Source organism: Narcine bancroftii, chromosome 11 (assembly GCF_036971445.1).
Source record: "Narcine bancroftii isolate sNarBan1 chromosome 11, sNarBan1.hap1, whole genome shotgun sequence".
In the NCBI taxonomy this organism is placed as follows: domain Eukaryota; kingdom Metazoa; phylum Chordata; class Chondrichthyes; order Torpediniformes; family Narcinidae; genus Narcine; species Narcine bancroftii.
In genome coordinates, this window is record NC_091479.1 from 19,037,076 (window position 1) to 19,325,433 (window position 288,358).

The window sequence follows — 288,358 nt, forward strand, 5'->3', positions numbered from 1 at the left end:
AATTTTGCCTCCTGAACACTTTCGGATGCATTTTATGGATTTTGACCTGCTGATCACGAAAATCGTCTACTTTTTTTTTGGAGATATTGCCTGTAATAAATTTAACATTTTGCCCCGAGCCCGTCAAATTACACCCCATTAACCTCCAACCCCGTTCCCAATCACTGGCGCTAACTGCGCCTCCCCATATTAAGTCGACTGGTGCATTGACCCCCCCCCCAAACCAACCTGCACTGACTGGCATGTCGTGGGGACAGCGGTCAGCCCCACGCCTTTCCAGCGCCAGCGATCGGGACGGGGGTTCGAACCCCGCGCTCTCTGGAAAGAGTTTGTACGTTCTCCCCATAGGTTTTCCCGGGGAGGGGTGTTCTGGTTTCCTCCCACCGTTCGAACCGTACAGATTATTTGGGTGCAAAATTGGACAGCACAGACTTGTGGGCCGAAATGCAGCAATTCTATAAAAGCAGCTCACATACAGAACTGAACGCACCTTGATGCACACAGTCAATAGCATAGTTGATTGGATTCAGGAAGATTCAACGCAGCAGAACTGTCCCGCCAACAACTGCGAGACATTCTGTTACATTTGTGGCGAGTCTAGGCTCTGAGCTCCACTGTCAGACCCAGACAAACCCTGGGTTTGTTGGGCCACTTGAGAGCTGGGCTCAGGGGGGTTCTCGAACCTGCTAAATTCAATAAAAATGAATTTAATGGCTCTCCAATTTCCTAATCCCCGATTTCTTTTCCGGAAGCCAACCTTGTTGCCCAGTGGAATCACTGCATGGTCAGCTGCTGCCCTCCCCTCCTCTTCCCCCCTCCCCTCCTCCTCCCCCCCTCCTCCTCCTCCTCCCCCCCCTCCTCCTCCTCCTCCTCTTCCCCCCTCCCCCCTCTTCCCCCCCCTCCCTCCCCTCCTCCTCCCCCTTCCCCCCCCCTCCCTCCCCTCCTCCTCCCCCCTCCTCCTCCCCCCCTCCTCCTCCCCCCTCCTCCTCCCCCCTCCTTCCTCCCCCCTCCTCCTCCTCTCCTCCAGAAACTGATCACATCCCGGAAGTGTGAAACAGCGGGAGGTGCTCTATCTCCCCTTGTATTTCAAATCTCCGGGGTGGGGGAGATGAGGCTCCACGGGGGCCTTGCCCCCAGGAGCTGCGGGCCGATCCGGAGGCTAGCATTGCCCTCCCCCCCGGGAGCTGCCCCTGCGGCCGAGCCGGGACCCTGAAGCCGCCGCCGCCTCCCGCACACTGACGGGGGGGGGCGGAGGAAATCCCCGCCCCTGTCACGTGACGGGGGGCGACACCACGGTGACGTACCACATCCCCAGCCAGCGACACTCGCCCTGCCCCCGGCCAATCAAGATGAGGGATCTCGGGGCACGTGGGGGGGCGGGCCTTCTAGGTGGACGAATCAGAACAGAGAGGCGTGCTGTGGACTGACGTAGTGTGGTTTGTGACATCACGAGTGGGCAGGATCAGGTTGTGTTTACACCGCGGGAGCAGAACGCCGATGCGAGTGGAGCCGAGGGTCAAGGAGCTGTCGGTCCCTTTAAGGCTCCGGCCGTCTACCCCCCCCCCCCCCCAACAATTCGGGACCGATTCCCCCCCCCTTTGCCAGGACCTCCCAGATCGGCCGCACACTCCTCCCACCCCCCCCCCCGGGACCCTATCCCTCCCCCCGCCCCCAGACCGACCGCACACACTCCCTCCGGGACCGACCCCCCAATGTCCACGGACCGCGGAGGGACAGGCTTTGGTTGCCCGGTGGGGACGGGCCCCCACCACGACGATAAACCGCCCCCCGCCGCACAGACCCCCCGAGCAGGGTGGACGGCAGGCCGGCTACACAGGGCAGGCGGCGCGTCTTTCCTTCCGCTTCCAACCCCCCCCCCCCTGTAAAGCCCGGCCCCCAGATCCCTCCCTCCCCGCTCCCTCTCTGAACCCACACGGCGTGGTTCACAGCGTTGGGTGGCACGAAATCCTCCCCTTCCCCCGGAAAGGCCGCCGTGTGCGGGGCTGGGGGGAGGGAGAGGGGCAAGGCCAGCCCTCGTCCACGGTGTCAGGGTCCAGCGCCCCCCGGCCACCCACTCCAACCGGGATCGCAGCCGCACGGTGCCAAGGCTTCGAGGTGGGGTTGTGCTGCAGGGGAGGGGAGGGGGGGGGGGGGGAAAGGGGAGATTCCTCACCGCCGCCGGCGCACACCTCCGCTCACGGGCAGCCGAGTTCCCAGAGAAGGAAACACCACCCCCTTTCATTACCATAGGGCCGCGAGGGGGGGGGGGAGGAGGAGGAGGAGATCGCGTCACCGCTTCAAACACCACCCCGCCAAAGGAACCTGCGGCTCAGCTTCGGCTCCCCAGCGCCCCGCTCTGCCCCGCCAGGCAGGCAGCTCCGCCCCGGCTCCCCGCTCTGCCCCGCCAAGCAGCTCCGCCCCGGCTCCCCAGCGCCCCGCCAGGCAGCTCCGCCCCGGCTCCCCAGCGCCCCGCCAGGCAGCTCCGCCCCGGCTCCCCAGCGCCCCGCTCTGTCCCGCCAGGCAGGTAGCTCCGCCCCGCCTCCCCAGCGCTCCTCCAGGCAGCTCCGCCCCAGCGCCCCGCTCTGTCCCGCCAGGCAGCTCAACCCCGCTCTGCTCTCGGCTCCAAATGCGCTTTTCAGCCGCGCACGGGCAGTATTTGAGGGGGGGGGGGGGGGTGGAGACATGAGGCGGCTACTGCCACCCAGAAATAACCATCGGATAGAAATCTGCCTGCTTGGCAGGGAGATGGTGCAAAGGCCGAGTCGGGTCTCTATTGTGCAACAGGAGCTCCCTGCTGGATCTCATCGTCTGTGATCCAGAAGGTCTGGAGCGATTTAAAGAATGAGTCTTTCCCTCTCACTTTAAACGTCCACTAGAAAGGGTCAAAAATCTGATCTGATAAAACAGCACCACCCACAGTGCAGCTCTTACTCTTGTTGAGCTCCATGTACGTTGTTTCCAACCATGCATGGGTAGAGAATTGCAGAAAGCAATTGCAAACGTTCTGACAGCTCGCTGTTTTCCAATCTATTTCCTGCATGACCCTCAGTTAGAATAAGGAACATATGCAAACTCGAGCAATCCCCTGCCAGCAAATCCAGGTTCGATCAGGTACTGTCTGGAGGAGGGTGGGGGTGGTTGGCATGTTTTCCCTGTGACCAGGTGGCTGGGCCCCAGTTCCCTTCCACCTCCCAAAGACCTACGATTGGGTGGATTTATGGGTGAGGGGAACATCTGGGGAATGATAAAAAGATCGGGAGATGTTTTAACATCTGCATCAATGTGGGGTTGATGTAAATGGTTGTTGATGATCATGACCATTTCTGGTCTAGTTTATAGAAAGTTTCGCGCACACACAGACCATTCTGCCCAACTCATCCCTGCCCAAAAAGGTGTCTTCCTGGTCAACCTTGCCTGTGTTTGGTCCATATCCTTCTAAAGCAGGGGTGGTCAAACTTTCTTAATGTAGGAGCCACATACGGCAAACTTCAGATGCTTGAGGTCTGTAAAACATGAGAGAACATTCTGTTCTCTCTATATTCCTCCATGCATCTGCACCCAGGATGAGGGCTTCCATGAGAGATCATCAGAGATGTCCTTCTTCTTCCATCAACGTGGCTTTCCCTCTATCTTCATCACCCGCATATCTGCCCTGGCCCCCTCCGCCCCCACGTGCAACAAGGATTCCCCTTATCTTCACCTACCACCCCACCAGCTTCCGCATCCAACACATCCTCCTCCGCCATTTCCACCACTAGACACATTCCTCTCTCTGCCTTCCACCCCCTCTGACTCCCTTGTCCACTCCTCCCTCCCCACCAATTGTTCCCTTCGGATCTACCCCTATGATCACAGAAGATGCTCCACTTGCACCCACACCTCGTCCCTCAGCACCATTCGGGGCCTCAAACAATCCTTCTAAGTGAAACAACATTTCATGTGAATTTGCAGAGGTCATCTACGTCATCCAGTGCTCCCGCTGTGGTCTCCTCTACATCTGAGAGACTGGACGCAGACTGGGAGATCACTTTGTTGAGTATCTCAGCTCCAGCTGCAGCAATAGTGTGGATCTCCCAGTGGCCACAAATTTCAATTCTCCATCCCATTCACTTGCTGACATGTCTGTCCATGGTCTCATGCTCATGCACTGCCATCTTAAGACCACCCATAAATTGGAGGAACAACACCTCATCCTCCGTCTGGGTTCCCTCCAACTGGGTGGTATTAATAACGACTTCTCTGGCTTTTGTTAAAACTCCCCCCCATCCCCTCTTTCCATTCCCTGTATTCTTCCATTAAACCCATCACCCTCTCAGGCCCCAATCAAATCTTTCCCTTCTCACCTTCAACCTCTTGTGACAGATTATAGATATGTTTTTGGGAGATAAATTGGGGCAGGTTTTTTAGTGTAGGTCATATACAACCACTTTAAAACAGATCATATTTAAAATATTGAAGCTCTGCTCATGCTAGATATGGCAGTGCCAAGAGCCTTTGCAAAAGCTTTGGAGAGTGCCCAAGAGACTTAACTAATGGATTGTTGATTACAAAAATGCACCAGATGAAAGAACTCATTGGAGCCACAAGCTATCTGGTGGAACTTGCTGTTCTAAGAGGGTTATGTGGCTTTACAAGCAGAGAGAGTCGAACAGACTTTCTCTCTGAGAGAGAGAGAGATCAGTTCTGCAGTTCCATAAGCAGCTTATGGAAAACCTCATTTTGGAAGATGGGTCATGACTGCTTAGTTCAATCTGGTCAAAGCAATTGTGGTTCATACAAGAGGAGAGAACTGGCTGTCTAATGTTTCACTTGAAATAAGAGAAACAAAAAGGAACTCTGTGGTGACCTGAAAGAAAGAGGTTATCATCTGGAGAACCCTGAAGGGGCAAGTTTATTCGGCAAGACACTGATTACAAGGAATCAGTTGTGGGTGTCCAATGAGTAACAAATCTCTCTCTGAAAACCGACAAGAACCTTCTTGAGCAGTAACCATTTACCTTTCAAGCACCAAAGCCTGGTGAAGAGTCATAAATGTTAAGTTCTCTGCACAGTATAAGAATTGCCTGCAACCAATGAACTTGGAGGAATGAAAAGTGAGATTGGACTGTGAACCAAAGAACTTTTCGGAACTTACATACACATTACAAACACGTGCGCTTAGAATTAGAAGGGGGTTAAGTTAGGTTAGTTATCCTGTTTCATGTTTAAAGATAACTAAAAGCAACTTTTGTTTAAGTAACCATTTGTCTTGGTGAATATCTTTTGCTGCTGGGTTTTGGGGTCCTCTGGGCTCATAACATTCCTCACACGGGGGCAAAGCAACGCAGCCTGCCAGTGACTTTGGATGAGGACTGCCGCCTTTCCTACAGGTGGAATGCAGCGCCAGTATGGTGAGTCCAACAAAACAAGCTCAGATGGATGCTCTGGGGACCATGGGACTCGACAGCTTCAGCAGTGCTTTTAGTCACACAAGAAGAGAATGTCATTACATTAATGAGTGACTGTTGGGGATACCAGGCATGTCTCTGAGAGCGCCTTCACAAACAATGCCATACAGGAAAGTAAGAAACTGGAAAGCATTCCAAAACATGCATTACATTAGCTTTAACATTACAGAAAGTAACACAGGGCAACAATTATTTTCAAAAGGTTTGCTTTCTGAAAATAATTGGGGATTATGATAGGCAACTTCAAGTGGAACACAAAGATAATTTCAGATTTGCTATAACGTATAAAATTGGAGAAACATTAATTTTTACTGAATTTAGCATGCTTAATTGCACAATGATACTGACACATTGCATTAGATCAACTAATCTAAAAATGTTTTGCTGCTGGTTTTCATTTGTACTCACCATCTAATGCCTCTCATGTCAGTGTCCAACAATAGTCAGCCAGCATTGATGGATTTCAGTTGCCGCTTTTCCATGGTCGCAATGTCCTGGTGAAACCTTTCACCATGTTCGTCACCAACTGCACCAAGATCAGCAGGGAAAATGTTCAAGTGCGAATGCAGAAAATTAATTTTCAATGACATGTTGCACTTTGTGGTTTTGTGTGCTTGAAGTAGACTTAAAATATGACAGGAAATTTTAAAAAAGTTATATCTAAAAAAAATGGTATATAATAGGAAAATCTTACGGTAAATTTCATGATTAGCAGCCCAAAATTCATAAAATGCACCAGAAGGTGTTCAGGAAGAAAAATCTTCCTTGTCTAGTGTAATTTATAATTTTTGTACAGACAAAAGACAAGACCTCTACAGTATTAATCTGTTGGAAACTGTGGATAGCTACACATTGGGAATCAGAAGAGTCAGGTAAAACTGTCAATAAGCATGTTGTTTCTCTCACAGACTTTCTTCTGTTCTTGCTAATGTTCTGCCATCCTCTGTAACTTTAAACGCACACTTTCTAACATTTCCCAGTCCAATGCAAGGTTAACGCTGCTTCTTTCCCCACAGATGCTGTCTGACCAGCTGAGCACTTCCAGCGTTTCTGTAATTTTGTCTCATTCTCACTCCTGCCTTGGAACGACGGTTCTGGGGCTCATTCGTTGGTGGATTCATCAAAGAGCAAATTCAATGAAAGCTACCAAACATGCTGAATCTCACATTCATTCTTATGTACAAAATTGTGAAGTCCACAGAGATGGGTCCAAGGAGTGCTAAGAATTTCTTCCAATGCAAGATCAAAATACAATAGCACCTGTAGAAAAGGATGTCATTCCAAAGCAAGATCTGAAGTACATTGGTGAAGAAGGTACTGAAGTAAGCACAGAATGGAAACCATCTCCCACAAGTGCACAAACATAAAATGGCAATCTAATAGATAAATAAAGCTCAAAATCTAAAGCCAATGTAATTCTCCAAAGCACCTTCAGACCAGAGAAAAGTTCTCACCACAAAAAGCCCCATAGAAGAGATTTTGAAGAGATGACAAGTAGGACAGACGGAAGATGCAGTGGGTGCTGTGTATTTGGACTTCAACAAGGTGCCACACATAAGGCTGCTCAACAAGATGAGGGCCCATGGAAGGATACCAGCAAGAGTAGAGTGGGAATAAAGGGATCCTATTCTGGTTGGCTTCCTATTACCAGTGGGGTTCCGCTTGGGTCAGTGTTGGGGCCCCTTCATTTTATGTGGCATATAAATGATTTGGATTATGGAATAGATGGCTTTGTGGCTAAATTTGCACATGTTACCAAAATAGGTGGTGCTGAGGATACAGAAAAACTGCAGAGAGATTTAGATAGATTAAAGAAAGAGGTGGCAGATGACATACAATGTTGGAAATTGTACAGTCATGCATTTTGGTAGAAGAAATAGTCAGGCAGGCTATTATTTAGATAGGGAGGAAATCCAAAATTCAGAAGCAAGTCCTGAAGGTCCATGGGCAGGATATCCTAAAGGTTAACTCCAGGTTGAAGTTGATGGTGAAGAAAGCAAATGCAATGTTGCAGAGGAATAGCAGGGGTATAATGCTGAGACTCTGCAGAGCGCTGGTGAGACCTCATTGGGAGGACTGAGTACAGGTTTTGGTGCCATATTTGAGAAAGGGTATGCTGGCGTGGGGAGCTCAAAGATTTACTAGAATGATACCAGGAATGAAAGGGTGAGCAAATGTTTGTTGGCTCTTGGACTGTACTCATCGGAGTACAGAAGGATGAGGGAGGGAATGTCATCAAGGCATTTTGAATGCCAAAAGGGCCTGGACAGAGTAGATGTGGCAAGGTTGTTTCCCATGGTGGGGGTGTCTAGGACAAGAGGGCGCAACTTCAGGATGAAAGGGCATCAATTTAAAATAGAGATCCAGAAACATTCCTTTGGTCAGGTTTTGAGTCTGTGGAATGGATGTATTTAAGGCAGTGATTGACGGGTATTTGATTAGTCAGGGCTATGGGGGTGAAGGCTGGGGAGTGGGGCTGAGTGGGAGGATGGATCAGCTCTTGATAGAATGGCGGAGGAGACTCGATGGGCCAATTGGCCTACTTCTGGTCCTATATCTTGTGATCTTCTGATCACAGATGATTGTATCGGTGCTGATGGAAGGATAAAGATTAGCTATGTAATGTGGTAGCTGGACAGATCTTGATTGCCAATTTCACACTGTTGGATGTTTGTGAAGACTCAAGGACTTTCACATGATTGTCAAATACTACTGACTCCTTTATCCGCATTCAGCTGGGAACGTGCAGTCAGTTTGCTGAGAACATTGGCTCCTGTCGCCTCTGCTTACGATCCTGACAGCTGGGTGACAAATACTGCTTGCTGTCAGCTGTCCAATTCAAAGTCATTGTGCAATCACTGCAGAGTTGATCACTGGTGTCCATTTTAGCCTGCTCACCCATCACCAGAGTTCCACTTTTCTCCGATATACTGGACACATCCACCTTGTTCTCCGATGCATCTGGCACACATCAAGGCTAATTCTGTGCCTGACTTGGAAGGTATTTGTGCTCTACACAGCAATGAAGATAATAAAAACAATGGATAATTGGGCTCACGTGCTCACCCCCCCCCCCCCCCCACCACCGCCATCCGGGATCCCAAACATCCCTTCCATGTGAGGCAAAGATTCACGAGCAGCTCCTTCAACCTAACTGGTGAGACTCTGCAGACTCTACTCACAGAGCAACTACCCTCTGCCCACAATGGCCACCCTGAGCTCGCAGATGCTGTCATTCCTACTCCCCTTCTCATTCCCTCACCGCCCTGTCTGCTGTCTGTCTTGGCCCTCTGAACATAAATGAGGAGGACCACACCTCATAGTCAACAGCCCATTGATATGGACATGGAGTTTTCTCATTTAAATTAATGTCCCCTCCCTCTTGATCCATTCCTCTTCTGCTCTCCCCCCACCTCACCTTTATATATCCCCTTTCCCATCCAGCCCTCCTCATTGATTCACATCCACCCTGTTTCCCCACTGGATCCTTACACCCTCTCCACCCTCCTCAGTTCCATCCTCTCTCTTTACACCTCCAGTCTCATCTTGTCATATTCTAGCACTGTACTGGCCGCCAATACCCCCACTGCCCCCTCCCCCCCCGAGTGACTTGTCTTCCTCCACCTGATTTCCCCCACACCTCCACTTGGTTTCTCTTGCCCCACTGTCTGGCATCTGCCAACCCTGCCTCTGTCCATCACGGTTTGCCTCCACTTCCCCAGTCTCGATGAAGAGTTCCAACCTGAAACATCAACCATTCTCTTTCTCCACGGATGCTGCTCAACCAACTGAGTTCCTCCAACAGCTCACGTTTACCAACACTTCCTACTCCTTGATATTAACATGCCCAGAGATATCAACATGCCCCCCCTCCTGAATCTCACTGTCATCCAGGCCCTGCTCCTTGGTGAATACTACTGCAAAGGAACCACATAGAACCTCTCCCTCGCGACCCTCATGTTCCTAATATCTGCATCAAGAGCCCTGGGATTCTTCTTAAACAGATATGCCAATGACATTTCACAGCCCCTTTTAACCCTCCTAATTCCTTGTTTAAGTTATTTCCTACACAAACATGCTGGAGAAATTCAGCAGGTATACCTGTGGACAGGTCCAGGCCTGAAACGTTGGTCACCCTATGCTGTGTGACCTACTGAGATTTGCACTTGACCCCCAGCATCTGTAGACTTTACTGTTTAGCCCTTTAATCTGATTTCAACTTTCCAGACCTTATGTTTCCTTTTCCTTTTAGACTAAACTTAACAATCTCTTGTCATCCATAGTTCCCAAACATCACCTGCTTATGTTTCCTCTATTTAAGCAGTGTGAAAGTTTGATCAATTACAGACGACACACATTTAATTCAGTTTATCCAAGTCACACTAACAATGAGTACTGTGGTAAACTATTGTGATACTGTGCTTGGCGACTGCTGGCTGGACCCACCTCCTGAGAGCGATCCTACCCATTACCCCTTTGTATGCTCTTCACTCTTCCTGCCATGATCGGTCAATGAGGCTGGAGGCTGATCCAATCTATAGTTAATAAAAGCCTCTCAGTTTCACAACCTGTCTTTTGTGGTTCATCAAGTAGTGTGAACATATTCAAGCAAGAATTGAAGTCTTAGGGCAGATGAAAAGTTGGGAAGTTGAAAAACAATTAATTGGAACTGGTTATGCTCATGACCAGAGAAGGCCTCAAAATTACATTCAATTGGGAAACTATGCAGAAATGCTCAAAGAATCTTACTATCTCAAAGAATCTTGTCCATGGTAGCCTAACAGATTTTCACATGATGTCATGCCACAAACATAGATCAGGAACCTGTCGGTCAAATACAGGCAACTCTTCCCATTCACAATTAGCTGAGAATATGCATCTGGTTTGTAGACGATGGCAGCTCCTTCCGCCTCTGCTTATAAATCCCGTCATAGGTGGGCGCTGGGTACCGCTTGTTGTTGACTCCCTGGTTCACTCTCACGGAGTAGTCACCGCAGGGCCGAATACTCTTGTCCACCGCTCTGAGACTTAGATCACCGTGTTGAGATGCGGTATGGACAGCCACGACTCCCAAGAGGAACATTTTCTAATACTGGAGCAAGTGCTCAGATGGCTACACAAGAGTACAAGGTGTCACCTGGCCCCTTAAACCTGACTTCAATATGATGGTTGATCTACCCCAAGCCTCAACTTGGCATCTATGGTAGATCCCCATAACCCTCAATTCCTTGATCTCAAATGAAACAAGTCTTAGTTGGTAAAGAAAGGGGTAGTTTATTTGGACTAAGAATAAATGCAGGTGGTTAAAGAAAAGGTGGAAGTAATTGTGCAGGCAAGGAATCCGAAGGTACTGCAGAAGATCTACTATTTTTAAGAATGGTACTCGTGAAACATGAATATCTGCAGACGCTGTGGATGAAGTAAAGACACAATGCTGGAGAAACTCAACAGGTTAGTGTCCTTTAATATTGCAAAGATAAAGATGCAGAACTAATGATTTGTGCTTGAGTTCATTAAGGTATGAGCAAGATGTAGGCAGGCTCCTCCACTCCCCACCCCGCCATTTTGTTCTACTATGTTTCTAAATTTTGGTGTTGCAAACAAAATGTAAATCTAGCTGACAGCTGGAAAGTGCAGGAGGTTCAAAAGCAGGAAAATAAAATCACCAGCTGGATATTACCTTCCATACATTTGGAACCATTGAACATAAAAATGACTCTCAATCTGGCTACCCGGGCAAATCTACTGCCCAGTAGTCAACAGGATTGAACCTATGCAGGGAAGCCCAATGGATTTCTAGTCCATTGCTTTAATGACTCATTGACTGCAGCAGTTAGTGCTGGTGGCTTGTGGCTCCAGCAACTCAAGTTTGATCCCATCTACTACTGCCATCTCTATGGGTGCTCCCAAAGCCCCCAAATATAGGTTCATTGGTTCCTGTAAATGTATGCTAGCAGCAAAAGAATAGAGGGGAGTTGATGGCACGTAAGAGGGCAGATTGCTGGCTTCAGGAAAATAAGACCTGACGTGGGCCCAATGTGTCAACATGAGTGTCGTGGTTAATGTTACATTATTGCAGCCCAGGTTCAAATCTGGCACTGTCCGTAAGGAGTTTGTACATTCTCCCCGCTTATGCAAGGGTTTCCAGATTTCAGATTTATTGTCAGTGGACATACATGACATCACATACAACCCTGAGATTCATTTTCCTGTGGGCTCGGCAGAATTACCACTAATGGGCAGTGCAGAAAAAACACATGCAAACAAACAAAGAAATCTAAACAAACTGACTGTGCAATACAGAGAGAAAAAAAACAATAAAGTGGAAAGGTCAGTCCCTGATTGAGTTTGTCATTGAGGAGTCTGATGGTGGAGGGGGAGCAGCTGTTCCTGAACCTGGTGGTGCGAGTCTAGTGGCACCGATACCACTTTCCTAATGCTAACAGTGAGAAGAGAACGTGTGCTGGGTGTTATGGATCCTTGATGATGGCTGCTGCTCTCTGACAGCAGGGCTCCCTGTAGATGTTCTTGATGGTGGGGAGGTTTTATCCATGATGTCCTGGGCTGTGCCCGTTTCCTTTTGCAGAGCCTTCCGCTCATGGGTATCGGTGACCCCGTACCAGACTACGATGCAGCCGGTCAGCACACATCTGTAGAAGTTTGCCAGGGTTTCCGATATCATACCAAACCTCCACAAACTCCTGAGGAAGTAGAGGCGCTGACGTGCTTTCTTCACGGGTTTCCTCCCACGCTCCAAAAACAGATGGGGTAAGTAGGTTAATTGGTTATCAGGGATATTTGGGTGAAGCCTGGGAGAAGGGCCTGTTACCGTGTTGTATCACTTATAATTAAATGATAAATTATAAAATTATATGGCCCAAAGATGCGTCTGGGGAAAGTATGTGATCAGATTCAAATTTAACTTATTTTTGAGATTTACACGTATAGCACGGTTATGGGGTCTATCGGCCCACGAGCCTGTTACATTTTTGAAGGGTGGGAGGAAACTGCAGCACCCGGAGGAAACCCACGCAGACACGGGGAGAACGTTCAAACTCCTTACAGAGAGTAACCCGAACCCGGGTCACTGTAGCAGCATTGCGCTAACCGCCAAGCTACGCATGCCACCCCTATAATTAACTCAGTTCTTTAGAGATATACCTGCACAAATTGGCAAGACGTGATTCAGTGGAGACCTCTGGAAGAACTAACACAGCATCCCAATGAATTATGTAACAATGACAGGTGCCACACTCACACTGCCACACTCAGTGCCACACTCATAGTACCATGCTCACAGTACCACACTCACACTACCACACACAGTATCACACTCACACTACCACACACAGTACCACACTCACAGATGCCACACTCACAATGCTGTCTATACTAACTCCACTTACCAGCACTTGGTCCGAAAGCTTCCTTTCTTTGCCGATTCAAGTGCTGATCCAGATACGAGAGAGTTGTGGAAGAATCTGCCTCCGGCACCTTCTGAGGCAGGTGGCTACAACACCGACAACATGTTCTTTCTGAGATCAAGCTAACTCAGCAAACCTGTGAATGGACAAACTGCGTAAGGTGAATGTAAAAAAGAGAATGCCATGTAGCGTATATGTGTATTGATATACGTGTAAAAACTCAATGCTGGAGAAACTCAGCAGGTCAAACTGGGTACTTTATATAGCAAAGATAAAGATACAGAACCAAATGTAGGCAGGCATCGAAACAAAATGGTGAGGGGAGGAGCACAGTCCCACAGGCAGGAGGTAATAGGTGGATAAAGAAGGGAGGGTACAGCAGCAAACGGGGAGGGGGATGGCTCTGCGAATGGAGAGGGAAGGGAATGAATACCTGGGGGATAGAAGACAGAGGGATGGAAAAGGGAGGGAGAACAGAGAGTAGGCGAGCGGAAACTAGAGGTTGATGTTAATGCCACCTGAATGGAGAGTGCCCAGATTGTCTTGGTTGTCCATGGCCCACCAAGAGCACCCGTTAATTGGAGGAACAACACTTAATTTTCCGTCTGGACATTCTCCAACCAGATGGCATTAACATCGACTCCTCTGATTTCTGTGAGCCCACTCTCCAATCTCCCTCCCTTCCCTTTCCCTTTTGTTTGGGCACCTGCTGACATTTTCTCACACTTTGATGAAGGACTCAAGCCCGAAACGTTGGTTCTGTATCTTTATCTTTGCTACATAAAGTGCACTGTGAGTCTCTTCAGCAACGTGTTTTTACTTCAACCTCGTACAACCTAACGAAACAGCGTTCTCCAATCCTTGGTGCAAAACAGGCAGACACACAACCAGATATAACGCACATACAGACAAACAATATATATGCAGGACAAGTATTCATCGATCCAAATAATTAAATTAATATTTCTTTGTAAATATGAGAGTGTCGGAGGGTCAGTGTGAGCAGTTCCTTTGGTCGTTCAGCATTCTCACTGCCCGTGGGAAGAAGCTGTTCCTCAGCCTGGTGGTGCTGGCTCTGTTCCTCCTGTTGAAGAGCCCAGTCTGAAGTAATAATTCAGATGGCTTCCTGGTTTATGGCTATCTCTTCCCTGACGGGAGTAGCTGAAAGCTGCTGTGTGCCAGGTGGAAGGGGTCCTCTTCAGACAATGACCCCGGTACAGTGATGCAGCCAGCCAGGTCACGCTCGATAGAAGGTGGACATACTGGGGGCCGGTAGCCTTGCCTGCTTCAGTCTTCTCAGGAAGGGCAGTCTTTGTAGCAGCTTCCTGGCAAATGAGGAGATGTTGAGTGTCCAGCATAGATAGGTCACTTTGTTAAGTGACCTCCAAGGAACTTGGTGCTCTCCAATACAGAGTTAGTGATGTGTAGTGAAAGGTGTTTGTTCCAACAAAAGAGAAGAACAGAAAGTGAATGGTGGAGCGTGGCCTCTTAACTGTTAACCTCTGCTCCTTCCTCTTCCCCTTCCACTCCTCCTCCCCACCTTTTTTCCTTATTCCTGTTGAAGAGCCCAGTCTGAAGTAATAATTCAGATGGCTTCCTGGTTTATGGCTATGCCTTGGGTGGCCCGGTTAGCATAGCTGTTAGTGCCAGTGTCTTGGACCAGGGTTCCAATCTGCATGGAGTCTGTATGTTCTTCCCATTTCTGTGTGGATTTCCTCCAGGTGGCACCATTCAAAACGATCTGCAGTTGTAGGTCAATTGGTTGTAATTGGGCGGCACGGACTCATGGGCCGAAAGGGTGGTATGCCTATGTTTATAAGAAAGGGATCAGGTCTGAACCATTGGTAATATATCTTTACCTCCTATGGATGCTGCGAGACTGGCTGAGTTCCTGCAGCATATGCTGTGTGTTTTTACTACAATCACAGCATCTTCAGACTTTCGAGTTTCACTCCAAAGTAATGGTCACCCTTTTACTTCCTATGGATGTAGCGTGATCTGCGGAGTTTGTCCAGCACATTTGTGTGTTGCACTCGGCCCAAGTTGTTGTTTGACGAGCAGAGAGAAGTCAGCTTTCCAAAAAGAATCCTGGAAATGAGCCTGACGTCAGTAGTAGAGAAATTATTGGAAGGAGTTCTAAGAGATTGGATATATAAGTATTTGGATAGCCAGGGACAGATTAGGGGTAGTCAACATGGCTTTGTGCGTGTAGATCATGTCTAACCAATCTTATAGAGCCTTTCGAGGAGGTGACCAGGAAAGTTGATGAATGAAAAACTGTGGTTGTTGTCTACGTTTATTTTGCTTTATTAAGCAAAGTCTCACATGGGATGTTAGCCAGGAAGGATCAGGTGCTCGGTATTCATGGTGAAGTAGTAAAATGGATTTGGCACTGGTTGGATGGGAGAAGCCAGAGTGGGAGTGGATTGTTGCTTCTCAGACTGGAGGCCTGTGACTGGTGGTGTGTCTCAGGGATCGGTGCTGGGACCATTGCTGTTTGTCATCTGTATCAATAATCTGGATGATAATGTGGTCAATTGGGTGAGCATGTTTGCATATGGCACTAAGATTGGAGGTGTTGTGGACAGTGAAGAAGGTTTTCAAAGCTTGCAGAGGGATCTAGGCCAGCTGGAAAAATGGGACAATAAATGGCAGATCAAATTTAATCCAGATAAGTGTGAGGTGTATTTTGGAAGGACAAACCAAGAAAGAACATACACGATAAATGGTAGGGCACTGAGGAGTGCAGTAGAACAGAGGGATCTGGGAATACAAATACATAATTCCCTGAAAGTGGTGTCACAGGTAGATAGGGTTGTAAAGCTCTCATTATATATTGGCCTCCATAAATCAAAGAACTGAGTACGAGAGTTGGGATGTTATGGTAAAGTTGTACAAGACATTGGTGAGGCCAAATTTGGAGTATTGTGTGCAGGTTTTGTCACCTAACTACAGGAAAGATATCAATAAGATTGAAAGAGGGAAGAGATGCAGGGAAAGGTTAAACAGGTTAGGACTTTATTCCCTGGAGTGTAGAATGAGGGGAGATCTGATAGAGATATTTAAAATGAGGGGTAAAGACAGAGTAAATATAGGTCGGCTTTTTCCACTGAGGGGAGGTGAGATACAAACATGGACATGGGTTAAGAGTGAAAGGGGAAAAGTTTAGGGAGAACATAAGGGGAAACTTCTTCACGCAGAGAGTAGTGGGAGTGTGGAACGAGTTGTCAGCAGAAGTGAATGTGGGCTCAATTTTAACATTTTTGGACAGGTACTTGGATGGGAGAGGTTTGGAGGGCTATGGCCTGCGGGCAGGCCAGGCTATGTTTTTCTCTCTAAGGGCACAAGCCTGGGAGCAGGTCCACCTCAGCCACAGCCTTAACTTCCAAGGATGGGATGGCATTCTGATTGAGGCCTGTTGGTTCTGAGTCAGACTGAGTCTGAGAGGAGGACACCTAGATGCCAGATTTGTCCACTCTTGGTGGCAAAACCCATCCCATCCGGATGGTGGATCAATCCAGATTCCCCATCTAGTCAGGAAGTCCACTCTCTGCTTTGTTCTGTCAGCTGCCATCTCCTGGCCATCAGGCCTCGCTCAAAGTGACCGGCTCCATGACAAAGAGTCCAAGTTCCCAGAATAGTGCTCAGTCAAAGCTGGTCTTGCTCTTCCAGGTCCTGAAGTGAATTGTCTGGGAGTGGCCTCTTCATGGGCTGGGCATTGCACTGGCACCTACCTCATGGATCTGATCCACAGAGAAGAGATCCAAGATGATCTGAGACCAGTACCTGACATATTTTCATCAATGGGTTGAGATGCTGAAACAGGAAATAATTTGAATACACAGCAAAGTGAAGGTCTCACCCGGCACTTTTAAGCTCCAAGGGGATCAACCCATTAAATCGCCAACCCGCACTCAGGGGAACTATTGGTAAGGCTCACCCCCTCACCCCCGGCCATCAGTCGCCCCCCCTAACCCTTCTCCTCTCTCCCGTGGCACCCCCCCCCCGCGACATTGACCTCTCCCCCCATGGCGGTGACCTCACTCCCCCCAATTGTGGACCCCCTCTCTCCCCCTCACAGCAGCAACCTCTTCCTCCCCCATCCGGGCCCCACAGCAGCCACCCCTCTCTCCCCCCTCGATCGCGGCAGGCACTTCACCCAGGGGTTTCCCTGTGATGTCAGTGCGCAAGCACTGATGTTACAGGAGTAATTGGGTTCATAAGATCACAAGTTAAAGGAGCAGAAGCAGGCCACTAGGCCCATCGAGTCTATTCCGTGACTCGACACTAGGCTGAATTATGCTCACACCTAGTTCCAATTTCCAGCCTTTTCCCCATATCCCTTGATACTAATGAGATGCCTCCATTTCCTTTTTAAATACTTCCAATAATCTGGCCTCCGCTGCTTTGCGCGGCAGTGAGTTCCACAGATCCACGACCCTCTGACTAAAGAAGTTCTTTCTCCTCTCAGTTTTAATTGGATAACTTCTAATTTTAAGGCTATGACCCCTTGTTCTCGATTCACCCATCAAGGGTCGGCCATTTTCCTGTTCAAGCCGCCAGTCGACGCGCCCTGGGTAAGTTTAACTGGGTTCTTTGAGGTAGGTCAGGGACCCGGTTGGATTTGGACCAGGCTGACCGGGGTCAGACCCTTTCAAGCTGCTGCGTGAGTTGGGCGCTAACCGGGCAAATTGCTCGGTTTACCCCATTTTACACGGCAGCTTGAAAGAGCCTAGTAAACAAGTACACTTCAAAGACCAGGGATAATGCTTAGCCAACCAGAGAACACTTAACTAACTAAATCTAACATAAACCAATCAGAGCACATTTAATGAACCAGAATAAAGAATTAACCAATCAGAGAACTTGACTGCTAAATAAACTTTTCTCTCCAGTTAAAGATTTACAACTATGTTAACATCTAAAACATACAACGTTAAGTACTCATTATTGTTTACAGAAGTGTCCAAAATTACAAATTACCGGCAAATGTTTTCCTTGAGGAACATGGTTCAGGAATGGAAAGTAGGTGTCCTTGAACTAATTCCATGAAGTTATTCCATCCACTTACAAGTCACCTTTATTTGTCGTTCATACCTTGCTACGGATCTATGCCAACCAGAATGGCCATCTAAACCAGTGATTCAAACTTTTTCTTTCCACTCTCACCCCACCTTAAGTAATCCCTATACCATCGGTTCTCTGTGATTAGTAAGGGATTGCTTAAGGTTGGATGTGAGTGGGAAGGGAAGGTTGAGAATCACTGCTCTAGACCCAATTATTACTGAAATATTTTATTTGAGAAAAATGGCCCATTTCCTTTGGAGATATGAAACCGTGCACATAAAGAGTCAATTAGGTACGATTAAAACAGGGTTTTCATACTTTTTCTTTCCACTCATATACCTCCTTAAGCAATCCCTTACTAATCACAGAGCACCGCTGGCAGAGGGAATACTTAAAGTGGTTTGTGAGTGGAAAGAAAAAGGTGAAAACCACTGAAAACAAATCCCATTTGCCTGTGGTTATGGCGTATTGAGAGAACAAATGTAACAATGTAGATTGATGAGAATGTATAGATATGACTGATATTATGTGTAAAAAGCCTTGAACAGTTGTAAATAATTTATTGTGAATAAAGTATATTTTTTGCTTAAAATAATTCCTGTGTTTCGCTCATATCCCCCAAAACTATCCTATCCATGTGTCTTTACAACAGATTAAAAATTTTAAAATTTAGACATACAGCACGGTAACAGGCCCTTTCGGCCCATGAGCCCGTGCTTCCCAATATCCCCCAATTGACCTACAACCCCTGGTATCTTTTGAATGGTGGTAGGAAACCGGAACAGAAAATGTAATATTACAGAAATTGCCTGGCACTCCTCACAGTCAGAGAAAGAGAAGCAAAAGAGAGTTCCCCCCACCACCCCCAGAGTCACTGAGTGTCCGTGGATTCACCTCCAGCTCTCCCGCAGCCACACAGCCTTCAGTCCAAACCATCAGCAACCTGAGTTCTATTTCCAAACCTCTGACGTGATCATGAAACCTCCAGCATCCTTGACTCCTCTTTCGCATCCCGGTTCCGATACCCGGTACCCCTTCAGCCAGTCTCCAGTGGTCTGCAGCCTGGTGCGAATCCTTAGCCAGCAGCCCGCAGCCTCAAGACACCAACAGCCCCACCCGTCTATGTGTTCTTCAGCCTTAGAACCCCTCACTGGTCCATTGCTGTGGCCACCATCTCATGGGTCATCTCCCTCTGCTTCCCTGGAGTCTGCAACCCCTCATGGCCCCTGTCAAACATAAGCACTGACGTCTTGGGCCCAGACCCCGTGGACACGGGATTTTAAAACAAACCACCTTTAGCTTCTTCAACAGGCCATTTAAAGCCTGTACTGAGCCAAAAGCAGTCAGACTGGGCAGTTGGACCTCACAGATTTGCTCCCTTTGACTATGACCATAACTGTCTAGTCCATCGATGCCCCTGTAAGGTCACCCCTCAGCCTCCTTCACTGCAGGCAAAAAAAGGTCCCAGCCAATCCAGTCACTTCCTCTGACATGATCATCCGATCCTGACAACATCCTTGGGTATATCTGTTAGGGAACATTGATGGGCAAAACAAATGTGAAAGAATATGGAGGATGGAATATGGAGTGTAAGGTGTAAGGCCATCATTTGCAGTAGAAAGAATTGGAGCATTTTTTTAAATGGAGAAAGATTGTAGATGTTGTGCCAGAGAGAACTGGATGTAGTTGAGTCTGGATCACTGAAAGGGCAGAAAATAATTACAAAGGCACAAGTTCTAATGAGTTTATTGTCATATACTTAATAACCATTGGAAAGAAATGGTTCATGAATGGAAAGGTGCCAGTCTTCTTTCTGTTATATCTTCAAACTGAAGTGAGGTTAATGGGGGTCCTGTTGATGTTGGCTCCCTTCTTGAGGCAGTGCCTCACATAAATGTCTGCCTGGGCTGGACCTGGCTACGTTTCCTATCTTCTGCATTCCTGGGGACGAATTTCCAAACCAGGCTGTGATGAAACTTGCTAGTTAACTTTCCACGGTGCACCTGTAGAAGTTTGATAGAGTATTTGACAACATGCCAACTCTCCTCAGACCTCTTTGAAAGTAGTGGCATTGGTGTGCCTTTATGATTGCCTGGATGTGATGGCTCCAGGAGACATCCACTGATATATGGACCCAAGATATTCAATGTACTAACCCTCTCCACCTCTGCCCCATCAATGAAGACTGGTCCATCATTCCTCAGCCTCCCTTTGTTAAAGTCCAAATCTCGGTCTTGTGTACAAAGATCTCTTCCTCTTTTAGAAACCTCTGCAACCACTTGGACACCTCCATACCCTCGTGGCGATGCACTAACCTGGAGTCCTATTTGGGACCATAATCCCCTGTCTGAGCCTCAAACTACTGAGTTTCTTGTTACCACAGCTCTCACATCCTATGGTCAGTAACGGATTACTTATAGTGTTATGTAAGTGGGAAAAAAAGGTCGAAAACCACTGTTTTAAATATATTTACTGAGGTCACCTCCACTGCTTCAATGGGCAGTGAATTCCACAGATTCATCACCCTCTGGAAAAAGCAGTTCCTCCTCATCTCTGTCCTGAATCTGCTACCCCTGAATATTGAGGCTATGTCCCCTAGTTATGGTCTCACCCACCAATGGAAACAACTTGCCTACCTCTATCATAATGTTATACATTTCTCTTAAGATTTCCCTCGTTCTTTTAAATTCCAGTGAGTACAGTCCCAGACGACTCAATCTTTTCTCTGAGGCTAACCCTCTCGACTCAGCAATCAACCTCCAAAAAAGGATCCCAACCTGAAACTTCAACAGTCCCTCTCTCTCCGTGGACGCTGCCTGACCTGCTTAGTCCCTGCAACTTCTCACTGTTTGTTCAACATTCCAGTTGCTGCAGTCCTTGTGTTTCTCTTGTAGATCCAGATAACATATTTACATGTCGTGATGAACCAAAGTTCCCAGTATTTTCTATTTTATCTTAATTTCAGATCTCCAGCAACTGCAGTTTTTATTAATTTTTGTTGACAATAATTTTTGTTGACAACCAAAATAATGAATAATAAATCTGTTTCCATGACTTGGGTTGGCACAACATTGAGGGCCGAAGGGCCTGTACTGTGCTGTATTGTTCTATGCCGTATGTTTTGAAGCAGTAAATACTTTCTCATTGGAGTCACCAGTTTATTAGTTGATTTGATGACCTTGAATTTGCTATTTATAGAGTTCAGTCCACATTAAGAGGAAAACATAACAGCATTCTAAACTTTAACTCCCCATGTCAAACCTTGCAGTACATCCACTTACAATTAAACACAACCTAGGGACATTTACTGTTCATCTTCACCAACATGTGGGCCAATTTCATGTTACGAAAGCTGAAACCTATCAATCAGGAAGATCATTTGGCTGGAAACCAATGAGAAGGAATGTATGAATGAGCAAGGAAAAGTGAAACCAATAAAATCACTGACAATTTTGCAATTTTAGTTTTGGTGGTAAATGGATCTTCCAGCTAAAAATTTACCAATTTGGAACTGTGCAAATGTCTGAAATATTTCTCTTCATAGACCAAATGGAAAAGCTGAACACGAAGATAACTTCAGATTTGCAGTATCACGTAGGAATTTGGAGAAACGTTAAATTAACTTTTTATGAAATTAACTTGTTTAATCACATAATGTACCTCTGTTGATAGCACATGTTGCACAATAAATTTGGGGAGCTCATAGGCTTTCTTAATAAGGGCAGTCATGCTGCGTAATTGAGCCTTAAGCATATAATTGCCACAAATGTAACAGAATGTATCGCAGCTGTTGCGACATTGACAAAACATTTCTGATGTATTGAATCTTCATGAAGACAATAAATGCTATTGTTGAGTACACTCTGTGCTATTGCCTGAAGAACATGCATTCAATCTTTATCAATGTAATGCACAGCATTTGCATATGTGAGCTGCATTTATAGCCTGTCTGCATCTAACCTGACTTAGCATGCCCAGGCCTAAGACAACATTTGCATTGGACTTGCACTGAGTGCATGCCCAGGAATGTTTGGACTGATCAAAACAGCTTGCTTTGTGGGCAATATACTAGTAGACTTAAAGTATGACAGCAAATCACAAAAATAGGTTACATCTTTTTTTCACACCATAAACCACATTAACCATGATACATACTTTTTCCTTTTCAAATATATACAGTGCCATTTTCTCTCTCCCCCCCACCCCTCCTCCCATCCCACCCTCCCTACCTCCCCCCTCCCGTCCATTTAAAGTACAAAATCTAGGATACATTAAACCAGTCAAACAATGTTGTCATTCAATAAAAATAAACAAGAAATTCCACTGAGTCAGGTCAATTCTTTTCATTTCCTTCTCCTTTCGTTAATTTAGGTAGTGAATGTCCCCGTTAGGTTTTCGCTATTGTGTTTCATGTAAGGCTCCCATATTTGTTCAAATATTTCAATATTATTTCTTAAACTATATGTTATTTTTTCCAATGGAATACATTTATTCATTTCTATATACCATTGTTGTATTTTCAAATTATCTTCCGATTTCCAGGTTGACGTAATACATTTTTTTGCTACGGCTAGAGCTATCTTCACAAATCTTTTTTGTGCATCCTCCAAATCAATTTCAAATTCTTTGTTTTTTATGTTACTTAGGAGGAAGATCTCTGGATTCTTTGGTATATTGTTTTCTGTAATTTTATTTAATATTTGGTTTAGATCTTCCCAAAATTTTTCTATTTTCTCACATGTCCAGATTGCATGAATTGTTGTTCCCATTTCTTTTTTACATCGAAAACATCTATCAGATACTGTTGGGTCCCATTTATTTAACTTTTGAGGTGTAATGCATAGCCTGTGTATCCAGTTATATTGTATCATACGTAACCTCGTGTTTATTGTATTTCTCATAGTTCCAGAGCATAACTTCTCCCATTTTTCCTTCTTTATCTCTATGTTTAAATCTTGTTCCCATTTTTGTTTAGTTTTACCATTTGTTTCCTTATTCTCCTTTTCTTGCAGTTTAATATACATATTTGTTATAAATCTTTTGATTATCATTGTATCTGTAATCACATATTCAAAGTTACTTCCCTCTGGCAAACTCAAACTGCTTCCTAATTTATCCTTCAAGTAGGATCTCAATTGGTAATATGCCAGTGCTGTATCTTGAGTTATATTGTATTTATCTTTCATTTGTTCAAAGGATAATAATCTATTTCCTGAAAAACAATTTTCTATTCTTTTAATCCCTTTTTTCTCCCATTCTCTAAAGGAAAGGTTATCTATTGTAAGAGGGAGTAACTTGTTTTGTGTCAATATTAGTTTTGGTAATTGATAATTTGTTTTATTTCTTTCTACATGAATCTTCTTCCAAATATTGAGTAGATGATGTAATACTGGAGAACTTCTATGTTGTACCAATTTTTCATCCCATTTATATAATATGTGTTCAGGTATCTTTTCCCCTATTTTATCTAATTCTAATCTAGTCCAATCTGGCTTTTCCCTTGTTTGATAAAAATCTGATAGGTATCTTAATTGTGCGGCTCTATAATAATTTTTAAAGTTTGGCAGTTGTAAGCCTCCTTGTTTATACCATTCTGTTAATTTATCTAGTGCTATCCTCGGTTTCCCCCCTTTCCATAAAAATTTCCTTATTATTTTCTTTAACTCTTTGAAGAATTTCTCTGTCAGGTGTATTGGCAATGCCTGAAATAGGTATAATATCCTTGGAAAAATGTTCATTTTAATACAGTTTATCCTTTCTATTAGTGTTAGTGGTAAATCTTTCCAATGCTCTAAATCGTCCTGTAATTTTTTCATTAGTGGATAATAATTGAGTTTATATAGTTGGCCGAGATTTTTATTTATTTGTATACCTAAGTATCTTATTGCTTGCATTTGCCATCTGAATGGTGATTCCTTCTTAAATTTTGAGAAATCCGCATTATTCATAGGCATTGCTTCACTTTTATTTACGTTAATCTTGTATCCCGACACTTCTCCATATTCCTTCAATTTCTTCTATAATTCTTTTATTGATAGTTCTGGTTCTGTTAAGTATACTATAACATCATCCGCAAATAAACTGATTTTATATTCCTTGTCTTTTATTTTTATCCCTTTTATATTATTTTATGTTCTTATCAATTCTGCTAGTGGTTCTATAGCTAACGCGAACAATAAAGGTGATAGTGGGCATCCCTGCCATGTTGACCTGCTTAAGTTAAATTGCTTTGATACATATCCATTTACTGTCACTTTTGCCAATGATCCCTTATATAATGCTTTAATCCAATTAATATACTTCTCTGGTAAACTGAATTTTTGCAATACTTTGAATAAATAATTCCATTCTACTCTGTCAAAGGCCTTCTCTGCGTCTAAAGCAACTGCTACTGTTGGCGCTTTACTCCCTTCTACTGCATGAATTAAGTTAATAAATTTACAAATATTGTCTGTTGTGCGTCTTTTTTTAATAAATCCAGTTTGGTCTAGATTTACCATTTTCGGTACATACTCTGCTAATCTGTTTGCTAATAGTTTAGCTATTATCTTATAATCTGTGTTAAGTAAAGATATTGGTCTATATGACGCTGGTGCGAGTGGATCTTTCCCTTGCTTTAGTATTACTGTAATTATTGCTGTTTTACATGAATCTGGTAAGCTTTGTGTTTTATCAATCTGGTTGATTACTTCCAGGAGGGGTGGAATTAATAAATCTTTAAATGTTTTATAGAATTCTATTGGGAATCCATCCTCTCCTGGTGTCTTATTATTTGGTAATTTTTTTATTATCTCTTGTATTTCTACTATTCCAAATGATTCTGTTAATTTATTTTGTTCCTCTATTTGTAGTTTTGGTAATTCAATTTTAGTTAGGAATTCATCTATTTTCCCTTCTTTCCCTTCATTTTAAAAATAGGTTACATCTTAAAACATTGGTACATAATCAGCAAATTTTAAGGCAATTGTCATGATCAGTCCATGCATGCCCGGGCATGCACTCAGGTCAGGTATTATGCAAATTTTGTCTTAGGTGTGGGAATGCTTAGTCAGGATAAATGCAGACAGTCTATAAAAGCAGCTCACATATACAGATGCTGTGCATTACATTGATAATGAGCGCATGTTGACGCACATGTTCTTCAGGCATAAGTGTTCAGGAAACAAAATCATCGTCCAGTACCATGACAAACAAAGTTGCAAATTTAATGCCTGCCCCACCCCTTGATCCCATTGGTAGTCCTTGGGTTCATTTTAAGTGGTTCAAGGGAAGGAAAAGAGCACTTCAGGTGGTCTGCGAAAAGAAGTTGAGAACTACTGATCCCCTGCATATCTCATTTCACCACTGTCCACTGTGGGAAGGGTCTGTTTCCCACACATCTTGGCCAGGTTTTCCCTTCACCACTTCTGGGCTGGACATTAGGTAGTGACTGAGTGGCCCCTGCCTCTAGGTAAGCAGCAGAAGATGGAAGGCAGCATATTTCATCCGTGCTGATAACTCAATGGCTCCCGTGTGATCATGTTCCACAGTGTGAACTAGGTTGTCCAGACTGACCATCCATTCCAGACTTCTCTGTTTAAGCTCTAACCAGCGAGAGTCTCCCACCAGTTCCTGTTTCACCTGTGGATGTGATCTCTCCGACTCTCCTTTCTCACCTTCCCATTCTCTTACTCAGCTCCTCAAGCGCCCAGTATGCAACCCATACCACCTAATTACACCTAAATTAACCTACAGCTCCCGTACATTTTGGATAGTGCTAGGAAATCAGGCACCTGGAGGAAACCCACACAGAGATGGGGAGAATGTACAAACCCCTTACAGACAGTGCTGGATTTGAACCCAGGTCACCGGTGCTGTAATAGCGTCATGCTAATCGCTCTGCCACCTGTGCTGCCTTGTCCCAAATGAGACATCCCATCCTCCATTTGTATATTTGGCTTCTCATTTCCCCACAAGACAATTCCTGGCCATTGACCATGGCAACTTGTTTCCTGTTTTGCTGGAGGGCAGTAACAGGAGTCACCTCCCTCCGTCTCTGGTCTGTAGCCGCTGGATCGGCCAAGGCCCTCAACTGTGTGGGGAATCCTCACCACCCTGATGAACCACTTCCTTGGGAAATCTCTTCTCAAGGCAATCCGCGGAAAATAAAGGAGCACATCGGGTGGCTGAGAACCATTGATTCCCTGAACATCTTATTCACCCTTTACCACGGTCATTTATAGAATAAAATGTACGTTTAATGTATTGATGTCTCAAGTGTTTCTAAGTAATGTATAAGAAATAACAAAAAAGTGTGCCATTAATACTAAAAGAGTAATGAATTTATAAATCTCCAACAACTCCTCATTTAGATTTACAAGCTCAGTAGAACAAATAGCTAAAACACATACATAGCAAACTTTAAAGTTTCCCACGCATACGACCTATGCAAGTTACGCAGCTGAGGAGATCATATACTGACTAGACTGCTTCCAGGCCTACCTGAATGCGACCAGAGACATCTTCCACACCAAGGAACTCAGGAGGTCCGCACTCATTTCGAGGGTAGAAGCGAAAGGGTATGCAGTCATCAGGGACTGCTCTACATATGACACTGCTATCAAGGCCTTGAAGGCGCAGAACAAGGTCCTAGCGAGGCACCAACTCGTTCTGCGTTGCCAGCAGCCAGGGGAGACCATTGATGACTACCTGCTGGATCTGTGGACGCTAGCCAAGAAATGCAGGTACGAAGCGGCTTCGGGCCGCGTTCGTGAAGAACAGATCCAGGACACTCTAGTAGCAGGGGTCCGCTCGAGGTACATGAGGGAGCAACTGTTCGAGTCAGGAAAGGACCTGGCTAGCCACGTCAAGCTGGCCAAATCGTCAGAACAAGCCAAGCTCGAGAACAACGACCTCCAAACCAGTGAGCACGCTCACCCAGGTGACCCTTCCAAGGACCGGATGCTCCCACTACCCCTGCCCTAACGGCAGCCTCCTCCCGTGCTAGGGAGTGCTTTTTCTGCGGCAAAAGCCAGCATCCCCGATCTCGTTGCCCAGCAAATCACTCAGTGTCTTCCAGCTGTGGCAAGAAAGGTAATTGGGTGAGGGTTTGTCGCGTAAGGGGAGGCCCAGAGAATTTTGCGGCTTTCACAGCTCCCGGATCCCATTTCAGCGACAAGCTGTCTGCCTCGAATTTACCTGAACCCACTTGCTGCACCACACGCCGACGAAGGGTGGCAGTGAGAAAATGGCACGAAGGCTCGGTGACCATCTTGCCGTGACCCGAATTCAAACTCACCACCATCATCATCGGAGGAGGAAGGAGAGCGGACATCTTGCCGCACCACGAGGTCGACGCCATCTTTCCCACACAAGGCAGCAACCCAGGACGGTGGGGGCCACTTGAGTGAGGAGCATGGAGTCTCCAGGGACCTAGCATTGATGGTCCTAGATCAGGACAGACCCCATCAGCTCAGCAACTCCATAGTGACCATGAAGGACATTCCTCTAAATGCCTAATTGACACGGGCTCTACCGAAAGCTTCATAGACTCACGGACCGTGCAAAAATACAACCTGAAGATGTATCCTTCCAATTACCGCATATTCCTCGCGTCTCATTCACATTCTACACGTGTTCAACAACATTGTATAGTGCATCTGTCATTTGAAGGGGAGAATTCTCAAATTTCGCTTGTATATGCTTGATGAATTGTGTCACCTTAAAAATGTGACCTTGGAGTATTCTGGTCCCCTCCCCCCTGTAACGGTTCGGAACGGAGGGCCTCTAAAATCAGAACTCACACGCAGTCTCTCCACACTGAATACTGACCCCAACCCCCTCCCTCCTCTCTTACCTATCTGTCCTATTGCTACTAAGAGCAGGAGATACAGTGCAGCAGACTGAGATTTTATAAAGTCAGAGACTCATCGTCTGCTGGAGGAAGGTATTATCGAACCTAACACCAGCCTGTGGAGAGCGCAAGTGGTAGTGGTAAAGGGGGAAAACACATCCAGGCTAGTAATTGACTACAGCCAAACTATTAATTGGTACACACTCCTGGACGCATACCCACTCCCTCGAATTTCGGACATGATGAATGATATTGCGCAGTATCAGGTCTATTTAACCATTGATCTGAAAGCTGCCCATCACCAGCTACCAATCTGTTCCAAGGACTGTCCATATATTTGAGGCTAACAGTAGTCTCTATCAATTCTGGAGGGTCCCTTTTGGTATCACTAATGGGGTTTCTATCTTCCAGAGGCAGATGGACAGAATGGTGGATGAGTACGGGTTGAAGGCTACCTTCCCTGACCTCGATAGCGTCACCATCTGTGGCCATGCCTTGGAAGGCCAGGATGCCAACCTCCAGAGTTTTATCCACGCAGCGAAAGCCCTGAACCTCACTTATCTGACAAATGCATGTTCAGGACTAAACGTCTGGCTATCCTTGGCAACATGGTGGAGAATGGCATAATTGGCCCCGATCCCAATAGGATGCACCCCTTGTTAGAGCTCTCCAATCCCAGGACCACAGAGGCTTTGAGGAAATGCCTGGGGTTTTTCTCATATTAAGTCCAGTGGTTCCCTCAATACGCTGATAAGGTTCGCCCTCTCTTAAAAGCCACAAATTTCCCCCTCTCAGCTGAAGCCCAAACGGCTTTTAATTACCTCAGGAACCACATTGCAAAAGCCGCCATGCACGCGGTGGATGAGAATGTACCTTTCCAAGTGGAAAGTGATGCTTTGGACATAGCCCTGGCTGCTACCCTCAACCAGGTGGGAAGGCCGGGTGCACTTTTTTCATGGACACTACAAGGCCACGAGCTCTGGAACCCATCAGTGGAAAAGAAGGCTCAAGCCATTGTAGAAACCGTACGGCACTGGAGACACTACCTAGCTGGTAGGAAATTTACACTCCTCACTGACCAGCGATCGGTCGCATTCATGTTTAATAATGTCAAAAGGGGAAAAATCAAGAATCACAAGATTGCTAGATTGAGCTCTCCACCTACAATTATAACATTGCCTATTGGCCAGGAGCCCTTAATGACCCTCCAGATGCCTTATCCAGAGGAAGCTGTGCCTCTGCATACACTGGTCAACTGTGGACTCTACACAATGAGTTCTGTCGTCTTGGGGTTATCCATATGGCTCATTTTGTCAAGGGATGCAATCTGCCCTACTCCATGGAAGGCATCAGGGCAATGACTAGGTCTTGCCAGGTCTGCGCGGAGTGCAAAAGCACACCTGATCAAGTCAGCCAGGCCCTTCAAATAGCTCAGTGTCGATTTTAAGGGACCTCTCCCCTCCATGAATGAGAAGAACTTCTTCCTCTCTGTCATTGACAAGTACTCCCACTTCCCATTTGCGATTCCATGCCTAGACACGTCCACTTCGTCAGCTATGAAGGCCCTAGACTCTATTTCGCTTTGTTTGGGTATCCCAGGTATATTCATAGCGACAGGGCTCATGCGTTATGAGTGACGAGCTACATCAGTACCTGCTGGCGAGGGGCACCGCGTCCAACAGGACGACTAGCTACAACCCCTGGGGGAACGGGCAAGTTGAAAAGGAGAATGCCACGATCTGAAAGGCTGTCAAACTGGCCCTCAAGTCAAAAGGTCTTCCAGACTCCTGCTGGCAGGAAGTCCTCCCCATGGTGCTCCATTCCATCCACGACCAACGCTACTCCTTATGAACTCCTATTCACTTTCAAAAGAAGGTCGGCATCAGGAACTACACTCCCAATCTGGCTCACCACTCCTTCTCAGGACTATGTGGTGTGCCCGGATGGCAGGGAAGACACCAGCTCCATCAGGGTCCTGGCACCTACCAGAACAGAGGATCCATTGCCTCAGGGGCCCTGCGAACCACAGAGCTCATTCTCGCCACCCCCAGTCAGGGCCTCAGATCCAGTTCAGTAGGAAAGTTCATCCCCATCCAGCATAGAGCTGGAGACCCAGCCCACCTCTCCTCCCTCACAAGGGGATCAGGAGACCCAAGGAGTCCAAGGCCTCCTGATGCTAAGGTGCTCCACCAGGATCTCCAGACCTCTTAAATTTGTAAATAATTGTATATATATTTTTTACCACTTGTTTCTGAAGGCATGTTCTCTGTCTTCATTTACCAACCTTAAATTCTACAGGAAAGGGTGAATACAGTGAACTGGGATTCTCTGGTAGTATGTTGCATTGATGGCTGGCTCCACCCCCATCTGCTCACTTTTTACTCTGGTTTCCCGCCTAAACCCAGAACACACTGTTGAACCCTACCCTTAGTTATAAGCTAATAAAAGCGTTTGTTCTCCCTCCAGTCGTGAGAGCTTTTATTCACACTACAAGTGCATTCTGCCTTCTGCTTCTGCTCTCCAAGTTGATAACTTTCAAAGTTAATTTAAGGTTGTTAGCAGACAATCCCAGAAAAGTTTCTCTCATTTGTCAACTGAGTTATTGACTGTTTCCAAGTCTCGCTCCACAGATTCCAGATGTCCATCAGTTTCCGATAATGACTCCAAAATCTTTTCAAATGTAGATTTGACCTCACGTGGACTTCCTTTCATAATTTCAGTTATCTCCCATGCAACCTTGCTTAGAAGATCAGAAATGGACTCCGTACTCAGAGTAGTTGTCTCTTCCTCCTCTTTGCTTTAGTGCTCCACGTCGTCATTTTAAAATAATTAGAAGTGATAAATAACAAGGGGGGCAAAGTATAAAGCACTTCGGTTGATATGTTAGAAATGAATGAATGGAAGAAATAATTTTTAAGAAACAGGAGCATCTAATTACTAATTGCTAACACATGCAGTCACCAGCCGAAAGCTCTGGGCCAATCAATTACTAAGATCCAGATGTATGACGGTAATATTACCACAGGCCATTCTAAAATACATGATATATTCAGGAAATTGTATACCTCTTATTCTATTAATGATATTAGTTTAATTATGGGTATTTTGGACCACTAAAATATTCCTACGCTTTCTCTAAATAATCGTTTGAGTTTGGAAGAACCCATTTCACAAGATGAAATAATTTTTGCTATTTCTTCATTACAGTCAGGAATCCTGTAGAGTTTTTCAAATCCTTTATAAATTGCTCATATCCCAATTAAGTTCTTTGTTACCTGATTCATTTAAATAGGGCAATCTTCTATTATCTTTTTCTGAAGCTTATGTTTCCCTCATCACGAAAAAAGGGAAAAGATCCACCTACAGGCCAATTTCTTTATTGAAGATCTTGGCCAAAGTTTTGGCTCATAGGCTGGAGAACATTTTACCATCATTTATTTCAGAAAACGGTGTTACTTTTTTAAAAAAAATACATCGTTTATTGGATATTTTGTATTCACTTCCCACTGCAGTCCCGGAACGTTAGATGCAGACAAAGCGTTTGAGCGGATGGAGTGTGGTTATCTATTTACGAGCTTGGAAAAATTTAATTTTGGACATGGATTAAATTACTATATTCATGTCCTTCTGCTTCAATTCTTACCAACTTACAACAACCAAAATCTTTCACTCTCCCACGGGGAATCCGTCAAGGCTGTCCTTTAAGTCCATTACTTTTTAATTTGGCCTGAGAGCCTCTAGCAATTGCATTTCGCGAGAGCAGAGATATTTCAGGGATCAATAGGAAGGGAACTGAACATAAAGTTTCCCTTTATGCAGATGATCTTTTGCTTTTCATATCAATCCCAGATACTTCTTCACCTTCCCCACTATCCTCCTTTCTCAATTTAGTCAGTTTTCAGGGTATGTTAAATTGCACGAGCAAACTTTTCCCTTTCAATGCCCCTGTACTAACTTTTTCTAATTTTCCTTGTTAAGATTATGAAAGATCAATTTACTTACCTTGGGATTACAATTACGAAGAATCACATAAGAATCTTTTTAGGGAAAATTTCTCGTCACATACTTAAGCATGTGAAATTGTCTTTAACAAAAAGGTCTTGTTTATCTATCTTTGATTGGTTGTATTCTTTGGCTTGGCTTCGCGGACGAAGCTTTATGGAGGGGTATGTCCACGTCTGCTGCAGGCTCGTTGGTGACTGACAAGTCCGATGCGGGACAGGCAGGCACGGTTGCAACGGTTGCAAGGGAAAATTGGTGGGTTAGGGTTGGGTGTTGGGTTTTAATTCTATTAAAATGAACATTCCACCTAAATTTTTGTACCTCTTTAAGTCTGGTCCAATTTTTACTCCTATGTAGCGGTCCAAGCACGGAGACATGGATCAGCCCACAAAATGGCGGACAAATGTGGCGACCCCACAGACTTGGGGGTGACAGGTAACCCCTGCATGGCGGGGAAGATGGGGAACTGTGGCGGGAACGCCAGCCAACCGAGGCCGACGCTCCAATGACGCGGGGCCCTGACGTTAGTGCCAGGGCCCCATATAAACACAATGGCCAGCAATAAACCAGTCTCGTTTTCCAAGGCTTTGGTGTGTGTGTTGTTCTTCTCCACTCTTGCATAGCGTGAACCAGCAGATGGGCCCAAAGATGACAGATCAAGTGATCATCCACATGGTCTCGCTCAGGCTTCCATCATTCTGGGTGTCGCAGCCACACTTTTGGTTCAAGAAGGCCGAGGCTCAGTTCCATCTTCGCCGCGTCACCACTGACGACACCCGCTACTTCTATGTCGTGAGTGCACTCGGTCAGGGCACTGCAGCAAGGGTTATAGATTTCCTAAGGCAGCCTCCGGAGCAAGCCAAATACATGGGCCTCAAAGAGCAGTTAACCCACATTTTTGGGCTCTCCCGGCGCGACCGCACCACCTGATTGCTGCATATGGATGGATTGGGGGACAGGGCCCCGTCCGCCCTATTGAGTGAGATGCTCGTTCTAACCAAGGGCCACGAGCCTTGCTTGCTCTTTGAGCAGATGTTTCTGGAGCAGTTGCCTGAGAATATCAGACTCTTGCTTACAGACGAGGACTTCGGCGACCCTTGGAGGGTCTGGGCAGACATGCTCTTGAGAGTAAAGAAGTACACATGAACTATCACAGACCACATCAGCAAGCCCCATGAACACCCCCTGGCGAGATCAAGGCCAGCGGAGAGGCGTGAACACCCCAGGACAACTATGCAACTACCGCCAGCGATGGGGTGAAGAGGCCCGTTGATGCTGCCCACCCTGTGGGTTTTCGGGGAAACGCCCTGGCCAACTGTAGCTGATGGCTGCGACGGTTGGCCCACGTGATAACTTCCTCTACATCTGGGACTCACTGTCGGGCAGGTGTTTCTTGGTTGACACTGGCTCCGAGATTACATTCTTGCTCGCATCCTGGCAGAGTTCCCCTCTATAGTGCGCCAGTTCTCCGCAGCCAAGTCAAAGCACGGGTTAAGGAACCACATTTGACCAAGGGGCCTCCGCTCCATGCCAGGGCGTGCTGACTCCCTCCTGAGAAGCTCAATCTGGCGAAGGAGGAGTTCAAAAAGATGGAGAAGCTGGAGATTGTGTGGTGCTTCGACAGCCCCTGGGCCTCCCCCCCTCCACATGGTGCCCAAATCGACCATGCAGTGACTACTCCCATCTCAACGAGGCCACCACGCCCGACAGATATCCCATGTCCCTCATCCATGACTTTGCCGCCAACCTGCACTAGTCACGGGTGTTCTCCAAAGAGGACCTGATCCAGGGGTACCACCAGTTCACCCCCAGGATGTCCCCAAGACTGCAATTATAACCCCCTTTAGCTTGTTTGAATTTCTCCACATGCCCTTTGGTCTAAAGAATGTGGCACAAACTTTCCAGCGGCCTTCCATTTGCAATCATTTATTTGGATGATATCCTCATTGCCAGCCACAGCCACAAAGACCCCGCCGCCTACCTGAGACAACTGTGCACCCACCTGAGTGAGTTCAGGCTGACTATCAACCCCACTAAGTGCCAGTTCGGTCTGGACACCATCGACCTCCTGAGGCCACACCCCTCCCAGAGAATGTTGAGGTGGTCCGGACCTTCGCTGACCCACGCACGGTAAAAGGGCTACAGGAGTTTGCCAGTATGATAAAACATTTACCACAGGTTCATACCGGCAGCAGCACACATCGTGCGCCCCCTCTTTGCGCTGATGACCAGCAAGGTAAAAGACATTGCTTGGGATGAGGAGTCCTCCAGGGCATTCCAGAATGCCAAGATGTGCTGCCCAATGCCACCCTCCTGGTCCACCCCAGTCTGGAGGCACCTACTGCTCTAACTGTCAATGTCTCCACCACAGCAGTAGGGAGCATGCTGGAACAACTCATCGAGGGCCAGTGCAAACCCTGGTCTTTTTCAGAAGGTACCTCCACCTCCCAGAGCTCAAATAGAGCGGTTTCGACCAGGAGTTGCTAGCGCTGTACCTAGCGGTGAGACATTTCTGTTACTTTTTGGAAGGCCAGCAATTCATTGAACACAAGCTGCTGGCTTTCATCTTCCATAAGGAATTGAACCTGTGGTTGGCCCGACAACTTATTGTGGTCGAGTCAGTACAGGCATGTCCCAAGCGGTCAATTACGTGGCTCTCGCCAAAGTGCAGCTGATACCACCACAGAAACCTGCACCAGGGCACTCGTTGACACATGGGTGTCCTGATCCTGGGTCCCAGAGCACCTCCCCTCAGACATGGGGGCACATTCCACCTCTGGGCTCAGGGTGCCACTGGCAACTTTCTAGGGATACAGCTTCACTGCACCACAGCGTTTCATCCGCAGACCAATGGGTTAGTGGAGCGCTTCCACAGGCAACTCAAGGCAGCCCTGATGACCCAGCTCAAGGGTCCCAATTGGTTGGACAAACTGCCTTGGGTCCTGCTAGCAATCCACATCACGCCGAAGGAGGACTTCAAAACACTCCTTTAATCATTCCCAGGGAGTTCCTGGCCCCCAATAAAATTCAGAAGACCTCACAGTGAACTTTGAGAGCCTTCAGCGAAAGCTGGGGTATTTGGTCCCTCGCCAAACCCCATTCATGCGGCCTGCCCAAGCATATTGCTCCAAAGGACCTAAAGACTTACCGGTACGTGTTCGTGCGAGGGGGGCACACAGACCACCATTACAATGACCCTAAGAGGGGCCCTACAAGGTCGTTAGAGACAATGGTTCCACCTTTGTCCTCAACATCAGTGGTAAGGAGGAGACTTTTACTGTCAACAGCCTGAAACCGGCATATCTGGTCAGTCATGAACTGGACTCCACTCCGCCCCCCACGTGACACAGGGGTAGGCCACATAAAGCTACGGATAATGGCCCAGTTTCCAGTTCTGGGGGGGGGGGGGGGTCGTGTAACAGCCCTCGTATGGAGACACGGACTGACCCACAAAACGGCCAATGTGGCGACCACATGGACCTGCGGGGGGTGACACTGCCTGTTGTCCCAAGTGACCCCCACATGGCAGGAAGGAGGAGAACTCTGGCAGGATCACCGGCCAACCTGAGGCCGGTACTCCGATGATGCGGGGCCCTGACGCCAGCGCCAGGGGCCCATATAAACATGACGGCCAGAGTAACAAACCACTAATTTTCCAAGGCTTTGGTGTGTGTGTCGTTCTTCTTCACAATCGTGTATCACATACACTACACATAAATCATTTTTTTGACTCACTCAATTTGTTTATATTGTCTTACATTTGGCAAGGAAAGGGGCTCCGTTTAAATAAAGCTCATCTTCAAAAGACTAAAAGGAATGGTGGTTTGGTGCTTCCTCACTTCAGATTTTATTATTGGTCATTCAATATACGACACTTTATGTTCTTGTTCCAATTTCATAATTGAGTTGACCGTCCTGCTAGGGTAGAAATGGAATTAAATTCCACCAAAAATGTTTCTAACTCAGCCTTTCTTGAGTCCCTCTTTTTCTTTTGTTTCATATAAACTAAACTGACAATGCGGTTCTTAAATCCAGTTTGAGAATTTGGATGCCATTTAGAAGGTATCTTGGATTTCTGGGCTTTTCTCTCGCAAGGACCAATTTTGTCCAATCCCCGCTCCTGCCTTTCCTTGCAAGATTCTGCTTTTAATGATCGGTACATAAAACCTTCCAGTAAGGGGTTAATATCTGCTATTTATGACAAGTTGACCAGCCTAAGACATTCCCCTTTAGTCCAAATTAAGAATGGGAACAGGATTTGAACCTTTTGCTGTCCAATTTTCAAAATGATTCAACACTACATCTCTGTGCTCACCACATCTAAGTTCAAAAGATCTCGTTTTTACTCAGATATAAATCCTCGTTGTGATAAATGCTTCTTTAATCCATATGTTCTGGACGTGCCCCAGTTTGTGAAAAATATTGGAGAGAAGCTTACAAACATTATCTGTGATTCTCAATTTAAACTTAGAACCAAACCCCTGTGCAACTCTTAGCGAAGACGATGATTTACTAACTCCAATTAAATGTCACACTTCACCTTTTACTTTATTGCTGGTCAGATGTGCTAGTTTGATTAATTGGAAAGATAATACCCCAATAGCTCAGGGACGCAATGTCCTGTTTAAATTTGAAAAAAAATTAGATACGCAATTAATGATTCAAATGTTAGATTCCGAATGTTATGGGGCCCATTCATGGAAACAATCTCTAGGTTCAGTATTATTACAGAACTTCGGCCCTGCATTGTCCCACTTCAGAGTGAGCTACTTGGTTTCCTCAGCATTAACTTTTAGGGTCACGAGTTTAAATTTTTAACATTTATTATGTCCATTCTTTATTATTATTGCTGTGCTTTGGGAATTCCTATGCATGATTATTCTTGCAGTGGTTTTCTTTATCTTTTTTTGCTGTAGCAAATTTCGTTATTGGATTGTACAAACTTATTATGCAAAATCAATGTACTGATGGTAGTGATCAGCCATGATCTGTAAAATGGCGGTGTTGGCTCGACGGGTCGAAGGGCCTACTCCAGCTCCTATTGTCTATTGTCTGTTTTAAAAAGAAAGGGTCCAGGACAGTTTTCTGAAGCAACATGTAGATTGCCTTCCCAGAGAGATTACACTCGACCTCATTGGCGGAGATGGTGCTTTCTACGTTTCTCAGTTGACGAGTCATTGGAACAAGATCCTCGTCTTACTGAAAAGCAAAGTTCTAAAGGCACTGGAAATCCTGAAACAAAACAGAAAATGCTGGAAGCACTCAGCAGCTCAGGCAGCGTCTGTGGGGAGAGGCAGAGCTTTATCTGAACTGGAAAAATGAGAGAGTTGTTTTTTTTTTTTATTTTTTATTTTTCACACCATAAATCACAATAGCCATGATATACACTTTTTCTTTTCCACACATTTACAGTGACTTTTTCTCCCCCCCCTCCCTCCTCCCAAGCCACCCCCCCACCCCCCCCCCCTCATCCATTTTAGGTATACAATCTAGGTTGCATTAAACCAGTCAGACAATGTTGTCATTCAACAAAAATACACCAGAAATTCTACAGAGTCCATTCTTTTCTTTCCTTCTCCTTCCATCAACTTAGGTAATGTTTGTCCCCGGTAGGTTTTTGCTATTGTATTTAATGTAAGGCTCCCATACTTGTTCGAATATTTCAATATTATTTCTTAAACTATATGTTATTTTTTCTAATGGAATACATTTATTCATTTCTATATACCATTGTTGTATTTTCAAATTATCTTCCATTTTCCAGGTTGACATAATACATTTATTTGCTACGGCTAGGGCTATCTTAACAAATCTTTTTTGTGCATCTTCCAAGTCAATTCCAAATTCTTTATTTTTTATGTTACTTAGGAGAAAGATCTCTGGATTCTTTGGTATATTGTTTTCTGTTATTTTATTTAATATCTGATTGAGATCATCCCAAAATTTTTCTACTCTCTCACATGTCCAGATTGCATGAATTGTTGTTCCCCTTTCTTTTTTACATCGAAAACATCTATCAGATACTGTTGGGTCCCATTTATTTAACTTTTGCGGTGTAATGTATAGTCTGTGTAACCAATTATATTGTATCATACGCAGCCTCGTATTTATTGTATTTCTCATCGTTCCAGAACATAATTTCTCCCATGTTTCCTTTTTTATCTTTATATTTAAATCTTTTCCCATTTTTGTTTAGTTTTACCATTTGTTTCCTCATTCTCCTTTTCTTGCAGTTTAATATACATATTTGTTATAAATCTTTTGATTAACATTGTATCTGTAATCACATATTCAAGGTTACTTCCCTCTGGTAAACTCAAATTGCTTCCTAATTTATCTTTCAAGTAGGATCTCAGTTGGTAATATGCCAGCGCTGTATCTCCAGTTATATTGTACTTATCTCTCATTTGTTCAAAGGATAAGAATCTACTTCCTGAAAAACAATTTTCTATTCTTTTAATCCCTTTTTTTCCCCATTTTCTAAAGGAAAGGTTGTCTATTGTAAAAGGGAGTAGCTTATTTTGCGTCAATATTAGTTTTGGTATTTGATAATTTGTTTTATTTCTTTCTACATGAATCTTCTTCCATATATTGAGGAGATGGTGTAATACTGGAGAAGTTCTATGTTGTACCAATTTTTCGTCCCATTTATATAATATGTGTTCAGGTATCTTTTCCCCTATTTTATCTAATTCTAGTCTCGTCCAGTCTGGTTTTTCCCTTGTTTGATAAAAATCTGATAGGTACCTTAATTGTGCGGCTCTATAATAATTTTTGAAGTTTGGCAATTGTAAGCCTCCTTGTTTATACCATTCTGTTAATTTATCTAGTGCTATCCTCAGTTTCCCCCCTCTCCATAAAAATCTCCTTATTATTTTCTTTAACTCTTTGAAGAATTTTTCTGTCAGTTGTATTGGCAATGCCTGAAATAAGTAAAGTATCCTTGGAAAAATGTTCATTTTAATACAGTTTATCCTTCCTATCAGTGTTAGTGGTAGCTCTTTCCAATGCTCTAAATCGTCCTGTAATTTTTTCATTAGTGGATTGTAATTGAGTTTATATAATTGGCCTAGATTTTTGTTTATTTGCACACCTAGGTATCTTATTGCCTGCATTTGCCATCTGGATGGGGATTCCTCCTTAAATTTTGAGAAATCCGCGTTATTCATAGGCATTGCTTCACTTTTATTTACGTTTATCTTGTATCCCGACACTTCTCCATATTCCTTCAATTTCTTCTATAATTCTTTTATTGATAGTTCTGGTTCTGTTAAGTACACTATCACATCATCCGCAAATAGACTGATTTTCTATTCCCTGTCTTTTATTTTTATTCCTTTTATATTATTATCTATTCTTATCGATTCTGCTAGTGGTTCTATAGCTAGCGCGTTGACCTGCTTAAGTTAAATTGCTTTGATACATGTCCATTTACTGTCACTTTCGCTAACGGTCCCTTATATAATGCTTTAATCCAATTAATATACTTCTCCGGTAAACTGAATTTTTGCAATACTTTGAACAAGTAATTCCATTCTACTCTGTCGAAGGCCTTCTCTGCGTCTAAAGCAACTGCTACTGCCGGTGCTTTATTTCCTTCTACTGCATGAATTAAGTTAATAAATTTACAAATATTGTCTGTTGTGCGTCTTTTTTTGATAAATCCAGTTTGGTCTAAATTTACCATTTTCGGTACCTGTTCTGCTAATCTGTTTGCTAATAGTTTAGCTATTATCTTATAATCTGTGTTTAGCAGAGATATTGGTCTATATGACGCTGGTGAGAGTGGATCTTTCCCTTGTTTTAGTATCACTGTAATTATTGCTGTTTTACATGAATCTGGTAAGTTTTGTGTCTCATCAATCTGGTTGATTACATCCAGGAGGGGCGGTAGTATTAGATCTTTAAATGTTTTGTAGAATTCTATTGGGAGTCCATCCTCTCCTGGTGTCTTATTATTTGGTAAATTTTTTATTATCTCTTGTATTTCTACTGTTCCAAATGGTTCTGTTAATTTATTTTGTTCCTCTATTTGTAGTTTTGGTAGTTCAATTTTAGTCAAAAATTCATCTATTTTCCCTTCTTTCCCTTCGTTTTCAGTTCGGTATTATTGTTCATAGAATTCTCTGAAGTTTTCCTTAATTTCTTTTGGATTATATGTAATTTGTTTGTCTTTTTTCCTTGTTGCCAATACCATTTTCTTAGTTTGCTCTGTCTTAAGCTGCCATGCTAAGATTTTGTGTGTTTTTTCACCTAGTTCATAATATTTCTGTTTTGTCTTCATTATATTCTTCTCCACCTTATATGTTTGTAATGTTTCATATTTTATTTTTTTATCCGCCAATTCTCTTCTTTTGGTTGTATCTTCCTTTATTGCTAATTTTTTTTCTATGTTTATTATTTCCCTTTCCAACTGCTCTGTTTCCTGATTATAGTCCTTCTTCATCTTGGTTGCATAACTTATTATTTGTCCTCTAATGAATGCTTTCATTGCGTCCCATAGTATAAACTTATCTTCCACTGATTCCGTATTTACTTCAAAGTACATTTTTAATTGTTTTTCAATAAATTCTCTAAAATCCTGTCTTTTAAGTAGCATGGGGTTTAATCTCCATCTATACATTCTTGGAGGGATGTCCTCTAGCTTTACTGTCAGTATTAAGGGTGAATGGTCCGATAGCATTCTCGCTTTATATTTTGTTTTTCTTACTCTATCCTGCATACTAGCTGATAACAAAAATAGGTCTATTCTTGAGTATGTTTTATGTCTAGTCGAGTAGTATGAGTATTCCTTTTCTTTTGGGTTTTGTTTCCTCCATATGTCCACAAGTTTCATTTCTTGCATTGATTTAATTATAAATTTGGTTACTTTGTTCTTCCTGTTAATTTTTTTCCCCGTTTTATCCATATTTGGATCCAAATTCAGATTGAAATCCCCTCCTATTAGTATGTTCCCTTGCGTATTAGCTACCTTCAAAAAGATATCTTGCATAAACTTTTGATCTTCTTCGTTAGGTGAATATATATTAAGTAGATTCCAAAGCTCCGAATATATCTGACATTTTATCATAACATATCTCCCTGCTGGATCTATTATTTCCTCTTCTATTTTAAATGGCACATTTTTGCTAATTAATATAGCCACTCCTCTTGCTTTTGAATTATACGATGCTGCTGTTACATGTCCTACCCAATCTCTCTTTAATTTCTTGTGCTCCAATTCAGTTAAGTGTGTTTCTTGGACAAATACTATATCTATTTTTTCCTTTTTCAGTAAATTTAGTAGTTTCTTCCTTTTAATTTGGTTATGTATTCCATTAATATTTAAAGTCATATAGTTCAGCGTAGCCATTTTATATTTTGTTTATCTTCTCTTTCCGTTTTTCCATCATTACCTTTCCTCCTTTTCCATTTCTGTTTTCTTATTTTCAACTCTTTACCAGACAACATTCCTACAACATCCAACATTTTCCTTATTCTCCTATTTCTATCTTCTTTATCCCCAATCTCCCCTTCCCCTCCTGAGTTGTCCTTTATCCCTTGTCGGACAACCACATCTCCCCTCTCCATTTGGATTTGCGAATCCACTCGCAAGCGTCAACTGATTTTGCAGTGACCGCTCTTTTCCCCCACCCAGCACCCCCCAGAAGAGATTTCACTTTTCATATGTCACAAAGGTCACTCTTTTAAATCCCTCCTTATTCTCTCTATGCCATTACCTTCCCTTATTAATTCTTGTCTATACTATCAATGTTTTCCTCTAATTACAGATACTTTCACGTATGCCCATTGTCTCTATTCACTCTTATACCTCTTTACCCGCATACATATCAGTCATGGTCATTTTTACCCTCATTACCCGTCTTCATCCCTCAGTCTATTTTTGTCTTTACCCACATACATATCAATCGTGATAATTTTTACTCTCATTACCCGTCTTCATCCCTCAGTCTATTTTTGTAATTGTTCTGCAAATTTTCGTGCTTCTTCTGGATCCGAGAACAGTCTGTTTTGTTGTCCTGGAATAAATATTTTCAATACCGCAGGATGCTTCAGTGTAAATTTATATCCTTTCTTCCATAAAATCGCTTTTGCTGTATTGAACTCTTTTCTCTTCTTTAGGAGTTCAAAGCTTATATCTGGATAAATGAAGATTTTTTGCCCTTTATACTCCAGTGGTTTGTTGCCCTCTCTTACTTTTTCCATTGTCTTCTCCAGTACCTTTTCTCTTGTGGTATATCTTAGGAATTTTACTACAATAGATCTTGGTTTTTGTTGTGGTTGTGGTTTAGGGGCCAATGCTCTATGTGCCCTTTCTATTTCCATTTCTTGCTGTAGTTCTGGACATCCTAGGGCCTTAGGGATCCATTCTTTTATAAACTCCCTCATATTCTTGCCTTCTTCATCTTCCTTAAGGCCCACTATCTTTATGTTATTTCTTCTGTTATAATTTTCCATTATATCTATTTTTTGGGCTAGTAATTCTTGTGTCTCTTTAGTTTTTTTATTAGATTCCTCCAATTTCTTTTTTAAGTCCTCTACCTCCATTTCTGCTGCTATTGCCCGTTCTTCCATCTTGTCCATTTTTTTCCCCATTTCTGTTAAGGTCATATCCATTTTATTTATTTTCTTTTCTGTGTTGTTTATTCTTCTTCTTAAATCATTGAATTCCTGTGTTTGCCATTCTTTAAATGACTCCATGTATCCTCTAACAAGAGCAAGTATATCCTTTACCTTGCCTTTCCCTTTATCTATTTCACTGTATTCTTCCTCTTCTTCTTCCTCTGGGTTGGCCATCTGTTTTTTCTTTGATGCCCTTTCCTCCTCTTCTTTCTTGTTTCTATTGTCTTCTGTGGTCTCTTCTTGCTGCAGGTGTTCTGCAGCTGTCGTTGCCGGCTGTGGAGATCGACTCCCCAGCTGGTCCCCCCTCCCGTCGGTGTGTTTTTTTTCATGCGCGGTTGTGCACTTTTACTCGGCTCTGTGAGCCATTGTTGTAGTTCTTTTTCTACCGACCTGAGGTAGTGGGCTCCTCTCTCCACAGCGGGCCTCTTTGGACAGGTAAGGCCTTCACCTTTTTCCTCCGTTGTCTTCTCTTCCTCTCTTTTTTCCGTTGATTTTGATTTTTCTCCTTTTGTCTCCATCTTCTTTCCACCTTTATACTCACTTTTCTTTAACTTGTATTTCTGTGCCTTTGTATTTTCTCTTGTTTTTCCCGACTTTTCTGGAGAGGGCTGGAGTTCACCGTCCGGCCACTACTCCATCACGTGACTCCTCCAAAAATGAGAGAATTGTTTGACGTTGCAGAGATAGGGGGTGGCGGGTGGGAGTGGGAACATCTGTGAAGCAGGGTGGGTTCACGTGATGAAAATGCTTTTGAGTATTCACAAGAATGTTAATGAAATTAAATGATTATCAATTTTAAAAAATCAATACATGAGTAAGTATGATAAACTTGGGGGGAAAAAAGAATACTCTCTATTTGTAGGATAAAAAAAACAGCAAACATCTGAAATTCCATAACCCGATAGAAAATGTATTAATAATGCAGATTTGTTTAATGTAGCCGGGTTAGAAGATGAACGATCTAGGACAGGATCCAACCAGCAGTTGAAATCCCCGCCTTGAATAAGCAAGTATAAACTTAAATGCGGCAAGGAAGTAAAAAAGTTTTCCAAAAAAAAACCCCAGATCTATCAACATTGGGAGCATAAAACATATGCGAAAACCACCACTTTATCATGCAATTTCCCTGAAACGATGACACAATGACTGTTAGAATCCGAAACAACATTACGTATAATAAAAGGAACATTCTGATTAATAAGATTTAGGTTGAAAGGAAGAATGATATTGCTGCCCTTTCCACCATGACATCAGGAGTGAAACATCACTGCCACGTATATGTGCCTCCTGTAAAAATATAATTATAGCTTTAAGTTGTTTTAAATGTGAATCCACTTTACTTCACTTTACTGTATTTTTTAAGCCTTTCACATTCCAGTTCAGGAACTTAGTAGGGGTAGCTCATGTTCACTCAATTATAGAAAGTATACTCTAACAGTAAAACTAAACCCAGAAATCCCAATGCACATGTGCAAAGCTAAGTTCGTGCAACATGCACAACAACCTCCGGCCTGCAAATGGCCTTATTAAACCAGAGAGTACAACTCCATAAGATGGAACAAGAAAAATCTAAACCATAAATCACCACGGCAAAGCAAAACACCCATGATCCCACCCTAATTCTTCTGCAGTCCCACCCCTCAAGGCTGACAGAAAGACCGACAGCGCACCAATTAATTCTAAAAATCCACTTTCTTGCAGTATAGATTAGATGTTCTTGCTCTAAAGCAAAATAATAACATTCTCCCACAGCTGTTCATAACAAATGAAAAGAAGTCATATTTAGTCTAAATATGGTAAACATCGTAAAAAAAATTAAAGACCTCGTGAAGTTATTTTTTTAAAAAGTGTGTTACAAGATATATAAAAATAACATTTTTACCCCGTTTTGATAGAATAAACTTAATCATAAATGCAATTAAAGTGTGTTGAATTCTTTTCCTTCAACCACTCCAAATTGAATCAACTCACAATAACAATGCTTTCTCTGTGAAAGCTTTAAAAACAAATGAACCTTTAACATATTAAAATTCAATCATCAGTTCAAAGCAGTCATTCAACAGAAAAAAAAGAGAATGTCATTCAGGAGTTGCAGCTGGGGCGGGGGGGGGGGGGGTTGGTGTGGCAAGATGGCATAGAAGAAATACGCATGTTCCACCTTTCCCCAGCTGGATTATTAAATACCCGATTAAAAAAAGTATAAAAGTGGTTAAAAATAATATTTACAGATTTTTGAATAACAGTGATTCACCATGGCTACCAATGTGAAGAAATCTAAACCTCAACTTCAGAAGAAATTACCATATAGAAGTGTAGATGAACTGAGGCCTACCTGTAGAGCTGAATCCACAGAGTTGTTGTTGGGAGCCTCCAAGCCTCAGAGGACTCCTGCCTGTTCAAACTTGACCTCGGTGCCGATCCTGCAGTCGCAAGATGGCGCCGACACTCTGGTGAGTTCGGTTGTAGCCGACCCATGTGCACGTGAAGTCGTGCGTGGGGGCGGCCCGACCAACAAAGGGGCCTGTGAGCCCGCGGCATTACTGGGTGGTCCGGAGATGTGCAGTGTAGGAGAACGGTCTTGCACGTCCGGCGGTTCTGCCGGGCATGCGTGGGGCATCTCAGGTCCGTGACCTTTTGGAGAAAGTGTGGGCTGTGGGGGAGCCTGAGTACCGGCACCCCGACGAAGTTGTCAGGTGTCCAAACCCGCAGCCGCACAGTCAAAGGACCTATGGTGACTGAAGAAGAGGAACTTAACTTATTGGAATTTGCCGAGGAGGAGGAGCCTGCAGTTAAAGAAGGTAGACCTCAAAAAGTGGCTATGGAATCTGGATTGGACTCAGTGTTCACTGTTTTGGAAGGGATTGCTTCCCAAATGGATAATATGTCAAAACAAATGTCAACTCAAATGACCCAAGGATTTATGGAGGTGAAAAAAAAATGAATATTTTGTGTGATGAAATGTCAACTATGAAACAAGAAATGACTGTAGTTAAGAGTGATATTAACAGATGTATAAAATCTGTTGATATTGTACAAGATAATTAAAAAATATTGAAACATCCTTTTCTGAATGTCAAAATCAGGTGGAACCCATTAGAGTAAAAATGGAAGGTTCTTTTGTAGACTGGGGGATTCAAAGAAGGGATTTATTGCAGAAGATTGATTCTTTGGAAAATCAAAGCCGGAGAAATAATGTTAAAATAGTTGGTCTTCCTGAGGACATTGAAGGCTCTGATCCAATAATTTTTTTTAAGCATTGGATCCCAGAGGTACTGGGTAAAGAGCTTTTTCCTGAAGGTTTGGAACTGGATTGGGCCCATAGAGCATTGAGGAAAATACCACTTCCAGGACAAACACAGGTCTTGATTCGCTGTTTGAAATATCAAGAAAGAGAAATGATTCTATGAATGGCAGTACAAAAAGCGCGGCAGAGTCAATCCCCGTTGATGGTTCAAAATAATAGTTTTTTATGCCGATTTGAGTCAAGAGGTTATTAAAAGACGACAGGAATTTAATTCGGCTAAAAATGTCTTATGGCTAAAGGGCTATAAGTTTGCTTTTCATTATCCTGCAATTTTGAAGGTTTTTAACGGAAACTTTCAATTTCAATTTTTTGAGAATGATCATGATGCTTTGGTTTTTGCTAGTTCATTTGCTAGTTCATTACCCTCCTAAGAGGAGGGTAAATGGAAATGGAAATAGGTATGGAAAGAATGGTAAGAATGGAAAGAAAGAAGAGCTGACACAAAGTCTTCTTGACATTGGAGATCCAGAACAATCACTGGGCTTGGAATCATCATTTGGGTTGAATATATTTACTATATTTGATTGTTCTTAATTAATATGTATCTGGCTAGAGGGGGGGGGGGGTGGTTGGATGACACTGAAAGCTTTGACTGTCATCTACCACTTGTGGGCTTACCACAACCAGATTGTTAGGGTGTTACTACCTTTGGGTGGTTTTTAAAAATTTATATTTTTTTAAATTTTTCATTTTTTTGTTTATTGAAGGCTGTTTTTTTTTGTTTTTGAAGAATTATAAAGGGAAACATTATTTTATAGAGTGGAAATATATTAGTAGTTAGCAAAAATGTCTATTTTGCATTTTGCAACTTTTAATGTTCAGGGATTAAATAATCCAATTAAGCGAAAGAGGGTATTGGCTTATATTAAAAAAATGAAAATTGATATTGCCTTCTTACAAGAAACACATTTGACTGAAAAGAAATATTTAAAATAGAAAAGAGATTGGTTGCTCATGTGTTTTTTTTTCTTCTTTTAATTCTAAGGCAAGAGGGGTGGCCTTAGAATTAAATTTACCATTTGAACTGGAATCGTCAGAGGGAAATGTCGGTAGAGTTTTATGGGTGAATAGTGACATTTTTGCTGAATCTTGGACTTTGCTTAATCTTTATGCACCTAATATAGATGATGAGCGGTTTATTTCAGAAGCTTTATTATTGTTAACTCAAGCTAATGAAAATATTTTAGTTGGGGGAGATTTTAATTGTGTTTTGGACCCTTTATTGGATAGAAACCTGAAGAGTATAAGGAAATCAAAGAAGGCGATACAAATCAATGTGTGATGAAAGATTTAAATCTGGTAGATATTTGGAGTAAGGTTAATCCTACAGAGAAAGATTTTTCTTTTTATTCATCATGACATGATTCATTTTCTCGGATTGATTTTTTAAATATATCAGCAGACCTACAAGGTAGAGCACTGGAAGCTGAATATAAAAGTAGAGTTCTATCAGACCATTCATTACTTTTTTCCTGTGAAAGTTCAGAAGTCATACGTTCATCATATAGATGATTTAATGCAATGTTATTGAAAAAACCAGTTTGTTACTTTTGTTAAAGAGCATATCTCTTTATTTTTGACTGAGAATATTAATTCTGTGGATAGTCATTTTGTAGTATGGGACGTGTTAAAAGCTTATTTGAGTGGACAGGTTATTAGTTATTCTACGAAAGTTAAGAAACAATATATGGCAGAAAGTTTAATGTTGGAAAATCAGCTTGCTGAGTTAGAGAAAGATTTTCAGAAAGGTGTGACTGAAGACAAAAGAGCTGCATTAGCAAAATTGAAATAACGCTATAATGCTTTACAAACTTGTCAGTTTGAGCATTTAATTAATCGATCTAAACAATGTTATTATGAGTTGGGAGAAAGAGCTCACAAGGTACTTGCTTGGCAATTGAAAGCTGAACAGGCATCTCGGACTATTAATGCCATTAAAAAGAATTCAATAATTACCTATCAGCCTCAGGAAATTAATGATCAGTTTTATTCATTCTATCAAAAATTATATACTTCTGAGGGGAAACAGGATAATGGTTCTATTGGATCTTATTTATCTAAAAGATGAGAAAGATATTCAGGAATTGGAATCTCCATTTACAGATTTTGAAATCAAGGAAGCTATACAGGAAATGCCAAATGGAAAGTCCCCAGGGGATGATGGATTTCCTGTGGAATTTTATAAATTTTTAAATGATGATTTATCTAATGTATTTGGAGATGTGTTAAAATGAGTTACTGAAGAACAGAAGTTGCCGGAATCTTGTTCAAGTGCTTTAATAACTGTTATTCCAAAAAAAAGATAGAGATCCGTTAAAAGTGTCTTCACATAGACCTATTTCTTTATTAAATGTAGATTATAAAATTATAGCAAAAGTATTAGCTAATAGACTTGCTACATACTTACCTAAGTTAATAGATACTGATCAAACAGTTTTATTAAGAATAGAAATGCATCAGATAATATTCTTCGATTAATTACTTTGGTCAATGCATACCGAAAGCAGCCTAACCATCCAATGGTGGTTGTACTAGATGCAGAAAAGGCTTTTGATAGGGTTGAGTTGGATGTTTTTATTTCAGGTATTAGAAAATTTTAAATTTGGCCCTTTTTTTATTGGTTGGGTTAAAGCTTTATATACGAACCCGATTGCTAGGGTGGTGTCAAATGGTCAGATTTCTTTACCATTTTGGTTGACTTGTTCAACTCGGCAGGGCTGTCCATTGTCACCAGCCTGATTTGCCCAGGCTATTGAACCATTAACTTAGACTATTAGACAAAATGATGAAATTAGAGGGATGAAGGTTATGAATGAAGAATATAAGATTAATTTATTTGCAGATGATGTATTAATATATTTGACAAAACCGGAATGGTCGTTGAAGCAGTTATAAGAGTGTTTGTCGAAATTTGGAGAATTGTCAGGGTAAAAAGTTAATTGGGCTAAAAGTGAAATTTTACCAGTTGGAATAGAAGATAATTCAGAATTTAAAATGATTACAAAATTGAGGTGGACAAATAAAATTAAATATTTAGGTGTGTTTGTAGACGTTAATTATCAGTAATTGTATCAATTAAATTAGGTGTCTATATTTAAACGGATTAAAGCAGATTTGATTAAGTGGAAAGATCTTCCATTAACTTTGATTGGTAGGGTCAATTGTGTTAAAATGAATATTTTTCCCCAAATTCAATATTTATTTCAGTCAATACCTTGTTTACTTTGAAAAGGTTTTTTTTTCAGGATTTAAATAAGGTAATGCGGGAGTTTTTATGGAAAGGTAAAATAGCTTGAGTGGCATTGTATAATCTTACATGGAAATATGCGTTAAATGGACTTCAGTTACCACATTTTCAAAATTATTATGAAGTGGCCCAGTTGAAGTTTATTAGTAGGTTGATGGATCTAGATCAACCTCCTAGCTGCGCTAAGGTGGAAATGGCATGTATTTCTGAGGTCGAGGTACATGAATTTATATTTCGTTGGAACTTGAATTTGTTACAGGAATATAATATGCCAGTATTGAAACATTTGTTAAAGATCTGGATTTTTAAAAAAAGGGTTTGGGTTCAAAAGATAAATTATCAATTTTAACTCCATTGTAATCAGTTTCTTTATTTTTCAATGTTTAATAATTATTTAAAGAGTTGGGACTTTAAGGGTATAAAGACAATACTGGATTGTTTTGAAGATGGACCATTTTTTTCTTTTAATCAATTGAGAGAGAGATTTGATATATCTGTAAATTCTTTGTTTGTGTATTACCAATTTAGAGCCTTGGTAAAGGATAATTATGGTAGAGAGATGAATTTACCTACTTTATCGAGATTTGAGTCTTTGATTTCCTCTGTACCAAAGAAAGGTTATATTTTGGTTATGTATAATTTGTTACAAGATAATATGGATAAACCGGATTGGGAAAAATCTAAACTTAAATGGGAGAGTGATTTAGTGTTTATTTTTCCTGAAGATGATTGGGTGGATATGTGTCAGGACAATGTAATCAAAATGACAAATGTAAGATATGGAATGGTTAATTATAACTTTTTACATCAATTATATTTGACTCCGGAGAAACTGAAAAAATATGGGTTTAGTAATTCAGACTCATGTTTTAGATGTGATTCATGTATTGGAACTTTTTTACATGCTGTTTGGACTTGTGTTAAAGTTCAACCATTCTGGCAAGGAATTAAAGTAGTTTTGGAAAAATTGTATAACTTTACATTACCATTAGACCCAACAATTTTCTTGTTGGGTAATTTGATTTCGTTGAGAGGATTGGGTTTGGGTAAAATTCAAATTGCTTTTGTATGTTTGGTGTTATCAGTAGTGTGTAAATGTGTTGTGAGTACTTGGAAAGATAATACAGAGATTAATATACTACGTTGGCAAAATGAATTGAAAAATTGTATTGTTATGGAAAAAATTGCATATAATTTACATGATAATTATTCCTTTTTTGTTAGCAAATGGTCTCTGTATTTGGAATATATGCATTTAGATATATTTTGAATTGTTCTTAACATTTATAATTTTATATATATATATATATATATATAAATAATTTATGTTTGGCTCCCCTTAAGGAAGCTGGCTGAAGGGATGGGAGGGTGGGTTTGGTTTTTTTAAAAAAAATTTTTAGTTTTTTTTCTTGTTTTATATATATATATCTTTGCAAAATTAATTTTTCATGATTACTAGTTATGTTTTTTCTATCTTTAAATAAAGTTTGAAAAAAAAGGAGTTGCAGCAGGAAGGTTACAAATGAACTCCCAAGCACCTTCCACCGAACCAAATCATTTCTTGCTCCGGCTGGGGAGATACAGAAACGTGCTGGGAACAGCAGTGAAAGCTTCTACACACGCTGATATAACTCTGACATAACTTCCCTGTAAATGGCTCGCTGTTTCATAACTTCAGGAGAGAAATCTTCCACGATTCTACATTTTTTTGCCTTGGTACTGATGATTCGTGAAGACCTTTACGACGGGCTTCACAAATCAGCAATTCCTTCATTTGATAATGACATGGGCATATAACCACGGAACGCGGTTTTTGCCCTGATTTAGGCTTAGACAACAATGAACGGTGTGCTCTATCAAACTCCGGTTGTGTCGGAAATAACTAATCTCCAAACACCATTGGCAACAAATCAGAGAAAAATGTAGTAAGTGTACCAGTATCTTCAGTCAAGCCTACAATGCACTGGTTCTGCCACCTACTCCAACATTTCAATCAATAACTCTCGTAGTTAAGTCTCTCGTTATCTTCCAGGTGGCGGATCCGGTCTTTCAGTTTCTTTAGATTATGCTAAGGTCAAATGCTCACCTTGTTCTTCTGTAGAAAGAGACCTGTGCAAATCGATTTTCCAGTGCCAAAAGCCTATCATCCAGATGTTTAAATCCTGCATCGATAAGATTCTCTAATTTGTTCAAGTACATTAGTAGTCAGGTTTGCCAGTAGAATAGGAGGTTTTTCTTGTTTCTTTCTGTTTTTTTTTCCACTTTTAGCAATCTTTCCAGCTCTTGTATCCACTTCAAATATAGAATATGCAATTCAACACCACTTGGAAAGTTTTAAGAAAAGTAAACAGGGGAAAAAGTATACTGAAGGAATGGAGCTATGATAAGGATGTCTACTCTACATCACACCCTATCCGGAAGCCCCAATATCTTCCAATGGGCTTGCCTTTTTACATGGTGTCCTTGGTATTGTAACACCAGGTTAAAAAACAGAATGGCTGGAGGTACTCAGCATCTACTGGAGGTAAAGATATAATACCGGCGCTTTGCGCCTGAGCCCTTCTTCAAATGCTGAGTTCTTCCAGCATTTCTGTGTTTTTATTACAGTCACAGCGTCTTGACGGGCTCAGGCCCGAAAAGTCAGTTATATATCTATCTCGTATGGTCGCTGTGAGACCATTTCTGTGTTTTTACTACAATCAATGACAGTAGACTTTGGTGTTTCACTCCATATGGTCTCATTTCTGTCCACCTTTACAAAGTTAACTGTACAAGAAATTGCAAGTAACATAGTAAGAATCTTGCCTCCACAAATAAACATTCTGGAAAATGGGAGCAAGCACTGGTTCAGTTGGAATTGTGCAGCCTAATCTACTGAAAAACCATTCAGCACGGAAATAGAAACAACTCAGGCCCCTCCCTGAACCCAGGCGACAAATCTAACCTTCCTCATTGAAGAAGCTGGCTGATCTCAGTAAATGCATTAGCTCCACACGTAGTCCAATGGGGTAAGTAGTCGTGCCAAGAAACATGAAACAAAATAAGTCCACTGTGCCTTTCACCTCAAGGATGTCCCAAGGCATTCCACGGCCATTTTTCAACACTACTGTGATTCATCGAAAACGTATTCCAGTTACCAAACTGGGAGTCATTAATCATTTCCATTGTAGTGAAATAAACTGGTTTATTGGCTTAAAAAAATAATAAATAGTACATTACTTGAGCACTGGAAAAGAACAGGAATTAACAATGTATGCAATAACAATCTTCACAAAGCATAATTTGGTCAGTTGAGTTACAATAAATATTTTTAAAGCACTTTAACCTATTGTGTGGCAGCCTTTTTCAACTGGAGACCAATTTGTATCTCAGTCGCTATGATCTGTAAGGTAATGTGTCTGATGGAACGCTGCACCAATCTGAGTAGTCTCTATGGTCCCATTAGATTGAAGAAAATGTGACACTTAAAAGCTTCAGAGAATAAAGTTCCTGGTGTTCGGCTGCCACACTGACGGTAATGACAGCAGCTCTATGGAAACTATACCCTGCAGGTTGCATGCTGTCTTTGAGTCAATGCCACAGCAGTGCTGGATCTTAGACGCATGCTATGTTTGCACTGTGACACAGTGATGTCTCCCATTCCCGCCATTCACTGTCCAAACTGTTCCGTGCTGGGTGTATGGGGTGCAACATTGGCTGAAACATGTAAAATGCTGAACATTACAACCATTACTCCCGTCCTGTATGTTGAAAATCGAAACACATCGTCAATGGAGGATTCAGATTCCAGTTCAAAGGGCACAAACTTCAAGCACAAAATGTGGCCTTTGTTAGATATTAACTGGAAAAGCACGAGTTAGACTTACAACAATGGAAACGCCAATTAATAAAGCACCCACAATGACCTTGGCCTGTGACAAGAATGATAGTTTGCAAGATACATTCTCAAGAGGATGATGCTCCTTTAATAGGTTAAATATTTATGGTCAAACTAATATTGAGTTATGAATAAACACCATCAGGGCCAGATCTACAGCCTGAAGTGAGCCCAGCAGATGAATAAAACCCATAAACAAATACTCTCAAGCAAATTCACTGAATCACATCAGGCTGAGATCAGATGGATGTGTATAAATAAAGTGGGACTTTACGCTAACTCCAGCGTTTGGTGTCTTGGAAACAAAGCATTTAATGAAAGTATACAAGGAAAATGTTTGTAAGATGGGGATAGACAGGATGAAGATCGTCTGCCCAGACACATTGATGGAATCAAAATCTGTAACTGTTGAAGTGGATAATTATTAGTAAAGTTTAAAGATATACAGGGAACGCCTTCACATTGTCAGTCTTTCAGAGACACATGGGGACAAGAGTCAATTGCATTGTTAGGTCTGGTTCTATCCCAGATTTCTGCATAGACCATACAGGGTGACAGATATCTTCCCATTCCCCTTGCAAATGCCAGGACAATTTACCCAGGCTATGGTTTGGAAATTCATCTCTGGAGTTTGAAAGGTTAATGAGCTAGAGTGGATGGTGGGAGACTTACTTGCTCAAAGTTTTCAGGACCAAACAGGAGCTAGGACCTGATGTGATGCAAGAAGTCATTCGCAGCCCATGCACAGACCCATTATTGAAGCACTGTGGTTTAGGTGCAAACCCTGATTGACTGTTGATAAGCATTTAATCCTGGTACAACACATCCCTCACTGTTGGTTGCTATGATATCATCACACAGTCCATATTTAGTCTCAAGGGTGGCACAGTTGGGGTTGTCATTTAGCACAATGCCTTTACAGCGCCAGCAATCAGGACCAGACCTGGGTTTGAATCCCATGCTGTCCGCAAGGATTTTGTACATTCTTCCCATGTCCGTGGGCTCTGATTTCCCCCTACACTTCAAAACATATCGGGGTGTCGGTCAATGGGTGTAATTTGGGCAGCATGGAGCCAAATTGGCCTGTTACAGTGTTGTAGGTCTAAATATTTTTTTAAATTAAAACTAATTTTAAAAAGTCCTAAACACAAGAACATACAACCACAATGAGCAAATAGCACAACTGCAAACAGGTAAAAGGTGCTAACTAGAAGATATGCTTTCTCTCACAGATCAATCACTGGAACCAACAAAGTTGTGAATTTACTTGAAAGACACCTGAGTGCTGTGGCCATGTTCTATGGAGAGACAGGCTGAACACCACATCTCCCCCGCCCACCCCCCAACCCATCTTTGGCATTTGCACTAATTATTCACTCCATGAAATGCTGCCATCAAATGAATGGACTGAATGCCATTCTGTTCTCAGTGACTCATTTTCAGTGGGCATCAAAGGATCATGTCTGACAACATCTTCCCACACCCCTCATCCCGGTCTGCAAGCTTCAATACTGGTGGACCTCCAAGCACTGGAGGATCGTCTCCACACTTTGCAGGAGACGATCACACACACGACTCATTCTTAATCTGTGCATGCTCTCAAGCCAACATGAAGTAGATATTTTTGAGGGGTAATTAGAGCTGTGATGTGGAAGTCAAGCAGGCAATTTGCACACAGCAAGCTTCCACAAAACTGCAAGGTTATGGTTCAAGTGGTATTAATGATGTCAGTTGAGATAAATGCACATGCACCAAGGCAGAAACACACATGGATCAATGCAGAAATGTACACAGAAATGTACACAAAGCAATGCAGAAATGCACACGGATCAACGGAGAAACGCTCACTGATTGGTACAGAAACGCACACAGATTAGTATGGAAATGCACACGGATCGATGCAGAAATGCACATGGATTGATGCAAAAATGCACATGGGTCGAGGCAGAAATGTACAGGGACTGATGTAGAAATGCACATTGATCTGTGCAGTAATGTATATGCACCAGTACAGAAACACACATGGACCTCTGCGGAAACCTTCATAGACCGGTGCAGAATCATACACATGGACAGATGCAGAAATAACCGCACATCCATAAACCTAGAACAAAATATAGAAGGGAAACTTTTTTCAAGAGTGCTGGCATGTCAGGGGCCCCTTTCTGAAGATTAATGCAGGTGTCAAATGAAATGTTTCCTCTTGTTATTTTCTCATTGGTTTGACACTAAGCTTAATTGCCTGAATATACCTGAGATTGTCTGATCTCGGAAGCTAAGCAGGCACAGAACTGGTCAGTATTTGGAGGGGAGACCGCCTAGGAACACCAGGCACTGAAGGTTTCTGTGAGGTGCGTTAGACAAAGTGGCAACTCTGCCTTACGGGAGACAAAAGTACCAGTATGTTACATTCTAAAAGTTTAATATTATGTTCCAATAATGGAACCTTCACTTTACTATCACTGGCTGAGGTAGCTGGAGATAGCAAGGTGGGGCAGTGTTGGCTCCAAGTTACAATAATTGGGAGAGGACCTGAAGATGCCCCTCTGCAGTATCTTACGGTTAGGTCAGGAAAACTGTGCTTTGCTTTGACAACCACCCAGCTAAGAGGTAAACCCTTCACGGGAAGTGGAATTGGTTCTCAAACAGAACCTACCCTGTCCCGGTTTTACATGACATGATTGAAAACTGCAAACCCACATCCTATTTGCTTCATGAGTAAAGAGCTTTCCACCTGATTTTGGTTGGTTAAACTCTACATAAGATTCATGCAGTTTTATAGCACAGTGGATCTGAGTGGATCACTCTGAGGAAGGTGGTAGATATGACACAAGGCGATGGAGAGGCAAGGGATGTGGGATCAGCTGGTCGATTGTGTTCATTTTGGAGGTTGCTTTACAGATTAGGATCTAACATGGAACATTAATCAAGGGAGGAGTCACGTGATGGAGTAGTGGCCGGACGGTGAACTCCAGCCCTCTCCAGAAAAGTCGGGAAAAACAAAAGAAAACACAAAGGCACAGAAATAAAAGTTACAGAAAAGTGAGTATAAAGGTGGAAAGAAGATGGCGACAAAAAAAGAAAAATCGAAAGCAACGGTAAGAAGAGAGGAAGAGAAGACAAAGGAGGAAAAAGGTGAAGGCCTTACCTGTCCGAAGAGGCCCGCTGCGGAGAGAGAAACCTGCTCCCTCAGGTCGGTAAATAATGGACTACAAAAATGGCTCGCAGAGCCGAGTAAAAGTGCGCAACCGCGCATGCGCGAATGAAAAAAAACACACCGACGGGAGGGGGGACCAGCTGGGGAGTCGATCTCCACAGCCGGCAACGACAGCTGCAGAACACCTGCAGGAAGAAGAGACCACAGAAGACAATGGAAACAAGAAAGAAGAGAAGGAAAGGGCACCAAAGAAACAACAGATGGCCAACCCAGAGGAAGAAGAAGAGGAAGAGGAAGAGTACAGTGAAATAGAAGAAGAAAAGAAAGGCAAGGTAAAGGATATACTTGCTCTTGTTAGAGGATACATGGAGTCATTTAAAGAATGGCAAACACAGGAATTTAAGGATTTAAGAAAAAGAATAAACAACACAGAAGAGAAAATAAATAAAATGGAGATGACCTTAACAGAAATGGGAAAGAAAATGGACAAGATGGAAGAGCGGGCAGTAGCAGCAGAAATGGAGGTAGAAGACTTAAAAAAGAAATTGGAGAAATCTAATAAAAAAACTAAAGAGACACAAGAACTACTAGCTCAAAAAATAGATACAATGGAAAACCATAACAGAAGAAATAACATAAAGATAGTGGGCCTTAAGGAAGATGAAGAAGGCAAGAATATGAGGGAGTTTATAAAAGTGTGGATCCCTAAGACCCTAGGATGTCCAGAACTACAGCAAGAAATGGAAATAGAAAGGGCACATAGAGTATTGGCCTCTAAACCACAATCACAACAAAAACCAAGATCTATTGTAGTAAAATTCCTAAGATATACTACAAGAGAAAAGGTACTGGAGAAGACAATGGAAAAAGTAAGAGAGGGCAACAAACCACTGGAGTATAAAGGGCAAAAAATCTTCATTTATCCAGATATAAGTTTTGAACTCCTAAAGAAGAGAAAAGAGTTCAATACAGCAAAGGCGATTTTATGGAAGAAAGGGTATAAATTTATACTAAAGCATCCAGCGGTATTGAAAATATTTATTCCAGGACAACAAAACAGACTATTCTCGGATCCAGAAGAAGCACGAAAATTTGCAGAACAATTACAAAAATAGACTGAGGGAGGAAGACGGGTAATGAGAGTTAAAATGATCACGATTGATATGTATGTGGGTAAAGACAAAAATAGACTGAGGGATGAAGACGGGTAATGAGAGTAAAAATGATCACGATTGATATGTATGCGGGTAAAGAGGTATAAGAGTGAATAGAGACAATGAGCATACATGAATGTATCTGTACTTAGAGGAAAATATAGATAGTATAGACAAGAATTAATAAGGGAAGGTAATGGAATAGATAGAATAAGGAGGGAATTAAAAGAGTGACCTTTGTGACATATGAAAAGTGAAATCTTTTCTGGGGGAGGCGGGGTGGGGGGAAATAGCGGTCACTGCAAAATCAGTTGATGCTTGCGAGTGGATTCGCAAATCCAAATGGAGAGGGGAGATGTGGTTGTCCGACAAGGGATAAAGGACAACTCAGGAGGTGAAGGGGAGATTGGGGATAAATAAGATAGAAATAGGAGAATAAGGAAAATGTTGGATGTTGTAGGAATGTTGTCTTATAAAGAGTTGAAAATAAGAAAACAGAAATGGAAAAGGAGGAAAGGTAATGATGGAAAAATGGAAAGAGAAGATAAACAAAATATAAAAGGGCTACGCTGAACTATATGTCTTTAAATATTAATGGAATACATAACCAAATTAAAAGGAAGAAACTACTAAATTTAAATGAATAAATGTATTCCATTAGAAAAAATAACATATAGGTTAAAAAATAATATTGAAATATTCGAACAAGTATAGGAGCCTTACATTAAATACAATAGCGAAAACCTACCGGGGACAAACATTACCTAAGTTGATGGAAGGAGAAGGAAAAGAATGGACTCAGTAGAATTTCTGGTGTAATTTTGTTGAATGACAACATTGTCTGACTGGTTTAATGCAACCTAGATTGTATACCTAAAATGGATGAGGGGGTGGGGGTGGGGGGGTGGTTTGGGAGGAAAGTGGGGGGGGGGAGAAAAAGTCACTGTATATGTGTGAAAAAGAAATAGTGTATATCATGGCTAATGTGATTTATGGTGTAAAAAAAAAATAAATCATAAAGTAAAAACACAATGCTTAAGAAACTTAGCAGGTCAAACAGTGTCCTTTATATAGCAAGGGTGAAAATACATAACTGACATTTCGGCTTGAGCCCTTCATCAAGATACCTATATATTGCTATATAAAGGACACTGACCTGCTGAGTTTACCAACATAGTGTTTTTACTTCAACCACAGTATCTACAGATTTTCGTGTTTTACTACCAACATTAATCAGTTAGTCTTCTACCAAATCTTCAAATTGAGAGGGTTCTCTACTCTAAATTTGCCATTACCACCATCTGTTAGCACAGAAACAAGGCAGATGTAAACATTCTCTCACACCACGCAGCTCGTTAGGAACTCCTATCTCCAAAGCTTTCTTTGTGCTCAATAGAGAAACAGTAAATGCTTAGCTGCTTGTCTGAGTTGAGGGCATGGTCACTCAGAGTTGGTGGATGGGGTTCATTTGAAACAAGCTGATACACAAACACTCATTGGTGGAGCTGAGATATGTAAGGTAAAACATCATGAGATGGGAATGTGTAGGGAGTTACCCTGTACAGGGCAGTAACAAGAAGGGGAGGTGTCCTTGTACTCCTGTTAGGTAAAACATCATGAGATGGGAATGTACAGGGCTGTAACAAGATGTAAATGCATCCTTGTACTTACAAGATAAGAGAGACATTGATGGATTGAGAGGCAGGAAGCTAGCAGGGAAAGGATAGCAACAGTTTTAGTCATTGGACAAGTAATGATATGATGATGTTCTAAGCACATATCCAAGGGTATAAAAAATCACCATTTTGCTGATAACGGCAGAATGCATTCTCCGACTAACTTTGTTAGTCGCAAGTGTTACAATCCGGTAATAAAGAACAAAGAACCCTGATTTCGACTCAGCCTGGTGTTTGTCTCACTCATTCATGAACAAAGCAGACCTAACAATTATTAACAAGCAATTATAGCCCAACAGCACAATCACATTGTGTTTCAACTGATGTAAAACAATTGGAATAAAACAACTCGATTGAGCAGCAAGCAGCAGAATGGGAAGGAGATTTTCTCTCCGACTTCCATAAACGAATTTTAAAATATAATTTAAGCAATTAGGTTAACATTTTTCTTGAAGCACCACAAGATTTTAACTTGTTTTATAGATTTTAGGTGGTGCAGCAGGAGAGGGAGAGATTAAAACTGAAAACTGACAATCCATGTTGGATATAATGGCCCAGTGGGAATAACTATTCATTAATGCAGACTTAATCTCTTACCAAGCCGTGCTGAAATTGCAGCTATTGACACTATGAATTAAAACCCATGAAATTAGTCCACTTAGTCTTTAGATGTGGAAAGTTTTGATGACTAAATGTTTCTCTCAGTACAATTACATATATTTAATTCCAGAAATTTTAGTAGGCAAGTTCAGTAAATGTTTTGTTTAAATGAAATAACAGTGAAGTACAATAAAGGCACTGTGGGCGCTGCACTGAGTAATGAGAACACTGTCGTTTATTCATCTCTCTTTATTCCAGAGGAGAACAAAAAAAAGTAGCATATTTCAACTGTAGGATAAAAGTGACTTCCAAGAGAGGAATATTTGGAAAATAATTGAAGTGCCTCAGGTTTCATTCTCTCTGGCTCACTTGGATGTACCACACAAAGCTTGGGGGCTCCCATGTTCCCACTCAATTGTATGTACACATGCTGCGATGGGTTTTTAAACATAGCCAGCTCCCAACTTGAATCCAATAATTTTAAAACAAATCAGTAAAGAGGAAATTACCATAAATAAGTCTGTCATCCAGTTACTGGCCTCATTGAGGAGTTAGTTCAAGTAACAGTTATTGATAGATGCAACAGTCTAGAACATTGTCCTAGGAGATTCATTAAATACCATTGAAATGAAACAGTCATTTAAACAAAACAATTAAAAGGCTAAAATATTGTTGCCTCTATATCTGACCTGCAAACGTAGAATAGAAAAGAGGTGGCAGCTTTGCTACAACTATCCCAAGCCCTCGTCGTGTTGTACATGGAGTATTGGGTACAATTCCAACTACCACATTTTAGAAAATATAAATAATATACAGTTCAATACCAAGTGTTTCAGGGACAGTGGTTGCAGATAGCAGCTTGAATCGCTGAGTTACAGGGGAGGAGAAGCAAGGAAACATTCCTGAACATCCACAAAAAATGAATGACTGGATTTTCCTGTGGTAACGGATTAAGGAATGTTGGAGCAAGGCAGGAAAAAAAAACATGGCAGTCGCTAGAAATCTGAAATATAAACAGGAAAAATGATTCCAGTATATTTCCCTTTTAGACTATGAAGTACTTTGAAGGAGAGGTAAGGTTAGGACATCAGTATGCCACAATGTCACTGTGAGGAGATGGTCACCTCCAGCTTTGAGAAGGTCAATTACCACCACTGAGCCTGATTTTGATGTGGCAAAGGAGCTCCTTCTGGTTCTTGAACAAAGTTTCATTAAGCTCTAAATTATCCTTTTCTGAGAGATATAGCATGGTAACAGGGCCCCTCCGGCCCACAAGCCCAAATACACAAATCAACCTACAAACCCCTTATTTTTTGGCAATGTGGGAGGAAACCCATACAGACATAGGGAGAGCGTACAAGTCCCTTACAGACAGCACCACACTCAAACCCTGTAATAGCATTGCACCAACTTCTACACTAACTGGGCCATCCTGCCATGGGAAGTCAAGCCAATATCCCATCAACTCCTCATGCTCAATCCAAAAAAAAGTAATGTTACATATTAAATAATATTTCAAGTTTCTAGGGATTCTTATTTCAAAGGCTTATCTTGGATGTTCTTAAGTGCAAGACCAATTCTAACATACATGGAGAAGACTACACCTACCTTAGAATGGGAAGGGGATGGCACATTGTTGATGGCATAATGTAATTCTGACTGTGATGCTCAGGTACAGTATTGCTTGCATAAATCTTGTCCATCCTCTTTGACTAGACACGTGAGCGCCTGTAGATGCTGGAATTTAGAGCAAAAGGCAAACTGCTGAAGGAACTCACCAGGACGGTCGGCATCTGTGGGGGCCTGAGGCAGGGTTTGGACTGTACCTTTCCCTCCACGGATGCTGTCCAACTTTCTGAGTCCCTGCAGCAGGCCTGATTTCTTCACCCCCTTGCTGAAACGGGATGTTGGCCAATCGCTCCAGCCACCCGTGTACCGACAGTTGCACTGGCCCCTGGTCTCCACGTAGATCCGCGACGGATTCCAGCCCTTGAATTATTGAAAGTCTTTTGCTCAGCTCGACACCAAAACTCATAGCCAGCATTTCAATTTAAAACTGGGTCACAATCGTAACAACAATTATAAGAATTCACTAAGGTTCAAAAGGACATTTGGAGATTTGGTTGTAGGATTGATACTTCAGTGCTTGAAAAGGTACCATAAGGTAAATAAATGCACTTCTTCGTTCTCCACAATCTATTGCGAAGTGGCATCATTGAGATCTTTGACAACACCTCTCCAAGTGGTGGGAACTCTTTGAACATCAGCAGCCCTTGACCTACCGTTAGCTAAAGACTAACATGTGGTGTTGCTACAGGAATATCCATCTCAAGAACTGTCCACAAAATCAAAGATCAAAGCAATGCAAGACCAGTGCTGATGAGAGCAGGTAAAATATTCTAAATGACAGGGAAATCCATCCATGGTAATGGATCTCTTAAAGAAAGGGAGTGAGACCACAAACTAATGGCAAAGAGAACATAGGTATAAATTTATAATCAAATGTAGGACTTGTTCTGTTGGATGGCAACATTGATTACATTAAATCACAACATTACAATTGTTTAACATTAAAGGGGTTTCATAAAATAACAGGGTCTTGATGACACAGGCAGTTCGAGCTCAGAGATGGCAAATCCAGAATGTGCATGGAGAACCAGTGTCAGACAACACACACAAGAGGGCTTTGGCAATCCCTCCTGCAGCCATGGGAGATATGTGGGAGTGGTAGGGCTTCCTCTTTCTAGAACAGTGCGGTCACTGTTATGTGCTCATCCCTCATCAAGTCAACCCTGAGAGAGCGAGAGAGTGGGAGAGAGAGGAAGGGTGAGAGACGACAGGCAAGAGGGGAGCAGCAGACCTGGCGAGGAAGGAGACTGAATGAGAATGAGAGTGCAGGTGGGAGTGGAGAGAGAAAAAGAGGGAGAGTGATTGAGAATGAGGGATGCAGAGAGGTGGGAAATGGGGGAGAGAGAGAGAAAGGAGAGGGGGTGAAGATGAGAAAGAGAGCAAATGAGCAAGAAATGAGAGAAGAAAAGGTGAGAGGTCAGGAAATTGTGAACAAGGATAATAAGAAAGTGGAAGAGTGAAAAAAGCAAGAGCTGGAGATGAAAAAGTCAAAATAGCAAGGGAGGAAGGTCATGAAAAAGTAAACATGCAAGACTGAGGAAGACTGAGCAAGGGCACAGAAGTCAACAAAATCCCCTGAGAGAAAGGTTTAGCTTTGAATAATCCTCCGGCCACTCCTATGTACAGCTGCAGCTTGGAATAAAAGACAAGAAGGCACAAAGAGTAAACTCATCTCACAGGCACGAACATCAGAGACAAGCACACAGCTCAGCTGCCGATGTCTCACTCTGCAGCTCACGTTGGGAATGATTCCACAGCGGGAACACCCTCCAAGGGAAGTCCACCTGGCTTCTCTGAAGCTGATCCCAGGCCACTGTCCCAGAAGTACCACTTGGTGTTTGCTGCCATCTCTCAGATGATGCTTGAGGTAATTTTTTTTGTTTCCTTATATGTCATAAACAAGTTTCTTCCTCAAAAGAAAAATCAAACATCTGGTCCACAGACGACACATTACAGAAGTGTATCTAGAGCGGCTGAAAGATTGAGGTTTGGTCTCTGTGAAGAAATTATCGCCTTCATTTCTCAATGGCCATTCATGTCTCTGTACCGTAGAATTTATTTCTAATGCTACATAATTGGAATAAATGAATTGTAACATATTTTCTTCAGGAAATGTCTATATGCTCCATGAAGATGGCTACTGGTATGATGGCATTAAACCATTGTAAAATAAGTTTTATCCAAGTAATTAAGGCTAGTACTAAATCTAGGATCTGATACAATCACAAAAGGTGGCTGTTTACAGTTGTACTAGTTTGGAGCTCATCTACAAGATGCAGAAGTGGTTTATGTGAGAGAGAGGAGGGGCAAAGGAAGGGTGGCTGGGGGAGGTCGATTCTCTCGTTAATGACTGGCCAACAGCAGGTTTTGCCTCTGAGCATGCTCGATGATAGCTGTGTAACAGAAGTAATACTGATCAGGAGTCTGAATGCTGAAGGCTCGTTGGGTTCGCATCCTGCGGACGGTTTGATAGACGTTGAGTGTGCCCACGTCGTCCAGCTGAGAAAGGCAGATGTCCAAAGTACACAGCGTGCCTGGAGGGAAAACATAAGAAGCATCAGTCAGGGTATTAACCACAACAGATAGGTCAACGACATGGACTTGAAGGTCGGAAAATTCAGAAAGACGAGGTCCAAAGGGGCTTGGGAGTGCAGAATCCATTCAAGGTTAACCTACAGGTTGAGTCGGGAGTAAAGAAGGCAAGTGCAATGTTAGCATTAATTTCCAGAGACTGGAATGTAAAGGCAAAGATGATAATGTTGTGGTTTTATAAGGCATTGATCACTTCGCATTTGGAGTGTTGTGAGCAGTTTTGGATTCTGTATCTTAAGGAAGGATGTGCTGTCATTGGAGAGGACCCAGAAGAGGTTTAAGAGAATGATTCTAGGGATGGAAGGGTTGACATTGTGTTCTGGGTCTGTACTTACTGGAGGATAACCATCGAAATATACAAAATACTGAAAGGGCTGGCCGTGGAGAAGATGTTTCCAGCAGTGGGAGAATCTAGATTCAGAGAGCACAACCTCAGAATAAAAGGACATCACTTCAGAACAGAAACGAGGAGAAATTTCTTCAGCTGACAGTGATTCAGGTGGTGGATCTGTGAAATTCGTCACCCCAGCCAGCTGTGGAGGCTAAATCATTGGGTAAATTTAAAGTGAAGGTTGACAGGTTCGTGATTAGTAAGGTTGTGGGGAGAAGGCAGGTTGAGAGTATAGTATATCAAACATGATTTGAATTGCGGAGCTGAATGGCCTAATTCAGCTCCTAAATCCAATGCACATGAGAATTAGTGGTTGTTTGAATAGTAGAGAAGGTTGTCCAAGGATATATGGTACCTTAACTGCAAAGTTGGACAATGTTGGCAGGTTGATCAATTCCAGCAAGTCTGAGGTGATGCATTTTGGGAAGTCAAACAGGAGTGGAACATATAGAGTAGAGCACTGATGTACAGGGGAACCTTGGGGTCCAAGTCCACAGTCCCCTAAAATGGCAACACAGGTAGCTTGCGTGGTGAAGAAGGCACGTGGCGTGTTGCCTTCATAGGTTGGGGCAGAGAATGTAAGAATTGGCACATTATGTGGCAAAAGCAGAGTGGAGACAGTGCTGCTCCAAAGTTCAACTTCCCAGTTCTCATGCTGATGGCTCCATACAGGCACTAAGCAGCCTATTAGAAGAACCAACGGTATTTTATTTTAAAATCCAGCAACCACGGGGCCTGGCCCAAGATGGTGGTGATTATGCTGGGCAGCGGCCATGAAGGGCTGCAGACTCCGGGGGAGCAGCATACCAGAAATGGGTAGAAAACCCCCTCCCCACCCCTGAGAGGAAGCAGGGGACTCAACTCTATAGGACGGTGACCATGGCAGGTGACCATGGCTGAAGGACCCATTCTGGCAGAGGGTGACTCGCGGTCAGAAGACCTGAGTAGGATGTGGGCTTCTGGAGGCTGGCTTATCAGAACCAGATATCGGAGCCAGGATTCGAGAGTGTATTGAGGATCTCGTGCGCTGAAAGCTTCCCGATCGTGTCAGAGGTTTGGATCTGGAGTGTGGGTTGCCAGTGGATTGACCAGAAGGCTGCAGGAGCACTAGAGGTGAATTCGCAGGCACTCAGTGACTTTCTTTGCTTCTCTTTCTCTCTTAGTGTAAGAGGCACCAGGCAATACTAATGTTGACTCTGCCTTACAGCTGGCAGAAGTCAATTTCATGCAATATTACATGTTCTGCACCATTACATGACAATAAAAGAACCTTAATCTTAACGTTACAAAACAATGATTAGGCAGCACTTGGATTATTGGGGGCAGTCTGGTCACCACATACAGGATGGACGTGACTGTGCTGGAGAGGAGATGCACCGTGGTGTCGGCTAGATTAGAGAAGCTTTAGTTATTACATGACATTGGATAGGCTGAGCTTTTTTTTCTCTGGCTGGAGAGACTACGTGATAGTGTATCAAATCCTGTCAACATCTTTTTCCCATGATGGGATACCAATAACAAGAGGGCATTGGTTTAAGGTGAGTGAAGGATTCCCTTTCAGAGGTGACGGTTCTTTGTACAGTACTTGATATCTGGTTGTCACTGCCAGAGGAGCTGGTGGAATCGGTCACAATCACTTTGCTTGAAATTAATGAAGACAGCTATGAATAGGCAAGGCATAGAAGAATTGAGATTAGTGCAGATGGGCAAAAGGGTCAGCATGGCTGTGGTGGGCTGAAGGGCCTATTGTGCACTGTACAACTCTGAAGCTGTGAGTGTCTAACCAGTCACCTTTACCATGAAATTTATCAAGCGTTAACATGATTAATGTGAATGTAATTTCCAACAAATAACCCTTGTGTCCCTCCTCATCTGCATTCTTCAAAAAGGCCCTTTCCCTTCTAGAGTCCAATAGCTGGTGTGGTTGCTCAACTCCTGTAGAAGACTCAAGCACCCCTAGTGCCTCCAGTGGCGGCACTATTGAGCCAACGTCAGTGATGGGACACTGGAGCAGTCAATCAGTGGTTGGTGCGAGAAGTGCAGTCAGGGAAGTCCTTGCCAAGACATTGACTTTCGCAAATGCAGTAAGAGCCAGGGTTGCACAGCACAGAAACAGGGCCCTTCAGCCCAGCATATCACACACCCTCTTACATGAACAATCAAGAGTCATGATTCCTGTTGTGTTACGGACCATGTGTAAGTAATGAGCACGGAACTAGACAAGGTTTCATTTTAAAACACTGATTTTATTTCTAACTCTTAAACTATAGTCTTCACTGTTAAACTAACCCTAACACTGAATCTAGCACTATAAATCTAGTGTGTGTGAGTGATATAACCCAAACCATTACAGTCCAGGCCAAAATCTAGAAGTTACTCAAAGTTTAGATTTTCAGATTCAGTGTTGAGGCGCAGGCCTTTGAAATGTGATGCCCACAATTCATGTTGAACTGATGGGAAGACGGGAGTTTGTGGCTGTGACAGACTCACGGATTCTCCTTGCGTTGCCTTTGAAGAAATGTACATCCACGCGAGCTCCTGGACCTTTTGTCGGCGAGACTCGAACTGGGCGGCCTCCATGAAGCTTCCAAGACCCTGGTCACCGGGTGTCTCTCCAAGTAACTTCACTCCTAGTCACACTCAAAATGAAGCACTTTGCTCCTCAAGAAGACCCTTTTGGTACAGGTTAATCTACCAAAAAGGCTCAGTCGTTCACAGAGCCGCTTTGCTCTGAATTCCACCGAATGACTGGCCACATGAGCTGCTTCAAAAAGCTGTTTTCTCTTCAGCATCAGAATGGTTCTCCCTTCACAAAATCACAACGTCTTTGCAAATGTATTGAATTCTAGAACAGACGGTGACAAGCCCTCCCTCAGTTCTTCCAACGTGTCAAATTATCACTGTGACTTGTGTGGTGCTTGTGTGAAATGTTAAATATTAACCGTGACTATTCAGTCCCTCCTGTCTATACTATCCCTAACAAGTGATAATCCCATTTTACTAAAACAGGAGCTTGTAATACTTTATTGTCATGTAATACACAAAATTGCCTTCTGCCCGCCATAAGGCAGACAGTTGACATTAGTGTCGCCTGGTGCCACTGTTCCCTCCAAGGTGTGTGCGCGCACATGCACATTTTGCAACCAGCGCACAAAGGAAACTAATGTGTGCACAAGAGGTGAGTTACCTAAAATAATGATTTCTTATAATCTTAACTAAATATGTTACTTCATAAATGCCATCATATTTGTATAATGTTACAACATAACAATAGTTTTATTAGCCATGAGAGATAAGCTATGCCAAAATGATCCCATGAAACAATTTCAAGTTTACTTTACACAATCTTTGAGTGCGCACAGACCTTTGTCCAAGGAAAAAAATTTGCACAACGTAAGATATTTGCACACATTGATGCCTAAAAATGAGAGGGAACATTGCCTGGCACCCCTTACAGTACGAGAGAAAGAGAAGCAAAAGGGAGGACCTTCAGAGACACTGGGTGTCCGTGGATTCGCCTCCAGATCTCCTGCAGTATCTGCAGCTGCACTGACTCCTGTTCGATCCATCGGCCGCCCGAGCTCCAGATCCAAACCTCCAATACGATCAAGAAGTCTTCAGTGCCTGAGGCCCTTCAAGAGCCCTTCTTGCCCTCAGCATCCCCTCAAATCTCGGTTCCGATATCTTGTTCCCATAAGTCAGTCTCCTGCCTGCAGCCCGTGTGGGTCCATCTACCATTGAGCCCTTCACTGTTGTGGTCACTGTTCTGTCATGCTTCTCCTTTTCAATGTGATGGGGGAATGTTTTCCCCGTTTCTGATGTGCTGTGTCAGTCCGCTACGCCACCTGAGTCTACACCCCTCTCCCCCCAACCCCCATGGCTGCTGCCGAGCACCTGGGCCGCCATCTTGGGCACAGACCCCTCAGTAGCAGGATCATCTGCTCCTTTAACAAACTAATGAAAGCCTGTAAGGAGCCACTGGATTATGGTGGTTGAGCTGGGTCCACACCAGCCGCAGTGCTGTGTCTCTGCTCTCCACTCGCCTGGGTCCACACCAGTCACAGTGCTGTGTCTCTGCTCTCCACTCGCCTGGGTCCACACCAGCCACAGTGCTGTGTCTCTGCTCTCCACTCGCCTGGGTCCACACCAGCCACATTGCTGTGTCTCTGCTCTCCACTCGCCTGGGTCCACACCAGCCGCAGTGCTGTGTCTCTGCTCTCCACTCGCCTGGGTCCACACCTGCCGCAGTGCTGTGTCTCTGCTCTCCACTCGCCTGGGTCCACACTAGCCGCAGTGCTGTGTCTCTGCTCTCCACTCGCCTGGGTCCACACCAGCCGCAGTGCTGTGTCTCTGCTCTCCACTCGCCTGGGTCCACACCAGCCGCAGTGCTGTGTCTCTGCTCTCCACTCGCCTGGGTCCACACCAGCCGCAGTGCTGCCATTTTCCCAGTCACCTCATATTACACCAATTCCAATTTAATCCACCACATTCCCATCAACTCCCGCCAGATTTGACCACCCATGACGTGGCAAGCACTATTTACAGTGTCCAATCAATCTTCACATCTTTGGGATATCTATATAAAACAGCCCTTGAACTAAAACATAGCAAAGCCTAATCCCCCAACATGGTTGATGCAATGCTATACAATCCAAGCATATCAATGAGATTCTAACTAGCAAGAAAGGGGACCCTTTCTTCAGAAAAATGAAGCTTGAGGCCATACAACACTTGATTTTACATCTCCACCAGATGGCATTAACATTGTCCTCCAGTTTCTGCTAACCTGCTCTTCATTCTCCCTCCTTTCTCCTTCCCCTCCCTTCTCCACCTCTTACCTCCTGCCTTTGCGACCGTGCTTCTCCTCACGTGCCTCCCCCCCCCCCAACCTTTTTATTCGGACGCCTGCTGACATTTTTCCATGCCTTGATGAAGGGCTCAAGCCTGAAACGATAGTTATGTATTTTTATCTTTGTGACATAAAGTACACTGTTTGACCTGCTAAGTTTCTCCAGCATTGTGTCTTTACCATGCCACATTACTCTGGGTCAGAGGTCACGTGTTGGATAGTCCGAAGAAGATGCAATTCTTATTCAGCAACAAGTTAGTAAAGCAGATGAGTTTCACTATTACTGAAGTTAGCTTTTCCTGCCAAAAATATCAGATTATTTAATTGATTCCACGTTCAATTAAATTTATTCATTGAATTTTATTAAATTCTACCTCCACTGTGGGATTTGAACCAATATCTCTGGAATACTGGTACCATAATTTAATCACTGCACTACCAGCCTATTCCACTAGCATAGAACATCTCGGGTCCACACGAATTAATTGGTGTGAACTGCATTCAGAGGAAAAGCTGGTGAGAGAAAAAAATAGATGGTGCTGAATAAGTTGGACAAAGGGGAGTATAAGGAGCTTCATCTGGGCACGGTTGGAAGTTGGTCCAGGATAAGCTGTGAGCTGTGGGGATTGTGCACAGAGGCTTTAAGGTGACTGAGGCAGATGGAGAACATGGACAAAAACATTCAGTGCAACTTGTTCGAAATCATCAACTAGTGGGGAAAGAATTGAGGCGGATTGTTCAAATGGTGTTAGAATAAGAAATCCAAGAGGTCTTTCTGGATACCAGTCACTGAAAACACACATGCATGTGTATCAGGCAGTTCAGAAGGGTAATGGTGTGGGAGTCCATATAATAGTGATGTTTTTAAAGGAGCTATAGTTGTATTGGTATTCACTGGAATTTAGAAGGAGAGGGGATCTTGCAGAAACACATAAGATTATGAAAGGCATAGACAAGATAGAGCTAGGTAAGTTGTTTCCATTGTTCCAAAACTAGGGCACTTAGCCTCAAGATACAGGGTAGTAGATTTAGGACAGAGGTGAGGAGGAACTGCTTTTCACAGAGATTGTGAATCTATGGAATTCACTGCCCGGTCAAGGCTATGTCAATAAATATATCAAAGACAAAGTTGGATAGATTTTTACATAGAAAGGGAATTAAGGGATATGGGGCAAAGGCAGGGAGGTGGAGATAAGCCTATCGCCACATCAGGCATCTCACTGAATGGCAGAGCAGGCTCCACGGGCCACATGGCCTGCTCCTGCTTCTATTTCTTATGTCCTCAGCGAGATCCCTGGGGACACCAGGGAATAATGTACGTGCTGAAATCTGGAGCACATGAGGACAGGATGGGAGGGCTTGGACGGGGGCCAGTAGGGGATTGGTGAACCAGGTCGAGGTGAAGGGTGATGGACAGATGGGGAGTGTGAAGGGTGGTTTCTTTGTTCGCTTGGTGAGACCATGTTTAGGGCGACATGGTTAGTGCATTAGTTACCGCAACGCTGTTACAGTGCCAACAACCTGGGTTTGAATCAGAACTGTCTGTATGGGTTTCTTCTGGGTGCCCCAGCTTCCACCCACTCTTCTAAATGTATGGGGTTGTTAGTTAATTGGGGTATTGGGGTGGCAAGGGCTCAGGGGCTGAAAGGGCCTGTTAATGTGTTTACGTCTAAATTTAAAGTTAGAGACACGTTTGAAGCATTGGTCTCCTGTCCCTAGAAAGTATATACTTGCCAGAGAAAGTACAATGATGTTTCACCAGACTGATTCCTGGCTTGGTGGGACAGCCATTTGTTATCAGAATGAATGGGATCTTATGTAAACTTACAAAATTCTACAGACATGGGAGCCTGAAGATGCTGGAATCTGAAGCAAAAAATGAGTTCCTACAAATAGTCTGGATGTGGGAAGATGTTTTCCGTATTGGCCATTTAAAATTGGAGGCAACGCACACAATGCTGGAGGAACTTTGTGGGTCAAGCAGGAAGAGTCAGCGGACATTTTGGGCTGACACCCTTCATCATAGTTTCCCACGGAGTTCCTCTAGCCTTTGGTGCCTTTCTTTCAGTTTTACGGGATCTGCAATCTCTCTTGTTTACTGAAAATGAGACGGTCCTAGTTTCAGGATATGGGACAAAGTTTTAGGTGAGAGATGAGGAGAAATGCCTTCATTCAGAGGGTGGTGAACATGTGGGGAGCTACAGGGGTTAAGGTGTTGAATATATTTACCAAAGAGATCGACAGACTCTGGATGTGAAAGGATGAAGGAGAAATGGAAGGACAGAGGGATATATGGTACTGAGAGAGAGAACTAGCCCACTTCAGAGCACGTTGGAAGGACTGAATGGCCCATATCTGCTGCTATTTTCTACAACATCATAGAGGGCAGTGAATAATGGACACATAATAAAGGCACCAAGTCTCAACATGCATCAAGATACAAAAATCTGGAGAAGTTGACATCCTCCAGATTCAACACTAGGTGGCAGCCTTGGATTGAGGCACAAAGTTCCCGTTGTACCTCTGGGCTGCGAGGGATGAGAAGGGAGCAGAGCTGACTGTTAATGTACGTTGACTGCTAAACCATGTGGACCGTTAACCTACACTGACTGCTAACCTCTTCTCAAAACACAGAGATGCTGGAGGAACTCAGGTGGTCTCACAGCATCCTTTGGAGGTAAAATATATAACCGACACCTCAGGTCTGAGCCCTTCCTCAAGGTACCTCAGTGGAATTATTTCATACCTTGAAGAAGGGGTCAGGCCTGAAATGCCAGTAACATACAGCATCTTTACCTCCTCTGGACACTGTGAGACCAGCTGAGCTCCTCCAGCATCTCTGTGTTTTGACTACAATCACAGTGTCTGCAGACTTTCCTGTTTTACTCTGTTAACCTCCGCTGACTGTGAACTTATATTGCCAGCATCTCAGAGCTTGGTCAGGAAGCAAAACATAGACTTTAGTATTTATACAAAGATTTAAATGACATAAATTATAACTTTTTGGAATTGGAACTATCTCCTATGAAATTATTGGTCTCTTTGTTGTGTGTGTGTGTGTGTGTGTGTGTGTGTGTGTGTGTGTGTGTGTGTGTGTGTGTGTGTGTGTGTGTGTGTGTGTGTGTGTGTGTGTGCGTGTACGCATTTGCGTATGTTTTGGTGTTTTGAGTATGTGTATGTCTGCAGGTGTGTGTATGTGTATTGCTGTTGGGCGTGTGTGTGCATGTGTGTTTTACATGAGTGAGTGTGTGAGTGATGGGGAAGATGAAACAATCAAAGCTAGGGGAGCAGTATTTTACCTGAGTGATGGTGTGAGAGGAGGGGCTCTTGTTGTTTGCCTGATGTTTATGGTCAGGACAGAAGGATCAAGAGAGTGTCTGATGGCTCAGAGTGAGAAAGGAGCAATAGACACAATCTGAAAAAAACCCCACCATACTGTGAGCAGATATTCTGCAGAAATTAATTGGGTGATGATGTGGGTCACATCCAAGCAAATGGCCAGCTGGTAGGTCACATGGTCAGCACAGATGAGTTGGGCTGAAGGGCCTGTGGTTCATGCTGTGCACCGTGACAGGCCCGCACTCTCCAGGATCTGCAAATAAATCCAGAGTAGTGTGGTGGATGGTGCAAATGTATAGGAGAAACCCCAGCGTGGTTTGTGGTCCCACTCTGTCAAAACAATGGGGAGGCATAGGGATGATCCAACCGCTGCACCTCTGCCGAGGTCATAGTGACTGGAATTGGAGGTCAGGGATTGAGGGTGATGATGGGTTCGAGGAGGGAGCGTGGAAGAAACAGGAAATGGCAAACTTAACTTAATCTGTATGTGGTGAAAGCCAGCACATCAACCCAATTGTCAATGGGCCATCGTCCAAAAAAACATCAGTACTTTGCGATATGACTTTCAGGCAGCTTCTCTTGGAAATTCACAAGAAACAGTTGCGTTCCATGACATCGAGGCCTTGTTCCGATAACATTGAAACATTTACTCAAAAACAATTCTCAACCCAATTTTTAAAAAAACTTCCAGTTTCCAAGAAGTAGCTTTCAGTCAAGTCCAAATACCTGTCTGCAGGGAGGTTGATAATAGCAGAGCTGGAATAGTGTTGACTGGATCTGCCAATGCCCACACTCTACTGTAACCTTGGGAACTCTAACTGAGGGAGAGCAGCAGTTGTCAATTGTAGGAATACAATTCAAACTGATAATTAAACCTCAATTCAGCAAACTTGAGGAAGAGAACTGGGGCAAGGTTTATCATTTTTATTTTGTATAATAATGGAATAAGTAAGCGAGTTTTGGAGATGTGGATTGTTAATTCTGAGGGATGTCATCTCTGGCCCACACCCCATCGAAGTGCACAGTTTAAGAATTTCTATGCCCATACCAGTTCTTCCAATGCCGGCACTACAGTGGACGACTACAGGGGGTCCTCCAGGGTGGCCCTTCCACCGGCTGCCCAGGTTTTGGACAGAAAGGCCTTGCTGCTGTCGGACAGCAGAGCGAAAATCGATGAGAGCGGCTGCTGAAGACGGGACTCCATAATCCGGCCAGCTTAGGTACTGGAAGTGAATCACTTGGCGTCTCTCGTGGGTCTGAGACAGAGAGAATTAAAATCAGAATCAGGACAAGCATATCCCTTTTTCGGTTAAACCTAATTTTCTGTTTCCCACTTGGTGCCTCGATGATTTAGGCGTTACCTAGTGTCCAAGATGAGGATATGGATCACCCAAGGATGGTCACAACTCTGGAATGGGGACTGAAACCCCAGCCACAGCTTTGTGAGCCATATTGGCACAGAGACAGGTGACAGGTTCTACTCATCGTCAGATGGCTCTCTGAAACCTTTTATGTCCACTTGTGTTCCTTGACTTCCTCATCGGAAGCATGATTTGGAAACAACGTCTCCTCCTCACTGAAGATCAACATAGTTGCTCTTTGCTATGCTTGCTATACACCCATGACTGTGTAGCTAGTACAATTCAAATGCCCTCTACAAATTTGACAGTGACACCATGATCATTTAGCAGAATCACAGACAGCAACAAGGAAGGGTACAGGAGGGAGACAAATCAGATAGCTGAGAGATGCCACAACAACCTTGCACTCAACGTTAGCAAAACCAAAGAAGGGAAAATCGGGAGAACACAAACCAGTCCTCATCGAGCGGTCAGTAGTGAAAAGTGTTATAAGCTTCAAGTTCCTGGGTGTTAACATCTCCAAGGATCAGTCCTGGGGCCTCCATGTCAATGCAATCACAAAGAAGGCTGACTGGTGATTATACTGTGTGAGGAGTTTGAACAGGTTTGACATATCAGCAAAGATGCTTTCAGACTTCTACAGGTGTACTGCGGAGAGCATTCTGAATGGTTGGAGGTGACGGTGGACAAGACAGGTCAAAACTCCAGACGGTTATTAACTTGATCATCGAGGACATCTATAAGAGGTGGTGTCTGAAGAAATCACCTCTATCCCCTACCACACAGGCCATGCCCTCTTCTCGCTGCTCCAATCTGGAAGAAGGAGTAGGAGCCTGAAGACGACCACCCAGCTGCATAAGGACTGCTTCTTCTCCTCCTCGCACAGTGTAATTGTTGGCCAGCCTTCTTCGTGATTGGATCCACATGGAGGCCTCAGGTCAGGTGCTTCAGCCCATCGTATCTGTCTGGTGCCAAACTAACTCATCCCATACTGTGTGCGGTCTGCAGCCCTCCATTCTCTGCCTGCTCATGTATCTGTCTAAACAGCTCTTAGACCCCGCCGTTGCATCTGCATTGAGAGCAGCGATGGGAAATGAATGCCATCTCCCTGGAGATAGACAAATCCTTCCATTATTTTTCCTAAAATAACAGATAGGTACACACTGCCATCAATGTCAAACTATGACAAAGGACTCGGGCCTGAAACATGGGTTTCCTTTTAGTTCCTATCACCAACCCAGCCAGCCATCCTTCAATAAGGATCAGAAAACAACTGCCCTTACCTCTACATTCTGAATCACTAGTGTTGTTTGGTTATAATGCTTAAAGCTTTCTACTTCCACGTTTCTTACAGAGATGAGTCCATAGTTCCCCTGAACGTTGTGATCCAGCGGCCAGTATTGACCACATTTTTTCCTGCCGCTCTCATCAATTCTAAAGCAGTGAAACACAGTGTTAGAGAACATAATGCGCAGGCATTGATGCAGAGTTTGGTCTGACAGAAAACAAAGGTGAAAATGGTTCTGCTCCTTCTAAAAGTCAGTGAGAAGAACAAAATGGCACCCAGTTCCTCCCAGATGAAAAGTAATATTTGCATTTTAAATCCTTCTCAGTTCCTGAAATGATTAATATGGTGTCACAAGCAAGGGCTCCCTTTGTTGCTCTCCTTAAAAGACGATGATCTCTACTGTTTGTTCCAAGAAAATGAGTGTGGTGTCAGTGTAAACATTGTTTCTCCTGGGCTGCAGTTTTCACTCCATCATCCAAGAACTTTGAAGCTGTGGCCCTTATTTTCCTCCTCTTTCCGTTCTCCGAATAGACCAACGAGAAAGGCTGATTGGTCTCATGTTACCAATTTAATCATGTTTGATGGAAGAGGTAGCAAATATCACTCTTAACAAAGCAATTTCTTTCATTGATTCTTGGTCTTCTGTGATTTTTATTTTATTTTATGGATCCCGAGTAATTTCAGTTTAACAGATACAAAATACGAGCTTGAATTATGTGTGGGTGGCATAAGTAGTTTTAGAAGCGAGTCCTTTGGCCCAACTAATGGGCAGCACTTTGCTATTACAGAGACCCAGTTTGAATCCGGCGCTCAGATTTCCTCCAGGTGGTTCGGTTTCCTCACACATTCCAAAGATGTTTGAGGTTAGTAGGGTAATTGGTCACATGGTGAATTGGGAAGAGGATGTTTGTGGGCATGCTGTATCTCAAAATTATATAAAATTAAATTATCCATGCCATCGAAGTCCAAATTTGGACTATTTGCCTGCATCCCTCTAAAACTTTCCTTGTCTAACTGCCTTTTTAATATTACAATTGTCCTTGTTTCTAACACTTCCTCTAGCAGCTCATTCTACCCTCTGTACGAAGAAGGTTTCCTCAGGTCCTTTTGAAAACATTCCCCTATTACCTTAAATTTAACTAGTGGTGAGCCTCAGGGATTGGTGCTGGGTTTGTCATCTATATTAATGATTTATATGATAATGTGGTAAATTGGATCAGCAAGTTTCCAGATGACATAAAGATTGGGGGCATTGTGGACAGCGAGAAAGGCTTTCATATCATGCAGAGGGATCTGGGGACAAGCTGGAAAAATGAGCTGAAAATGGCAGATGAAATTTAATGCAGACAAGTGTGAGGTGTTGCATTTTGGAAGGACAAACCAAGAAAGAACATACACGATAAATGGGAGGGTGCTGAGGAGGGCGGTAGAACAGAGGGATCTGGGAATACAGATACATAATTCCCTGAAAGGGTTCTATAAAGAGTTCTTGCATATTGGCCTTCATAAATCAAAGTACTGAGCATAGGAGTTGGGATGAGATGGTAAAGTTGTAAAAGATATTGGTGAGGGCAAATTTGGATTATGATGTGCAGTTTTGGTCACCTAACTACAGGAAGGATATCAATAGGATTGAGAGGGCAGACAAGAGTTCTGCCCCTCTCTCTCTTTCATTTTCCCTCTGCCTTCTTCCACAGAGCCAAAATCAATTTTCACCTCTCCTCTTATCCAATTAACACCTTTTGTTTGTTGGCCTGGACTCCCATTCTCCCACATTTCTTTCTCAGTCTTTACTGAGACACCTGTCTGTTTTTTTCTTATACCTTGAAGAAGGGCTCAGGCCCAAAATGTCAGTGATACATCTTTACCTCCTATGGACACTGTGAGACCAGCTGAGTTTGACTAGCATTTACTGTTATTTTTAACTAAATGGAACAGGATGTGTTGTTCTTCAAGTTGATGTTTGGCTTCACCCTGGCAATGGATGTCTAGGTGAGAATGGGAGGGGAATAAAAATAGCTGGGAGCTCCGGCTATTTTATTGCTCCAGGACAGAGAGAAGGTGCTCAACAAAGTGTTCGCCCAATCTCCACTTGGCCTCACTGATGGAGAGGAGGCCACATTGAGTGCACTGAATGTAGCAGATTAGGTTCGTTGTCTACACAAAATTAATACTCGCCAGCTTCACATTTTGGATTGATTTGAGGGATTCTTCACTCCTACAACTTTGGAACTGGACCAAAGAGGCACCTCAGTTATGCAGCACAAATAAGGGTCTAGTACACGTAGGACACTACATCAAATTCTACGAGGCAAGAACTCAGCAAAATCAAGGTTAATCTAGAGTTTTGCGCACCAGTTGTAAGAAGCACTTAGCAACTGCCTGAACACCAAGATGACTAGGCAACAAGGGCAGTTCAGTAATGAAGGAAGCTTCATTTTAATTTATTTAGTTTTAATGATACAGCACAATTGAAGGCCCTCTGGCCCATGAAACCTGTGTCACCCAATTACACCCAATCAAGCCCATACTTTTTGGCAGGTAGGAGGAAACTGGAGCATGCGGGGAAAACCCACAGGTAACAGTGAGAACGTACACACTCCTCACAGACAGGGCAGATTCAAATCTGGGTCGCTGGCACTGTAGTAGCACTACGCTAACTAAGTGATGCAGCAAAGGATTGGTGAAGAGCTGAGGGTAGCAGCTGTCAACACTATTCAGTATAAATCATTATTTTGGAAGCGATGGAGCCACAGGAAACTCTGTTAAAGCATGTCAGCCCTGCAATCCACAATATTAATCACCCACAAACAGGGATTAGTAACGCAGTCTTGATGGGATTGGACGAGAACTGACTTGGAAGAGGAAGGGCCAAGTTCACAAGGACAACACTCCAGTATTAAACCACAGGGATCAGACGGGGGGGGGAGGGGGGGGGGTAACATCCTTCAGGAGGAACAGTAGCATATTCATAGGACTTTCTCGCACGGTTTAAATAAATATTTTGCTCTGTACAAATATCAAGATCAATGGAAATTTTATAAAATTACTCAAAGTAGTGTGTTCCATCAGGTTAACTTTTTAAATTTGCAAACACTAACTGCACCCAATTTTAACTCCCTCCTTGGATGAAGAGCAAGACCAGTGATGAGATTAAATTTCCAAATACTCATGGTGAAGAATGACCAGAGAGTACAAGCAAGGACTTATTTCTGTTACAAGTTTAGAGTGCCTTTGCTTTGATCGTTAAGCTGAAACAAATGTGATTTCCAGAAGCTAAAACATCAACATTTCCTGTGGTCAAGAGGTTAAAGTCTCAGGGTTGCACGGTTTTGTGCATTATTTCTCACAGAAGTAATTCCCTTTACCTTGTAGTCATAACAATTACCAGGACATGTTGTTCCCATACCATCCTCCAGAAGTCATTATATGTCTTTTCCAATGGTCCTGGAATAGAAAATAGAAAGGCTGAGATTGAATAAATTAGTTTTATAACCAAAGAGCAGTTGATTATTCAAATTTTCATGAGTATTAGGACAAGGTAGGTCCATGTTTGAACACTAGCAGCACACTCATGGCCTTGTAATCTTGGCAAGGCAAAAGGAACGGGTCTAACCCTCCCAACCACTCCAGGAGATTATATGAACCAAGCATTATCCATGCTGCTGCGTCCCCTCAACAGCACCCACCCAAACCCATGACCTCCACAACCTCTTAGGAGAGGAGCAGCAGGGTTTCAGGAACCTCACCAGTTCCTTGGGACGTATGGGTTGATTTTAGACAAAGAAGCAAATCTTTTGTTACTCTCTTGAGAGGGAAGGTAGGTTACCATGGATCTCTGATGGTGAATCCCATCATGTGACTCATGTAGATTCCATTCTTTCACTACTGAGGCTCTGGGCCTGACGTAACTATAGAGTCAGGGTGAGGATCTGGTGTCAGTGTTTGGAAATGGTGCAGGTCCAAACTGCTGCCCTAACGATCATAACAGATGCCTGACAAGCTCTGCTATACGAGTTAATGGCATGTGGGGACCTGTATGTAGCACCACTGGAGTCAGAGACCCTAATTCTCCAGCCCACTGCTCTCAAGAACACACTTGAAGTAATACTTGAAATAGCTTGGTTCTCAAAAGGGTACACGTTCCTGGAGGTGGGAGGGAATATTGTAAGAGCAATTGGTAAGGCCTACGGAACACTGAGTAGATTACAATATGAGTGTTGCATCCAGCGCTGGTTATAGGTGTAAAAGTCCATTGGAGGTTAGCTGCAATTGTTTCAAAATGGGGGCTGGAGAGGTTGTTCTCGTTAAAGAAGGTCACATGTTCTCCTTAAAGAAGGTCACATGGAACAAGACCATGATTGGTTCAGATAAGCTGCATTGTGAGAAAGGCATGCTAATTATATCTAGTGTAAATGGCAGGTGGGAAAATCACTGGATGTTAGTGGGCATGTGAGAGAGGGTGGGTCACTAGGTAGGAAACGGGGGTATGGGATTGATGGGTTTACACTGAGAGCTGGCAGAGGCGATGGGCTGACTTTCTGTTTTCTCGAGCTTTTTCCACTGAGTCTTCACAGGATTGAAAAGACGATGCTGAGACATTTCAGAGCCAAAATAACCTGATCCAAACGTCTGCTGACAAAGAGTTTGCGCTTCTCATCTTTTGACAACATTCTACATCAAACCATCTGTTCTTTAGCCCAGGATAGTTCTCAATTTACCACGTGAATTGAAACACTCGATCTTGATGAATCTTGCAGCATTACTATCTTATCTAGTTAGTTTAGGTCAAGTAATTAGTAGGTCTCACAATTTGTGAAGGGATGGTTAAATTTTACTGTTTTGAAAACAAAGTAACGAAAAACAATCACTTTCCTCTTGTCGCAGAACTGACCTTGTGTACCAATGTAAGCATTCCTTTGTTTATAACCATCCATGAAACTGGCATTGATATAATCTGTTCTCTGTGGGAAGAATACAATTGCACGTTACTTCAGTGTGCAGGCATCATAATTAAATAATTTCATTTTGGGGAATATTTTAAATTTAAATTTAGACATGCAGCACAGTAACAGGCCCTTCTGGCCCACGAGCCTGGGCCGCTCAAATAACCCCAATTAGCTCACAACCCCCGAACATTTTGAGGGTGGGAGGAAACCAGAGCACCTGGAGGAAACCCACGCAGACATGGGGAGAATGTCTAAACTCCTTACAGACATTTTACTGAAAATCTTTGCAGAAAATAAATACAGAAGCTACACTGCAAGATGCACACCACTAGTTAGTCACAGAAACAGGGTGGTCAGATTACAGTCTGCCAAGTATTTAAAAGAGCCGGCAGAATTCTGGTAAAAAATATTGTGGACAGATGAGACCATGATTAACCTGGATCAAAATGATGGCAAGAGCAAAGTGTGGCAGTGTAAAGGAACTGCTCAAGAGGCAAAGTGAAACATGGTGGTATGGATGCTGTGGCCTGGGCATGTCTGGCTGCCACAGATACTGGGCACTTATCTTCATCCATGATGTAACTGCGGATGACAGTAGCAAAATTAATTCTGAGGTGTATAGAAACATCTTATCTGTTCAAGTTCGAGTAAATGTCTCCAAATTCATTGGACGGGGCTTCATCCTATAGAACAAAGATCCCATATATACTACTGAACCAATAAAGGAGTTTTTCCAAGCTAAAAACTGGAAAATTCTTGAATGGCCAACTCAGTCATCTGATCTAAATCAATTGGGCATGCCTTCCATGCCCCTGAAACAAATCAGTAGAGGCCGGGCCGAGAATCACAGAGAAGATACTCAGCACCTGGTGATGTCTGTGAATCATAGACTTCAAGCAGACATTGCAGGTAAGGGATGTGCAACAAATCACTAAACATGACTGCTTTAATCTACAGACTATTGGTATGTCCCAAATATTATGGTGCCCTGAAATGAGGGGACTATGCATAGAAAGTGCTGCAATTTCTACAAGGTCAAACCAAAATGCATACAAATAACTCTGAATAAAGTCTGGAATGTGCACTTTAATCACATGTGAATTGTTTGATTACAAATTGAAAACTGGAGCGCAGGGGCAAATAAAGGAAAAAAGTGTCTTTGTCCCAAACATTATGGAGGGTATTATGCGTATCAGGAGAATGTTATTTTGATGAGTTTTATATTACGAGCAGGGTGTAGCCTGGAGAATCTAGTTCCACGATGGACGAGTCACGTGATGGAGTAGTGGCCAGTTGGGAAAACCAGCCCTCTCCAGGAAAATAGGAAAAAGTTAGGAAAAAGCAAAGCATAACAAAAATAAAATAGAAGAAATAGAAGATAAAGATACAGAGAAGAGAAAGAAGATGGCTTCCGAGAAGGAGAAAGTAAAAACAACTGGAAAAAAAGAAGCAGAAAAGTTGCCGGAGAAGAAAGAAGAAGGCCTTACCTGCACGAAGGAACAGGACGCTGTGGTGGCGAGGTCAGTGCCTGCCCTGCGGAGTCACGACCCACCAGCCGGTGCACTACAAAAATGGTTCTTGGAGCCAAACAAAAGTGCACAATCAAAGGAGAAAGAGGACACCGGCGGGAGGGGGGCTCAGCAGAGGAGCAGGCTGTCACAGAGTGAACAGTTGAGGGACGCCCGACACCAGGGCGCTCAGCTGGAGGACAAGGAAGGCAGCAGAAGAGGGAGATGTGGGAGATAGACAGAGGGCTGACCGACAAGAAGATCAACGTCAGGAAGCACCACAGACTTTAAATCTTTCAGTAACACATTAATTTGTGTTGCCATCTTTGATTTCCTTATACTTTTTGGATTTCTGTCCAATAAAGGGTCCAGAACACAATTAAAATCACCACTAACTAAGACATTTTCATTAGCTTGAGTTAACAGTAAAAAAGCTTCTGAAATAAACCGCTCATCGTCTATAATAGGGGCATAAAGATTCAGCAAAGTCCAAGATTCAGCAACAATTTTCCAGTTCACTCTTAATACTCTGCCAGCATCCCCCTCGGAAGATTCCAATTCAAATGGTAAATTTTTATGAATCAAAATCGCTACTCCTCTTGTCTTAGAATTAAAAGAAGAAGAAAAAACATGACCAACCCAATCTCTTTTCGATTTCAAATGTTATTTTTCAGTCAGATGTTTTTCTTGTAAAAAAGCAATGTGAAGTTTCTTTTTTTTTATATAAGCCAATATTCTCTTTCTCTTAATTGGATTATTTAATCCCTTAAAATTAAAAGTTGCAAAATTCAATTTGGATATCTTTTTAACTACTAATATATTTACATACTATAAAATAATGCTCCCCTCTATAATTCTTCAAAAAAAGGGGGGAAAGAAAACACCCCCTCAAAAAAAAACACAAAAACATTAATTTTGTGGATAGTCATTTTGTAATATGGGACCCTTTAAAAGCTTATTTAAGGTGGCAGATTATTAGTTATTCTTCGAAAGTTAAGAGTTAGAAAATCAGATTGCTGAGTTAGAGAAAGATTTTCAGAAAGGTGTAACAGAAGATAAAAAAAAAGCTGCATTAGCGAGGTTGAAATTACGTTATAATACTTTACAAACTTATCAGTTTGTGCGCTTAATTAATCGATCTAAACAACGTTATTATGAGTTGGGGGAAAGAGCTCATAAGGTACTTGCTTGTTAATTGAAAGCTGAACAGGCATCTCGGACTATTAATGCTGATAAGAAGAATTCAAAAGTTACTTATAAACCTCAGGAAATTCATGACTAGTTTTATTCATTTTATCTAAAATTATATACTTCTGAGGGGAAACAGGATAATGGTTCTATTGACTCTTATTTATCTAAATTAAAGTTACTGGTATTGGATGGGAATGATGCTCAGGAATTGGAATCTCCATTTACGGATTTTGAAATTAAGGAAGCTATTCAGGAAATGCCTAATGGAAAGTCCCCAGGGGATGATGGATTCCTTGTGGAATTTTATAAACTTTTTTATGATGATTTCTCTAATGTATTTGGAGAAGTGTTGAATCAAGTTACTGAAGATCAGAAGTTACCAGAATCATGTTCAAGTGCTTTAATAACTGTCATACCAAAATAAGATAGAGATCCATTAAAACTGTCTTCATATAGACCTATTTCTTTATTAAATGTAGATTATAAAATTATAGCAAAAATATTAGCTAATAGACTTGCTATATATTTACTCAAATTGGTACATATTGATCAAACAAGTTTCATTAAGAATAAAAACGTATCAGACAATATATTTTGATTAATTACTTTGGTCAACGCATACTGAAAGCAACCTAACCACCCTATCTATGGTGGTTGCATTAGATGCAGAAAAAGCTTTTGATTGGGTTGAATAGGAATTTTTATTTAAAGTAATAGAGAAATTTAAATTCGGCCCTATTTATTGGTTGGGTTAAGGCTTTATATACGAACCCGATTGCTAGGGTGGTGACAAATGGACAGATTTCTTTACCATTTAAATTCACTTGTTCAACTCGGCAAGGCTGCCCATTGTCACCAGCCTTATTTGCGCTGGCTATTGAACCGTTAGTTCAGGCTATTAGACAAAATGATGAAATTAGAGGGATGAGGGTTAAGAATGAAGAATATAAAATTAACTTATTTGTGGACGATGTGTTGATATACTTGATGGAAACGGAACGATCATTGAAACAATTGCAAGAGTGTTTGTCGAAATTTGGAGAATTATCGGGAAATAAAGTTAATTGGGACAAAAGTGAAATTTTACCAGTTGGAGTGGGAGATTATTCTGAATTAAAACTATTACAAAATTAAGGTGGACAAGTAAAATTAAATATTTAGTATCCATAAAATGTTTATGGATACTAATTATCAATCATTATATCAATTAAATTATGTGCCTATATTAAGATGGATTAAAGCATATTTGATTAAGTGGAAAGATCTTCCATTAAATTTGATTGGTTGGGTTAATTGTATTAAAATGAATATTTTTCCTCGAATTCAATATTTATTTCAGTCAATACCTTGTTTACTTACAAAGGGTTTTTTTTTCAAGATTTGAATAAAGTAGTGCAAGAGTTTTTATGGAAAGGTAAATTAGCTTGAGTGGCGTTGCATAGACTTACATGGAAGTATGCATTGGGCAGACTACAGTTACCTTTTCAAAATTTTTATGAAGCGGCCCAGTTAAAGTTTTTTAGTAGATTGATGGATTTAGATCAGCCTCCTAGCTGGGCTGAAGTGGAGATGGCATGTATTTCTAGGGTTGAGGTACATGAATTTATATTTCGTTGGAATTTGATTTTATTACAGCAATATCATATGCTGATATTTAAACATTTGTTAAAGATTTGGATTTAAAAAAACAGGGTGTTAGGATCGAAAGATAAATTATCAATTCTAACTCCATTGTATAACAATCAACTTATTCCTTTTTCAATGTTTAATAATCATTTAAACATTTGGGACTCTAAAGGTATAAAGACAATACAAGATTGTTTTGAAGAGGGGCAATTTCTTTCTTTTAATCAATTGAGAGAAAGATTTGATATACCTGTAAATTCTTTGTTTGTGCATTATCAACTTAGAGCTTTGATAAAAGATAATTATAGTAGAGAGATGATTTTACCTACTTTGTCGAGATTTGAATCTTTGATTTCCTCTATACCGAAAAAGGGTTATATTTCAGTTATGGATAGTATGGATAAGTCAGATTAGGAGAAATCTAAACTTAAATGGGAGAGTGATTTAGTATTTCTTTTTCCCAAAGATGATTGGGTGACTATGTGTCAGGAAAATGTAATTAAATTGACTAATGCAAGATATGGAATGGTTAATTATAATTTTTTACATCAATTATATTTGACCCCAGAAAAGATTTTTAAAAAATATGGGTTTAGTAATTTGGATTCTTGTTTTAGATGTGGCTCATGTATTGGAACTTTACTACATGCCGTTTGGACTTGTGTTAAAGTTCAATCATTTTGGCAAGGAATTAAAGTAGTTTTGGAAAATATATATAATTTTATAGTACCATTAGATCCAACAATTTTTGTTGTTGGGAAATTTGTATCCGTTCAGGCGAATGGGATTGGACAAAATTTAAATTGCTTTTGTATGTTTGGTGTTATCAGTAGCACGTAAATGTGTTGCTAACACTTGGAAAGATGACACTGAGATTAATATATTACGCTGGCATAATGAATTGAAAGTATGTATTGCCATGGAAAAAATTACCTATAATTTACATGATAATTATTCCTCTTTTGTTAGTAAGTGGTCTCCGTATTTGAAATATATGCATTTAGATATACTTTGAAATGTTATTAACATTTATAAAATTTTCTTTTTACATATATATAATCTATATTTTTTTTTGCTCCCATTAAGGGAGCTGGCTTTAGGGGTGGGAGGGAGGGGTGGGTTCTTTTAAAAATTTTTTTGTTATTTGTTTTGGGGTTTTTTATATATATCTTTGTAAAATATTTTTTTGATTATTACTATACTGTATGTCATGTTTTTTCTATCTTTTAAATAGTTTGAAAAAAAAGAGGAATCACACAACAGATGAGCAGCCCAGGAGGGGAGGCCCAGCAAGAAGAGGCCCGACAAAGAGATACAAGCAGCTCATCAGGAAAAACAGAAAAGACACAGACTCAAAGAAGAGAAGAAGACACAAACACAGGTACCGACACAGAAGAAGAGGAAGAAGAAGAACAAGATCTTCACAGAGAAATAGAAGGTAAAACTGATGGACAAAGAGAAATAAAAGGTAAAACTGATGAACAGAATATAAATAAAGTATTTTTTGAAGAACAAATGAGATCACTAAAAGAATGGTCATCATTAGAATTTAGTGCAATTAAAAGGAAAATGAAAAGAACAGAAGATAAAATGCAAAGGTTAGAAATGGTAATGAACGAAATGGGGAAAAGAGTAGAGAGTGTGGAAGAGCAATAAACGGTTATAGAAATGGAAGTAAATGACAAGAGAAAAATTGGAAGAAAGTGACAAAAAATCAAAGAGACACAAGAGTTGTTATCTCAGAAAATTGATATGTTGGAAAATTATAGTAGGCGAAACAACATAAAAATAGTGGGTCTGAAGGAGGGTGAAGAAGGCACAGACATGAAGGAATTTATAAAAGGATGGATCCCGAAAGTCCTGGGAATGACAGAAATGCAGGAAGAAATGGAAATAGAAAGGGCACACAGAGCACGAGCTCCCAAACCACAGGCACATCAAAAACCAAGATCCATCTTAATAAAATTTTTGAGATACATGACAAGAGAAAATATATTGGAGCGGGCAAGAAATAAAATTAGAGAAGACAATAAACCATTGGAATACAAGGGTCAAAAAATATTTTTTTTACCCAGACATAAGCTTTGAACTCTTAAAGAGGAGGAAGGAGTTTAATACAGCGAAATCAATTTTATGGAAAAAAGGTTACCAATTCATATTAAGACATCCAGCTGTGCTTTAAATATTTAGACTCGGGGAGCAAAGCAGACTGTTCTAGGATCCAGTGAAAGTGCAAGAATTCGCAGAACGTTTGCAGGACAGGAGAAGAGATGTAACAAGAATGAAGAACAGAGTCACGTGATGGAGTAGTGGCCGGACGGTGAACTCCAGCCCTCTCCAGAAAAGTCGGGAAAAACAAGAGAAAATACAAAGGCACAGAAATACAAGTTAAAGAAAAGTGAGTATAAAGGTGGAAAGAAGATGGAGACAAAAGGAGAAAAATCAAAATCAACGGAAAGAAGAGAGGAAGAGAAGACAACGGAGGAAAAAGGTGAAGGCCTTACCTGTCCGAAGAGGCCCGCTGTGGAGAGAGGGCCCCACTACCTCAGGTCGGTAGAAAAAGAACTACAACAATGGCTCACAGAGCCGAGTAAAAGTGCGCAACCGCGCATGCGCGACTCCTCGCGCATGCGCGATGCACATGCAAAAAAACACACCGACGGGAGGGGGGACCAGCTGGGGAGTCGATCTCCACAGCCGGCAACGACAGCTGCAGAACACCTGCAGCAAGAAGAGACCACAGAAGACAATGGAAACAAGAAAGAAGAGGAGGAAAGGGCAGCAAAGAAACAACAGATGGTCAACCCAGAGGAAGAAGAAGAGGAAGAGTACAGTGAAATAGATAAAGGGAAAGGCAAGGTAAAGGATATACTTGCTCTTGTTAGAGGATACATGGAGTCATTTAAAGAATGGCAAACACAGGAATTCAATGATTTAAGAAGAAGAATAAACAACACAGAAGAGAAAATAAATAAAATGGATATGACCTTAACAGAAATGGGGAAAAAAATGGACAAGATGGAAGAACGGGCAATAGCAGCAGAAATGGAGGTAGAAGACTTAAAAAAGAAATTGGAGGAATCTAATAAAAAAACTAAAGAGACACAAGAATTACTAGCCCAAAAAATAGATATAATGGAAAATTATAACAGAAGAAATAACATAAAGATAGTGGGCCTTAAGGAAGATGAAGAAGGCAAGAATATGAGGGAGTTTATAAAAGAATGGATCCCTAAGGCCCTAGGATGTCCAGAACTACAGCAAGAAATGGAAATAGAAAGGGCACATAGAGCATTGGCCCCTAAACCACAACCACAACAAAAACCAAGGTCTATTGTAGTAAAATTCCTAAGATATACTACAAGAGAAAAGATACTGGAGAAGACAATGGAAAAAGTAAGAGAGGGCAACAAACCACTGGAGTATAAAGGGCAAAAAATCTTCATTTATCCAGATATAAGCTTTGAACTCCTAAAGAAGAGAAAAGAGTTCAATATAGCAAAAGCGATTTTATGGAAGAAAGGATATAAATTTACACTGAAGCATCCTGCGGTATTGAAAATATTTATTCCAGGACAACAAAACAGACTATTCTCGGATCCAGAAGAAGCACGAAAATTTGCAGAACAATTACAAAAATAGACTGAGGGATGAAGACGGGTAATGAGAGCAAAAATTATCACGATTGATATGTATGTGGGTAAAGACAAAAATAGACTGAGGGATGAAGAAGGGTAAGGAGGGTAAAAATGACCACGATTGATATGTATGCGGGTAAAGAGGTATAAGAGTGAATAGAGACAATGGGCATATGTGAAAGTATCTGTAATTAGAGGAAAACATAGAGAGTATAGACAAGAATTAATAAGAGAAGGTAATGGAATAGAGAGAATAAGGAGGGAACTAAAAGAGTGACCTTTGTGACATATAAAAAGCGAAATCTTTTCTGGGGGGGGCGGGGTGGGGGAAAAGAGCGGTCACTGCAAAATCAGTTGACGCTTGCGAGTGGATTCGCAAATCCAAATGGAGAGGGGAGATGTGGTTGTCCGACAAGGGATAAAGGGCAACTCAGGAGGGGAAGGGGAGATTGGGGATAAAGAAGATAGAAATAGGAGAATAAGGAAAATGTTGGATGTTGTAGGAATGTTGTCTGGTAAAGAGTTGAAAATAAGAAAACAGAAATGGAAAAGGAGGAAAGGTAATGATGGAAAAACGGAAAGAGAAGATAAACAAAATATAAAATGGCTACGCTGAACTATATGACTCTAAATATTAATGGAATACATAACCAAATTAAAAGGAAGAAACTACTAAATTTACTGAAAAAGGAAAAAATAGATATAGCATTTGTCCAAGAAACACACTTAACTGAATTGGAGCACAAGAAATTAAAGAGAGATTGGGTAGGACATGTAACAGCAGCATCGTATAATTCAAAAGCAAGAGGAGTGGCTATATTAATTAGAAAAAATGTGCCATTTAAAATAGAAGAGGAAATAATAGATCCAGCAGGGAGATATGTTATGATAAAATGTCAGATATATTCAGAGCTTTGGAATCTACTTAATATATATTCACCTAACGAAGAAGATCAAAAGTTTATGCAAGATATCTTTTTGAAGGTAGCTAATACGCAAGGGAACATACTAATAGGAGGGGATTTCAATCTGAATTTGGATCCAAATATGGATAAAACGGGGAAAAAAATTAACAGGAAGAACAAAGTAACCAAATTTATAATTAAATCAATGCAAGAAATGAAACTTGTGGACATATGGAGGAAACAAAACCCAAAAGAAAAGGAATACTCATACTACTCGACTAGACATAAAACATACTCAAGGATAGACCTATTCCTGTTATCAGCCCACATTCAAGGGAGAGTTAGGAAAACGGAATATAAAGCTAGACTATTATCGGACCACTCACCCCTGTTATTGGCAATAGAGCTAGAGGACATCCCTCCAAGAATGTATAGATGGAGATTAAACCCCATGCTACTTAAAAGACAGGATTTTAGAGAATTTATTGAAAAACAATTAAAAATGTACTTTGAAGTAAATACGGAATCAGTGGAAGATAAGTTTATACTATGGGACGCAATGAAAGCATTCATTAGAGGGCAAATAATAAGTTATGCAACCAAGATGAAGAAGGACTATAACCAGGAAACAGAGCAGTTGGAAAGGGAAATAATAAACATAGAAAAAAAATTAGCAATAAAGGAAGATACAACCAAAAGAAGAGAATTGGCGGATAAAAAAATAAAATATGAAACATTACAAACATATAAGGTGGAGAAGAATATAATGAAGACAAAACAGAAATATTATGAACTAGGTGAAAAAACACACAAAATCTTAGCATGGCAGCTTAAGACAGAGCAAACTAAGAAAATGGTATTGGCAACAAGGAAAAAAGACAAACAAATTACATATAATCCAAAAGAAATTAAGGAAAACTTCAGAGAATTCTATGAACAATTATACCGAACCGAAAACGAAGGGAAAGAAGGGAAAATAGATGAATTTTTGACTAAAATTGAACTACCAAAACTACAAATAGAGGAACAAAATAAATTAACAGAACCATTTGGAACAGTAGAAATACAAGAGATAATAAAAAATTTACCAAATAATAAGACACCAGGAGAGGATGGACTCCCAATAGAATTCTACAAAACATTTAAAGACCTAATAATACCGCCCCTCCTGGATGTAATCAACCAGATTGATGAGACACAAAACTTACCAGATTCATGTAAAACAGCAATAATTACAGTGATACTAAAACAAGGGAAAGATCCACTCTCACCAGCGTCATATAGACCAATATCTCTGCTAAACACAGATTATAAGATAATAGCTAAACTATTAGCGAACAGATTAGCAGAACAGGTACCGAAAATGGTAAATTTAGACCAAACTGGATTTATCAAAAAAAGACGCACAACAGACAATATTTGTAAATTTATTAACTTAATTCATGCAGTAGAAGGAAATAAAGCACCGGCAGTAGCAGTTGCTTTAGACGCAGAGAAGGCCTTCGACAGAGTAGAATGGAATTACTTGTTCAAAGTATTGCAAAAATTCAGTTTACCGGAGAAGTATATTAATTGGATTAAAGCATTATATAAGGGACCGTTAGCGAAAGTGACAGTAAATGGACATGTATCAAAGCAATTTAACTTAAGCAGGTCAACGCGGCAGGGATGCCCACTATCACCATTATTGTTTGCGCTAGCTATAGAACCACTAGCAGAATCGATAAGAAGAGATAATAATATAAAAGGAATAAAAATAAAAGACAGGGAATATAAAATCAGTCTGTTTGCGGATGATGTGATAGTGTACTTAACAGAACCAGAACTATCAATAAAAGAACTATATAAGAAATTGAAGGAATATGGAGAAGTGTCGGGATACAAGATAAACGTAAATAAAAGTGAAGCAATGCCTATGAATAACGCGGATTTCTCAAAATTTAAGGAGGAATCCCCATTCAGATGGCAAACGCAGGCAATAAGATACCTAGGTGTGCAAATAAACAAAAATCTAGGCCAATTATATAAACTCAATTACAATCCACTAATGAAAAAATTACAGGACGATTTAGAGCATTGGAAAGAGCTACCACTAACACTGATAGGAAGGATAAACTGTATTAAAATGAACATTTTTCCAAGGATACTATACTTATTTCAGGCATTGCCAATACAACTGACAGAAAAATTCTTCAAAGAGTTAAAGAAAATAATAAGGAGATTTTTATGGAGAGGGGGGAAACCAAGGATAGCACTAGATAAATTAACAGAATGGTATAAACAAGGAGGCTTACAATTGCCAAACTTCAAAAATTATTATAGAGCCGTACAATTAAGGTACCTATCAGATTTTTATCAAACAAGGGAAAAACCAGACTGGACGAGACTAGAATTAGATAAAATAGGGGAAAAGATACCTGAACACATATTATATAAATGGGACGAAAAATTGGTACAACATAGAACTTCTCCAGTATTACACAATCTCCTCAATATATGGAAGAAGATTCATGTAGAAAGAAATAAAATAAATTACCAAATACCAAAACTAATATTGACGCAAAATAAGCTACTCCCTTTTACAATAGACAACCTTGCCTTTAGAAAATGGGAAAAAAAAGGGATTAAAAGAATAGAAAATTGTTTTTCAGGAAGTAGATTCTTATCCTTTGAACAAATGAGAGATAAGTACAATATAACTGGAGATACAGCGCTGGCATATTACCAACTGAGATCCTACTTGAAAGATAAATTAGGAAACAACTTGAGTTTACCAGAGGGAAGTAACCTTGAATATGTGATTACAGATACAATGTTAATCAAAAGATTTATAAAAAATATGTATATTAAACTGCAAGAAAAGGAGAATGAGGAAACAAATGGTAAAACTAAACAAAAATGGGAACAAGATTTAAATATAAAGATAAAAAAGGAAACATGGGAGAAGTTATGCTCTGGAACGATGAGAAATACAATAAATACGAGGCTGCGTATGATACAATATAATTGGTTACACAGACTAAACATTACACCGCAAAAGTTAAATAAATGGGACCCAACAGTATCTGATAGATGTTTTCGATGTAAAAAAGAAAGGGGAACAACAATTCATGCAATCTGGACATGTGAGAGAGTAGAAAAATTTTGGGATGATCTCAATCAGATATTAAATAAAATAACAGAAAACAATATACCAAAGAATCCAGAGATCTTTCTCCTAAGTAACATAAAAAATAAAGAATTTGGAATTGACTTGGAAGATGCACAAAAAAGATTTGTCAAGATAGCCCTAGCCGTAGCAAAAAAATGTATTATGTCAACCTGGAAATTGGAAGATAATTTGAAAATACAACAATGGTATATAGAAATGAATAAATGTATTCCATTAGAAAAAATAACATATAGTTTAAGAAATAATATTGAAATATTCGAACAAGTATGGGAGCCTTACATTAAATACAATAGCGAAAACCTACCGGGAACAAACATTACCTAAGTTGATGGAAGGAGAAGAAAAGAAAAGAATGGACTCAGTAGAATTTCTGGTGTATTTCTGTTGAATGACAACATTGTCTAACTGAATTAATGCAACCTAGATTGTATACCTAAAATGGATGAGAGGGGGGGGGTGGGGGGTGGCTTGGGAGGAGGGAGGGGGTGGGGAGAAAAAGTCACTGTAAATGTGTGGAAAAGAAAAAGTGTATATCATGGCTATTGTGATTTATGGTGTGAAAAATAAAAAATTAAAAAAAAAAAAAAAAAAGAATGAAGAACAGCGATAAAGTATATATAAAGATGTAAAACAATGTATATGTAAAGAACTAAAGAGGGAAAAGAGAAAGGAAGGAAGGGAGAAGGGGGAGGGAAAGAAGAGAGAGAATTTTGTTATATGTGTTAAAAAAAGTGTTTTCTGGAGAGGGCTGGGTAGAGGGGGAATAACTGTCACTGGAAAACCAGTTGACGCTGCAAACAAGATCGTAATCCAAATGTAAAGGGGAGTTGTGGTTGCCCGGCAAGGGATATGGGGCAACTCAGAGAGAGGGGAACTTTTAGGGTTAAGGTATTAGTGGATGTGTGAACTGCGGGGTACTTTATGTCTTAAATGTGTTGTCGTACATAAAGTGTAATAAGAGAAAACTAAGAGATGAAAATGGGGAAAAGGGGATGGAGGTGTCGAAGAGGTGGAAAAGAGGTGTATGCAAGATATAAGATGGCCATATTGAACTATATGACTTAAACATTAATGGAATACATAACCAAATTAAAAGGAAGAGGCTACTAAATTTATTGAAGAAGGAAAAAATAGATATAGCATTTGTGCAGGAAATGCATCTAACTGAAGCGGAACATAACAAACTAAAGAGAGACTGGGTAGGACACGTAATGGCAGCATCCTATAATTCAAAACCTAGAGGTGTAGCCATACTAGTTAACAAAAATGTACCAATCAAAATAGAGGAGGAAATAATAGATCTGGCAGGGAGATATGCAATGATAAAGTGTCAGATATACTCAGAATTTTAGAATTTGCTCAATATATATACGCCTAACGAGGAGGATCAAAAGTTTATGCAAGATTTTTTTTGAAGATTGCAGACACACAAGGAAATATATTGATAAGAGGGGATTTTAACCTTAATTTGGATGTGTTGGATAAAACTGGACAAAAGACAAGTAAAAAGAATAAAGTAGCCAAATTTATGGTTAAATCAATGCAGGAAATGAAACGTATGGATATATGGAGGAGGCAACACCTAAGAGAGAAGGAATTTTCATATTATTCGAGTAGGCACAAAACTTACTCAAGGATTGATTCTGTAAACTTATTAATCTAATCCATGCAGTTCAATGAAATAAGAAACCAACAGTGGCAGTTGCTCAAGACGCAGAAAAAGCCTTTGACAGAGTAGAGTGGAACTACTTATTTAAAGTATTAAAGAAGTTCAGTCTACCAGAAAATTATATAAATTGGATTAAAGCATTGTACAATGGACCGTTGGCGAAGGTAGCGGTAAATGGATATGTATCGAGTCACTTTAAATTAAGTAGGTCAACGAGACAGGGATATCCACTATCCCCCTCAGTGTTTGCCTTGGCAATAGAACCTTTAGCAGAACTGATAAGAATAGAAAATAAAATAAAAGGGATAAAAATAATGGAGAAGGAGTATAAAATCAGTTTATTTGCAGATGATATCATAGTATACCAAACAGAACCGGAGGTATCAGTAAAAGAATTACATAAGAAATTGAAGGAATATGGAGAAATATCGGGGTACAAGATCAACGGAAATAAAAGTGAAGTGATGCCAATGAGTAACGCGAATTATACAGAATTTAAAAAAGAATCACCATTTAAATGGCAAACACAAGCAATCCGATACCTAGGGATCAGGTTAGATAATAACTTCAGCCACTTGTACAAACTAAATTATCAGCCACTAATAAAGAAATTGCAGGAAGACTTAGAACATTGGAAAGAATTACCGCTAACATTGATAGGGAGGGTAAACTGCATTAAAATGAACGTGCTCCCAAGGATACAATACTTATTTCAAACGTTACCAATTCCTTTAACAGAAATTTTTTTTTAAGGAAGTGAAGAGAATAATAAGGAAATTCTTGTGGAAAGGGAGGAATCCAAGGGTAGCATTAGATAAATTAGCAGAGAGGTAATAATCAAGGTGGTCTCCAGTTACCAAATTTTAGAAATTATTATAGAGCCGCATAATTAAGGTATTTATCAGATTTTTAACCAGACAAAGGGAAAACCAGACTGGACCAAGATAGAACTAGATAAAATAGGGAAAAGGTACTGGAACATATACTTTATAAGTGGGATGAAAAGCTGGTGCAATATAAAAACTCAACAGTACTGCATCATTTACTTAATATATGGAAGAAGATCCATTTAGAAAGGAAAAGAACGAATTATCAAATACCAAAATTACAATTGACGCAAAATCTGCTAATCCCTTTTACAATAGACAACCTTTCCTTTAGAGAATGGGAGAGAAAAGGAATCAAAAGAATAGAAAATTGTTTTTTGGGAAATAATTTATTAACATTTGAACAGTTGAAGTACAAATATGGAATAACTCATGGTACAATGTTTGCATATCATCAAATGAAAGCTTATTTAAAGGATAAATTGGGAAACAGCTTGACATTTCCTGAAAGAAGCAGCTTTGAATATGTGATTACAGACACAATGATAATTAAAAGATTTATAACCAACATGTACATTAAGCTGCAAGATAAGGAAAAGGAAATAAACTATAAACCTAAGCAGAAGTGGGAAAAGGATCTAAACATAAAGGTAAAAAATGAAGTATGGGAAAAGTTATGTTCTGGAACTATGAAGATTACAATAAACACAAGGTTACGCATGATACAGTATAATTGGTTACACAGGGTATATATATCTCACTCCTCAAAAATTAAAAAAATGGGATTCAACATTATCGGATAGATGTTTTCGCTGTAAGAAGGAAATGGGAACAACATTACATGCAACTTGGGCATGAACAAAAGTGAATATGTTTTGGGAAGAACTAAATCAGATACTAAATAAAATTACAAAAAATAACATACCAAAAAAACCAGAGATATTTCTTTTAAGTAACATAAGAAGTAAAGAATTAGGCCTAAAATTGGATAAAGTGCAAAAATATTCATTATGATAGCCTTAGTGATAGAAAAAAATGTATAATGTTAACTTGGAAAATGGAAGAGAGCATGAGAATACAGCAATGGTATTTGGATTATTTTCCTTTGTGTGAAAATATTGTTTTATGGTTTTATTGTATTGCATATGTTGAATATTTATGGTTTTGGAGGGGGGTGGGTAGAGGGGAGGGAAAGGGGAGAAAAGACCACTGTGTAAATTTAATGAAAAACGTTTGTACATATTTTGGTTGATATGGTTCATCGTGTGAAAAATTAAAAAAACATTAAAAAAGAGAATCTAGTTCCACATGATCCAGAGGCAGGAGGGCTGAAATCTCCAATTTCCATTAAACCTCTACCCCCGAGTCCCTCTCTTTCCTTATCCCGCTGTCTCCTTTCCTCCAGCCCCCCATCACTTTTCCATTTAGAGAGCTATCCTCTCCCCTTCTACTCTCTCACCTGTGACCTCTTACCTGTTAGCCTGTGCTCCTCTCTTGCCCCTTCCTCCCTATCCTTCCTTCCCCCATCTTTTTATTCAGACGCCTGCCTGTTTCTGCTCATCCTTGACCGAGGGCCAAAGGTCCCAAATGATCATCGGCCTTTACTTCCTGTGGCCTGCTGCATGACCTGCTTCTCCAGCATATTTGTGCGCTGTGGGCTGACAGGACCATTTGTGGTGGAGGCATCAGCCCTGTAAAGCTTTGATTAGTGTTACAAGGGATGGCGAGCACATGTGTTTCCATCTCTGTTGGAATTTCGCAAGGTCACCGCCAACCAGCTCCCGTAAATTGTGAAAATGCTTCCCGATTCATGGCGTTTCTTTCCTGTTGTCATCAGATTCTTAACTGGACCTCACACTGACAGAAGATAATGCCCTTGCATGGTTTTTTTTTCAACTGGAGTGTCACACAAGATGCTAGAGGCACACAGCAGGTCACACAGCATCCATAGGAAGTAAAGGGTAACCAATATTTTGGGCCTGAGTCCTTCGTCTGGTAAAAACAAAAACAGTTCAACATTTTTAACTGTACTTTTCCTCTACACTCCACACTGTTTATCTTCCTGTGATACTGTTCCCTGTTTATTCATTGCACTGTGGGTTGACTTGCCTGGATAACACACAAAATTAAGTTTTTTTACCACCTTCTGGTACGCGTGGCAATAAACAACTCAATTTAGGTGATCCATTTTCCAACAGCAGAAGGAAATGACAGGCCCACTGCTCATTCCAGCCCTCAATGCTCAAGCTTCAATGAGCTCAGCAGAGGTTTCAGGCTCAAGGGCTACCAGATGCCAACTTAACTGGAGAATGGAAATCATTGCATTTACATAACATCTTTCATGCCCATTTTTAGGAAGCTTCAATATACTTTTTGTACTTCAGTCACTGATTCGAAAAAGGAAATGCAGTAGCCAAATGGTATACAATAATCTCACCTCAACAGCAATGTGATAATGATCTGATAATCTGTCAGGAGGAGGATGATTGACCAGAGATTGCTCCACTACAACTATTTATGAGGCTTCATTTGGGACCTTGACTTACATTTCTGTCCAAATCCGTGGCCTCGGGCATGGCAACAATGTTACAGCTGATTCAAATCTTACAAGGAAGTGTAACCTAATTCCACTGGTTGGCTGGTACTTAGGTTCACCACCAAATAAGTTCAGAAACTTGGAATGTCAGCAACCCAGGTTAGGGAGTCTGCCAACACTAGACCTTTTCAAATGTAGCACCCTGGTAGCCCTCCTAGGACCAGGTGAGATTACTGGGTAATTGGTACCTCCCGCTCCTTTTAAACTGCAGGCTAATTTACATGCTAAAGTGATAACCCAGTGATTTAAGGGGAAAACCCGCCCTTGAGAAAAGTTCTCCCTGCCCTCCACTCCCGGCCCTCAGTTGCCCTCCCCCCCATCTAACTCCTGACTTGGCAGCAGGGATGCAGTTTATCAGACGCCCAAATAATTTTAACCCCAATCAGGCATGAAAACCACCTCAAAACCAGCCTAATAATGATGGGGGGGGGCATTGCGACATGCTGTTCTTGTTCTCATCAATGGCTCAATGCAGGAGCAATGGCCGTCTTCGTTACCCATAATCCCCCACACCAATGGAACCGCCTCTGGCAGAGTGGTTCCAGCAGTGTGGGGGATTATGGGTAAGGAAGATGGCCGTCGATTCTGCATTGAGCCAGCCAGGGGGTTCCTTGTGAAGCATGCACGCACGTAAGTGCTGATGTCACGAGATTTACTGAGTAAGCCATTTTGTCCTTTCAAATTGGCAGCAGAGGAGGATGCCCCAGTAAGTTTATCTGGGTTCAGACCACCTCCGAGGTAGGTCTGGGTCCCAGGTCGATTTTGACTGGGCTTGCTCAGTAGGATCTTTCAAACAGCCCAATCCCAAGGTCTTTAACTTAGTAAATTGCCTGTTTAACTCTGTTTTACAGGGTGATTTGAAAGAGCCTATTGACTTAAAGGAAGCTGTGTAGAACAACATAGCTGTTTCCAGCCAGAGAGAAAATGGTTGGGTGGTTTTTCATTAATTGTGAGTGTGATGAGCAACCAGGGTTATTCCACAGGTAATCAGTAGGTACCAATTTGTCAATCATGGGCCCTTCAGCCCACAATGTTGAGTTGACTGATGGAAACCTACTCCACAATCTAATTCTTCCCAACATCACACCCATAACCCTCCATTTTCCTTACAATTATTATAAGAAATCATCATTGTATTCTGCTGAAGAAATCACTCTGCTCTGCTGGATGAAACACAATCGCTTGAGGGTCTCAGCAGCATCAGTGAGAGGTAAAGAACAGGTGATGCCTTGGGCCTGAACCCTTCCTCAAGACTCCACCAGGAGCATTGCTTAAATAAGGCTCAAAGAATTATAGAGGAGCCTTTCCATCTAGCACACAGTATCCTGGACCAATTACCATCAAGAAGGAGGCACAGGACCATCAAAATAGCTTCTTCCCTGAGGCTGAGAGATTGCGGAACAGCATCCTGTAACCAAATAAATAATTTACACTTGTGTGTGTGTCCCTCTGTCCATCCATCCCCTGGAGAAATGCTCTTTCGACTGCTCACATATGTACAGTCAGATAATAAACCTGAACTTGAACCAGTTCTGGCCCCATTTTTCTCCCACTGCTGCTTGACAGAGTACCTCCAGCAGATGCTTCTTTTTGTTCCTGATTCCAGTGTCTGCAGTCTCCTGCTTTATTGGTAGGTGGTTTCAGCCACATTCCACAAGACTCTATAAATAGACCCCACAGCCCACTGTTTTGCACTGTTTAAATAAATAGGCCTTGATTTCTGAGTAAATAGACTTATTCCTGTAAAAAATAGGGCATTTAGTGTGAATCCTGATCCACATCCGACTCTGGGTGTGTTGGACGTTTGGACTAACAGAGCAGTGCCAACAGACGATCTGTACTGAGAGGAAATGCAACGCATATCCATACAAAACTTCCCTGCCTGTGGCCAAAATCTTCCCTCTTCCCCATCAACAAAAATATGCAAATGAGTCATTCATTTCATGGAAGTATTAACAGAAAACAGAAATATTCACCCAGTAAGGCATAGTGAGAGAAACGGAATGAATATTTTCAGTCTTTGATCTTTTGTCAGACTGTTGTAACTTTCCTTATGGAAAATCCATGACCAAAAATGCCAATTCTGCGTCTTTTCCCAGTTTAGATTTGGGCTCTTGCCATTCCTCTCACTGAACCTTCGCTGTGTCAGCTCATATATCAACAAGATTATAAGTAATTTACTGTATCCAATGGACTGAAGACTTGAGGTGTACATTGGGGATTCTGCTGCAAGGTTCAAGTTTCTTTTATAGTAGTTAAATGAACAATATTGTTTACTTTTGTTTGCCTGTAAAGGCACAAAAAGAAATGCATCCAGTCCATAAAAGAAAGAGGAGGAATGGATTCATTGTCCTGGATAAGAGGTTTTGAATACTTTATGGAGACTTCTACAGTCTGAAACATCAGACATGCTCAGGAAATTATCATTAATGCAGAAAGTAAGCCTGCTTTCCAGCCAGTCTTTCAAAGGGGCTCTCACTATTGCAAAGTGATCCAAAATGTTTTTCTCCCACTGACGCTGGTCGACCCACTGAGTTCCTCCAGCAGATTGTGAGCTTTTTTTGCTCGTGATCTTGTTTAATCCGTTGCAAGAAGATTGGGGATTCAAAGCATTCTCATTGCAACACACAGTTCACTACTTTTGAGACCCAATTACAAACAATGGCAAGGCCATGAACAAAACTATGCTTTGATAAATCTCTCAAATTGTCCTGTAATTTGATGCACTTATGTTGTTTCACTATTGGTCATTAGACATTCCAACCCTAACAAATACAAGGATAAAGCTTTTATTTGCATTAAATAAAGGTTTCCATGTAATCCTTCAAAGTTAATTAAAAGCACATATTGGTGCCACTGTCACTTTACTGATCTGATTTCAGCTGGTCTTTTTCCCCATGGGTATCAAAGGCAGAAAGATTTTTAACATTTTGTCAAGAGCACCAATATTGTCTAGTGAAATATACAAAAGTTTAGGAGAAACTCAGCAGGACACGCAGCATCAATAGGAAGCAAAAGGATACAACCAATGTTTCAGGCCTGAGCCCTTTGAATAAAAAGGTGGGGGGAATAAGCGCATGGGGTTGGAGCACAGGGCAACAGCCAAGAGGCCATAGATGGATGTAGGGAGAAAAAAAGTTTAAGAAGTTATGGGGAAGGGGGTAGATCTCTGATTGGAGAGGGAATGGGGAGGGGAGCTGGAGGAAAGGAGAGAGCAAGAGAGACCTCATAAACTGGAGACATCAATGTCATTGCCATTTGGCTGGAGAGTGCCCAGGTGGAATATAAGGAATTGTTCCTGTAATTTGTGGTTAGCCTTAATTGGTTTGGTAGTGCATGAGGCCATGAACGGACATGTTGTTGTGGGAATGGGGTTTGAATTAAAGTGGTTGATCACTGGGAGGTCTGGTGTTTCCCAATCAGAACCAAGGAAGGGCACCTTCTCACCTTGGTGATACCACAGGGCTATGGATATTTAAAAGCAGCCTGCACAGGGAAGCCTGGCAAAACTGGTCTGAGGAGTGATTAAAGAAGCAGACTAACTATTCCACAGATGAAAGACCAACGGTTTGGAATTGGAAACGGTAGTTAGAATGGAAACATAAAAGCAAACCACTCTCACTTCAAACAACCTGGAGCCAAGTAATGTTTCAGGTTTTAGCTGCCTCTTACCTCGTCGTGACTGATAGACTTCAACTTTACTCTGGTTTGGTCCAAGCACAGTACATCCCCATATCGATTCTTCTGCTGGTTGTATGGCTGTCTGTAAGCAAACAAAGATAAAACCATTAAAAATAAATCACCATCTTTATATGAAGGGTATCACGCCATCTCAGCTTGCTGAGCCAACTATCTGGGAGCTTTGTGCAGCGGGTGGGGGAAAACGACTTTGCCCCGTACTCCAGGAGGCAGGCCTGACTATTACAGAATGCGTTTAATTTAGAGATACAGCATGGTAACAGGGCTTTCCAGCCCACAAGCCGAAATACACCCATGTGACTGGGAGGTACATCCAAGCTCCTTTCAGACAACGCTGGATTCAAACTTGAGTTGTTAGCCCTGTAATAGCATTCAGCTAACTATGACCTTAACCTATAACCTTAGGAGTCCATGGAAGTCTCAGTTTCTCAGCAACTCCGAAGTGGCCTCCTCTACATTGGGAAGATTGAAAGTAGACTGAGAGATGGTTTTGTTGGGCACCTTCGCTCTGTCCAATGCAACAGCAAGGATCTCTCAGTGGTCAGCCACATCCCACTGTTCCTGGCCTCATGCATTGCCAAATCAAGGAACTTGCAAATCCATTTCAGCAGGTCCTGCAATTTCCATCAACCTCCTCCCCGGTCTCTCTTTCCACCACTCTTGCGTCTCCCTTCCTCCAGCCCCCTTCCCTTCCCTTTCCTATCAGAGAGCTTTCCTTGTTAGTCCTCTGCCTTCTCCATCATCTCATCATCTTTCTCTTCTATCCACCCAACTGTATCCTCCTGCTCCCCCACCCTCCTTTTCATTCAGGCAGCTGCCCGATTTTCGAAGGGCTCAGGCCCAAATTGTCTAATACCTTCTTACTTCCTATGGATAGTACGTGACCTTCTGAGTTTCTCCAGCACATTGATGAGCTGCACTGGGCCTGAGCATCTGCAGTTCTTGTTTACCTCCCTTGAGCACAGGAGGGGGCCTGATGCCAACAATGACCAGCCACGATCACACTAAATGGGACGGCAAGTTTGTGGGGTCTGGTGGATTACTGCTGCTCACCCAAATGACAATTAAAAAATAAACTGGACAGTTGATGCTTCTAAAAGAAACGAGAGACTGCAGATGCTGTAAAATGGGGGCAATGCAGCGGGTCGGGCAGCATCCGGTGAAAGGACATGGATCTTTGATGGGTGGCTCAGTTACCATGATAATGGATGGGAACTGCTGTTACTGTAGGATGAGTGTATGTGGGTGGTTGAGGGTCAGCACAGATGCAGAGGAATGAAGGGACTCTATCTCTCCAATAACAATGAAGGTGATTATTGCGCCTGTAGAGAGGGTGGTATGAAGGATATTTGCTCCCATTAGTCAAGGATAGAACGTGTGCAGAGGGTCTCGGTACAACTTTATAAAACATCATTTGTTAGGCCACTGCTGGAGTGTGTAGCTCTGGCCACCGCACTACAGGAGGATGTGATTGCAGAGGCGATCTGGCAGGATCTTGTCCTGGATGGGACGTTTCAGTTATGAGGAGAGACTGGTGTGTCTGGGTTTATTCTCCCTGGAGCAGAGGAGGAACCAAAATTACAGGAGACATGGCAAGAAAGTCTTCCCAATTGCAGAGATGTCCAAGTTTAGGGGTGCTTGATTTAAGATGAGTGATTCAGTGGGGGTGGGGTTGGGGACGAATCTTTCCCCCAGAGGGTAGCGGGTATCAGGAGTACACTACTTGAGTAGTGTTGAAGGCAGGTACACTCATATTTATGAGCAATGAATCATCTAGGCTTAGAAAACTACAGACTAAGTGCTGGTAAATGGGATCAGCGTAGAAGTTAGATACTTGGTGGCTAGCACAAATATGATGGGTCAAAGGGTCTGCTTCCATGCTGTATGACTCAAAAACACACATTGAGGCATCAACCAAACCGAGCAGCAGGATTCTACATACTACACATTTATAATAACAAACTCTTTGAACCCACAACAGATTGAGTTACCTTCCACAATTACTAAGCAAAAACCAAGCACTGTGTAACCGCACAGCAAGTAAACATTAAATGTGGCATTTTAAACCCACAGCTCAAAGATGGGAGTATACACACAATATTTAGCAATTAACAATTGCATTTTTTAACAACTCTCATTGCCTTTGACAAAGTAGGAACAAAAGAATATAGAACAGTACGTTGTGCCAACCTGCAAAAACCTTCCAAATAATGTGAGAAAGGGACAGTGGAAACAGGTTCAATACTAACCTTTCGTCAAGGTATGAGCAAAAAGCAGACAGGCTCCTGAATGAAAAGGTGGGGATAAGAGATGGGGCAGGGGAAGCAGCACAAACCAACAAGCAAGAAGGTCATAGGTGGTTGTGGGTGGGAAGGCAGAAAAGAAAAAAGAGAAGTGATGGGGGAGGGAGGTTAACTATCTGAATGGAGGAAGGGAATGGGTTGGGGGGGGGGCTGGAGGAAAGGAGACAAAATGATTGGGAGAAATCGATGCTAATACCAGCTATTTGGAGAGTGCCCAGAAGGAATGTTAGGTGTTGATCCTTCAATTTGCAGGTCACCTTGGTTTGGCAGTGCAGGGGGCCATGTCGGTGTGGGAAAGGGCTGTAATTGCACATTTAGATTCACTGTTGTTTTTAGTGCTTGAACGTAACATTTGGGTCCTATTTCTGTGTTGTAACCATTATGCTTCTGTTCATAATGGTTTGATATTTCCCTTGGCTTCTCTGCAAGTAGAGAAGAATGCCCAAACTAATGTCCCTCAAAACCCTGACAAAGAGCTCAGGCCTGAAACGTTGGCTGCCTTTTACTTCCTCTGGATGCTATATGACATGCACCTTTGTTTATTGTATAAAAGTTTGGTTCGGCCATATTTGGAGTGTGTGTGCAGTTCTGGTCACTGCATTATAGCCAGAGTCTATTTCCCAGTGTGGAAAGTTGAAACACTAAAGGTTTAAAGGTGAGAGAGGGAAGGTTTAAAGGAGATTCGCAAGCCAGGTCTTTTTTTTTCTCCCCAGCGAATGGTAGGTGGCTGGAACACAGTAGGAGACAGAAGCAGATGCAATGGAGGATAGATGAGAGCTTCACATGGAAGGCAGTGGATGCATGGAATGAACAGACAATGAAGACAGGAATGTGGACAGGAAAGCTTCAGAGGGATGTGGGACAAGCTCTGTTAGTCAACTTTGTCAGCATGGAAGAGCTGGGCTGAAAGCCCTGTTTCCTGACATATAGCAACAATTAGAGGGACTTGCAAGCAGGCAATAGAGGGATATGAATCAAGTGCTGTGAGATGGGATAAATTAGATTGGCATCATGGTTGGAGCATTGTGGGCCAAAGGGCCTGTCTGCCCTGTAATGTACTGTTCTATGTTTAATAAAATTTACTATTAAAGATTTTTGTTTAAAGATGATGCCAACTGAAGATCTAAATCAGGTATTAAATAAAATCACAAAAAGCAACATACCAAAAAATCCAAAGATCTTTCTTCTAAGTAATATAAGAAGTAAAGAACTAGGCCTCAAATTGGATGAAGCGCAAAAAAGATTTATTACGATAGCCTTAGCTGTAGCAAAAAAATGTGTAATATCAGCCTGCAAATCAGAAGAGAGCCTGAGAATACAGCAATGGTACATAGAAATGAATAAATGTATTCCATTGGAAAAAAAAATAACAATTTAAAAAATAACGTCACAGTATTCGAACAAATTTGGGAACCGTACATGGAACACAACAGAGAAGTCCTATCGCGGACCTCCACCCCCTAAAATGATAGAATGAGAAGACGAAATGAACTGACCCGGTGTGTAAAAGTGGATGACACAATTTTCTTGTTTATTTTCATTGTGTGATGACATTGTTTAATGGGTTTAATGTATCGTATATGTTGAATGTTGAGTGGGTGGGGAGGGGGGTGGGAAGGAGGGAGGGGGGAAAAGGGGGAAAAAAATGCCACTGTGTATATTCAAGAGGGAAAAGTTGGTGTGTATTTTGGTCCATATGGTTCATAGTGTGAAAAATAAGAAAATTTTTAAAAAAGAAGATACCAACTGTGCCCAAACAGACTGATCTAAAAGAGGACAGTTAATCACATGCCCAAAAAGTCATTTTAATGAGATGAAGAAGTGTAGGAGGAACCCAGCCGGTCAAACTGCATCAGCGGAAGCCAGTTAACATTCAGGTCAGGGACCCTTCCTTCTCCTGACTGGGATACAACTGGGCTTCTGATGGAGGGCTGCTGACCCAAGACTTCTCTCTCCACCAACAATGCTCAAGAGCTGAATTCTTCCTGCATTTTTCTGCCTTTGTGGATCTGCCTTTTTCTCAGTTCACACACACACTTCAACCTCGCTAATGTGCATTCAATCAGATAAACTCCCAACATCAGATTTCAATCTTTAAAGTTCTGTGAGTGTCAGAGCAAGAACAGTATCAGGTGCAAAGCAAAATGTAAAAATAGATCAGGGAGCAGGTTTTCTCACCACTGTGATCACAGGTTCATAATATGGAAATAGTGATGTAACATACGGTCCCTTTGGACTTGCTTTACAATATCAACATCAGATTACAGATAAGTAGTGCTTTAAGTTATGTGATTTTGCAGTAAGTGTGGGAACAACTACTACACCACTACAAACACATATGGGGGACACATTTTTAATTCAGGGTCCATGGTTGCCCCAACAGTATCTGTAAAACTATTGTAAAATTTTACTGTGTGTCCATTTTTCCCCCCCAGTCAAATACAAGAGCATCTCAACTGGAAACACCCTTCCTAGGAGCTACAAACTGCACATTGCCATTGCCAAAGTCAAGCAGACTCCATGCAGAGCATGATTTACATGGGTGCTTTGAAAGAAATTGCGCAAAGAACAGCTATAAGCCAATTTCATGTTTATAAGCCTTTTGCGTCAGCATTTTTGGAGGTAATGTATCCTTCCCAGCCTATTTAGAAATGATGTACAGTGAGGTGGGGTTCTGACTTTGAGATGTGCAAAGAATCACAGCACAGAAACAGGCCCTTTCCCATCTAGTGTGTGCCCAATTATTATTTTACTCACTCTCATTGACCTGCACATAGAGCATAGCCCTCCATATCCCTCCTCTCCATGTACCTATCCAAATTTTTCTTAAATATCAAAATTGAGCTGGCATTCACCACTTCAGCTGGCCGCTCGTTTCACCACTCCCGATGTGAAGAAGTTCCCCCAAATATTTCCTTTAAACAGTTCACCTTTCACCCTTCACTTTTGTCCTCTAATTCTTGTCTCACCCCACCTCAGTAGAAAAAAACCTCTATCTATAGGCCTTATAATTTTGTATACATCTGCCAAATCTCCCCTCATTCTTCTACACTCCAGGGAATTACCTTTCACAGTAACTCAGTTCTTCATGTCCCAGCCACATAGTAGTAAATCTTCTCTGCCCTCTTCTTGATATCTTTCCTGAAGTTAGATTACCAAAACGGAACACAACACTCCAAATTTGACCTCACCAATGTCTAATATAACTTCACAATAACATCCCAACTCTTGTACTCAGTACTTTGGTTATGAAGGGCAACATGCCAAAAGCTACCCTACCTATCTGTGATGCCATTTTCAGGGAATTATGTATCTGTAATCCAGATCCCTCTATTCTACTGCACTCCTCACTTCCCTACCATTTAACCTGTACAGGAGCTTGGCACTACTGGGTGTTCAGTCAAGAACATACACCCAATGTCTGAACCTGCAGGTCCTCTCAAACAGAGAAGGATTACTGTTACAGGAACACATAATCTCCAGGGTAAAACCATCTGTGTCAATGGGGTAAATCCAGGTTATGCTCCCCACCACTGAGTGAACAATCTATCACCTGGTAAATTCTGCTTCACCACGATAAGGAGAGCTGACATTGAAGAATCAAAAGGTAGGTGCCATTGTTATGAACCCTAGGTTGCCATAAGCCAGTTACTCACATGATAATAACCTCAGAGGTCAGAAAGATCATGAGGCCCTGTTGTTGCAGCCTGTGTCCCTAATAAGAATCACGATCAAGCAAGCTTTTACCCGTCTGGTTTCCGGTATGAACATGGACTGCGAAAGCGGGTCTTACCTACTTTTGCCAAATGCACATAGGGCCTCAGAAGTGCCTGCTGTTATTTCACATCAGGGCCATAATATATGCTAGACCAGTGAATTTAATCTGTTATGAATGGGTTTAAAAATTCAAAACATGCGAGTCCACAAATTCATGTAGCACCTGATCTGCAATCCTTATCCTTATTTTTTTTCTTAAATCTCAAATGGTTTTGAAATTGAATAGAATCCATCACAACCAGCTTGAAGGTAATTATCCGACCCGTTCAGACAACCTCGGAGCTGAACCTCAGAGTTAGCAGGGCCCACTGTATACAGCGTAGGTTCCCTCATAACAAGCCAATAGATGGCAAACTCTTGAGTTCTTTTCTTTACTACTGAAGGTTTGAGAGGTGAACATTCAATTCATGATTTCACCTTGCATTGTGAGAAAATGGGATATGTGGAGAAAGTCTCCACATTCTCTATCGCCCCTTTCACACTCGCAAGTGGGCCCAGGAATTAACGGTCAATCGGCCTTCAAAATGTCGAGCGTAGTGTGAAAGGAAAATCTTCTCCATCCGGTCGGAGTCAGATGATGTCTTCTCGTGACGTGGATTGACAGTCTCAACTCCTAGTACAATCCCTGGCAGACACCAGCGTTGCAATCAGGCAAGTGTGAAACGGGCAATCGCATCGTGGGATTGAAATGACCCAAGTTTTTGCGTGAGTGCAGGAACGTGAAGAAAGAAAAGATTAAAATGAAGGTATAAACTTTGGCTTGGGAGAGAGAGAGAAAGGAAATAAACAGCAACAGTGGACAATTTTTAAACAGTGTGGGAAAGTTGGTAGCTCTAGAGCGCAATTTATAAAGAGTGTGGGGAAAAGCGATGGTGGACTTGACTTCCCAGAATGCCGTGCGGCATTAAAAAATCCTCCATGAGTGCTCTGTGCGTGCAGCTGTGCATTTATAAATGTTAAATTCTTTGCTTAGTATAAGAATTGCCTGATACCAATGAACACGGAGAAGTGAGATTGGAATGTGAATCAAAGAACTTTCCTAAACATATACACATTACATACACGTGCCCTTAGGACTTGCTCTGCTACATGAAATTCTGAGAGGGCAGGTCCACCATCACTTTTTCACACAGTATTTATAAATTGTACACAATAGGACTACCAACTTTCCCACACTGTATAAATTGTACACAATAGGACTACCAACTTTCCCACACTGTATAAATTGTACACAATAGGACTACCAACTTTCCCACACTGTATAAATTGTACACAATAGGACTACCAACTTTCCCACGCTGAATAAATTGTACACAATAGGACTACCAACTTTCCCACGCTGAATAAATTGTACACAATAGCACTACCAACTTTCCCACACTGTATAAATTGTACACAATAGGACTACCAACTTTCCCACACTGTATAAATTGTACACAATAGGACTACCAACTTTCCCACGCTGAATAAATTGTACACAATAGGACTACCAACTTTCCCACACTGTATAAATTGTACACAATAGGACTACCAACTTTCCCACACTGTATAAATTGTACACAATAGGACTACCAACTTTCCCACACTGTATAAATTGTACACAATAGGACTACCTACTTTCCCACACTGTATAAATTGTACACAATAGGACTACCAACTTTCCCACACTGAATAAATTGTACACAATAGGACTACCAACTTTCCCACACTGTATAAATTGTACACAATAGGACTACCAACTTTCCCACGCTGAATAAATTGTACACAATAGGACTACCAACTTTCCCACACTGTATAAATTGTACACAATAGCACTACCAACTTTCCCACACTGTATAAATTGTACACAATAGGACTACCAACTTTCCCACACTGAATAAATTGTACACAATAGGACTACCAACTTTCCCACACTGAATAAATTATACACAATAGGACTACCAACTTTCCCACACTGTATAAATTGTACACAATAGGACTACCAACTTTCCCACGCTGAATAAATTGTACACAATAGGACTACCAGCTTTCCCACACTGTATAAATTGTACACAATAGCACTACCAACTTTCCCACACTGTATAAATTGTACACAATAGGACTACCAACTTTCCCACACTGTATAAATTGTACACAATAGGACTACCAACTTTCCCACGCTGTACAAATTGTACACAATAGGACTACCAACTTTCCCACGCTGTATAAATTGTACACAATAGGACTACCAACTTTCCCACACTGTATAAATTGTACACAATAGGACTACCAACTTTCCCACACTGTATAAATTGTACACAATAGGACTACCAACTTTCCCACACTGTATAAATAGTACACAATAGGACTACCAACTTTCCCACACTGTATAAATTGTACACAATAGGACTACCAACTTTCCCACACTGTATAAATTGTACACAATAGGACTACCAACTTTCCCACGCTGAATAAATTGTACACAATAGGACTACCAACTTTCCCACACTGTATAAATTGTACACATTAGCACTACCAACTTTCCCACACTGTATAAATTGTACACAATAGGACTACCAACTTTCCCACACTGTATAAATTGTACACAATAGGACTACCAACTTTCCCACACTGTATAAATTGTACACAATAGGACTACCAACTTTCCCACACTGAATAAATTGTACACAATAGGACTACCAACTTTCCCACACTGTATAAATTGTACACAATAGGACTACCAACTTTCCCACACTGTATAAATTGTACACAATAGGACTACCAACTTTCCCTCACTGAATAAATTGTACACAATAGGACTACCAACTTTCCCACACTGTATAAATTGTACACAATAGGACTACCAACTTTCCCACACTGTATAAATTGTACACAATAGGACTACCAACTTTCCCACGCTGAATAAATTGTACACAATAGGACTACCAACTTTCCCACACTGTATAAATTGTACACAATAGCACTACCAACTTTCCCACACTCTATAAATTGTACACAATAGGACTACCAACTTTCCCACGCTGAATAAATTGTACACAATAGGACTACCAACTTTCCCACACTGTATAAATTGTATACAATAGCACTACCAACTTTCCCACACTGTATAAATTGTACACAATAAGACTACCAACTTTCCCACACTGAATAAATTGTACACAATAGGACTACCAACTTTCCCACGCTGTATAAATTGTACACAATAGGACTACCAACTTTCCCACGCTGTATAAATTGTATACAATAGCACTACCAACTTTCCCACACTGTATAAATTGTACACAATAAGACTACCAACTTTCCCACACTGAATAAATTGTACACAATAGGACTACCAACTTTCCCACGCTGTATAAATTGAACACAATAGGACTACCAACTTTCCCACACTGAATAAATTGTACACAATAGGACTACCAACTTTCCCACACTGTATAAATTGTACACAATAGCACTACCAACTTTCCCACACTGAATAAATTGTACACAATAGGACTACCAACTTTCCCACACTGTATAAATTGTACACAATAGGACTACCAACTTTCCCACACTGTATAAATTGTACACAATAGGACTACCAACTTTCCCACACTGAATAAATTGTACACAATAGGACTACCAACTTTCCCACGCTGTATAAATTGTACACAATAGGACTACCAACTTTCCCACGCAGTATAAATTGTACACAATAGGACTACCCACTTTCCCACACTGTATAAATTGTAAACAATAGGACTACCAACTTTCCCACACTGAATAAATTGTACACAATAGGACTTCCAACTTTCCCACACTGTATAGATTGTACACAATAGGACTACCAACTTTCCCACACTGTATAAATTGTACACAATAGGACTACCAACTTTCCCACACTGAATAAATTGTACACAATAGGACTACCAACTTTCCCACGCTGTATAAATTTTATACAATAGGACTACCAACTTTCCCACACTGTATAAATTGTATACAATAGGACTACCAACTTTCCCACACTGTATAAATTGTATACAATAGGACTACCAACTTTCCCACACTGTATAAATTGTACACAATAGGACTACCAACTTTCCCACGCTGTATAAATTGTATACAATAGGACTACCAACTTTCCCACACTGTATAAATTGTACACAATAGGACTACCAACTTTCCCACACTGTATAAATTGTACACAATAGGACTACCAACTTTCCCACGCTGTATAAATTTTATACAATAGGACTACCAACTTTCCCACGCTGTATAAATTGTATACAATAGGACTACCAACTTTCCCACACTGTATAAATTGTACACAATAGGACTACCAACTTTCCCACGCTGTATAAATTGTATACAATAGGACTACCAACTTTCCCACACTGTATAAATTGTACACAATAGGACTACCAACTTTCCCACACTGAATAAATTGTACATAATAGCGCTACCAACTTTCCCACGCTGTATAAATTGTATACAATAGGACTACCAACTTTCCCACACTGAATAAATTGTATACAATAGGACAACCAACTTTCCCACGCTGAATAAATTGTACACAATAGGACTACCAACTTTCCCACTCTGAATAAATTGTATACAATAGCGCTACCAACTTTCCCATGCTGAATAAATTGTACACAATAGCGCTACCAACTTTCCCACGCTGTATAAATTGTACACAATAGGACTACCAACTTTCCCACGCTGTATAAATTGTATACAATAGGACTACCAACTTTCCCACACTGTATAAATTGTACACAATAGGACTACCAACTTTCCCACACTGAATAAATTGTACACAATAGGACTACCAACTTTCCCACGCTGTATAAATTTTATACAATAGGACTACCAACTTTCCCACACTGTATAAATTGTATACAATAGGACTACCAACTTTCCCACACTGTATAAATTGTATACAATAGGACTACCAACTTTCCCACACTGTATAAATTGTACACAAGAGGATTACCAACTTTCCCACGCTGTATAAATTGTATACAATAGGACTACCAACTTTCCCACACTGTATAAATTGTACACAATAGGACTACCAACTTTCCCACACTGTATAAATTGTACACAATAGGACTACCAACTTTCCCACGCTGTATAAATTTTATACAATAGGACTACCAACTTTCCCACGCTGTATAAATTGTATACAATAGGACTACCAACTTTTCCACACTGTATAAATTGTACACAATAGGACTACCAACTTTCCCACGCTGTATAAATTGTATACAATAGGACTACCAACTTTCCCACACTGTATAAATTGTACACAATAGGACTACCAACTTTCCCACACTGAATAAATTGTACATAATAGTGCTACCAACTTTCCCACGCTGTATAAATTGTATACAATAGGACTACCAACTTTCCCACACTGAATAAATTGTATACAATAGGACAACCAACTTTCCCACGCTGAATAAATTGTACACAATAGGACTACCAACTTTCCCACACTGTATAAATTGTATACAATAGGACTACCAACTTTCCCACGCTGTATAAATTGTACACAATAGGACTACCAACTTTCCCACGCTGTATAAATTGTACACAATAGCGCTACCTACTTTCCCACACTGTATAAATTGTGCACTATTGCTATTTATTGCTAGTACTTTCCCACGGTCCAATATAAAGGTTTATATAGGTCGACACAACAACAAAAGGGGCTGAAGGGCTCATACTGTGTTGTACATAAAGCTTAATTATGTTATAATTAAGAATGATTAATTTTGTTCAAATATTAAATCATACTACATTGATCAGGATTTAGGGCAGGTCCACCATCACTCGATGCGTTACGACATCACCGGTAGAAGGTAGAACAGTCTTAACCTCGGGGATGACTCCTTGCAAGTATCCCAGATAGGAGCAATCAAGCATGAAAAGCCAAAACCCCATTCCTATCCTAGGGCACTGAATGTCCGATGTCGTGGGATGCAAGTGTGAAAGGGGCTATGTAACTAGAAAACAGCACGCAGAATATGTTCCCACTTTAATCTGCAAGTGTGTTAGTGCATAACCCACACAGGCTTGTTGACACTGCAGTTTAAAACCCTGCAAGGTTTTTACCCTCCTGCACCTCACAATTCTTATTAACTCTTCCAGCTCTACAAGCATCCAGTCACTGAGCTCCCCCAATTCTGTCTGAGTCACACTTCAGTGCACATCATCGACTAATTACCCATTTAGGTCCCCCATTTTATTCTCCCATATTGCCTTCCATTCTCACAGGCACTTGAGGCAATCTACAAGGGATGCACAGATCTTTGGCATGCGGGAGAAACAGAGCACCTGGAGGAGAGACCTTTGCCGTTATAGAAAATGTGCAAACTCTATACAGACAGCACTTGAGGTTGGAATTCAACTCAGGTGCAGGGGTGAGACAGCAGCTGCCTCTGTGGGACCACTAGTTACCCTTTTCTTCATAACTTTCATTTCCCCCCCACCCCCCCACCACATGGTCACCAGATCATTTCCCTGTGCAAGTCGCTTCCTTAAACTTAAATTTGACAATGTAACAGGCCCTCCTGGCCCACAAACCTGTGCTGCCCCACATACATCAATTAATGGAGGGTGGGAGGAATACAAAGCACCTAAAGCAAACTCACAGATCACAGGGAGAAAGTACCCACTCCTTACAGACATCACCAGATTCGTACCCGGGTGGCTGGTGCTGCAAAGGCATTATGTTAACTGATCTGTTAACCATGCTGCAAACTTCCTGCATTTTTTTTATGATGCTGTTAAAAACCTCTTTCAAAGTGCATTGTATAAACACAACATTTTTTAAAATGTGCACGTTTTGGGAATTTGAAATAAAACAGAAAATTATGCAAATGCTTAACAGGTCAGACAGCAACTATGGAGAGAAGAACAGTTATTGTTTCAAATCATCAGATGGAAAAGTGAGTTGCAGAGTCTGTGAACATTCTCTAAGCTCCATCTCTCCCTCCCCAGTATCACTCCAATTCATCCTCCCAGTTTTGATAGAGGGGCTTTCAACCTTGAAGAAGGGCTCAAGCCTGAAACATCCGTTGTGTAGTCTTACCATTGCTATATAAAGGATACTGCTCGACCTGCTGAGTTTCTCCAGCTTTGTGTTTTTACTCAAATATTAACTGTGGCAAGGGGAGGCCAGATTCCCAATCTTTATTCCTTGAGCTTCCAATTTCCAGTGCTCCAGATCAGAGTCCCAAAAGTACATGCCATCATTTCAAAGCTTCAGTGAGCTAAGTACAAGGCATTAAGTGTAGCTGGTATAACAATCTGACACATGCTAGTCTACTGGGGGAGAGAAAAGGGGTTAAACTGTCTAAAAGAATAGGGATCTTTTAACAAACATGTTTGTCTTGCTAAAAATCCAAAAATCTATCACAAGAGGAAAAATGCAATCTGACAGTAGTTGTTACCTGATACATTAACTCTGTTTCTCTCTCCACAGATGCTAATTGATCTGCGGATTTGTTTTAATTTCAAATTTCTAGCATGTGCAATGCTTTGACATTTGCATCATGAATTATACCTTACAGTAGTTTGCTTAACATTCAATAATGCAGACTTCATCATTCATGCAGTACCTCAGCACGTCAAGAATCACAGAAAAAAATAACTGAAGTCCTGGTATGACTGGCCTCTAATTTCAATCACCGCTTGATTAACCAGCATCATGGCATTTGGGTTACGAAAACTCATCCTTAAAGAATTCATAAGTTACTACCAAATATCTGGGATAGAAAATAAAAATTTGAGAAAAATAAATGAACACAAAACTTGTTATTTATCAACTCACATTTTGGGGCAGCTTTGCACAATGGAAAATTGCAATTATGGACTTATTTTCTTGGAATGCAATGCCCTTCTCACCTGTACTCAAAGCCCTTTTTTGTTTCAGAATTATATATTAGATGGTGGACTGGTTAACACATAGAAAATGACAGAAGAAATTCAAGGGTGCTTTTGGCAGCTTTTTCTACAGAATGGTTAACTGCCAGGTGATTAATGAAAGTGAATTAATCTCTCATCAGTCTGGAAAATCAATATTTGACACTGACATTGTCTGAATAATTAATAACATCGGCAGATATAATGGTTCTTTCTTCCCATCTTTTAATATCCCTGCTCCAAGCAACTTCCTGTGGATTACTACAAGTAAAATCAGCTTCTGAAGGCGCAAGAGGTCCTTGCCAACTTGGCCCTGGGATTTTCCGAGGAAACCACTTGCCCCCATGCAGATTGGTACAGCTGGCAACCGTGGTCTGCTGGCAGAATGACCAACCAGTCCGTGTAGCAGCAGTGTGCTGCAGATGGAAGGGCACTGATTAACTGGACTTACTCAATGCTACCAACTATTACATCTGAGGAATACCGGATGGAATGGAATTGGAACAATTGCGGGTCCAAGAGACTCCGGACCATCAGGAGCAGACTTGGAAGAAGGGCTCATGCCCGAAACGTTGGTAACATATCTTTTCCTCTTAAGCATACTGCGAGACTGGCTGAGTTCCTCCAACATTTCCCCATTTATTAGGTGCAAACCTGTGTCCATTATTTGTACTGCAGTCTGGAATATCCTTCATTTTACTGTTAGCACAAGCGTCCAGCGTCCAATTATGGCTCCAGGTAATGTGAAAGGGCATACCAAATGCATTTAAAGGACGGACAGGAGGGAGCTCCATCCATGGCAGTAGAGAGTGCAATAGAGCAGGCATGTACTTGCCTTGTTGATTGGCCTGGAGGTGCTGAATGAATCATCCATCTTTGATTCCCTCTGAAATCCCCACCATCAGAGAAAATGGTCTTTGGACAATTCGATTGCCACCCCCCCCCCCCCCCCCAACCGTGTCACGCAAGGAAACAATGAAGTACAAGCAGCTCAACAAAATCCCGGCTATGTTCAAGTGTAACATTTTTCCATGCTCTCATGCCACTCCCAATCTTGGGGAAAGCAGTAAAGTATCATTAACAGGTGATCCTGGACTGCAATGAGTTTCCAAAGCTTGCAAAGTGCAGATGAGTTTAGCAACCTGGTTCTCTGGTGTGAATGGTTCAACCTCTGCACCCAACTCTTCCAAGGGTTTCCCCACCATCAGCAGGGCATGCCAGGAGTGTCATAAAATAACCTCCTGTTGCCAGGGTAGGCGAAACTTCAGCTCAATGCCATCAAGCAGCCCAATTCCTGGTATTCTGTCCTCCTCCCTGAAAATTCCATTGCCTCATTGGTTAATTGGTGACTGTTAATTGCCCTTGGTGTGACTGGGAGAATCGGGGGGTGGGGGGGGGAGGGGGGGAAAGAGTTAAAGGGAATTTGAAAATACTGCTATTAGTGTAGGTGAGTATTTGATGGAGTGGAATCTTGGGGTCAAATTACTCCAATCCTTTCATAATGAAGTCACATGTGCTATTTGCTTTCCTAATCACTTGTTGTACATGGATTTCTTGTGATACATTGACAAGGATCACTCTGAATACAATTTTTCAGACACAGAATTTATGCAAAATATTGTAATATTTTCCCCACTAAAACAAATAACATTATATTTCTTCACATTCTACTTCATCTGACAAGTTCTTTCCTACTCACTTAACCCGTCTTTATCCTTTGAGAGGCTTTTTCAGTCCTCCTCATTGCTTACATCTCTCCTTATCTTTATAACCATCAGCAGACTTGGATACATTACCCAAGTCTGTGACTGTAGATCGTAAATAACAGACATCCAAGTGTGTAACACCCTGACACCTCAACGTTATCTGGTGTTTTATTTCAGGTTTCCAGAAACGCTATTTTTTTCATTTTCCATCAATGTTAATATCTTTCCTGTTAGCCATGTTAACTAGCTTTCAGTTCCATGTTTTCTCTCTTGCTCTTCTCTTGAATAGCAGAGTTGAATTTACTAACTTTACTTACAGCCATTCAATATGACCAATCCAAGAAAGTATACCCACTGCACCATTTCTCCCATGATTTTGTCTTCAATTGACAAATATCACTTTAAATATCTACCATTGCTTGTATGACACATGTAGTGATACAGCTTTGAATCCACTTAACCTTTACACCTATTAAGTAAGATTTGTTTAGATTTCAAATACTCGATTCAAAACTGACCACTTCAAACTTGAGATAAAATCATTAATGTACAATAATTGCACTTCATCAAAGACTTCTTCCTGAAAGGTTAATAACTCCATCTCATTATAAAATAGCAGTTTTGCTCCTTGGTTATTTCCTGCATTTATCTTGAATTTATTCCATGAGCTGCTCTTCCATAGGATGAGCTCATTAATCACATATATCTGGAACGTTCACCTTGGTTGTATTCTCCTTGGTTACTTGCAACTCCAATTTCCTGCCCAAGATTCGTGACCTAATCCTGAGAGAGATTTCTGGGGGTCTTGTTCTTTTGGGACTGGTGAACAAACCTCTTATTTGTGAAGAACTGTAAAACTGTAATTGCAACATTTCAATGGAAGTGTTAAAGAATTGTGTAGCTATTATGTTATCCACACACGTTGCTCTTGGTAAGAGAGGCATGAGGAAAACCCTTTGAAACACACTGTCTGGGGTGCACTTCCTGCAGATGCGGCAAAGAAAAGAGCCCTTGTGGCCTTCAACATGGTGGAGAAAAGAACAGCAAGACCGCAGAGAAGGGGCTAGTGGGAGGATCTTCAGACTGCTAATTACTTAAGGAGATGCTGCAAAGCCTGTTACTTACTTCAACAGATCCCAAAGATGAGTCAAACCAGACCTGCTGTTCATGAGATCAAAGGTGTGTCGGAGGAATGAGTGTGAACGATCTGTGTAATAAAATGACTATAAGTTGTTGATCAAAGTCCATGACTCAAGAGGGGTGAGGAGACAAGATCTGAAGACTGGGGGGGGACGGGTAAAGCAGGACACAAGCCTACATCGATGAAGCCTGTGAGCATCAGTGGAGGCGGAGGTCAAGCCCCGTATAGAAGAGATACTGGTACTGTAGTCAAAGTTGTATCGTATTTTATTCAGAATTAATAAATTAAAAGAAGATTGCAGCAGATTAACCATCAAATTGAGAGCATTCACAGCTTTCAAACATATCTTTATGAAGTGCTAAGAATTGTAAAAGGCAACAGGAAAGCATTGATATCCTTAAAGAGCAAGTCCATTCGCGAAGAATGGTGGCAGAATTTTCTGGAGCAAGAGGGAGGCATTGCTGAGCTGGCGGAAGATGTGAACGAAGCAGACTGATAACATGGTGCTTGGCCAGTAGGAAACAAAGGAGCAGCATTTACAGAAGCCACTGTAAACCCCAAAGAGAGAAGGACCATTCTTAGGAGTTCAGGGCGAGCGAAGAGGTTGAGCAAACAGTAGGCTGTAGCAGTGGGGATAAAACAATTTCACCTGGGTAGAATGGGAACATGGGATGAATTAGTTATGCCTTGCAAATGGAGAAGATCAAAGGGATATCTCAGTGGAAGTACTTGTAAACATACTAATCATAGAGCTTTCCAAAACCTTGATGGTGACAGGTGGTACAAGATCTCCAGCTTTCCTCAGAGCCCTGTCACAGTCTATGGTCCAAGGGTTCGAGGCCCTGGGAAAAGCAGGACAGCGGCACCCATAAGGGATCGAAGGTGTGCTCCTGCAGTGTAGGGAATTCAAATCTTTCGGAATAAGCAAGAAGTAAAACCTGTAAAGAGGTCGCTTAACCAACATCCCACACTCAAGAAGAGTCAGAATGGGAGGGTTTCCAGGTAGGATTTTGATTTAATCACGGTCATTTGGGCACTTCTCCTGGGATTGCAGGTTTTGAAGCCTAAATTCTGCCCGAGTTTACAGATTGGTGCAAGAAAGCTTGATGTGACTGGATCTTTGGCTGATGTCTGCACATTGAAAGCATGCTTTTGAATGATCAATAATTTAAAGTTTAAAAATATCCATGAAACTGTCTTTTCTGTTTAATTGTTGAGAGCAAGTCATGTTTTATTTCAGAACCAATTTAAAGTGCCTGAGTGTTCTCTCAGTTATAAAGTAATGCATGAAGTTGAGCAAACGTTGAGTTTACTTGTTTTACGTAGGGAGAGAGCGTGAATATGGATGAGGAAGCGCTAATGTTTCTAAATTAATTTCATAGCAGAGAATAGAATGTGACTAAAATGAAAAGCTGTGTTATTTAATGTGAAGCAAAGTTTCAGGTTAGGTTATTACAGTTTTATGAGGCTTCACTTATTTCCTCATTTTTTATTTAGATGTTCTTTGGTAGGGGTGGTTAAAATTTTATTTCCACTGTTGAAAATATTTTTGCAATTTCTTTTTAGTTATTTGCAAAGGTTTTCAAAAACAGAGAGAGAAAAATGTCCACATGCATGTAGACATCAAATGATGGACCATGGTGACAATCAGAATTTTTAGTCTTTGTATTTAAGAGACTTGGATTTAATATAACAACAGCTGTCTGTTATTTTACCAAAATTCTCAGCAAGAAACTTGGAATAATCAAATCTTTACTGAAAAGCAAGAATATTCTGGGGGTTTATTGAGAATAAAGGAATAAGATTGCGATTGGAGAAACAAGATTGAACTTTTGACGAGTGCCTAAAATACGAGATATAACATTACTTAGGAGATATAATATGAACATTTAATTGTTCAAGTTGCGAGCTTGGTGTCCGAGAAGATGCAGTTAGCTTAATGGCAAAGATTGAGAACATGATGCTCAATTTTCAAGATGGGGATGTATCAGAAAATGTGCTGGGGGGGGGGGGGGGGAACTCAGCAGGTTAAGTAGCATCCACAGGAAGTAAAGGTATACCTGGTAAAGGACTCAGGCTCGTATCATTGATGACCCTTTACTTTCTGTGGATGCTGCGTAACCTGCTGAGCTCCCCCCCCCACCCTACCCCAGCACATTTCTGATTGCCCTCAACCCCAGCATTTGCAGACTTCCTTGTTTAGCTCTTCTGTTTCTGTTAACGCTACTAGTACTGGACCTCTGGTATTGCAATTATCCTCAAGAGATCATTTTTATTACTTTAAAAGTAACTATTATAAGCAATGTCTAGGCCATACCTGTATGGTCTTGAGACAGGTGGAAAAGTGTGAGTGAGATATTCATGAGATCGGAGTTAGCAGAAAGAATAACATTATGCACAAGATCTATGTAATAGTAAAGACTTTGACTATAACTGCATCGATTGCAGGATAAAACCAAGCAAATGAAAGAAAAATTCACTTGAGGCCTGAGGACTCATAAAGCACTTAAGGACAAAGTAAGCAGAATGAAGATGACATCACTAGGGGGGGGGATTGGAGAAGTCAGTGATGATGCCTTATATTTATGTAAATATGCTCTGTGGTCCTAGAGAAATGCTATCTCATCTTTACCGTGAAAGCATGGTAAAAACAATAAATAAAGGTGACTTGACTAACCCCCTGTCACGACTCTCTCTTTCTCCAGCTCCCCTCCTGCTTCCCCTCTGATCGGAGAGCACCCCTCGGCCCTCTCCCCCATCACTTCAGATTTTTTCTCTTCTAATCTCCCACCTGTATCTTACATGTTAGCCTGTGCTCCTCCTCCTTCCCCTTTCTCCCTTCTCTACTCATCTTTTTATTCAGGCACCTGCCTGGTTTTGCTTCTACCTGCTGAAGGGTCCAGGGCTGAAATGTTGGTTATCCTTTATTTCCAATGGATGGTGCCTGATGTGAGTAGTTTCCTCAGCACATTTATGTGTTACACTCGACGCCAGCATTTGCAGACTTTCTTGTTTAACTTCTCTGAGCTGATGCCTCCGATCACCTGCCTGGCACAGTGGCTCTCAACCTGTTTATACCTACAGCTCACCTAAAGTATTCCTTTACTTAATGTGGACTGCTTTTAATAAATCACTTGGAATGAGTGGGATGGAGGCAACAAATGTGAACTCCTTCCCAGACCACAATGGGATTTGTTTTGTTTTGGTGGTAAAATCTTTTTGAGAACTTTCATTTCCTTTGTTCATCAAATTTGCAATTATATTCTTCATGTTACATGTTTATTATATTGGTAATGTTTGTCTTTGCCACGGACAACCTATAACAAACCTATGATCTGAAGAGCAGAGTTTGAGAAACATTTCTCTTGCACAATCAATGCCGAGATGTGCAACTCTGAGAGATTTAATGTGGGATGATTTGGCCTAATGAATGCTGCTTTTCCAGATTAGCAACACACAATGGAGTGTTGATCAGAGCATAGTTTCCTGGCTACCTTCCCTCTCCCCAGTGCCCTGCAGGGTCTGACCTTCAGAAACCCAGCTCAATGAGTCTTGAGCTGAAGTTCCTTGTGTTGCAGATTTGCAGTTGTCCGGAATCTCAATGCTCTCCACAAACTCTCACACTCTGCAAGATTCCACAAAACAAAACACTGAGAAGAGCAGAAATCTGAAGCTAAAACAGAAAAAGCTTTTGATCCAAAATATGAACAGATATTGCTGGAAGCACTCAGCAGACCTGGCAGTATCTGTGAGAAGAGAAACAGAGTCAACTTTTAAATTACAATGAAGAGGGGTTCTGACCTAAAACATTCTCTGTTTCTCCTTCCAGAGATGCTGCCTGACCCTGGCTGTGATAGTTATACAGCACAGAAACAGGCCCTTCAGCCCTCCATGTCCATGCTGACCATTGTCTTACCGACACTAATTCCATTTATCAGCAATTCCAGCATTTTCTATTTTTACATTAAAATAAGATGGGTATGCTGAGATTTTCAATCAAAAAGACACCATTTGCCATGATGTTTTGCATGCAATCACTTAATTTAGTTCAATAATAGTCAAATTAGCCCTGTTGGAGCTGTGATATCCACACAGACTCTGGGGAGCAGTGGATTAGTGGCGACTCTTTGTCTGCCTTATGGCAGGCAGAAGGCAAAATTTTGTGGAATCTTACATGTTCTGTACTACTATATGACAATAAAGGAATCCTGAATCTTGAATTTTTTGCCATTACGATCCTGCCCTTGCTATTTTTTTGTCAACAAAACAATGATCAATGTAAATCTGTACTCACTGCAGCAGGGAAATATTATCTACAAAGCAAGGGGAATTGGACACTCTCTGTGGATTCCATTTCCAGTGGGAATATTTAGCTTTTTACCAATATAGTAAACTTCTTGCAAAGCAAATATCCACAAACGTTTGAGATCATAATTAAAGTCAGACAATATTGTGTGTACCCTTATTGGATGGGAACCAAGAGCAGAGAAAAAGGACTTAACATTTCAGGCTGATTGGTTCCAATGAACAGCCATAAATTCTGATGCTGCTTGACCAACTGAATATTTTAAGAATCCTCTATAATTCCATAGCAAGGTGGTGGAATGGCACTGAAACGCAAATATATTGTGCAGGTAGATGGTTATGAGAGTGAGGAACATTAATATATTAGAATGGAACTCCCCTTCAATAAGCTGGTTATAAGTTACTTTCAGTGTACTATATTAGTTATGTACTGGATACAGAAGGGTACAACAGTGACATGCTATACATGGCACACCGTTCACACACTGAATACTGTTATGTGTCTGAAGCAGTTTGGAAAGAAGTTCCTTCTTTCACTTCGTCTGCCCTCGCTACCACCAGCTGAAAACAAACGTTTGAGCTGACCTCATCTCCACCATTTCTGCTCTGTAATTGACAACCACAACTCAGTAGCCCTGGCATCCCATCTACTGCACCCTCTGGACAGAGTGGACATACACTGTGCACTCTACCATTCTTTGTCACCACCTGCAAGCCAAAAGTTTGGCAATCAATGCTTTGAACCCTGAGCCAAGTATGTCTGAAGGCGTAGCTGATAGCGCCACTCTATAACAGTGCAAGTGACCTGGGTTCAAATCCGGCATTGTCTGTAAAGGCTTTGTACCTACTCCCTGTGTCTGAGTGGGTTTCCTTCCACCCTTCAAAATGTTTTGGGGTTGTCGGTTGATTGGTGTATTTGGGCAGAATGGGCTCATGCTCCAGAAGGTCCTGTTATCATGTTGTACGTCTAAATTAAAATTTAATTTAAAAAGACTGGCATGTTCCTATGTTGTACACACTAAGCAGAAGCAAAAGGAACCTTTTAAGCATCTGAATTTAAATTTAGACATGCAGCACGGTGAGGGGCCCTTTCAGCCCATGAGACCGCGCCACCCAATTACACCCAATTGACCTACAACCCCTGGTAAGTCTTGGATGGTGGAAGGAAACTGGAGCACTTGGAGGAAATGAACGCAGACATGGGGAGAACATACAAACCCCATTTGAACCCTGGTCGCTGGCACTGTAACACCACTGTGTTAACTGCTATGCTAACTGTGCCACCCCCATTCCCACAGTCTGGAATACCTTTCTCATTGACATCATTCGTGGGAGAGTACCAAACTTCCATGTTCCTTTGATCTAGAAATGCCCCCTGATATGCACCCAGTACAGTACAGCATAGTTCCACTTTGAAGGCCACTTCACTTGTTCTGGACTCCCACCAGACAGATACCAATCCTTCTGACCTACCGATGCTTTAATCAGGGAGTCAAATAGTTTTACAGCATGGAAACAGGTCCAATGCCTTCATGCTAACCAAGTTGTCTACTTAAGCTCATCCTAATTCCCTGCATTTGATCCACATCCCTCTACATCTTCCCTCTGTCCAAGCACCTTCCAGAATGCGTTATGAACCAAAACACACAGTAAATGCTTGAAAAACTCAGCCAGTCTCGTGGCATCCATAAGAGGTAAGAATATATTACAGATGCTTCGGGCCTAAGCCCTTCTTCAAGGTATGACTTCAAAGTATGAAATGTCTGTAATATATCTTTACCTCCTATGGATGCTGCGAGAACAGATGAGTTCCTCCAGTATTTACTGTGTGTTTTTATGATAATCACACCATCACAACACAAAATTTGCCGCTTCATTTAGCAGCTCATTACACATACCGCTCATTCCGTGTGACTCTTGGGTCACCTGAAATCTTTCTTCTCTCACCCAAACCTGTGCCCTCTAGTTCAGACTCCTCTCCCTGAGGGGTGGGGGGGAAGGAAAATCCCTCATTAAGATCACCCGTAATCTTTTGATTAGGTGGAAAGAAACAGTGGACTAACAACGAGCAGTTGAATGTGCCTGGGGGCGTCTCCCGACGGATGTCCTCGTATTCCTCAAAGATTCCCCTTTTCTGGGCAGTGTTGACATGGTTCAGCAGGTCTTCCACTGTCATCCCTTCCAGCCCTGGCACATGTATGGATCCTTCATCCTTGGGGAAGACTGTGAGCAGCTCGTCCAGCGAGTCACTGTGCCCATTTGGTGCAGTTAAAAACTGTTTGTTCCAGCTTGAATGGTCCAGTTTCAGGGTCCCACCTAAATGCTCTGGCAGGCAGTCCCTGGGTAAGTATAGTTTCAGTTCGTACATCTTCACCATTTGAACCTACAACAAAAGGACAAGAGAGGGTCAACACAGTTCTTGACAATCTAATGGATTCTGTTTAGTTCTTCCATCCACCTACCATCAGGTAGAAGATACAGGTGCATAAAATCAGGATTGCCATGCTTTTTCCCACAGGATGCGAGTCTGATGACTAGTATCCTGTAAACCTGAGTCTCTTCACATACAACCCTGAGATTCTTTTCCGGCAGGCGCGCAAGAATTACAACTAATTGGTAGTGCAAAAAACACTGTACACACCATAACATGTAAATAAACAAAGAAGTGTAAACAGCTAATGAATGTAAACAAACTGACTGTGCAAGACAGAGAGAATAAAAAGAAAATCAATGAAGTACATAAGTAAGAGTCCTTAAATGAGTCTCTGATTCAGGCATTGCCAATACAACTGACAGAAAAATTCTTCAAAGAGTTAAAGAAAATAATAAGGAGATTTTTATGGAGAGGGGGGAAACCGAGGATAGCACTAGATAAATTAACAGAATGGTATAAACAAGGAGGCTTACAATTGCCAAACTTCAAAAATTATTATAGAGCCGCACAATTAAGGTACCTATCAGATTTTTATCAAACAAGGGAAAAACCAGACTGGACGAGACTAGAATTAGATAAAATAGGGGAAAAGATACCTGAACACATATTATATAAATGGGACGAAAAATTGGTACAACATAGAACTTCTCCAGTATTACACCATCTCCTCAATATATGGAAGAAGATTCATGTAGAAAGAAATAAAATAAATTACCAAATACCAAAACTAATATTGACGCAAAATAAGCTACTCCCTTTTACAATAGACAACCTTGCCTTTAGAAAATGGGAAAAAAAAGGGATTAAAAGAATAGAAAATTGTTTTTCAGGAAGTAGATTCTTATCCTTTGAACAAATGAGAGATAAGTACAATATAACTGGAGATACAGCGCTGGCATATTACCAACTGAGATCCTACTTGAAAGATAAATTAGGAAACAACTTGAGTTTACCAGAGGGAAGTAACCTTGAATATGTGATTACAGATACAATGTTAATCAAAAGATTTATAAAAAATATGTATATTAAACTGCAAGAAAAGGAGAATGAGGAAACAAATGGTAAAACTAAACAAAAATGGGAACAAGATTTAAATATAAAGATAAAAAAGGAAACATGGGAGAAGTTATGCTCTGGAACGATGAGAAATACAATAAATACGAGGCTGCGTATGATACAATATAATTGGTTACACAGACTAAACATTACACCGCAAAAGTTAAATAAATGGGACCCAACAGTATCTGATAGATGTTTTCGATGTAAAAAAGAAAGGGGAACAACAATTCATGCAACCTGGACATGTGAGAGAGTAGAAAAATTTTGGGATGATCTCAATCAGATATTAAATAAAATAACAGAAAACAATATACCAAAGAATCCAGAGATCTTTCTCCTAAGTAACATAAAAAATAAAGAATTTGGAATTGACTTGGAAGATGCACAAAAAAGATTTGTCAAGATAGCCCTAGCCGTAGCAAAAAAATGTATTATGTCAACCTGGAAATTGGAAGATAATTTGAAAATACAACAATGGTATATAGAAATGAATAAATGTATTCCATTAGAAAAAATAACATATAGTTTAAGAAATAATATTGAAATATTCGAACAAGTATGGGAGCCTTACATTAAATACAATAGCGAAAACCTACCGGGAACAAACATTACCTAAGTTGATGGAAGGAGAAGAAAAGAAAAGAATGGACTCAGTAGAATTTCTGGTGTATTTCTGTTGAATGACAACATTGTCTAACTGAATTAATGCAACCTAGATTGTATACCTAAAATGGATGTGAGGGGGGGGGTGGGGGGGTGGCTTGGGAGGAGGGAGGGGGGAGGGAGAAAAAGTCACTGTAAATGTGTGGAAAAGAAAAAGTGTATATCATGGCTATTGTGATTTATGGTGTGAAAAATAAAAAATTTAAAAAAAATAAAAAAAATGAGTCTCTGATTGAGTTTGTTGTTGAGGAGTCTGATGGTGGAGGGGTAGCAGCTGTTCCTGAACCTGGCGATGTGAGTCTTGTGGCACCGACACCTCTTTCCTGATGGCAGCAGTGAGTATAGAGTGTGTCCTGGGTGGTGTGGATCCTTGATAATTGCCGCTGCTCTCTGACGGTAGCATTTCTTGTAGATGTACTCAACAGCTGTGATGTACTGGTCTGTGTTCACTACCTTGTGGAGGGCCTTATGGTAAAGGGTATTGGTGTCTCAGGACTTGACCGTGATGCAGCCCATCACCCACTTTCCACCACAACTCTGTGGGAATTTTCCAGGGTTTCTGGTGTCATTTCAAACCTCTGTAAGCTCCAGAGAAAATAGAGGCGCTGAAGTGTTTTCTTCACGATGCCACTGATGTGTGGGGTCCAGGAAAGATCCTCCAAGATAGTGACTCCCAAGAACTTAAATTTGCTCACCCTCTCCACCTCTGATCCCCCAATGATCACTGGATTTTATACCTCTGGCTTTCCTTTCCTGAAGTCAACAATCTTACAAATAAATATGGAATTATTTTTTCCAGAATGTTTATATATACAGTAAAATCACCATTATCCAGAATTCAAGCAACAGGTAAAAAAAACTGTGGAAAATAAATAGGTTAAAAAATATGAAAGTTTAAAAATGGTAACTCCCTAGTGGCTAGTTTGCTAATTACGCAACATGCAAACTCAAGTAACTGGAAAATTCACTTATCCGGCATCCCCATAAGTGCCAGATACCAGGGTTTTTTACTATACATTAATTTACGTGGACTTTTTACCCCCTCCATAAATCTTCGTCCGCGAAGCCAAGCCAAAGAAGAATTTTTATGTATGTATGTGATTTTTTTTAAATTAAAATTTAATTTTTTAATCATTTTTTTACAACATAGTGGAAGCCAGTTCTGGCCATTGTGACTTGTGGTGCCCAATTACACCAAATTAACATACTAATCCCATGTGTTTTTGGAGGGTGGGAGGAAACTGGAGAACGCAGAGAAAACCCGTGGAAGTCACAGGATCTTTTCCAGAGAGCGCTGGATTCGAACATACTCCACTGGCATTGTAATGATGCTGTGTTTGTGTGTGTGTGTGTGTGTGTGTGTGTGTGTTTGTAGAGAGACGTGCTAATATGTAGTCAAATAACAATGAACTTGGACTTCTCCCTATCTTGCACAGATCCCTGCACTTCACAATGGGACCATGGATATGCTATTGGATTTTCTCTTAACTTTTTCCAAAACATGGAAGAAAAGATACCAAAGAAATAACTATAGTTCCTTTAAGGAAGGGGTAGACAAGTGGTTGAAGGATAGAGTTAAACAAGAAAGATTGCAGATGCTGGGGTTGAGTGCAACACACACGTCCTGGAGAAGCTCAGCAGGTCAGACAGCATCTTAAATCTAGGCCCTTGGGGGCAGAGAATTCCAGAGACTCTTCACCCTCTGAGAGAAGAAAGATCTCCAGGACATTTGTGTCCTGCATTTGAATGATGGATATTTATTATCTCCTTTTCTGTGTTGCATTTGTGATCATTTAATTTTTTACTCTTCTAATTGTATCATATGTTTGGTTGCAGCAAGTTTGGAGCATCTGTTCATTTGTATGACAATAAACTCTCATTGAACATTGAGTTTATTATGATACACATAGTAAGTACAATGTACAGGTGCACCAAAATCCATTCTTACTTGGTTGTGGGGAACTGGCACTGCCACATCAGAAACAAGCCATCTTCAATTCCAAGGGGCTGTCTAAGAAGATGACAGTTTGCTGGAGGCACAATGTTGGTCTGAATATTTTGTTGCACACTTATCAAGAAGATGATGTGGTGTGCATTGTTAGGATTCTGTGCAGGGTATATATTGAGACAAAAATACTCTTGAGCTATCCAGTGCATTTCATAAACCGTTCTGGCTCCAATTCTGCAGAATCTGGCACATTGATCTGATGTGGTAGACAACAGACCATTTCACAGAGAGACTACTGTCCTAACCGGTCACTGCGGATTTGGATTATACTATGTGCAGAATAATAATTGGTTTTAAACTGCAGCCTGGAATGAAACAAGAAAGTCTGCAGACACTGTGATTGCAGTTAAGAGACAGAAGTGCTGGAGAAACTCAGCAGGTCATGCAGTGTCCATTGGAGGGAAAGATATATAACCAATGTTTCATACCTCGAAGAAGGGCTCAGGCCCGAAATGTTGGTTATATATCTTTGCCTTTTATGGATGTTGCAGGATCTGCTGATTTTCTCCAGTTCTTTAATCTGCAGCCTATTCTAATTAGCAGCATCTTAGTGTGGGACAGGCACAGATTTGTAAGTCCTGTAGATATGCGTAGTTGGCAATAAAGAACATTGTTAGTGAATCCGGCCGAACAAGCTTACACAAGATCTGTCATTAATCTTGGACGCAGTTACCTAATTGCAATTGGAGCACACAAGACAATGGTCAAAGTTACAGGAAACAAAAGGAAATGACAGGATCTTTACAGAGTTTGCTCAATACTCACTCTTTCCCGGAGCTTTTCTTTAAGAATTAAACTTAGAACGGAATAGGGAAATCGAAACCAGACAGGTGCACCCACAATAAATACTTTTTTCAGTCGAGCGGGAAAAGCTCCCTGTAAGCAAAAAGATAATGCTACAAGTCAAACATATGCCTGAAAATAAATGACTGATAACTTGAAATTGATCTCAAAGGAGGTTCTTCCAAGACAGAATACTAATACTTTACAAATAAGGATATCAGTTTCTTCTGAAGAAGGAAGATATCTGCAGAGGAGGTCAGTTGCACAGGGGGAGTACACCCGATGACTCCTGTTACCAGAATCAACGCAGACAAAAAGCAAAAGGGAGAGGAAAAAAAGGGCATTAATTTATGGCTTGTGGTAAGATTCCATTTCAATTATGAAATTTTGCCCGTTTCACAGGGAAGTTAATAAATGAGCTAAGTGGATTGTGAAATGGTTCTAGACATCTGCTATCTGAATCTTTGATAGGAACACCCCCCCCCCCATGGGCCATCACTCCTCATCGCAAGAGATGGAGGATTGAACCAATCAGTGGATGGGAGGAGGTGGAAAGAGGATGATTTATTGAAACAGGACTCAATTACCAACTATCTACCTCCTAGTGAAATCAGCCCTTCATTGAAACGTTCATTTTATACTACGTGTGACTGAATTAGTAATTCACCTGCCTTTTAATTTTCTTTTTGATGTTAAAAAACCACTCAGAAGTTTAAGGATCAAGTTGTCCTCTCCATGTCCCTCAAACTCTGTAGGTGCACCATCAAAAGCAGACTTGCTGGATGCATCACAGTGTGGGACAGGAGCTACGCAAACCGTGCCAGTTGATTGCAGACTGGGGACCTTTATTCTTATTCCATAGATGGGGGTGAGAGCAGAGGGGTGGGAAATGGATGTGAAGCATTGTTCACAATGGAGTAGGGAAGCCACCATGAAGGAAGAGATCTCTGAGGCACCCATACCAAGGGTCTGGGAAGCAAATGCGACAAAGTCAGAGGAGCTGGGAGAACAGAATCCTTACAGGAGGCAGGATGAGGTGGAGTAGCTGTGGGAATTGATGTTGTAATTGATGTTCATGAGAAGTCTATGTCCTGAAATGGAGACAGAGAGATCCATTAAAGGATCTCATAGTGTTATCCTTTTACCTCCACTATCCAAGGACCCAAAAACTCCCTCCAGGTGAAACAGTGTCATTTTCCCCAGTTTAGTTGCTGCATCCACTATGCACCAAGTGCTCTCCTCTACTTTGGGTGATTGTTTTGCAGCTCTTGCATTCAGTCTGCAGGAGAACCCCTGAGCTTGCCATTGCCTGCCACTTTATCCCTCACTCTATGGCCTCCTGTACTCTGACAGTGAGGCACTCCACAAATTTGAAGATCAGTGTTTCACTTTTGAGCCGGCCACAATGCAACCTTCTCGATTCAAGACTGAATTTGAAAACTTTAGGGGACAAGCTCTGTAATTGGTTCACTTTGTTGGTTGTTTACTTCAGTTTATGGAGGACATGCACAGCCTGCCCAGCCGGGGATGTCTTCCTGCTCTGTATTTCACAACTCAGACAAGTTTTGTCTATATTCTTGTTCTCTAACTGCTCCCATTTACCAGATAACCTTGTTTACAGCTTAACTGCCAGTTATACACAATCAGGGACATTCCCCTGCAGCTTAATGTGGTTCCTTGATCTCCTTTCCAGTTCCTATAAATTGTCTTTATCCTGAAATGTTGATTCCATTTCTCTTCCCACTGATGTGACCTGACCTGCTGAGGATTTCCAGCATTTTCTATATTTATCTTGAATTTCCAGCAACCGCAGTATTTTTCAAAATGTTGTTAAGACTTTAATGGACAGCGGTTTAAATGGGGCTGTTGCAAATGAAAGGGCATCAATAATACAAAAGATATATAGTACTCCAGAAGAGATGTACACTCAAATTAGAATTTATGCCTTCAGAATTCATCATCACCACTCTTGGACAATCTCAAACTTTGATCAATTCTGATGGGAATAATTAGAGGTTTAAACAGATCTGATCAGAGCATAATCAGAGACTAGGGCCTGGATATTTCCATTGACCAGGTTCAATCCATTAAAAAATTGAATCAGCGCAACAGATGTAATTCCTTTTGTAATTTCATGATGAAATTAACAGAGCCTGAAAGGGATATTAAACTGTATAAGCAAACTTCTCAGGAACATAAGTGCGACAAATGAATGCACTGATGTTGCAGTGATGGGGAATCAAAGAGAAGAAAGGAGTGGTGGAGGGGCTGAGAGTTGCCAGATCCAGCCTGCTAAAGAACCATGTGGTGAAACACAGAAGTCTGCAAGCACTGTGATTGTAGTCAAAACACAGAAAATACTGGAGGAACTCAGCTAGTCTTGCAGGGTCCAGGGAATATATCAAAGATATATTTCCGACATTTCGAGCCTGGGAGCCCTTCCTTAAAATACGAGTTAAAAAAAAGGACAGGTTTCTGAATTAAATGCTGGGGGAAATGCAGATGAGCAGACAAAAGGCATTAATTGGATATGATAAGAAGACAGGAGAGAGGAAAGATGTGAATTGATTTTGTCTCTGTGAAAGGTTTCAGAGGGAAAAGGGAAGAGAGAAAAGCTGAACTGGAGGAGAACTCCCACCCCATCTTCCCCCTGTCTCCCCTCTCTTTTTCTCTTCCCTTTTCCCTTTGAAGTCTTTCACAGAGCTTAAATCAATTCTCGCCTTTCCTCTCTCCTGTCTTATCATATCCAATTAACACCATTTGTCTGCTAGTCTGTACTCCTCCCATTCTTTCCCCCTTTTCCCCAGGCCCAGGCCTGAAACATCAGTAATATATTTTACCCCTTATGGATGCTTCGAGACAGACCAGTTGAGTTCCTCCAGCATTTCTGTGTTTTTTTTATTTATTATTTTTCACACTATGAACCATATTAATCAAAATATACACAAACATTTCCCTCTTGAATATACAGTCATTTTCTCCCCTTTCCCCCCCTCCAAACCCATTAAACGTTCAACATATACAAATCATTAAACCCATTAAACAGTGTCATCAAACAATGAAAATAAACAAGAAAATTGTGTCATCTACTTTTACACACTGGGTCAGTTCATTTCGTCATCTTCTCATTCTATCATTTTAGGGGGTGGAGGTCCACGGTAGGCCCTCTCTGTTGTGTTCCATGTATGGTTCCCAAATTTGTTCAAATAATGTGACTTTATTTTTTAAATTATATGTTATTTTTTCCATTGGAATACATTTATTCATTTCCATGTACCATTGCTGTACTCTCAAGCTCTCTTCTGATAGTTCATGGACACCATCCACAACTATGACCTTCCTGGCAATAAGCTACTGGGTAGGTCTCCACAAGGACACGAGCATTGCATTTGGAGGAGACTACAATGAAGTCAGAGGCTAATGCGTGAAATGATCGCTCCTGAGGACAAAATCGGAAAATTGCTCTGTATGAGACTGGAATGTGAGTGAGATCCCCATTGAGATATGATCGTGAATAGATACAACGGTGTGGAATGATCTTGATGCAGGAAATGGAGTAACTGCAACTCTACCCTTCACGAGGAAGGTAGTCAAGGCGCACATGAGGTATGTTTAGGGTTGCAGGATTTTGCAGTGAGGACATTTCCAGTGTTGGCCCTTAAAACAGTAATAATTATAGGGGAAACATGGTCAGTAACACTAACTGCAAGTAAATCTAAAATCATATCCCCAAAATCATGAGGGGCACAGATAAAGTGAATATTCACAATCTTTTTCCAAAGGTAGATGATTTTAGAACTAATGGACATAGATCGAAGAGGAGAATTCTAAGTGGAACCTGAGGGAGAACGTTTTCACTCAGAATGTAGTATGAATCTGGAATGAGGAAGTGAGAGAAGTTCAAAAGACATTTGAAAGAAGGATGGATAGGAAGGGTTGAGAACGGGCAAAAGGGTCGGGCCCAGAGTGTCATCTTGGTTGGCATGGACGAGCTGGGCCAAAAGGGTTGTCCCTACTGTCTGATTCTGTGACTGTAATAAGAACACCCGTGAGGGCAAATATCCCAATGCGGGCAAACTTTGTGTTACATTACCAATGACATTTGTTGTGGGGTGGGGGGCAAGTTCATGCCAAAATTGGCTGGCAGATCAAAAATCCCCCAGAGAGAAATTACATGTCAAATTTCACATTGGTTGCTCCTTGTGAGGCTTACAACTGTCAAACTTTAAAAATTATTATAGAGCCGCACAATTAAGATACCTATCAGATTTTTATCAAACAAGGGAAAAGCCAGATTGGACTAGATTAGAACTAGATAAAATAGGGGAGAAGATACCCGAACATATATTATATAAATGGGATGAAAAATTGGTACAACGTAGGAATTCTCCAGTATTACATCATCTGCTCAATATTTGGAAGAAAATTCATGTAGAAAGGAATAAAACAAATTACCAACTACCAAAACTAATACTTACGCAAAATCAGCTAATCCCTTTTACAATAGATAACCTTTCCTTTAGAGAATGGGAGAAAAAAGGGATCAAAAGAATAGAAAATTGCTTTTCGGGAAATAAATTATTATCCTTTGAACAAATGAAGGATAAATATAATATAACTCACGATACAGCTTTGGCATACTACCAACTGAAATCCTACTTGAAGGACAAATTGGGAAGCAGTCTGAGGTTACCAGAGGTTGCTTCTTGTAATGTTTGCAAAATCAGCCTGCTCAGATTTAACCCAAATTTTAACAAAATTTGGAGTTGTATATTAAATTCCTAGCCCACTAACTTTAAAAAACCTTAATGTTCAATATCCCTAATCACATGCTACAATAAGTTTATAATGTTAAAACATTTTTGTCTTTTAATGATGTAAGGAAATATATACAATGTCATACCAAGTATTAACACTTTTCTACAGATTGTTCCCCATTCATTTTTAATCTTAAAAAAAAGCAAATAATTGAAACAAATGCAGATCAAATTAGGAAGAATTCAGAGAAAGCAGGTAGCAGTTAGATTATATGTAGCATAGAGAGAATAAACAATTGCGTCTCATTCAAACACCAAAATATCATTTTGCTGAGTCTGAAAGAACCTTGAAAAGCAGCAAAAGTAAGTTAGCTAACCTCGAAATTATCATCTGAATAAATTGCACTCTCAGATTTGGGAGCGTATCTTCTGCCAGACCTGATTCTATTATTCCAAGAATTACCACATTTCCAATACTTCATGAGATGGGGAATGTGTTAGCTGACTTACCTTCAAAAGGTGAAGAATTTTCTTGCTAAGGTCATACTCAAAATTAGTGTACGCCGAGCCAGCCATATCGTAAATGAACACTAGCCCATTTCTTTGAGTTTCAAAACTAAGGAAACAAAAGTGGCACTAAAATTAGAAATTAGTTTAAAGGTACCATGGAACAAGGAATGTGGTGACGCTGCAGGACAGCTTTCTGCTGAAGAATTACTGGGAGAACAAATGTCAAACAAAAGTTTTGATTATGAGGTTTAATCAAGTTTGGATGGAAAAAGAGTTATTTACACGGATTAGCTTAGCGGATAGCGCAGCGCTATTACAGTGTCAGCGATTGGGACCAGAGTTCAAATCCCACGCTGTCTGTAAAGAATTTGTATGTTCTCCCGTGTCTGAGTTAGTTTTCCCCGGGGGCTCTGGTTTTCTCCCACTGTTCAAAAATGCACTGGAGGGTTGCAGGTCTATTGGGCAGCATGGGCTCGTGGGCCAGAAGGGCTTGTTACTCAATTTGAAGTTGACAGAAATTTATAGAAACAAATTGTTCATAGTTCTGATGTAGCTTTTTAAATTACTACATACAAAATCTGATTAAGATATTGTTCAAAAGACCACCTCATCTTTTACAATAAAATTGAATCCTCATCAAAAGTGCACATTTGTCTGTAATCTTCAGCTTCATACCCTCTGATTTCATTTCAAATTTCGTTAATTCTGAACTACATAATCTCATTTACGGATTGATGCAAATGTACACTGTTCCCAAAATTGTGCAATGGGAAACTAAATTGGAATAAATTTAGAACCCTTTCCCTCAAATCATTTAATTCTATTTTTTTTTTAAAAACTGCATGTTCTTATTTGTGGATTTTTCTTCAAATACTTCGAAACTTTCATTAATATTAGCTTTGTAGCAGTTATCCGAAGAAATTTTTTCTTTTAACTGGAGAGAGGAAAATAAGTCCAAGTTAGTGCTTGCTTGACAAATGGAAAGAGCAAAGGGAACAAAATGATACCTTTTAGACTGAAACATTGGACAATAAAAGCAGCTTGAATCTGCACTTTCTACTTTGTTCAGTGAATTATGAGGAGAAGCTGACTTAAATAAATGACTCTAGCTATCCCATAAACTAATAAGTCCATATAATGGCTCAGAATGCTGTCATTATTTCTTCCTGACCAACACAAGTACAAAATACTTGTCTTAAATGTGCTTATGGAAATTCTTGCCCAAGTGATTTGGAGTCTCACCAGCTCAACATCTCTCTCTAGCTCAAACCCCTCACCTACAAACCAGGGGTAAATTTACAACGGCCAATTAACCTTCATACTGCATGCTTTCAGAACGTGGGAAGAATCCAGAATACCCAGAGGAAACCCTTGCGGTCACAGGGATAATGTGCAAACTCCACGCAGATAGCACGAGAGGCTGGGATCAAAACCGGATTAATGAGCTGTGATGCAGTGGCTCTACAAACTGTACCATAGGAGCTCCAATGATCTTCAACAGAACATGATTCTTATTCACTCATTCTGATCTGAATAAATTTTCCTGGGTCGAGAAGAATCCCAGATAAAAGAATTTGAAGATACAAAATTTGCAAATTATATCATGGCTTTATGTCAATTTAGCCACTGCTCAACTGGAAAAGACTTGACACAACAAATATATCAAGTTTATTTCAGGACTATATTTCTATTAAAATTTTAAGGCAATTAATCCGATGCAATTTTAATGCATTTAAGAATATAAATGATGTACAGTAAAATTCCCATTATCCAGAATTTAATCAAATGGACACTCAAACAACCAGCAAAATAAAATCAAGCAAATAAAAAAAAAAAATTCTGATTAATATGACTAGGCGGATGGACCCCGCAGGGAGTTCTGAATATTCGTTGGACACACGAGTCACCAGTAAAGTTTGACCTGCTGAACTAGCAATGCTCCATTATATGCGTGCATTCTTTTCTCTGTCATCACTTGCGTGGGGATGAGTTGGGTTGCATCGGTGAACATGCGCGCAAACGTTCAGCCAGTGGAGCGTCCTGGTTGTGCCCCACCCGCAGCAGCTGTTTGAATAAAGTGTGTTGGAATGAAATGGCAGCGTCCAGGATAAAGAGCTAATCAACGTCGCTCACCGCTGGGGTGTCTCTCCCAAAGTGTCTCCCTATCACTGCTGAGTAAGAATCTCTACTTTTATTAGTATTAAGTATATTGATAAGGCTTTATCTATAAATATGGGGGAGGGAGTTAATTTTGACAACAGCACAGTTAGATAACCGTTAGCGCAACACTGTAACACAGCTAGTGAATGGTGTTTGAATTTAAATTTTGTAAGTTATAGGAATTACTAGATTAAAGTGAACTTTACAAATTTAAAGACCACAATGCAGATTTTTTTTCATATTACTTTACATTTTGCGCTGTCGTTTGGTCTTTTAAACAGTGTATTCTGAATTCAGGTGTATTAGTTAGGCATTGGAAGAGTGAATCTCAGTCAACTGGAAAATTTGCTTTTTTGGCATCTGTGATCTCCGTCGGGGTCAGATAATAGGGATTTTACTGTAGATGCCATTATTGTTCACAATTAAAAGGCTTCAATAAAAAGTTGCTCCTCCTCAGATTTTTTTTAAAGAAAAAGAGAAAGGAAATTATATAAAATATATGCTTACCTTTCAACAGCTTGATCAAGCAGGTAGAAAAGGGCTTGTAAGACCACGTGTTGCAGAGTTTTGTTGGGTTGGTGCAACTTGGCAGTGAAAAGGGCAATGGGTGCTCCTGATGGATCGCGAACACTCTTCAAAGGAAGGAAAAGAAAATAAGTCAGTAAATGATATTTGCAGTGATGGGATTTGCATTGGAACTTTACAATTTTACCTTTACTGGTCCTTCATCGCCTTTTGTGCAATTTTTATGTTCACTCTTACATAAGCAGGGTGCAAAGCCCTTCAATTTTAAAATTTAAATTTAACAGCATGGAAACAGGCTCTTCTGGCCCACAAGCCAATTAACCTACAACCTCATCCATTTTTGGAGGGTGGGAGAAAACTGGAGTACCCAGAGGAAACCCACACAGATACAGACGGAGCTGATTCGATCTTGCGTCACTGGCACTGTAATAGCATTGCGGTTTTACTAACCATGCCACCCTTGTGGCACAAGAAAACCTAATTAATGAAGGCTCATCCTAGGACCAAGGATGGTTGGATTCCATAGAAATTACAAAAATGCAAAACAACTCCACAATACCAATCCATCAAATGGCAGATTGTGCAAGTTTCAAGCAGTTACTGAAAGCAAAAGATGAACTGTTTTAAAAAATGGGCATTTCTAATCATACTGGTCAAAGGAAAGGTAGCCTGGACACCCATGAGTGAGAGTATGCAGAGCTGAGATTGTGCAACAGAGCAAGGATGTGTGCAAAGGAGCAGACAGTGAGCACATGTGTGAGCATACAAAAGAAAGAGAGAGGGAGGGAGCAAGAGTGGGTGAGTGAGTGTGTTGAGGGAGAGCAGGTAATGTGAGAAAAGTGAAGAAAGTGGGAGGGGGATAAAGGGCTGGACATATGGAGGGATGGGTAAGGTATTGGTGAGAAACGGCAAGTGGGTCAGGGGAACATGAAAGAACAAGAAAAGGGTAAAGGGGACGAAGGAGACAGAAGATGCAGAATGGAAAGGTCATTGTACAAAATCTTGTAAATTTGCATTGAAGTGGTTCTTTCGTAAAGTGTTGTTTTTAAAGTGTTCAGCTGTATTTTGTTGATATATTTCCAATTAATAAACAGATGTCAGTATTTCTCAGAGCAGTAAAATGGATTGGAAGTTAATTGAACTGCACAAACAGGATTATTGATGATGGAGAGAGAAAGAGAACCTGTTAAACTCGTGTGGGTCTGGTGAGTCTGGTCAAAGGCAAGGCAGCAGGCAGACCCATGAGCGAAGGTGCATAAGGGTGTGAGCATGTGTGCAGATGGACACACATGAGAATGTACCATGGAGATAAGAGAAGGAGAGAGGGAGCTAAGACAGGGTGTATGAGAGCTTTGTTTACAAGTTGGGGAATGTGTGTTTTTAACTTTTCAGATGATATTGTAACATCTGGTTGTAGATGCCCATGTAGAATAGGATGTAGTGGAAGGAGGCAGGATATTAACTTGGATAGAAACACACTATCTAACTTAATGGGAGATTGCAATCAGCTTGGTATGCTCCAAATATAAATTTAGATATTCAGCATGGTAACAGGTCCTTTTGGCCCACGAGCCTGTACTGCCTAATTACACTTGAATGACCTATAATCTCTGGTACGTTTTGAAGGGTGGGAGGAAATTGGAGCCCACGGGGAAAATCCACGCAGACACAGGGAGAATGTACAAACTCCTTACAGACAGTGTAGGATTCAAACCCTGGTCCCGAATGCTGTCACCATATCCGTGTTGTGCTAACCGTTACATTAACCACGCAGCCTTAATGGTCTAATAACCATCAAAATCGCAATTACTCATTCCCTCAAATATCTGTCTAAATCTCTCTCAAATATTTCCATACCGACTCCATTCATCGCTGATTATAAACACCAACTACCTTTTAGATTATTCGAGATTCCCCATCTGAGACCCATTATTTTCTTAGGGATCCTGAATAATGCTTCCCAAGACTTTACAACAGTGAACAAGAACAAGGACTCTAACTTCCTCTAACGCACTGATGTCTTGAGCTAAGCACTGGGTACATTTTCTTGTAAGACATTAAGAAGTGGAAATAGGTGTAGGCCGTTCAATAAGCCAGCCTGAATTATAAAGATAGACTGGGACTATTTTACCTGGAGTCTATCAGATCTTGTGTGTTTATCACTCATTGGTGCTTAGATCCATCTTACAGGAACTGTTTTATCTGTAAATATCTGATTATTAGGAGTTCTAAAAGAAATGGGGAAGTGCTGATGCATAGAATGTTTAATATTGCACGTGTTGTATGGTGCCCTCCATTCATGGAGATGAAATCACTATCCACCCCACAAAATCTCACTCATTCAGCTCTATTTGTTTTTTCGGGAAACTGCAGATTATTATTACCCTTCTGTCTGTTTGCTCAATGGATTTCTCGAATAACAACTAACAGTAATAACAATAAGATCAAGATAAACCTCGTTATAGTTCTCATGAAGATGAGTGCTCAAAAGCATCGTGATGATCAACACGAAAAGAATTTAAAGGGACGTGGCCCCTGTTTCTGCACAATTGAGTATCCAGGCACACAGGAGTACAGGCAGAGCTGCTCTGCTTCTCAATTTGTTTACCTCTTTCAGTGGCCTTCACCAAGCAAAAACGTCGGATTATAAATTTCATCTTCTGTAACTCAGTCTTAAAGAACACTTTTGATTGGATAAGATCTAATACCGGCAGCATGGAGTCTAGTTTGCGACTCAGCCAACAGAGAAAAAGATTTCCTTCTGTGCAGGTACGTCTGTTTTAAGAATTAACATAGCTCCACCAGTATTTAATTTAAATTTTAATTATTGTGGGCTGTGTAGACTCTGTGAATAGGGAATGCACAAAAGCCTACCTACATATAAAACGTTGAACTTGAAATAAATTATTTTTTATTAATCATCCTTTTTATGCCAAACAATTCATTTCACTGGAAATGCACAGACACATCAAAAACAATCTGCTGTGATCCCATTGCTGTGTTTAACTCCAGTGGAAGTGACCTTTCTCATAAATCCCCACATCTGACTTTCACAGGATAAATACCCATGGTAATTTTCAACATCTAGCTGCCCAAAGAACAAGGCTCCCTTTCTCATTCCACAATTCAAGATACCATTAACATTAATTTCTCAGGTTTCTGTTAGGTCCCTCCCTCTCTCTCTCCCTCTCTCTCTCTCTCTCTCTCTCTCTCTCTCTCCCCTCTGACTCCTTTCCTCCAGTTCCCCACTCCCTTCCTTCTCCATTCAGAGTGTTGCCCCTTCCCCGATCACCTCATCTTTTTTCTCCTGCCCTCTGTTAGGTCTGCTTTGTTCATGAATGAGTGAGACAAACACCAGACTGAGTCGAAATCAGGGTTCTTTGTTCTTTATTACCGGATTGTAACACTTGCGACTAACCATGTTAGTCGGAGAATGCATTCTGCCGTTATCAGCAAAATGGTGATTTTTTATACCCTTGGATACATGCTTAGAACATCATCATATCATTACTTGTCCAATGACTAAAACTGTTGCTATCCTTTCCCTGCTAGCTTCCTGCCTCTCAATCCATCAATGTCTCTCTTATCTTGTAAGTACAAGGATGCATTCACATCTTGTTACAGCCCTGTACAGGGTAACTCCTTACACATTCCCATCTCATGATGTTTTACCTTACACTTCCCACCCATTTCTAACTATGAGTTCTTTGGCCTGTGCGCTTGCCAGTGCCTCTTCTTCCCTCCTTCATTCACCTTTTTATTTGGGTATCTGTCTGCTGTCTGGTCATAAAGCAGGCCCAAAGAGTTGGTTATATTATTGACAATGACAATGACATGAAGATCTTGCCTCTTTGTAGTTCAATCGCCTAAATGGTTGCAGCAGTTATAAAATCATGGAGTCATGCAGCACCAAACAGGCCATTCAGACCAACTCATCCATGCTGACCATTCTGGGTTAGTTCCATTTGCATGCATAGTTTCCGAAGACCTTCCTGGCCTTTATGATGTTACTTTTGCTTCAAAGTTTGAAGTCGAAAGGGTGGTTATACACCCCACTTCTTCCTCAAAAGCCATCTCAGTTTTGTGGTGGCAGGATAGCATCAGAAAGCCAAGCACCTCAATGCAAAGATCGAAAAGAATTAAAACTTCAAGAGAATTGCTCCAAAGTCAGTTGTTGGCCGGAAGAGGCAGACCTTAGTTTAAATTATCAAGCAGAAGAATTGGATTGGGTTGAGCTAACAGCAAAGGTCGATGTTGAGGATTGTCTCAATCCCAACAGACTTGGTTAAAGTAGGGCACAGTATAAATAAGGAAATTACAAGGATGCATGCATTAAAAATAATTCCGTCATCATGGGGGTCTTTAGCCAACATGTAGATCAAACAAAATCAAGCCTATGGCATTGTGAAAGAATAAGTTTAACGAATATGCTAAACAAAAGGCTAATGAATTGGGTGAGAATATAGTTGACTTGCAACATGTGTAACATAAGTTACCCTTCTAACATGACCTTCTCTTTGCAGTAATGAGGTAGTACTTAACACCAAGGACATCCTGTTTTTGCCAGCTTGTCTGCAGACACCACAGGGAAACATTGTTGTAAAAACAAGAATCGTCAGCTGTGTAGGGTCTCACACAGACGCCCGCCCAAAGGTGTATAAAAATGGGATGGATACTCTGTGTGCACTGAGTATGGCTCAGTGGAGAGAACGAGTTACTGAACTCTTTCTTTGTACCCCTCACTCCCGCTAGTGTTATCAAGGCTGAATAAATAAACCATTGTACGCCTAATTGGTTCTGCTGTGTCCTATTGTTCATTTTATTACATTGTGGGCTGACTTTCACAGGATAAATACCCATGGTAATTTTCAACATCAATATCTGAAGGAACTATTAAGGAAAAGGTTATTTTAGATCTTGAGTCCAATACACAAAAGTGCTAGAGAAACTTCAGCAGATCACACAGTGTCAACAGGAGGCAAAAATAATATAACCAACTCTTTGGGCCTGCTTTATGACCAGACAGCAGACAGATACCCAAATAAAAAGGTGAATGAAGGAGGGAAGAAGAGGCACTGGCAAGCGCACAGGCCAAAGAACTCATAGTTAGAAATGGGTGGGAGGGCAGGAGAAAAAAGATGAGGTGATCGGGGAAGGGGCAACACTCTGAATGGAGAAGGAAGGGAGTGGGGAACTGGAGGAAAAGAGTCAGGGGGGGAGGGAGAGAGAGAGAGAGAGAGAGAGGGAGAGAGAGAGAGAGAGAGAGAGAGAGAGAGAGAGAGAGAGAGAGAGAGGGAGGGACCTAACAGAAACCTGAGAAATTAATGTTAATGGTATCTTGAATTGTGGAATGAGAAAGGGAGCCTTGTTCTTTGGGCAGCTAGATGGATTTTTAAAAATTTTCCACCTTGGGCAGCCACTTGAGGTTGAGGATGACTTGCTTCTACTCTGCTTTTGATTCCTGACTATGTGTAACTCTTCCACAGTTAGTTTGCATCAGTCCTTCCAAGTGAAGCAACAATTCATTTGTGAATCTGCATGGGTCATCTACTGCATCCGGTGCTCCCATTGTGGCCTCCTCTACTTCAGAGAGACTGACGCAGACTGGGAGATCGTTTCGTTAAGCTCCTTCACTCTGTCCACTGCAACAGCGGGGATCTCCCATTTCAATTCGGTACCCCATTCCTGCCCCGACACATCTGTCCATGGCCTCATGCTCTGCCAAACCAAGGCCACCCACAAACTGGAGGAACAACACCTAATATTCTGTCTGGGCAATCTCCAACTAGACGGCATGAACATCGACCTCCACTTTCCTTTGGGCCCCTCCCCTGTTTCTCTCTCTTTTCGTATCCCTCTATCTCCTTTTCTCCAGCTCCTCTCTGCCTTCATCTTTTATCTCCTCTACCCTCCCACCTAGATCCACCTATGACTTCTTGCCCAATGGCTTGCACTCATTCACATGCCACCCCCCCACACGCACACACCCCACCCACCCACCCACCCACCCACCCCATTTTATTCAGGCACCTGCCTGCTTTTTGCTCGTACCTTGGCAAGGACTCAGGCCTGAAATGTTGGTTATACATCTTTACCTCCTATGGATGGATGATGAATTTCTCCAGAAATTTTGTGTATTAAATTACAATCATAGCATCTGCAAACTTTCTTGTTTAACAATTTTCTTCCAAAGATGGGCCAGGAAGGAATTGTAGATGCATTAGCCTAACATCAGTCGATGAAAAAAAACGCTGCAATCATTCATGAAGCATTTAGAAAATAGCAATAGGAATGAGTGGAGTCAGCATGGATTTATCAAAAGGAAATCATAACTTGCTAATCTGCTGTGTGTTTTGAGGATATAACTAGCAGAATGGATAAGGGCAAGCTAGTTGTTGTGGCATGTTTGGACTTAAAAAAGGTGTATGATAAGGGTGTTCAGGGAGGCAGATGAAAATCAATCAATGACCCAAAGTCACTGCCTTCATTTCCCTGGACTATTATTTTATATTTTAATAGAAATGCTGTAAGATGGTTATAATATGAATGTTTACACTGTGACGCTGCCACAAAACACCAAATTTCATGACTTGTTCATGACATTAAATTCTCATTCTGAATTAAACAGGCAACTGGAATATTATGTAGAGACAAGTGAGGTAATTCCATTTGGAGGAAAGGAATACAGAGTTTATTCTTTATTTGCCCATGGAACCCAGTGGCAGTTCTTAAGTAGTTCAATAGCATCCCATACCAGTTGGCACCCATTCAGCATCAACAACACACAATGGCCCCAGTGCATGCCATCCACAATATGTGCTTTGGTCAATCCAACAGCACCTCTGAAACCCATGACCTCTATCCCCAAAAAGAGGTGTGGGAGGGGAGGCACATGGAGACCACACCACCTGATTCCCTCATGTGTATCAACAGCATTTGTGATCTAAATCATGGAACTCCCGACCCAAAGCAATGTAGGAGCACCACCACAGCAGATTAAAGCAGAGACTCATCATCTTTTCAAGAGATGGACAATGAATGCCGATCTTCCTACTTACATCCAGATCCCAGAAGTAAACATAAAAAATCCAGTAATTAAGTGTGCAATTTTTAGTCTGAAACCCTTACTTCATAAAAATAGATTTCATAAATTGGCTCTGAGACAATGATTTGCTCAAGGGGAGTATAAAATCTTATTAAAGGCTTTCAGAAAAAAACCCATTTTTGATAGTAATTTTCAAAACAATTCACCAGTGCATGGCATAATCGATTGAGAGGCTATCTCTCGAGAATATTATGTGCAAGTAATGTGATTGCTGAGGCCAGAAGATAATTGTGGCTGGATTTGACAGGAGATACAACAGGTTTTTCCAGATCTTATTGTTGTTTGTATATGCTCAGGTGACCATCTTCTGCTAAACACAGAGAAATCAAAATAAAAATTTCCTGCATGATAAATGCACTATCTTTTTGAAAAGATCAAGATAGTGTAAAGCCCATCTAGGGCATAGGTGGTTGCTAGATCACTGAGCTTTCCGGTGGCTTGAGACTATGTGTTGCATGAATGGAGAACTAATGGTGAGGCATGCCAATTTTGACCTTCCATACTTTTTACCCATTTATTTTCCACAATTTTATTTGTCTGTTCCTTTAGGTGGCCAGTTGCTTAAATTCTGGACAACAGGGATTTTACTGTAGTTCCAAACCATTCAAATAGTTTATTTAAAGGAAAATATGTGCATTGGACCAGCATCTGTCGATGAGAACCTCTTTTCCTCTGTGGGGGATAAAGGAGTCTGGTGGATCAACTAAGAAAATCTGAGGATAAATGGAGCAGGAGAGGTGAAGAGGGAGGTAATGGTGGAGGTACACTAAATAGCCTCCTTATTATCCAGGGACACTACTCTTTGGGGCTGGAGGGTAATTTAGTGTGGATTTTATTTGCAGAAAAAGAATTTGTGAAAGAGCAGTATGTTTACTTTGTAGATTAAAAAGCCCTCAGTATATTCTGAAAAATATGGAATCACAAAACCTAAAGAATGAATAATGATGGCTTCCACTTCAGGTGAAATAAACATTTACTAGAGGTGAAAGTGTGGAATGAGCTACGATCTGATGTGGTGAATGTGGGTTTGATCTTAAGTTTTAAGAATAAATTGGATAGGAGAGGTCTGGAGGGTTATGGAATGGGAGCAGGTCAGTGGGACTAGGGAGATGATCATTCGCACAGACTAGAGGGGCTGAATGGCCTGTTTTCTGTGCTGTAGCATTCTATGGTGCTATATTATGACTAGAAAACCAACCAGAAATAGTCTGCGAGCTCTAGAAAAAAGTTATGTTAACCACAAACCAACAGACTTTGTACCAGAGGGAAAAGAAGGGTCTGTTCAAAATATAAACAGCATTTAATAACAGGAAGGAAGTCAACTAAACAGTCATAGAATGCTGTGGTTTACAATTTACACCCAGTTTACTGAGAGTTGCTTGAATGAGTTGAAGGAGTATTAGAATAATGAGCCAACACATTGCCCCAAATCCAAACAAATATCGTTACTTTTAGGGGAAAATACAAATTAACAGGAAAGACTTTAAGAATATCAAAAGAGCTTTAAACAGTTTCAAAATCTTTGGGGACTACTGTGCCGGCTGTGGGGTTTTGGCTGCAACAATCATCAGGTGAAATTAATCCCAAAAGATTCCCAACAGAAGGCACACCTGCAGTTAGTGAAATAGTAACATTTACAACCTCTCAAGCAAACCATCTAATTGGAAGAACAGAACATGAAGGAACAAATCTAAAGTTAAGGAGTGAGCCTGCTACGAGAATTACAATAAAATGGTTACGGTACTTTTTAAGGGGAAGGCTTTGATAAGTAGATTTCTGGATTTGACCCAGTAGTAAACATGTTTGACAGGGAGCAACCGGGAGAGAGCAAAACATAAAAGTTCTTCAAAAGTTACTAAGTTACTTATGGATGAATCACTGCTTCACTGAAGATTTACACATTGATACTGTTAGAAAATGCTCTATATTTACACGAGTCGAGAAACAAAGACTTTAGCTGCTGGAATAGTGGGCTTTCATAATGTATTGTAATGACGATAATAAATATGTCTACTTGTTTATCTTAAATGATATTTTTATGTTTATCTGTGATTGTTATGTATTATGAATCCTGTCTGGCTGCAACATTGTGTGGAATGGTAGCTGCAAAACGTTAGACTGGAAATCTATACAGAGGATCACTAAAACAGCTGAGAAAATCACTGGGGTCTCCCTTCAAGATCCTTTTACCGTCATGTAATAAAACAGATGTAATATTACACAAAACTGCATTCGTTGGCAGGAAGGCAGACAAAGTTTCGCCATCAGCAGAAATTGCCTGGCACTCCTTACATTCAGAGAAAGAGAAGTAAAAGAGTTACTGAGAGTCCGTGAATGCGCCTCCAGCCCTCTCATAGCCTCTCTGTGGCCACATATACATCAGACCACACTATTGGCAAACTGAGCTTGAGATCCAACCTCTGACACAATCAGGAAGCCTTCAACACCCAAGGTCCCTTGGGAGCCCCTCCAGCTCTCAGCACCCTCTTGCGATAACCTGGTACCACTTCAGCCAGTCTTGATCCAGTCACCAGCTGCATGACCTCTTGAGTTCCTCCAGCAATTCTCTGTTCATATTTAGAACAAATCAAAACTTATCACACTGGCCTTTATGGAAATATATAGAAGCAAATAACAATCAATGAAAACTGATGTTTTGGAAATTCCTTTGTAGCTTCACCTCTTCCTATCTCTGTCAGATTCAAGATGAGGTGGCACGGTTGGTGTAGTGGTCAGTGCAATGCCTTTATAGCACCAGAGATCGGGATCTGAATCCCATGCTATCTATAAGGAGTTTGTACATTCTCCCCATGTCTGCGTGGGTTTTCCCCGGGGGCTCCGGTTTCCTTCCAATGTTCGAAACATACTGGGGGGTTGTAGGTTAATTGGGTGCAAATTGGGCGGCACAGACTCATGGGCCGAAATGGCCTGTTACCATGTTGCATGTCTAAATTTAAATTTAAAAATTCCTTTACCGTCTTGAACACAAAATTTGTTAACATTAACTTTGTGTAAAGGCATACAAAGAGGTGCCACTAAGCTACTGAGTGTCCACAGATTTACCTCCTCCACTCCTATAACCTCTGTAACTGTTCAGCTTCCTATAATTCCTGCAGTGAATCTGAGCTCTTAGTTTCAACGTCTGATATGATTAGAAAGCTCCTAATACCCAAGGCCCTTTGGGAGCCCTGCTTGCCATCCTGGATCCTGACACCAATACCTGGTTCCCACAAGCCAGTCTCTAGCAGCTTTCAGCCTGTGTGGATCCTTCAGCCACTGAGCCCATCGTTGGCCCCCTGCAGGTTCCCCTCCCAGACTTCTCTACTTCAGCAATTCAGAGCCAGGAAAGGGTGTCCTCCTGTCTTTTGGTGCCCTGTGCTGGTCTCCTGCTACCTCAGAGCCTGCAACCCTTGAAGCCTGCTGTCATTTTGGACATAGATGCCCGCAGCTTTGTAGCTGGTCCCTTCTACAGGCTGTTAAAACCTGTAAGGGGCTGTCGTTACAATGAGTGGGCTGTAGGACCTTGCAGAGGAGTGCTGTGTCTCCACTCCCCGCTCTCCCGGATCTGCCCCAGTGGCAGGCAATCGATTGTTTTTCTTCTACTCCAGTCCTATAATTCAATGAAAAAATCTGGCATCTTCTAGCTGCTGAGGACTGCTGCTCCAAAATAACCACCCTAGATTGAAGAACTCCCTATGCCAACCATTCTCAATGGGGCCACATGGACACTCTGGGGGCCACAGCACACTAATGTGAACCATAGACTGAAATTCTAAAAAGGGGCCCAAGAGCAAGGAAACGGAACAGATTAAACATTTTGGGGGGAAGAAAAGAACTGTACATTTGCCAAAGTAACATAAGATTTTTTTCAAGGTTGGTGGCATTTGGAGACAGCCTAGAATGACTAGATAAATGTGGTAAATCAACAATGTTTTCAGAACATTCCTTGCTTCAACATAATTGTGTTTGACTGACTTGGAACCAACTTTGGCTATGTATTGTCAAAGCTGCTTTCATGTCTGTCAAACACAATCATGTCAAAGCAAGGATGTAGTTTCCTCCTTTTGTTCTCATACCTTTAATTCCAGGAAATAAGCATGCAAGCCAAAAAGTTTTGCTCTGCCATCTCCCATCTGCACACACCCTCATTTTGCTTCGAGTTTTCATGAAGGGTAATGAATATATGTCTCCTTCTGCTAGCTTTTATTGAAGAAGGTATAAAAGATTCATTAATTTCCATAAAATTTAAGATGACATTTGAGCTAACCCTTGTGAGAAGTGGTTTCGTTAGCTCTTGTTAACTTTCAAAAATAATTTTGTCTATGAATTTTTTGGCAAAAAAAAAGAATTGTCAGCAGCTTTTGGTGGAATATGTCTCTGCAAAACCCTTTTCAATATATTTTCAAACAAAAGCATGAGGCCAAGGAAGCTGAAACAACATTTAGAGACCATGCATAAAAACAAAAAAGATAAACCCTTGGATTACTTCAAAACTCATCAAGGTAAATTTGAGAGGCCAACGATCAAACAGATGATTACTGAAATGACATAGAAATTAGAAATGGGTCTTCTTGCTTCATACTAGATAACTGAATTGATTGTTAAAAGTAGAAATGCTCATAATTGCCGCTGTCACTTTTTTAGCATTCAGTGTCCATAATAATATCTGACGTCATGAACTTAAACGCCAAAGAAGCTATTCAGGTAATTTCTTTGTGTATTCCCCTTTTTCTAGAAGAATTGATGAGATAGCAAGGGACATTGAAAAACCATGCCAGTCATTTCAATCCAAGAAATTCTCTTTACAATTAGATGAATCCATTCTGCAAGAGAATGATGCTTCTCATGGCTTATGCCAGGTTCTAGAATGGAAGGATTAAAACAGATACAAAGGGACTGACTTTTTTCAAAGTGAAGAATTACATTAATGAGAACAGTATTCCATTCCTGTGCAACTGATGGGGCTGCTTCAATGGTTGGACGATACAGAGGGTTTAGCACATGCCTGAAAAATGTTATACCTTCGGTCTTTAAGTTCAAGTTTATTTATCATCCAATTGTACCTGTATAACTCTACAAAATAGCATTCTTCAGCCCACAATGCAAAATAGTGCAAACATACATACAGACATAGCACATCTTTATAAAATAAATATTATTAATAAATAAATCGTGGTGACTCAGAGTAGCGAGGGTAGTTCATCAGTCATTGACCCAGTCTCACTGCCCGTGGGAAGAAGCTGTTTCTCAGCCTGGTGGTGCTGGCTCTGATCCTCCTGGATCTCTTTCCCGATGGGAGTAGATTGAATATGCTGTGTGCAAGGTAGTAGGGGTCTTTAATGTTTTAAAGAGCTTTTTTTAAACAGTGACCCCAGAAGATCACATCTATGGAGAGGAGAGAAACTCCAGTAATCCACTCTGCTGCTTCTATGGTCCAGTGCATCGACCTCTCATCCAATGCTCTACAGCAATTGTACTACACTGTGACACAGCCATCCAGTTTGCTCTCAATAGAGTAACTGTAGAAAGTTGACAGGTGGTGGCTAGTATCCTTGCCCATCTCAGGATTCTAAAGAAGTGTAGTCACTGTTTTGCCTTCCTGACAAGTGAAGAGATGTGTGTCGAGGATAGGTCACTTTTTAAGTGGACTCTGAGGAACTTGGTGGTCTCCACCTTCTCAACCAAGCTATTAATATGTAGTGGAGGGGGCTAAACCCTGATCTTCCTGAACTCCACAATTATCTCCTTTGTTTTATCGATGTTGAGACTCAGGTTGTTATTCTTGCACCATTTCCACCTCTTCTCTGTAGTGAAGTCTCATCGTTGTTGCTGATGAGGGTGACGACTGTTGTGCCACTTGCCAACTTGATGACTCTGTTGGAGCTGGATCTGGCATTGTAATCGTGGGTCAGGAGCATGAACAGGAGGGGACTGAGCTACAGGCCTGAGGTGCAACAGTTCTTAGCGTGACAGGGCTCGACTTTCTGCTGCCAATCTGAACAGACTGTGGTCTTTCCTTTCGGAAGGCCATAATTCAGTTACATAATTAAGTCCCAGTGAGGACAGCTTCTCCACCAGCCTCTGGGGTATGATTGTATTAAAGTGGCATATGAGGCTTCATTCTCCAGGTGGGTCAGGACAAAGTGGAGGGACATCTACACCATTGTCAGTGGAACAGTTCCCTCCATACGCGAATTGAAATGGGTTCCATGTTTATGGGTGGTGCGCTTTGATATGTCCTATCACCCGACACATGAAGAATTTCATAATGGAGGAGTCACGTGATGGAGTAGTGGCCGGACGGTGAACTCCAGCCCTCTCCAGAAAAGTCGGGAAAAACAAAGGAAAACACAAAGGCACAGAAATAAAAGTTACAGAAAAGTGAGTATAAAGGTGGAAAGAAGATGGCGACAAAAAAAGAAAAATCGAAAGCAACGGTAAGAAGAGAGGAAGAGAAGACAAAGGAGGAAAAAGGTGAAGGCCTTACCTGTCCGAAGAGGCCCGCTGCGGAGAGAGAAACCCGCTCCCTCAGGTCGGTAAATAATGGACTACAAAAATGGCTCGCAGAGCCGAGTAAAAGTGCGCAACCGCGCATGCGCGAGGAATCGCGCATGCGCGATGCGAATGGAAAAAAACACACCGACGGGAGGGGGGACCAGCTGGGGAGTCGATCTCCACAGCCGGCAACGACAGCTGCAGAACACCTGCAGCAAGAAGAGACCACAGAAGACAATAGAAACAAGAAAGAAGAGAAGGAAAGGGCACCAAAGAAACAACAGATGGCCAACCCAGAGGAAGAAGAAGAGGAAGAGGAAGAGTACAGTGAAATAGAAGAAGAAAAGAAAGGCAAGGTAAAGGATATACTTGCTCTTATTAAAGGATACATGGAGTCATTTAAAGAATGGCAAACACAGGAATTTAAGGATTTAAGAAAAAAGAATAAACAACACAGAAGAGAAAATAAATAAAATGGAGATGATCTTAACTGAAATGGGAAAGAAAATGGACAAGATGGAAGAGCGGGCAGTAGCAGCAGAAATGGAGGTAGAAGACTTAAAAAAGAAATTGGAGAAATCTAATAAAAAAACTAAAGAGACACAAGAACTACTAGCTCAAAAAATAGATACAATGGAAAACCATAACAGAAGAAATAACATAAAGATAGTGGGCCTTAAGGAAGATGAAGAAGGCAAGAATATGAGGGAGTTTATAAAAGAGTGGATCCCTAAGACCCTAGGATGTCCAGAACTACAGCAAGAAATGGAAATAGAAAGGGCACATAGAGTATTGGCCTCTAAACCACAATCACAACAAAAACCAAGATCTATTGTAGTAAAATTCCTAAGATATACTACAAGAGAAAAGGTACTGGAGAAGACAATGGAAAAAGTAAGAGAGGGCAACAAACCACTGGAGTATAAAGGGCAAAAAATCTTCATTTATCCAGATATAAGTTTTGAACTCCTAAAGAAGAGAAAAGAGTTCAATACAGCAAAGGCGATTTTATGGAAGAAAGGGTATAAATTTATACTAAAGCATCCAGCGGTATTGAAAATATTCATTCCAGGACAACAAAACAGACTATTCTCGGATCCAGAAGAAGCACGAAAATTTGCAGAACAATTACAAAAATAGACTGAGGGAGGAAGACGGGTAATGAGAGTTAAAATGATCACGATTGATATGTATGTGGGTAAAGACAAAAATAGACTGAGGGATGAAGACGGGTAATGAGAGTAAAAATGATCACGATTGATATGTATGCGGGTAAAGAGGTATAAGAGTGAATAGAGACAATGAGCATACATGAATGTATCTGTACTTAGAGGAAAATATAGATAGTATAGACAAGAATTAATAAGGGAAGGTAATGGAATAGAGAGAATAAGGAGGGAATTAAAAGAGTGACCTTTGTGACATATGAAAAGTGAAATCTTTTCTGGGGGAGGCGGGGTGGGGGGAAATAGCGGTCACTGCAAAATCAGTTGACGCTTGCGAGTGGATTCGCAAATCCAAATGGAGAGGGGAGATGTGGTTGTCCGACAAGGGATAAAGGACAACTCAGGAGGTGAAGGGGAGATTGGGGATAAATAAGATAGAAATAGGAGAATAAGGAAAATGTTGGATGTTGTAGGAATGTTGTCTGGTAAAGAGTTGAAAATAAGAAAACAGAAATGGAAAAGGAGGAAAGGTAATGATGGAAAAACGGAAAGAGAAGATAAACAAAATATAAAAGGGCTACGCTGAACTATATGTCTTTAAATATTAATGGAATACATAACCAAATTAAAAGGAAGAAACTACTAAATTTAAATGAATAAATGTATTCCATTAGAAAAAATAACATATAGGTTAAGAAATAATATTGAAATATTCGAACAAGTATAGGAGCCTTACATTAAATACAATAGCGAAAACCTACCGGGGACAAACATTACCTAAGTTGATGGAAGGAGAAGGAAAGAAAAGAATGGACTCAGTAGAATTTCTGGTGTAATTTTGTTGAATGACAACATTGTCTGACTGGCTTAATGCAACCTAGATTGTATACCTAAAATGGATGAGAGGGGGGGGTGGGGGGGTGGTTTGGGAGGAAAGTGGGGGGGGGGGAGAAAAAGTCACTGTATATGTGTGAAAAAGAAATAGTGTACAACATGGCTAATGTGATTTATGGTGTGAAAAATAAAAAATTTAAAAAAAAAGAATTTCATAATGGTGGGGGCCATTGTGCTCTTTGTGATTTTTTTATGAATGACCGAGATGAGGTGGAAGGATGGGTCAGTAAGTTTGTGGGTGATGTGAAGGATGGAGGAATTGTGAATATTGCTGAAGGATGTCGTGGTTACAAAAGGATATGGACAGGATACAGAGTTGGGTGGAAAAGTGGCAGATGGAATTCAATCTGGATAAGTGTGAGGTGATGCATTTTGGAAGGTCAAACCAGAAGGCTTGAGTACAGGGTTAATGGTCTGATATTTTAAGAGTGTGGAGGAACAGAGGGACCTTGGGGTCCAATACCATACATCCTCAAGGTTGCTGCGCTGTTTGATAAGATAGTTAATATGGCCTATGAGATGCTAGGCATCATTAATAGGGTGATTGAGTTCAAGAGTCAAAAGGTCATGTGGCAACTCGACAAATTTCTGGTGGGACAACACTTAGATTCAGTCTGGTCACCTCACTATATAAAGGATGTAGAAGCTATGGAGAGGGTGCAGAGGAGATTTACAAGGATGTTACCTGGATTTGAAAATAAATCTTATGAGGCAAGGTTAGCAGAACTGGCTCTTTTCTCTTTGGAGCAAAAGATGAGAGGAGACTTAAAAGAGGTTTTATCTGTGAGGCATAGATAAGGTGGACAGCCAGCACCTTTTTCCCAGGGACAGAATAGCAACACCAGGGGACATCTCGACAAAGTGAAAGGAGGAAAGTTTAGGGGAGGTAGGAGGGGTTTTTTTTTACACAGCGAGTTGTGTATGCCTGGAATGTCTTGCTAGGGATGGTGGTGGAGGCTGAAATATTAGGGGCATTTAACAGCATTATACAGGCATATGGATGGTTACGATGTAGGAAGGGATTTGGTTTTTTTTGGTAGGAATTCATAGATTGGCACATCATTTAGGGCCGAAGGGCCTGTACTATGAGTGGTTCTATGAATGGTAGCCATTGAAGACTGTTACTGTCACCCTCTTTGGTACCAGGATGATGGTGGCTGCCTTACTGTTCTTTGCATCATTCATAGGGAGCACTTAGTGGCTAAAAACTTTGGAGGTCATTTAAATGCTTTTCTTTCAATTGTCATAAAGACTGTAAACTTTATAAAATCACATCCACTTCAGGACTGTCTAGTCTGGCAGCTGTGTGAAGAAAATTAGGAACATTTCCAGACAATGTTGCTGTGTACCATTGTGAAGTGGCTGCCCAAAGGAAATTGCCTTCATCATTTTGTTACACTCTGGGACACAATTGTTTCCTTTCTTTCTCATAACAAACTTGGAGAAAAACTTATTGATGCAAAGGCGGACATATTTATCTGGCAGTTATCTTTGACAAACTCCATTTATGAAAAACAATGATAGCAAAGAACTCATTTTTCTTTCATTAAAAAGCTCAAAGTCTATTGGAGCAGTATCAGATGTCGGCCATTTTTACAATTTCCAAATCTGAACAAGAAAGCAGGGGCACTGAAGAACGATGACATTACCACTTATGTGAAACAGGTGAAGCAAATAGACACAGATTTTATGACCTGTTCAACCTCGATATTCCATAATGCAGATTAGATCCATTTGAGGAACAACCCATTAATGTTGATGCAGATATTCAAGAGAGGTTGATTGATCTTCAGAGTGGTATATTTGCATGCTGTAAGTTCAACCAATTTAAAAAAGATTTTTGGTTTAAAAGTGATCTGCTGAATAGATTTCCAAACCACAGGAAGGGGCCAAAATATTTTTCATTGCCTTTCCCTCAACATACGTAGATGAAAGTAGATTCAGCAAGGTAGGTTCCTTGACAAGATCCAGAAAGATACTTGATATCACAACAAGAAGTAACCTTTGACTTTCATTATCCATCTTGGAGCCTGACATCAAAAAACTTGCAAAGGAACATCAAAGTTCTTGGATTTCACTAAAATTTTCATTTATAAGATTTTTTTGTTCTTTTGATTAAGATTACACATCCTCAAGTTTATACTTAAAGTTCCCTCGTGATTCATTGTGTACAAATCATTTTGCTTGAATAATATTTTTAATATGTTCATGTTTTCTTCTTTCCTACATGTTTAATAATTGTTCTTGAATCACAAACCACAGTTATTACACTCAGAGTAAAAACCTTGCTTTCTTTTCACCTCACCTAACATTAAAAAAAATTGTTTTTTTATGTACGGTAGTTGGTAATAGAGAAGTACAGAAAAAAAAAACAACTAAACTTGATTGCTTCACCGAGAAGGGGGCACATAATCTTTGAGCAGCATCCTAAGGAGACCATAGCTAAAATAACGGTTGAGAATGGCTGCCTTAGAAATTGAAGGAATATGGAGAAGTGTCGGGATACAAGATAAACGTAAATAAAAGTGAAGCAATGCCTATGAATAACGCGGATTTCTCAAAATTTAAGGAGGAATCCCCATTCAGATGGCAAACGCAGGCAATAAGATACCTAGGTGTGCAAATAAACAAAAATCTAGGCCAATTATATAAACTCAATTACAATCCACTAATGAAAAAATTACAGGACGATTTAGAGCATTGGAAAGAGCTACCACTAACACTGATAGGAAGGATAAACTGTATTAAAATGAACATTTTTCCAAGGATACTATACTTATTTCAGGCATTGCCAATACAACTGACAGAAAAATTCTTCAAAGAGTTAAAGAAAATAATAAGGAGATTTTTATGGAGAGGGGGGAAACCGAGGATAGCACTAGATAAATTAACAGAATGGTATAAACAAGGAGGCTTACAATTGCCAAACTTCAAAAATTATTATAGAGCCGCACAATTAAGGTACCTATCAGATTTTTATCAAACAAGGGAAAAACCAGACTGGACGAGACTAGAATTAGATAAAATAGGGGAAAAGATACCTGAACACATATTATATAAATGGGACGAAAAATTGGTACAACATAGAACTTCTCCAGTATTACACCATCTCCTCAATATATGGAAGAAGATTCATGTAGAAAGAAATAAAATAAATTACCAAATACCAAAACTAATATTGACGCAAAATAAGCTACTCCCTTTTACAATAGACAACCTTGCCTTTAGAAAATGGGAAAAAAAAGGGATTAAAAGAATAGAAAATTGTTTTTCAGGAAGTAGATTCTTATCCTTTAAACAAATGAGAGATAAGTACAATATAACTGGAGATACAGCGCTGGCATATTACCAACTGAGATCCTACTTGAAAGATAAATTAGGAAGCAACTTGAGTTTACCAGAGGGAAGTAACCTTGAATATGTGATTACAGATACAATGTTAATCAAAAGATTTATAAAAAATATGTATATTAAACTGCAAGAAAAGGAAAATGAGGAAACAAATGGTAAAACTAAACAAAAATGGGAACAAGATTTAAATATAAAGATAAAAAAGGAAACATGGGAGAAATTATGCTCTGGAACGATGAGAAATACAATAAATACGAGGCTGCGTATGATACAATATAATTGGTTACACAGACTATACATTACACCGCAAAAGTTAAATAAATGGAACCCAACAGTATCTGATAGATGTTTTCGATGTAAAAAAGAAAGGGGAACAACAATTCATGCAATCTGGACATGTGAGAGAGTAGAAAAATTTTGGGATGATCTCAATCAGATATTAAATAAAATAACAGAAAACAATATACCAAAGAATCCAGAGATCTTTCTCCTAAGTAACATAAAAAATAAAGAATTTGGAATTGACTTGGAAGATGCACAAAAAAGATTTGTCAAGATAGCCCTAGCCGTAGCAAAAAAATGTATTATGTCAACCTGGAAATTGGAAGATAATTTGAAAATACAACAATGGTATATAGAAATGAATAAATGTATTCCATTAGAAAAAATAACATATAGTTTAAGAAATAATATTGAAATATTCGAACAAGTATGGGAGCCTTACATTAAATACAATAGCGAAAACCTACCGGAAACAAACATTACCTAAGTTGATGGAAGGAGAAGAAAAGAAAAGAATGGACTCAGTAGAATTTCTGGTGTATTTTTGTTGAATGACAACATTGTCTAACTGAATTAATGCAACCTAGATTGTATACCTAAAATGGATGAGAGGGGGGGGGGTGGGGGGGTGGCTTGGGAGGAGGGAGGGGGGAGGGAGAAAAAGTCACTGTAAATGTGTGGAAAAGAAAAAGTGTATATCATGGCTATTGTGATTTATGGTGTGAAAAATAAAAAATTAAAAAAAAAATAAATCAATGGATTTTCTCCAGGTGTTCCAATTCCAACCTATCCACCACCTCACCTTAAGACAGTGGTTAGTCACTGTGAACTGCCACAAGCGTATAGGTGAGTGGTAGAATCTGGAACAAGTGGATGGGCATGTGGGTTACAGGAGAAATTAGGGAGAAAATGAGATTGTTCTGTGAGCTGGCATCTCATTGGACTGAAATGGCCTCTTCCTGTCTTGGGAGATTTGAAAAATTAATACAGTGCTTTTAAACACTGTAAATGATCTTTTCAGTTCAATAACGCATTCTGCAAGTTAAGACCTAGGCATCCACTTGCCTGGTGCGGGAAGGTGGGATTTCTCCAGTTAGAAGTACCAGCTAAACAATTCCCATCCTTGTGTTAGAAATCCTTCACGGTCACAACTCCAGCATGTCTCCAAAGATGCCCTCAGACAAAACAACAATTTAATCCCCTCCACTACTGGAGTTCTGCCATCCATTCCTGGAACCCGAGCTCTGGGGTCACACAGAAAATGCAGGGTATTCGGCTCTTTGAGCCTGTTCCATCATTTAACAAGATCCTGTCTGATTTTATTTATTTTTTTCATCAACATGTATTTGTAAGTTATATATTATTGTGATTTATGATTTTATTAATTGTCATATTATGTGTTGATTTTAAATAAAAAATTCCAAAAAAAAAAAAAAAAAAGAGAATGGCTGCCTTATACTATAAGGAATTCCTTAAAGCTCTTTTTTTTGTTTCAAGCACCGATTTTAGAAACATTAATTGTGGGATACATTTTGGATTTTTTTTATTCTGAATTGAACTATGGAATCTTTCACACTCACCAGAGAATGCCAGCACCTCAGATGATGCAGTGCTCCTTCTAATCTGCACTGAATTTTATGCACTCAAGTCCAAGTTGCTGTTAAAGTTTAAAATTTAAATTTCGACATAGAGCATGGCAACAGGCCATTTCAGCCCACGCACCCAATTACACCCAATTTTAACCTACAAATCCCAGTATGTTTCAAATGGTGGGAGGAAACTGGAGCCCCAGTCAAAAACCCACGCAAACATGGGAGAATGTACAAACTCCTTCGAGACAGCGTGGGATTCAAACCCCATTCCCAATCACTTGCGCTGTAATAGCGTTGTGCTAACCGTGACGATGAGGAGCGAGAGTGGGGGGGGGGGGGGAGAGAAGAGAGAGACACACTCAAATGTAGTAACGTGTAAAAGTTTGTGAAATGCAAGTCATGGCTGCAGAAACCGACTGCAGAGGCTGGAAATCTGGAATTAAAAACAAAATGTTGGAAGCACTCAGCCCAGTTGAAATGTAAGAGCTTCAATGAATCCTTTGAAATATTGAGTGCCTTGTAAACTGCCAAAAAATTAATTTGTTAATACACAAAAGTGCTAGAAAAACTCAGCAGTGTCTATAGGAGGCAAAAGTATAACCAATGTTTTGGGCCTGAGGCCTTTGTCAATATATGTAAAAATAAATTTGCTTGCGCCACTGCCAAAAGGTGGACAGTGTGGAAATGAAAAACATAAGAACAGCAGATGCTAGAGTCTTGGGTAAACCAAAGGGAAGCTGGAGGGATTCAGTGGGTCAGCCAATGTTTTGGGTCAGGACCCTTTATTTTGAGTGAGGTTAAACAAGAAATTCAGCAGATGCTGGGGTCGTGAAATTCACAAATGTGCTGGAGAAATTCAGCGTCCATTGGAAGTGAAAGGCTGTTGCCATTTTGGTCCTGATTCCTTTGTCAGAGTTTGGACGGACATTAGTTTGGGCATTCTTCTCTAATTGCAGAGAAGCAATGGGAAATATCCTTGCTTGAACCATTGGGAACAGAAGCATAATGGTTGTGGCACAGGAATAAAAACCCAAACTTTACAAGTTCAAACACTGAAAATGACAGAGACCGAACCTTAATGTACAAATCCACCTCTTTCTTGGTAAACATTAGAAATGACAACCAAAAAAATGTATCAAGATCAGTACATGCAATTTGGGCTTGTGAGAAAGAGGAAAAATTTTGGGAAGATCTAAACCAGGTATTAAATAAAATCACAAAAAGCAACATCCCAAAAAATCCAGAGATCTTTCTTCTAAGTAATATAAGAAGTAAAGAACTTGGACTCGATTTGGATGGAGCACAAAAAAGATTTATTATGATAGCCTTAGCAGTAGCAAAAAAATGTATTAAGTCAACCTGGAAATTAGAAGATAGCCTGAGAATACAGCAATGGTACATAGAAATGGATAAATGTATTCCATTGGAAAAAATAACATATAATTTAAGAAATAACATTGCAGTATTCGAACAAATTTGGGAACTGTACATAGAACACAATAGAGAAGTCCTACCGCGTCCAAAATAACAGAAGGAGAAGACGACGAAATTAACTGACCCAGTATGTAAAAGTAGAAGACACAAATTTCTTGTTTATTTTCATTGTGTGATGACATTGTTTAATGGGTTTAATGTATCATATAGGTTGAACGTTGAGTGGGTGGGGAGGTGGGGGGTGAAGGAGGGAGGGAAGGGAGGGGGGGAAAGGGGGAGAAAATGACACTGTGTACATTCAAGAGGGAAATGTCTGTGTGTATTTTGGTCAGTGTGGTTCATAGTGTGAAAAATAAAATAAAAACTTTTTTAAAAAAAGATGGTTACAAAAAAAATCAACCTGTTTCCGTATTTGGGAAGCATTTGATAAAGTTAGAGAATGATACAGCACAAAATGTTAATGCAGGAGTTGTACAATAGGCCCTGCCTCTAGCCCTTTCCTGAAGTCCCTATTGTTATTATTCTGCATCCATTTATCCAAAAGGTTTTGCTTTGAGAAGACAATAACAATGAATGGAACCTACTGAGGAACAAAGGAACCTGGGTGTACAAATCCAAGCATCCTCGGAGGTGGCAGCATAGAGCAGAAAACAGCACAGGCCCTTCAGTCCATGATTTTGCGCCAACCTACGTAAATTTACTCCACAGCAATCTAATTTTTCCCATCTCACACCTTCAACCTATTTTTCTTACGTCCATGTGCCTGTCTAAAAGTCTTTTGAATATCCCTATTGTACCAGCCTCCACCACCATCCCTGGCAATGCATTCTATATAGATCCAGCATTTACTTACCCCTGAAGGTGCTGGCTGTCCACTCTATCTAAGCTCCTCATACCTTACACTAAATTGCCTCTCCCCGTCGTTGCTCCAAAGAGAAAAGCTTTAGCTCTATCAACCTTGCTTTATATGACATGTTCTCATTTCAGACAGCATCCTATTTAAGTCTCTACTGGCACCCTCTCCAAAGCAGTGACATCCTTCCTATAATGAAGCAACCAGAAATGAACTCAATACTCCCAAGTGTGGTCTAACCAGAGTTTTATAGAGCTGCAGGATAGGTAGATAAAGTGGTGAAGAATCACAGGGGCTACTAGCCTTCATTAGGCAGGGTTTGGAATGTGAAAGCACAGATGTTATGGCACAATTTCAGACAACTTTGCTTAGCCATCCATTCTCAATTGGGGCTCTACAGTCCCCCATGGACCAGAGCAGATTTATGTAAAAGTCTTGTTTTCTTTTCACCTCAAATAAGTATTTTTAATGTTTTTATGTAGTCGGGAGGAGACAAGTTCAGAAGAAACCAAAACTTGACTGCTTCACACAAAAGGGGACCCAAACATTTTGAGCAGAGTCCTAAGGGGCCATAATGAAAAAAGGCTTGAGAATGGTTGGATTATACCATAGTTGGGTCACTGTATGCAGTTCTGGTTGCCTCGCAACCAAACAACGTGGCTTGTTTGGAGAGAATGAAGTGTAATTAATCAGGCCATTGCCATGGATGGAGCTGATGGACACTCTAAGGGCCTAATGTTCAAGGCTGCATTCTTAGAATGCCTCCTCCGCGATATCGCCTGGTTCCTGCATGACGCCAACTTTTTTGACCCTCAGGCTGTGAAAAACGAAACGGACAGACTATACAGAGTTCCCAAAATTTCCGTTGCAACCATCCAATAGGCAGCCGCATCCGACAGCGCAACTACCTCGTCCATTTTGGCAACCACCACAATCCCAAATCAGGCATGAGGATCCAAAGGCAAGCAGTGGCATGAGTGGTGTTTCTACCAAAGGAGGTGGGGCCTGGCGATGGATCCCACTTACTCAGCTTAAACCCAGGGAAACGGCACTACCTGCTGCCAGTAATGGCCGCCACAGTTGATAAACACACAGGCCTTTTCTGCGATGGAAGACCGAATCTCCGGACGAAGATTTTTCGTTGACACAGGAGCCGAATGCAGCATCCTGCCACTGAACGCCTTTGAATGAGAATTCCAGGCTCAACCAGTCCAACCTATTCGCGGCAAACCGGGCACCTATACCCAGCTACAGCATCAGGTCAGTCCGTTTAATACCAGAGGGATTTCACAATTGTGGCCGTACATCAACTGATCCTGCAGGTGGATTTCCTGAGGGCCAACAACCTGCTGGTCCACGTGAGGGAATGGCGGTTAGTCCATGCCTCCACTTTCCAGACGTGCCCACTCTCACCTCGTAAACAGCCAGCCCTGCGGGTGTAGACCCTATCTATGGACAAGTTTGCAAAGGTCCTATCTGAGTTCCCTGAACCATATTTTCATTTGAACACCCCGATGCACAACGTGCAACATTTTGTGATGACTGAAGGACCGTCCATTCACGCCAAGGCAAGAAGATACCCCCCTGACTGTTTATAATAAACCAAGGAGGAATTTAAAACGATGGAAGATCTGGGCATCTTCGGGTGTTTCGACAGGCCCTGATCATCTCCCCTACATATGGTCGCTAAAGCAACCAGGGTGGGGTGGGGGGAGGGTGGGGAGGTTGGCGACCTGTGGAGACTGAACAGTGCAACAATATCAGATCACTACCCAATACTGCGTGTTCAGGATTTCGCTACAAAGCTACATGGGAAACGGTTATTTTCCAAAGTGGACTACCTTTCGTTTTCATCTACCTGGTAGCCAGCATGACGGAAGAAAAGCATGTCCAGCATTTCAGACTCCTATTCCAGAAGCTCAGTGATTTCAGATTTATCGTCAACCCGGACAAGTGCGACTTCGGCAAGGAGACCACTGGCTTCTTACGACACAGAGTCACATCCGCCGGAGCAACTCCGTTGCAGAATAAAGTGCCAGAACTTCCCACAGCCCTCCACCGTTGAGGGTTTACAAGAGTTTTTAGGTGTGGTAAACTTTTACCACCGTTTTATCCCCGTGGCTACCAAGATATTACGCCCACTTTTCCATCTGTTGACCGGCAAACAAAAACCGGCCCCTTGCATCGTGGTGCAAAATACTTTTCAACCATGTACACGGACTGTTGCGCCCTCGGTACGCACTACAGTCAAACTTATAGCGGCCAAATATGTCTGGCACAGGTTGAAAAAGCAGGTCTCTCAGTGGGAAAAAGGCTTGAATGGCTTGCCAAATGGCCAAAGTCCATAAGCACACCAAAGGCCCAGCGCAGCAATTCCCTCCCACCACCCAGAGGTTCCAACACATCTACATCGGTGGACCTCTACCTGTGTTGTGCTGCCACAAGTACATTTTCACCATGGTTGATAGGTTCATCCATTGGCCAGAAGCCACACCTACGGTTGACATAACAACTGAAACTTGGGCCAGGACATTTTTATCTACCTGGGTGGCACATTTTGGGGTACCTCCGACAGAGGGGCACAGTTTACACTTTGGGTTGTATGTCTAAATTTAATTTAGTTTTAAAAGTTAAAATTTAATTAAAAAATTAATTGATTCTTGAAAATGAACATGTCAGATTTTGTCATTATACGTGGCGTTTTCAACAAGGTGGGCGACACACTAGTAGAAAAAAAATCAGGAATCAGTAAGCATAAGTGACTTTAAATGTGATTATTATGTGAATTGATTTTGTAAAAGCAACAAATGCTGAAAGATGTGAAGAACACACGCTGATTAAAAGTCACTGTATATGTGTGAAAAAGAAAAAGTGTATATCATGGCTAACGTGATTTATGGTGTGAAAAATAAAAAATTTAAAAAAAAAGAACACACGCTGATTAATATTCTGAATGATAACTTGCTCTGCATATTCACAAAGGAAGACGTGAAAATTATTACCTCCCCCACACAAAAAAATAAAGCTCCAAGCACCATTCAGGTTTTGGAACACAAAAGAGATGGAAGTTGCGAACAAGCTGCAAGATTTAATACAAGTATATTCCCAGCAAACATGGCATTCATCCAAGACCACAGAAAACTTAGAGAACACATCAGTGAATTCTTGACTATGAGGTATCTTTGGCTTGGCTTCGCGGACAAAGATTTATGGAGGGGGTAAAAAGTCCACGTCAGCTGCAGGCTCGTTGGTGGCTGACAAGTCCGATGCGGGACAGGCAGACACGGTTGCAAGGGAAAATTGGTGGGTTGGGTTTTTCCTCCTTTGCCTTTTGTCAGTGAGGTGGGCTCTGCGGTCTTCTTCAAAGGAGGTTGCTGCCCGCCAAACTGTGAGGCGCCAAGATGCACGGTTTGAGGCGTTATCAGCCCACTGGCGGTGGTCAATGGAGCAGGCACCAAGAGATTTCTTTAGGCAGTCCTTGTACCTTTTCTTTGGTGCACCTCTGTCACCGTGGCCAGTGGAGAGCTCGCCATATAACATGATCTTGGGAAGGCGATGGTCCTCCATTCTGGAGACGTGACCCATCCAGCGCAGCTGCAAGTGACAATCCTACTTCACTTTCATTTGCCTCAAGTAAAAAAAAACACTGGATATTCTGTTCTATAATCTGACTAAAGCACTGATCTCCTCGAACTAAAACTGTAATCTCCTCTGATTTACATTGTTTTAACTGGATTCCTTTATGTGGTTGATCCATTACTCTGCACTGGCTAGGTAAGCTGAGTGTTGAACTAATGATTAGATTGGAATTTACTTGTGTCCCTATTTGACCAGAGTTAATGACAGGCACAGGAAGTAAAAGGTAACCTCCCCTTTATTCGCCTCACAATGTTGTTAATCGCCAAGATAACATCTGGAATAGTATTTGTAGGACTATCTTGTTTAAGCTTTCATTTCAGGTGTGTAAAATGCAGCAACAAATTGCTGAGGCAGTAATAAACTGTTGCAAACCCAGTTCCCCCCAAAAAATGATCATACCCTTCTTTGCACAATGGTCAACACGACGAATGAACTGCAAATCGCTGGCTGAAAGGATAGTTAAAGCACAATTAAGTCTGGTTTTCCAGAAAAGAAATGCATTAAAACCAAACCAAAATTATTTTTTGGGATGCTTCTGCAGAAAAGTGGAATAAAAAGGCCTGCAGGGGGGGGCGTGGCAAGATGGCGTAGGGAGCGGACGTGCCTTCCCGGTCTCCCCCAGGCAGTTATATAAATACCCGTTTTAAGAATATTTCTTTTCTGTTAAAAGTCTTTGTTTTGTTTATCAATTGTTTTTAGTTTAAAATGGCAACAAAGATTAAGGAAAATAGAGTTCAAATACAGAACAAAACTACACTCTCCGACTTTGGAAGAAACTCGGCCTACTTGCCCAGACAGAACCACGGAGTCAAGGCTGGAATCTTCTTAAGAACGGAGCTCATTAATTGGACTGTCGGATAAGCTGGCCTTGGACACCCCTCTGAAAGATGGTGATGAATATTGATTTGAAATGTTTTATGAAGATAAATTGCAGTAATTGGCATTGGTTGCCCGTGAGTTTTAAAAATCCAGATAACATTAAAGTTTATTAGTGATTTTTTTTGGATGGAATATCGGAAGGATGAACTTATTATCTATAAATACAGAACAAAGTTACATTCTTTGACTTTGGAAGAAATTTGACCTATTTGCCCAGACAGAGCCGGAGTTGGTGCTGGAATTTTCTCAAGAACAGAACTTATTAAAGTTGATTTCGGACTCCTTTTTGAAAGATGGCGACGAATGTTGATTTGAAATATTTTCTGAAGATAAACATATATATGGAACTCCTTGACCTGCAATAAGGTTTATCGGTGATTTTTTTTTGGATGGAATATTGGAAGAGTGAATTTATTATCTGTGAGTATGCATACACTGCAAACAGATTTTAATAGTTTTGAAAAGGTTTTTTTTAAACGAAACAACAAGATCAGTTTAATATTGAGAAAATTGGAAAAAATGGAAACTTTATTAAATTTGGAAACTCAGTAGAAAGAAACTATGAACAAGATTGATGATTTATAAAATTAAAGTCGAAGGAGCAATGTCCAAGAAGAGTTAAAAATTTTGAATAAGTTTTTCTTGAAAATAAACAATACTTTCAACTTAACATTGAGAAGACTGACAAAGTGTAAAATTTGATATTAAATTGGGAAACATAGAAGAAAGAACTTATGAATAACATTGATGCTTTAGAAGATCAAGACCGAAGGAATTATGTTCAAGAAAATTTTAAAAGATTTGAAAAAACTTTTTTTGAAAGTAAGCTACAAATTCAACTTGAGACTGAGAAGAATGGAAGATTCGGTGTTGAACTGGGATGTTCAGAGGTGTTTTAATTCAGTGGATGAAATTCAGGAAGATTTGAAAAAAAAATTTTTAAAAAAGCTTTTATTGATTGTAAACATTAACTCAGTGTTGGGAGGGTGGAAAGGGTGCAAAATTTAATATCAAGTTTGGATTTTCAAAAAAAAGAGTTTATGAATAAGATTGGATAAATTGATGGACCGGGGTTTTATGGATATAAGAAATGATGATTTTTCGGTTTATACGTGTATTTTCTCTGCCTGGGGGGGGGGGGGGGGGAAGGGAGTGGTACTTCTCTCCCGAAAGTCATATGCCACTTGTGGTTTATACCACACCCATTTGGGTTTTTGGGAATTAACCACCACAAGGTGGTTTCCTAAGGGGTTAGGGGAGGTGGGGGGGGGGGTGAAAATTTGAAAATTATTTAGTATCTATTATGTAATATTATACTAAGTCAATTTGAAATGAATGTATGGAGATACTATAAATAAATTTCAAAACAAAAAGGCCTGCAGTTGCTAACATCTACCAATACACCCCAGAACCACCCCAGACAAACTTCACTCGGTCGGAGTATAAACTCAGCCTGAAACTGACAAATATAGACAGGCAAATGCGCGTTAAGTGCTGGAGAAACTACTGCACATCTACAGGAGGCAAAGATATAAAACTAATGCTTTGGGTTTGAGCCTTTCATCAAAGTAGGGCTTTTTTTGCTAATTGTTCAAAAAAAGTCATAGCTGAACATTATACAGTTCAGTTGTATTTTTTTCTGTGAATTCCTATTTCAAAAAAAGCTATCACTGAAGGGTCCAACTAAAATCACACAAAACTAGAATGAGGGGAGTAGCTTCAGGACAGAGATGAGGAGGAAATGCTTTTCCCAGAGAATCTTGTTGAATTCACTGCTTCATTAAATATAATTAAGACACAGTTTGGTCAGGGAATTAAGGGTTGTGGAGAAAAGCCATACAGGAGGAGCTGAGTCCTCGGCCAAACCAACCATGATCTTACTCAGTGGCGAAGCAGGCTTGATGGGCCAGATGACCCACTCCAGTTCTGATTTCAGTTTCATATATTTTACTTTATTATGAGCTTATTTCCACTTCCCCTCCTAGCTAGCACCTGACCTTTCACAAAAAAAACAAGTAGTAACTGAAAATAATCAGGTAAAATAAACAAGGCACTTTAACTAACCTGTAACTGAAAATGGAGTTCAGTATTCAGTGTTTGAAAGGTCAGTTGTGTTTTCATTCATTATTTTAAAGTGTCCAGAACAGAAACAATTTTTTCCAAACATGTATTTAAGATTTTTTTTAAAAATCAAAGTCTGTACTCAGCAACACCAATAAAGATTTTCAAATATTTTCAGTTTCCACACTTGCAGAATCTGGACAGGAAAGAACTCAACATCTTAACTTAATCCCAATCATTAGGCGATAATGTTTAATTTTCAGCAATTTTAATACCACTGTTGACCCAACATCAAGCTTCTTTCATTGCTTGTTTTCTATCAGAAAGAATGCCTCTTCCTTGCATTTGTTCACTGTATTTTGATTTGTACTGTTCTTTTTTATCCTTTATTTGTCTTTCCATTTATCTAAACCAATTATATAGTTCAGTAACATTTCAGCAATTGCCTGTCAAAGCTGATTTCCAAACCAGTTCCTCAAATTACAAATGTGGTTTTCATTAGTCATCAAAAAAAGACTGAGAACAACTCAGTTTAACCTGTTCGATTTTCCTTCAAATATTGAAAAGCATTGGACTCAGTGAAAGAAAATTATTCTTCAATAATTGTTAAAATCTTTCCTTTTCCGTTAATAGATATCCCTTTAAGTAACTATTTATAATTTCATACTTTACAATCTCCTATATTAATCCACATTAAAAACAATTGATGCTGCTCAGCTCATCTGTTGAATTGATTGGTCAGATAACTATCAACCCAAGTGGTATTTGGGAAGACTGGGCCTCATGCCCACCACTGATTCGTGACCTCCTGCGGCCAAGTGGCTCTCAGGACTACGGCTTTGTGATGAAAGGCCCAACCTCTTACCAGCAACAGGGTCACTCGAGTGGCAAATCCCTGACGCCCCCTTCCAGGACTTCTCTGACACTGTCAAGATCATATTTGGGAAAACCGAGTTTCCACATTTTTATATGAAGTTTATGAAAGTAATCAGATTTCTGCTGTTTAGTACAGAATACACATTTTTCTGAATCTGCAAGTACATTCTGTGTGTACATAACCTTTTTTTTTGGGTCACCTTATCAACTAAACATCAAATAAGAATGTTTGAGCTTCACAATTGAAAATGAGTGTGGTGGTGCTGGCTGTAGGTTGGGGGATATTGTCCGAATCTGTCCGAGTCTCTGCACCTGCCCATTAGTTACCGAATCCCTGTGATTACAGTTTGATAAAGAGCCAGAAGCTTCAACCAGGCCAGATACTGGGTTACTGGGTTCTTGGTAGCATTTTCTTATAAGGTTTTGGTCTGCCATTCCTGGCTTCCTTTACTAAGCCAATAATTGCGTGATCGTCAAAGACCCTGGTCAGGTTAACTAACCGAACTACAGAACTTGTATAGCATAGAACAATTCAGCAGAGGTAATTGCCCTTTGGCCCATGTGTCTGTGGTGAAGCTGAAGCCCAATTTAAACAGAAATTTTACACCCATCCCAAGGGTACCCCCATGTTGGAAATGTAAACCTCAGGTGGTACTACAAACACTGTGCTCATCACAGTCTTTGACAGATGACGGAACATTTATTTTTGGAGCATAGCAAATGATGTTCGTTTTAGGCAATGGTGCACATGATTTCCATGTTACTGTCAATATCCCCCATCCTACAGCCACCTCCACCACACTCATTTTCAATTGTAGAGCTCAAACATTCTTATCTGATGTTTCGTTGATAAGGTGACCCAAAACAAAAGTTATGTACACACAGAATGTACTTTCACAAGATACGTTATGGACCCGACTGAATGGAAAACGAATGCTCTCGATAAAATCGCTTGTCTTCACTTTTATTACCAACCTTAACTCAAGTGCATATTTGAGTATGAAAACAGTTTAGACATCCAATACAGTAACAGGTCCTTCTGGCCCACAAGCCCCTTACATTTTGGAGGGTGAGTGGAATCCCACACAAATACGGACGGGTAGGACGTACAAATTCCTTACAGACAGCACTGGATTTGAATCCAGGCTGCTGGCGCTGGAAAACATTGCACTAACCGTCCAGTAGGTGGCACAGTAACGATGAACGAGATTTGTGACACAATGCTTTGATTCCCCAATCCTTAATAAAGATGGTAAAAATGTGTGGAAATATGTAAATGAAGGCAAATAATTTCCCTGAATAAAGGGGTGAAGGGACAGAGTATTCCTGCCAACAACCTTGGCCTTCAAGGCCAAGCAAAAAGAAAATAGGCTTACAAACACCTTAGACACAGAGACAGTCCCAATAATGCCCTTAGAAGAAAGAGTACTTGTTCCCAAAACAAAAGGAAAACTGAAATGGTAGGTCACACAGCAAAAGACAATCAAAGTTTTGGGAAGGACTCTGGCCTAAAATGTCAATTTCTTGTTTAGCTGAAATGGTCAATGTGAGTCATTCAAATGAGTCATTAATGATGAGTGGCATCACAGAGTGGAGGTTGAAAGGCTCATAAAATGGTGCAAGAATAATAACCTGAGTCTCAACATAGACAAGACAAAGGAGATAATTGTGGGCTTCAGGAGGATGGAAGTAGACTACACATCAACTGTTCCATCATGGCTAAAGGGGAGAGTGGCACATACACTTCCTAAGGAGCTGAGGAGGGAAAGGCTATGGCCCCCATCTTAACATCTTTTCCAGGAGCACAGTTGAGAAGACCCTGTCTGGCTGCATCATTGTGTGGGATGGAGGTGACATTTACTTTTGCATCCGTATCTTTTCTCGAGTTGGCATCACGCACAGGTTTTTTTGCACTACCGATAAGTAGAAAATCTGCCTGGCCCGCAGGAAAAAAATTTTTTGAGTTGCATGTGATGTCTTAACAATAAATCTGAAATTTGAACTTAGCAAAGAAATGGATAACAGAGAATCAACATCAATCATATCAGTACCCTTTTTCATGGAAGCAAATAGAAAATAAAATTCAGCCTGTGGCAAAACCAGGCAATGTTCTTCATTATAGAGTCATCCCTTCTAAGTCTGAATTGTATTCTGCTGATCTGCCCTTTGTAACTGTGTAAGATGTTTGGCAGAAACCTTGGAGAATAGTATTTCACTTTTAATTATATCCATGGCTCCTCATTTCTCATCCTCGTGAAGACCCTTTGGTGAGGTTCAAGGGCAGTAGTAGTTCTACTCCGAATTTTTTAAAAAAAGCTGAATCCTGATTAGAATTACCCAGTTTGATTTGAAGAGAGATTTGATAGATGTATACAAAATTATGAAGAGTACAGAGTAAATGCAAATAGGCTTTTTCCACTGAGGTTTAGGTGAGATATAAATCAGAGGACTTGGGTTAACGGAGAAAGGGAATTTAAGCAGAACGTTGGGGGGAATTTCTTCAAATTGAGAATGGTGGAAGTATGGAATGAACTGTCAGATGAAGTGGTCAATGCAGTCTCAATTTGTAATATTTTAAGAAAAATATTGATAGGCACATGGATGGGAGGGATATGGACTGGGTACAAATCAATGGGACAAGGCAGAATAATAGTTTGACACAAATGAGAAGGGCCAAAAGGCCTATGCTGTAATGTTCTATGGGATTTATCTTAGCATTCTACTTCATCAAGGAATTTTGCCCTTTGGTTCACCATGTCCATGGTGAACATCAAACACCTAATATAGGATCATAGGATGTTAGAGCTCAGCGCCTGTCATTCAATTCATCACTGATGCATTTTTCCTCTCAACCTTATTCTCCTGCCTTCTCCCACTAACCTTTTGCACTCTTACTAATCAATACCCTATCAATCTCTGCTCTAAATATATCCAATGACGGCCTAATACCATGAAGCTCTTACATCGAGACTTTAACCTAAATCTCTTCCTGCAGATGCAGCCAGATGTACTGAGCATTTTCAGCTTTGACTTTTGATCTGCAGTTTTTTTGACTTATCTATTCTGACCCCCATTTACAAGCAATTGGTCCATAGCCAACTATGCTTTAGTGAATCAAGTTCTTTTCAAAAGTTGTGTGTGTAACCTTTTCTGTTTCATTTTCAGATTCCAACCACTCTTTGGAAGAAAAAAAATTATTCCTCAGATCCTTTCCAAACCTCTTGCACTTCACACTAAACCAGGGGTCTCCAAAGTGGTCGATAGTGACCCCTTTGAACTTTTGCCGTGGAAAGCAGGGGAATAGCACCTATAGCAGTGGCCAACCTCTCGAGAGTGGGTCTTGGTGGCTGCCATGTTGTATTTGGCTTCGGCCTTTGAATACGTTGAGAGTGAACAGGAGGACGGACTGAGCATAGAAGAAAGATGTAAGTGTTCTTTGTACTTTTGGTAGCACTCTCCCCACACCACCACCACCCCACGCCATTCCCCCCAGCACTGGGATTTCATGCCTGGGGATCGATGTGGGATCAAATATCCTATGAAGGAGTAGATGGTCTAAAAGGTTTGGGACCCCTCCCCTAAACCAATGCCCTTGGTCTTACACCCTTTATGCCTCCCAATTTTTTCCCCAAAGGAAAGAAACCCAGACTATCCAGTCTCTCCTCATAAGTGAACATTCCATTGCAAGCAACATCCTGATGAAGCTCTTCCTCTCCACTCCAATCAAGTTCTTCTCTAATGTGACAAAACGAACAGTGTACAATATTCCAGGTGTATCCTAACCTAAGTTGTACCACCATCTCCTTGCTCTTATAATCTATGTATTGAATAATGAAGGCATGCATCTGGAATGTCTTCTTCACCACCTTATCTACCTGCACTAACATTTTCAATGACCTTTGGATGAACACATCTTTGTTCTTCCGAAGGACCCGATAACATAGCATATATCCAACCCTTATTAGATACCGCAAAGTGCAACAGCTCACACTTATCAGAATTAGATTCCATCTTCCATTGCCCTGCCCGATTTACTAGCTAAATAATGTAATTTATAGCCCAGGGCTTCCATTAATCATCAACTTTGCAATACTCCCTGTTCATATCTGAAGCATATAATTGTACAATGTCACAGCATTCTCATCTCACTTCTTGTGACTACCCAGTGAAGTCAAATCAATACTTCAAATCCTTGCAAAAATCTCAGTCGCATACCTAATGTTAAATACAAAATAAAATTGATCTGATCACCATCTGTCTCCAAACCTCCCACTTCCGATTTGGACTTCTAGCCCACCATCCCCAGACCAGTGGCCCCAACAACTTCTAGGTTTACGTTCATGCCATTAAATACGTGAACACATGGGCTTGCCTCGTCTCAAAACAGGGCAGCTTTGTACATTATTTTTATATGCCACCACCAATTACCTAATCATTCAGGATGGGCAAAAATGATATGAAACACAATCTGTTGGAAGAACTCACTGGGTGAAGTTGCACCATTGGGAGAGGTTTCAAACCAAAACCCTTTGTGGCAGAAATTATACACATTTGAAAACCTTTTCAACCTTACCAAGATAGTGAATTTTCCGCTCAGCAGCTCAGATCGAAGAGGCTCTTCATGAGGCTTCAACTTCACAATCCCCTCTCTCAACCTTGTCTCCTGAAGAGACGTAAAAGAAATATTTCATTTATTTCGTAAAACAGGAGACATTCCTTCTCCACTCCAGCAAACCAAGTTTTAAAGAAACGTAAATATTTTCAACTTTCTCTGATGATGTGCAGTCTGTAGTTGCCATGAATATTATGAAAGGGCAACTCACTTGGAAATGGCCCCATCAATTTAACATGTTGGGTTTTTGGATACAAAAATAATAATTACTTATCAAGCATGGACTGTATTCTTATCCGCACAGAGTTCATGGAGATAATGTAGGACATGAAAAAGAAAGATTGGGCTAAGATTGCACCCCCAAACAAAAATTACAATTTAGATTTCATCCCACTTTGTGTAAATGCCACTGTAGAAGGAACCTTTCTGCCTCCTCCTCCAAGATGAATAGATAATTTCTGCACCATAACTAACACCAACAAAGCAGTGCAAGTTCCTGAATAACCACTTGTAAAAATACACAAATGCTGGAGGAACTCAGCTGGTCTCGCAGTGTCCGTAGGAGGTAAAGATGTATTACTGACGTTTCAGCTTTCCTGTGCATTTTTTCTGCAATCACAGCATCTGCAGACTTCCGTGTTTCACTCAGTTACAAGCACTAGGCTCACTTATTATATTTCTCCCCTCTTCTTTACATTCTCCACCTGAAGACGGGCAAGTGAAGCCCAAGTTCTCCAACTCTACAAGCAACATCAGAAAAATGCAAGCAGTAGAAATCCAAACCTCAAAACAGAAATCTCTGGAATGAATGAAGACATATCAGTAATTGCAAAGTAAAAAAGGAAAGAAATTATGAGACCCAAAGTGTCAGTGATGCCATTTCTCTCTGCAGATGTTCAATGGCTCTTATCTAAATCCACCTTATTCTGATGAGTTAACAGGGTGGCACATGCCTAGCACAGCAGTTTAGTGCATCACCATTACAGCACAGCGACCCAGGTTCAAATCCAACAAAGTCTCTAAAAATTTGTTCATTCTCACGTCCGGTTGGGTTTCCTCTGGGGGCTCCAATTTCATCCCACCCTCCAAAAATGTACAGGGTATGCAGGATTAATTAGTGTATTTGGGCAGCAAGGGCTTGAGGGACACAAGGGCCTTTTTTAATTAAAATTAAAAGAAAGGTGCAGTACACATGCATTCTGGGATGAAATTAGCTGCATCTTTCCTATATCCATCAAGGGTCATAATAAAGATCATCTCAGGTTTGGTTAGAAGCTCTCTGAAGGAAGTCAAGACTGTAGCTTCAAAATTCACTCCAGACAGGTGCACAGAGAACTAACTGACAAACCAGTGTAGGGCTATATCACAAGAAGCACTGTCCGTTGATGGCAGTTTTCTACCAAGAGGCTATCTATATCCTTGGACAGTGTCCAGTGGTGAGGGCTCTATCCTCAAGGACCCCGACCACTAGGCCATGCCCTTTTTACTCTGCTACCATCAGAAAAAAGGTACAGGAGCATGAAGATGAGCACCCGGCAGCACAAGGACAGTTTCTTCCCCTCTGACATCATATTCCTGAATGAACAATAAACTACAGACACTACCTCACTTGTTATTATTTTTTGCACTAATTTATTTATCTTTAAATGTAATTTTATAACAATATTTGCACCGTGATGCTACACGAAACAATAAATTTCATTCATGACACATTCACGGCAATAAATTCTGATTCTGAGTCTGTCCTCCCCATCTTCACCCCCTCCTCCTCCCTCCAACCTCCACCACCTTCATCTCGCTGCTGGATCCCACTTACTTACTCACTACTCCTTCCCTATCCTCCTACACCTCTCCCTACTCCATCCCATCTCCCCCTCTATGCCCCTCTTCTCTCCCCAACTTCCCAACCTTCTCTTTCCCCTCTCCCTCTGGCTACTCCCCCTATCTTCCTCTCCCCCCCGACCCCCTTCTGACTCTCCCCACCTCCCCCTCCTCTTCACTCTCCCACCAATCCCCTTCCTCCCCCCGCTAACCTCCCCCACCTTCCATCTCCACCCTCGGACCTCCCCAACATCGTCCACAACACCAATCCTCACTCTAACCCCTGCTTGGTTTTTTCTATTCCCTCTGACCTTCCCCTCTCTGAGATGGAACACTCAGTCCTCAGTAGAGGCCTCACCTTCATTCCCTCCACCTACACCTCAATGAGTTCCGCGCCCACCACGATACTGAACTCTTCTTCCGTCACCTCCACTTCCATGACCGTGACGAAAGGGTGTGGAGAAAGGCCTTTTCTCCTGCTTCAAGCCTTTTTCTTCTTCCTGAACACTTGGTCCTGGCCAGCTGGCTGCTCTGGACCTTTTTATTTCCAACTGCTGCTGAGACATCAACCATCTTAACTTCATCACCCCCCTCTTGTATTCTAATCTCACTTCCTCAGAACGTTCTGATGTTCATTCTTTTCACAACAATAACCAACCTCACCATCGAACCAGTAGACAAGAGCGGTGCAGTTGTGGTCTGGCCAGTTGACAGCTCTCAGACACTTCCTCCTATTGACCCCACCACTATACATCAAGTCACTGTCTCCAACACCATCTCCAACCTCATCACTTCCCCATCTCAGCCACCAATCTTATTCTCTCCCACCCCACCCAGCACTGCCCGTTTCTACCTTCTACCCAGGATACACAAACCCAACCATCCAGGCAGACCCATTGTTTCTACCTGCTCCTGCCCCACCAAACTAGTTTCATCCTACCATAACTCTTATCTTTTCTCCCCGGTCCATGACACCTCACTTGCCCTCCATTTCCTCGATGACTTCAGATTCCCCAAAACGGACCACTTCATCTTCACGATGGATGTCCAATCCCATTATACCTCTATTCCCCCCCCCCCCCCCACATAAGGTCTGAAAGCACTTTGCTACTTCCCCTTTAACATCTCACTTCCGCCAAATCAAAGGAGTAGCTATGGGTCCCAGCTACAGCTGCCGGTTTGTGAGCTTTGTGGAGCAATTCATGCTGGAAGCCTACACAGGCAAGACCCCTCAACTCTTCCTCCAGTATATTGACGACTACATCGGGGCTGCTTCATGCCCCCGTAGCCGACTTCCATCCTGATCTCAAACTCACTTGGTCCATCTCCAATAACACTCTCCCCTTCCTGAATCTCTCTGTCTCCATCTCAGGAGACATGCTTTCCACTGGCATATATACTACAAACACTCCAACTCCCACAACTACCTGGACTACACTTCCTCACACCCTGTCTCCTGCAAGGATTCCATCCTCTTCTCTCAATTTCTCCGTTTCCGCCCCTTTTGTTCCCAAGATGAGGTCTTCCAGTCCAGATCTTCAAAAATGTCTGCCTTCTTCCACAAACATGGCTCCCCCTCCATCACTATCAACTCAGCCCTCACCCGCATCACCTCCATTTCCCGCTCATCTGCCCTGGCCCCCTCTGCCCCCGGTCACAACAAACATAGAATCCCACTCATCTTCACCGACCACCCCACCAGCCTCACATCCAACACATTATCCACTGGAATTTCCAGCACTTACTACAGGATCCCACCACCAAACCACATTTTTCCTCCCATCTTGGCTTTCTGCAGAGACTACTCCCTCTGCAATTCCCTCATGCACCCATTGCACCTCTGGCACCTTCTCCTGTGCCCGCAGGTGGTGCAACACTTGCACCATTCTTCCTCTCTCACCACAGTTCATGGCCCCAAAAAGACCTCCCAAGTGAAGCAACACTTCACTTGTACAACTAGAGGACTGATTTACTGCACCTAGTGATCCCTTTGTGGCATTCTCTGCTCACATGTCTGTCCATAGTCTTGAGTATTATCCCACCCTGACCACCCGCAGATTGGAAGAAAAATACCTTATTTTCTGTCTGGGCACCCTCCAGCCAGATAGCATGAATATTGGCTTTACTGCATTCCATTAAACCTGCTTGCCTTTTCTTTCCCCTCTCCCTTTCCTGCCTTTCCAGTTCTTCCACCCACCCAGTCATCCCTCCTCCCCCTATTTGCTGCTGTCCCCTTTCTCCTTTCTCCACCCATCATCTCCTCCCTTTGCCACCCCGCTTTCCCACCCCACCCCCCAACTCTTTTGTTTGGATGCCTGCCAGCATTTTCTCTTACTTTGAAGGTCTGAAGCCCATAATGTCTGTTCTGTATCTTTCCCTTTGCTACATAAAGGACACTGTTTGACCCGCTGAGCTTCTCCAGCATTGTGTGTGTTTTCCTGAGTCTGTTGTCAGGTCTGGGTATTCCTACCTCAAATCAGCAATCACTTTTGACCAAAGTAAAATCACAATCCTGGAGAAACTCAGCAGCTCAAACAATGTACTTTATATAGTTAAGATAAGGATACATAACCTATGTTTCGGGCTTGAGCCGTTCATCAAGGTATGTGCAAAAATACTAAAGTAATAAGCAGAAATGAAGAAGTGTGTTTCATTATATTTTGGTCACTCACTCAGACACTCGGGATGCGTGACAATCTTGCCATTTTCTGAAACCAATCAATTCTTAACCTGCAATTGAATACTATTATAGGCATCAAACAGAGAGGTTAAGACTGTATGGAGGCTGCAAAGCGGAGCCTATGCTCAGTCGATGTTTTGGGTCAGGATACTTCATGAACCCTACATAAGGCTCCTTGAGCAATTTTTTGTTTGTTCAAGATTCCAGCATCTGCTTTCTTTGTGTTTCTCTAGTTAATTTAAGATGTTGTTTCACATTATCTGGGAGCCACTTCACTTTAGGAGGCATTAAAACTGTGTGTTGGGGAAGGAACAATCTAGTACCTAGTCAGGCAAACTTTGCTCATGTAATTTCTTCATTTTGTTCTAGCTCCACAAATGACCTGAAATTTTTTTTTGTATTTTCCATTTTTATTTCAGGCATATTTTCTGCTGACGTTCAGTGAGACAAGAACTGGAGGACCTGGGTTAAGGGTGAAAGGGGAAAAGTTTAGGGGGAACTTCACACAGAGAGTGGTGGGAGTATGGAATGAGCTGCCAGCTGAAGTGGTGAATGTGGGCTCAATTTTGACATTTAAGAAAAATTTGGATAGGAACATGGAGGGCAGGGGTATGGAGGGCTATGGGTCAAGTGTAGGTCAATGGAACTGGGCAGAACAATAGTTCAGAACAGACCAGATATGACAAAGGGTCCATTTCTGTGCTGCTGTGATGGCTTCCAACGTTGTTTGCTTTATATTATTTTTAAAGCATTTTCAAATTTCATTGCATGACATAAGTGAGTTTGTGGAGCAATTTACATCTGCTCAGTTGAGGAACTGCTTCTCCAACACAGAATGTTACCACGCTGCCTCAGAAGGAAAGGTAGTTGGACGTGTGTTTTGACTACTGATTTACAATTCAAGGTTGGCAATAAAACACTTGGTCAACCAAGTCAAAGTAGCTCAATGATGTGAAAAGGCATGCATAGTCTCATTGAGGAGCTGCATGGTAAACACAACAGCAAAACCTTGAAGCAGGATTTGGCAAGGAGAAAGGGTGAGTCAAGTTTGCCTGAAGCGTACAGATTTTGAAAGGCCGCGACGGTACACAGATATATTCTGACTCAGTGAAGTCAGTTTCCATGGAGAGAGTGGAGAATGTTTCGTAGAATAGAGGAGAATTCTGCTTAATTCTGCCCAATCAGAATGCATGTCAAAGGCTGGCTTGGTTTCACTGATACTATTCCCAATCCTGACTTGGCAGCTATGGGTTTGGGAGCTTTTAATTACTTGCACAGACTGTGGCGATATTGTCCTGTTAGTGCATGACTGTGTTTTTATTCAGAGCAAAGGGAGGGAAGGAGGGATTATCAACAGCTGTGGGAAAGAATTTCTTCCTCTGCACATGGCTTATGTATTACTGTGTGGGATCTTAATGTTTTGGATCTGGTCCAAGTGGACTTTAGGCAATTTGCCTTCATCTACTGCTTGATCTCACAAGAAGGGCAGTAAACAGAGGAGGACATAGGCGCTGCACAGATAAAAGCACTAATCTTTCCAACTCAGTAAGTAAACTCAAATATGCAGTTAACATATTCCAATCAGCAACATACTGAAACATAGATAATGGAAAGATGTTGAAATCCACAGAAATTTAAGCACCTTCACTTTTGTTCACCCCCCTCCTCCCAAACCATCAGCAGAATTGGAAACTATTAGAACAGAGAGAAGTATACATAAAAAATACAAACGTTGTCAACTGGGGAGGTTGTAATTTCAACATGCAATGGAATTTTATGTTTTATGTGAATTTACTCTGCATTTTCTTTGAAATGTCTCTCATGATCATGCTGGCTAACCCCTCCAAGACAGTTACAAATGTTAAAGGAATAAGTCCACTATTTAGGATGTTCAAGTTTGACTCAATGAAGCAGCAATTAACTCAGGTTTAAAAGCTCAAAAAAACTGTAGCTGGAATAGAAGGAACAAATGAAGGCGGGAGATTCACTGATTTGAGGACAAAACCAAGTAGAAACCATGGTACATCCTTACTTTGACAGAACAAACAGATATTAGGAAATGAATTAGATGACTGGGTGACTGAATCCAGCAAGCAGATTGAACAGAGGGGAAGTGTTGAATTAATTGATCTTACATGATATTATAAATTACTTCAATGACCCTCACCAAGGAAGCGAGTTACCAGTTCTTTTACATTGGCATCCAGTAAATGCCTGCAAGGTTTGGTTTTGAGGATGATGAGTGGCAACAAAATTGGGTTCTCATGTCAAACGATCTCCCAAGGTGCCACAGGTTAACAAGGACAAATGGAAGTATGGTACCAAAGTAAGCTAACAATGTCTCCAGGAATCTGGATCAAATGAACTGAATTTAGTGGATTAAGAAGTTTGAGACCTTATTGGTAACTAACAAAAAGCATAACTGAGTGCAGAGTGATGACACAAAATGTTCATTCCCCTTTCTAGCAAGCTGCCAATCAAGGAAGTGACAGTGGACAGGATGTGGAAGAGTTGTGCATTGACAGTGTTCCTTCTAATGGTTAGCTCTGAAGTAGTAAGATAATTGGCATAAGAGGAGAGCTACTGTACATCAATAATATGGATTATAACTCTATAATGCATTAAAACATAGTTCACTGGGGTCTCCCTTTGCTCTGTTGATGACATTTACTGGGAGCATTGTTTAAAAATGGCTCAAAGAATTATAGAGATGCCTTTCCAACCAGTGTCTCCCCCCACCTCACTCCTTCCCCCTGTCAACTTGGCCAGGTCTGTCTCTCCCTTTTTCCATCTTCTTTCCCACAGACATGATAAATTCTCACCTCTCCCCTTATCATATCCGATTAACACCTTTTGTTGGTCTGGATTCCTCCCCTAGCCAACATTATCTGAATCCTGAGCTTTCCTGCTTCTGGTTCATTCCGCTTATTCCTTGAAGAAGGGCTCAGGCCCAAAACATCACCAATATATCTTTGTTTTCTACAAGACCGGCTGAGTTCCTCCAGCATTTTGGTGTTTTTATTATAATCACAGCGTCTGCAGTCTTTTGTGCTTCACTAAATAATGTGCCCTACCCTACAGAGTTTCAGTTAAATAACTTACAAAGAGAAATCTGTAATTGAGTGCTTCTACTTCTAAATGTTACATACATCCATATTCCCCCTCCCTCTATGAACACATACAAGCATTAATTCCCAACTTACTCGGTATGAATGAAAGAGCTCAATGGCACGGTATACATCAAACTTTCTGGCCATGAGGAATTTGACTGCCGTGTTCCAGGAAAGGGGAGACGTGCCATGTTGAGTTGTCCACTTGTTGATCTCCTCCAGGAACTGTTTGGTGGCCTGTAAGACAGACAGGCAATTCCTTTCAAAGCTTTGTAGGTGATAGAAAAAAGTAATTACACATTACTTAGAATGAGTCACCAAAGCCAAATTAAATTCCACTATGTTTCTTACATAGTGAATGCACACAGGAATTTGGAAACCTTATGACAATAATGTTATTTCTAACTGGTGAATGAGGAAGCCAATAGTTCCTTGCACATATGAAAATCGCTCCACCAATTGGTAATGTAAGTTTGCAGTGGTTTAAGCAAAGACCAATCATCCTCCTGGATAGCTGGAGAAAAGAAAACACCCTCTGCAATTCAGTTAGCGGAAAGTGATATAATATTCAGCAATTGTCCATGAACTGAGGGTCTCTGCGAGACTTTCAAATTTGCAAATGGATATTGTTTCCTGAAAACTCTACAAAGCAGAAGTATGTTGAAGTGTGAAAATTGTTGTCACAGCTCATGTAGAAGTGATGGCCATCAGGTAAACAATGACTAAAAACAGAAGGACATTTTGAGTTGCACATAAGGTGGCCACTGGAGTAATTAGCATGTAAGTAGTTAAGTTGTGTCTGTAATCACATATTCAAAATTGCTTCCTTCTGGTAACCTCAGACTACTTCCCAATTAGTCCTTCAAGTAGGTTTTCAGTTGGTGGTATGCAAACATTGTACCGTGAGTTATACCATATTTGTCCTTCATTTGTTCAAAAGATAATAATTTATTTCCCGAAAAACAATTTTCTATTCTTTTGATCCCTTTTCTTTCCCATTCTCTAAAGGAAAGGTTATCTATTGTGAAAGGGATTAGTTGATTTTGTGTCAATATTAATTTTGGTAGTTGATCATTTATTTTATTCCTTTCCATGTGAATCTTCTTCCAAATGTTGAGCAGATGGTGCAGTACTGGTGAATTCCTATGTTGCACCAGCTTTCCATCCCACTTATATAGTATATGTTCAGGTACCTTCTCCCCTATTTTATCTAGCTCTAATCTGGTCCAATCTGGTTTTTCCCTTGTTTGATAAAAATCTGATAGGTATCTTAATTGTGCTGCTCTATAATAATTCTTAAAGTTTGGTAGCTGTAAACCCCCTTGTTTGTACCATTCTGTTAAATTATCTAGTGGTTTCCCCCCTTTCCATAAGAATTTCCTTATTATTTTCTTTATTTCCTTGAAGAATTTCTCTGTTAGATGAATTGGTAATGATTGAAATAGGTATTGTATCCTTGGGAAGATATTCTAATAAACATGTACATCAAACTGCAAGAAAAGGAGAAAGAAGAAACAAGCTGTAAACCTAAACAAAAATGGGAACAAGATCTAAACATAAAGATAAAGAATGAAACATGGATAAAGCTATGCTCCGGAACTATGAGAAATACAATAAACACGAAGTTATGCATGATACAATATAATTGGTTACACAGGCTATACACCACGCCCCAAAAGTTAAATAAATGGGACCCAACAGTATCAGACAGACGTTTTCGCTGTAAGAAGGAAACGGGAACAACAGTACATACAATTTGGGCATGTGAGAAAGTGGAAAAATTTTGGGAAGATCTAAACCAGGTTTAAATAAAATCACAAAAAGTAACATACCAAAAAATCCAGAGATCTTTATTCTAAGTAATATAAGAAGTAAAGAACTTGGATTCGATTTGGATGGAGCACAAAAAAGATTTATTATGATAGCCTTAGCTGTAGAAAAAAATGTATTATGTCAACCTGGAAATTAGAAGATAGCCTGAGAGTACAGCAATGGTACATAGAAATGAATAAATGTATTCCATTGGAAAAAATAACATATAATTTAAGAAATAACATCATAGTATTCGAACAAATTTGGGAACCGTACATGGAACACAATAGAGAAGTCCTACCGCGGACCTCCACCCCCTAAAATGACAGAAGGAGAAGAAGACGAAATGAACTGACCCAGTGTGTAAAAGAAGAAGACACAAATTTCTTGTTTATTTTCATTGTGTGACGACGTTGTTTAATGGGTTTAATGTATCATATAGGTTGAACGTTGAGTGAGTGGGGAGGGGTGTGAGGGAGGGAGGGAAGGGAGGGGGGGAAAAAGGGGAGAAAATGACACTGTGTATATTCAAGAGGGAAATGTCTGTGTGTATTTTGGTCAATATGGTTCATAGTGTGAAAAATTTTAAAAAAAACAAGTAGTTAAGTTATCTCACTGCCCTTAGCTTCACCTCAAACTTTAGCCAGGGGACTTGGAGAGCGCCCTCATGACTGCGGAATCAAACCCCTCCCCCATTTCCCTTACACAGCTACAGCATCATTTGTATTGTCCATCTTGCATCAGCCCCATTGAGAGCCACAGCTTCAATTGTCTAAGCTCTGAAAAAATCCCTCCCTGTACCAGTTCAATTCTCTTTGCACCTTAACCATTCAACCATACACTTGACTGATTGCCTTGGTGTCAAAGTTTGTTTTATAATGTTTCAAAGAAACATTGGACATTTTACTAACATAAAAGGTGCTATATAAGTGCAAGTTGTTTTGTCAAAGGTGTTCATTTTCAAGCCTGCATGAATTAACTGCAGCAATGCTGATGTCAGAAGACCCACTTCTCCTTCAGTTCTCAAACAAACCCAAGGTTTTAAACATATTAATCAGTTAATCAATAGAGTCCGAGTTATTCAGCACAGAAACAGACCCTCAACCCCAATTGTCCATGCCAACCATGCTGTCTACCTCACCCAGTCCCATTTCCTTGAGTTTGGCCCATGTCATCTGGCAGTCATACTTTTCCTTTTAACCATTACAAATGAAAAGGAACACAGGACAAAAATGCTACAAAAAATTCTTCACTTGGTCACCCATTTACATTTCAGAAGTCATCAACAACAAGCTTTGTGAGTTGGATAAAGAAACATCTGAAGAGGCTGTGCACAGTATTTTCAGACACCAAATCACATCTGGGCAGACAACCAAACACATAGGCTTCAAGTTGAATATAACCTTGGCTCTCGTTGGAAAAGAAATTACAACCCAAGAGACTGTAGTGGTGTCCGGCACAAAGCTTCTGATTTTAAAAAATAAACCTCATTTCAAGACTAATGAAGATTCCTGCTTGCATACAATGTAAAGGAAAACAAGCCAAGGTGTATTAGAGAGGTGTATACACAAGCAACTTTTCACCAGATCAGAAAAGTTTACCCAGCACTTTCCCATCGTACATAAGCAAGTCTTAACGCTTGCACTACTTCATCATGTTGTATCATTTCCAAACCAATCTGCACATGCCTCCACCTACACTGCAATGAAACAACCTCTGCTCAACCTCCTCATTCCCAGCAAGGGAACGACTGAGACTGAGAACTCAGTTTTGAACTGCAAACAGAAACCCACAACTTTCTAGTTCGAGGCACAGGGATTTTTTTTGTTTGAATGATTTGTTTTCACGATGTGGTGAGCTGAGATGGGCCCTCAATTAAATTGGGACTTCCACAGATAAGAAGTAACTCTGGGATGTAACCAGAGATGAAGAAGGAACAAAGTCTCTGGTCAAATGAGGATAGTTTAAGGTGCCTGGTTTTAGTTGCCATGTTCAGCTGATTCTGCCTTATTTTTGTATGAGTCGAAGAGTTATATTAGCATGGAAATAGACCTTCAGCCCAATATGTCTATGCCAACCAAGATTCTTCTCCGTGTCTGCTTGTGTTTCCTCTGGGTGCTCCAGTTTCCACCTACCCTTTAAAAATATGTGAGTTAATTGGTGCATTTCGGGGGCATGGGCCTGTGGGCCAGATGGGCCTATTACCATGCTGTATGTCTAAATATAACATTTTTAAATTCCTATCTGAGCTATACACAAAAGTGCTGAAGAAACTGAGCAAACCACGCAGCATCATTAGGATGTAAAGGGTAATCAACATTTTGGGCCTGAGTTATTCATCAAGGTTGAAGAAGGGCTCAGGCCCAAAACATTGGTTACTATTTACTTCCTTTAGATGCTGCGTGACCTGCCCAGTTTCTCTAGCACAACTGTATATTATAGTACAATCTCAGCTTTATCAGACTTTCCTGTTAAATTCTGATCTGAGCTGGTCCCATTTGCCTGCGTGCAGTGAACTGGGATTCACTGGTCGTGTGTTGCGCTGATGGCTGGCCCTGCCTCCCGGCTCCATCCCCATCTGCTCACTAATAACCCTGGTTTCCCGCCTAAACCCAGAACCCTTCTGAAGACTACCATGAGACCCTACCCATAATTATAACCTAATAAAAGGGTTTGTTCTCCCTCCAGTCGTGAGAGCTTTTATTCACGCTACAATTTTATTAGGTTATTCCCTAACGATGGAAGTGCTACTCACGCCAGGTATGCTACTGATACACCCTCTGACCCCAACGTGGCTGAGGAGTTCATATATTGGTTAGACTATATCCAGGCCTACCTGAACGTGACCAAAGATGTCTTCCACATCGATGAACTCAGGAGGTCTGCACTCGTTTCGAGGGTAGGAACAAAAGGGTATGCAGTCATTAAGAACTGCTCTACATATGATGCTGTCATCGAGACGTTGAAGGTTAGATACCTGAAGTTGAAAAACGAGGTCCTAGCGAGGCACCGACTTGCTCTACGTCACCAGTGTCCAGAAGAGACCATCGATGACTACCTGCTGGATCAGTGGATGCTTGCTAAGAAGTACAGGTACGAAGCGGCTATGAGCCGCGCTCGTGAGGAAGAACAGATCCAGGACCCTCTAGTCGCAGGAGTCCGCTCGAGGTACATGAGTCAGCGACTGCTCAGTCGGGAAAGAAGGACCTGGCTAGTGTAAGGTAAAACATCATGAGATGGGAATGTGTAAGGAGTTACCCTGGGCAGGGCTGTAACAAGATGTGAATGCATCCTTGTACTTACAAGATAAGAGAGACATTGATGGATTGAGAGGCAGGAAGCTAGCAGGGAAAGGATAGCAACAGTTTTAGTCATTGGACAAGTAATGATATGATGATGTTCTAAGCACGTATCCAAGGGTATAAAAAATCACCATTTTGCTGATAACGGCAGAATGCATTCTCCGACTAACATTGTTAGTCGCAAGTGTTACAATCCGGTAATAAAGAACAAAGAACCCTGATTTCGACTCAGTCTGGTGTTTGTCTCACTCATTCATGAACAAAGCAGACCTAACACTAGCCACATCAAACTGGCCAAAATGCTAGAACAGGCCAAGCTCGCTCACCCAGGTGACCCTTACTAAGGACCAGCTGCTCCCACTACCCCTGCCCTAACAGCTGCAGCTTCCCTTGCCAGGGAGGGCTTTTTTCTGCAGCAAGAGCCAGCATCCCCGATCTCGTTGCCCGGCAAAAGACTCAGTGTGTTCCAGATGTGGCAAGAAAGGGCGAGGGAATTCCGCAGCCTGCAACGCTCCCGGATCCCATTCCAGCCCCAAGCCATCTGCCCCGAATTCACCCGAACCCACTTGCTGAGCTACACACCAACGGAGGGTGGTAGTGAGAAAATGGCATGAAAAGGCTTGGCGGCCATTTTGCCACAACCCAAATTCAAACTCGGTGCCATCATCATCGGTGGAGGAAAGAGGGCAGCCATCTAGCCGCACCACGAGGACGATGCCTTCTTATTCATGCAGAGCAACCTAGGAATGTGGGGGCCACTCGAGTGAGGAGCATGGAGTCTCTGGAGATCTAGCCTCAATGGTCCTAGATCAGGACAGACTTCATCAGCTCAGCAACTCCATAGTGACTGTGAAGGACATTCTACTAAATGCCTAATTGACACGGGCTCTACTGAAAGCTTCATAAGCTCACGGACTGTGCAAAAATACAACCTGAAGATGTATCCTTCCAATTATCACGTATTCTTTGAATCTCATTCGCATTCTACATGTGTTCAACAACATTGTATTGTGTACATCTGTCGTTTGAAGGGGAGGGGATTCTGTAAATTTCGCTTGTATATACTTGATGAATTGTGTGCTCTGGTGTTGTTGGGTCTGGACTTCCTGTGTCACCTTAAAAGCGTGACCTTGGAGTATTCTGGTCCCCTCCCCCCTATAACAGTTCAGAACGGAGAGCCCTAAAATCAGAACCCACATGCAACCTCTCCACACTGAATATCGACCTCCCCCCCTCCCCCTCACATCTCTTCACGAATCTGTCCTCAGACTGCAAACCCATTCCTACCAAGACCAGGAAGCACAGTATAGCAGACCAAGATTTTATAAAGTCTGAGACACACGTCTGCTGGATGAACCTAGCACCACCCCGTGGAGAGCACAAGTGGTAGTGGTAACAGGGATAAACAAGTCCAGGCTAGCAATTGACTATAGCCAAACTATTAATCGGTACACACTGGACACATAACCCCTCCCTCGAATTTCAGACATGGTGAATGATAGTGCGCAGTATCAGGTCTATTCAACCATCGACCTGAAAGCTGCCTATCACCAGCTGCCAATCTGTTCCGAGGTCCTTCCATATATGGCATTTGAGGCTAGTGGTCGTCTCTATCAATTCCAGAGGATTCCTATCAGTATTACTAATGGGATTTCTATCTTCCAGAGGCAGATGGACAGAATGGTGGACGAGAATGGCTACCTTCCCCTTTCTTGATAATGTCACGATCTGTGGCCACACCTTGGAAGACCATGATGCCAACGTCCATAATTTTATCCATGTGGCGAAACCCCTAAACCTCACTTATAATTCTGAAAAGTGTGAGTTCAGGACTAAACGTCTGGCTATCCTTGGCTACGTGGTGGAGAATGGCATCATTGGGCCCAATCCCGCTAAGATGTAACCCCTGTTAAAGATCCCCATTCCCAGGACCACAAAGGCTTTGAGGAGATGCCTGGGGTTTTTCTCATATTAAGTCCAGTGGTTCCCTCAATATGCCCTCTCTTAAAAGCCACAAATTTCCCCCTCTCAGCTGAAGCCCAAACGACTTTTAACGACTTCCGGAACCACAATGCGAAAGCCGCCATGCACACGGTGGACGAGAATGTACCTTTCCAAGTGAAAAGCGACACTTTGGACATAGCCCTGGCCGTTACCCTCAACCAGCCAGGCAGGCCAGTTGCATTTTTTTTCGTGGACATTACAAGGCCATGAGCTCCAGAACCCATTCGTGGAAAAGGAGGCTCAAGCCATTGTAGAAGTCATAAGGCACTGGAGGCACCAGCTGGCTGGTAGAAGATTTATGCTCCTCACTGACCAGCGCTTGGTCACATTCATGTTCAATGTCAAGAGGGGAAAAATCAAGAATGAGAAGATTGCTAGGTGGAGGATCGAGCTCTCCACCTACAATAATGACATGGCCTATTGGCCAGGAGCCCTTAATGACCCTCCAGATGCCTTTATCCAGAGGAAGCTGTGCCTCTGCACACACCGGCCAAACTGCGGTCTCTGCATAATGAGCTATGCCATCCAGGGGTCACCCGCATGGCTCATTTTGTCAAGGCACGCAATCTGCCCTACTCCATGGAAGGCATCAGGGAAATGACCAGGTCTTGCCAGGTCTGCGCGGAGTGCAAGCCGCACTTCTACCGTCCCGCAAAGGCATACCTGATCAAGTCATCCAGCCCCTTCGAACAGTTCAGTGTTGATTTTAAGGGACCTCTCCCCTCCACGAACGGGAACACCTTCTTCCTCTTTGTCATTGACAAGTACTCCCGCTTCCCGATCACCATTCCATGTCCAGACACGTTGACTTCATCAGTCATAAAGGCCCTAGACTCCATTTTCGCCTTATTCAGGTATCCCAGCTATATTCATAGAAACCGGCGCTCAGCCTTTATGAGTGATGAGCTATGTCAGTACCTGCTGGTGAGGAACATCGTGTCCAGCAGGACTACTAGCTACAACCCCCCGGATGAACAGCCAGGTTAAAAAGGAGAACGCCACAGTGTGGAAGGCTGTCAAACTGGCCTTGAAGTCAAAAAGGCTGTCCAGACTCATGCTGGCAGGAAGTCCTCCCTATGGCACTCCATTCCATCCGGTCGCTACAATGTACCATGACCAACGCTACTCCTCACGAGCTCCTATTCACTTTCGAAAGAAGGTCGGCATCGGTAACTACACTCCCAATCTGGCTCACCACTCCTGGTCCAGTTCTTCTCAGGGAGGATGTGAGGAGAAGCAAGATCAACCCCCTGGTGGAAAGGGTGAAACTGCTCCACGTCGATCCCACATATGCCTATGTGGAGTACCCTGTTAGCAGGGAGGACACAGTCTCCATCAGGGACCTGGCACCTGCCAGAACAGAGGGTTCGTTGCCTCAGGTGCCCTCTCACCACCCCCCGTCAGGGCCTCGGGGGAATCGGGTTCAGGAGGAAAGTGCATCTCCCTCCACCTTTGAACCAGAGAGGCCTGTCCACCTCTTCTCCTTCACAAGGGGTCCAGGAGACCCAAGTCCACGGCCCCCTGGTGCTAAAGCACTCCACCAGGATCTCCAGACTCCAGACCGCTTAAATCTGTAAATTTTTTATAATTGTATATTTGTCAACTTTTTTTTCTGAACCCATGTTCTCTGTATTCATTCACAGACGCTAAATTCAACAGGAAGGGGTGAATGCAGTGAATTGGGATTCACTGGTAATGACTGGCTCTGCCCCCATCTGCTCACTTATAACCCTGGTTTCCCGCCTAAACCCAGAACCCTTCTGAAGACTACTGTGAGACCCTACCCACAGTTATAAGCTAATAAATGCATTTGTTCTCCCTCCAGTCGTGAGAGCTTTTATTCACACTACACTGCCTTTAGCTCATTTCTCTAAATCATTCCCGTCTGTGTATCTGTCCAAATGCCTCTTAAATGTTGCCAATGTATCCACCTCCGCCACTTCTTCTGGGAATTTACTTCACGTGCTCGTTACCCTCTGCAGAAAAACCCCCCACTCAGGTCCCATCTGATTCCATCTGCCTCTTCCACCTTAAACCTATGCCTTTAGTTTTAGACTCTCCCACCCTAGAGTGAAGATTGTGAAGGGCCCCTCATGATTTTATAAACCTTTAAAAGGTGAAGGGGGGAAGAGAGATGAGAAAGGTAGATGGGGGTGAGGGAAAGAGAAGAGAGAGAGAAAGGGAGAGGATGAGAGAATTGTAAGGGTCAAAGAGAGGAAGTGAAGGTGGGGGAGGTTTGGGGTGAGATGTAAAGGATGCAGGAGGTTCTGTAACTTGCTGCATTTTTTTATTTTTCACTTTAACAATACAGAATGGTAGAAGGCACTTCTAGTCTATGAAAATCATTCCGCCTAATTGCACCCAATCAATCTCCCATCCCTGCATGTATTTGGAAGTTGGGAAGAAACTGGAGCACCAAGAGAAAACATATGCAGACACAGGGAGAACATACAACTTGTTACAGACAGTGGTAAAATCGAACCTGGGTCGCAGGCGTTATAGTAGCGCTGAGCTAACCACGCCACCCAACCCACATTATGCATCGATTCTTCAGTGTTGTCAACATGATCTCCAGCCCGAATGCCCGGAAGCCAGTGAGGTTCACCATTTGGCAATTGGCCAGCCATGTCAAACTACACTTTTCCCAATAGAGAAAGTGTCTGCATATCCACCAGAGACCTCAACAGCCACACTGGAGGACCAAGTAAGTCATCCTTAACACCAAGGAGTGGCTTGAGAAGAGGAGAAAGGTTTAACCTGGAGATGACACCAGACAAACTTTCCCTGTTCCTCTCCTTGTAGAAGGGACAAAGAAGGTGGTGAGGTTCACTCTGGGAGAACTGCAGGGATCACTATTGGTTCACACTGGGGAATTGCACAGTTCACTACTGGTTCATACTGGGGGAACTGCACAGTTCACTACTACTTCACAGTGGGGAACTGCATAATTCACTACTAGTTCACTCAGGGGGGAATTGCACCACCACTACTAGTTCACACTGGGGAAACTGCACAGTTCACTACTGGTTCACACTGGGGAAACTGCACAGTTCACTACTGGTTCACACTGGGGAAACTGCACAGTTCACTACCGGTTCACACTGGGGAAACTGCACGGTTCACTACCGGTTCACACTGGGGAAACTGCGCGGTTCACTACCGGTTCACACTGGGGGAACTGCACGGTTCACTACCAGTTCACACTGGGGGAACTGCACAGTTCACTATTGGTTCACACTGGGGAAACTGCATGGTTCACTACCGGTTCACACTGGGGAAACTCCACAGTTCACTACTGGTTCACACTGGGGGAAATGCACAGTTCACTACTGGTTCACGCTGGGGAAACTGCACAGTTCACTACTGGTTCACACTGGGGAACTGCATGGATTCCTTTGGAACTAAATGCATTTCATCTTAATTAATTTGTCTGTTAATGTAATTAAATAAAGAATGCAGTTAACTCATTTCATCGCACATGAAAAAAAATCAGCATATTTTCAGTTAACATTAAATAAACTTTACAACCATCACTGACTAATTTAAAACTTTTGTATTCTTAGTGCTTCAAGATTAAAACTCACCTTTTTCCATATATTTGCAATCCAAAGAAAACCCTTCTGGCTTATTTTTGATCTTATCATTTGAAATCAAAATGCTCTTCTTCACCATGTATAAGATGTAAACCTCAGCTGCAGACCAGAATCCAGTTCAAGGATTGGTGATCAAAGGTCTCACACAATGCTGCAGGTGCATGGATATGAACGGTTTGGAGGGATGTGGATAAAATGTAGACAAATGAGTGAACAAGTTGGTCAGCATGGACAAGATGGGCCAAAGGGCCTTTTTCCATGCTGTAAAATTCCATGTGTATTATTATGTGTGATTATGCAGGAAAGCACAGGGGCATCAACGTTCAAAATCCTAACAATAGATAAAGTTCAACAGATCCAGAAGCTCTGGAGAATGGACTGGGGGAGATATCTGTCAATTTGGAAAAATGCAATAGTCTGAATCTTTGCAGGCAGAGCTGGAGATGTTCCCACTGTAACTCGTTGTTTCCCACCGTGCAGGTGATCACCTTGGACGAAGGTTGTTAGCCCTCACGGGGTCTGTGCAGTCACTGCATTTGTCAGCCATTTTGTGCCAGTTAGCGGGCTGCTACACGACCCCCCCCCCCTCCAGAAATAGCCATCGGAGTGCTGTTTGCTGCTTTCACATCATGTCCCCGTAATTTGGGACAAAAAATAAATACACCCAACCAAAGGACTCAACAAGTAAAAACACGCATTCGCTGTGCTTAACTATCTCAGCTATTGGACCATGTTCCCCTCTGAAATGAGTCCTTCCTGAATGTGGAGGGGAGAGAAGGGGAAGGCGCTTACTCTCGTGGGAGTTCCAAAAAAAATTAAATTTCTTTGCATTTTATTTCTTCTAAGATGTGGATTGTGTACATTTGCATTCAAGAGGAAAAGTCCAAGAGGATTTGCAAGTTTTTTTGCAATCACCAACTAAATCATAATTAGTCCCCAATGACTTCAATTTTTCCCATGTCTTACTTCACGATGGTTCCCACATTGGGCATTTTATGTGAAGGTTTGCAAGGCTCGTTGCAAATACATGAACCCAACAGCCCGTTTACCTTCTGCACGATGTCTCCAGGATGTTTTCAATGACTATAAACAAGCTCACAGGAAGTCAAACATAAACTATTTACACAAAAAAATTTGGATAGGGTTGGGGGTAGAAAAATCAATTAAAACAAATTATTAAAACTAAAGAGACATTTCTGAAATGAAAGGATATTTTTTATTCATTTATAGGATATGAATGAATGTTATTCCTTTTTGAAACTGAAAAGGCCTGGGAACGTTTTGCCCTCTGAAATAGTCATCGTTTTGGGCATGGAGATACAGAAAGTGATGAGCAATAGAAGACAAAAAATCGTTCCTTGACGGACATTTGTGAATCAGAAAGGTTTTCATCCACAATCCAGTCACCGTGCCCAAGACAAGTTTTTCCCTTGTAGCGTGCACGCTGCCGCGAAGCGTGGAAAGAAGACGCACACACGAGGAGTCGGTCGAAAACTGATTTATTGTACTGGCAGCTCTGCTTATATTCTCTCCCCGCAGCTGACATCATGGCAGCGCCGATCTCCCATTGGGCGGCGTTCCCACTGTAACTCGTTGTTTCCCACCGTGCAGGTGATCACCTTGGATGAAGGTTGTTAGCCCTCACGGGGTCTGTGCGGTCACTGCGTTTGTCAGCCATTTTGTGCGCCAGCTCATGTCCCAGTTAGCGGGCCGCTACACGACCCCCCCCCTCCAGAAATAGCCATCGGAGTGCTGTTTGCTGCTATCAGTGGCCTACCTCTGCGTCACGGGGGGTGCATGGAGACTGGTTGGCTAATGTCCAGGTGTGCTGGTTTCGGGCGGTCAACGGTGAAAGTCTTCCTTACCGCTGACATCCAGCACATATGTTGACCCGTTGTGTCTGATTACTTGATAAGGCCCGTCATAGGGCCATTGCAGAGGTGTTCGGTGTGCCCCCCTCCAAAGAAAATGTACTCTCGGGTCTCTAGGTCTTTGGGGACGTAGGTTTTGGCCTGGCCATGCAGTGGAAGCTGCGGAGGTGCTGGAGTGCCCAGTTTTTCCCTCAGCTTAATCAGTGAGGCCATCGGGTCTTCTCGGGCCAAGAACTCCCCAGGTATCACCAACGGTGTCTCATACACCATCTCAGCTGCTGAAGCATTGAAGTCCTCTTTTGGCTTGGTGCAGATCCCCAGGAGGACCCAGGGTAGCTCATGTGTCCAGTTTGGCCCCTTGATCCAGGTCATCAACGCCGCCTTTAGATGTCTGTGGAACAGCTCCACCAACCTGAGGGAGGTGCTGGGTTTCCATCAAATTGGCCAGTGCTGCCCAGAGTCCTAAAGTGAACCATGTATCTCTATCAGAGGTTATATGCTCCGGACTCCGAACCTTGGCACCCAGGCGTTAATCAGTGCCCTGGCGCAGGACTTGGTGGTTGTGTCGGCCAGCGGGTCTGCCTCCGGCCACCTTGTGGTGAGAAGATATCTCGCCCCACGAGAGACTGGCAGTAGCCCTACGATGTGGACGTGGCTGAATGGTCATGCCGACTCGAAAGTCTGGAGGGGAAGGTACCTTGACGTGCGTCTGCACTTTGGACGTCTAGCAGAGCGTGCAGGTCTTGGCCCACTGACTAACCTGTTTCCAAAGGCCATGCCAGATGAACCTACTGGCCATCATTTTAACAGAAGTTCTGATGGCTGGCTGTGCCAGGTTGTGCACCGCATCAAAGACGTGCCACCTCCAAGCTGCCGGCATGATGGGGTGGGATTTTCCTGGGGAGACGTCGTAGAGGACCATCTGGTTGCCGGGGACCGATGGCGGCATCCTCCAGCCTGAAGCCAGAAACTGCTGTTCTATAGGCTGGGATCTCAGGGTCCTCCTGCTGTGCCCTGGCTAGAGTAGAATATTCTATTCCCTGGGACAGGGCCTAGACATACTCAATTGCAGGATGGGACAGTGCGTCAGTCATCACATTGGTCTTACCCGCACTGTGTTGGATGTCCGTAGTGAACTCAGACATATATGAGAGGTGTCGCTGCTGCCTGGCCGACCACGGGTCAGACACTTTGTGAAAGGCAAAGGTAAACGGTTTATGGTTCGCGAAGTCCCTGAATTGCCAGCCTTCCAAAACAATACCTGAAGTGCCTGATTGCCAGGTGCACCCACCAATAGCTCCTGGTCAAAGGTGCTGTATTTGAGTTCGGGTGGCCGGAGGTGTCTGCTAAAGAAGGCCAGGAGCTGCCATTGCCCTTTGATGAATTGCTCCAGTGCATCCCCTACCTCTGTGCTGGAGACGTCTACTGTGAGAACGGTTGGAATTAGCCAGTGCTAATTAGCCAAATTCCTTGGCCTTCTGGAATGCCTCTGAAGCCTCACTGTCCCAGGTCATATCCTTACACTTCCCCATCATGAGTGTGAAAAGGGGGGCGCATGATACAGGCTGCTGCCGGTATGAATCAGTGATAAAAATTAATCATACTGGTGAATTCTTGCAACCCCTTCAATGTGCGTGCTTGGTGAAACACCGAATGGCCTCTACCTTTTCGGACAGGAGTTTTGCTCCATGCCTTGATTCGATGCCCCAGGATGTTGATCATTTCCAACCCGAACTGGCACTTAGCAGGTTTTATAGTTAGTCTGAATTCCTGTAGCCGGGTGCATAGTTGCCTTAGGTGGGCCTTGTGCTCCGTGTTATGGCTGGCGATGAGAATATCATCCAAATAGATGAATGTGAATGGGAGATCCTGGCCCACTGTATCCATCAGCCTCTGGAAGGTCTGGGCTGCATTCTCAAGTCCAAAGGGTATTCTTAGGAATTCAAAGAGAGCAAAATGGGTAATGATGGTGGTTTTAGGGATGTCATCGAGATTGACTGGGATTTGATGATAGCCCCTGATGAGGTCAACTTTTGAAAACACCCGTGTCCCTTGTAAGTTAGCAGTAAAGTCTTGGATATGGGGCATGGGGTACCTGTTGGGTGTGGTGGACATTGAGGCAGCAATAATCACCACATAGCCTCCACCCTCTTGCTGCCTTTGGTACCATGTGAAAGGGGGGGGCCTAGGAGCTGTCAGAACAGCGCAATATCCTTAGCTCCTCCATTTGTTTAAAATCACCCTTGGTGAGGGTGAGGTTCTCGGGGGAGGGGGAGGCAGCACGCCGTGGTGTGGAGTGGGGGGCCTTCGGTGAGGATGTGGTGGCTTACCCTGTGCTTCTGCTCAGTGGTAGAAAACTGTGGTGCGACAATCGAAAGGAACTCCACTAGGATCCATGAATATGTGTTGTTGGATAGCGTAATGGAGTCGAAGTGGGGGGGGGCAAGCAACTTGGCCTCCCCCAGAGGAATGATTTTAAAAGTCATAGCGTGCACTAATTGCCGCCCTTTGAGGTCCACCAGCAGGCAATGGGCTCGGAGGTAGTCTGCTCCCAGGAGTGGTTGCACCACAGCTGCAATTCCGAATGTCCACGTGAACCAGTTGCTGCCGAAGAAGAGAGGGACGGTGCAGGTGCCGAACAGCAAACCAGATGAACCTACTGGCCATCATTTTAACAGAAGTTCTGATGGCTGGCTGTGCCAGGTTGTGCACCCCAATACAACAATTGGGTGCCGTGAGAGCCCAAAAGCGCGGGTTAATTGCTCCTTGACGGCATCATATTTGCCTTGCTGCCGTAGAAAGATGTTAACCCTTGCTGCCTCTCCTGGTCGAGTAAGGTCACCATGTAGCAGTAACATGAGTCGTTGGTGCTGATCTGTTGAAGGCGGAGCTGGGCCTCAGCCTGTTCGAACTGTACACGTGGCTGCAATGCCAAGAAAGTTGGCAGTTTCAACAAAACCACATGAAGAGCTGCTTGATCCATCATCTTCGGGCCCAAATACTGGTTGGACATGCCACGATCACCAACGTAGCGTGCGTGCTACCACAAAGTGTGGAAAGAATGACACACACGAGGAGTCAAAGTCGAAGACTGATTTATTGCACTGAAGTCCTGCTTATCTTCTCTCCCTGCTACTGATGACATGAGTGACATCACAGGGGCGATGATCTCCTATTGGCCAGCGTTCCCACCGTTGCTAGTTGATTTCTGCTGTGCAGGTGGTCACCTGGGACGAAGGCTATTGGGCCTGTGCGGTTGCCGCGTTTGTCGACCATTTTGTGTGCCAGGTTGCGTCCCGTTTGGTGGGCTACCACACCCCTTAATTTACATTCCCTATTTCCCTTGCTGGGATTGGGGTGCATGTCTGTATAACATTAGCTTCTGTCTTTGATTTGGCTCCAGTGATTTAACTAGAACATCATTCAATGATAACCATTTCCTGACAACTGGTACATATATCTACTCTCTAAATGCACCATTTCATCGGATGCAAGGATCGACAATGAGATAGACAACAGACTCGCCAAGGCAAATAGCGCCTTTGGAAGACTACACAAAAGAGTCTGGAAAAACAACCAACTGAAAAAGCGTATACAGAGCCGTTGTCATACCCACACTCCTGTTCGGCTCCGAATCATGGGTTCTCTACCGGCATCACCTATGGCTCCTAGAACGCTTCCACCAGCGTTGTCTCCGCTCCATCCTCAACATCCATTGGAGCGCTTTCATCCCTAACGTCGAAGTACTCGAGATGGCAGAGGCCGACAGCATCGAGTCCACGCTGCTGAAGATCCAGCTGCGCTGGGTGGGTCACGTCTCCAGAATGGAGGACCATCGCCTTCCCAAGATCGTGTTATATGGCGAGCTCTCCACTGGCCACCGTGACAGAGGTGCACCAAAGAAAAGGTACAAGGACTGCCTAAAGAAATCTCTTGGTGCCTGCCCCATTGACCACCGCCAGTGGGCTGATATCGCCTCAAACCGTGCATCTTGGCGCCTCACAGTTCGGCGGGCAGCAACCTCCTTTGAAGAAGACCGCAGAGCCCACCTCACTGACAAAAGACAAAGGAGGAAAACCCAACACCCAACCCCAACCAACTAATTTTCCCCTGCAACCGCTGCAACCGTGTCTGCCTGTCCCGCATCGGACTTGTCAGCCACAAACGAGCCTGCAGCTGACGTGGACATTTACCCCCTCCATAAATCTTCGTCCGCGAAGCCAAGCCAAAGAAGAAGAAATGCAAAGTTAACTCCAACCAATGAAATAATTATGAGCAGCGAAGGGAAAATCGGATTGAATACATCATTTAAGTACTAAAAATTATACAATTCATCCCACTAATCCCAGCTACATCTCTCTGCATGTTGCTTCCCATAATTCTAAGAAGGCAGTGAATTGTGACAAGCAGGTTACAATAGCTAAGTCATCCAGTGCGATTATTATTATTTTCGAAATCAAGATCTTTCCTTCCTTCTCTGCAACATCTTCCACTCGGTTTTAAAAAGGATCGATGTCTGACTCCAAAAGGTTATGCAATGTCCCTGAAATGACTAAATCTGATCTTCACTAACACTGCATGAGCATGAACAAGGTATTTGAGGGAAGCAGGATCACAGGCCAGACCCCTAAATCCACCAATGTTTCTGAACAAAAAATAAAACTACAGACTTGCAAATGCATTTACTTTACGATGTTAAGAACAGCTTTGTGAAGAAGCCTGCTAATTTAAAGTCTTGCTTAATAAATCAACAATACAATCAAAACTGCTTTCATAAACAGGATGCCCCAAATCACTTGTCCATCAGTTAGGTATCCTTGAGTGGAATGTCACTGTTGCAGAGAAGGTAGTAACATAACAGACAAAAATGTGCAGGCCCAGCTGTTGTAAAGATAATGATTTCGTTGGCGATATTTTTTAGCAATGTTGATTGAGCAATGAATTCTTGGAAGGACATTGTAAAACTAACATGGGTTCTTTTAACACCCATCAAACGGTGACTCAATTTTAACTGCCTTGTCTAAAGGACAGTATCACTGACAGTATAATATTCTCTTGAGTAGTGTCAATATGGATCACATGCCAATATCTCTCGATGAGGAATATGTTGCCACTAGACTGAAAATGTTTCGGGCACTGGGCAGAGACATGAACCTTTGGTTAACCAGAGGCTCAGTGGTTAGAGGACTGGTCTTGTTGCTGGGGCCTCATTAGGCCTTTTTGGGTGGCACAAACTCCCCCACGTAAAGCTGCAGACTATCCCCCCTTGCGGCTAAATACCTACTTACCTGAATGCGCCCAGAGCGGCTCCGAGGCGCTGATGCCAACCCTCCTCGGGGAGGGATAATCAGTGGAGTGCTGGGCTCCGCCAACACACCTGAATTTGCAGCTGCTGTAAGCACTGCTTAGGGGGAGGATGACGACGTTGCAGTGACGTCATCATCCACAGATGCAGGAGTATCGCCAACAAAATGTGCTGGGACCTCAACTGAATTAACATTTGGGATACCTGTGGTCACATAAATGCAGATATGTAGTTAGTTCACCAATCTGGGTACACACTGGTCTTCATGCTGCATGCCTATGCATCATGGGACCTTCAAGCATTACTTCACACTGCTGTCAGCAGCCATGGCGCACTTCAATGATGTCATGTCGGAGGGTGGAGCTACGGGTCCAGTCGGCCATCCTCCATGGGCTCTGGAGGATGCTACGCAGTGCCCCTGCCTTTTCAGGCGGACCATGTAACACTGGAGCAGCCTTTTAAGGGATGCCACCTGAAAGGTGAGTGTGTTCTTTTCAATCTGTTTCTGCCACTGGCCTCAAGGTGGAGGGTTCACCTGAAAGGTCTATTTCTTTTATTTATTTATTTTTAAAAAAAATTATTTTTCACACCATAAATCACATTAGCCATGATATACACTATTTCTTTTTCACACATATACAGTGACTTTTTCTCCCCCCCCCTCCCAAGCCACCCCCCCACCCCCCCCTCTCATCCATTTTAGGTATACAATCTAGGTTGCATTAAGCCAGTCAGACAATGTTGTCATTCAACAAAAATACACCAGAAATTCTACTGAGTCCATTCTTTTCTTTCCTTCTCCTTCCATCAACTTAGGTAATGTTTGTCCCCGGTAGGTTTTCGCTATTGTATTTAATGTAAGGCTCCTATACTTGTTCGAATATTTCAATATTATTTCTTAACCTATATGTTATTTTTTCTAATGGAATACATTTATTCATTTAAATTTAGTAGTTTCTTCCTTTTAATTTGGTTATGTATTCCATTAATATTTAAAGTCATATAGTTCAGCGTAGCCCTTTTATATTTTGTTTATCTTCCCTTTCCGTTACCTGAAAGGTCTATTGAGGGGCACTGGACAAAGTGACACTGTGTTCCTTATGTTGGACGCATTTTTTAAAATGTCATATATGTTACATTCTGACAATGTTCGAATATTGACACTGATTAATGTAAGGTAAAAACATCATGAGATGGGACCGGAGAAGGAGTCACCCCGTACTAAGGAGTAACAGAATGCAGATGTGGCCTTGTACACTCAAGATAAGCTTGGCACTAACAAGAATGATGTGCAGCAGACTAACAGAGAAGGATAGCAACAGTTTATTCATTGGACAATGTCATGGTATGATAATTTACTAAGTACGTATCCTGAGGTATAAAAAAAACACCACTTGCTGATAACGGCAGAATGCGCCTTCTCCAACTAACACTGTTAGTTGCAAGTGTTACAATCCGGCAATAAAGAACAAAGAACCTTGATTTCGACTCAGTCTGGTGTTTGACTCACTCATTCATGAACAAAGCAGACCTAACATTAACTCCAACACAACATAAATGGGGCAACAGCGGTCAACCAATTGTGTGGATTATTTCAATGGCAAGAGCATTGTTCAATATTAAGTTAAATGGATGGTCAATCAAGCAGCTTCTCAAAATGCTTTACTGACAAAAAAATAAATCAATTTTCTATATCAACCTGGACTTTTCAGAGGGCTCCTCGACAAAACAGAAACATTTAAAATTTCAATCCTTCTGCAGGGAAAACTAAAACATTCTAGCTTACAGCTTGGTAATCATCTCCCAAATGAATCAATGCTTTTGTTAAATGAAACACTTTTTTGAGGGAAAATTAATAAATAAATCTTTGTTTCCTCAAATGATATCACCTTCACCTTTTGCAGACAGTCAAACCATGGTTCCATAGAAGATTGGCTGTTGGTGATACTATTCATATGGCCTTCTTCCATCATGGTATACTGCACTCGATGTTACAGTGTGGCCTCCTCTCGAGGAGAACTCCAACACAGATGGGGTGATCGCTTTGCAAGGCACCTGAACTTAGAAGTGACCTTGAGCTGTCAGTTACTCACCATTTTGATCTTTCATAACATGGAGGATTATCTAACAGGACTGACAGAAGCTGGTCAGCTCAAAGGTCAGTTTCCATTTGCTTGTGACATGGAGGGTTGTAATGGAGGATTTAGACCATGCTTTTGCTTATACAAGTTTAAGTATCAGTGACCTACTTTGAGAATAATGTATGAAGCTGACATAATCTAAATTCCACCATGGGGCCCAGAGATGCAGTTGTCTTTTGTTGGTCATGAGACATAATCTAATTTACACCATGAGGCCCAGAGATGCAGTTGTCTTTTGTTGGTCGCAGACTGTCAGGAGACCTTGAAGATAAGTAAATCATTTATTCAGGGTGATGGGCTATGAGTAAACAATGAAGTTTCAGACTCTCTGAGGGGTGAAGACATCTCTCAGCAAGAAGAAAAACTTCTAGAATCCAACCAACGTCCCGGTCGGGGGAGGTGGAGAAGCTGCTACTGGCGCCCCGACAACCTACTACAGGTGTGTGGTCGTTGCCTTGCTTCGGCAGTTGGGACCAGTCCAGGCGTTGATAAGTATAATTGGGAAGGGCTTGCATATTGTAGTTTGAAATCAGCTTAAGATTTTGTAATAAAGATTTGTATAAACTGAAATGCTCTCGGCGTGTGTCTCTGATTTCTTTCGGTAGCTCAAACACTGTGACCAATCTAAAACGAACAAAGTGAGAGGTACAAGTTTACCCAGGACAACTGGAGGGTCATGACTGCCTATACAGGAAGCTGGTTGAAAATCACCTCCCTATGTCAATCGATATCAGACCCACCCACACCTTCCAATTGATCCATCTCACCTGAAATCACAAGAACCTACCTGGACCAGCCACCTAGCCCCGGCTGCACTATAAAACGCAACATATGGATGACTTCTCTCTCTCTTTGAACCACCCCTAAGTTCCATTCCAAGTTGAGAGCCGTGGGTGACCCTAGAAGACTATTTGTGTCAGGTAGAGGGTTATTTTTAGCATGCACCTGGGAGAGAAGTCTATTGTGCCTCACCTGTTGTAACATGTAAATAGGTATTGTTGATCAGTGTGCTGTACCTGTATATTGGGAGCAGGGTGGCAGGTACTGTTTGTTTTAACCTTCAATATATATATATATATATATATACAGCAGTTTAGTTAACCTGCACGCTCGCAAGACTGGTTTGCATGCAGGTGTGTTGTCTTTTATTTACGTTTGATTTTGCGTGCTAATAAATTGCACAATTTGAATATTAATGTATCCAGGGTTGTCCCTCATTACGTTTCCTTTTCATAAGCTGACTCTTCCCTTTTCCCTCTGACTCCTTTAATCCAGCTCTTCATTCAAAGAGCCAAACCTTCCCTCCTGCAATCAGTTCTCACCTTTCCTCTCTCCTGGCCTCCTCTCCATATCCAATTAGTCTGTTCATCTGTATTCCTCCCCCTTCCCTTTCTTTTAATTCAGACACCTGCCTGCTTTTTACTTATACCTAGAAGAAGGGCTCAGACCCAAAAAAATCGGTTACAGATTAAAAACCCGTTATCTGAAATTCAAGCAACCGGCAGCCTCAAGCAGCCAGCAAAAAAATCACAGAAAATAAATAGGTGGACGTGGCAAGATGGCGTAAGGAACAGACGTACCTTCCAGTCCTCTCCTGACTCTTTGTTATTGTTTTGTCTATAAGTGCCCGTTAAAACTTTTTAAAAGTTTAGAAATAGTTAGAGGTGTTGAATTAGTTTCTAATGGTACAACTGCTGAAAAGAAGTAAAAAAAAAACGGCAACAGATCGTTAAGAAACTGCAATTCCCGAGGTTATCTGAGCCTACCTGTTTACAAGAAGCCAGGACTCAGTGTGGAATGGATCCAGGAAGAGAGGTACAAGATTCAGCAACGGAGCTCCGCTCTTTATCGGTAGGGCTCTTTAAAGATGGCGCCCGGCAGCCCTTGGAACAAAGGGCTGGCCAGGCGTGTGCGCGTGAATCAACGCCCGCTGTGAGCGCTGTCAGTGAATCTTTGACAGCTAGAACAGCTGGGACGCTGCCAGCTGAAGACCCAACTCTGAAAAGACGCTTACCGATTGATGTAGCGGTGGCGCTGCGAAATGCACCTCCAGTAATGAAGACTTCAACAGACATCGATGTAATGAAGGCATTTGATATAATATGGGTTAAGGATAACCCTGGCCATCAGCCTCCAGATACTGCTGAGGAGGTTGTGGCAGGGGTTTCCACACGCAGTCATACTATAAGAAAAGCAGTTAAACCAAAGGAAATAGAAGACCCTTTGGCTATACAGAAACAGCAAGATCCTACTGTGGCCGAATCTATTCCAGTAGATATACTTATTAAGAATCTTGAATCTAAGTTATCCTCTACAATAAAAGAAATAGGTAAGGCTTTAGTTCAGGTTAATACAAAGCTTAATACTTTGGTGGACATTAATACTCAACAGATGGTTGATTATGGAGCTTTTAAGCTTGAAACGAGTGAAAGACTTGATGGTTGTGACCAAGGCATAGTCGAGGTACGAGATCAAATACAAGATGTAAATAAAACAATTGAAATTTTACAAATTCAGAATAAAAATTTGGCGAAAAATGTTGATTATTTGGAGAATCAATCTAGACGGAATAATATAAAAATTGTTGGTTTGCCAGAAGATTTGGAAGGATCAGATCCAAGAAAATTCTTCACTGAATGGATTCCGCAAGTGTTAGGACAAGATAAGTTTCCGGAAGTCTTAATATTGGAACGTGCCCATAGAGCTTTGAGAAGAAAGCCTTTTCCAGGACAAAATTCAAGACCTGTTTTGGTTCGTTGTTTAAATTATTATGATAGAGAGACAATTTTGCGTGTGGCTATAAGAAATGCACAACAAAAAGGATCTCCCTTGATGGTTCAGAACAATCGTGTTTTTTTTTTATCCGGATTTGAGTCAAGAAGTTATGTCTCAACGACGTAAATTTAATCCTGTGAAAGAAGTGTTGTGGGAAAAAAGGATATAAAACAACATTTAGATACCCTGCAGTATTGAAGATTTTTCAAGATGGTTATCAACCAAAATTTTTTGATAATCCTTTGCTCAATTATTGCCAATTACGCAATTTCAGGAAGGACGTAGTCCACCACGGTTTCCAAGGAGAGTGGAGGCGCAAGATGGGAACCGAATTCCAAGAAGAAATGGAAGCAATGGTGGTCGGAGTTACAAAGTTGATTAAAAAAAAATTATTTTTTTTTCTGAAAAGATTTCAGATAATGATGATAGTTTAATGTGAAACGGGAGTTGGGAGAGGGAGCTGGGTGGGCATCATTTTCCAGAAGTCATCAGCTACATGTGAGTGATCTCATACCCAATATTTTGTAGGAGTTACCGCATTGAGCGATTGAGACAGGAGGAGGTGGTTGCAACCTCCTACCTGTTCTTTTTTTTATCAATTTTTGGATTAAGGAGTGAAGTTTTTTTTAATTATTATCTTTTTTTTTCTTTTTTTGTAGTTTTAGGAGGGGATAAGGGAAGGGGGTGTTTTTCTTTTTTTTCTTCTTTTTTTTCTCTTTTTTCTTTTTTTTCCTCCTCTTTTTCTTTGTGTTATTGTAAGTAATGTCTAAACTTAAGTTTGCCTCTCTTAATGTTCAGGGTTTAAATAATCCTATTAAGCGTAAGAAAGTACTTGCTTACTTAAAAAAATTAAAAGTTGATGTGGCTTTTTTGCAGGAAACTCATTTAACAGATAAGGAACATTTGAAACTTAAACGTGAATGGGTTGGACAAGTTTTCTATTCTCCATTTAATTCAAAGGCGAAAGGAGTGGCAATTCTGGTGCATAAGAATTTACCATTTCAGTTACAGAATGCAGAGAAAAATGGAGGAAGATTATTAAAACTAAATTGTACAATTCTTAATGAAGCTTGGACTCTGCTTGATGTTTATGCTCCAAATGTTGAAGATACAGCTTTTATTGTAAATGTGTCTTTATTACTTGGACAAACAAATTCCAATGTGATGATTGGGGGAGATTTAAATGTGGTATTGGAGCCTTTATTGGACGAGTATCCAAGAGTAATTAAGAAATCTAAGATGGCAGTACAAGTGACTAATATGATGAAAGATTTGAATTTAGTTGATATTTGGTGAAGACTTAATCCTACAGAGAAAGATTTTTCTTTTTATTCTTCACGTCATAATTCCTTTTCAAGAATTGATTATTTCTTAATTTCAACACATTTGCAGGATAAGGTTATATCTGTGGATTATAAGGCAAGGTTGGTTTCAGATCATTCATTATTATTATTAGAATATCAGAGTTCACAAGATGTTCAGAGAACCAAGATGGAGATTTAATATTATGTTATTACAAAAACCAGAATTTATTAGTTATTTAAAAAAACAAATTGAGGATTTTATTAGTAATAATGTTAACTCTGTTTCTAGTCATTTTGTTTTATGGGACGCAATGAAAGCTTTTTTACGAGGTCAAATTATTAGCTATGCATCTAAAGTAAAGAAAGAGAGAATTAGAGAGATTGAGATGTACATGTAACTTCCCCCATTAGTCCTTCAAACATGCGCTATCAGAGGTGTTGCCTTACTCATCCCTCCGCATCTTCTCCCCTACTGAAAATTAACTTGTTTCCCTTCCTTCCCTAACCTGAAACATTGTGTTTCTCTTTCTGCCTGCATATTGAATGTTTCCTGCAATTTCTGTTTTCAATAGCTGCTTTCAGGTGGAATCGCTGGGAGAATATGGCTCTGCAGTGGCTGCGGGTGTCTGCGAAGGGACGTTCAGGTGGCAGTGCTGAAGGCGTTCTGCTACCTGAAAGGTCCACATCGGGAAGAGGTGCCACAGAGCAAACGCCGGCTCCTGAGTCGGGGCAGGAGCAGCTGTCTGACAGCTTCCCTCCTGCTGCCTGACAGCCCCCCTCCCCACTGCCAACAGCCCCCCCGTCACTACCTGACAGCCCCCCCCGGCATAGGACTATGGGGCTGGAGTGGCTGGCGTGGGACTGGGGCAGTCAGCGCAGGACAACAGGGCTGAATCGGCCGGCAAAGGAAGTCAGGGACTGAAGCGGCCAGTGTGGGATGTCAGGGGCCCAAAGTCCGTAGTTCCGCACCGGGGGGCTGTCAGGTAGTGGGGAGGGGGACTGTCAGCAGCAGGGAGGGTAGCTGTCAGCGGGTTACCAGCTTACTGTCATCAGTCCACCTGCTGCTAGGCACCTGAAAGCTGCTAGTCGCTTTGCCTTGCTGCTTTCAGGTGCCTCAGGGGAGCTTTCCAAAGCGGAGAATTTACCTCCCTGAGGAGGGTTAGGTAAGTGCTCCTCAGGGCCGGGTTCTCCACTTTCAGGTGGCCTCCCGACAGCCGCATTCGGGTATTTTAGGTGGCTTTACATTCGGGTATTCTGGCCACCTAATTTAGAACTCATAATACAAGTACATATTTCCTTCAAAATACACCGAACCACAATTCAGTGAAATATGAAAGTCTTTAGATGCTCTGCAGGTCCCATAACATTCAAAGGAAGCAAAGATATATAACGAATGATTCGGGCCTGAGCCCTTTGTCAAGGTATGAACCACAACTCAATCTTACTACCAATCGGTGAACCAGAGACTAATTTTTCAATCATCCTCTTACCAATGAATAAAATCTGTCAAATACAGAACAGGTCAAAGGTTGACGTGGTCTAAAGTGGGGGATCGTTTATTGAGCTACGAAATACTCTAAAAGCCTCCGAAGAATAAACAAAAATAAAGCAGAGTTAAATGCAAGAGGAAAGGCCATTTTGTTGGCCATCACATTTTCCATTCTAAAAATAAAATCCGAAACTGAAACAAAAAAATTCTGTTCAGCAGACAGGCAGCATCTGATTGGATGTATGTCCAGTCTTTTGCCCCGAGTAGGGGAATCAAGAACCACAGGTGTAAAGTGAGGGTGGAGAGGTTTAATAGTAACATGAGGCATAACAGAGGGTGCTGAGCGTATGGAAGGGGCTGCCAGAGGAAGTAATTGATGCAAGTACTATTGCAACATTTAGGAAATTTGGACAGATACATCGATAGGATGGTTTTAGCGGGATATGGGCCAATCACAAGCTAGAGGGACGAGTGTGGGTGGAACATGTTTGTCAATGTGGATCGGTTGGGCTGAAGTGCACACTGTACACTCTATGGGAGGAGATACAGTTCATGTTTCAATTTGAAGTTCCTCATCGGAACGGAACTCAGATCATCAGAACACTGACCATCTTGAGTTTTCACAGAAGCTGCCTGTTTTCCAATATCGCTCCATGAGATCTTTGCAAAAAAAAAATCAAAACTGCTCAAAGGAATCCCATCACCTTCCCTCTCAGGTCAGCTTGGTGGTTGGCTTGGTGAAGTCCCCACATGCCCCAGGTTGACAGATAAAAATAGTCTGTTATGGGAGGATCTCATCTCCTCACCTGAACACTACTGTAAACCTCACCAATTATGTAATCTCATGGCACACAACGAACCATTCTCATTGTACCAATGGCATGCTCAGGAGGTGATGTGGATCTCAGGAGGACGTCAACTGTTCTCCATTATATACATTAATAGTTCCGCTGTGGAGTGTAGGAAGTTCCTTGGTGGGCTTTGAAAGGTTCACCTATCCTAAAACCACAACACCCAACAGGAAGGCACAGCAGCGCCTACACTGGAGGGCAACACTTCCAGCCCCCATCTTGACAACATTTTATCAGAACACAATTGAGAGTGCGCTGTCTGGCTGCATCACCATGTGAGATGGTAGCCGCAGAAAACACAGGGAATCATCAAAAGGGCCGAGAAGATCCCTTTCCTTTATTCACGACATTTATTGGGAACGTTGCTTAAATAGCGCTCAAAGAATTATTGACGACCTTGCTCACTACCATCTGGAAGAAGATACAGGAGCATCAAAACCAGGACTGCCTGGCTGGGAAATAGCTTCTTCCCACAGGCTGGAATGGCAGGAAGCCGCTGGGAATTAATTAGACTTGCCCATTCGGTTAAAATGGCGGGTTCCAACTTGAGGCATTGTCACAGAACTCTACAGAGGGCTAAGGCCCGAAATGGCAGCTGACTTTTGCTTCTGAAGGCTGCTGCATGATCTGCTCAGCACTTTTGTGGATTGAGCATTGTCAAGATTAATCTTGACTCTTTCTTTTGACCATGTGGTTTTCTGTGAATTTTTAAATTCCATCCGGCACCAGAGCCTGGCAACGTTTTGCAATGCCTCAATGGCACGTTTGTCCATGTCCATAAACCAAGTACATTGACGGCTAAAATGTGGCCTTTATATTGATAGCATCTTTTTTATGGATCAAAGCCTGCTAAGACCTGGTTGTTAGTTAAAAGACACAGACGTTGTCCACTTGAAGGTGACCTCAAGCATTTTCCAAAATGCTCCTTGACAGATCTTAAAGGTAGACGGTTATGCCAGAGTGCAAGCAAATCAAATCAGCCAATAATCAAACCTAGACACCCTATCCTCTCAGCTCTATACCATTCCACATACAGAACAGCTGCCAGGTGTTTTTTGTTTCAATGCAAAGGTTCCTTCTGCGGCTGCCAAATATTTTTGCTTGCTGGTAAACAGGAAATCCAGGAATTCTCAGGCAGATAGATGGAGATCAGTGGATTAGACATAGATAAAAATCACATTCCTTTATTTATTTCTTGCTTAATTGATTCCATTCTCAACAATTATAATTAAATGATTGATTCATCTGACAACAGTAATATGTTTTGAGTAAATGCTGGAGAAACTCAGCAGGTCTTGCAGCGCCCAAAGGAAGCAAAGATGTATAACCAACGTTAACTAAACAAATTAAGCTGATTTTGCGGTTTGTTTGTTTTAACTTTTAAAGGTCTTTCATTGCTGTAAATTAACTGTCCACACCTAAACTGGAAACAATTATCTCCATTTGTCTCAGTGACAAAAGAGGCATCAGTGATGAATACACCTTGTCCCTATTTCAGGGTTTTGTGTGTGGCCAGATATGTATTTGTTATAACAAACAAATGCACTGTATAGACAACTGTGCACTGTGGAGTGCTGAAGTAATTAATCCTCAACCTATGGAAAAAATTAAGACAGTTTCATTCAGGTACTTTTTACTCCTGATTTCTAAGAATTATTCATCATACAGAAAAAAAACACCCCCACACTAAATTACTTACCCACAGAGGGTGATCAGCCATGGAGTGGCAAACCAATAGAACCCTTGGGACTGTACTCCACCACAACTTCAGCGCTTCTGTGTTATTAAAACAGCTATCGCTGCACTTTACAAACGCTGTTAGTTTCACAAGGCAAGCATGACATAATTCATCAGAAGATTCGGTTCTCACCACTTTGGATTCACAAACAAAAGGCAGACAGGCGACAAAGGCATCCAAGTTGGCAAGTGGAACCTGCATCAAACATGTAATGCCACATGCCAATCATGGAAGACCTATCCTTCAGAAGTGTTGATGTACTCTATGGCAGGTGGTGTTTCTTTTGAAAAAAAGTGTAACTTGTAAAGCCATTGCATGAAGTAAAGTAATGGGGCACATTCTGTGTGGCAGAAGTCTTTACCCACTCAAAAGGTAGGATGCCACGCAAGTCACCAAGCAGAGAATCACCAGCAGATGTTAGCAGGGGTTAGGAGTCATGGAGCTGTGCAGCACAGCCGTTCTTTCAGCCATATGTCCATGCCAACCACTGTACTGATCAATGTCAATTCCATAAGTTGGTTTGACAAGAGGTAATGATAAATATTTGCAAATGACATGTGAACTGCGGTCTTGTCGAGAGTGAAGAAAGGTGACAGCATGAGAGAGATCTGTTTCCCATGCTGGGGCTGTCTAGGTTTCAGGTGAGAGGTGCAATACATAAAAGTACTGGAAAAACTCACCAAGTCATGCAACATCCACACGAAGCAAAACATTTCGGGCCTGAGCCCTTCATCGTGGTGTGAGCAAAAAGCAGGCCGGAGCTTGAATAAAAAGGTTGGGAAAGGAGGAGAGGAAAGGGCAGGGGGAGGAGTGCGGGCTTACAGGTGAGGTCATAGTAGATATGGGTGGGAGGCAGAAGAGAAAAATGCTGAGGTGATAGGGGTGGAGGTCGCTCTCTGAATGTAGAGGAGGGGTGGGGAGCTAGAGGAAAGGGAAAAAAGATGAATAGGGAAAGTTAGAGACTTGGGGAGGGGTTTAATAGAAACTGCCGAAGTTGTTGTTAATGCTATCTGGTTGGAAAGTACCCAGATAGAATATTAGGTATTGTTCCTCCAATTTGCGGATCGCCTCGGTTTGGCATTATGAGGCCATGGATAGACATGTCGATGTGGGAATAGGGTGTGGAATGAAAATGGTTGGCCACTGGATTAGAAGGTTTAGAAGGGATCCGAGGGGGATTTTCTACACAGAGGATGGTTGGAATCTGGAATGTGTTTGCTGAGAAGATGGTGGGGGCAGATATACTCACAACATTTAAAATTGTCTGAACAAGTACAGTACTTGAATCAGAAAGACAGAGAACACTACAGATTTAATGGAGATAAACAGGGTTAATGTACAGCAGCTGGCATGAATGTGGTGGGCTAAAAGACCTGCTTCTGTCCTTTGTGACTCTGAGGTTTATTCAATTACGTGGACACAGATAAGATAATCAGACATAGGGTTTACCCAAGGGTAGAGAAACCTAAAACTCAAAGGCATAGATTTAAGGTGGGAGCAGAAAGATGTCAGAGACCTGAGGGGCACCTTCTTCACACAAATCGAGGTGGGTATATGGAACAAACAGCCAGAGGAAATGCTCAACATAGAGACAATTGTACTATTCAAAAGACATTTAATCTGGTAGGAAAGGTTTATGAGCGGTACGCAGGCAAACGGGATTAGCTTGGTCAGCATTCACGAGTTGGGCCAAAGATCCTGTTGCAGATCTGTAGAACTTTATGACTCTCTGGGCATTAAGTGAAATCATGTTCATCCATGAACAAGTGTCAGAAACCTGTTAGATCTTAGCTACCTACTTGAGGTATTGGTCAGGTGGTGTTGCCTCGGCAGGGAAGAGAGGGAGACATGTAGTACCTGTCACGTTCCCTTTTTATCTGAGAACTAGCTTCAAGTTCTTAAGAACATATATATCTCCAGTGGCCTGACTTGAGACAAAGTCATTGACAAGACAGTCAGGAAAGTGCACCAATGCCTTTACTTCCTTTCTTTTCTTGACTTCCTGTCCAACAGACCTCAATAACTTAAGTTCAGCATGACTTCATTGTCCTTAACATCTTTCACAAGTGCACCATCAAAAGCAGACTTGCTGGATGCATCACAGCATGGGATGGGAGCTGCTCTGCTTGAGATTGGAAGAAGGTGATGAATGCTGCTCAGAACAGCAAGCAAACTTCCCTCCCCTCCATGGACTCCATCTACATCTCCCACAGTCAAGGAGTGCCAACTAACAAAATGAATGACACCACGAACACAATCTCTTCTCCCTCCTGTCATTGTGGAAAAGGCAAGAGTGTGAAACTGCTAACTAACAGGACTAAAGGCGGTTTCTTCCCTCCTACTTTCAGGTACCTGAATTATTTCCAGCGCTCTCGTGTTGCCCTTGCTTGGCGCTAATTGATCTTTCTTTTCTTTGCAATCCTACACCCGTATATTGTGCTCTTTACACAACTGTATGAATATTAGAGATAACCTTAGTAAAAACACAAATGGTGGAGGATCTCACCAGGTCTCACAGCGTCCATAGGAGGTAAAGACATATTATGAACATTTCGGGCCTAAGCCCTTCTTCAAGGTATGGAAAAGGAGGCACCGTCTGAATAAAAGAAATGGCAGGGGGAGGAGTGCAGATCAACAGACAATGGGCAGCACAGTTAGTTTAGTGGTAAGCACAAAGCTGTTCTCCCCATGTCTGCATGGGTTAATAATGTATAAAAAGGTGATAATTGACTGTATATGTGTGAAAAAGAACAAGTGTATATCATGGCTAATGTGATTTATGGTGTGAAAAATAAAAAATTTAAATAAAAAAAAGGTGATAATTGGATATAGAGAAGAGGCAAGGAGAGAGGCAAGGAGAGAGGAAAGGTAAGAATTAATAAGAGGAGGGGTGGATTTGGCTCTGTGAATGCAGAGCTCAGGTAAAGGAGACAGGGAAAAGGGAAGAAAGAGAGACAGAAGTTCAGGAAAAGAGGCATTGAGGAGGGGGAAATGGGGTGTTGGCTAATGGAAACTGGAGTTCGATGTTGATGCCATCCAGTTGAAGAATGCTCAGACAGAATACGAGGTGTTGTTCCTCCAATTTGCCGATGATCTCAGTCCAGCAGTGCATGAGACCTTTATGACATGCTGGCAAGGAATGGGGGAATGACAGGGAATTGAAATGGAATTAGACATTTCTGCTCGCTGAAGAACCCTTCTCACTGTACTAGTTATCGAATGACAAATTAACGTAATCTCTCCAAATATAACAGGTTTCTTTGTACCAATGGTGAAAAAGCCTCCTAAAAGATGACTCCTTACGATTTTTAAAGTAACTTGGAACCATTACTTGATCAAACCAGCAAAAATATGATTAGTTCCCTCTACAAGTGAAAAAAGCAATAAATGCAGTCCAGGTGGGGTTGGGCTTGATTTAGCTTGGCTGCAAAGCACTGACATACATTCCACTTCCCTCCTCATCGCATTTGAAAGCAATTAATGCAAATGATATAATCACCATTTACCCAGAATTCATTCACAGAATATTGGTGCAGCAAGGCCTGCTTTTGTTCTCTATCCCTAATTAATAAACTAGCTATTTTAACCACTCTCTTGTCATTTCATTATCACCTTTAGAAATAGCAGTTCTGTAAAATCAGATATATTTGTATTTGTTAATCACATACAATGGTGGTATTTCAGATTATTGATCCTGATTTATATATGGAAATCCAGAATCCCAGATGTGGTGAAATTTACAAAATTTGGTGAAAAAATTCGTTAAGCATTTAATAAAATTAATGGAAATTTCTAAATAATGCCACTTCAATGGTGGGAATGAGTTTATTATCATTCGGAGGGGTAATGTCCACGTCAGCTGCAGGCTCGTTTGTGGCTGACAAGTCCGATGCGGGACAGGCAGACACGGCTGCAGCGGTTGCAAGGGAAAATTGGTGGGTTGGGGATGGGTGTTGGGTTTTTCCTCCTTTGTCTTTTGTCAGTGAGGTGGGCTCTGCGGTCTTCTTCAAAGGAGGTTGCTGCCCGCCGAACTGTGAGGCGCCAAGATGCACGGTTTGAGGCGCTATCAGCCCACTGGCGGTGGTCAATGAGGCAGGCACCAAGAGATTTCTTTAGGCAGTCCTTGTACCTCTTCTTTGGTGCACCTCTGTCTCGGTGGCCAGTGGAGAGCTCGCCATATAACACGATCTTGGGAAGGCGATGGTCCTCCATTCTGGAGACATGACCTACCCAGCGCAGTTGGATCTTCAGCAGCGTGGATTCGATGCTGTCAGCCTCTGCCATCTCGAGTACTTCGATGTTGGTGATGAAGTCGCTCCAATGAATGTTGAGGATGGAGCGGAGACAACGCTGGTGGAAGCGTTCTAGAAGCCGTAGGTGATGCCGGTAGAGGACCCATGATTCAGAGCCGAACAGGAGTGTGGGTATGTGTAGAGCTCGTCGAAAGAACCAAAGACTTGTTGATCCAAACCAAGGCTTTTATTAGCAAAAGACAGGAGCTCTTCCACAGGTGGCCGACCAGTCCGGAATGATCCGACCTGGCTAGGGACACAACACTTTAAGGCCCAGACAGTAGGCGTGGCTAAGCTCTCAGCCAATCGCTCTAAGCACAGTCATTACACTCTAGATACTGTAACTATATACATTGGTGATAGGTCTGTACTATCACAGTATGACAACGGCTCTGTATACGCTAATCTTTGTGAGGTTTTTCAGTTGGTTGTTTTTCCAGACTCTTTTGTATAGTCTTCCAAAGGCACTATTTGCCTTGGCGAGTCTGTTGTCTATCTCGTGGTCGATCCTTGCATCCGATGAAATGGTGCAGCCGAGATAGGTAAACTGGTTGACCATTTTGAGTTTTGTGTGCCTGATGGAGATGTGGGGGTGCTGGTAGTCATGGTGGGGAGCTGGCTGATGGAGGACCTCAGTTTTCTTCAGGCTGACTTCCAGGCCAAACATTTTGGCAGTTTCCGCAAAACAAGACGTCAAGCGCTGAAGAGCTCGCTGTTTACATCCGGTACCGCAAGGATGGCAGTCTCTTCAATCTGAAGCGCCTGCAAGCTCACACCAAGACACAAGAGCAACTTGTCCGTGTACTACTCTTTGCAGACGAGTTTTTTATCATTCACATTGCATAATTTACATTACTGGCTGTGGCCAAACAGGTACGTAAAAAATGACAATAGCATACAAATTAAATTAAATTAGAAAGAAAAATAGTTTTTTTCATGGTTTATCCATGAGAGGGAGGAGATGAAGAGAGCACTCTCCAAGCAAACACTGAAGGGCAAATCATCTTAAAATTTGCCCCTTGACCCAGCTACTAATCAGCTTACATTTTCCACAGGTCTCGATATCATCTTCTTCTTACCCACATCCTTGTTACAAATGAGCTACGGCAACATGATTATCATGAGAAAGAACAAACCAGACGAATAAGCACTTTGGAAATGGAAGTTTTTATTTCGCCAGGTTGCATTCACTGGCATGGAGAAAAAGACAAAAACATGAAGGGGCATTTGTCCAAAATCTACCTACCGCAATAAAAATTAAAGAGCAGCAGAGGGAACACACAGAACCTTTGTGCCTTCTATTCTAAGTTGGAAATAATAATCCCTTTTGTTACCAGGTAATGTGGCTGAAGTCTGCAAGATCTGCAATTTGCCATTCTATGCTAGCAAGGCTCAGCAGTAGTGAGCATTCTCGCCTCTGCATCAGATGTGTGGCACCAGTCATTTAACACCTAAACTGCTACTTTCAAAGCACAATTTCTTTGAAGGCAGTCCAACCAGACCATTTGTAAAGAGGACAAACTTACTGGTCAATATTTTACTGATATTTGCGGGTCATTGTTGCACACTGATTGCTTGCTACTAATACTGACTCCATTTTAAAGGAAACCCCTTATTACAAAATGTACCATTGAAATACAAATCCATTGTAAACTGAGTCATCAAGATGTACAGCACATCCATGCTAACCTTCTTCTCCCATCTACACCAATCTCATTTGCCCTCATTAGATCTGTAACCTTCCATGCTTTGCCTGTTTTAAGTTCCTAATTAAATTGTCCCTTAAAAGTAGCGATGGTATCTGATTCCACCATTTCTTCTGGCAATAAGTTCCAAACATCACTCCCGATGTCATTTCTGATATTTTCCTCTCAAATCCCCTTTAAAACTCCTTTGCCTCAAACTTAAACCTCTTGTTTTTGATAATCCTACAGTGGGATATTCTGAAAGTCTTGGGATTCTCCTTAAATCTTACTTGCCTTGTTGCTTTTGTTCAGATAGATTATGTGAGGAAGCTTGCTTATGGATAACCAAATACTGAGCAATTCACTGACAGAATCAGGATTTACTGTCATGAACAATTCATAGAATTCGGTGTTTTACGCCAGCGTCATAGAGCAAATATTCATAACCATCTTATGACGTTACTATATATAAAAAATTAAAGTAACAACAGAGCACGAAAAGTGAGGCCGTGTCTTTGGATCATTGATTATTCACGAATCTGATGGCAGTGGGGAAGAAGCTGTCCTTGTGCTGCAGAGTGGTCGTATTTCGGCTCCTGTACCTTTTCCTCGATGGTAGCAGAGTGAAGAGGACATGGCCTGGGTGGTGGGGGCCTTTGAGGATAGAGGCTGCTTTTTTTAAGATACCACCTTATGTAGATGTGTTCAATGAAGTGAAATCTGGTGCCCATGATGTTGCAGGTCAAGTTACCAACCCTCTGCAGTTTATTCTTGTCCTGAGAGTTGGTGTCTTCATACCAGGCAGTGATGCAACCAGCCAGATTGCTCTCCACGGTCCACCTGTAGAAGTTTATGAGAGTCTTCGGTGACATATTGAACCGCCTCAGACACCTCACATAGCCACTGGCAAGCCCTCTTTATGATGGCTCAAGGACAGATACTTGCAGATGGTGACCCCCAGGAATTTGAAATTCTTAACCCTCTCCACTACTGAGCCCTCAATGAGGACTGGGTTGTGTTCCCCTGACTTCCTCCTGAAGTCCACAATCATCTCCTTGGTTTTGCTGACGTTGAGCGCAAGGTTGTTGTCGTTACACCATTCAACGAGGGGATCCATCTCCCTCCCGTATGCTTCCACCTTACCGTTTGTGATTTTGCCGACAACTGTGGTGTCATCGGCAAACTTGTAGATGGCATTGGAATTGTGTCTGCCCACACAGTCATGGGTGTATAATGAGTAGAGCAATGGACTAAGCACGCACCCTGGAGTGCGCCTGTGTTGATGATTGGTGAGGAGGAGACGTTGTTTCCAATTCGTACTGACTGTGATCTTCCAATGAGAAAGTCGAATCCAGTTACAGAGTGGGGTACAGAGGTCAAGAGTTTGTAGCCTCTTGACCAGCACTGGGGGAATAATGGTATTGAAGGCCAAGCTGTAGTCTATGAAGAGCAGCCCTATGTATGAATTGCTGTTTTCGAGGTGATCCAGAGCTGGATGGAGAGCCAGCGATATTGCATCTGCTGTGGAGCAATTATGAAGATAAGGGAATTGCAGTGGGTTCAGATATTTACTTAGGTAAGTGTTAATTCTAGCCATTACCGGCCTCTCGAAGCATTTCATCACAGTAGGTTAGTAGTCGTTGAGGCAGCCAATGCTATTTTTCGGGTACCGGGATGATTGATACCCTTTTGAAGCTGGTGGGGACCTCTGACTGCTATAATGAGAGGTTGAAACTATTCATGAACACTCTGGCTAGTTGGTTGGTGCAGATTTTCAGTACCCTGCCAGGTACGCCATCAGGCCCTAACGCCTTGCGAGGATTCACCCTCTTGAATGATGTTCTGTCGTCGTTCTCAGAGACAGATATCACAATGTGTTCAGCCTTTTCAGGGATTCTAAGTAGGCATAGTTTGGTTCTTCTTCTCAAAGTGGACATAGAAGGTGTTCAACTCATTGGGTAGTGAAGCATCGCAACCATCTGTAGTGTTCACCTTTGCTGTGTAGGCTGGAATGGCCTGAACTCCCTCCCATAGCTGACGTGTATCTGTCTCTAGCTTCCTCCAGAATTGTCACCTAGCTTTGGAGATGGTCATACCTGGACCTCTTGTAAAGATCCCGATCCCCGGCCTTAAAACGCTATCAGCACTTCTGGTGGGGAACACCTGGTATTTACGCGTGGGTACATACTCATCCATGCAGGTCTTGATGAAGTTGGGGACACCTGTTGCATATTTATTCAAGTCTATGGATGAGTTCTTAAATATGTTCCAGTATTCTGATTCAAAGCAATCCTGCAGATGCTTCTCCGCCTCCCTCGAACACACCTTTGTCGTCTTCATCACTGGTGCTGTGGTCTTCAGAGTCTGCTGGTATGCTAGGAGTCGATGTATAGCAAGGTGATCAGAATTGCCAAAGTGTGGTTGTGGTATGGCTCGGAACACATTTTTTCATGATGGTGTAGCAGTGATTGAGTGTGTTGGTTTCCCTGGTCTTGTGTGTGACATGTTGGTGGTAGTTTATCATAGACTTCTTCAGGTTGGCCTAATTGAAGTCTCCCACAATAATCGGGAAGGCATCAGAATGTGCTCTCTCTTGGCTGTTTATCACAGTGTTCAGACCCTCCAGTGCCAGCCTGATGTTAGCCTGGGGTAGAATGTACACTGCGACCTGGATGATGGCGGTAAACTTCCTCGGCAGGTAGAATGGGCAACACTTGATCGCCAGATGTTCCAGGTTGGGGGAGCACGACTAGGACACGACTGTCACGTCTGTGCACCACAATGAATTGATGATGACGCAAACGCCGCCTCCCATAGTTTATCCAGATCAGCACGATAAACTGTTGCAGCAAAATCAAACAAGCTTCGCTTCTGTACATCCTGATAAGTATGATGGGATGTATTTTGGAAGGTTGGACTTGGAAGGTGAAGTATGTGGTTAATAGAAGAATTCTTAGCAGTGTGGAGGAACAGAGAAAGTGTATGATCTGTAGATCCCTCAAATCGCGTGAGTTGACAGGGTGTTTAAGAAGGCGTAGGGTTTGCTGCTCTTCTTTAATCCGAGGATTGAGTTCAAGAGTCATGAGATAATGTTGCAGTTCCATTAAACTCTGGTTAGACCACACTTGGGAATATTGCATTAATTTCTGGTCACCATAGTTCATAAAGGATGTAGTGGTTTCAGAGAGGGTGTAGAGATTTACCAGGTCCTGCATTGGAGAACATAACTCGTGAAGCAAAGGTTGGCAGAGCTAGACCTTTTCTCTTTGCAGTGTCAAGAGATGAAATGTGTTGACAGCCTGCACCTTATCCCCAGGGTGGCAATGGCAAATACCAGGACATCTGTTTAAGGTGACTGGAGGAAAGTTTTGGGGAGATGCCAGAGGTAAATCAATATCGGCAGCATCCAGGTAAGTTGCTGGACAATTATGTCCTTGATTATGAAGGGGTCACAGCCAGAGTGAGAACAGAGGAACAAATCCGGGGCACTGTCGTGGCGTGAAGTTGAGGCATGTGAGGCAGCAACTGCTAGAGTTGGGAAAGGAAGACTTGGCCAGCACTCTGGAACTGGCAAAAGCACGTAAACAGGCGTTGGGAGCAGACGACCTCATGGGCAAAAGTGGCGCCTTTTAAGAGGACCAAGTAATTGGGGCACCAGTGACCCCTGCAGCCCCAGCGCCAACTGCTCTGTTCACGCACGATTGGGGATGCTACTTCTGTGGACAGGCACAGCAACCCTGCCCCCGATGCCCCGTGAAGGACCCCATGTGCTCGCAGTAAGCAAGGGCACTGGGTGAAGATCTGCTGGGCTAAAGGGAACCTAAAGAGGGCGACCTCTGAATTATCATTCGACCCATGCCCAAGTCCTGAATTGTTGCCCTCAACTCTCTATAACTCCTTGAAGAATTTCTCCGTCAAGTGTATTGGCAATGCCTGAAATAGGTATTGTATCCTTGGGAAAATGTTCATTTTAATACAGTTTATCCTTCCTATTAGTGTTACTGGTAAGTCTTTCCAATGCTCTAAGTCGTCCTGTAATTTTTTCATTAGTGGATAATAATTGAGTTTATATAGATGGCCGAGGTTTTTATTTATTTGTATACCTAGGTATGAGAAATCCGCATTATTCATTGGCATTGCTTCACTTTTATTTGCGTTAATCTTGTAACCCGACACTTCTCCATATTCAATTTCTTATGTAATTCTTTTATTGATATTTCTGGTTCTGTTAAGTATACTATAACGTCATCTGCAAATAAACTGATTTTATATTCCTTTTCCTTTATTTTTATCCCTTTTATTTTATTTTCTGTTCTTATCAATCCTGCTAGTAGTTCTATAGCTAACGCGAACAATGAGGGCGATAGTGGGCATCCCTGCCTTGTTGATCTGCTTAAGTTAAATTGCTTTGATATATATCCATTTACTGTCACTTTCGCCAATGGCCCCTTATATAATGCTTTAATCCAATTAATATATTTCTCTGGTAAACTGAATTTTTGTAGTACTTTGAATAAATAATTCCATTCTACTCTGTCAAAGGCCTTCTCTGCATCTAAAGCAACCGCTACTGTTGGAGCGTTATTTCCTTCTACTGCATGAATTAAGTTAATAAATTTACAAATATTGTCTGTTGTTCGTCTTTTTTTAATAACCAGTTTGGTCTAGATTTACCATTTTCGGTACATACTCTGCTAATCTGTTTGCTAATAGTTTAGCTATTATCTTATAATCTGTGTTAAGTAAAGATATTGGACTATATGACGCTGGTGCGAGTGGATCTTTCCCTGTCTTTGGTATTACTGTAATTATTGCTGTTTTGCATGAATCTGGTAAGCTTTGTGTTTTATCAATCTGGTTGATTACTTCCAGGAGGGGAGGAATTAATAAATCTTTAAATGTTTTATAGAATTCTATTGGGAATCCATCCTCTCCTGGTGTTTTATTATTCGGTAGTTTTTTTATTATCGCTTGTATTTCTACTATTTCAAATGGTTCTGTTAATTTATTTTGTTCCTCTATTTGTAATTTTGGTAGTTCAATTTTAGTTAAAAATTCATCTATTTTGTCTTCTTTCCCTTCGTTTTCAGTTTGGTATAATTGTTCATAGAATTCTCTGAAGTTTTCATTAATCTCCGTTGGATTATATGTATTTGTTTGTCTTTTTTCCTTGATGCCAATACCATTCTCTTAGTTTGTTCTGTCTTAAGCTGCCATGCTAGAATTTTGTGCGTTTTTTCTCCTAGTTCATAATATTTCTGTTTTGTCTTCATTATGTTCTTCTCCACTTATATGTTTGTAGTGTTTCATATTTTATTTTTTTATCTGCCAATTCTCTTCTTTTAGTTGTGTCTTCCTTCATTGCTAATTCTTTTTCTATATTTACTATTTCCCTTTCCAACTGTTCTGTTTCTTGATTGTAGTCCTTCTTCATCTTGGTTACATAGCTTATTATTTGCCCTCTGATGAACGCTTTCATTGCGTCCCATAGTATAAACTTATCTTTCACTGATTCCGTATTTATTTCAAAGTACATTTTAATTTGTCTTTCAATGAATTCTCTAAAATCCTGCCTTTTAAGTAGCATGAAGTCTAATCTCCATCTATACATTCTTGGAGGGATGTCCTCTAATTCTATTGTCAATATCAGGGGTGAGTGGTCCGATAATATTCTAGCTTTATATTCTGTTTTTCTTACTCTGTCTTGCATACGAGCTGATAACAGGAATAGGTCTATTCTTGAGTATGTTTTATGTCTACCTGAATAATATGAATATTCCTTTTCCTTTGGGTGTTGTTTCCTCCATATATCCAAAAGTTGCATTTCTTGCATCGATTTAATTATAAATTTGGTTTCTTTGTTCTTTCTGTTAATTTTTTTCCCAGTTTTATCCATGTTTGAATCCAAATTAAGGTTGAAATCCCCTCCTATTAGTATGTTCCCTTGCGTGTCTGCTATCTTCAAAAAAATATCTTGCATAAATTTTTGATCTTCTTCGTTAGGTGAATATACATTGAGTAAATTCCAAAACTCCGAATATATCTGACATTTTATCATTACATATATCCCTGCTGGATCTATTATTTCCTCTTCTATTTTAATTGGTACATTTTTACTGATTAATATAGCTACTCCTCTAGCTTTTGAATTATATGACGCTGCTGTTACATGTCCTACCCAATCTCTCTTTAATTTCTTGTGCTCCATTTCAGTTAAATGTGTTTCTTGCACGAATGCTATATCAATTTTTTCTTTTTTCAGTAAATTTACCAGTTTCTTCCTTTTGATTTGGTTATGTATTCCGTTAATATTTAAAGTCATATAGTTCAACGTAGCCGTTTCATACTTTGTTTATCTTTCCTTTCCGTTTCTCCATCATCACCTTTCCTTCTTATCCATTTCTGCTTTCTTGTTTTGAACACTTTATAAGACAACATTTCTAAAACATAAAACATTTCCCTTATTCTCCTATCTAAAATTTATTTAACCCCACTATCCCCTCCCCTTCCTGAGTTGCCCTTTATCCCTTGTCGGGCAACCACATCTCGCCTCTCCATTTGGATTTGCGAATTCACTCACAAGTGTCAACTGATTTCGCAGTGACCGTAACTCCTCCCCACCCAGCCCCCCCCCAGAAAAGATTTCAATTTTCATATATAACAAAGGTCACTCTCTTAATTCCCTCCTTACTTCCTCTCTTCCCTTTCATTCCCTTATTAATTCTTATCTATACTTTATATATTTTCCTTTAAATACGGATACACTCATGTACACACATATATACACTCATGTACACACATATATACACACATACATATAGTTCGTGGTCATTTTTACTCTCGTTACGTCTTAATCTCTCTGCCTGTTTTGTAGTTGTTCTGCAAATTTTCGTGCTTCCTCCGGATCCGAGAATAGTCTGTTTTGCTGCCCTGGAATAACTATTTTAAGTACCGCTCGCCTTCCCAAGATCGTGTTATATGGCGAGCTTTCCACTGGCCACCGTGACAGAGGTGCACCAAAGAAAAGGTACAAGGACTGCCTAAAGAAATCTCTTGGTGCCTGCCACATTGACCACCGCCAGTGGGCTGATATCGCCGCAAACCGTGCATCTTGGCGTCTCACAGTTCAGCGGGCAGCAACCTCCTTTGAAGAAGACCGCAGAGCCCACCTCACTGACAAAAGGCAAAGGAGGAAAAACCCAACACCCAACCCACCAATTTTCCCCTGCAACCGCTGCAACCGTGTCTGCCTGTCCCGCATCGGACTTGTCAGCCACAAACGAGCCTGCAGCTGATGTGGACATTTACCCCCTCCATGAATCTTCGTCCGCGAAGCCAAGCCAAAGAAGAAGATATCCTTTTTTCCATAGGATCGTTTTTGCTGTATTAAACTCCTTTCTCTTCCTCAGGAGTTCAAAACTTATGTCTGGATAGAAAAAAATTTTTTGACCTTTGTATTCCAGTGGCTTTTTGATTTCTCTTATTTTCTTCATTGCTTTCTCCAATATATTTTCTCTTGTTGTATATCTTAAGAATTTTACTAAAATGGATCTTGGTTTTTGCTGTGGCTGTGGTTTCGGGGCTAATGTTCTATGTGCCCTTTCTATTTCCATTTCTTCCTGTAATTCTGGTCTTCCTAGGACCCTGGGGATCCAATCTTTTATAAATTCTCACATATTCTCGCCGCCTTCATCTTCCTTAAGGCCCACTATCATTATATTATTTCTTCTATTATAATTTTCCATTATATCTATCTTCTGAGCTAACAGCTCTTGTGTCTCTTTAACTTTTTTATTATATTCTTCTAATTTCTTTTTTAAGTCCTCTACTTCCATTTCTACGGCTGTTTCTCGTTCTTCCACCTTGTCCACTCTTTTTCCTATATCTGACATGACCATCTCTAATCTATTCATTTTTCCTTCTGTACTTTTAATTCTTCTTTTTATTTCACTAAATTCTTGTGATTGCCATTCTTTTACTGATTCCATATATTCTTTGAAAAAAAAATATCCATTGTCTTGCCTTTCCCTTCTTCTTCCATTTCTCTATGTTCTTCCTCTTCCTCTGGGTTGGTCATCTGTTGTTTCCTTGTTTTCTTTTTACTCTCTTCTTTCTTGTTCTCGTTGTTTTCTATGTTCTCTTCCTGTTGTTGTGTTGTAGCTATCATTCTCAGCTGTGGAGATCAACTCCTCAGCTGGTCCCCCCTTCCGTCATTTTTTATTTTGTCATGCGCATCGCGCATGTGTGACTCCTCGCGCATGCGTGGTTGCGCACTTTTGCTTGGCTCCGCGAGCCATTTTTGTAGTCCCGAGCTCGGGACTTCGACTGACCTTAGGGAGCGGGCTTCTCTCTCCGCGGCAGGCCTCCTCGGACGTCCTTTCTTCTTCTTTTCTTCCCGTTGCTTTCGACTTTTCTTTCTTCGCTGCCATTTTCTTCCTACCTTTACTTTCACTTTATTTTATTTTTTATGTTTGTGCCTTTGTGTTTTCTGTGTTTTTTTTTTAAACTTTTCCGGAGAGGGCTGGAGTTCCCCGACCAGCCACTACTCCATCATGTGACTCCTGGGCCTCAACTCTCCATGCTGCTCTTCGCGGGAACCTACAGCAACCATCCTGCCACGCCTCGAGATTAACGCCACCTAGTCCTCCTTCGGATCAAGATGGAGTGCGGCCATCTTGCCACACCTCATGGTCAACGCCATCTTGCCCGCCCACAGGCCAAGAGAGTCAACATCAGCATGGGGAGCCACAGGGTTTTTGGAGCACTGGCATCATTCATCCTTGATCAGGCAACATCTCACCAATTGAATAACTCAATGATGGATGTGAGGGTAAATGACATTTGACTGGTAGACACTGGCTCCACTGAGAGCTTTATAATCTCTGCTATGGCTCTGCAGTACAACTTAAAAGTGTACACGACGGATTATCGTATTTTCCTAACTTCGCACTTGCACTCTGCGATGATCCAGGGGTATTGTATAGTACATCTTACTGTAAAGGGGGGGAATTTTGTAAGTTCCGATTGTCTGTACTAAAGGATTTGTGAGCTCCTGTGTTGCTGGGTCTGGACTTCCTTAAAAGCATGACCATGGAGTACTCTGGCCCACTTCTTACATTCATGGTGCAGAACAGAAGGTCCCAAAAGCTGGACACCACATGCGGTCTCTCCACCCTAAATATTGATCCCACCCCCCCCCCCCCACCAAATGTTTCTGAACCTGACTCCCAATTGCCAACCAATAGCTACAAAGAGCAGGTGATACAGTGAGGAGGATCAGGAATTTATTAGAGCCGAGACACAGAGGCTGTTCAAAAAACATCACTGAACGTAGCAACAGCCCATGGAGGCAAGCCCCCACAAAGCGCACTTGATAAAGGCATCCTGCCCCTTCAATCGATTCAGTTTCGATTTCAAGGATCCCATCCCTTCCACCAACAGAAATGTACACTTTCTCAACATCATTGACGAGTACTCGTCTTTTATTCGCCATCCCCTGCCCAAAAATGTCCACCACCATGGTCATCAGGGACCAGGGATCATTATCTATGAGCAAAGAGCTACACCAGTACCTGCTCGTAAGAGACATCGCCTCAAGCAGGACAACTACCTACAATCCCCGGGGGAACGGACAAGTTGAAAAAGAGAACACAATTGTATGGAAGGCCATGAATTTGGCTCTCCGGTCCAAAGGCCTTCCAGACTCACATTGGCAAGAAGTCCTATATGGTACTCCATTCCATAAGGTTGCTCCTCTGCACAACAACCAACGCAACTCCTCACAAGCTTATGTTTATGTTCCAGAGGAAATCCATGTTTAAGACTACTCTTCCAGGTTGACTAATGGCACTGGGCCCAGTGCTGCTGAGAAAGCATGTGAGGAGGACCAAGACAGACCCCCTGATTGAGAAGATGCACCTGCTGCACGCCAACCCAATGTATACCTACATGGCATACCCTGAAGGTAAAGAGGACACCGTTTCAATCAGAGACCTGGTACCCGCCAGAACTAAGAATCTGGTGCCTCAAGTGAGCCAGGAACTACCGAGTATCCCACTCAGTCTAATCCACTCCACGACCAGAGATGGAGTCCTCGAGACCCATTGACCCTGTATCACAGGGAATCCAGAAAGTTCAGGAAGCCCAAAGTCCTCCAGTACTATGGAGCTCGACCAGAATTACTAGACCCCTCCCTGACAGACTTAACTTGTAAACATTTGTAAATTACTAGGATTTTTTTAACAAATGGTCTTTGTTTTCACTCACAGGCTCTATTCTGAAGGAAGGGGTGAATGCAGTGAACTGGAATTCACTGTCTATGTGTTGTTCTGATGACTGGCTCCACCCTCACCTACCCCAATATAAACCCTGGCTTTCATGCCTTAACTCAGATTCACATGAGGACTACTGTGTCTACTGGCTATTGATTGTAAGCTATTAAAAGCATGTTTGTACTCTTCACTTGTCTCTGAGTGCAATCAGTCATTCTATACTCACCCTTTCCACTGCTGATCCCACAGTGATCTCTGGATTGTACACCTTTGGATTTCCCTTCCTAAAGTCTACAATCAGCTCCTTTGGTTTTGGTTGTTGTTAGTACTTAATTCAGCAAATTTTCAATCCCCCTCTTGTATACTGATTCATCGCCCCTCTTTAAACATCCCTCAGACGCCTGAGGAAGTAGAGGCGCATCTTCTGAGCTGTCACATTGAAGTGGTTGCTTCAGGACAGGTCATTGGAGATAGAGGAAATTGAAGGCATCTCCTATCTCCACCTCAGTGCCACTGGTGTGGACAAGGGAGTGAGCTCTACTTTATGAGTAGCTCCTTGATCTTGCTGACGTCGAGGGAGAGGTCATTGTTCTGACACCAAGCACAAATCTGGTCCTCATTGAAAAATGGCAACTACAGACTCCAAAGGTGATCAAAAGCTTAGAGGCAAGTCTAGCTCTCTTATACCTGCACCAAGGAAGCAATTAAACATAGCTGTGAAGCCAAATGTCCAAACATTATGTTGCCCTGAAATAAGGAGATTTTGTGAAGTGCTGTAATTTCTACATGGTCAAACCAAAATGTATAACCTTGAATAATATCTGGAATGTACACTTTAACACGTGAATTGTTTTATCACAAATATAAAATTATGGAGCACAGGGGCATATAAAGGAAAAAAAAAATCTCTGTCCCAAACATTATGGAGTTGGAACAGTGTTTCGCCACTCAGTCATGGGGGTACAGAAAAGTATAATAGAATATGCGACTCTGCAGGGCATCAGTGTTGATGACTGTGGAGGAGGTGCTGTTACCGACCCTTTCTGCTTCATCTCCGCTGGGCAGGAAATCAAGGATCCAGTGCAGAGTGGTATGCTTAGATAAAGCTCCCAGAGTTTGGGGATGAGCTTGCTTGGAACCATGGTGTTGAAGGTGGAATTATGTACAAATTGATCATAGTCTCTAGCTGTTCCAAGGCTGAGTGGAGGGCCAGGGAGATGGTATCTGAAGATTGAAGTGGGTCAGGCTGGCTGGAAGACTGGAGTTACTGTGAATCATGCCCAACTGGATAATAGTGGCCTTCTTAATGCTTCCCATCTTCAAAATATCTGTATCCCTACAAGGATCCTAGCTCCAATTCAAGTTGAAGCAAAGCATCTCTGGCCTTTTAAATACAGGGCTACATAAATGAATCCTTCTGTTGTCCTTGATTACAAGCTCAGTCTACAATACAAATGGTTAATTAACTTCGTTATACATAGATATGTGAGAGAAACTCAGTAAAACTTAAGGATGCTGCGTGACCTGCTGAGTTTCTCCAGCACTTTTGTGTATTCCACTCAACCTCACCATTTGCAGGCTTTCTTATTTAACTCTATTTGGCAATTAACTTTGAAATTTTGATGGTGAATGGTAATAAAGAGGAGAATAAAAAGTAGAAAGGGCAAACACAAAGCACACATCATGAGTTCCATAACGTTAGCTGTGCAAATATAAAACCTAAGTGGGGGGGGGGGAACAAATGAACATATTGCAAGCAGAGAGAAAAAATAGGAGTTATCATTCTTCACTGGATAACATTTACAAGGTGTAACAAAGAGGAGTTGCTATACAGGTACAAAGACCTGACAGCAAACCATGTTTCCAAGGCCACAAGCCCATAATGTACTGTAATTGCCTTGTGATCTCCGACACTTGTGGGACTGTATCCAAACCACGTCCTCCACAAGCTTCAATTAACAAGGCAGCCCTGGAGGAGGTGAACAAAAGGCCCTTTACTGCAGCCTGTGTATACGAGGAAAAGATGAAGATTCCGGTCCACTGAAGTTCCATTTATCACACATCCATCCATTCATGTAGCTGTAGATTTCCACTCAGACTTTCTGAACACAATAACCAGCCCAGAAAGCCACACACATTTCACCAGTGTCAACCAGGATTAAAGTGGCTATCAGCTCCTCCCCAGAAGACATCCTCAAGACAACAAGCCAGTTAAACTTGTCAGGAACGTTGGGAAAGTGCAATGCCAGTTACCTGTTGGTTTGGTTTCTTAGGTTAAGGCACACATGTCAAACTCTGGCCCGCGGGCCAGATATAATTATATTTGGCCCGCAAGATCATTTCAAAAATGTATTAGAGGTGGCCCGCCCTGCAGCGAGAGCCGATGCTGTTTTTTGGTAATGTCCCCCTTCATTGCACATCCTTCCCCATTGTAACACGAGAAATTGTAACACGAGAAGTCTGTCGATGTCATCAGCCGGCAAGCCAGTTGGAAGGCTCCCCGCACAACCAGTCACTTCTCCCACCTGTCGAGCAGTGCGGCGGATTGGCGAGCGCCTGTGATTTCCTGTCGGCGCGACGGTCATGGCAGGCTGCGCACAGCCCCCGGGCAGCGCGAGCCCCACGCGACTGGCACCAGACGGCCCTTCCACAGCGCGAGCGCACTTCTCCCGGTCGCCACGGCCTTCAACGCTTGCACCCGCGCAGACCCCAGGGACGGCTGGTTCGGCCCTGCACGTGAAGAGAGAGATGGTGGCTGACCGCAAAGACTGATCGGCAGCGCGCTGGGCCTGAGTGGGTGGGTAAGCAGGGGTGGGCAGAGGGTGTAGGTGAGGAGTAATGGGCAGGGGAAGTTATGGTGGTGCGAGGGGCAGTTAGAGGGAGGGATGAGTAGAAGGAGGGGTGGATAGGGAAGAGGTAAAAGGGGAGGGGTGATTAGAGGGTGAGAGACGGGTAGAGGGAGGAACAGGTTGAGAGGAGAGGCAGTAGAGGGGCGTGTATAGGATGGGGTGGGTAGAGGCAGAGCGAGTGGAGTGAGGGGTAAGTAGAGGTTGGGTAAAGGACTGGTCAGGTAGAGGGATGGTGGGTCGAGGGTGAATAGAGGCCTAGAGCCTGAGGAGTAAGCAGGAAATGCTGAGTCCTGATGCAGGCCAAAATGGACACAGCCTGTGAATGCTGACTACATCTCCACAGGGACAAAATAGGTTTCCCTCAGGTCAAGCAAAGGGTGAACTTGAGCTACCTATTCCTGACCTGTAACATTATCCTCCTAAAGTTATATCCTAAAGTTTAACATTACATATGTTGAAAGAAGATAAAACATGCAGATGTTGTTGAAAATTTTCAATAAATATTTAGTTCGGCCCTCGACTTAGTCCAAGTTTTTAATTTTGGCCCTCCGTGAATTTGAGTTTGACACCCCTGGATTAAGGCGTCTCCATGCCACATCATGCAACTGCATTGGTCCAGTTATTTTTAATTCCAGCTAAGCCAGCCGAGATTGACCAAAGTCATGATATCACTCCTTTTATTAAAATAATTTTTTTATTTTTCACACTGTGAACCATATCAACCAAAACATGGACAAACGTTTCTCATTAAATTTACACAGTGGTCTTTTCTCCCCTTTCCCTCCCCTCTACTCACCCCCCTCCACAACCCATAAATATTCAACATATACAATACAATAAAACCATAAAACAATATCTTCACACAAAGAAAATAAACAAGAAAAAAGCGTCATCTATTTATTACACACTGAATCTAGTCGTTTTGTCCTCTTATCATTTTCATTCTCATTCTAGGGGATGGAGGTTGTAGGCAAGCCCTCTCTGATATGTTCCATGTTAGGTTCCCAAATTTGTTCGAATACTGAGACTTTATTTTTTAATTTATATGTTATTTTTTCCAATGGAATACATTTATTCATTTCCATGTACCATTGCCGTCTACTCAGCCTCTCTTCCATTTTCCAAGTTGACATTATACATTTTTTTCTATCACTAAAGCTATCATAATGAATTTATTTTTGCACTTTATCCAATTTGAGGCCTAATTCTCTACTTCTTATGTTACTTAAAATAAATATCTCTGGTTTTTTTGGTATGTTATTTTTTGTAACTTTATTTAGTATCTGATTTAGTTCTTCCCAAAATGTATTCACTTTCGTACAAGCCCAAGTTGCATGTAATGTTGTTCCCATTTCCTTCTTACAGCGAAAACATCTATCTGATAATGTTGAATCCCATTTTTTTAATTATTGAGGAGTGATATATACCCTGTGTAGCCAATTATACTGTATCATGCGTAACCTTGTGTTTACTGTAATCTTCATAGTTCCAGAACATAACTTTTCCCATACTTCATTTTTTATCTTTAGGTTAGATCCTTTACGATATCACGCCTTGAGGATAGCTACCACAGCGCCTGGATTGAGTCCATTACTTTTTATACTGCTGCCCAATCAATGACCAGATCTCACACAAAGGACACCACAGCTTGTAGAGTTGCTGGTACACAGAGCGAGAGGCTGAGGTTCAATCCTGATCTCAGGTCCTGTCTGAGTAGTATCTGTACATTTTTCCTGTGATCACAAGCATTTCCTCTCACATCCTAAAGACATGCAGATTGGAGAATTAACTGGGGACTCTAAATTGCCCCTGGTGTAGGTGGGTGGCACAATATTTCAGGAAATTGATGAGAATGGGGTTGTGGGGGCGGGAAGAAACAGAACATGGCATTTATGGAGATTTGGTGCAAATGAGTGGTTGATGGTGTAAAGGGCCTGTTTCTGTGCCAAATCTCTCTATGTTGCAATGACTCCATAGAGTTGTTCCCATTGCTAAAACTTTTCAAGCAATCACAACTGGTGCAGCAGTTTTCAATACTGTTACAGGAGGCTAATGCAACACTGCCATGGGCGAAAAGCGTGAACAAAAAGCATGAACTCTTTTGTATGAACACTACAACTGAACTTTCAGCAAGCTCTCAGTACAAAGTACCATTAGAAACGTAATGAGATAGTTGAGGGCCTAGAGACACAAAAAATCTGCCAAAATTGACTTACAGAAACATTTGACCCATCTTAAACTGAAAATAATTTATGTCCACCCTGTTTTTCCATGTACCAAAGAATAAATACCATTTGATAACACTTCAGACTTTTTAAAAAAGCAAAAATTGAAAAATTTGGGATGTAAATATTGAAAAAAGCATTCTGCAATAATTTATTTTATTGAGAACATCATTTGGATTGTTCAATTACAAATCCTATCCGAATCTTCATGTTTCCCATGAGCTAAAGCTATAATTTAAAGCAGGTTGTAAATGACCAAAATTGCTGTGTTAATTTCAAGAATAAACTTTATTCACAATAAATTATTTACAAAAAGGAAACCATACAAAATCTTTTCATATCCTTATTGTCATATCTCTACATTCCCATCATTGAATATTGTTACATTTGTTCTCTATTTAACTTCATGGTTCCCTTGTGGCCCTTCTGCTGTTTGAGGGACTTCTCTTCGGACTCAACCCCTCAATGCTCTGTTAAGAAGGGACTCTAGACTGTGGTCCTTTCCCACAACGCCCTCGCATTGGCTGCACCAACCCTCAGTGCATTCCTCAGCACTTACCCCTGCAGCCTGGAATGTGCCACTCAGCAGCATTCCCTCACCGACATCTCCGTGTCCTGGAAGACTAACAAGTTTTGGGCAGATGAAAGGGAGTCTTTCACCTTGAAGATCTTCCAGCAGTTTGGGATGTGTAGCAAATGTCAGTAACATTCTGATTTGCTTCAAAGAACAGAAAAGACTCGGAACTGTGCAGCTACCACATATAATTCAGGGTACCTCTGCGAATCTGATTTATTGCAAGCAAACTAACACCAAAATCTTCTGTAAGGAAAACTTAAGTGGATGCCAAACTATTTCTGACACACTTTTTTGATGTGCACCATTTCCTCGCTGCACGAGGTTTGAAGAAAACATAGGAAAGCTTAAAAAAACCAAACCGAAGGCTGTTAAATCCCTATGTCAAAATCAGAATCAGAATCTATTGTCATGAACAAGTCACAAAATTCAGTGTTTCGCGGCAGCGTCATAGAGCAAACATTCATATTATAATCATCTTACAACAATAAATATATATTTTTTAAATAGTGCACAAAAAAATAAGGCAGTGTCTTTGGTTCATTGATTATTCAGAAGGCTGATGGCAGAAGCTGTTCTTGTGCTACTGAGTTGTCTTCTTTCGGCTCCTGGAACCATAGAACACTACAGCACAGAAAACAGGCCATTTGGCCCTTCTAGTCTGTGCTGAAAACATCGTACCACTAGTCCCACCTATTCCATAATCCTCATTTCCTCCTATCCATGTATCTATCCAATTTACTTGAGTGAGCCCGCATTTACGTCAACTCGTTCCACACTCCCATCACTCTGAGTGAAAAAGTTCCCCCTAAATCTTTCCCTTTTAACCCTAAATCCGTCCTCTTGTATTTATCTCTCCTAATCTAAGTAGAGCCTATTTACATTTACTCTGTCTGTACCTCTCATAATTTTGTAAACCTCCATCAAATCTCCCCTCATTCTTCTACGTTCCAAGGAATAAAGACCCAACCCATTTAATCTTTCCCTGTAACCCAACTCCTCAAGACCCTAATAGTCTGAATATGCCCAAGATTGTCTCATCTCAGAAGCTAAGCAGCCACAGAACTGGTCAGTACTTGGAAGGGAGACTGTCTAGGAACACCACATGCAGTAGATTTCTGTGAGGGGTGCTGGTCAAAGTGACGACTGTCTGTCTTACAGTAGACAAAAGTTAAAGAATTTCATATATGTTACATTCTAAATGTAGTATTATGTGATAATAATGGAGCCTTTACCCAACAACATCCTAGCAAATCTTCTCTGTACTTTTTCAATCTTACTGATATCCTTCCGGTAGTTTGGCGACCAGAACTGCACAATACTCCAAATCTGGCCTAACCAATGTCTTATACAACCTCACCATCACTTCTCAACTCCTGTACTCAATACTTTGATTTATGAAGGTCAAGATGCCAAAAGCTTTCTTCACAACCCTGACTACCTGTGATGCCACTTTCAGGGAATTATGTATCTGAATTTGCAAATCCCTCTGTTCTACTGCATTCCTCAGTTCCCTATCATTTTCTGTGCATGTCCAACTTTGGTTTGTCCTTCCAAAATGCAACACCTCACACTTTTCTGCATTAAATTCCATCTGCCACTTTCTGGCCCATTTTTTCCAGTTGGTCCAGATTCCCCTGCAAGCTTTGAAAGCCTTCCTCACTGTCCACAACACCTCCAATCTTAATGCCATCAGCAAACTTTCTGACCTAATTTACATTATCATTCAGATCATTGATATGGACAATAAACAAAAATGGTCTTAGCACTGATCCCTGTAACACACCACTAATCACAGGCCTCCAGCCAAAGAAGCAATCATCCACTACCACTCTCTGTCTTCACCCACTCAGCTAATTTTGAATTCACTTTACAACTTCTCTGGAGATACCTAGTGTCTGAACCAGCCTCCTGCGTGGGACCTTGCCAAAGGCCTTACTAAAGTCAATGTAGACAACATCAAAGCATCTACTTTCTTGGTAACCTTCTCAAAAAACTCTATAAGATTTGTTAATCATAACCCTCCATGCACAAAGCCCTGCCGACTATCCTGAATCAGCCCTTGGCTGTCCAAATACTTGTATACCCGATCTCTCAGAATATCTTCCTATAATTTACCTACTACTGTGTCGGGCTCACCAGCCTATAATTTCCTGGTTTACTTTTAGAGACTTTTTTAAACAACAGAACAACCGGAGCTACTCTCCAATCATCTGGCACCTCATCCATGGATAAGGATGTTTTAAATATTTCTGCCAGGGTCTCTTTAATGTCTATACTAGTCTTCATCAAGGTCCGAGGGAATATCATGTCAGGCCTGGGGGATTTATCAACCCTTATTCACTGTAAAACAGCAAGCACCTTTTCATGTCACTACTACTTGTTTCCTTTCCTTCCTTATACACTATGCCATTTTCCTGAGTAAATTCTGAAGCAAAAAAAACTGTTTAAGATCTCCCCCATCTCATGAGGCTCCACACATAGTTGACGACGCTGATCTTCTAAGGGACCAATTTTGTCCCTTACTATTCTTTCACTTGTATCATCCTTGTAGAAGCCCTTCAGGTTTATTATCTGCCAAAGCAACTTCATGTCTTCTTTTTGCCTTCTAAATGTCCTTCTTAAGTATTTTCTTACATTTTATATACTCTTCTCGTACCTCATTTACTCCTAGTTGCCTATACCTGCTATACACTCTCTCTTCTTCTTAACCAGATTATCAATATCCCTTGAAAACCAAGGTTGCCTATGCCTGGTAACTTTGCCTTTAACCCTGACAGGAACATGCAAACTGCATTTTCAAAATTTTGTCTTTGAAGACCTTCCACTTACTGACACAGCTTTGCCATAAAACACTTATCCCAATCTACTCTTCCCAGATCCTTTCTGATTTCCACAAAATTGGCCTTTCTCCAATTTAGAATCTCAACTCGAGGACCAAACCTATTCTTATCCATAATTAATTTTGAACTAATTACATTATGGTTACTGGACAAAATATTCGCCTACATACTGTCACCTGACCTGTCTGGTTTCCTAATAGGATATCAAGTATTGTATCCTCTCTTGTTGATACCTCCATATATATTGATTTAGAAAACTTTCCTGAACACATTTGACAAACCAAGCCATCCAGCCCTATTACAGTATGGGAGTCCTGGTTAACATGTGGAAAATTAAAATCCCCTACTATCCTGCAGTGGTCCCCTATCTCTCTACAGATTTGCTCCTCCAATTCTCTCTGACTATTGGGTGGTCTATAACACAACCCTATCAGTGTGGTCACACCTTTCCTGATCCAAAGCCCTCTGGGCTGTTCTGTCTAAGCACAGCTGTGATATTTTCCTTGACTAGTAATGCCACTCCTCTCCCTCTATCATGTCTGAAACAACAGAACCCCGGAACACTGAGCTGCCAGTCCTGCCCCTCCTGCAACCGTCTCACTAATAGCAATAATGTCATAATCCCACGTGCCAATCCATGCTCTAACATCATAAAAGACCTTAATCCCCCAGATCACAACCTCTTCTTGCTGCAACCTTCAGGAAGAAAGTGGAGATTGGCATCTTTAGGTTCAAGAACATTTTTTTTCCCAATGGCTCTTAAACCAACCCAACTACCCTCACTGTAGGCTTCTTTAGGTGCATTCTCCACCAAGAGTGCGCCTGCAGAAGCGGCCTTTTGAATTTCCATTCAAGTGGAAATGCTAAAAGCGCAGCGCTGGCCACCTAAAGGGACAGCTGCACCAAATGTGCCTCTGAGCGCACTCCGGCTCCTGTTCCTTCAGGGTGTCAGGTTTGGGACAGCCGGCGCAGGCTATCATCGCTGACAGCCCGCGTCTGCCGCCCCACAGTGCGGGGATTCACATCAGGTTGCTGGGAGAGCGGGCGTGGGGACCCATGTCGGGCTGCTGGGAAAAGGGGCATGGGGACCCACATCGGGCTGCTGGGCAGCAGCATGGGGACATCCTGCACAGGTTGTCCCTACACTGACAGCCTGCTCGGGCTGCCCCACAGTGTGGGGACCCCCGTTGAGGCAGTGGCATCAGTGCGAGGACATCACCATACCGACAGCCCACGCCAGCTGCCCCTGCCCTGACGTCCTATGCCGGGGTGGGGGGGGGGGGGGGGCAGGGGCAGCTGGAAGGGGAGCTTTCAGGTGCTCGCCAGTTGACTGGTCATCCCTTCAGCAGCCAATTTCAGGCGGCTGCATTCATGTTCAGGGGGCGGACCTCAGTGCTCCAGCGATGTAACCCTCCTCCGGGAGGGATAAAAGTTTGACTCGCAGGCGCCTCCTGCGCTTTCAAGTGGCCTCCCGACAGCCGGATATTGGCATAATATGCAGCTTTACAATCGGGGATTTTGGCCACTTGAAAGTGCCTTGAAATTCCTCTCATTTATCTGTCAGTCTTTTACTTTCCCCTCTTTTCTCTCTCCTTTTGCAGAGTAAAAGCGATTGTCGCCTTCCCTCTTATCATTATCTAGTTAACTCTCTATATCCTCTTATTATATCCAATTTACACATTTTGTTTATTGGTCTCGACTTCTCTGGCTACCATTCTTCCATCTTTCTCGAGGCTTTTTCGGGTGCATTCTCCGCTAAGAATGCGCCTGAAGAAGCAGAAGCGACCCTTTAAATTGCCGTTCAGGTGGCAGCGTTGAAAGCGCAGCGCTGGCCACCTGAAGGACACAGCTGCTCTGAGCACACTCCGGCTCCTGTCCCTGTCAGCTGGGACAGCCAGCGCAGGCTATCAGCGTGGGGACGTCCCGCGCCGGACATCCCCACACTGATCCTGTTGCCCCACTCTCTCTCCCCACTTATGAATTCAGTCCCCACACTGATCCCGCTGCCCCGTCCTCTCCCCGCTCACGGGGCTGGACCGGCCGGCGGGGGAGGAGGCGGCTGGGGCGGCCGGTGGGGGAGAAGGGGGCTGGGGCGGCCGGTGGGGGAGAAGGGGGCTGGGGCGGCCGGTGGGGGAGAAGGGGGCTGGGGCGGCCGGTGGGGGAGAAGGGGGCTGGGGCGGCCGGTGGGGGAGAAGGGGGCTGGGGCGGCCGGTGGGGGAGAAGGGGGCTGGGGCGGCCGGTGGGGGAGAAGGGGGCTGGGGCGGCCGGTGGGGGAGAAGGGGGCTGGGGCGGCCGGTGGGGGAGAAGGGGGCTGGGGCGGCCGGCGAGTGAGTATGGCGCTCGAGTCAGGTACCGGCATTGTTTCAACCAGCCTCCTTCTCTCCTGCAGTCCCCACGCTGACACCCCAGCCCCCTTCTCCCCTGCTGGCTGCTCCAGCCCCGCGCCAGGGGAAGGGGCAGCTGGGAGAGGAGCTGATTATCCCTCTCGGAGGAGGGTTACAAAGTTCACCTTGCAAGCGCCTCCTGCACATTCACCTGGCTCCCAACAGCTGCATATTGCCAAACTATGCGGCTTTACAAGCGGGGCAATTGGCCACCTGAAAGTGCCTTCTCACAGTCTTTATTGAGATGCCTGCCTGTTTTTTGCTTATACCTTGAAGAAGTGATCAGGCCCAAAACGTTGATAATTAGTGCTCTCCAAAATCTGCAACACTGATGTTCTGCCTACTCAGCCCTCTATTCTGCTTTCTGTTCACTGCTCCAGACTCCATCTACATACAGTGACCTTCATAATGTTTGGACAAAGACCCCTTTTTTTCCTTTATTTGTCCCTGTACTCCATAGTTATAAACTTGTAATCCAACAATTCGCACATGATTAAAGTGCATATTCCAGATTTTATTGAAGAGTATTTGTGTACATTTTGGTTTGACCATATAGAAAATACAGCACTTTTTATACATTGTCTCCTCATTTCAAGGCACCATAATATTTGGGACATAGAAATGGTATGTATATTAGTTATGTTTAATACTTTGTTGCCTATCCCTTGCATGCAAAGTCTGCTTGAAGTCTGTTATTCATAGACGTCAGCAGGTGCTGAGATTCTTCTCTGCAGCCACTTACAGCTCCTGTTTTGGTGGCTTGTTCCCTTAAGTTTTCTCTTCAGTATATGGAAGGCATGCTCAATTGGATTTAGATTGAGTGACTCACTTGGCCATACAAGAATGTTCCTGTTTTTAGCTTTGAAAAACTCCTTTGTTGCTTTAGCGCTATGTTTGGGATCATTGTCTTGCTGTAGGATGAAGCGCCATCCAATGACCTTGGAGGCATTTGCTCAAACTTGACCAGATAGGATACTATATACCTCAAAATTCATTTTACTACTGCCATGAGCAGTTTCACCATCAATGAGGATACTGTTTTATTCTTGTTTTTCAGCCTCATAATGGCTTCTTTGACTTTCATTGGGCACAAATTCTGATCCTCACGTGGAAAAATGGCAGCTCATACTGAAAAGAAATGACAGCATGGTTGGCATAGCAGTTAGCGCAACACCTTTTCAGTGCCGATGATCGGGACCGGGATTTGAATCCTGCGCAGTCCATGAGGAGTTTGTACATTCTCCCCACGTCTGCATGGGTTTTCCCCAAGGGCTCCAGTCATCTCCCAACATTAAAAACGTACTGGGGGTTGTAGGTTAATTGGGTGTAAATTGGGCATCACGTACTCATTGGCTGAAATGGCCTGCTCCTGAGCTTATTGTCTAAATGTAAATTAATAAAAAACTAAAGACTCCAAAGGTGATCAAAAGCTTAGAAGCAAACCTAGCAGCAAGCCTAGCTCTCTTATACGTGTACCAATAAAGCAATTAAACATACCCAAGTAATCACAAACACCTGTGAAGCCAAATGTCCCAAATATTATGGTGTCCTGAAATGGGGGAACGATGTATAAGAAATGCTGTAATTTCTACATTGTCAAACCAAAATGTACACAAATTCCCTTTAATAAAATCTGAAATGTGCACTTTAATCACGTGAATTGCTTGATTACAAATTTAAAACTGTGGAGCAAATAGAGGAAAATGTGTATTTGTCCCAAACGTTATGGAGGACACTTATGTGTATGACAACAAACATTATCATTTGATAAATTCATACCTCTAGCTTGGTGACCTTTGGAACAAATAAACTGAGGTGTACAGTATCACCTAATACAATAGTTTTTCAAAAGTCTCAAAACAAATGTTTAGTTTGTTCTCAGGACTATTTTTTCTTAGGAGAGTGAGTAATGTGGAACACCAGTTCAAATCCCTCAGGCCTTTTATGAAGAAGTTTTGTACAGTAGCATAACAGGAATTCTCCACTGCATAAACAAGTTGATCCTGGGTCAGACAGGAAGATATTGGGAAGAATGCCGAACCACAGGAACTGGGAGCCGCAGGAATTGACCTGCCAACTTTCATCCATGTGTCCAAGGTGCCCCCTGAGCTGAACCATTCGCCTGCGTTTGGCCCATGTTCCTCCAAACCTTCCTGGGACAGCTCAGTGGCAAACCAGCAGAGCCATTGTCTCCCAGTACTGAGCTCAATCCTGATTTTGGATGCTGTCTGAATGGAGTTTGCACCTTCTCCCTGTTACTGCATAGTTTCCTTCCACATCCCAAAGACATGTAGGTGTGTGAATCCCTTGTACTCACTTCATGAACTTTAATGCACAACAGACCCACTGAGATGGGAAGTCCTTTTAGATTTGCACACTTTGTTTTATAAAATTATTACATGCACTTGTATTTTCACTTTTAAAAAAACTAATAGCAATCAAAAGCACCCCCAAATACTTTCTATAAATTTTTCCATATATTTTTACATCCATAAGGCATTTTGCTTTAAGGATATGGCTTTCCAGTGTTGACGTGCAGCTACTACCAACTAACTGTACGTATGTTATCTCGGCTGCACCATTTCATCAGATGCAAGGATCGACAACGAGATAGACAACAGACTCGCCAAGGCAAATAGCGCCTTTGGAAGACTACACAAAAGAGTCTGGAAAAACAACCAACTGAAAAACCTCACAAAGATAAGCGTATACAGAGCCGTTGTCATACCCACACTCCTGTTCGGCTCCGAATCATGGGTCCTCTACCGGCATCACCTACGGCTCCTAGAACGCTTCCACCAGCGTTGTCTCCGCTCCATCCTCAACATTCATTGGAGCGCTTTCATCCCTAACGTCGAAGTACTCAAGATGGCAGAGGTCGACAGCATCGAGTCCACGCTGCTGAAGATCCAGCTGCACTGGGTGGGTCACGTCTCCAGAATGGAGGACCATCGCCTTCCCAAGATCGTGTTATATGGCGAGGTCTCCACTGGCCACCGTGACAGAGGTGCACCAAAGAAGAGGTACAAGGACTGCCTAAAGAAATCTCTTGGTGCCTGCCCCATTGACCACCGCCAGTGGGCTGATATCGCCTCAAACCGCGCATCTTGGCGCCTCACAGTTCGGCGGGCAGCATCCTCCTTTGAAGAAGACCGCAGAGCCCACCTCACTGACAAAAGGCAAAGGAGGAAAAACCCAACACCCAACCCCAACCAACTAATTTTCCCCTGCAACCGCTGCAACCGTGTCTGCCTGTCCCGCATCGGACTTGTCAGCCACAAATGAGCCTGCAGCTGACGTGGACATTTACCCCCTCCATAAATCTTCGTCCGCGAAGCTAAGCCAAAGATATTAGTCAGTGGCATGAGTAGGTAACACAGGGAAATTAAACACAGACATGATTGGCAATGGGTGACCTAGATATTGTTTATCATTGTGACTTCTTCTGGAAGAATGAGCAAGTTCTTGAATCTTTTTACTGTTCACCCATTAATGTATTGCTTCAATAACGCTCAGAACAGTGACTTGGGAGTCTGGTGCTTGGCATGAAAATGACAGGACATGCCCCATGTCACCAACTGGAACCTCAATGCTCTGCATGTTGGCCTGAGAGAGGATGCTAATGTTTCGCTTCCATTGAATTTGGAGAATTATGCAAATATACATATTTTTAACATTGCCTATCATGCAAAGGATATTTTATTTTTAAATCTTTGATTATCCAGATCTCCTTTCTCTTATTTTCACATTCCTCTCTATTGAACAAACCTCATCTGCCACCAATATCAGGGTTTGTCCTTTGCCTTCCCTCCCAGATGTATTCCATTTGGTCACAGCTCCGGAGAATTTTAAACAAATCCAGTTCTCCCACACTATTGTCCTTTAACATTCCGACACAGTTCCATTTCCTTTGCTCCCTCTATCCAATCAAGAACCTGCTTTTGTAAAGATGAATGATTTTTGAGTATTCTTTTATCTGAAATGGTGCTAATCTTAAGGGCAAGCATGGAGACAACATTGGAGATTCTAATCATTTACCAACTCATCATTATTTAATATCAAACTCAACAATACTAGGGCTTACAGTATATGACAATTGGTCTCATGCAATTGTCCAATACTAAGTCCACAATCTTGCAGTGGCCTTTATCAGTTTATCTCTCATGAACCCTGCAACTTTTTCTCTTATTTGACCAGAAAGCCCCAGATCAACTGTTCCTCTTCTTTGCCATATTCATCCTCCCTGCATTGCCATCAACATCAGTATCAGTTCTATTCCGAAGCCTGGAGTGCATTCCACTCCTCTTCACTGAAGTTTGTCATCATCCAGTTATTTGGCTAATTAATTCTGCAATTGATAGATAAGTCATTACAAAAAGAGCAAAAGCTTGGTTCAACCAGCACATTGATGGTACAATCACCCATTGACCTCTAAAGGAACCACCATTCCTCTCTTTCTATTCTCAAGATAGCCAATATCCAAATGTTAAACTTTGAAACTGCTACTTGCTTATCTGTCCTAAGTTGCTGTGTATAATGACTTTCTCGATGTTTTCCATGTGATCATATTCTTGTACACTTCACATCTCACTGCCCTTTCAGTACAATCAGTTGAACTGCTCAGCTATAAGTACCTGCTCTCTAATTTCAATCAGCTTCACCACTCCATGGCTTGGCTGTGTGCTTCATAATTACTCTAGAAACTAGTTTAAACCCTCTTTATTTCAATATTTATCTCAACATACAGACATTAATTTCACTGGGACTCATCTGTTGTATGTACTCTCCTCCTGCCAACTAACTGTGCAGCCACCCTGCTATTACTCAATTATTCAGCTCTTCGCCTATCTCTGTATTCTACTGGCCATTTCATACATGGATTAGAAAGTAATCTTGAGAGCTCCAACCATATACTTCAGCTAAGAATCAAACTCTAAATTTAGCAAGTCTGCTTTGCTCTCTGTTACTGATTTATGCTTGGATTATAACCGCCATCTGAATTCTCTGAAGTTTCAGAATCGTTCTCACATCCTTGGAGAAGTTCCTTGTATGGTTTCTACCAGACTCTGTTTTTGGTGCATGTACTCAATCAGTGGTGTTGGTTTTGGGGCTTGACAACTATCCTCACTCCATTATTAATCATTAATTCCACTACCAGACAAAACCTCTCAGACCCCTGACCAGTATTTTTCAGTTCCTCATCACCAGCACCACACCACAATTTTAACATCACTTATTCTTCCCTTTCCTCAGATATCTTCATTATCCATGGAGATCACCACTCCTCTGGACCTACTACTCCCAGCAACTTCATATATCCAAGATCAACTTCCAGTGCAGAAACTCCTTAACTTCACATCATCAAATTAACGATAGAACCATTCTGTTCATAGTGACATAGAAGTGGCATCATTTCATGAATTGGATGCTTGATGGAAGATAGCATGCCAGACATTATGCATGGAAAGAATGCCAAGATAATGGATCTCGCCTTCCACAGGGTGCAATTTTTAATCACAAGTCCTTCATATTTCAGGTTACACTCTCCATAACCCAAATTCCGCCAGTTCAATTACATCACCCAATTCTGCACTGTTGGAAATCCATTCCCTCACTCTTCCCTTCTTAGCACTTAGACATCATCCATGTCTATTGTCTGAAACTTCTACTCCTTGTGTCCTAATTCCCATTTCAGCAAGGAGACATATCGACTCCTGGTTTACTTATCGCATCCTCGTTTTCAAATCCCTCCACGTCTTTCACCACGACATCTTATGTTTGGGGACATTTGGTTCACAGGTATTTGTGATTATACAGGTATGTTTAATTGCTTTATTGGTGCAGGGAGAAGAGTGCTAGGCTTGCTTCTAAGCTTTTGATCACCTTTGGAGTCTATAGTTGCCATTCTTCCACATGAGGACCAGAGCTGGGCCCAATGAAAGTCAAAGAAGTCATTATCAGGCTGAAAAACAAGACACATCGTACAAACCTTAGGATTACCAATATCAACTATTTGGAACATCATTAAGAAGAAAGAGCACACTGGTGAGCTCAGTAATTACATGGAAGATCTCCACTGTTGATGACAAAAGAATTCTCACCATAATGAAGATAAATCCCCAAATGCCTGTCCAATAGATCAGAAACACTCTTCAGGGGGCAGGTTTGGATGCATCAATGACTACTGTCCACAGGAGACTTCATGTACAGAAATACAGAGCATACACTGCAAGATGCGAACCACTAGTTGGCCACAGAAACAGCATGGCCAGATGACAGTTTGCCGAGAAGTATTTAAAAGAGCCGGCAAAATTCTGGAAAAGGTGTTGTGGACAGATGAGACCAAGATTAGCCTGTATCAGAGTGGGGGCAAGAGCACTGTGTGGAGGCACAAAGGAACTGCCCAAGGTCCAAAGCAGACCGCCTCCTCTGTAAAACACAGAAGTGGGGTGGTTATGGCCTGGGCATGTCTGGCTGCCACAGATGCCGGCACACTTATCTTCACTGATGATGTGACTGCTCACGGCAGTGACAAAATGAATTCTGAGGTGTATAGAAACATCTTATCTGTTCAACTTTGAGCAAATGCCTCCAAACTCATTGGATGGTGCTTCATCCTACAGCAAGACAATGATCCCAAACGTACTACTGAAGCAACAAAGGAGTTTTGCAAAGCTAAAAATAGGAAAATTCTTGTATGGCCGTCAGTCTCTCAATCTAAATCTAATTGAGTATGCCTTCCACATGTTGACGAGAAAATTCAGGGGACAAGCCCCTGAAACAAGGGGCTGAAGATGGCTGCAATAAAAGCCTGGCAGTGCATCACTAGAGAAGATACTCAGCTCGTGGTGATGTCTATATATCACAGACTTCAAGCAGTCATTGCATGCAAGGGATATACAATGAAATACTGAACATGACTACTTTAATAAACAGTACATTTCCGATTATCCAAAACGCTTTGGACCGGACATGTATCGGTTAACTGCATTTTTCAGATAACTGAGAAATGGCTTTATGCAGCCCAGTAACACCAGCAGAATACTTGTATCGGCTGTCGTCGAACCTGCCTGGGAGCCCGAGGTCCCCCCTTCGATCCCAGACACCGTCCCACCACCGTTGCCAATCACGCTCAGGAGCCTGAGATCTCTACTGCTGCCGCTGTCGCTGATCCCCGATACCTAATCTGAGACCCACGAAGACGTGAGAGCTTTTTGGATTCAAAATGGCGCTAAGAGTGCGTCAGAGTCTCACTTGAGCATGGCAGGTTAAAAAAAAAATTCAACTTGCGACAGATAACTGAAAATTTCAGTAAAGTGGCTTTCAGATAATCAGAAAGATACCGCACGTGCCACTGCTCTGCCCCAAATATTATGGTGCTCTGAAATGAGGGGGCTGTGCATCATAAAAAGTGCGGTAATTTCTACATGGGCAACCAAAATGTACCCAAGTACCCTCTAATAAAATCTGGAATGTGCACTTTAATCACATGTGAATTGTTGGATCACCAATTTTGCCCTTGGAGCAAATAAAGGAAAAAAAAATGTCTTTGTCCCAAACATTATGGAGGGCATGATATTTGTTCAACATTAGCTTCTGTCAAACCTGTGCCTTCATCAACCTCTGAAAGCTCCAGGAATTCTCTGACTGCTATTCCACTCATATCTCCCTTAGGATGTTTCATAAAGCCCTCTCATCTATGCTCTTGGACATTGCCCTGATGTCTTGTGATTCACTGTCAGATTTTGTCTGAGGAAAATCAAGAAATGTATCCAGCAACATTTTATTCAGTCCAAGATTATATGAATCCAATTGATGTTCACTTTTGATCTTGTGACTATCACCACAGAGTAAATTTTATTCCTTAATCATACTTCTTTTACTGTTTAATTCTCAATGCAGAATAAATTCAAAGAAAGTGTTTAGTTCTTGAAAGCATTTATAAGAGAATAAACATGTGGGCGCCCTCTTAAAACTTAAGAGGACTCATTCCATTTTCCATTTCCAAAAGGTGGGATCTTGAGGTACAAGTTCTCAGATGATGATACAAACAGCTCAATTTGTAGGATGCAATACACAAAAGTGCTGGAGAAATTTCATCAGGTGTTGCACCATCAATAGGAAGTTGAAAGCAATCAATGTTTCAGGCCTGAGCCCTTCATTGGAAATCTGGAATTTCTCCAGCACTTTTGTATATTGCACTCAACCACAGAAGCTGCAGATTTTCTTGATTAACTCAAATTTGTAGGATCCACTGTTCAATATGAAATGATTAAAATAACCTTTTGGGAGAATCATTACACAATAAGAGTAATTTTAAGGTAGTGGTTGAGGAGGAGATAGCACAGAATGGAGGTGAGAGAATAGAGGAATAAATGATAATGTGTACACGTCCTCTACACACATCTGAACACAAAGAGCACTTTGAATACTGGTGTAAAATCTGCAGATACTGAAGAAAATGATAGGAGGTGTCAAAGTTACAGCTTCGATGAGATGGAGAAGGATCATTCAAGATAGCTGAAGGGAACACAAGCTACTGGTTTGTATGTGAGCTGCTCATTCAGCTCGGGGAGGGAGGGAACAAAGAGGCATCTGGACCTGATGGTGACTGATTTTTGGCACAAACCCTTCTCAAACCTCTCAAATTTCCTGTAACTAAGTTGCTGAGATCTCTCATTACCTTCATATCATAGCCAGTATCTCTGAAGAGGCCCCTGGCAGCATGCCCAGTAAGAGCTTCATGTCATGCTGTGCATTGCTGATTTCAAGCTCCAGTAGCTGGGAAGTGACACACAAGGGCACCATGGCCAACTGTCACAGTGAGGAAGAGCTTTGTCAAGATGAGTAGTGTGAAGATGCATTGAACCTGTAGAGCATAGAGTGGGCCATTGAGCTCACTCCAGCAATCTCCACGTAGTAACCTCATCGGTGCAGAACTCCTCCATGTCCCATTACACTCTTGTGTGAAATAATAAGTATCTGCTTCACAGCAGCTCTGGAAGAAGATAGAACAAATTCCAGCCTGTGATGGTCGAAGCTGAGATTGCCTTGGAGTCAAACGATGAGAGATAATTTGACATTAATGTTGTATAATTATTCTGGAGGAGAGGATCATGGCGGTCTCCCTTTCCTCTACTGACAACGCTTATTGGGAGCATTACTTAATGGGGCTCAAAGAATTATTGAGGACCCTTTCCATCCAGTACACAGTATTTTTGACCTACGACCATCAAGGAGATACAGGAGGATCAAATTCAGGATGGCCAGGCTGGAAAATAGCTTCTTCCCACCGGCTGTGAGATTGATGAATGGTATCCTGTGACCAAGTAAATCATCCCAAAACGATTAATATTTATTTATTTTGAAATCTATCCTTGCTTATATATGTGATTTTATGTACCTGTATTATGTCCTGTGAATTGTGTGTGCACCATTGATCGGGTGAAACGCTGCTTCATCTGGTTGTACAGGGTACAGCCAGGTGATCATAAACTTGACAATGGCAAAAGTTCCATTAATAAGAATCAAAATGTAGTGACGTGAACCTGCCACGAAATTTGCTGCTTGACAACAACAGCAGCACTTCAAAGAATGATGATTGCCTGGAATGCACTGCTGGGGGTTGACAGAAAGATATGATAGTAGCGTTTAAGAGGCATTTAGACAGGCATGTGAACATCAGGGACTGAGGGATATGAACCACAGAATGAGAATCAGGTTTAATGTCATGAACGTGTGTCGCAAAATTCATTATGTGTGGCAGCAGCACTGGTGCAAAAAATTGCTATTAATTACATTTCTGTAAATACACCATTCTAATTAATTAATTAATTAATTAGATGATGCAATCATTAATTAATTAATTGATGCGACAGAAGAGTGTTGGGGTAGAGTCTGCGGTTCATCTGAAGGCAGAAGGCAGAATGCTTTATACCATTGGGTGTTTGTTTGGATATTATTTTCCAAAAAAAAAATTGATAATCCTGATCAACTTTCTAATTAAAAGTGTTTAACAGACTGAATTAAAATAAAGCCATGCTCTCGAAGAATTGATAGGTCTCTCCTTTCGTTCACATTGAAGCTGACAAATCAACGTGAGACACAGGCTCCTCATCGTGTTAAGGGCTGCAATGAGAGTTCAAAGCAGCAGTTTTCCATTTATTTGGAACAGAACTGCTGGGAATGTTGCCATTTCATCATAGTTTCAAACTGCATTAAAGGGAAGTAAAATGTATTTATTCATCGTGCCTTTCATGAGGCAGAGAGGCAATTTGTTTATGGCAAGTTACCGTAAACAGAAATGTGATGACGACTTTTCTTTTCTGTTGGGAAAAGCACTTGTCAAGAGAAAATTCAGTCAGATCAAGGACCAAACTCATTGATCTGAAAACTCTGTTTCATTCTCCACTCATGCTGACTGACCAGGTGCGCATTTGCAGTGCTCATTGCATTTCTGATCAATTGTATTCTAAGCCACGAAAAGGAAAAAGGCAGGAAATAGCACTGGAGACAATTAAGGATTCTAACCTTTCTTTGTCTCCCCACTAATGCTGCTCAACCTGCTGTGTTCCTCCAGCAGATTGTGTTTTGCTCCTGGTTCCAGCATCTGCTTTCTCTTGTCTGTCTCCAGTGCTATTTGAAGATGTCAACCATTGAGATCGTCCAGCAGATTGTTTTGCTCTAGGAAGTAACATACTCTCAACAACATCTACAGTCATGGGTTGAGAGAACTGATAGACGACTAACAGGGTGCAGCTTGTCTCACTGGTTCAATGCCATTCTCCATGTGACCCAATGTGGGTTTCCCCCAGGTATTCTGATTTCCTACCGCAGCTCAGAGACATGGTGACTGTAAATGTAAATTGCTGGAGTAAGTCGGTGATGAGTAGATTTGGTTGTTGATGGGAATGTGGGGAGAATACACTGTAGAATTAGTATAAAAATGGGTGCCTGATAGTCAACATGAATCAGTGGGCCAAAATGCCTGTTTCCATGTTGTATCACTATATGACAATTTCAAACATTCACAATATTTTGTTTTTCATCCTCTTTCAAGATGTGAGTCCCCAAGTCAATGAACAGGCGGCTGCTCATTGACTTCAGCTAATCATTTAATATGATCATTACCCAGAGGCTAGTGGAGAAGCTGTCCTCACTAGGACTTCCTAACACAAAGACACAGTTTGTCCGGGTAGCAGAACGTCGAGCACCATCACCCTGAGCACGAGTCCACTGCTGTATTGTGTCCTCAGCCCGCTCCTGTTCACACTAATGACCCAAGACTGCATCGCCAACAGTGTCATCAGGTTTGCACTAAGAGAAGAGGTGGAAAATATCACGAAATGATGCGAGAGGAACAACTGGAGTCTCAACGTGGACAAGATAAAGAAGATAATTGTGGACTTCAGGAGGACCAGGAGTGACCACCCTCCACTACATATCAACAACTCTATAGATGAGAGTGGAGAGCACCAAGTTCCTTGGAGTTCACTTAACTAATGATCGGGGGTGGGGGGGGCGGAGGGGGGCCTGGCCATGCTGAGGACCTAGACAGACGTAGGGTGTAAAACCTCTCAGTGAAGATTGATTAAAAGACTGTGTTAAAAATAAAAGATTAATGGGTAAGAAGAACAAGACCCAGAAAAATAATACTGAAGAAGCTCAAAAGTCACCAAGATCGTCGACAGAAAGTCTGCAAGGGAGTGGTGAAGAAGGCGCGGCCAAGATGTCGACACAAACCCAAGGAAATGGGAGATCGACAAAGGAATTCCAAAAAATAATAGAATCTATGGCAGTTCTGAGTAAACGATTCTCCAAGATGGAGAATGTACTAAGAGGGGGTGGCAGAAAATAATAAAATTGATGGTGACGAAGACTGAAGACCTGAATACACGGGTGGGCCAGGTTGAAGACAACCTGGTAATAATTCAACGACAATTAAAAACCCTGGAGGAAAACACAAGTGGAAAGCAGATAAACAATTGCTGCTGAACAAGGACACATCCACTGACCCAGCAGGAAGGTTTGTAATGGCACATTGTCGGATATATGCTCCAAAGTTTGATGATGATCCTTTATACAAAATGTCTTCTTAAAAAAAAAATGTCGAGGATAGAAAAAATGTACTGATTGGAAGAGATTTTAATTTTTGCTTAGATCATGTCCTTGATAAATCAGCAAGGAGAGTGACAAAGGCAAAAGCTGCGCAAGTTACTCTTATCTTTTATGAAAGATTTGAACCTGATAGATGTATGGAGACAGTTACAACCCATGACAAGAAATTATTCATTTTACTCAAAGATTCATACTCCTATATAAGAATAGATTTGTTTTTAATGTCTGCAGAATTGAAAAACAGAGTTGTTGAAATGGAATATCTAGCTAAATTATTCTTTGACCACACACCTCTGACTTTAACAATAATAATGTCTGAGAAGCAAGAGAATGTATACAGATGAAAAGGACAGATGTCTGTAATTTTATCAGGGAACGTATAGAATTGTTTTGTCGAATAAATAGATCCTCTGCTAATTGAGTTTCCTAATATGTTCCCCAACCCGAACCCTTGGATGAATCCGCAAATTGTTGAGGGTGAGAGCAAGGGTGCTTAAGGCCAGGGATCGAGATCTTTACAAGAAGTCCAGGTACGACCTGCTGATGGCCATCTCCTAAGCAAAATGGCAATTCTAGAGGAAACTAGATACATGCCAGCTATGGCAGAGAATGCAGACCATTGCAGCCTGTGTACAAAGTGAAAACGAATACTACAGCTAGCTTCCTACCCAATGAGCTGAACACCTTCAATGTTCACTTTGAGAAGAAAAACTAAACTAGAATCTATGAAAAGGACCCTATGATGTCTCTCATTCAAGAGGGTGAACCCTCAGAAGATGTCAGGCCCTGACAGCATACCTTACAGGATGAAAATCTGCACCAATCAACTAGCCAGAGTGTTCACGGATATTTTCAACCTCTCATTGTGGCAGCCAGCTTCAAAAGGACATCAATCATCCTGGTACCCAAGAAGAGTAGCGTGGGCTGCTTCAACAACTACTGCCCAGTAGCACTAACTTCAACTATGATGAAATGCTTCGAGAGGCTGGTCATGGCTAGAATGAACACTTACCTAAGTAAATATCTGGACCCACTGTAATTCACCAATCGCTTCACAGCAGATGCAATGTTGCTGGCTCTCCAGTCTGCTCTGGATCATCTCGAAAACAACAATTCATTCATATGGCTGCTCTTCATCAACTACAGCTTGGGTTTTAATGCCATTATTCCCTCAGTACTGGTCAAGAAGCTACAAACTCTAGGCCTCTGTACCTCACTCTTCAACTGGATCATTGACTTTCTCATTGGAAGACCATAGTCAGTACGAATTGGAAACAACATCCCCTCACTGATCATCAACACAGGCACACTGCAGGATGTGTGCTTAGCCCACTGCTCCACTCGTTACACACCATGACTGTGGGGCCAGGCACAATTCCAATGCCATCTTCAAGCATGATGATGACACCACAGTTGTCGGCAGAATCACAAACAGCAATGTGGAAGCATCCAGGAGGGAGATAGATCAGTTTGATGAATGGACAATAACCTTGCGCTCTACGTCAGCAAAACCAAGGAGATGATTGTGAACTTCAGGAGGAAGTCTGGGGAACGTGACCCAGTCCTCATTGAGGGGTCAGTAGTGGAGAGGGTCAAGAACTTCAAATTCCCGGGTGTCAACATCTCCAAAGATCTGTCTTGGAGGATCCACGTTGATGCAATCACAAAGAAGACTCACCAGCTGCTATACTTTGTGAGGAGTCTAAGGCAATTCAGTATGTCACCGAAGACTCTCGTAAACCTCTACAGGTGGACCGTGGAGAGCATTCTGGCTGGTTGCATCACTGCTTGGTATGGAGGCGATAACTCTCAGGTCAAGAATAAACTCCAGAGGGTTGTTCACTCGGCGTATGACATCACAGGCACCAGACTTCACTCCATCAAGGACATCCAGCCTCTACACTTTTCAATTGCTGCCTATTTTGTTATATTAGACAGCTCCTATGGAATAATAAGGTACCAAGAATTGCGTTGGAACAACTGACATGGAACAACGGGCTGGGAGGATTTAGACGTCCATATTTCAAAAATATTACCAAGCTACACAGGCTAGATTTCTCGCAGCCTTTTTCACTGAAGACAACCCACCCCACCATCTTGAGTTCAAATGGGAATGTAAATTGAGGAGGAGGAAGCAAAGAACTTTATCTATAAATGGAGTTTCAAATCACAAAATAACCCACGTATAACCCGATCCTAATACATATGATTAGAATGTGGCAAGAAATTTCTGAATGTATCGGAAAAAAAGTAGTGAAATCAATAACAGCACCATTGTGTAAAAATGAGTTATTGCCTATGAACATGGGATATTTCATTTGTGGTATGACCAAGGTATAAGATATATTAAGGACTGTTACACAGAAGGAACTCTTATGTCCTTTCAACAACTAAAACATAAATACACAGTTGCCAATGGGACCTTCTTCTGTTTTCTCTATCTTAGATTGTTCTTAAGAGAAAGATGGGGACCAACACTGACCCCACCTGAAATTAGTGAAACTGAACAAATGGTTTGAATGGGGAATACACCCAAATTTATAACAAAATTGTGCTCTGGTCTCAAGAGTGAAAGTGCAAAACCAGGGTTGCAGAGGTCAAGGGAAAGGTGGGAGTCGGACTTGGGAGTGATCATTTCAGAAAGAAGCGGGTCAGAATGGTGTAAAGACAGCACAACATCAGTTATAATTGCAAGATATGGAATGGTTCAGTATAATTTTTCACACCAATTATATCTTATCACATGAAAATTACGCATATCAAAAGCTGAAATTTCAGAGATGTGTTTTAGATGTGGGACTGAGACAAGAATTTTTCTACATGCTACATGGTCGTGTGTGAAAGTGAAGCCATTTTGGCAAGAAATCGCAGAAAAATTAACCAGGGTAACAGGACGGCCTTCACAGGTGACCTTATTTCATGGAAATAAGCGACAAATTGACCAAATATCAAATCTAATTTATAAAAATAGTTGCAAAAAAAATGTATTGTGATCATTTGGAAATCTGACTCCCCTCTACTTATAGCACAATGGACTATGGGGAAAAAAAAAATCACATATAATTTAAATAATGAATATGACACTTTTATAAAGGTCTGGACCACATAGGGGCCCAGATACAGTAATAAAAAGAAACAAAAAAGGGTATAAAAGTAACTATTATACATATAAAAAGTTTCCCCAGCTGTACTCTATAGACTTAAAATATATTGTAAGCTCTGACTGTGAAGAGGTCTGGAAGGGAGGGAGGGATTATTTTGTTTTTGTTTGTTGTGTTTGTGAGAAAAAGTTTAATATATTGCATATTTAAAATGTTACTATGTACAATTTTCAAAAAATAAAATAAGCAGCCTCTATATCCCCAAGGCCCCCCACCCCCCAGGCCATGCTACCTACCATTGGGGAGGTGATACAGGAGCCTAAAGACGAGCACGCATCAGCACAGATTCCCAAATAATCAATGAACCCAAGACGCCACTTACTTCTTGTGCAAGATTATTATGTTATTATTTACTTTTTATCGTAATATTGTAAGATGGTTATAATATGTAATTTTGCACTACGATCCTGTCGCAAAACACCGAATTTCATGACATGTTCATGACAATAAATCCTGATTCTGATATGGGAAACATTAAAAGGTTACTTGAGGGGACAGATCATTTCATATATGTAAAAAAAATAAAGGAATATATGGCAGAAGTCAATGGTCTGGATAAAGAAATAACAGAATAGAAAAAATACCAGAGAACAGGTTCAAAAGTAAAATACAAAACTTTTGTAAATAAAAAATTGAAATATAATACTTTACAAACATAAAGAATAGAAAAACTATTTTAAAGTCAAAACAGAAGCATTATGAATTGGGAGATGGAGCACATAAACTTTTGTCATGGCAATTAAAGGCAGAGGAGACATCAAGGATAATAAATGCAATTTATGCAGAGCCTGACAAATTAACATATAATCAGAATGAACTCAATGATACTTTTAAACAATACTATACAAAGCTGTATGAATCAGACTTGATAGGGGATTCTACTGAAATTGATGAATTTCTCTCGGCAAATGAACTGCCAAAATTGGAAGAGAGAGATCAGTTAGAATTAGATGCCCTGTTCAAGAGAGAAGAGATAGAAAAAGCCTTGAATACATTACAAGCAAATAAGTCACCAGGAGAGGATGGTTTTCCAACCAAGTTTTATAGACAATTTAAAAATCTTTTGATGCCTCTCATTTAAGGAGGTATTGGATCGGGGGATTGAATCTCTCTCAACAGCTGTTATCTCAACTCCCCCTAAAAAAGTGTCCCACTAAAACCATCTTCATACAGACCTATCTTCTTGTAAAATGTGAATTACAAAATTTTGGCAAAAGCGCTGGCGAATAGTCTAGGGGATTATCTACCTAAACTTATAAATTCAAACCAGGTGGGCTTTGTTAAAAAAAATACTCTACAGATAACTTGAGCAGCCCATTTAACATAATTCATTTGGCTATGTCTAAAGAAAATCCAAGTATGACTGTATTGTTAGATGCTGTAAAGGCATTTGATCGACTAGATTGACCATTCTTATTCAAAGTATTAGAAAAGTTTGGAATGGGCTGAATATTTATTGATTGTATAAAAACTCTTCATCATAAACCACAAGCCAAAATTATAATTAAATGCTAAATGTCATCAATACTTTCTTTGAGTAGATCTGGGTGCCCACTGTCTCCAAGCCTCTTTGTCCTGGCAATTAAACCATTAGTATAAATTATAAGGAGAGATCCGGATATAGAGGGATTCAGAGTTGGCCAGGAAGAGCATAAAATCAATTTATTTGCAGATGATGTTTATCAGACCCAGCTGAGTCCTTGACCAAACCACAGAACACACTGGAAAAATATGAGAGTTTCAGGTTATAAAATTAATATGGAAAAAAGTGAAATTATGCCATTAATAAACTTTGATTATGAAAGATCAAAAAAGGAAGCCGGTTTAAATGAAAACTAGATGGAATTGAATATTTAGGAATAATGGTGGATAATAATCTACAAAATTTATATAAACCTAACTATCTCCCCTTGCTTGGCAAGATAGAGGAAGATTTACAAAGATGGAGAAAGGGTTAATTGTGTGAAAGTGACACCAAACTGCAAGACCTCTTTCATTCATTGCTGATTTCTTTGCCTAAGAACTTTTTTTTAAGATACTTAATGGTCATATAAGACAATTTCCTTGGAATAATAAAATGCCTAGGATCACTATGGAAAAACTGTTGGGAGGATTAAGATTGCCAAATTTTTTAAAATATTATTTAGCAGCCCAGGTGCAGTTCCTCTCATCCTTTTTCAAAGAAGAGAACCCTCCCTTATGGATCCAAATGGGACTACATACAATAAGAGAGAATGCAGCGAAGGATTTAATTTATAAATCGAATGTCAAATTAATTTTAAAAAACAGATAACCCCACTCTAATATATATGATTAAAATCTGTACGAGATTAATGAGACCACTGGAAAAAATAAAGTGGGGATTTCAACAGAAGCATATCTGTGCCAGAACAAACTATTGCCCATGAATTTGGGCAATAGAATTTTAAATATTTGGCATGAGAAAAGAATTTAAAATATTGAATATTGCTATGAAGGAGGGCTACTCATGTCCTTTGAACAACTAAAACAGAAATATAATCTGTCAAATGGAACCTCCTACTGCTTTCTTCAGTTGAGCTCCTTCTTGCGAGAGAGATGGAGTCCCATAATGGTCCTGGCTTCAAGTAATGAAGTTGAGGGGATGCTTCGACTGGGAAATGCACCTAAATTCATAACCAGGATGTATTCAGCTCTCCAAAGTGAAAATGTTAAGCCGGACTTACAAAGATTTAGGGAGAGATGGGAGTCAGATCTAGGTATTACAATACCAGAGGAACGCTGCTCTGACAATTAATGCAAGATATGAATTGGTTCAATATAATTTTCTACATCAATTATATCTTACACCACAGAACTACATAAATCAAAATCTGAAATATATGAAATGTGCTTGAGGTGTGGGATCAAAATTGCAACCTTCATACATTCTACATGGTCGTTGTATGAAGGTAAGACCATTCTGGCTTGATATTGATGAAACATTAACAAGAATAACAGGAGTGACCTTCACATGCGACCAAGAGCTGTACCTTTTGGGAAGTGAGCAATAAATTGAATACATTTCAAATGTTTTGTTAAGGTAGCCCTGGCTGTGGCCAAGAAGTGTATAGCAATCACTTGGAAGTCGGACTCTCCCCTACATTGCTCAATGGGCCTGGGAGATGCATAGGTGTACACCCATGGAGAAAATCACTTACAACTTAAAAAATAAAAGGACACTTTTATTAAGATATGGCAACCACACTTAGATTATGCAGGGGTCCAATTGTAAACCTGACTCTTCAACGTGATATCCCAGAAAAAAAATTATGAAAGAAATGAGAGCTCTGACGGTACACAAAGTTATATTCTTATATTGGTAGGTGGGGGGAGGGGAAAAGGGGGAAATCTTTCTTTTGCTTGTAAACATTTAATATATATTTGACATGTACGAATATATTTATGTAAAAGATGGAAAAATAAAGTTTTTTTTAAAAAAACTAATGACCTATAGTGAACACTCAACATCTCCTCATTAGTCAGGAAGGTGCAACAATGAGTGCACTTCCTGAGAAAACTGAAGAGGGCAAGGCTACTGCCCACCATTATTTCAACCATCAACAGGAGCTCCACTGAGAGTGACTGGCCGGCTGCAACACAGTGTGTAATAGTTGCTGCAGAGAAATGATTCAGAGGCAATCCACAGGACCATAAGAGTAGTAGAGAGGATCACTGGAGACTAAAGGAACTGCTGACACCAACCATCTGAGATTCATATTCATGAAACAATATTTATTTATTTGGGTAGATGAACACATGTCCTACATATGTATTGTTTGTCTGTGTGTGTGTGTTATGTCTGGTTGCATGTCTGCATGTTTTGCACCGAGGACCAGAGAACGCTGTTTCGTCAGGTTGTAAAACCCAACACCCAACCCCAACCTGCAACCGCTGCAACCGTGTCTGCCTGTCCCGCATCGGACTTGTCAGCCACAAACGAGCCTGCAGCTGACGTGGACATTTACCCCCTCCATAAATCTTCGTCCGCGAAGCCAAGCCAAAGACTTGTACAATAGCAATAATCTTGATTTGACTTATTGCCCACCCTTAATTGCCCTCAAGGTGGCAGCAGTGAGCCACTTTCTTGAACAACCACAGACAGTCCTGATTTCCTAAAGATGTTTCTTGAGTTTTAACTATCTGCCAGGATACCAGAAAGAGCTCTCTTGCTCTTCAATGCAATCTATTGCCTTCTTTCATATATTGAATTGTTTATTGTCATGTGTACCAAGGTACAGTAAACATCTTTGTTTTGTGTGCTATCCAGGAAAGTCAACCCAAGTAGTGAAATAAAGAAACAAAAGTGCAGGATGCACTTAGTGCAAGAAGTGATTCATTAAAAAAATGAGTCCCCAAACAGTGTACAACTTTCCCAATATTATGCTGGCAATGTTGACCTGGATTCTAATGCTGTAAAACAAATTCAAGTTCAAGATTATCATCTGACTATACATATACAACCTGACGAAACAGCATTTCTCTGCACCGCGGAAATGCATTTCTCTGCAAATCCATCAACAAAAGAAAGATGCTTTCCTTCAAACACACCTTACTATTATTATTAAGGAAAGCTTGCTCTCAACCCCATTCCCCATCTCCTCTTCCAACCCAAATTGCTTTTCTCAAAATGACTTCCTGACTGAAAACAACTGCTGTGAAACCATCAGTCAATGGTATTTAACTTTAAACATACAGCAGGGTAACAGGCTCTTCCAGCCCACAAGCCCGTGTCCCCCAAATTCTCCAATTAACCTACAATCCCCATACATTTAAGGGTTGGACGAAACCGGAACTCTCAGAGGGAACCCACACAAGCACGGCAAGAACATACTAACTCCCCACCTATACATTGAGGATAAATCCCCAGAAACATTCTGTTGAAGTTGAAATCTGCTAACATATTGAGTACTGAGAAATGCCCTGTAAAGATTCAATAGTCCATCAGAAGATCAATTTTAAAAAGATTGCATTATTCGGAAAGTAATATTTCGAGAACAATAATTCAGATATTTACAAGATTGGATACCAAAAGGCTGTTAACTCAATGAAATGTAATAACCTCTACATGTTGAGCCATTTCTCAAACTGAACACATTAATGGATTAGATCCATTTCTCACACATTCCATTTGCAGAGGATTGAGAACAGATAGGATTTTAAGTTATTTAAGCTCAGTCATACAGCCTCCAAAGCATTTTATTGAACTCTTTTCATCCTAGATTATGAAGCTTCAACATCTACATTTTTCAAACAACTACATCGGACTCGTCAGCCACAAACGAGCCTGCAGCTGACGTGGACTTTTACCCCCTCCATAAATCTTCGTCCGCGAAGCCAAGCCAAAGAAGAAGACACGTTATCCCTTGAGTATCAGATATGAAAAGTCCATGTAATTGTCGCACCACTCTTTAACAATTTCTCTTCAGATTGGCAAGTTTGCACATACTACTCTTGAAAATCTAGAACACAGGGGTCAAAGTCTCAAAATACATGATTAACCAATTGGAAGCCAAAAAAAAATTGAGCTATTGAAGAAACTCAGTGAGTCAGGCAGCATCTGCTGAGTGAAATGGACAGTCAACATTTTGCATTGAGACTGTTACCCTGGTCTGCGAGAGTAATGTGAGGGGTGGTGGTGGCATGGGGAAAGGGCCAGCAATCCTATGTGGCTCCAGGTGAAAAGGAGTTGATTAGCAAACACTCAAATGGAGGAGGGAAGGATGGAGAAAGAGACTGGGAGGTGACAAGGGCTGCAGATCATAGAATTTAATAAAGAAAAGTGAAGACTGCAATCAAATAAGGGAGGAATGATGTGCAGATGGGAAAAATGGGGGAAGAGGTTAAAGGAAACCCAGTAGCGGGAGTTCGTAAATGGTGGTCAGATATGGGTGGGGGAGGGGAAGAGGGTTGTGCAAATGCACCTGGGTAGGTCAGGAGAGAGAAAGGGAGTGGGTTCCATAAAATTGGAGAATTCAATGTTCACAGCTGTAAAGGAGAAAGCCAATTGCTATAAATGTAAGAAAATACTTCAAATACTCATAGTTTCTCTATTTCGCTGTATCTCAAGATGAGGCTTTCGAGTTTAGGACGTAAAAATATCCTCCTTCTTCAGGAAGCATGGCTTTGGCTCTACCATAATTAATGGAACCCTAACACACAATTCCTCCATTTCCTACAAATCTGCTCTCACCTCCCATCTCCCCAGAGATTTAAGATGAAGTTTCCCAGGCCCTCATCTTTCACTGCATACTTAATAATATGAAGAACACAAAAAAAGACAAGTTACAAAGTAGACAAAACCACGAACAATTATTGATTCAAGCAATTACAACACAAAAGGCACACAGAATGCCTTCCTCAATACAAATGTAGATGTTTTGCAAGAGTCTTTGGACACATACCAAATCTCCTCAAACTCCTCACAAAGCATTGCCACCGACGAGCCTTCTTCACGTTTAAACCAACATGGAGGCCCCAGGACAGATCCTCAACGATGTTGTCACCCAGGATATTGAAGTTCTTGACCCTCTCCACTGCTGACCCATTGATGAGGACTGCAGGGTCGTGTTCTCCTGATTTCCTCCTAAAGTCCACAATCAGCTCATTGTAATAACTAAATTACTACGCAAGTCAAGAACTTGTCTCATTCCTTTCCCTCCCAAAAAAACCAGCCAGGCAAAAGGTATTCTTGGATATTAATAAATGACCTGTTGTTTGAAATAAATCCTGAATTGTAGTTAAACGAGAAAGTCTGCAGATGCTGGAGTTGAGTACAATACACAAACGTGCTGGAGAAATATCAGCACGTCATGTAGCGTGCAAAGGAAGTGCAGGGTAACCTTGCTTTTTCCCTTTCCTTCTGTCTCATTTCTTCTAGCTCCCCATCTCCTTCCCTCTGCCCAACACTTCAGCTTTTTCCTCTTCTATCCTCCCACCTGTACCCACTATCTTTTTACATGTGACCCTGTGCTCCTTCTCTGTCCTTTTCTCCCTCCTCTCCAGATTTCAGATTTATTGTCAGTGTACATATATGACATCACATGATACAACCCCGAGATTCTTTTTTCCTGCTGTCGCGGCAGAATTACTACTAATCAGTAGTGCAAAAAACTGTACACAGCGTATACATGTAAACAAACACAGAACTGTAAACAGATAACAAATGTAAACAAACTGACCGTGCAATAGAGAAAGCAAAAAGAAAATCAATAAAATGTCCTTAAATGAGCCGTTGAGGATTCTAATGGTGGAAGGGTAGCAGCTGTTCCTGAACCTGGTGGTGCGAGTCTTGTGGCACCAATGCCTCTTTCCTAATGGCAGCAGCGAGAACAGAGTATGTGCTGGGTGGTGTGAGTCTTTTGATGACTGCTGCTCCTCGCTGATGGCAGCGTTCCCTGTATATGTACTCTACAGTGGGGAGGGTTTCACCTGTGATATCCTACCTTTTGGAGGGCTTTATGCTCAGGGGTATTCATGTCCCCATACCAGACTATGATGCAGCCGGTCAGCACACTTTCCACCACACCTCTGTCAAAATCTGCCAGGGTTTCTGGTGTCATATCAAACTCTGCAAACTCCTCCTGAGGAATTAGAGGTACTAACGTGCCTTCTTCACAATACCATTGGTGTGTTGGGTCCAGGAAAGGTCCTCCAAGATAGTAGGCACTTATAAGCTACTGCCTGGGTTGGCCATTTTCCTGTTCAAGCCCCCAGTGGACATGATCTAATTAAGTTTAATTTGGTTTCCTGACTACCTCTAAGGTAAGGGACCCAGTTGGATTTGGACCACGCTGACCGTGTTGGACCCTTCCAAGATGCCACATGAATGGGGCGCTAACTGGGCAAATTGCCCGATGAACCCCATTTTACACAGCAGCTTAAAAGGGCCTATTGACTCCCAAAAACTTAACATTGCATATCCTCAACATCTCTGATCCCCCAATGATCACTGGATTGTATACTGGCTTTCCTTTCCTGAAGTCAACAATCAGCTCCTTGAGGAGACACATGATGGAGTAGTGGCCAGTCGGGAAAACCAGCCCTCTCCAGGAAAATAGGAAAAAAGTTAGGAAAAAGCAAAGCATAACAAAAATAGAATACAAGAAATAGAAGATAAAGATACAGAGAAGAGAAAGAAGATGGCTTCTGAGAAAAAAAAGGTAAGAACTGGAAAAAAAGTAAAGAAGCCGCCGGAGAAGAAAGAAGGCCTGACCTGCACGAAGGAACTGTGGTGGCGAGGAGCACCCGACCCTCGAGGTCAGTACCTGTCCTGCAGAGTTGCGACCCACCAGCGAGGAGTTGAGCATGCACAGTGCGCAATCAAAGGACATCAGCGGGAGGGGGGCTCAACAGAGGAGCAGGCTGTCACAGAGCGAGCAGCTGAGGGACACCCAACACTAGGGCTCTCAGCTGGAGGAAAAGGAAGATAGCAGAAGAGGGAGTGATGAAACAGACGTGGAAGATAGATGGAGGGAAGACCGGCATGAAGGCCAACGTCAGGAAGCACAACAAATGAGCAGCCCAGGAGAGGACCAGCAACAAGATGCCCGACAAAGAGATACAAACAGCTCATCAGGAAAAACAGAAGAGACACAGACACAAAGAAGAGAAGAAGGCATAAACACAGATACAGACAGAGAAGAAGAGGAAGAAAAGACCAAGATCTTCACAGAGAAATAGAAGGTAAAACTGATGGACAAAGAGAAAAAAGGTAAAACTGATGAACAGAATATAGACAAAATGTTGTTTGAAGAACAAATGAGATCACTAAAGAATGGTTGTCATTAGAATTTAATGCAATTAAAAGAAAAATGAAAAAAACAGAAGATAAAATGCAAAGGTCATGACAGAAATAGGGAAAAGGGTAGAGAATGTGGAAGAGCGGGAAACGGCTATAGAAATGGAAGTAAATGACTTAAGAGAAAAATTAGAAGAAAGTGACAAAAAAATTAAAGAGACACAAGAGTTGTTATCTCCGAAAATTGATATGTTGAAAAATTATAGTAGGCGAAACAACATAAAAATAGTGGGCCTGAAGGAGGGTGAAGAAGGCACAGACATGAAGGAATTTATAAAAGGATGGATCCCAAAGGTCCTGGGAATGACAAAAATGCAGGAAGAAATGGAAATAGAAAGGGCACAGAGAGCATTAGCTCCCAAACCACAGGCACATCAAAAACCAAGATCCATCTTAGTAAAATTTTTGAGATACACGACAAGAAAAAATATACTGGAACGGGCAAGGAATAAAGTTAGAGAAGATAATAAACCATAAGGAATACAAGGGTCAAAAAATATTTTTTTACCCAGACACAAGTTTTGAACTCTTAAAGAGGAGGAAGGAGTGTAATACAGCAAAATCAACTTTAGAGAAAAAAGGTTACAAATTCATATTAAGACATCCAGCTGTGCTTAAAATATTTATACCCGGGGAGCAAAACAGACAAATTTGGGAACCATACATGGACTGTTCTAGGATCCAGAGAAAGTGCAAGAATTCACAGAATGTTTGCAGGACAGGAGAGGAGATGCAACAAGAATGAAGAATGGCGATAAAGTATATATAAGGATGTAAAAACATTGTATATGTAAAGAACTAAAGAGGGAAAAGAGAAGGGGAGTACGGGGGAAAAAAAAGCTTTGTTATTTGTGTTAGAAAGCTGTTATATGTGTTAAAAAAGTGTTTTCTGGAGAGGGCTGCGTAGAGGGGAAAAAATCAGTTGACGCTATGAACAAGATCGCAATCCAAATGAAAAGGGGAGTTGTGGTTGCCCGGCAAGGGATGTGGGGCAACTCAGAGAGGGGGAGAACTTTTGGGGTTAAGGTATTAGTGGATGTGGGAACTGCAGGGGTACTTTATGTCTTAAATGTGTTGTTGTACATTAAGTGTAATAAGAGAAAACTAAGAGATGGAAATGGGGAAAAGGGGGATGGACGTGGCAAAGAGGTGTATGCAAGATAATAAGATGGCCATTTTGAACTATATGACTATAAACATTAATGGAATACGTAACCAAATTAAAAGGAAGAGGCTACTAAATTTATTGAAGATGGAAAAAATAGATATAGCATTTGTGCAGGAAACGCATCAAAATGAAGCGGAACATAACAAACTAAAGAGAGACTGGGTAGGACACATAACGGCAGCATCCTATAATTCAAAAGCTAGAGGTGTAGCCATACTAGTTAACAAAAATGCACCAATCAAAATAGAGGAGGAAATAATAGATCCGGCAGGGAGGTATGCAATAATAAAGTGTCAGATGTACTCAGAATTTTGGAATTTGCTCAATATATATGTGCCTAACGAGAAGGATCAAAAGTTTATGCAGAATATTTTTTTGAAGATTGCAGACACACAAGGAAATATATTGATAGGAGGGGATTTTAACCTTAATTTGGACCCAATGTTGGATAAAACTGGACAAAAGACGGAGGAGTCACGTGATGGAGTAGTGGCCGGACGGTGAACTCCAGCCCTCTCCAGAAAAGTCGGGAAAAACAAAGAAAAACACAAAGGCACAGAAATAAAAGTTACAGAAAAGTGAGTATAAAGGTGGAAAGAAGATGGCGATAAAAAAAGAAAAATCGAAAGCAACGGTAAGAAGAGAGGAAGAGAAGACAAAGGAGGAAAAAGGTGAAGGCCTTACCTGTCCGAAGAGGCCCGCTGCGGAGAGAGAAACCCGCTCCCTCAGGTCGGTAAATAATGGACTACAAAAATGGCTCGCAGAGCCGAGTAAAAGTGCGCAACCGCGCATGCGCGATACTTCGCGCATGCGCGATGCGAATGAAAAAAAACACAGCGACGGGAGGGGGGACCAGCTGGGGAGTCGATCTCCACAGCCGGCAACGACAGCTGCAGAACACCGGCAGCAAGAAGAGACCACAGAAGACAATAGAAACAAGAAAGAAGAGGAGGAAAGGGCACCAAAGAAACAACAGATGGTCAACCCAGAGGAAGAAGAAGAGGAAGAGTATGGTGAAATAGAAGAAGAAAAGATAGGCAAGGTAAAGGATATACTTGCTCTTATTAAAGGATACATGGAGTCATTTAAAGAATGGCAAACACAGGAATTTAAGGATTTAAGAAAAAGAATAAACAACACAGAAGAGAAAATAATTAAAATGGAGATGACCTTAACAGAAATGGGAAAAAAAATGGAAAAGATGGAAGAGCGGGCAGTAGCAGCAGAAATGGAGGTAGAAGACTTAAAAAAGAAATTGGAGAAATCTAATAAAAAAACTAAAGAGACACAAGAACTACTAGCTCAAAAAATAGATACAATGGAAAACCATAACAGAAGAAATAACATAAAGATAGTGGGCCTTAAGGAAGATGAAGAAGGCAAGAATATGAGGGAGTTTATAAAAGAGTGGATCCCTAAGACCCTAGGATGTCCAGAACTACAGCATGAAATGGAAATAGAAAGGGCACATAGAGTATTGGCCTCTAAACCACAACCACAACAAAAACCAAGATCTATTGTAGTAAAATTCCTAAGATATACTACAAGAGAAAAGGTACTGGAGAAGACAATGGAAAAAGTAAGAGAGGGCAACAAACCACTGGAGTATAAAGGGCAAAAAATCTTCATTTATCCAGATATAAGTTTTGAACTCCTAAAGAAGAGAAAAGAGTTCAATACAGCAAAGGCGATTTTATGGAAGAAAGGGTATAAATTTATACTAAAGCATCCAGCGGTATTGAAAATATTTATTCCAGGACAACAAAACAGACTATTCTCGGATCCAGAAGAAGCACGAAAATTTGCAGAACAATTACAAAAATAGACTGAGGGAGGAAGACGGATAATGAGAGTTAAAATGATCACGATTGATATGTATGTGGGTAAAGACAAAAATAGACTGAGGGATGAAGACGGGTAATGAGAGTAAAAATGATCACGATTGATATGTATGCGGGTAAAGAGGTATAAGAGTGAATAGAGACAATGAGCATACATAAATGTATCTGTACTTAGAGGAAAATATAGATAGTATAGACAAGAATTAATAAGGGAAGGTAATGGAATAGAGAGAATAAGGAGGGAATTAAAAGAGTGACCTTTGTGACATATGAAAAGTGAAATCTTTTCTGGGGGAGGCGGGGTGGGGGGAAATAGCGGTCACTGCAAAATCAGTTGACGCTTGCGAGTGGATTCGCAAATCCAAATGGAGAGGGGAGATGTGGTTGTCCGACAAGGGATAAAGGACAACTCAGGAGGTGAAGGGGAGATTGGGGATAAATAAGATAGAAATAGGAGAATAAGGAAAATGTTGGATGTTGTAGGAATGTTGTCTTATAAAGAGTTGAAAATAAGAAAACAGAAATGGAAAAGGAGGAAAGGTAATGATGGAAAAACGGAAAGAGAAGATAAACAAAATATAAAAGGGCTACGCTGAACTATATGTCTTTAAATATTAATGGAATACATAACCAAATTAAAAGGAAGAAACTACTAAATTTAAATGAATAAATGTATTCCATTAGAAAAAATAACAGATAGGTTAAGAAATAATATTGAAATATTCGAGCAAGTATAGGAGCCTTACATTAAATACAATAGCGAAAACCTACCGGGGACAAACAGTACCTACGTTGATGGAAGGAGAAGGAAAGAAAAGAATGGACTCAGTAGAATTTCTGGTGTAATTTTGTTGAATGACAACATTGTCTGACTGGCTTAATGCAACCTAGATTGTATACCTAAAATGGATGAGGGGGGGGGGAGAAAAAGTCACTGTATACGTGTGAAAAAGAAATAGTGTATATCATGGCTAATGTGATTTATGGTGTGAAAAATAAAAAATTAAAAAAAAAATAAAAAAAAACTGGACAAAAGACAAGTAAAAAAAATAAAGTAGCCAAATTTATGGTTAAATCAATGCAGGAAATGAAAATGAATAAATGTATTCCATTGGAAAAAATAACATATCATTTAAAAAAAAGTCACAATGTTTGAACAAATTTGGGAACCATACATGGAACATATCAGAGAGAGCTTGCCTACGACCTCCATCCCCTAAAATGAAAATGATAAGAAGTCAAAACGACTAGATTCAGTGTGTAATAAATAGATGACGCATTTTTCTTGTTTATTTTCCTTTGTGTGAAAATATTGTTTTATGGTTTTATTGTATATGTTGAAATTTTATGGGTTTTGGAGGGGGGTGGGTAGAGGGGAGGAGGGAGGGAAAAGGGGAAAAAAAGGGGAGAAAAGACTACTGTGTAAATTTAATGAGAAACAGTTGTACATATTTTGGTTGATATAGTTCATAGTGTGAAAAATTTTTTAAATTATAAAAAACAATCAGCTCCTTAGTTTTGGTGACATCAAGTGCAAGGTTGTTGGTGCACCATTCAGCCAAGTTTTCAATCTCCATCCTGTATTCTGACTCATCTCCTTTCTTTATACAACCCACTACCGTGGTATCGTCGGCAAATTTGTAGATGGTGTTATTGTCATAATAAGCCACACAGTCGTAGGTGTTAAGTGAGTAGAGCAGGGGGCTAAGAACACACCCCTGTGGTGCTCCAATAGTGGTGGAGATGTTCTTACCAATCTTCTCTGATTGTGGTCTGGAGATGAGGAAATCCATGATCCAATTACACAGTGGGGTGATAACCCCCAGGTCTTGGAGTTTCCTGATCAGTTTTGAGGGGATGATTCATGAGAATGTTGACAGGATTTCAAGGTTTGAGTTCCAGGGAAAGGTTGTGCAGACTGGGGCTTTTTTCTCTGGAGCGTAGAAGATTGAGAGGGGACTTGATAGACGTGTTTAAGATTTTAAAAGGGACAGACAGAGTAAATGTGGATAGGCTTTTTTCAATTAAGAGTGGGGGAGATTCAAACTAGAGGGCAAGGTTTAAAATTGAAGGGGGAAAATTATAAGGGGAACATGAGGGGAAATTTCTTTACGCAAAGGGTCGTGGGGATGTGGAATGAGCTTCCGACGGACGTGGTCGAGGCGGGAACATTGGTTACATTTAAGGAAAGACTAGATAGTTACATGGATAGGAGAGGACTGGAGGGGTATGGACCGGGTGCTGGTCAGTGGGACTAGGAGGGTGGGGATTTGTAACGGCATGGACTAGTAGGGCCGAACTGGCCTGTTCTGTGCTGTAAGTGGTTATATGGTGTTAAAATGCCAAATTGTAGTCAATAAAGAGCATCCTGACGTATGCATCTTTATTGTCCAGATGTTCCAGAGCTTTGTGTGGACCCTCCCCCTGGTGCCTGCCTTCCTGTTTTTGCCTATATCCAACGAAGAGACCAGGCATGAAATGTTGAATACCCTTTACTTCCCATGGATGCTGCATGACCTGCTACGAACCCTAAATTATATTTTTCCACACCAAGAAAACATTAGACCAATAACTTGGCAGGTACCTGCTATTCAAGAAGTACAAAGGCTGGTGCAAAATTCCGCAAGTGTTGTTCCAGGCTAGATCAACCTGGAATCAAGGATATTCCCTTTTGATCTGTCTGGCATTACACGCCAGAGTGTCAATCAAGGGAGACGAGCCAAATTAAGTCCAAAACAGGCTGAGAGTAATCCAAAGAAAACAACGTAGACAGGGACTCAAAAGGTTCCAGTATAGATAAATTACAGTCTCCGTGACCCTCAACATCCCTGGTCACTACTATCAGCAAGTCTTCACAAAGAAAACCAGCATTTCCATAGCCGTCCAGTCAATATTTTACAACAATGAGCACTCTTGAATAGCTTTTTTTTAAAAAAAGCATCTTCACAGGTAAAAGAAAGTTTCACGTGTAAACGCAGAAACCAAGCAGTTAAAATAGAAAGACAGGCTTTTTCTAAACATATTCTCAGACTTCAATGACGATGGCAGTGCCAACATTTAATGTCTGTTATTGCTCCTGACGGGAAGGGGCACAAGTGTGAACCATGTGGGTGTATGTTGATTCATACAGAGGTCATATAAGGCACAAATGACATTTATTCCCACAGGACAAAAGTGACCCACCCCCATTTGCTTGCACTCAGCCTATATCCATTACGGAGTTTGAATGTTCTCCCCTTGTCCACGTGGGTTTCCTCTGGGTGCTCCAGTTCTCTTCAACATTCCAAAGATGTATGGAGTTAGTAGATTAATTTGTCACAGACATATTTGGATGGTGTGGGCACATGGGACAGAAGGGCCTGTATTCGCGCTGAATACCTAAATAAAATAAAAAATGCCTCAACCTTATTTATTTCATTTAAACTTTATAATTATATCCAACTTCCCCTGGCAGCATGTCTGAAGGTGTCTCTCAATTCCCTTTTAAATCATTTTCCCCCTCACCTTGACGTCTGCCCTCATTCCCTGGGAAAGACTATCTACCCAATCTTTGATTTTCATGATTTTATGCACAGCCAGGCTCAGGCCCTCCAGTTCCAGCAATCTATTTATTTACCTGTTTGCTTATTTATTTACAATACAGTAGAAACTGATCCCAGCCACTGAAACCTGTGCCACCCAATTAACTTACCAAAGCTGTACGTTTTTGGAGGGTGCGAGGAAAACTGAGCACCCAGGGAAAACCCAAGCAGGTAACGGGTACAAAATCCTTACAAACAGTAGCAGATTCGAACTTGGGTCGCAGGGACAGCCTTGCACTGCTCATGGGCTGGGCACCTGCCCAGTAAGCTGAGACCAGAACGAGGCTTTCGACACAGATGTGACGGATGTGCTCTTCCTCCTTTGGAAAAGGAATCCAAAATTGGATTAAACTGCTCTGCATAGATATCCATAGCACAGTCCAAATCAATGGATGGAAAATAGATAGTTTCCCCATCAAGTCTGGAGTCAGGCAGGGTTTCCTGTTCTCCGTGTGCTGCAGAGAGTCCTTTACTGAATCCATCAGGCAGGCCGAAGGCAAAAGTGGAGTGATGTTGCCAGGCAGTGAAGATACTTCAGGTCAAAGCTTCTCTGAACATAACAACGTCACCATCTTCTGTTCAGACATGCATTTGGTCTGCAGACTGATCAGCTTCTACTGCCATTTTGAGACTGCATCAGGTGCCAGGATAAACTGGAAGAGTGAGGCAATAGGCAATACTTTTCAGTAACTGCTCCAATTCCTTTACAATCGGATCTGACTACCTCTAGGGTGGGGTTTGATTTTTAGTTTAGAAATATTAGTGTTTTTTTCTCTTTTCCATAGGTTCATATGTACCTTATTCACTGTTATTTGATATTTGTAACTGTTAGGTCTGCTTTATTCATGAATGAGTGAGACAAACACCAGACTGAGTCGAAATCAGGGTTCTTTGTTCTTTATTACCGGATTGTAACACTTGCAACTAACCATGTTAGTCGGAGAATGCATTCTGCCGTTATCAGCAAAATGGTGATTTTTTATACCCTTGGATATGTGCTTAGAACATCATCATATCATTACTTGTCCAATGACTAAAACTGTTGCTATCCTTTCCCTGCTAGCTTCCTGCCTCTCAATCCATCAATGTCTCTCTTATCTTGTAAGTACAAGGATGCATTCACATCTTGTTATAGCCCCGCACAGGGTAACTCCTTACACATTCCCATCTCATGATGTTTTACCTTACATAACTCATTATTAATTTATTTTAACATTATCATCACATGTACCTATGAATTTTGCACAGATTAAAACCAATAAAAAGATTGAAAAAGGTGAAGGTATTGGGGATCAGGTTTGGACAGGCCGAAAAGTGCAACAAAAAATTGGTCAGAGTGGATTGCAAAGGTCCACCAGAAATTGCGTCTGTAGGTGTGGTGGTTCCTCTCAATAACAAGAAAGAGCCTGATTATCAGATGCCCTCAGTAATGCTTCATGTGGGGCAGTTGTGGCCCAGCCCCCATATTTCTGTCCTGACAAGTCACGAGAGCAGTCTTCTGGTTCATATGGAGATTCAAATTGGAGAAGGTCCGAAGGGTCACCACGTACAAGTGGCCAGACAACAGGGGCAAGGACGTATCCAATGTGATTACCACCCTCGTGTATGTCTGCATCAGGCTGTGCGTGAAATTAAATTATGAGGCACAAGGTGCCACTATGTGTTGAGGATCTACCTATCCCAGGTGTTGCGAAGAATGGGCCTGACCCCATTGCTGCACAATGTCCCAGTCAACAAGACTTTGCCATACTCCTGAATTGTCTTGGAAAAGTTTATCCAGATGAACATCTTTGACCACAAGACCATGAGGCAGTGGTCAGCACAGAATGTCTTGCACACACTGAGAGATAAGGACTCAATGGACAGGTCATCTGGCAGAATGCCTCATCTTTGCAATTGCTCATGAACAAGTACAAAGACTTGGCCTGGCTGGTGGTGAGAGGAGCCCTCCCAGTTAGATCCTTGCTGTACAACCAGAACATCACCCACATGCACATTATCCCCAAGATGACTGCAATGGAGTGGGGACAGTCACCCACCTCTTTGCTCAGAGTGTGGAGAAGGATGCAAAAGTCATTGACACAGTTCATCCCCAGCATAAGCGCAAGAGAGGACTCTTTGATTTACAGGCTGTTCCTGGGGATACACACAGAGTCAGACATCCAGAATGGCTGGAAAACCATCAATTCGGTGAAAAATGCTCTTTAGCTTGCCTGAAACTTATTGGTCTTCAAGCACACCAAGATATTGGTGAGGGAATGCTGCCGACTGGCACATTCCAGGCTGCATGAGAACATGCTGAGGGAAGCACTGATATTTGACGCAGCTATCGGGAGGGAACTCTGGGTAAGGAATAATCTAGAGTCCTTCCATCGCTAGTTCTTGAGAGGGTGAGACTGAGGGGAAGCTCCACAAATAACAGAGGGGAATAACAACAAATTGAAATGAATGTAACACTGATGGAAATGTATGAATACAAAACTAAGGGTGCAAAAAAACTTCTGTTTGTAAATAACTTATTGCAAATAAAGTTATTTTTGGTTAAAAAAAAACACTAGTCGCTGGCACTCTAATCACATCATGCTGCTACATTAACTGTGCCACTCAACATGGCCGTAATCCTTTTCTGCACCCTTTCCAGTTTAATGCTTTCCTTCCTTTACTGGGCAACCAGAACTGCACACTCACCAACATCTTATTTATTCAGTTGTAATGTGACATCCCAATTTTTCTGTTCAATGCTCTGGCCGATGAAAGCAAGTATGCCAAACTTCTTCACCACCCTGTCTGCCTGCATGGCCACATTCGTGGAACTACGTACCCGTACCTCTAGACTCTGTTCCATAACACTCTCCAAGACCTTGACTGAGTAAGTCTTGCCCTGGTTTAACTTACCAAAATGCAATAATTTGCATTTAAACAGGTTAAATACCACCTATGACTCCTTGCCCCACTTCCTTAGTTGACCTAAAGATGTTGTCGCCTTGTCCACTGTACCACTAATTTTGGTGTCAACTGCAAACTTATTAACCCTGCCATTAACTGTGCCGCTCAACATGCCCGTAATCCTTTTCTGCACCCTTTCCAGTTTAATGCTTTCAAAGTTCCTGAATGTTGTGTTTGTTGTGCTATTTTCAGGTGGATGGGGAAGAAATATGGGTGTTGTTAGTTTTCCTACTGCTATTTACATTTGAGTCAACAGGAAGAACTCTTTATCCTGATGCCATAAGCAAGTTCACAATCTGGCTATAAATCACATGGATGGAATGGAGGTTCTTATTCAGCTATTGAAAGTTCAGATTTTTTTTTCTCTTCTTTGGCTTGGCATCGCGGACGAAGATTTATGGAGGGGTAAACGTCCACGTCATGCTGCAGGCTCGTTTGTGGCTGACAAGTCCGATGCGGGCCAGGCAGACACGGTTGCAGCGGTTGCAGGGGAAAATTTGTTGGTTGGGGTTGGGTTTTTCCTCCTTTGTCTTTTGTCAGTGAGGTGGGCTCTGCGGTCTTCTTCAAAGGAGGTTGCTGCCCGCCGAACTGTGAGGCGCCAAGAGATTTCTTTAGGCAGTCCTTGTACCTCTTCTTTGGTGCACCTCTGACACGATGGCCAGAGGAGAGCTCGCCATATAACACGATCTTGGGAAGGCGATGGTCCTCCATTCTGGAGACGTGACCCACCCAACGCAGCTGGATCTTCAGCAGCGTGGACTCGATGCTGTCTGCCTCTGCCATCTCGAGTACTTCAATGTTAGGGATGAAGTCGCTCCAATGAATGTTGAGGATGGAGCGGAGACAACACTGGTGGAAGCGTTCTAGGAGCCGTAGATGATGCCGGTAGAGGACCCATGATTCGGAGCCGAACAGGAGTGTGGGCATGACGACAGCTCTGTATACGCTTATCTTTGTGAGGTTTTTCAGTTGGTTGTTTTTCCAGACTCTTTTGTGTAGTCTTCCAAAGGCGCTATTTGCCTTGGCGAGTCTGTTGTCTATCTCGTTGTCGATCCTTGCATCTGATGAAATGGTGCAGCCGAGATAGGTAAACTGGTTGACCGTTTTGAGTTTTGTGTGCCCGATGGAGATGTGGGGGGGGCTGGTAGTCATGGTGGGGAGCTGGCTGATGGAGGACCTCAGTCTTCTTCAGGCTGACTTCCAGGCCAAAGATTTTGGCAGTTTCCGCAAAACAGGACGTCAAGCGCTGAAGAGCTGGCTCTGAATGGGCAACTAAAGCGGCATCGTCTGCAAAGAGTAGTTCACGGACAAGTTGCTCTTGTGTCTTGGTGTGAGCTTGCAGGCGCCTCAGATTGAAGAGACTGCCATCCGTGCGGTACCGGATGTAAACAGCGTCTTCATTGTTGAGGTCTTTCATGGCTTGTTTCAGCATCATGCTGAAGAAGATTCCGCCTTGCTCCAGCTCCCTCAACAGCCCCTAAGGCTAGAGCTGGATGAGGTCCTTACCCAGGAAGAGACATATAAGGCAATTGAACAACTGAAAAGTGGCAAAGCAGCAGGTATGGATGGAATCCCCCCCGCAGGGGTCTGGAAGGCTGGCGGCAAAACTCTGCATGCCAAACTGCATGAGTTTTTCAAGCTTTGCTGGGACCAAGGAAAAATGCCTCAGGACCTTCGTGATGCCATCATCATCACCCTGTACAAAAACAAAGGCGAGAAATCAGACTGCTCAAACTACAGGGGAATCACGCTGCTCTCCATTGCAGGCAAAATCTTCGCTAGGATTCTCCTAAATAGAATAATACCTAGTGTCGCCGAGAATGTTCTCCCAGAATCACAGTGCGGCTTTCACGCAAACAGAGGAACTACTGACATGGTCTTTGCCCTCAGACAGCTCCAAGAAAAGTGCAGAGAACAAAACAAAGGACTCTACATCACCTTTGTTGACCTCACCAAAGCCTTCGACACCGTGAGCAGGAAAGGGCTTTGGCAAATACTAGAGCGCCTCGGATGCCCCCCAAAGTTCCTCAACATGGTTATCCAACTTCACGATACCAACAAGGTCGGGTCAGATACAGCAATGAGCTCTCTGAACCCTTCTCCATTAACAATGGCATGAAGCAAGGCTGCGTTCTCGCACCAACCCTCTTCAATCTTCTTCAGCATGATGCTGAAACAAGCCATGAAAGAAAGTTCAGATATTGTGGCAATAAAAACTGGAAAAATCAACCTGGGAATAAAGTTTAACAGATTGGATAACTTGGTAGAATGGATTCACTGGATCAATTGCCAATTCCTGGGGTGGGAAATGTCAAAAGACGAATCGGTGAATAGACTATTTTCCAAATTTTAGAATGATAAAACTCAAAACATACAAATTAGAGGACTCAATAAAACCACCAAGCATCTGTCTGCACTACTGACATATTACATTTTTACACAACCAGCCAAATGTGAAAATGTATTATTTTCTTTTCCCTTCCTTCCTTCCTTTCTGTTCATGACATCTTATGTGTTAATTATACTGAAATTGTTAATATGTTTTATGGAACCGAGAGGCTGCAGGAAGTCTATCACTGCATCTGTACATTGCACTTGCGTACATGAAAATAAACTCTCATTCAGTCAATAAGCTAAAAATAAAAAGGATGTTTCCCCTGGTGGTGGTGGAGCTGAAGAATGTGGTCTCAAAGGGAAGTGGAGAAGAATTATGGCTGAAATGTGGAAACATTTCTCCATGGTGGTTAACTTTGAAATTCACCAACTTGAAGAGCGGTGGATGATTAGACACTGTTGCGTTGAAAATAGAGATCAATAGATTTCAGCATGGTAGAGGAATTAATGGACAAGGGTGTAGGGTTGAGTTTAAAAGCATATTAAATGGCAGAGCATGTCTGAGGAGCAGTGGTCTACTCCAGTTCTAATTTCTTATGCATTGGTTGTAGGAAGTGGAATAGTAGGTCGTGTTTTGGACTGCTGGCAGACATAATGGGCCTGCAACCCCAAATGCTACCCATTTCCCACTCCACGGATACTGCCCAACTTGCTGAGTACTTTCAGCATTTTTGGGCATAATTTCAAAGTTCCTCCAGTCCTCTTATTAAGTTGCCTTCAATTGGAAAACCTTCCCAAAGACAGAGTACTATTGCAGACTCCCCATCTCCTGCATACCCCAAGGACCAGTACTCCATTAGAAACTGACAACATTACACCACAAAAACAGGCCCTTTGGCAACTCCAATCCATGCCAAACTATTTTTCCACCCACCCCTATTGACCTGCATCTGAACCATAGCCCTCCATACCCTCTCATCTATTACCTATCCAAATTGTTCTTAAATGTTGAAATTGAACCTGCAGCCACCACTTCTCCTGGCAGCTCATTCCACACTCTCACCACCAATGACTGCCACAAATTTCAAAGTTGAGGTTTTTTTTTTGTTAGTCTGTGTGGAGACCAATTACAGAACCTTCTTCCTTGATCTACACAACATCCCCAGCCCAAAGGAAGAGATCAAATGTAGGGACAACTCCAATAACTCACACAAGTTAAGCTACTAGAGCTGTTTTCTTTGTTTGGATTTCCTTCCAGGAACTCCAGTTTCTTCCCATACCCCAAGAGCATTTGGGTTGGTAGGTTAACTCGGCTCATCCTCTTGTTCTTGTCATACTTGTAGAATGTCTTGAAAATCTGTTGAGAAGGTAAAAATGGGATGGATTCTTCCCCCTGCCCCTTTGGTTCCATCTCTTTATACCACCACTGTCACCTTCTCATCAGATCCCATTACTCTGTATGATTCACCTTCCTCCACCTGACCCCTTGTTTTTTTTTTGTCCCTCTCTCCCTTTCTAGCATCTGCCAATCTACTGCCTGTGTCCATCATGTTTCCACCTCCCACATGGGGCACTTGCCCTTCCCCTCCCACCCTATCCTTCTGCATGTTTCAGCTTAAAGCATCGACCATTCTTTTCTTCCCACTGATGCAGTTCTATCGGCTGAATTTCTCCAGGAGAGTTTGTTTAGCTTCAGATTCCACCATCTCATTATATTCAACTCAGCACGGAAACATGCTACTGGCAGAACACGAGAGGATGGGCTTGTGTAACTCAGAGCAATTTGAAGGATTTGAATCTTGCAACAAATACAAAACTTTTGAATTGAAATGCAAACCCAGTCCAGGCAGTACGGTGACTGTTTGAGCAATGGATATGATTAATTTCACAAGGTTTTTGCTATTGCACAAAAAACTCCCCATTAGTTTACCTCGTATGTTGGAATAGTGATGGTATTTTCACCCTTACAACTGCATTTTCCTGCCTCTTGTATTTCAATAGTCAGTTCCACACTCCTCCACGGCCACTCTCAGTTTAGGATGACTGCCAACCTTGCGCTTCAAACACAAGGAAGAGATCGTGGCCAATGCTTTGTGAACAGGGTTCATTTTGGTTTGTCAAGGAGGTTTCTGAGAGTGGCATACAAAATGATGGAGGAACTCAGCGGGTCAGGCAGCATCCATGAAAAGTAAAAGGTAGTCAATGTATCAAACCAAAACCCTTCATCAGGAAATGCTAACTATCTATCGCCTTCCATGGATACTGCCTGACCTCCTGAATTTCACCAGCACTTTGCGTGCTGCTACAGTTTTTCAGTCTCTGCGGTCTTTCTTGTTCCTGGAAACTTTTACACCAAGTTAACTTTCAATTAAATTTAGAAGTTCGCACTGAGCTGATGACATCAAGTCCCAGAATCATTTTGCTCTGTACCATGCTGGGACTTGATCCTATTTGGTTGTGAGACCATCATAACAGGAAAATCTTTGAAGGAAAATGTGCATCTTTTACAGAGAGCACATAGTGCAGCCAATTATTCAAATTAAATGATGTATCGGCCCAATCCTCTTTCCTCCCTCAGAGTATCCTCGTCTCCACCTTCCTCAGTGGGAACCCTACCAGCTTTGACAAATGTTTCTGCAGCGAGAGTGTTGGTGGGGCTTGAGACTGGCATGCAGGATTATCCTGAAGCTCCCAGCTCCTCAATGCAAGAATGGTGAAAGTTGTGCATCAAGTTACTTTTCAGGAGAGAGGGACAATCTTAAACCCAAATGTTCAATTCCTTGGCTGACAACAAAACCCTGGGTCTTTTTGGCTCAGGATAGCCTTTATATATCTGGTGTCCAGATTTTAAAATAAAAAGAAAAATAGAATTACCCTTAATGATCAATCGTTAAAATATGGGGAGGCCTTTCCAATAAGCAATACTTAGCAGTTTTTGACAGGTGAAGATTAGCAGTTCAGCCAGGAGGCGAGGATCAAAACTGTCTGGTTTCCTCCTAACATTCCATTCAAGGACGTTCCCCAACAAGCAGGAAAGGAAAAGGAACAGGAAACAGGACTCAGGCCCCCTTGGATTGAAATAACAGGGAGAAAGGATGGCAAGTTCACAAAACTGTGTTCTGGCAACTTAGACAAATAGAAAAAAATCTTGAAAATTACCTCTCTTCCATGGAAACACATTTTTAGAACACTGGTGAGATTTATTTTCTATCAAAAAGAGCGATAAATCATGTTAAATACCATGCCAGCAAATCTGGCAAGAAGGCAAAAGTTTCAACAGAGAAATTAACAGCAAATTTGAAACTGTCTCTATGTGTTCTAAAATATGTTTTCAGCGGTTTACTGTTTCTCATTTTCAGGTATAACAGTTGATTGAGTCTAAGATTTCAGTATGTTGAAATGCCTATTTTTCAAAAGGATTTTATTTAAATAGACAAACATGCTGGAGAAACTCAGCAGGTCACACAGCAGCCACATGAAGTAAAAGGGAGTTGATGTCCCAGGCCTGAGTCCTTCGTCAGGAAGGTTTGGATTTCAATATGTATAATAAGGCAAATCAGATTAAGCAAAAATTCTTTATAATTTGGCCTACTATATTGAACGTCATGCTTGAAACACTTGAACAGTTCAGATTTCCTCCATTGCAGATTATGTCATCAGTTCTTAAACTTTTTTAAAAAATTATATTTACTTATTCCTTTGTTCCCATCAAAAATTGTTTTTCTGCTGCCTCTTCAAAGATCTCTCCCAAAGCTTCTATCCAAATTCTTGTTTTGTAAGCATGCACCTCTTCCCTCTTGGATAACTTAACATCTCCCCTGACCACTCAAAATAGCAACCTCCAGTTCATTGACAGAGAGAGCTTTTCTATACTTGCCAACAACAAGCAATCAAACAGCAAACAAAATCCAAAATGCTGAAACACTGTCTACACTCAGGTCAGACAATATCCATATTTTGAGAACAATGGCTATTTATTATGCCGCTTTAGTTGCCCATTCAGAGCCAGCTCTTCAGCGCTTGACGTCCTGTTTTGCGGAAACTGCCAAAATCTTTGGCCTGGAAGTCAGCCTGAAGAAAACTGAGGTCCTCCATCAGCCAGCTCCCCACCATGACTACTAGCCCCCGCACATCTCCATCGGGCACACAAAACTCAAAACAGTCAACCAGTTTACCTATCTCGGCTGCACCATTTCATCAGATGCAAGGATCGACAATGAGATAGACAACACTCGCCAAGGCAAATAGCTCCTTTGGAAGACTACACAAAAGAGTCTGGAAAAACAACCAACTGAAAAACCTCACAAAGATAAGCATATACAGAGCCATTGTCATACCCACACTCCTGTTCGGCTCCGAATCATGGGTCCTCCACCGGCATCACCTACGGCTCCTAGAACGCTTCCACCAGCATGGTCTCCTCTCCATCCTCAACATTCATTGGAGCGCCTTCATCCCTAACGTCGAAGTACTCGAGATGGCAGAGGCCAACAGCATCGAGTCCACGCTGCTGAAGATCCAGCTGCGCTGGGTGGGTCACGTCTCCAGAATGGAGGACCATCACCTTCCCAAGATCATGTTATATGGCGAGCTCTCCACTGGCCACCGTGACAGATGTGCACCAAAGAAGAGGTACAAGGACTGCCTAAAGAAATCTCTTGGTGCCTGCCACATTGACCACCGCCAGTGGGCTGATCTCGCCTCAAACTGTGCATCTTGGCGCCTCACAGTTCGGCGGGCAGCAACCTGCTTTGAAGAAGACCGCAGAGCCCACCTCACTGACAAAAGACAAAGGAGGAAAAACACAACACCCAACCCCAACCAACTAATTTTCCCCTGCAACCGCTGCAACCGTGTCTGCCTGTCCCGCATCGGACTTGTCAGCCACAAACGAGCCTGCAGCTGACGTGGACATTTACCCCCTCCATAAATCTTCGTCCGCGAAGCCAAGCCAAAGAAAGAGAAGAAAAAAGAAAGGCAAGATGATAATTGTCAGCATGGCTCAGATCAATGATAATTGATGAACTAAGTCAAATGTTTTCAAAACCTATATGGTTTCTTAAATTTTTTTAAAATTATTTGCAACACAGTAGAAACCGATTCCAGGCATTGAAACCCATGCCGCCCAATTACATCCAATTAACCTCCAACCCTGTATGTTTTGGAGGGTGAGTGGGAGGGAGGGAAACCAGAGCACCCAGGGAAAATCCGCAGAATTCACGGGACAAATGTACAATGTACAAACTTCTTACAGACAGAATAGGGTTTGAACCAGGGTCGCTGGATCAGTAATAGTGTTGGGCTAACCATGCCACTCAATGTTGTGGTCTAACCAGCACTAGCTCCAGTAAAACAGATCAATTCAGACTTCTCGCACTTATGTGGAGTCTGATCATTCTCCCTGTGAGCCCATGGGTTGCCTGAGGGTCCTCTGGTTTCCTCCCACTTGCAAAGACATAAAATCATAGAACATTGGTGCAGGAGTGGCTCATTCAGTCCTTCAAGCCTCCATCACCGTTCTATGTGATCATGCCTGATCTTATTGGATGCCGATTGGCACAGGAAATTATCCCAGGTAGAAGAATCAGGAGGACTGATAGGCTTGCAAGGTCAATAGGCTGAAAGGATATTGGTGGAGGATTTGGAGTCGTGCAATTGTTTGAGAGTTGATCTCCTGTGTTGTGATGGATATAGGAGTTAAACAAAGATAGTGTTCACCTTTCCAATTAAAAAAAATGGCAATGCTGCTGAAGTCACTCGAACAATAGTGATGTCATTGGTGCCGTGAGGAGAACAGGAGTAGAGACACAGCACTTCCCCACAATGAAACAGAGCAGGTGGCCCCTTATGACAGTGACCATGGTGGTGGACCAGCAAAGGACTCGGAGGCTGAAGGACACACAGAGGCCGTGAACTGTTGGCGAATGGCAAGTGAGGAACCCACACAGGATGCGGCCTGCTGGCAACTTGAGGTCAAAGGACTCACACCAGGCTGCAGGCTGCTGGAGAGTGGGTCACGAGAACCAGACATTGAAACCAGGATTCAAGAGCGTGTGGAGGACAAGGAGGGCTCTCGAAGGGCCATGGCTTCCAGGTTTGGATCTGGGCTCGGATTGCTGATGGTTTCAATTGAACTGGAGTCTTGTGTGGCTGCAGAAGCACTGGAGTTGAATCCATAGGGAAACTCCTTTCCTTCTCATTTTCTGATCGTAAGGGAATTTGGGAAAGCAAATGCTAATGGCTAAAGGCAATTTTCTGTAATATTATATCTTTGTTTTATTACATGAGAATAGCATATATATTTACAATCCCAGTTTGCTTAGGAGTAGACCACCCAACAGCCCTAAACCCACATGACAAGAAGTAATCACACACATGATCTGATCATTGCTAATCTTCTGTCGATGGAGCCTTGCTGTGTGAAAACCGACTGCCAATTGGCATAGCAAAACCATAATAATTACTTGGTTGGGTCACACAAACTAGGTTATATGCAAGAAAATAACCCAAGAAGAATTAAAAAGCACAACTGCAGCATCCAAACAAATTTAATTTTCATCAGTCTACACCACCAACATAATTTATTCCATTATTTCCCTTCCCAAGCCAAACTACCTTTACTTTCATCTGAAACACTCCTTGGTGCTTCACAGGACAATTGTGGAGAAGGTTGGGGGGAGGGGGGCAGTCAGAGAGCAGGGGTAAGGGTGAGGGAGTGAGGAAATCCATACAGATTACAGCAGCCATTTATTTTGTGTGCGAGTAAAGCATTGCCCAAAAATATATCCAAGCAGGTGGAGGAGCAGCGTGTTTCCGGCCTTGTATCCTGCTGTACCAGCTGCTTCAACTACAATTAATTAAATCCATCACTGCCCTCTTGTTCCAAGGTCTTCACTGCCCTGTGGCCATTCATCTGACAAGAAATAGCAACCCAGTTTCCCGCCCCCTTATGTGGGAAACATCTCACCTCTATTTACAGTCTCCTGACTGAAGTTGAGAACTCCTTGTGCAATTAGGCACTAACAAGAACACTTTGTCTGATTATTTTCATGCAGTGAAAATGAAAACATGCAGACAGCTGTTCGATGCTTGGAGCAGTGAAACCCCCCCACCACCAGTGACTTCAGGAAACGAGTCAATGGGTATGAGACATGCTCCACAGTTAGTTACGGGCAGCCGGACACAAATTTTGCTGAGGCTGCTGTTTTCCTGATTTCGGGAAAAAAGGAACACTCAAGCCACGAAAACCACCGTAAAGTACCAAAACTCCAAACTTTATACTTAATTCCTGGTAATGCGAAATCACGGTATTTTTTCAGGCACCTTCAAGATTTATGTATTATTCAGTGCACTATGATGTACAATATTCTGCATCCTAAAGGTAAAAGATAAGTTGCTGTCTGTTAAAATCAACAGTACAGACTGGAAATTTCAATTTGTCTCATCTCTGGAAAAGAGGAGGTGGGAACAGGAATAATAACTAACCAATCCACAAGTATGCTGGGGGAAAAAAATGTAACAGGTAACCCAGCATCCATAGGAAGAAAAGGGAACAAACTTTTAGGCCCTGGGCCCTTCATTGGGAATGAGAGGGAAAAACAGGCAGGCACCTGAATATAAAGGTGGGGGAGGGGGAAGGGGGGAAGAAGAAGCATCACTTACATATGAATCTGAAGGAGTCATGTACTGAGAGCTCACGTTGTGACTTTCTCTATATCGGAAAGACAGGATGCAGACTAGGAGACTGCTTCATTAATGCAATAAACTGGTGTTGATTTTCAACTCAACAAAAATCTTCTCAAATGAGGATATCAAGTCATTGATTGAAAGGAAAAAGATACAACTGCAATAGTTTATTATTGAAATGATTATTGAAAATGAAGAAAGCTGGATTTAAAACTGCTGTTGTCTGATTTCTCAATCTATTCTCAAGATGCAACATTACTCACTTAGATGTACTGACTGCCCCACTCCTTGATTCAAGGAGATGGTAAATTAAAAATGAATCATATTGTTTGTGACATGAGATGGAACAAGGATTGAGTTAATGTGGGGTGTTTGGAGGAACTCAGTGAATCAACCAGCATCCGTGGAAGAAAAAGAATGGTTAATATTTCGGGCTAGAATACCTTCATCAAAATCCAATGTCGTTGAAGAGTTCTGGCCCAAAATGTTGCCCATCCTTTCTCTCCCACCAATGCTGCACGACCCACTGAATTCCTCTAGATTCCAGCATCTGCAATTCCTGTGTGTTTAAACTTATGGGTCATTTGTGTTCTGGTGCCAAATACAGATTGCCAAGTTTACATTGTGCCTACTTCACACAAAAAAGCAACTGCTTTGGCTGGATGGTTAACCAGTCTCACCAGGCTGAGTGACATTCTGAGACCCCGGGGTTCCCATCTGTTGGTGAATGACAGCTGGAGCAGCCCACAGCTACGAAGGAGTCGACACAATACTAGAACTGAAAACTCGTGTCTGAAATTGGTTGGAGGCAACCACACAGGGGCACAATGGTACACTTACACCCGCACCTCCTACCTCACCATCATTCGGGGCCCCAAATATTCCTTCCAGATGAAATAGCATCACTTACATATGAATCTGAAGGAATCGTGTGTACTGGGAGCTCACGTTGTGACTTTCTCTACATCGGAAAGACAGGACGCAGACGAGGAGATTGCTTCATTAAGCATCTTCGCTCTGGCAGCTGGAATAACAAGGACCTCTCAGAGGCTAACTATTTTAATTCTGCACACTGTTCCCACACCGACATGTCTATGCACAGCCAAACCGAGGGTACCCTCAAATTGGAGGAACAACATCTAATATTGTGACTGGGCACACTCCAAATGAATTCCAACAACATCGACTTCTCCAGATTCTGTTTAACATGTTCCCTATCTCTCTCTCTCTCATTCCAGGGGATGCAAGATAACATTTCAGGTTTTTTTCATAAATCCCTACTCCTTCAATTTGGATAATGTGTCGGGTGATGAAGAGCTGAAGGAAGATCTTATTGAACTGCGCACAAGTCGTGTTCTGGAAATGCAGTTTGAAAGCAAAACTTTGGAACAATATTGGTGTTCGGCAGTGGACATGGTTCCAAGACTTTGTGAAAAAGCACTAACTGTGCTCATCCCATTCGCGACGACATACTTATGCGAGTCTGGATTTAGTGCCCTTTTGTCAATCAAGACAAAATCTAGAAATCGCTTGGGTGCCCAGCAGACATGCGGATTGCTATCAGCAACAAAGTGCTACGCTTTGAAAAACTTTTAAACAATAAAAAGGAACAAAAAAGTCATTACATTTAAATTGGCTTATGAACATTTGTTCTTTAATTTTTTTAAGAAATTTCATGCATGGATGAAAATTTAATTTTTTTGTAGTGTTTATGCAACTTTTAATTTGTTGTAATATTTTTTCTTTTCCATATGTTTCATTTTTGTTTACATAGTATTAAAAATTGATTATACAAATTTGTTTTGGTCACCTTCACCTTTATTTTTAAATAAATTATTACTTTAAGGGATGCAAGAACATATTAAAAAAATTTTAGGGGTGCAGGGCATAAAAAGATTGGGAACCACTGCTATAGATGCTGCATGACCTGCTGAGTTTCTCCAACACTTTTGTGTATTGGCTGATCTAAGTCGAGGTTGGCCCTCTCACCATTTCAAGGTTCTTGTGGCTCAGCAATGTGGGAGGAGTTGGGTAGGGTGTTGAGACTCACCATCTTCCCTCAGTGAGGATGTCCAGAGCACAAGAGTAGCTAATGAAATGGTGTGAGAGAGGGTAAAGGTTGTTCTAAGTAAAAACGATTTCAAATTTACAGCATTTTTCTTTTGCCTGAGCAGATTAACAGTGGAGGGGGGAGGGGCCCTTTGAAACCTATTTGCTGCAAGCTTTACAACAACCCCTTGGATGCCAAATGCGCTGGTCCTCATCAGAACAGCTTGGACAGGTCTTCAGCCTGATTCATTTCCTAATGTGGAATGCGAGCTCACATCCCTGCCATCTCTTTAGGTGAAGGGTGACAGCTTTCTGGGTTGTCAGACAGCCAATGAACAACAAGTGGGCCCTGCAGACAACTCCATTACTGGGCAGGAAGTTACTGATGGCAGGCAGGTGGAGTGTTTAAGAGGCAGTACACACCTCTGCTTCTTTGGTAGGCCCTCGAGATTGACAGTGACTGGCTTCCACTCTGGTTTTGAGGATTCTGGTGCTTAATGAGGCCAATGACCTGTTAACTCTTCCATAGATGGAGAGGCAGGTGGAGAGATGGGGAGGTGACGAACCCATTCTGCTGCTTTCAAAGAACATATGGGTATAGCGTGAATAAAAGTTATCACAACAAAGGCTTTTATTAGCTTATAACTAAGGGTAGGGTTTCACAGTAGTCTTCAGAAGGGTTTAGGCGGGAAACCAGGGTTATTGTGAGCAGATGGGGGTGGAGCTGGGAGGTGGGGCCAACCATCCCCACAACACACAACCAGTGAATCTCAGTTCAATGCATTCACCCCATCCTGTAGAATTTAGAGTTTGTGAATGAAGACAGAGAACAGGGGTTCAGAAAAAATTGGTTAAAAACTATATAGTAATTTACAGATTTAACCGGTCCAGAGTACTGGAGATCCTGGTGGAGCGCCTTAGCACCAAGGGGGCCTTGGACTCCTTGGTCCCTTGTGAGGGAGGAGAGGCGGGCTGGGTCTCCGGCTCAAAGTTGGAGGGTGATGCACTTTCCTCCTGAACCTGATCCCTGAGGCCCTGACTGGGGGTGGCGAGAATGAGCCTACCCGGCTGGTTGAGGGTAGCGGCCAGGGCTATGTCTGAAGCGTCGCTTTCCACTTGGCTCGCAGGGCACCTGAGGCAATGAATCCTCTATTCCAGCAGGTGCCAGGTCCCTGATGGAGATGGTGTCCTCCCTGCCATCCGGGTACTCCACATAGGTGTACATGGGATTGACATGGAGTAGCCTCACACTTTCCACCAGGGGGTCGGTCTTGCTTCTCCTCACGTGACTCCTGAGAAGGACTGGACCAGGAGAGGTGAGCCAGACTGGGAGAGTAATTCCCGATGCTGACCTTCTTTTGAAATTGAATAGGAGCTCGTAAGGAGTAGCATTGGTCGCAGTACATAGGAATGGAGTGCCGTGGGGAGGACCTCCTGCCAGCAGGAGTCTGAAAGGCCTTTTGACTTCAAGGCCAGTTTGATAGCCTTCCAGAACTTGGCGTTCTCCTTTTCAATCTGCCCGTTCCCCTGGCAGTTGTAGCTAGTAGTCCTGCTGGACGTGATACCCCTCATCAGCAGGTACTGACATAGCTCATCATTCATGAAGGATGAGCCCCGGTCACTATGAATATAGCTAGGATACCCAAACAGGGTGAAAATGGAGTCTAGGGCCTTCATGACTAACAAATGGTGAACGGGAAGCAGGAGTACTAATCAATGATAGAAAGGAAGAAGGTATTGCTGTTCACGGAGGGGAGGAGCCCCTTAAAATCAACACTGAACCATTCAAAGGGCCTGGATGACTTGATCAGGTGCACCTTGGCGGAGCGGTAGAAGTGCAGTTTGCACTCTGCGTGACCCCTGGATGGCAGAGCTCATTATGCATAGACCTCAGTTGACCAGTGTTTGCACAGGCACAGCTTCCTCTGGATAAGGCATCTGGAAGGTCATAAAGAGCTCCTGGCTGATAGGCAATGTTATAATTGTAGGTGGAGAGCTCGATCCTCCACCTAGCAATCTTGTCATTCTTGATTTTTCCCCTCTTGTCATTATTAAACAAGAAAAGCGACCGAGCGCAAGTCTTCTACCAGCCAGCTGGTGCCTCCAGTGCTTTACGGCTTCTACAATGGCTTCAGCCTCCTTTTCCATCAATGGGTTCCGGAGCTCTTGGCCTTCTAATGTCCACAAAAAGAAATGCAACTGGCCTACCTGGCTGGTTGAGGGTAGCGGCCAGGGCTATGTCTGAAGCGTCGCTTTCCACTTGGAAAGGCACATTCTTGTCCACCGCGTACATAGCAGCATGGCAATGTGGTTCCGGAGGTCGTTAGGGCTTCAGCCAAGAGGGGGAAATTAGTGGCTTTTATGAGAGGGAGAACTGTATCAGCAGGCGTAGTATGATAAAAACCCCAGGCATATCCTCAAAGCCTTTGTGGTCCTGGGAATGGGGAGTTCTAACAGGGGTCACATCCTATCAAGATCAGGGCCAATTATGCTATTCTCCGTCACGTAGCCAAGGATAGCCATACATTTAGTCCAAAACACGCATTTGTCAGTTATAAGTGAGGTTCAGGGCTTTTACCATGTGGAGAAAACTCCACATGGCGTCACGGTCTTCCAAGGTGTGGCCACAGATAGTGACATTATCAGGGTAGGGGAAGGTAGCCTTCAACCATACTTGTCCTCCATTCTGTCCATCTGCCTCTAGGAGATAGAAACCCCCCCCCCCCCACCATTAGTAATACCGAAAGTGACCCACCAGAATTGATAGATACAACTGTTAGCCTAAAATGCCATATACTGCGCAATATCATGTCCGAAATTCGAGGGAGGGGTATGCGTCCAGGAGTGTGTACTGATTAATAGTTTGGATATAGTCAATTGCTAGCCTGGACTTGTTTTCCCCTTTTACCACGCTCTCCACGGGCTGGTGCTAGGTTCGATACCTTTGTCGAGCAGACGTTGTGTCTCAAGACTTTATAAAATCTCAGTCTGCTGTACTGCACTTCCTGCTCTTGGTAGAAATGGGTTTGCAGTGAGGACAGATTCAGGAAGAGAGGAGGGGGTTTGATATTCAGTGTGGAGAGGCTGCATGTGGGTTCTGATTTTAGAGGTCCTCCGTTCTGAACCGTTACAGGGAGGAGGGGACCAGAATACTCCAAGGAGACACAGGAAACCCAAACCCAACCACACCTGGACGGAGCACATCAAGTGTATACAAGCGAAATTTACAGAATTTCCCCCCCCACCGCCCACTTCAAATGACAGATGCACTATACAATGTTGTTGAACAGTGTAGAATGTGAATGAGACGCGAGGAATATGCAGTAATTGGAAAGATACATCTTCAGGTTGTATTTTTGCACGGTCCGTGAGTCTATGAAGCTTTCAGTAGAGCCCGTGTTGATCAGGCAGTGGAATGTCTGTTTACCTTCACAGTTGCTGAGCTCATGAGATCTGTCCTGATATAGGACCATCAAGGCTAGGTCCCCGGAGACTCCATGCTCCTCACTTGAGTGGCCCCCACTGTCCTGGGTTGGCCTGCATGAGCAAGATGGCATCGACCTCATGGCACGGCAAGATGGCCGCCAAGCCTTTTTGCGCCGTTTCCTCATTGCCGCCACCACCCCCCCCCCCCCTGTCAGCATGTCGCGCAACAAGTGGGTTCCGGTAAATTTGGGGCAGACGGCTTGGGCTGGAATCGGATCCAGAAGCTGTGCAGGTTGTGGACTGTAATGCGCGTTGAAAGAACCAAAGACTTATTATCTAAAAGACTGGAGCACATCACAAGTAGGTCGACCAGTCCAGAAAGACCTGGTCTGGCTAGGAGCAATCCTTTAAGACCTGCCAGTAGGTGTGGTTACACTCTCAGCCAATCACAGTCATCCTACACGACCATCTGTACATATGTACATATACACATTGGTGATAGAATCTCCACTATCACATGGACGTCCCTGGGCCTAACATTGCCGACAAACCCTCGCCCAATGCCCTTTCTTGCCACAGTTGGAACATACTGAGTCTTTTGCCAGGCAACAGGATCGGGGATGCTGGTTGTTGCCGCAGAAAAAGCACTCCCTAGCACGGGAAGCAGCAGCCGTTAGGGCAGGGGTAGTGGGAACAGCCAGTCCTTGGAAGGGGTCACTGGGTGAACGAGCTCACTGGCTTCAAGGTCATCGTTCTTAAGCTTGGCCTGTTCCAATGATTTGGTCAGCTTGACGTGGCTAGCCAAATCCCGCAGTCGCTGCCTTACTTAGCTCAAGCAGACCCCTGCGACTAGTGTCCCGGACTTGTTCTTGCTTACGAATGCGGCCTGTATCTGCTTTGTACCTGCACTTCTTGGCAAATGTCCACAGATCCAGCAGGTAATCATTGATGGTCTCTCCTGGCCGCTGCGGCGTAGAGCGAATCAGTGCCTCGATAGGACCTCGTTTTGCGACTTCAGGTACCAAGCCTTCAATGCCTTGATAGCAGCGTCATATGTAGAGCAGTCCCTGATGACCACATACCCTTTCATTCCTACCCTCGAAATGAGTGCGAACTTCCTGAGTTCATCGGTGTGGAAGACATCTCTGGTTGCATTCAGGTTGGCCTGGAAGCAATCTATCCAGTATATGTGAACTCCTCAGCCGCATCAGTACCATACCTGGCTTGATATAGAGTAGGGGAATAAGTGTGTAGCCTTTGGGGTGTGGACAGTGAGGAGGGGGTGATGTTGCTGACCCACTGATTAGGGTTTGCCAATTAGGAAATCAAGGATCCAATTACAGAGGAACGGACAGTCTCAGGTCCTTTAGCCGATATGATGGTGTTGAATGCCGAACTGTGTCTAGGTGATCCAACGCAGAGTGGAGGGCCAGCGAGAAGATTGGGAGATGTATATTCTGTGTTCAGGACATGTACTGTATATGTAGGTTCAGGTTAATGTCTATTGTGGGTTAAAGAAAGGAAACAGGCTTTCACCTGCATGGCTTGTACATGGAGAGCAAAGTTGTATATTACTTTTTATTAATTTACTCTGGCTTGAAAGGATACTTGGGGTAGAGCTGGTATTTTGATGGTTGCAAAGCCAATTTGAACACCCTGTGGAAACCCTTGGGCCCTGGCTGAAAAACCATCTTTTTGATTTGATGTGTGGACAGTTTGCTTGGAATGTCATTCACATCGCAGCTGATTGACACTTTACTTGAGAAAGAGATTGCTTGAAACTATTTCAGTGCGCCTCAATTCACAATGTTGTCAGAAAAAGAAGTGCTTCATTTCCATCCTGTGCTGTGTGTGGTGTCAGTGAAAGTGTTAAGCGTTAAAAAACATTTCCTGTCTCGTAATATGTAATTTTACCCAGTGAGTTAAGGAAATTTGTTGTGAACCATAACACATTCTATGTTTAAGGAAGCCATATTGAGCAGTTCAGGTGAGAGCTGACATTAGTAATTTGGAGCTGTTGCTTTTATTGTTGTGTGTGGACAGGGTAGGGAGGTTTTGGCCTCCTTGTGGTTGCCAGGTCACAATGCTGCAGGTTGGGGTTCAAAGTCAGCATGTCGCAAACGATGTCCGTTCTGACAATAACACCTGTCCAGGTGATCATATTTGCCACACTTCGGTCTGTAGCCTTCTCTGCCTTGACCATTCAAGTTCTTGTCTGGATGCCTGTTAAATGATGTGATTGTATCTGCCTCTACCACCTCCTCAACTGTATATTTCACATATCATCCATATTCTGTGTGAAACAACATTCCACTCTGATCATTAAATGTCCTCCTCCTCAACCTAAACCTACGTCTGCTTTGGAATGAAAAAGCTCTTACTATCTATCCTGCCTGTACCTCTATGAAGTCAACACTCAGCCTCCTTTGCTCTAGGGAAATTAAGTCCAGTGTCTCCAATCTCTCCTTGAGAAAGCCCTCCAATCCAGGAAATAGCCTGGAAAGTGTCCTTTGCACTCTCTCCAGCACAATCTACAGTGCAGAATCCAGAACTACACTCCAAGCTCAGCCTAACCAATGCTTTGTAAACTAGAACATCATGTCCCAATTTTGTGCTTGTCTGATGAAGGCAAGCATCACCTGCCCAGTAAATTACCAAGGAACACTTTAGTGAGACCATCAGAATAAGGACTCAGTAATGTAGTGGTTACAGAACTGGGTGAGTACAAGGCTGGTTCTTTAGCCACTGGCTAAAGAATGCGCCAGCACATTCTAAATCTTCAACTCACGACCAATCAGCCCCGGCCCACTAAGCGTAACCAGAACAGAAAGGCACTCAGCAGCACCTCCTAGAACATCTCATCAAAAGTCTCCTTTGCACATTTTCCTCTGAATCCATCCCACAGCTCTCTATCCCAGCAGTCTCTGCTGCCACTCCTAACAGATTAAAAGTGAGCAGGCCTTGAATATTGGGGGTTGTAGAGGAGTTGGTGTTCACTGTTCCCAAAGGACTTTCTTTTTTTTTGTAAGATGTTTTGAAGTGTGATGACTGCTCGACTTTGAATGATTCACAAAGGTAAATTTATCATTGTACCTCAGTACACATGACAACAATAAATAAATCCAAATCTAAATCCCAACCAAAAAAAAACTAGGTATCAGAGTCAAACAGTATTCCTAAAGTCCAAAATCACAATCCCATCCTCCACCTATGGGAGGAGGAAATAATACCAGATAACCTTTAGAGACATGGTAATCAGACCTCCTTCAAAGTTTTCATGTCCACCTGTGATAACACCATAGGTTTCCTTAGAAATCCATAGCAAGGTCTCCTCCCAGGATGGCTCCCCAAATTTGTGTGGATTCCATCCATTTAGAGGCATGGTTGACAGGACCTTCACTGTGCGACCACACCAAGAAAATACCACGGATAGAACCAGGAACAACATGTCGCTGCCTTCATCACTGCAACCTCTACCTCCAGCAGTCAGGAGGAAGTGTGGAATATCCTCCTCAAGTTTGGCTGCCAGAAAACATTTGTCCGCATCGTGCAGTTGCTCCACATTGACATGTGAGCTGTGATCCTGACCTTGGCTGCAGTAAGAAATAATTTTGGTGCATATGTACATTGTACAATATATATGACAATAAACTCATTATCATAGAGCAAATATTTCTCTTTTTCAGTTCTGATGAAGGAATCCAGCCTTGAAACGTTAACTGTTTCACTTTCTGAGATGAGACTTTGTCATATACACAAAAACAAATTCCAGATGCAGTGAAATTCTGGCTTGCTACATCCACACAGCTACACAAGGTGCACCAACTATAAAGTGACAAGGCAGAAAAAGTAATAATTACAAAATGATTATTCGAGCTGCAGTTAGCACAAGAAAAAAGTGTCATTTCAAAAGTCCAAACAGATCTTTAGGTGATCCCTTTATGGGGCCCATCCAAAGACAATGATCATAATTTGGTTACTCAGGCAGGGGTGCTCTGGGGTTTTCCATCTGACATCCGAGAACTGATACTCGATTCTTTACAATTCATTTGCTGGTGACCGTGTTAAATGGGAGGGGTTAATTAGTGGAACTTTTCCTTCTTTTCTTTTTTCTTTGTTTATTTCTACTACTAGAAGACATTGACCTATTTAGATAATCACACAATATATCTCAATATAGGAGGTGCAATTCTTATGAGGATGTTTAACGCTTTTCAAGAATTATAAGATAATGATAAATGAAATACAACTCATTTTGTATTGCATTATATAAAAGCTGTATAATTAATATCTAAACAATATATACATGTATTATTTATCTCTATCATATTTTTAAAAATATTTTAAAAAGAAAGATCTTCAGGTAATCCCAAAGTAGCTTATGGTGAGGGT

General features: G+C 42.0%; 3 protein-coding genes and 1 long non-coding RNA gene across 19 annotated transcripts in view; 2 read left to right on the plus strand and 2 right to left on the minus strand.

Annotated features, from left to right (window-relative positions):
• sin3aa (SIN3 transcription regulator family member Aa) overlaps window positions 1-5,951 on the minus strand; it is a 127,970-nt gene extending 122,019 nt beyond the window's left edge. For 5 of the 9 annotated variants that reach the window (XM_069902798.1, XM_069902797.1, XM_069902796.1 and 2 more), the window contains exon 1: window positions 491-763. The gene's annotated coding sequence lies outside the window, so the exon portion shown is untranslated. Of the gene's footprint in view, window positions 1-490; window positions 765-2,173; window positions 2,276-5,855 lie in introns of those variants that run through there. The other 4 variants (XM_069902792.1, XM_069902793.1, XM_069902791.1 and 1 more) reach the window with 4 other exon arrangements.
• LOC138745592 (actin nucleation-promoting factor WASL-like) lies at window positions 1,361-10,014 on the plus strand. Of its 8 annotated transcripts, none has more exons than XM_069902802.1 (4): window positions 1,361-2,115; window positions 3,054-3,101; window positions 6,244-6,319; window positions 6,464-10,014. In XM_069902802.1, exons 1-4 carry the CDS (start codon window positions 1,498-1,500, stop codon window positions 6,472-6,474), a joined length of 753 nt encoding a protein of 250 aa, XP_069758903.1. In that variant the 5' UTR covers window positions 1,361-1,497; the 3' UTR covers window positions 6,475-10,014. The 8 variants fall into 8 exon arrangements, 5 of the variants coding, with proteins under 5 accessions (XP_069758903.1, XP_069758905.1, XP_069758902.1 ...); XM_069902801.1 differs by having other exon boundaries at window positions 1,362-2,115; window positions 3,054-3,111; XR_011346353.1 differs by having other exon boundaries at window positions 1,364-2,115; window positions 3,050-3,111.
• A 49,517-nt stretch (window positions 10,015-59,531) lies between these two features.
• ptpn9a (protein tyrosine phosphatase non-receptor type 9a) lies at window positions 59,532-226,692 on the minus strand. The gene is made up of 13 exons (XM_069902806.1): window positions 226,490-226,692; window positions 179,625-179,768; window positions 171,882-171,971; window positions 136,664-136,788; window positions 133,997-134,102; window positions 128,712-128,822; window positions 123,846-124,165; window positions 100,613-100,703; window positions 79,754-79,823; window positions 78,228-78,306; window positions 74,855-75,005; window positions 73,259-73,466; window positions 59,532-63,573 (listed from the first exon to the last, which is right to left on the minus strand). Exons 1-13 carry the CDS (start codon window positions 226,547-226,549, stop codon window positions 63,383-63,385), a joined length of 1,746 nt encoding a protein of 581 aa, XP_069758907.1. The 5' UTR covers window positions 226,550-226,692; the 3' UTR covers window positions 59,532-63,382.
• Window positions 164,066-188,473, plus strand: LOC138745596 (uncharacterized). The gene is made up of 4 exons (XR_011346358.1): window positions 164,066-164,791; window positions 170,474-170,733; window positions 186,311-186,465; window positions 188,293-188,473. It is a non-coding gene; the product is annotated as an uncharacterized lncRNA (long non-coding RNA).
• Window positions 226,693-288,358: the final 61,666 nt, after the last annotated feature.

Excerpts from the sequence above, each read along its gene's own strand:
- LOC138745592 (XM_069902800.1), top strand. The coding sequence starts at position 1,498 with ATGCGAGTGGAGCCGAGGGTCAAGGAGCTGTCGGTCCCTTTAAGGCTC. Across the intron at positions 2,116-6,463 it reads CACGGTGCCAAGGCTTCGAG|ATGCTGTCTGACCAGCTGAG; the intron begins GTGGGGTTGTGC and ends CTTTCCCCACAG.
- ptpn9a (XM_069902806.1), bottom strand. The coding sequence starts at position 226,549 with ATGACCGTCGCGCCGACAGGAAATCACAGGCGCTCGCCAATCCGCCGC. Across the intron at positions 124,166-128,711 it reads AAGAAAAGCTCCGGGAAAGA|GTTCAAATGGTGAAGATGTA; the intron begins GTGAGTATTGAG and ends CTTTTGTTGTAG. Across the intron at positions 63,574-73,258 it reads TGCCGGCATTGGAAGAACTG|GCACGCTGTGTACTTTGGAC; the intron begins GTATGGGCATAG and ends TTTTCCCTCCAG.